Below are 288,358 nucleotides of genomic sequence, written 5' to 3' on the forward strand. Positions count from 1 at the left end.
CTACAGAATACCACAAAGGATGCTATACCTCCATAGAAGACGAGGAGGCCTGGGGCTTCCTCACCTCTACAAATAATACCAGGCAGCCAGGTTAGCACAATTATCAATTATATATTCCAAGTATGAAAAACCTGACTGGGTATACATAGAAAAATTAGCTACCCCAAGACATACACTAGATTTCCTGTTATGGACCCCTCCGAAAGAGCGGCCCCCGATTTTAGCACCTACCCTTTCCCACTCTTTTACTCTATGGTATAAACTACGCTCCTCTCTGGAATTGGTCTCGGAATGTAGACCCTTATCCCACCTCTTTAACAACCCGAAATTTTACCCTGAGTTGGAGATATCAGCTTTCAAATGGTGGCTGGAGAAGGGACTGTACCGAATTGGACACTTCTTTACTGCAGCTGGTCCCTTCACTCTTCAGTATTGCATCAAAAAATTAGACATGCCAGACTCGGAGCGATTCCGGTTTCAGCAAATTAACTACTTCCTTAAATCCCTTTGGAGGGATACAACCCTCCCCCCGAAATTCACTGAATATGAGTTATGGCGTGGACAAGCCGTGGTCCCACGGGGGGGTATTTCTGTGATCTATTCGTCCCTGGCCTCAGCGTCCGCCAAAGAGGCATTTATGTGCGCATGGGAATCTGACCTTCAATTCCAGTGGGACCTAGATAAATGGCAGTCAGCCTCCTTCAAATCTTTCAGGGGTATTCTGAACACTACTCTAACTGAAGCCAGCTTGAAGGTAATCTCAAGGTGGTACTACACCCCCTCCAGACTTGCCGTAATCTACCCAAAGGCTGACCCCTTCTGTTTTAGGGGCTGTAAACACGTAGGAACGATGGTCCACATCTGGTGGGAATGCCCGAGAATCCGTTCCTTCTGGAAACATATTTTTAATTTAATTGACAAGCTGGTGGAAGGTCAGATTCCCAGAACTCCTATGGTGGCCCTTTTGAATGTTCAAATCCCCTTGGTGTCCAAACCCCTCAAGAGATTAATCCACTTCATGCTTCTAGGAGCTAAGCTCACTATAGCAAGAGCTTGGAAACAACAGACGGTGTCCTTCTCTGCGGCCAAAAGGAAAATATCATGGATAATGGCACAGGAAAAACTCTCAAACATACTACTAAACACATCCGATAAGTTCGACAAGATCTGGGAACCCTGGGCCTGATGGGGCTGACCTTGGGGCCTCTCTCAAGGCCAGGTTAATTTACCTATAGAGCATTAGGCGTTGCTCTTCTCTCCCTTCTTTTTCTTCTAACTCTGAGCTTTCCTTTGTTTAGTTTTCTTTCTCTCTCTCTCTTTCCTTATGCCTTCCAGGCTCCTCTAACCTAGAGGTTTATGGTTATAAGTTTAAGTAAAGCCAATTCGGTCTGTTTTACGTTTGGTACTATGCCACTCAAGTGGCTTCAGATCAGTTGCACTAGTAAGGATTTCCCTGGGGGGGAGAAGGAGTTTCTGGTATAGGGTGCGGTATGTTGGCCCGGCACAACTTGCTCCCATTTGGGGTGCCGGGTTGGGTATATCTCATTTTGGCCCTGTCTCAGCCCTCAGAGGAATTGCTGAATGTCACGTATACGCCAACTTGCGGTTATACTGGCTATTGAGGCTCTACCTATGCAGTGTTATAAGATTTCATAAGCCTTTCTGTACTTGTTATTGATTCAATGCGCAACATGTATATGCACTGTATGTGTAATACCCTTTCTTTTATCTTGTGAAAATCAAACTCTTTGAAATTTAAAAAGCATAAAGGTCAAGGACCAGTACTGGGTGGCAACGTACTTAGACCCCCGGTACAAACACAAAATGGCGGAAATGTTACCACCGTCACAGAGGGCTGTCAGAATGGAGCACTTCCAGGCCTTGCTTCAAGAAATGCTGCATTCTGCTTTTGCGTGCGCTGACAAAGGAGGAATTCCCGCTCCCAGAGAAAGAGTTGCGGGTACCAATCCAACAGCGCCTGCAAGAAGAGGGCAGTTTGATGATGTGTTGGTGACTTCTGATATGACGTCTTTTTTTCAGCCGACCCATTGACAGGTCTCATCTGGATCCAGCATCAGGGAATGCCTAGACTGACAGGTGTCCGACTACATTGGGTTAACGGCCGATGTGGACGCTCTGAGAAGTGATGAACCCCTGGACTACTGGGTGGGCAGGCTTGACCTCTGGCCAGAGCTTGCCCAATTTGCAATGGAACTGTTGGCTTGCCCCTCGTCCAGTGTCCTGTCCAAAAGGACGTTCAGCGCAGCAGGGGGGTTCTTGACCGATAAGCGCATTCGCCTAGCTCACGACAGTGTTGACTACCTCACATTTATAAAAATGAATGAGGCATGGATCTCAGAGGAATTCAACACGTGACCAGTAGACCATGTATATGCATAACTCTATAAACTATTTATTTATTCAAGCACACTGACCCTTTTTATACTTTTGGCTCACTTCCTTGTACAAAAAAAGCGCACCGTACTATATGCCTGTACCTTCCTGTTTGAAGAGGTTGAGCGGTGTCATATTTTTGGGTCCCGCAGCGAGTTGCTGGTATCAGTGCTGCTGTCAGTGCTCTCTATCTTGGTGCTTGTGTCAGTGCTCTCTCTCTATCTCGGTGCTGGTGTCAGTGCTCTCTATCATGGTGCTGGTGTCAGTGCTCTCTCTCTATCTCGGTGCTGGTGTGGTGTCAGGGCTCTCTATCTCGGTGCTGGTGTGGTGTCAGTGCTCTCTATCACGGTGCTGGTGTCAGTGCTCTCTATCACGGTGCTGGTGTCAGTGCTCTCTATCTCGGTGCTGGTGTCAGTGCTCTCTATCACGGTGCTGGTGTCAGTGCTCTCTATCATGGTGCTGGCATCAGTGCTCTCTATCACGGTGCTGGTGTGGTGTCAGTGCTCTCTATCTCGGTGCTGGTGTGGTGTCAGTGCTCTCTATCTCAGTGCTGGTGTTAGTGCTCTCTATCTCTGTGCTGGTGTGGTCTCAGTGCTCTCTATCATGGTGCTGGTGTCAGTGCTCTCTTCTCGGTGCTGGTGTCAGTGCTCAGTCTCTATCATGGTGCTGGTGTCAGTGCTCAGTCTCTATCACGGTGCTGGTTTCAGACAGCGAGGGAGATAGCAGTGGAGATGCCAATCAGCACTCAGTGCCAGCACCATGGCTGAGGATCAGCACTGGACTGGCACCTCCTGACCACCGCAGTGGAGCCCTGCATAGGTGGGGGTAAGGGCCGGGCAGAGGGAGGGGCTCAAGCACAGGTTGGCACACTGGGACACTGGCAGAGGACTGCACTGCCCTGACTGTGGCACTGATCATCTCCTGCACCCCCTTCATAGCCCGCCCTGACCTTGCCTCTCCTCCATGATCTTCACGCGCTCCTGATTTGTCAAAATTTCACAGATAATTTTCACAGATAAAAAATTTGGGCCGCATTCGCATTCCCGAAACGTCCCATCAGAAGTTTGTCCATCACTACTCCTCTGGACTGGACTGCTTAAGTAGGCAAGACTGACAAGCAGAATATCATCAACAGCTTAGTAACTGTGGAGAGAGATGGGAGCTGGCATGGATTTTAAGGGGAACCCCGCGCCAAAAAAAAAATCCATACCAGACCCTTATCCGAGCATGCAACCTGGCAGACCGCGAGAAAAGAGGGGGGGACGAGAGAGCGCCCCCCCTCCTGAACTGTACCAGGCCACATGTCCTCAACATTGGGCTGGTGCTTTGAGGTAGCCCCTCAAAGCACCTTGTCCCCATGTTGAGGACAAGGGCCTCAGCCCCACAACCCTGGCCGGTGGTTGTAGGGGTCTGCGGGCGGGGGGCGTATCGGAATCTGGAAGCCCCCTTTAACAAGGGGACCCCCAGATCCTAGCCTCCCCCCTGTGTGAAATGGTAAGGGCCTTCCATTTCACCAAAAAAGTGACAAAGTGTTAAAAATGACAGGAGATGGTCTTTGACAATTCCTTTATTAAAGTCTTCTTTCATCTTCTTTCTTCTGGTCTTCTTCCTTCTTCTTTTCTTCATCCTTCGGTTTCTTCCTCCATCTTCTTCTTCCTCCGATCCTCTTCTTCCTCCGATCCGCTTCTTCTTGGTCTGGTGTTCTCATCTGGCATCTTCCTCCATGGCGTCTCTTCTTGGTTCATGGGCCACTCTGCGCAATGGGAGGCTCCCACTGTGTGACACTTCTCTTCTTCTGACAGTTCTTTTATAACGGAGGGCAGGGCCACCTGGTGACTGTTCCATGCATCCAGGGGGCGGAGTCACTGGGTGGCCCCACCCTCCGTTATAAAAGGGCCTGGTATGCTCTTGAAGGGAAACCCATGCCGTTTTTTTTTTTACATTAAAGTCGTGCTGTAAGTCGCGCTGTGATTCACACTCAAGTCGTGTTCAAGTTGCCTCCCGAAGTCGTGCTGGAAGTCGTGTTGCCTTTGTGTGAATGAATGGACTGTTATGATACAAGTTCAATAAACACAGATTGTTATTGTTAGAGTACAAGTTCAATAAATACAGATTGTTATTGTTAGAGTCACGCCGAATCTCTTAATTTCATAAGAATTCATGGAAAAATAAAAAATATTAGATTAATAGTAGCAATAAAAATGAAATGTAAAAAATATATATTAGTGATAATAATAAAAAAAATGGTGATAATGAGTGTAATAATAATGTAAAAAAATTAAAAATACAAAGTGTTCAATCTTCTCTGCAACCAAAACACACCAAGGATCGTGACCACCACCACACAAAATATGCGCTTACCAAAAGGCAAGCGATTTCATGCCCATAGTCAATCTCCACAACACCTCCTCAGACCATGATCACAGTAGGCTTCCTTATTGAATGAAAGAGGCCGGGACTGTCAACAGCAGCACATGAAGCAGAAAGGCAGTACTTGGGATTCCAGGGAAATGGAAAGAAGACTCACCATAGCATAATTCCGTATAACAAATTTAATAAAAGTAAAGAAATACACTTACATAGAAAGCAGTAAAAACACCCATAAAAAATGCCGGCCGGCATGCAATCGCCCATCCAACCTACACTGTATCGTGATGACGTCAGCACGTCTGCCACCCGATGTACGTTTCCTCATAAAAAGACTTATTCCTATGGATATACCTTTTATTTGTTCATTCGTATGGATGGTTTGTGCAAAGGGTTCCATTATTAGATTAAATATTAGGGGGGACAGGGGGCACCCCTGCCTGGTCCCATTGGAGATATCGAATGGGGAAGATAGTGATTCAGCTGAATACACCCGGGCTGAGGGAGAAGAGTATAAGGCCATAAGAGCATTATGTATCTGCCCCGTGAATCCAAACTTTTTTAATGTTGAGGAAAGGTACCCCCGGCACCCGAGTTTCCCGCTTGATGGATGATGTCCATGTCTTAACATTTCTGAGGGGAAAGAGGAGGAAGTTACGGCAGAATTATATACTTTGCAAAGTGTGGGAGCTAAGATTTGTTGGAATTTTTTTTTTATTCCCCGTTGAATCTGTCTGGCCCCGGGAATTTTGAATTCGGGAGTTTGTTGATGACATTCAGTATTTCAGGGACTGTGAAAGGATCGTTGAGAGTAGAAAGCTGTGCTGGTGAGATGGAAGGGAGTTTAATTTGTGCTAGGAAGTCATGTATCTTGTCTTGGGAGGGTTGTATAGTGTGGTTGTCTTCCTGAATATTGTAAAGATCGTTATAGTAGGAACTAAACGCATTTGCAATCTCGTGGGGTTTTAGTAGTTTTTCTTTTGTATGGGGGTGGTATAGGTATGGGATTTTGGATTTGGTTCTATATCCTTTCAATCTTAGTGCCATCAGTTTCCCCGCTTTGTTACCCGTTGAATAAGTATTTGCCCTAAGTTTGGTATATGCTTTTTCAAATGATTCCAGTAGTAGCGAACGCAACTCATGGCATAGTTTGAAAATTTTCGTTTGGGGGAGAGGGGAGGGATATGTTTTGTTTTGGGATTCGGTAATTTCTATGTCGGCCATGAGTTGGTCTAATTTTTGTGATCTCCTTTTCTTTTCTCTAGCCCCTATTTGAATAAAGACACCCCTGATGACAGCTTTGTGGGCGCTCCACACCACCACCGGGTCAGACACTGATTGGGAGTTAATGGAGAAAAATTCTTCTTAGCCCTTGTACACATGGTCGGAGATTCCGTTGGAATGTGTCCGATCGGAGCGTTTTGTCGGATATTCCGACTGTGTGTGGTCTGTATCAGACTGTTTCCGTCGGAATATCCGCCGGACCAACTTTTCCAACTTGCCGGAAATATTTTCAGACAAAATGCTCCGATCGGACATACTCCGATCATGTGTAGAGAATTCCGATCGGACAAAGTGCCACGCATGCTCAGATCAAATTCCTACACCAAAGCTATTGGCTACTAGCGTGAACATAGTCCCGTCGTAACGAAATAACGTCATCACGTCGGATTTTCCGACAACTTTGTCCAACCGTGTGTATACAACAGTTTCGGACAAAATCCGTCGGACAAAATCCGACGGATTTGGTTGTCGGAATCTCCGACCGTGTGTACAAGGGCTTAGTGTTGTTGAAGAGTATTAGCAATGGATGGATTGTGGAGGAGGTAGTTGTTAGTTCTCCATAAATATGAATTGGATTGTGATGATTTGGCATCAATAGTGATACTGATAGGGGCGTGGTCAGACCAGGTGGTAGTATGAATTCCAGACGCTGACATTTTTTGAAGCAGACATTTATCAGAGAGAAATAAATCTATGCGTGAGTAGGTATTGTATCGCGGTGACAGGTAGGTATAGTCATGTTCACTCGTGTGACAACATCTCCACACGTCAAACAATTCTTTGAGTAAATGAATTTGCTCAATGGTGAGGCATGCCTCTTAGTACCCGTGGTGGAGTCCATGTGGAAGTCCGGCACAAGGTTAAAGTCTCCACACCATAATAAATGATCCTGTTGGTGAGTTTTAACTCTTTTCATTAAGTCACTGAAGAAAGACATTTGACGTTGGTTCGGTGCATACAGGGTTACCAAGGTGTATTGGGTATTGTTGATCAAGCATAGTAAGATAATGTAGCGACCGTCAGTATCCGTGATGCAGTTCTGCAATTGAAACGAGACTGTATCATGGATAGAAATTATGACACCTCTTTTGTTTTTTCGTATAGCATGACTTGAATATATGAGGAAACAGTTTATGCTGGCACAAGGGGGATGAGTCTTGGGCGAAGTGCGTTTCATGAGCGCAATTTAAATTGCTTTTGAGCTATAAGGCAGTTTTCCACAATGATGAGCCTTTAGCTGGATGATTCAGGCCTTTCACATTTAAGGATACAATAGTGACTGTCATAGTGATAGTTGTCAGTATATCAAGAGTGGTGTAGCAACTTACGGTTGGGAGAAGTGGTGCAGAGGTGCTTCAAAAGAGTTTTTTCACTTGTTAGTAGAAGGTTTTTGTAAGGTAGATTGGAAGGTAAGATTGACGTGGAGTCAACAAGGTCTTTAAGGCAAGATGCAAGGTCCTTGAAGCTCTAGCGGTCGGTGTGCTGCAAGTAAATATCAAGGTAGAAAGCAAACTGGAAAAAAAAAAAAACGGATAAAGTAACAGCAAAACAATGGCAGAGCATATGTGATATACAAACGGGTCAGCAATTCGCAACCTTGAACGGGTGCTGACTAATCTAGGGGGGAGAGTTCGGGCTCTGAATTTGAATAAGCGGTCAGCCAGACCGGATTTACTTGGTAGATCAATATGAGTACGGGCAAGAGCTCTTATTTCATCTTTGGTTGATAGTGCCTGCGGTGAGATCCTTGGGGTGGAGAGCTGAATCTTCCCGATGCGGCAAAGTCGCTATTCGGTAATTCCTAGATAATGCCCCATAAGTGCAATCATTTCATTCCTCCCTCAACCGTGGAGATGGTATGAGGAATTCCATTATACGTGACCAAGATAGTGGCTGGGTGGCGTCATTTGTAGGTAATTTTGTGGTTTGTAAGGGCTTTTGTGATGGATTTCAATTGTCGCAGCATTTGTAAGGTAAACTGCGAGAGATCAGCGAAAAGCTGGATGTCTGCATATGGTGCAGGCAGCGTGATGAGAGCCCTTCCTCTAGAGAGGATTTGCTCTTTGGCATGGTAAAAATGTATCCGCAAGAGTACATCCCTGCGTACCGATTCTGCCAAGTGACTTGGTTTGGGGATCCGGTGTATGCGGTCTATAGTGAGCTCGATGGGAGTTAACTCTGGTAACATAGTAGAAAACATGGCGGTGGCGTATTTGTGTAGATCTGCGGGAGGAACCGTCTCCAGTATGCCGCATATTTTGATGTCATTGCGGCCATAGGGGTCCTCGAGGTCCGTAATTTTTGATTTGATCCAATCAGTGTCCTCTTTTTTGGGCCATACATGTGTCAACCAGATCATTAACCATATCTGTACATTCCCCCATCTTTTCTTCCATGTACTTTACTCTATCTCCCATTTGCCACATATCGGTGGTGAATTTGTGGATTAAGGAGGATAGATTAGTCATGAGGGAGGATTGAAGGGATAAGAGCATATCCTTCATTGTGCTGTCCAGAACTGGCTGCCCTGGTGTAGGGAAGGCCACTATGGAGGTTTGCAGGGAGGATATGGTGTGTGCATTGTGGAAGTCAGTACTCACTGTGGTTCCGGCCTGGTACGCTGCATCCAAGCGCATCCGCGCTTTAACAGGTCTCTGGGAGTTTGGTGAGAGGGGAGGAAAGTTGGCGAGGGAGGATGGTGCTATTTCCCCTTCCATGTCCCCAGGACTACTGCTTGGTAGGTCTGTATAGGCCGATGGCGATCGCGCAGTGGCTCCAGCGGCACCATCTTGTCTGTATCCCCCACGCTGAAAGGAGAGAGCTATAAAACTGCCATTCTGTGCGCGCGCGAGCCACGCCCCAAATCTCTTGCCTTTTGGTAAGAGCATATTTTGTGTGGTGGTGGTCACAATCCTTGGTGTGTTTTGGTTGCACAGAAGATTGAACACTTTGTATTTTTTATTTTTACATTATTATTACACTCATATTACCACCAATTTTTTATTATTATCACTAATATATATTTTTTACATTTCATTTTTAATGCTACTAATAATCTAATATTTTTTTATTTTTCCATGAATTCTTATGAAATTAAGGTATTTATTAAGTTTTCACTGGACTATTTTTCATTTATTGGACTTTTTTATCACTTCACTGGTATTTTTCAAATTTCATTATTAACGCTTGTTATTTATAATTATTTTGATAAATTATGGTATGTTTGATTTATTAGAGGGGTAGATCAACTTTTTTTTCACTACTATTGCAATCAATTAAAGAGGAAGTAAACCCTGATGGGTTTACTTCCTCTTTCATTGCCTGCAAAGGTAAAGCATAATGGACTACTATGCATCGCATAGTAGTCCATTTTGTGTCACTTACCTGACAAAGGAGCCAGCGAAGTCACCGCTGTCCCCTGTAGTTCGGCGCATCCATCTTCTCGGTGGGTCTCGCTGCTCTGTCGCTGTCATTCGGCGAAGCCGTGATGATGTCATTCCCGCGCATACACATGGGAGCCGCCACTCACGGCATATCGCCGTTGACCGTGGCGTGCTCAGTGCGCCTGCACGCCGCTGTTTAAGGCGCATGCACCATAGACAGCGGTGCCTATCTTTCGGCAATTATCTCCTAAACCGTGGAGGTTTAGGAGATATTTCTTGGACCTACAGGTAAGCCTTAATCTAGGCTTACCTGTAAGTCAAAGTTAGTTCTAAGGGTTTACACTCACTTTAATCACTCATAGGTGTTTATATTTAATGACAACACCACCCTAGTCTATGTAGTGAGCGAGCCCGAGCAACCTGCAGCGCCAAGACAGGTAATTAAAATGAACACTCAGTGGTGAGGTACCCACAGACCATAGTGGGTAGTAGTAAAGGTGTAATGGTGAACGTGCATGTATGACGTATGGTAAATGGGCTAGAAAATTGTGGGACGACAATTAAAAACAAAACCTCAGCCTGTATGGATCCGTAGATGTGACAGATCCTATATGTGAGCCCTAGCTAACAGATATGCTACATCAGGAAAATGCTACAAATGAAATATGCTACGAATGAAATGTTACAAATGAACACTACGACAGGAAAATGCTACGAATGGAAAGCTACGAATGAAACGATACAAATGAAACGCTACAAATGAAACGCTACAAATGGATGAATTTCTACGAATGAAACGCTACGAATAGAACTCTACAAAATGAAAGGCTACGACAGGAAACTGCTACGACAGGAAAATGCTGTGACAGAACTGCTACGAATGAAAACCTACAAATGAAACGCTACGAATGAAATGCTACAAATGAAACAATATGACAGGAAACTGCTACGACAGGAAATTGCTAGGACAGGGAATGCTATGATAGGAAAATGCTTTGACAGAACCGATACGAATGAAAACACTAAGAAAGAAACGGTACAAATGAAACGCTAGGAATGAAACGCTACGACAGGGAATGGCTATGACAGGAAACTGCTACGAATGAAATGCTGCGACAGGAAAATGCTACGACAGAACTGATACGATAGGAAAAGGCTATGACAGCAAAATGCTACGAATGAAAATGCTATGACAGGAAAATGCTATGACAGGAAAATGCTGCGACAGAACTGCTATGAATTAAACACTATGAATGAAATGCCACGAATAGAGCACTACAAATGAAACGCCACAAATGAGCTACAAATGAAAAGCTACGATGAACGCTATGACAGGAAAATGCTATGATAGAACTGCTACGAATGAAACGCTACAAATGAAAAACACTATGAATAAAAACGCTACGAATGAAACGCTATGAATGAAATGCTACAAATGAAAGAGCTACGAATGAAAATGCTACGAATGAAATGATAAGACAGGAAAATACTACAACAGGAAAGTGCCACGACAGTAAAATGCTGTGATAGAACCGTTACAAATGAAACGATACGAATGAAACACTAGGAATGAAATGCTATGACAGGAAAATGCTATGATTGAAAAGCTACAAACAAAAAAGCTACAACAAAAAAACTACGAACGAAAAGCTATGACAGACACATGCGGCAACGACAGACCCGTTATTATAGAAGCTGCTGCTGACAAAACCGCTGCAACAGAACACGCTGCTTGACCAAGCTGTTGTGACAGAACACTAAAACAGAACTGCTATGATAGAAACATGCTGCTGACAGAAACCGCTATGACAGAACACGCTGCTGACAGAAACCACTATGTCAGAACACGCTGCTTGACCAAGCTGTTGTGAAAAGAAAACACCAATGACAGAAACTGCTATGACAGAAACCGCTATGACAGGAACACACTATGACAGAAACACGGTATGATGGAAAATGATGTGAGGCATGAATCATGGAAGTCATGAATCATGGAAGTGGAGCTACCACACAAATCTGCCCCCATCAGCTGGACAGCCCCCCCCCCCCCCAGATCAGTGACAAACAAACAGAACCTATTTTATTTTGTGGACAGTGTGTAATAACAGCGAGCCCTGAGCACTACAGCAGTAACTGGGCTGTCACTGGGACACACATGTCACAGGAAAAAGACAAGACGCAATGAGGAAGATGCTCCTTCCGCCAATCAGCGCTCAGCTTACATGACACGACACAGTTGGAAGTAAGCAATGTGTGTGCGGTGTGCCCGGTGTCAACTGATCACCTCCATCCCTCCCCCGATCACAACTGGTGATGGTGCTGTGCCCAGACAGTAAACAGGGAAAACACACACCCGACCACTCCTGCACTGGGATCCAGCCTCCAATTCCTGCTGACAACGGTGAGCTAATGTTTGCGGCATGCGACATGTGACACCCCCATCCTGTGTCTTTGCAGGGTGAGCGATTGGGGCAGTAAAAAGGCACAAAGCAATGTCTAAGACAACCCGTTCCCCCAGCCCCCGAACCGATATACCCCTGTGATTGGACACCCCCCTCCGCTGATCTCGGGCCAACACCTGAGTGGGCACCTGAACGGGATGATGATGCCACCCGTCTGCACCTACCATTGCAACCATCGAGAGAGGGAACTGACGATTCCTGCGATTCCTGCAGCCGACCGTGCTGCTGCTCTCCTAGTCGAAACCAGAAGTGACGTTAACTGCCCTGAACCCAGAAATGACATGTCGGCTGACCCAGAAATGAGTCGACAAGGGTCTGAAAGAGGAGGAGGAGGGATATATAGCCCTAAGACTCCTCCTACAAATGCGGCCAGTCTTCTAACTTGTCTACCTTGTTTATTAATAAAAGTAAAAAGAACAAACATAGCCAAAGTTCAGTAACCGGAACGGAAAGTCAGCCAATGAATGAATGAATGAAATACTTGTATAGCGCACAATGCGAACTGAATCGCCTCTAGGCGCTGTGGCAAGCTTTGATCATCTGCTAAAAGAGGAAGGTCTTGAGTTTTTTCCTAAAAGCCAGGTGATTTTCTTCCAGGCGGATGTTGATTGGTAAAGCATTCCATAGCCAAGGCCCTTGGACAGCGAATCTCCGATCACCCTTGGATTTATACCGGGCTTTGGGCACGAGGAGGATGTTTTTGTTGGCTGATCGAAGACTGCGGTTTGGTGTGTAATGATTTATTTTCTCCATTAGGTATTGCGGAGCTTCTCTATGCACGCATTTGTGGGTGAGGCAAAGGGTCTTGAACGTGATCCGATTTTTTACGGTTAGCCAATGTAAGCTTCTCAGTGAAGGAGAAATGGATTCCCAGGGTTTTTTTTTCCTGTTATCAGCCTTGCCGCAGTGTTTTGGATCAGTTGTAATCGCGCAAGTTGATATTGTGATAATCCTATGTAAAGCGAGTTTGCGTAGTCCAGTCGTGAATTAATGATTGTTCCAACTACCACTGCTTTGTCATTCTTTGGGATAAAAGGGATGAGTCTGCGAAGCATGCGCAGCAGATGGTGAGATCGACTGACTACAGATCCTATTTGCGCATCCATTGACATTTGTGCGTCTAAAATAACCCCGAGACTCTTCGCTTTGGTCTTTGGGGAGATAGTCTGCCCAAAGACGGTTGGTGGAGACCAGGAGGTTTTGGTTGCGGGCTTATGATTTGGGTGTAAGATAAGAAGCTCTGTCTTTGATTGGTTCAGCTGGAGGGAGTTGGTGGTCATCCAGTCCTCTATTGATTTGAGGCAGTTTTCAAGTTGTTGTTGGTGATCTTTTTTTCCATTGATCCGGAAATAAAGTTGTGTGTCGTCAGCGTAAGCCAAGCCAGAAGTCAGGGATCAATGTGGTGGAACAGCAAGCAGAGCTCCTCTGGACTGGACGATTTAAGTAGGCAAGACTGTGGCTCCTTGTACTATCAGTGAATCCACGTAGGACAGTAACACCTGCTTCTTTTCTTCTGACCATAGAAGTAGGGTGGAGATAAATCTGGGGGGATGAGTATTGGTGAAGGACCATATGTGGTCTATGGAGACTGTCTTGATGGTCCAGTAGTCCGAGACCGAGACCACCCAGACATGCCGGAAAAGAAGCAGACACGTTCCCACCTGATCCTCTTGCTTGGGCCCAATCTCAAAATTACTTAGACAGCTCTCGTCCAATGGACGCCTGGTTTTGGCAAACTTTTGGAAGGATGTCTGACCTCTGCTCCAATTCCTTCTGAAATCTCAGATGGGCCTGTAAGAGCGTGCTTCACTTGAATGCTCAGTACTGTGTCTTCTGTGCTGAGGCTTTTTTTGACCAAACAGATGCCTATCCTGGGGCAGGAAACCCGATTTCCCACCCGTGGCTCAAGCTATGGTGCTATCTGTTACAAAACAATGAGGGCCCCTCAAAGGGGAACCTACACCAGGCCTGCTTAGATGCTGGATCAGCAAGCCAAGGACACAACCATAGGGTGCGCTTAGCCAATGCCAAGGATAGCATAGTCCGGGCCAACAGGCGGATCAAATCGATAGAAGTTTCCCCCAGGAAGGCCACTGCTGGTTTCAATTCCTGGACTGCTGAGCCCCTGGCCAGATCTTCTGAAACACCCTTGAGCATACATTTTCTGTACAGGCTTCCACAGCCTTGGATATAGCCGCAAGGGCCAAGATGGGTTTGCTAGCCGAAATTTCTCTTGAGGTCTTGGTCTATTCTCCTCTCAAACCCGTCCTTGAAGGATACAGTGTCCTCTAAAGGAAGAGTGACGTGTTTGGTCAGTCACATCAATGCTGCATCTATAAGAGGTGCATTTTCTAGATATTTCACTTCCTCTGCCTTGAAGGTGTATAATCTGTAGGTTTTGCTTGGCATGGAAGTCTTCTTGTCTATCTTACTCTACGTCAATGATATCCTTCAATTTAGAAAGGAGCAGGAAGATGGAACATTCCTTCCCCAGGTGCTCAAAGAATTATCTTTGCTTATCCGGAGGTGTAGAAGGATCTTCACACTTAAAGTGGTTGTAAACCCTTACAACACACTTTGACCTACAGGTAAGCCTAGATTAAGGCTTACCTGTAGGTCCAAGAATTATCTCCTAAACCTACATGGTTTAGGAGTAATTTACCGAAAGACAGGCACCGCTGTCTACGGCACATGCCTTCCCCAGGTGCTCAAAGAATTATCTTTGCTTAGCCGGAGGTGTGGAAGGATCTTCACACTTAAAGTGGTTGTAAACCCTTACAACACACTTTGACCTACAGGTAAGCCTAGATTAAGGCTTACCTGTAGGTCCAAGAAATATCTCCTAAACCTACATGGTTTAGGAGATATTTACCGAAAGACAGGCACCGCTGTCTATGGCGCATGCGCCATAGACAGCGGCGCGCAGGCGCACTAAGCGCACCGCCGTCAACGGCGATATGCCGCTTGTGGCGGCTCCCATGCGCATGCGCGGGAGTGACGTCATCGCAGCTTCGCCAAATGACCCACGAGAAGATGGATGCGCTGGACTACAGGGGACAGTGGTTACATCGCTGACTCCTGTGTCAGGTAAGTGACACATAATGGACTACTATAGTAGTCCATTATGCTTTACCTTTGCATGGAATGAAAGAGGAAGTAAACTCATCAGGGTTTACTTCCTCTTTAAGGGCCTCTTTGACCGCCTTAATTCATGGGGAAACAAGGGTGAATTTGAAGCCAGTGACAAAATCATCTCCCTCCAATTCGCTATCTGAAGAGCTGGGGGAGGCATTAAAAGGTTAGAATAGGCCCGGATCCTCCTGGGCATCGTTAGCAAGGGAGCCAGTGGAGTGGAGTGGTGGACTGGCTCTGCGTGTGGATTGTATCCCACCCCTTTAGGGATTGCTGCACCACATGCTTAACGAGAAGACTCCGTTTGTTGGAGTTGGATTTGTTTATGCCTGGGCATAACATGAATCACACAGTGACTTGTGACTCACATCCCCAGCAGGCTCTGGGATCAGAGCGGCTGTCACGGTGGTGGGTGTGGTGACTGGTGGAGGAATGGGAACATCTACTCTGCTGGTGGGTCCTAGGCGGAGAGTCACATCTGGACCTGGATGAGGAAAGTTAACGTTGCGGCCTGGCAAGATCACTGTCATTTTGCACAGTAAACAGAAGGTCTGACCTGAAAGGGCCAACAAAACATGGCTTTAAAGGATATGTCCATACCAGTGTGGACCTGGCCCCCCATCTCCCATCCCACGTACCCAGAGCATGAGGGCTGGCCTCCTATATTGTTTTATTGTACTGTTTGTATTATGGAATAAATAAAACCATGGGTCATCGGGGATGTCTATGCCCATTATCTCCAATGTATTTTGCCACTCCTTCTGCAAAGCACGCTCTCAATTCACTCTAATGTGAAATCACCAAGGGCTTTTACACTGAAGGGGTGTGCTTGCAGGACGGTCCTGCAAGCCGTATCTTTGCAGCGCTATGCGCTTTGCACCCCTCCTAAAGCGCACCTTCCCATTGAAAACAATGGGGCAGCGCTGCAAACCTGCTGGCCGCTAACGGCTAGGGCTGCTATAAGGACGGTAAAGCAACGCTAAGAATAGTGCCGCTTTACCGCCAGCTCGCGCCCCAGTGTGAAAGTAGCCTTAACGTCCTACAAGTGCATCGTCTTAGTGTGAAAGCCCTCTGGCTTTCACACTGAGACTACAGGGGGGGCGTTTTACAGGTGCTATATTTAGCCAAAAGCACCTGAAAAATGCCTCAGTGTGAAAGGGTTCTAAATTAAATCCCAAACCCTAAATACACTCTGTGTAAAAACATGTGTATTCTCGCCTAACCTTCTGTATTTTTGAGGAATCCAAATACTATTGATCAACTGTGTTTTACTAAGTGTATTTTCAATATTCACCCATCTTTTGTTGTTTTTCCTTCAGATTTACCAAAACCATGTAGTAGAAGGGCCTACCTGATTGCATACACATTGAAACTCCTAAGGTTTGACCTCATATTATATGGTTTTGGTAAATCTGAAGGAAAAAGGGTAGATCTGAAATGAGGGGAAGCTCTGCTGATTTTATTATCCAATCATGTGCAAGCTAAAATGCTGTTTTTTATTTTCCTTGCATGTCCCCCTTGGATCTACAATGACTGCACTTCCAAGTGCACTTTCAGTGCAATTTCAAGTGCACGTTGCACTTGTAGTTTGCACTTGTAGTGCAAAGTGGAATTTTCAATAAATAACCCCCTATGGAACTATGTATGTGATCAGCTGATTGCATAGCGATCACGTGATACCCTGGCTGCTCAAAGCGGCTGGTTCCTGGGAGTTGCAGTCCGATATTTCTGGCGGACACAGCAGTTATGAAAGCAGCTCGCAGGGCGCCCATCAGCCGGACACGTATACAGGTATATGATTGTACCTGGCTGTGCTGCCTTCCCACATTATAATTACTGTGGTCTGGAAGGCAAGTGGTAAAAAAAAAAGGAATTAGAGGGCACACACTGAAATGAATAGCCAGGGGGAACTGCTTGGCCAGTATCGCAGAATGGCAACAATTATTATTTTCTCTGTTAGATACTTGGTCTAGAACAGGGATGGTGAACCTTGGCACCCCAGATGTTTTGGAACTACATTTCCCATGATGCTCAACTACACTGCAGAGTGCATGAGAATCATGGGAAATGTAGTTCCAAAACATCTGGGGTGCCAAGGTTCGCCATCACTGGTCTAGAATCTCATAATGAGTGGTAGGGGAAGAAAAGCATACTGTAAATCAGACTGCAGCACCACTGGTATAAGGTAGTATCCACTCCCATGGATATATAATACGGGTGATAATGATAAAGTGATAACGTGATAATGTGGGCAACGGGAATCTGGGACGTTTGTGGTCTAGTTTGGTTATTTCATTGAATATGCTGTTTCTGGTTTATTTGTGTATTTACTGTATTAGAGAATTAAACCAGACTCTTGTGAACAATCACAAGAGTTTTTCTTTTCACAGCAACCTTGAGAAAAAGCATGAGACGGTTTGATGAGTTAACTTTCCTCCTAAAAGGGTATTATTTGCACTCATAGGTTTCCTGAGGAGCTAGTTTAAGGATGCTTCTCCAGTGGTTAACCTTTTTTTAGCACTTTAACAGACAGTCTCTTTCAAACCTTGGGGAAACCAGATGATGTTAATTTACAGGGATAAACTGGGATGGTTATCTTGTAAGCAGTTATTAATTTGTGGAAATGAACACAATGTTTCTGTGGGGGAGAGAAGATCTGTGTAGTGGAAATCCCGTGGAAATGCTGCCTAAGTTGATTAACACTTTAAATTCTGCTTGGTGGTTAAGCCTTTATGCTAGTAATGTGTACCACATGTCAAGGCATTGCAGAACTCAAAGCAAGCTTACAATTGCAGTTTTTTTTATGAGTTTGTCAATAGCAAACTATGACTGTTGATAATGCTCATCCCTTCAATAAGCTGTAAAAAAACAATGATTAATCTTTAATATTCAAAAAAGGGGGAAATGGGACTTTAAATGAGGCGTATTGCTGAATAAAAAATATATTTATTTATAAAGTACACACCATATGTGTGACATCTGCTTGGTTGTCCATTTTGGATTGCATGAAGTGTAGCAATAAAAAACAAAATTAGTGGCCTAACTAAGTTCAGTGCCAAAAACCACATAAGTGTGTGAGAAATTATACAAATGAATATGTAACAATTGGTGTAATATGTATTGTGCTTAATTAGTGATAACGTGGCTAATATAATACAGCATTAAACCCATGTGCACTGCATTTGTACAGTATGTGCCCAAACAAAAAAAAAATGAATGAAATAATAATAAAAATAAAACTATGTAGAAAAATATTCAAGATATAGGATACAATTTACTTTGGTACATTTCTTTAAATACATTTGTTTAGATATACAGCCATTTTGCAAAATACAATACAACATCGTTAACAATACAGATGTGTAGGCATACTCATCCATTCATAAAACCAATAAACATTAGCAATTGCTCATAGTAAGTCGAAATGATCTGGGCATCAGTTGGATATATACTCGACGCACGTTTCATGGCTCATGCCAATCATCAGGAGTACAAATGCTCTGAAACTAGATCAAAAGTATCTATAAATATGGGATAACCTTTAAACGGAGAACCATCTCTCAAAAAAAGGGGGGGGGGGCTATAACTTACTGTCAGGCCCAAAGGTGATACCAAACATCCGTCCAGGAGATACAGAGGATCGGGATATCGATCTCCCCCCCCCCGGGGCTGAGGTGAGGAATTGCACCCAAAACGAGGATAGCAGCTGTGTAAAGCCCAGATGACCATGATAGTATATGATGTGTGCTTACCAGGCAGTACTATTCTGCAGAAATATAGAGATAAAACCTATTGAGATTATTTGCTGTTGATGGAACAAATCCATACTTGTAGGTAAATAAAATAAATTAATAATATGCAATTAATGCAATCATTTTAAATGTAATAATTAAACTACAGTAAGAGAAAGTATGCAATATGTACCCACTATGGGTCACCATAAATCAGACCCACCCATATAAAGGTGATCTGAAAAATGTAAGTAAATCTCAGTTACCTTGTGTATGATTCTATAGCTGCAGATATGCCTGGAATCCTGCTTGTGTGGATGAACAAGGTGAAATGGTCAGCTAGCTAACACAGACAGCCTAAATCCCCAGCAAAGAGCAGGTCCCCACCAGTGTCATGAAGCTCCAATTGGTGGAGAAAGAAGGAAAAGAGCTCCATGCTCAGATGTGTAATCTCACCGAGCAGAGCAAACAATCATCACACCGATGCACAGGAGACAGGCCCCCAACCACCAAGGGAAACAATGGGGGGAGGGGGCGAGACTGCCATGCATCGCAGCCCCGGGGTCAGGAAAACACCCCAAAACCCCCCAACTCTCCAACAACAGACAGGTTCACCCATGGCCGATCAGAAGTGCACTAATCAAATTACATCCCATATGTTATATTACGTAGATCCATATATCAGCAATACAAGACCAAACATATATATATATATATATATAATATTAATTCAAAAAGAAGTTTCTAGATCAAGCCAAAGGCCTTTTGAGAGGAATATAGAAATGGATGGGTAATTAACTATTGAAGTTGGGGTATGGCAGGTCATAAGGGGATTGGGTATCTTCTACCCTATTTAGCGATTAAAAAGTGATGCGACCTGACACAACCTATTAGTAGCAGCAGCAGCAAGCCTCCATCCCGGATATATGTTCAATATTCAAAAAAGGGGGAAATGGGACATTAAATGAGGCGTGTTGCTGAATAAAAAATATATTTATTTATAAAGTACACACCATATGTGTGACATCTGCTTGGTTGTCCATTTTGGATTGCATGAAGTGTAGCAATAAAAAACAAAATTAGTGGCCTAACTAAGTTCAGTGCCAAAAACCACATAAGTGTGTGAGAAATTATACAAATGAATATGTAATAATTGGTGTAATATGTATTGTGCTTAATTAGAGATAATGTGGCCAATATAATACAGCATTAAACCCATGTGCACTGCATTTGTACAGTATGTGCCCAAACAAAAAAAAAATGTATGAAATAATAATAAAAATAAAACTATGTAGAAAAATATTCAAGATATAGGATACAATTTACTTTGGTACATTTCTTTAAATACATTTGTTTAGATATACAGTCATTTTGCAAAATACAATACAACATCGTTAACAATACAGATGTGTAGGCATACTCATCCATTCATAAAACCAATAAACATTAATTAATTAATTAATTAATTAATCTTTAAATTCCCTGCTTAGTCGATGATGGAAAGTTCTTGATAATTTGCCATGTTGCTGCTGCACCCCATAAAGAAATCTACTAAATAAATATGTATTAACGCTACTGTATATCAACCTGATCTAATATTTAAAATTCTTAAGGTGTATGTAATGGCTAAATCTTTTCTTTTTTTAAAGTTTGGATAGATTGAGTAAAGGTTAGAGCCACTGCCCGTTATCCCACTATTGGACTGGTGGCCAGTTTCACTAATACAGAAAGTAAAATACAAAATTTTTGAGTTGTCATAGGAACCGAAGGTTCTCCTCTTACTTCCCATGTTTCTGGAACAGGAAGTGAAGGCACATCTCTTCGAGGGACACAAACAGCTAAATAAATAAATAAAATCTACCCAAAACAAAAAATAAAAAGTTTTGGCTTTACAATTACTTTTTATATTTAGCTATAGCACTGCTCCAAGCTGTAAGATTCTATAAAATAATTATTTTAGTTATTCATCATCCTTCCTGCCTGATCCAAAATGCTAATAGCACTGATGGTGCTATACTATAGTGCTTCCAAACCCCAGAATTTAAAATACAGAATAATTCTCTGTTTTAGTTGATTTCTTTATCATTTTGTATCAGCTGTCCTGCTATGTCCAATATGATGATGATACTGCTGTCAAAAACATGAAAAGTAGTACTTTACTGATGGATGTTTAGGTCAGAGGTGAAATTTTATGAGAACACAGTATAACATATCTACTTTTTAAGTAAAAAAATGATATTACTACACAAACCCATAACCAAACAGTTTACATTATCTTTCCAAAAATCAGGTTGAGAGAGCAAATGGGGTAAATTATCATCAGAATGGAATTTAAAACGTTCTCTCATGTCTAATACCCCTTAGCCACGTTGCAGGGACTAAGTTAAGTCACAGAGTGATCCATTTGCATTTGATGCTACTTTGCTGAATACTCATTTATACGTTGATATGATATGTTATAAAGCCCAATTGTTTAATACTAAGTTTTTAAACTTGCAAATCTTTGAAATATGCACAATCACAGCCTTCATAAGCATCTAAGCTTTAAACCGTGGCCAGACAAGTTGACGGTCGACTGAATGGAAATCTACGTTTTGCAGACGCACGCGCTTTCTGTTTCCTTTAATATCAATACTGTAAGCCCTCCCAACCTACAATTAGGTGAAAGGAAATACGTCTAGAGGGAACTAAATCCCCTAATTTTCACAGACATTGCAAGCATGTGTCTGTGGGTTACTTTTTCCACAATTATAATATAGCTTCTAATACTTAAATAATACAACATTTCTAGGGTTTAATTTTACCCTTTCTTCTCCTAAATATACAATTTGTTTAACGGTTAAACCAGTCTAAAGTGATAGTCAGAGACACACGTTTAGTGTCATATTTGACCATTGAAGGTGAATGATATTACAAAATTTAAGTTGTGTTATACCGGGGTCTGTACTGTCTCATTTTATTTGTGGCCTACAACGTTGTAGTAGTTTTATAAACTGTGAGCGAAGCCTTGTGAGCTACCGGTATCATTCACTTGAATATCTTTTATAAAATTGCTGTATTTTCATCTGCTGGCACTAATCACACCCCATGTAGTTGTGCTAATTATTATGAAACAAACTTATGTGCCGTGCTGTGCTCTTCAAAAGAACCTCTTTTATGCGCCTATGCAATATGGTATAATCAGTGCAAATAATATTCAAATAGTGAATAATGCATTATAACAATAAAGTGCTAACGTGCAAATGATGTATATACTGTATGTATATAAATACAATATTATAGAATCAGTTGAATATAATAACCACAAGTAAATAATAAAAATCAATGTCCTTATAGAATTTTCTATATAGTTCCATCCTTGTGATAGTGCTCCAAACTTATCCGAAGTGCTCCCCACCCCCATGTGATTATCCTCACCTCAGGGCGTGTGACCGCACAATTCATTTTGGTCTAACAATGCAGTTGAACCAACCCTGGGCTCTTTGATGTGTGGGCTGTGCAGGCTCCTAAGCTGTTCAAATGTTGTTATCCTCGAGGCATATATATAAAAGACTAGGCTAAATAGTGCTTTATTGTTTTAAAACATATTTATTAAAATAAATCATCCAGGGTACTCACACTTTTCTGGTGCTTGTAGCACACCACTCTGTATCTGACAGAAAAAATATCAAATGAGGCTGTATGTCCATTTTCTCCCCCACAGGAGATACAGAGTGGTGCGCTACAAACACCAGAAAAGTGTGAGTACCCTGGATGATTTATTTTTAATAAATATGTTTTAAAACTTTAAAGCACTATTCAGCCTAGTCTTTTATATATCCCTCAAGGATAACAACATTTGAACAGCTGAGGAGCCTGCACAGCCTTTACATTAAAAAAAATGTGTTTTTTTTTCGTTTACAATGGATACTTTAAGTTATAATGTGTTAGAATGATTTGTTTTCATAATTCGTTTAGTTCTTTCATTTTCAATTCAATTAAAACTTTTCATCAGTGTTCGAAAACAAATATGAATTGAATTTGATTCAAACTGATATCAATGAGAATTGACTATCCGAAAATTAGTTAGGTACTACTTGTTTATACACTGTTTGAATGTCAATTTTATCAGATAAAAATAAGTTTTAACAGCATAAAAGCCTCCATTATGGGCCAGAACAGAACAGAATTTGCAACATGAATTTATAGGTAAGTTATCATCATTATAAATGATAAAAAATGTTGAACTACAACAGTATCAACATGTGCTGGACCTCAAATAACTTTTTGCTATTTATGAAATTCTTGGAAAATATGGATGCAACTGTATGCGTTGTATAAAAATGTAATTACTAGTCTACTACTAACATGAAACTCTTTTGTACATCTAAAGACACACACGGGGGCAGGCTGTGCTGGGGGGGGCAGGGTGGTAATATCCCCTCAGGCTGTCCCAACTTATATGCAGAATGGCAGGCCACTGCCTGCTGATGATTTTTTTTCTAAGGAAGTGGGCCAGGGGCATTGCCGCGGTGGCTGGCTGCAAACTGTGCCATTCTGGGAGTTGTAGTCCATGCATGCTCAAGCTCCCAGAGGGTGGAGAACTGAGAGTAGCGCAATGCAGCCAGGAAACTACCACTCTCAGATCTTGAAGGCAGGCAGTGGCAGCAGGGTGCGCCACGGAGGCAGGATCCACATGACTGGCTCGGACTGGAAGTTTACTTGACCCAGGACAGGAGCATCACACTCCCAGGGCCGGAGGAGGCTGTACAAGGACCTGCTGAGCTGGAACTGGCACGGGCAGCTGTCGTCACATCGAAATCTCATCTACCCCCCCATACACCCTATTTACCCTACCCCAGGCCAGTGTCCACCCACCTGTCTGTCCTGCTGGCCGCTGACCTGTAGGTTCTTCTGGCCACTAACCTGTGGGTCCTGTTGGCTGCTGGCCTGTAGGTTCTGCTGGTCACTGGCCTGTGGGTCCTGCTTTCCATGGCCTGTTGGACCTACTGGCCATAGCCTGTGGGGCCTGCTGGCCACTAGCCTAGGGTGATGGGATGTCCTTGGTTTCCAGGGACAGTCCCCAAACTGATGACACTGTCCCTGGATTAGGTCTGTCCCTGGCTTTGTCCTGGCTTTGCAGGGCCGATCAGATGGGGCAGTGGGAGGGCACCCAGGAATGGCCCTACCATGGGTCCTGCTGGGCCCATTGGGCTGCCTCAGAGGGAAGGGGGGCGAGCACCACCAGATTACACAGAGCGGAGATCTCCCACTTACCTGGCGACCGCTGTTATACGAAGTCCCGCCTACTGGACTGGCTCCTATTATAGACAGCACATTGATGTTGTCTATTGTAGGAGCCAGTTCAGGAGGCGGGACTTCATATGACAGCGGTCGCCAGGTAAGTGGGAGATCTCCGCTCTGTGCAATCAGTGGCTCTCTTCTCTCTAATCCCCATGCACTGAACAGACTGCATTGATGGGCACTGATGAGGCTGAGCTGATGGGCACTGGTGAGGCTGCCTTGATGGACACTGGTGATGATAAATTGATGGGCACTGGTGATGGTGAACTGATTTGGTAGTTTAATGGACCACTTGACTAGACTTGCCCCCCAGGCCTAAGGCTGCCAGCCCTCCCCTGGACACATATACATCAAGTAATGTAATCTATGAAAATAAAGGTGGCAGTTTTATTAGGTAAGTTAGTGCAAGAGCTAAGGTGAGCGCACAAAGTGCAGTAATACTGTAGTAACCCTAACCAGGGATGAGCTCATGTTCGACTCGAACATTGGCTGTCTGCCAGTTCGCCGAACAGCGAACAATGTTGGGTGTTCGCCGCAAATTTTAAAGCTACGGAACACCCTTTAAAAATATATGGGAGAAATCAAAAGTGCTAATTTAAAAGGCTTATATGCATGGTATTGTCATAAAAAGTGTTTGGGGTCCTGCCCCAGGGGACATCAATGCAAAAAAAACTTTTAAAAACGTTAGTTTTTTTCAGGAGCAGTGATTTTAATAATGCTTCAAGTGAAACAATAAAAGTGTAATATTCCTTTAAATTTCGTACCTGGGGGGTGTCTATAGTATGCCTGTAAATGGGGAGCATGTTTCCCGTGTTTAGAACAGTCTGACAGCAAAACGACATTTCTAAAGGAAAAAAAAAGTCATTTAAAACTACTCGCAGCTATAATGAATTGTCGATCCGCAATACATATAAAAGTTCATTGATAAAAATGGCATGGGGATTTCCCCACAGGGGAACCCCAAACCAAAATGAAGAACAAAAAATGCATGGGGGTCCTCCGAAAGTCCATACCAGGCCTTTCAGGTCTGGTATGGATATTAAGGGGAACCCGATGCCAAAATGTAAAAAGAAAATGGTGTGGGGGTCCCCCTCAAAATCCATACCAGACCCTTCAGGTCTGGTATGGATTTTAAGGGGAACTCAGCACCAAAATAAAAAAAATGGTGCGGAGTCCCCCTAAAAATCCATACCAGACCCTTATCCGAGCATGCAACCTGGCAGGCCACAGGAAAAGAGGGGTGGGACAAGAGAGCACCCCCCCTCCTGAACTGTACCAGGCCACATGCCCTCAACATTGGGAGGGTGCTATGGGGTAGACTCCCAAAGCACCTTTTCCCCGTGTTGATGGGCCTCATCCCCACAACCCTTGCCCGGTGGTTGTGGGTGTCTGCGGGAGGGGGGATTATCGGAATCTGGAAGCCCTCTTTAACAAGGTGACCCCCAGATCCCGCCTCCTGTGTGAAATGGTAATGGGGTACAAAAGTACCCCTACCATTTCACAAAAAAAGTGTCAAAAATGTTAAAAATTACAAGAGACAGTTTTTGACAATTCCTTTATTTAAAGTCTTCTTCTTTCCATCTTCTTTGGATCTTCTTCCTTCCTTCCTTCTTCCTTCGGTTTCTTCCTCCATCCTCTTCTTCCTTTGCTTCTTGCTCCGGTGTGCTCTCGTCCGGCATCTTTCTCCGCAGCGTCTTCTTCCCTGCTTCGTTCTTGGGCCACTCCGCATCCACGGGAGGCTCCCGCTGTGTGACGCTTCTCTTCTTCTGACAGTTCTTTTGACAGTCACCCGGTGACCCCACCCCCTCTGATGCATGGGGACTTGATGGGGACTTCCCTATGGCTTTCCCTGTGATGTCAGAGGGGGCGGCGGTCACCCGTTACGAAATCTACTCATTGATCACGCGCATCGGCTCTGGTGTCGCGCCGCAGGCACGCGCGCGCACTCCCCCCATTCCTTTTTAAAGAGGCTGACATACAAAGATGGCGGTTCGTGCGGCTGGTCTTAAAGTGGTTACTGATTCTTAAAGTGAAACAATAAAAATGAAAAAATCCTCTACATATAGTGCCTGGGGGTATCCCTAGTCTGCCTGTAAAGTAACGCATCTGTACTGTTTATAGAACCTGCTGCAGCAAAACTGACATTTATATATATATATATTAAAAAAAGATATTTAAATTGATTTTTCATGCAAGCTTTCTTTACTTTGTAAAGAATGGCTTGGAAAGCCAGTCTGTACGATGAGGCCAAAATTGAGTGCACTCGGAAAAATATTAGCCCTTCTACACACGGTCGGACATTCCGACAACAAAATCCATCGGATTTTGTCCGAAACTGGTGTTGTATACACACGGTCAGACAAAGTTGTCGGAAAATCCGATCGTTCGTAACGTGATGACGTTATTTCGTTACGACAGGACTACGTTCAGGCTAGTAGCCAATAGCTTTGGTCTAGGAATTTGATCTGAGCATGCGTGGCACTTTGTCCGATCGGAATTCTCTACAAATGATCGGACAAAGTCCGATCGGATCATGATGTTGGAAAATTTTATAGCCCAGCTCTAAAACTTTGTCGGTCGGATATTCCAACGGAAACAGTCCGATGGAGCCCACACACGGTCGGATTATCCGACAACACGGTCCGATCGGACATTTTCCGTCGGAATGTATGACCGTGTGTACAAGGGCTTAGAGATTTTTTGTAAAAATTCTGGTGTCTCTTTGGCAGACTTTGGATGGAAATAGCACATTTTTGAACCACAGTGAGCAAACCTTATGTGAAGAAGCCAAATTATAGTAGACTCAGGCAAAGATTAAAATGATTTTTTTGGATAAAATCTAGTGTCTCTTTTGCAGACTTTGGATAGAAGTGACAGGTGTGAAAATTTGGGCTTTGAATGTTGGTGGTGCCTTTGCATCATAACCCTATAGAGGTACTCTTAATGAAAACAAAAATTGGCTTTGCTGTAAAAAATTAAAATGTGATGCCCCTGTCAAACAGTTGTGGAGAAATTGGTCTTTGGGTGTTGTTGGTACCTTCACCACGTAGAATGACTATGAACAATATTAAACTTTGCACTGCTTCCATATTAAACTTGCGCTAAACAAACTAATATATATAAAGTGCTTGTGCAATCATTAGTCCATTATAGTGCAATCATAGGTGAAAAAGTCCATCCATGCAGATAAAGTGCCAAAAGTACTTGATTCCTGCTTGTGAATACTCAAGTGCCACTCTGTGCTCCCCTCCTGAGTCCCCACTCACCAGAAATATGATTCAAAACTGCATGGTCTTTGTCCTGCACCAATGGATGAGTCTACAGTATCTCCTTCCTTCTCCTGCATTTACAAGGTTTCCATCATGATCACATAATGCATACCAATGAAGAGAGAGAGATGTATATAGCATAACACTGTTTGGTTTATTGAGAATGTTTAAAAATAAATGCACTTACAGAGATGAAAATCATTCGGGCATGTGAATAATGAATAAATGCCACTGTGGCGTGCATTCCAGCCATCATATTAAGGTTTCTCGTTCCCTCTTGAAGCATTTTGCCCCTCCCACTGGGCGTCTTCAGAAGCTTCTGGGCGCTCGCTTGTCCACCCCCCTTTCTTGACCTTCCAGGCTGCATGCTCAGATAACGGTCTAGTATGGAATCTGGGAAAGACCCCACGCCGTTTATTTTTAAACTTATGACGTATGTCTTCTTCTGCTTGTAAGCCTCAAAAACTGCCAGAATCCTCCTCCTCCCTCTCCTCTTGTGTGTCCTGTGGTGTTGCAAGAATGGTGTCTGCATAAAGCAAGCGCTGAGAGGAAAGGAGTGCTCTGCATCAAGTGCCCTGTCCATAATACCATGCAGTGTGTGCTCCAGGAGGAACATAAGAGGGATTGTGTCACTCATGAATGCATTGTCACGGCTCACCATCCTTGTCACCTCCTCAAATGGTGACAGTACAGAGCATGCATCCTTTGTCAGCAGCCATTGGCTGGGGAAAAAAAGCAGAGCTACCCTGATCCTGTCCTTGTGCCATACTCACACAGGTACTTGTTGACGGCCCTCTGCTGCTTGTGAAAAGGCTGCAGCATTGCCAAAGTTGAGTTCCACCTGGTGGGCATGTCACAAATCAGACAGTTTATGGGCAGGTGGAATTCCCACTGAATTTCAGCCAAGCGAACACTGGCTGTATATCACTGCCTGAAAAGGCTACAGACTCTTCTGGCCTGCTTTAAAAGATCTTGCAAACATGGGTACCTGTTTAGGAAATACTGCACCACCAAATTGCGGACATGTGTCAGGCATGGCACATGTGTCAACTTTCCCTGTCGAAGGGTGAACAGAAGGTTAGTGCCATTATCGCACACTACCATTCCTGGCTCAAGCTTTTGTGGCGTGAACCACCTCTGGGCCTGCCCCTGCAGAGCTGAAAGAATCTCTGCTCCGGTGTGGCTCCTGTCCCCTAGACCAGTGGTCATCAACCCTGTCCTCAGGGCCCACTAACAGGCCAGGTTTGCAAGATAACTGAAATACATCACAGGTGATATCATTTGCTGCTCAGTGATTGCCATATTCTAGTCTGCATCTCCCCAAGGTAATACATAAAACCTGGCCTGTTAGTGGGCCCTGAGGACAGGGTTGATGACAACTGCCCTAGACAGACCAGCTGAAGCACTGCATGCCATCTTTTAGCCTGATTTGTTAAAATGACCCCTTGAACACTTGAGTACTAGTGGGAACTTTTATTTTAAAACAGAGATGCTGGCTCAGATAGACGCACCAAATCTTCCTTGGTGGATTTACCTCCAAATACGTCACTTCCTAACTAATCCTCACTTCAAACATGATTATACCCACTTTTTAACACTGTTTGAAAAAATCTGTTCAAAGAAAAGCCCTCTCACTCACTTAATCCCTTAAATTTGAAAAGAGATTACAGATCTCACTAACAGAGGAACAGTGGACCAACACTTGTCAAATCACTCATAGCGGATCATTTAGTGTAAGAATTCAAGTGAGGAATTGCAAAATTTTCTCATTTTGGTATAGAACTCCTATGAGAGTGAATATACTAAACCCACTTATTCCAACAACTTGCTGGTGATGCTCAAGTAAAAATGGAATGCTCAGCCATATTTTTGGTATTGCATACCACTACAAATCTTCTAGAAAATTATTAATTCTGTCATTAGGCAAATCACAAACCTGAACCTCCCTTACTCCACAGAAATCTAATTACATGTTGAAACAGACGTTCTCAATCTCTCACTTAAACATTTAACCAGACACTTGATAAACATGTCAGGGGTTCTGATTCCCAGACTTAGGAGATCTCTCATGGTTCCTTCTCTGAAGGAGTGGGTAGAACATGTAAACCACATTCATGATATGGAATCCATTTATTGCAAACTAGACAGACTAACTCCCTTCAATAACATGGGGCAGGCATGGAAAGACTTCTAATCCGTAAAGTCAAGTGGCTCCTATTTTTCAGACGTTCCTCATTCTCCTCTCTCATTCCTTAACCCTTCCCATGCCTTACCAATTCTTTTCCCTCCCTTTCATTCTTACTGGGTCTTCTCCATCAGTTCAGAATACCAGATTTTCTACCTGACACACAAGACAACTAAAGCAGAGGGTGTCTCCCTTTCCCCCTTCTTGTACAATCAAAGCAGTATGCCAGAATGTCATTTGGTTTGCACAGGAACCCAGCCACCTTCCATGGGTAGAGTCCTGAGAAACCATAAGGAATTCACATGGACTTACCTGGATGACATTGTCATCTTTATCCAGGACTGAAGAAGTCCTCTAAAAAGGATCCAGTTTGTCATGGATGCCCTATGGAAGGCAGGGTTCATGGAGAATCCTAAGAAAAGCATGATTGGACTGGAATATACCCGCTATTTAGGGTATGAGGTAGGTGTCATAAAAACCCAGCTAAACAAGGTAGAAGCCCCGGGTCAGCTGTGTGGTGGGCTTAAAGTACTGACCTAACTAGGGTTTTGGGTTCCACCCTGGCAGACAGGAGGTCTGGCCCAGGAGTCGGGAGGGCTCCACCTAGGAGAGAGGTAGGAGCCAGTGCAGCATGAGGCTGCTAGCTGTATGCACTGAGTTGCTGAGTGTCCAGTCTGTGGGAGACAGACCAAGGCCTGAAGGATAAGTCCAGAGCAGGAATGCCGTGTTTACAAGCCAGAATGGCTGGATATTGTTTATTTTGAAGCAAGATTGAAATGCTGAATATCCCTGTGAGGGAAACTCATGTGTGCTTGCTGAATTTTTGTTTAACCACTTCCCACCCGGCCAATGCACATATACGGCCGGGTGGGAGCCGTCTACTCCTGATAGGACGTTCAGGAACGTCCATCAGGAGAAGCGGGATCGCGCGCGCGCGTGCCCGCGCAGCGGCGCGATCCCGATGCGCCCGTGTCACCGGGACACGGCGCATCTCAGATCGGCAGGAGGGCTCTGTGATTGGCCCTCCTGATCACATGACGGCCGTGTCCAATCACGGCCGTCATGTGATGTAAACAAACAGCCGGTTGCTAGGCAATTGGCTCCTCCTCTCCTCACACAGAAGTAATCGCCGAGGAGAGGAGAGCAGATTGCTGCAGCCGGCTGATGATCAGTGAGTATGAGCTGTTTTTTACAGCTTTTTACTCACTGATCTTCAGTCTAGTGTAAACACACAACACACCACACAGTGTAAACACAGTCCCCACATATGTCCCCATAACACACATGTCCCCAAAACATACATGTCCCCAAAAAATAAAAACACATGTCCATAATAATAAAAACATGTCCCCCACATATGTCCCACTAAAATCACTTGTCCCAATGATTATGTGCACACATATGTACGTGATCACCTGCACACATATGTACATGATCATTTGCGTACATATGTCCGTGATCACACAAACCAATTATTATACACTTAACGGAATTTTTTTTACCAATAACATGTAGCAGAATACATTTTGGCTTAAATTTATGACAAAATTAGATTTTATTGGATTTCTTTTAAAATAGAAAAAATAAAATATTGTTTTTTTTCCAAATTTCCGCTTTTTTGCGCTTATATCGCAAAAAATAAAAAACGGAGTCGTGAATAAATACCACCAAAATAAATCTCTATTTGTGCGAACAAAATGATAAAAATTTCATTTGGGTACAGTGTAGCATGACCGCGCAATTGTCACTGAAAGCGCTAGAGCGATGAAAGCTAAAAATTGGGCTGGGAAGGAAGGGGGCGAAAGTGCCCTGTATTGAAGTGGTTAAATAAAAATGGGCAAGACTAGCCCTTAAACGAAGAAAAATCAAGTGGTGGTGGTAACCTTAAAAGCTTTATACTTGATGCAAGCTCCCAAAAAAACAGATTCCTTTTTAAGCATTGTGGGATATTTCAGGAGATTTATATCCACCTCGCCTGCTTTGATGTGCCTTTGACAGACCTCACAAAGGGAAAAAATACCACTGTTATTCCCTAAGGCAGAAGAAGCATTCTTCCAATTAAAGCAGGCTTTGTGACAGGAACCTCATAGCCAGGGACTTTCAGAAAAAGTTCCTGGTGCAAACAAGTTCTTCAGAACTGGGGCAAGAGGGTTTTTCCCCCAGCTAGTTGGGGACAAACAGCATACTGTTTGTACTTGAACCAGAACAATTTCTATATTATTATTGTATAATAGTGATGGACGAACTTCCGACGGGACGTTTCGCGAACGCGAAATGCGAACGGACCCAAACGTTCGCGAAACCGACCGTTCGCCGCGGGCCCCATTGACTTCAATGGGAGGCGAACTTTGCAAACCTTCATGTCGAATTTGCGGCCACGTGGTAATTATTAGGGGGTAAAACGTAGTCCCACCATCTGGACAATGACATAATACATGTATGAGGTGAATTTGGGATCGATAACTACAAGCATTTTTATTTTATTTGGGAAATTGTTCTAACAATTCAGGACTATGGAGCTAATGAAGGCAATGGAGGAGAGGGAAGGTCAGGGACCAGGGTAGGCAAAGAAGAGGGTGCAGGAGATGATCACCAGCAGCGTGACATACCGGAATGACACATGCACCGTGATAGAGGCATCTGACAGCAGCACCGTAATACAGAGCACTGACAGCAGCACCGTGACATACAGCGCTGACAGCAGCACCGTGACATACAGCGCTGACAGCAGCACCGTGACATACAGCGCTGACAGCAGCACCGTGACATACAGCGCTGACAGCAGCACCGTGACATACAGCGCTGACAGCAGCACCGTGACATACAGCGCTGACAGCAGCACCGTGACATACAGCGCTGACAGCAGCACCGTGACATACAGCGCTGACAGCAGCACCGTGACATACAGCGCTGACAGCAGCACCGTGACATACAGCACTGACAGCAGCACCGTAAGCAGCCCCAGGAGGAAGTCAGCACAGCACAGGGATGGTGTGATCCCCTCATAATAAGAACCCCCAGGAGGAAGTCAGCACAGCACAGGGATAGTGTGATCCCTTCATAATAAGAACCCCCAGGAGGAAGTCAGCACAGCACAGGGATATCATAAGCAGCCCCAGTAGAAATATGACACCGCTCAACCTCTTCAAAGAGGAGGGTAGGGGCATATAGTACGGTGTGCTTTTTTGGGTCAAGGAAGTGAGCCAAATGAATTAAGAAGGTCTGTGTGCTTGATTAAAAAAATAGTTTATAGACATATACATGGTCTACTGGTCACATGTGTTGAATTCCTCCGAGATCCATGCCTCATTCATTTTTAGAAATGTGAGGTAGTTAACACTGTGGTGAGCTAGGCGAGTACGCTTATCGGTCACAATCCCCCCTGCTGCGCTGAACGTCCTTTCGGACAGGACACTGGATGAGGGGCAAGCCAACAGTTCGATTGCAAATTGGGCAAGCTCTGGCCAGAGGTCAAGCCTGCCCACCCAGTAGTCTAGGGGTTCATCACTCCTCAGAGCGTCCACATCGGCCGTTAACCCAATGTAGTCGGACACCTGACGGTCTAGGCGTTCCCTGATGCTGGATCCGGATGACACCTGTCGATGGGTCGGCTGAAAGAATGACCTCATATCCGAAGTCACCAACACATCTTCAAACCGGCCTCTTCTTGCAGGCGCTGTTGGATTGGTACCCGCAAATCCTTCTCTGGGAGTGGGAATTGCTCCTCTGCCAGCGCACGCAAAAGCAGAATGCAGCATTTCTCGAAGCAAGGCCTGGAAGTGCTGCATTCTGACAGCCCTCTGCGACGGCGGTAACATTTCCGCCATTTTGTGTTTGTACCGGGGGTCTAAGTACGTTGCCACCCAGTACTGGTCCTTGACCCTCATGCTTTTTATACGGGGGTCCCTATTAAAACACTGGAGCATGAAGGCCCCCATTTGCACTAAAGTGGAAGCGGTGTGGTGGCCTGGCTCCTGCTCATCATCCAGGATAATGTCGTCCTCTTCATTCTCCTCTCCCCATCCTCGCACAACAGGGATCCCAGAAAGGTTTAAAGCATGCTCTTCTTGCTCCTGCTCATCCGCCCCGGCACCATCCTCCTCTGACTCCTCATCAGACTCCTGTTGTTGACTTGTCTCAGATAGAGTAGCCCCCCCTGGGAATTCATCCAGCATTGCGACTTCCTCATCTTCCCGCTCCTGCTCCTCCACAGCCTGATCAATGACACGACGCAATGCACGCTCCAGAAAGAAGGCATAAGGTACCATGTCACTGATGGCGCCATGGCTGCGACTGACCAGTTTGGTGATCTCCTCAAATGGCCGCAGAAGTCTGCATGTGTCGCGCATGAGCAGCCACTGGCGCGGTGAAAAAAAACCCAGCTCCCCAGAACCGTTTCTTTCGCAGAGTTCATACAGGTAGACGTTAACTGCACGTTTCTGCTGGAGCAGCCTATCAAGCATATAGAAGGTTGAGTTCCATCGCGTCGGGCAATCGCAAATAAGACGTCTGACCGGCAGATGGTGTCGCCGCTGAATGTCAGCAAGGCGAGCCATGGCCGTGTAAGATCTTCTGAAATGGGCCGAGATTTTCCTTGCCTGCCGCAAGATGTCCTGGACCCCAGGGTATTTGACAAGGAATCGCTGCACGACCAAGTTTAAGACGTGTGCCATGCACGGCACGTGCGTGATTTTGCCCTGTTTCAATGCGCTAAGCAGATTGGCACCGTTGTCACACACCACTTTACCAACTGTCAAATTGAGCGGTGTTAGCCACTCATCTGCCTGTGAACGCAAAGCTGAAAGGAGTGCCGGGCCAGTGTGGCTCTTTGCTTCCAGGCACAACAGACGCAGCACGGCATGGCAACGTCTCACCTGGCATGTGGAATAGGTTCTGGGGAGCTTGGGCGGTGCAGTGGAAGAGACGCTAGCAGCGGAAAAGGAGGAGGCAGCTGAGGAGGAGAGGGAGGAGGATGGAGTAGGAGGAGGAGAAGAAGAGTCAGGCCTGCATGCAATCCGTGGCGGTAAAACCAAATCTACACGGGTGCCACGGGTTACATGCTTGACGGCCGTCAGAAGGTTCACCCAGTGGGCAGTAAAACTGATATACCTTCCCTGCCCGTGTTTGCTAGACCACGTGTCTGTGGTCAGATGTATCTTGGCACCGACACTGTGTGCCAGAGATACATTCACTTGCCGCTGAACATGGCCATATAGCTCTGGGATGCCCTTCTCTGAGAAATACTTCCTTCCTGGGACCTTCCATTGTGGTGTTCCAATGGCCACAAATTTGCGAAAGGCCTCCGAGTCCACCAGTTTATATGGCAGTAGTTGGCGGGCTATGAGTTCTGACAAGCCAGCCGCCAACCGTTGGGCAAGAGGGTTATCCGGCATCATCATTTTTTTACGCTCAAACATTAGGCCCACGGAAGCCTGCCTTTTTGCAGAAAAATGTGAGCTTGGCGTGATGGAAGGTGGAGTGGAGGACAATTGTGAGGAGAGAGGAGAAGGAGAAGTAGAAGACGAGGCTGGACGGTGAGAGCCTGCAGTGTGGCTTTGTGTGTTCCGTTGCTCCCACTGGGCTCGGTGATGGCTGCTCATGTGCCTTCTTAAGGCGGTCGTCCCTAGGTGAGTATTGGGCTTACCGCGACTAACGCGTTGACTGCAAAGATTGCAGATGGCAACGCTATTGTCAGCAGCGGACACGTTAAAAAAAGCCCACACTGCGGAGCCATGTGCCGGTGTCCTGGGAGCGCCAGATGTGACCGTACATGGTCGATGACTCGCTCCTGATACATTTGCAGTCTGCTTTGTCCCTGCTGTGCAATGTAAGTCATTGCTGCTTCTCCTCCCTATCTGCTGGTCCATATCTCCCTCTGAACTCCCCTCCTCTTCCTCTCTTGTGGGCACCCACGTGACATCACTAGACACGTCATCATCAACGTCACCTTCCCCACCGCTATAAGTAGAGATCTCGGAGTAGGCAGCAACACCGGGGACCAACCTCCTCCTTGGGCTGATCTGGGTACTGGCGTCAGACTGCTGAGTAGCGCTTGTTGCTACCTCCTCTTCCTGATCCAATACCAAGAGTGGCTGCGCATCAGAAATGTCCTCTTGATATGGATCGGAAAATAATTCCAGTGACTCAAGCGGAAGGTATGTGGTGGTGGTGGTGGTGGTCGTGTTGTTGGTGGTAGTGTCTTTGGGGGTGCACATAGCAGAGAGTGAAGAAGAGGGTGCAGATCGAGAGGATGAGGAGGGTGCAGAAGAGTAAGGCTGAGCGAGCCACTCAACCAAGTCTGGTGCATCCTTTAAAGTAATTGAACGCACCTTCTGCAACTTCCCACTTTGGCTCAAGCCTGTTGCTCCTGCCCTACCCCTACCACCCCTGCGGAAGGGCCTGCCTCTTCCTCTGCATGTCATTTTTTAAATGACCCTGTGACAAAACTCTTAGTCCCTATACCGCTGAAGGACTGCTGCAGTATAGGTGAGCGGTCAGCAGTGGTGCACGTCAACCCTATCTATTGTGGACCTATAGCGGTCCTTACAGAACAGCAGACTGTACCGCACTCAAGCCTATGTACCGTAGCACCCTATACCAAGTTACCAGTCCTTATAAGAACTTTTGTGGACCAAGCAGGTTGTGTATTAGTGTTTAGCAGACTGTACGTCAGTCCCTATACCGCTGAAGGACTGCTGCAGTATAGGGCAGCGGTCAGCAGTGGTGCACGTCAACCCTATCTATTGTGGACCGATAGCGGTCCTTACAGAACAGCAGACTGTACCGCACTCAAGCCTATGTACCGTAGCACCCTATACCAAGTTACCAGTCCTTATAAGAACTTTTGTGGAACAAGCAGGTTGTGTGTTAGTGATTAGCAGACTGTACGTCAGTCCCTATACCGCTGAAGGACTGCTGCAGTATAGGTGAGCGGTCAGCAGTGGTGCACGTCAACCCTATCTATTGTGGACCGATAGCGGTCCTTACAGAACAGCAGACTGTACCGCACTCAAGCCTATGTACCGTAGCACCCTATACCAAGTTACCAGTCCTTATAAGAACTTTTGTGGACCAAGCAGGTTGTGTATTAGTGTTTAGCAGACTGTACGTCAGTCCCTATACCGCTGAAGGACTGCTGCAGTATAGGGCAGCGGTCAGCAGTGGTGCACGTCAACCCTATCTATTGTGGACCGATAGCGGTCCTTACAGAACAGCAGACTGTACCGCACTCAAGCCTATGTACCGTAGCACCCTATACCAAGTTACCAGTCCTTATAAGAACTTTTGTGGAACAAGCAGGTTGTGTGTTAGTGATTAGCAGACTGTACGTCAGTCCCTATACCGCTGAAGGACTGCTGCAGTATAGGGCAGCGGTCAGCAGTGGTGCACGTCAACCCTATCTATTGTGGACCGATAGCGGTCCTTACAGAACAGCAGACTGTACCGCACTCAAGCCTATGTACCGTAGCACCCTATACCAAGTTACCAGTCCTTATAAGAACTTTTGTGGAACAAGCAGGTTGTGTGTTAGTGATTAGCAGACTGTACGTCAGTCCCTATACCGCTGAAGGACTGCTGCAGTATAGGGCAGCGGTCAGCAGTGGTGCACGTCAACCCTATCTATTGTGGACCGATAGCGGTCCTTACAGAACAGCAGACTGTACCGCACTCAAGCCTATGTACCGTAGCACCCTATACCAAGTTACCAGTCCTTATAAGAACTTTTGTGGACCAAGCAGGTTGTGTATTAGTGTTTAGCAGACTGTACGTCAGTCCCTATACCGCTGAAGGACTGCTGCAGTATAGGGCAGCGGTCAGCAGTGGTGCACGTCAACCCTATCTATTGTGGACCGATAGCGGTCCTTACAGAACAGCAGACTGTACCGCACTCAAGCCTATGTACCGTAGCACCCTATACCAAGTTACCAGTCCTTATAAGAACTTTTGTGGACCAAGCAGGTTGTGTATTAGTGTTTAGCAGACTGTACGTCAGTCCCTATACCGCTGAAGGACTGCTGCAGTATAGGTGAGCGGTCAGCAGTGGTGCACGTCAACCCTATCTATTGTGGACCGATAGCGGTCCTTACAGAACAGCAGACTGTACCGCACTCAAGCCTATGTACCGTAGCACCCTATACCAAGTTACCAGTCCTTATAAGAACTTTTGTGGACCAAGCAGGTTGTGTATTAGTGTTTAGCAGACTGTACGTCAGTCCCTATACCGCTGAAGGACTGCTGCAGTATAGGGCAGCGGTCAGCAGTGGTGCACGTCAACCCTATCTATTGTGGACCGATAGCGGTCCTTACAGAACAGCAGACTGTACCGCACTCAAGCCTATGTACCGTAGCACCCTATACCAAGTTACCAGTCCTTATAAGAACTTTTGTGGAACAAGCAGGTTGTGTGTTAGTGATTAGCAGACTGTACGTCAGTCCCTATACCGCTGAAGGACTGCTGCAGTATAGGGCAGCGGTCAGCAGTGGTGCACGTCAACCCTATCTATTGTGGACCGATAGCGGTCCTTACAGAACAGCAGACTGTACCGCACTCAAGCCTATGTACCGTAGCACCCTATACCAAGTTACCAGTCCTTATAAGAACTTTTGTGGAACAAGTGAGTTGTGAATGTTTAGCAGACTGCAGCAGAAGGGCAGCAGTCAAGTATAATATCCTTTCTATATTTGGAAGAAAGAATATTATACATGTACAAGCCTATTACTGTACCACTGATACCAGTCCTGAAAAGAACCTTTGTGGAACTAATAATAACAGCAAGTCTTTAAAATTACCCTCACTGCCTGACAACACTGCTTCCTTCCTGTCCCTATACAAATTGGCAAAAAAAGAGAACGATTAGTGGTTACTGGAACAGCTCTTTTGTGGACCTTGATAGTAACAGCTAATGATGATGATGATGATGATGATGATGAAAGACTAATCTGGCTGTCCCTGTAGCATACACCGTCCTTTCCCTTTCTCTAAACTAACAAAAGACACTCAGGCTGCTGCAAGAATCAGCAGCACAGCAAACCTATCAACACCTAACACCTATACCAGTCCTGAAAAGAACTTTTGTGTACCAAATAGCTAGTGGTTTATCTCTCCCTACTCCACACAGGAACCTGTCCCTATCTTAACAGAAGAAAGAATGTAAAATGGCCACCGGATCGGGTGTATTTATAGGTTAGGGGGAATGTACAAGTGTCCATGTGCTGTCATGTCTCAATTGGCTGTCCTGTATCACATGATAAACGTGTCACCAAAGGTTAAAGTTCTTGTATACATTAAACACGTAAGTCCGCCGCGGCGAACGACGGAAAAAGGCGTTCGAACGTGCGGACCGCGAATGTCGGAAATTCGCCGCGAAACGACCGCCGGGCGAACCGTTCGGCCATCACTATTGTATAAAGTGAGTGTTCGCAATAAAGTGGGCAATGGGGATACTCCAGTGCAGTACTCCAGTGCTACTTGTTGGGCTGATACTTCAAGCTGGAATCAAATCATGCCCTCCCTTACCTGGATGACACACAATAAAAACAAGAACTCAAAGATCATCAGGCGGGTTTTACAGGATTTCAAGTTTAGAGTGGTTCCCTTTTTCTAGGTCTATTGCTATTTTGCCTCAAGTGTCCAGACTCCTGGCCTGGAACAGGGGGAGCAGGGGACTCCACTTTAAAGCCCAAAGAACACAGGTGTGTGCAAAGGGTGTTCCAGGTGTGTCTGGGCACACCCTACTCACACTGTGTGGTGCAGATTCTCCCTGCTGAGTGCCCCCACACACCCACCACAGCACTACCGGCTTTTCTTCTCTCCTACGGCTACTGCAGGGGATCTTTTAGGATGGAGAGAGGGTGAAGGGGCACATAAATGTGTAATTTCCTGGCCCCTTGCTTTTTGGAATGAACACAGTGAGTGATCTGTAGTGATCACTCACTGTGTTTAGTCATAACTGAAGCATAGGAAATTGTTTCCTATGCTTCAGTTTGTGAATGAACAGGAAGCCGTTTAGTATAGAAGCAAAACCCATTCATTTACTGTCCAGTGCAGCTGAGGCTACAGAGAAAGGAACTAGGAAACCTGTTCTCAGCCCCTTTCTCTGCCTCAAAAGTTTAGATCCCTAAAATTTCACCAAATGCCCCCAACAGGACTCTTAAAAAAATTGTCAAAAAATGATTTCAAAAAGTTAAAAAATAATAAAACAATAAAATAATAAAAATTTAAAACTACTGACACCATCTTCCCTACTGACACCATCCACTGCTCTACCAACACACATGGATATGTTTGAGCTTTGGGGAGCACACCCTAATACAATAGGCTGAAAGATAGACCACAAGAACATTTAAACTGTGTAACCATTTGAAAATCAAAAAAAATAATGTGTTGTGTTTCGAAGACTATTAGAAGATTAGCCAATTGATGTTTAAATATCTGATCTTTCTACAAATTGACTAGTAATTGTTGAAAATAACTTTTTCTTATCAACAGATGTTTCTGTATATAAGTGAAATTGTATACGTATGGATTGTATGAGTAATGTTTCATACTCCTGAGATTTTTGCAGACTGTCTGGCCAGTATGACATGGTCTTTCTTTAACAGGGGAACATGTACTTTTTAGGATCTGTTTTAAATTAATGTTATTAGCAGCAGCAGATTGATGACCAAGCAAACTTTTCTCTGATATTTTCATTACCTAATACACTAAGTATTTTAAAGTAGAAAAGCAAATGCATGGAATATATCGGTGCTAGTAACACTCATCTCCTACATGTTTCAGCATAGCTACTCTTAACATAGAACTGTGCTCATTTACAGTTCTTGCATTATATGTGTGCCCACAAAATTTGTAAAAAAGCAATAAACACTGCTGGCAGAGAAAATGTACCTCAGTCCACCCACTGCTGTTTCACATTTTCCCAGCCTTGCCTGACTGCAAAACTGAAGAAATTATATGAAATGGTTCATGAAACTGTTTAAAGCGTTTAAATTATTTACTAAAAAGGTGCAACAATAACAGGTTTCACATAATGCCTTGACACATTTCACAAAGATTATGCTGATTATGCACTTTTGCGCGCGGAAGGCTTCAAGCTGGTAGTTTGTTACAATTATTTTACCTAGTCCATATATCCCCAACAAACTTTTTTTAGGGGATATTAGCATTAATAAGTGAATTAGAAAAATTCGAATAAAACACCTTAACGGCCTGAGCTTGAGGCAGTACTTGACCAGGGTAGTCTAAAGGTCCCTCTACTTATACCTGTTACCCATTCCACTCCAACCTCCACCCCTTTTACCCACCATGAAGGATGAGACCACACCTTGCTTTGGCGTAAAATGGCCATAACAGCCTTTATTACAATTACTCAAAAACTCCAATCAAAATATATATATCTATATATAAATAACCAAAAAAAAAAAAATATATATATATATATATATATATATATATATATATATATATATATATATATAAAACCATAACAAACATCAGGTATAATGAATAGCATATAGATAACATGCCCGGTCTGGTGATCTCTGACAGTGACCAATAACTTTACCAACCAAACAACTCACTGCGGTACCCACTTCCACTTTTCCAGGCCTCCAGCTTTAACCATTCGGAGACAACTTCCGACAGTGATAACCATAATGGTATTCCATCCAACGTTCAGGAATACACCGGAGGGACCCATACTAGCAATGGGCCCCCCACCCCTTATCAGATTACCTCTGATTTACTACCAACAGTCAAAGACCACCAGACAAACACCGCCAACATCCAGTTCCATCCGCACCGCTGTCATGACATCCGATCTTCACCACCTGAAAAAGAAGAACAGAAACAACTCCAAAATACCCTAACAATAGGGAGGGAGGGTGGGAAAACTGCCTCCTCTCTCTGTCTCTTCTGTCGCACTGCTCGTTGCTCCGCCTCTTCCTCCTTTTATAAGGCTCCTCCCCTTACATCACACTTTCTACTGGCTTCCCCCCCACAGCCTCTCTCTCTGCACTTTAACCCCGTAAACCTTAAACATCCCTGTCATGCCGGCCCTCCTTTACTTCCCTTTTAGTCCATCCACTGCGGGCCTCCCTGAACCTTCCTCATGAAAAAAGATAAAACATCTTAAATAAAATATGCTGGCAATGTGTTCTACGTTTATTTTCAGGAATACTTTTATAAAAGAATTCATGTTTTAAATATTTCACATAAACTAAAATCAGATATGGGCTCCATTCACAGAACCAGATTGCATGCTTTATTTAGGTGTTTTTCCAAATATTGCATTCAAACCTGAAAATGTCAATACACTATTGCTTATTCGGTATTTACTGCATAAAGCAAAAACGCTCAGTAAATACCACATAAAACAGAAGTCAGTTCATTAAAGAGAAAAATGCATGTGGTATATTAGTGGTCCCGGTATGTGATATTTAAGGAACTAGCAACTGCCAGCATCCTTAAAGCGGAACTTCAGTCATTTTTTCATCTTTTCATCTATTAAATCTTCTGCCCTTGTTTTGACTTTGGATAGTAAAACATTTTTTTTCTGCCTAGGCTTATGACATCATGCAATGCTCTCTCTCATTCTCATGAGAGTTTGCCACGAAGAGAGGGGGGATGAGTCATATGAAGGCCAATGAGAGCTGCAGAGATGGAGGTGTGCCTCTGTGTGTCTGTGTAAATCCAGGAAGTGAACAGGCAGCAGCAAAGATGCAGCCAGACTCATCCGAGAGAGATTTTTGAAGCATACTTGACAAGTACAGAATCACAACATATATAAAATAATATGCAAAGTGGTTGGAGGGAAGCTACAGAATGGCAAATATGTTTTTATTACAAATTATGTGAGCCGACTGCAGTCCCTCTTTAACAACCAGTAAACAACATGGTTGCTAAGGAGCAGGCAGCTGCCACATCCTTAACAACCGATGAGTCATCAGCTGTCAGTGAGGTTTTCGGCTGACAGCTGAATGTAAAAATAAGTTTGGAATACATATTAAAAGTGTAGTGTAAAAAAAGACAGGTGGCAGTTTTTGACAAGTCTATTACAAAAAAAAAAAAAAAAAAAAGATAAAAAAAGTCCCTTCCCCAAAGCATCCACCATTTTGAGGGCATGTGGCCTGGTTTGGTTCAGGAGGGTGTGGGGGGGTGCTCACTCATCCCCTCCCTTTCCTGACCTGCTGGGCTGCATGCTCGGATAAGGGTCTGGTATGGATTTTGGGGACACCCCATGCCATTTTTGTTCTTAAGTTTTCATTGTTGGCATTTTTTTTTTACATTCAGCTGTCAGCAGGGAACCCTGCTGACAGCTGTTGACTCATCGGTTGTTAAGGATGCAGCGGCCACCAGCTCCTAAACAATGAACTATTTACAGTCTGTGTTAAGGATGCTGGCTAGCGCCAGCAGTACAATCTTGCAGGCTTTCACTACTAAAATACAGCATGACTTCATAAAAAAATGTTTTGAAAAATACTGTGAAGTACCTTATCACATACTCGGATGCTGTCAGATACCCTTTTTGAATGGCACCCATAGGTTTTTCATATGCAAGCTCAGATATTGCATTTATTTAAACATTGGTAACACATCTATTTAAAAAAATAATGTAGGGCTGTGTACATAATTGAATAATGAAAACTAGGAATGTGGGCTCTATACTTGAACACCACAGAAACTACTCAATCATCAATATCTTGGAGTAGGCAAGTGTAGCGCTTCAAATACTATTAAAATATTTTTTTGTGATGAAGAGGATTGGAGGGATTGGTCAATAAGGGCATACAAAGGCACTATGCATGTCTCGCTAGTAGAGGCGAGTTTTAAAGTTGGTACCTAAACACCTCTCCGGAATGTACCCAGATTTCTCAGCCCCCTGTTTTCAGGTCTATGGACAAGCAGGTTTGATGTTCTATATGTTAGGGTTAGGGTTAGGAATTTGGGACTAGTGTGGGCGGGATTAGGGTTAGGGATTTTGGACTACTAGAAGTGGGATTAGGGTTAGGGTTAGGGATTTGGGACTAGTAGAAGTGGGATTAGGGTTAGGGATTTGGGACTAGTGGGAGTGTAAGCATGTTTCTTAATCATACATCACAGGAAACAGAGCCATAGTAGTTACTATGTGGGTTATAGGCCACATCCAGGTGATGGACACTGGCGCACCCTAAGACAGGAAGTCTACTCCCTATATAACCTCTTCCACTACTGGGAGTAGCTCAGTTTTTTCGCCAGTGTCTTAGGTGTTGGTCACGAGTAAAGATGTGCTGTGCTGAGCTACACTGGAAGATTCCTTTGCTGGAGCAAGCTATGCAACAAGATCCATTCAAAGCATCTTTTTTAGGCCGAATTTAATGGTACCCGGGCCTCGTGTCCAAAGAAACAAGGTTTTACCTGTAACACTTCTCTTTTTAGAGAACTGGACCCCGGGATACAATACTTTGGTGTTTTCAGCCATAAAGTTTTACTGGTGGGGTGCTTTACAGGTCCAGGAGCGTGGCTTCCCCGAGGGTCCCCGGTTCCTGAAGGTTTGGTAATGGACCCCACCATGAGGAGTGACGATTGGGTCTGTTGGTTTACCATAGAAATCCCTGCGGGAAAGGTAAGTGGAGGTTTCTAAGGAATTTTTTAATTTGTCTTATGAAATATTTCCTTTAAAAAAAAGTAAATGTTGTCATGCCTAAGAGTCACCACTGGGAGCTGTATAGAGCATGTACCTTATCATGCTTCCTCAAAGATCACGCTGAGCAGCAGAAATAGCAGGCTTCTCTCCAGCGAACAGCTCAGACCTCCGGTAAGATTGGGGGAATTTTCTTCCACTAATCACCCCCCACTTGGACAAAGCTCGCCCCCTCTCCCTGGATAGGGGGAAGCCAAAAAGGTTTTTTTTTAAAAGAGAGGGGGGGCCGCAATGTGATATAATGGGTGGGGCTTAGCGTGGCATTATCGCCCTGCAACGTCCAGCGTGGGAGTATGTTTAAAAGCTCAATTTTTGCTGGCTGCAGATGTCGGAGGGACACAAGACCAAAAAAGGTTCATGTAAGAGATTGGTGACACAGGCATTCCCTTAGCACATTTGCTAAAAGCATCAGGCTGAGCGTTAATTATCAGCGGCAGTGGCTGGACTATTGCTCAAGCAGTGGATGGGATTTCTTTTGGTAGTACCTCTGCATTTGTGCATCGGGCTATGATCAGAAAGGGGGCTAGAAACACCCCAAAAAATGGCTCTAGTGGGACTCCTTCAAGCTCAAAAAAGCCTAGAGCCATGTCTAAAAAATGGCATCCTCCCCTGAGAGTTCTGAGGTGGCTGGTCAGAGTGAGCCATCTGGGCTGTCAGGTGTTGCATCTGTTTTTTTAACACTGCAACTCCTGTCTATGTTACTAAAAAGGTTTTTTCCTCAACCATATTGGGGTTGGAGCAGAGAATAGTGGCTTTAATCCCATCCCAGAATGGGATTAAGTGTGATAGGTCCCCTTCTTTTATCCAGGACCCTCAAACGGAGGAACCAGGGACAGGAGATGATGAATTTCTCTCAGGGGACCAGGAGGGGTCAAATGCAGAAAGATCAGGTTCACAATTACCGAATTGGTCCGCTCCACATTTATGCTACCTTTAACTGAGTCGGTCGATAAGCCTACTTCTTGTTTGGGTTTGCTAAAGCCTCCCCAAGCTGTTCATGCTTTTGCTATCCATTCATTGCTGGAAAAAGCTTATGTACTCTGAGTGGGATCGCCCAGATAAGCAGTTTTACCCATCTGTCCTGAAAGACTATTGGAAGAGTTATCCATAAGTCTAACTCAAGTTTCCCCCCAGTCTTCTTCCAGAACAGCCCTTGAGAGGATGAATACGTGCTCACCAGACTAAAAGGGGGGGGCATGCTGAGAGGACCTTCCTTGTAAAAGACTGATTTTGACCAGGTAGCACATCAAAACAGCAGTGACATACAAATATATTACAATTTGACCATATAGCAGTTCTGCAGAGCTGCCTCAGGATGGTACCAGCTTTCTCTACCCATGAAGTTGCTATTGCCCTAGTGAAGTGGGCATTGAGAGCCTGCGGAGGTTCTTTGTTCAGGATCTTGTATCTCTCTGTAATGGCCGCCATGATTTATCTGGCTAAGGAGCCCCTAGAAGCCTACTTGCCTTTTTGCTTATCAGAATACAGTACGATTAAGTTGTTCTTCTTTACTGATAGAAGGGTTGTTACAAACGGAAGGAAGCACCAGTGGCAGTTGGTGTTTTTCCCTCAGCGGTAGGTCAGTCATTCAGCCCCGCACTTACCCCATCTAGGTTGCAAGTGGGCAGTGCTCCTATGGGTGGCGGGCGGGTGGGCATCTTCTCCTCCTCTGCATCATGGCGGCTTTCCCCGTGCATCTCCTTCCTCCTTCTTCTAGGCATCCAATAGGATTGTCTGTCCTTTCAGCTAATTGGGTGATGGGTCTCAGGACCTGCTTCCAGATTGTCTGGGAGGAGGATCATTGTGAATATAGCGAATATTCATTCGCTACAGTCACACAACTGGGTGGGCTCAGAGCACAGTGCTCTGCGTTCCGAGCCCACCCTTTATTGAAGCCTATTAGATTCTCTAGCTCTATCACATGCTTTAAAAAAAAAAAAACCCGTCCATTGGAATCCATGCTTCCGGAGCCCTGCATGTAGATTGGGGGGCTGGATGCATGGATGGGGGGTGGCACCCGTTCGCCCCTAATGGACAGGCCGCTACTGGGAAGCACTATGTCCTGACATCTGTGGAACAGCCAAGTGACCTTTGGGATAAATCCCAGATCAGTCTTTAAGATCACCCTATCTTCTGAGGTTTTCAAAAAGGTTCACGGATAGACAATGCTTGCATTTCACTGATTATGTGTGTCATTGTAATGGCTCCCAATTAAACTGTTTTAAAAGTTACAAAACTCAAATAAGTTTCTGTCAGTGATTCAACTAGTGATTTAAAGATTTCCTTCATAATCACAGAAAGATTCCAAGTAGGAATTTTATGGCTTCTGACTTGCAGCTACAGATAGGGCAGCTGTTCTGTCAGACAACCTCACTGACTCGCAGATGCATCAGCTATGGAGCCCACTGCCTAAAGGTTCAATTTGTTTGTCATTAAAATGACAAACTTGTTATACTTACCTTATATTCACCAGATATGTATCCCCTTATTGCCTAAGCTGCCATTACATTTAGGAATCCCATTGAAATTGCCCTGTACCATGTAATTGCTGTGACCAGTCACAGTGATTACATACAGTGGTGTGAAAAAGTGTTTGCCCCCTTCCTCATTTCCTGTTCCTTTGCATGTTTGTCACACTTAAGTGTTTCGGAACATCAAACCAATTTAAACAATAGTCAAGGACAACACAAGTAAACACAAAATGCAATTTGTAAATGAAGGTGTTTATTATTAAAGGTGAAAAAAAATCCAAACCATCATGGCCCTGTGTGAAAAAGAGATTGCCCCCCTTGTTAAAACATACTATAACTGTGGTTGTCCACACCTGAGTTCAATTTCTCTAGCCACACCCAGGCCTGATTATTGCCACACCTGTTCACAATCAAGGCATCACTTAAATAGGAGCTGCTTGACACAGTAAGGTCCACCAGAAGATCCTTAAAAGCTACACATCATGCCGAGACCCAAAGAAATTCAGGAACAATTGAGAAAGAAAGTAATTGAGATCTATCAGTCTGGAAAGGGTTATAAAGCCATTTCCAAAGCTTTGGGAATCCAGCGAACCACAGTGAGAGCCATTATCCACAAATGGCGAAGACATGGAACAGTGGTGAACCTTCCCAGGAGTGGCCGGCCGCCCAAAATTACCCCAAGAGCGCAGCGAAGACTCATCCAAGAGGTCACAAAAGACCCCACAACAACGTCCAAGGAACTGCAGGCCTCACTTGCCTCAGTTAAGGTCAGCGTTCATGCCTCCACCATCAGGAAAAGACTGGGCAAAAATGGCCTGCATGGCAGAGTTCCAAGGAGAAAACCACTGCTGAGCAAAAAGAACATCACAGCTCGTCTCAATTTCTCCACAACACATCTTGATGATCCCCAAGACTTTTGGGACAACATTCTGTGGACCGATGAGACAAAAGTGGAACTTTTTGGAAGGTGTGTGTCCAAGTATATCTGGCATAGAAGGAACATTGCAGTTATTAGGTTTAGGGGGCAATCACTTTTTCACACAGGGCCATGATGGTTTGGATTTTTTTTCACCTTTAATAATAAACACCTTCATTTACAAATTGCATTTTGTGTTTACTTGTGTTGTCCTTGACTATTGTTTAAATTGGTTTGATGTTCCGAAACACTTAAGTGTGACAAACATGCAAAGGAACAGGAAATGAGGAAGGGGGCAAAGACTTTTTCACACCACTGTATATTGGCATGAGGCAGTCGGCAACAAGGGGACCCCCAGATCCAGGCCCCCCCATGTGAATTGGACATTGTACCCCTACCATTTCACAAAAAAAGTGTCAAAAACAATGACATGGTGAACACTAGGGTTGCACCGATACTGGTATCGACATCAGTGCCGATACTAGGCATTTTCAGTATCAGTATTTGTGTAAATGCTCCCATACCCTAACCAATACCAGAAGTGACGTGAACTGGATACATCAGTGGCAGCCTGTCAGCTACATCTGTACTAGGATCAGGGCTTTTTGATAGCTTGTCTCCCTGAGAGCAGTACAATGACAAGGGAGATGCCAGTGTCCCAACTTGTACAGTTAGAGGCAGGAGGGGGGCCTCAGAAGGTAGGCTGCACTTTCTCTGACCTGACCCTGATGCCTGGATGCCAATGCCCCCAGATGATTTGGCTGCAGAGAGGCAGCGCTTGCAGTGGGGGATGTCTGTGCAAGAGCTGGCCAGGTACATTACATTAGTACAATGATTGGTAAGGCATGTGCACAATGTAGCGTTTAAGGGAGGGGGAGAAAATGAAGGCAGTAGGGGTGTGAGCATGAGTCAGAGCTGAGGAGGGGTGGAAGGGGGATCAGAATACAGGAAATGAGTGGTGGAGGGGAACTGAACCCTGCACTCTGTATGTTCTATGCCTTAACCCTCTATGTAATGTGCCCTGCACTCTTTATGTAATGGGCCCTAAACCCTGCACTCTGCATGAAATGTACCTGAACCCCGCACTATGCATGTTCTGTGCTTTAAAACCTTCACTCTGTATGTTCTGTGCCCTAAACCCTGCACTCTGCATGTTCTATGCCCTAAACCCTGAACTCTGCATGTTGTGTGCCTGAACCCTGCACTCTGCATTTTCTGTGCCTGAAACCTGCACTCTGCATGTAATGTACCTGAACCCTGCACTCTGCATGAAATAGGCCCTAAACCCTGCACTCTGCATATAATGTGCCCTGCACTCTGTATGTAATGGACCCTAAACCCTGCACTCTGCATGTTCTGTGCCTGAACCCTGCACTCTGCAGATTCTGTGACTGAACCCTGCACTCTGCATGTAATGTGCCTAAACCCTACACTCTGCATATTCTGTGCCTAAACCCTGCCCTCCTAACCCCCTGTACTGTGCCCTACCTGTGTTGCTCCCTATTTCCCTCCACCAGCTGTCACCTCTGTCCCCATGTCTCCCAATGACCCTCCCATCCCAACCATCTTCCCCCAGCAATCATAGTGTTTCAATCCCAACTCTCCCACCCCACAATCCCTATTTCACCCCACCCTCAACTTCCCTGCCCTCTCTAAACCCTCGCCTCACCCCTGCCCTCACCTCAACCTCGCCCAACTCCATAACACCCCCCCACCTATACTTCATAGGTGATAGGTATCGGTAATTAGTATCGGTGTGTACTTGAAAAAAGTATCAGTACTCGTACTCGGTGTTAAAAAAGTGGTATCGGTGCATCCCTAGTGACCACTGTATTGGATCCATAAAACAAAGGTAAAATGAATGATTTACTGCCACCATGCCAGATTTCAAAATATGGCATTTTAACTAAATGCCGCCCACCATATAGCAGAATAACAGTGACAGCGCTGAAAGCTAAAAATTGTCCTGGGCATGACTAGGGTAGCTGGATACCTTACTACCCAAACCATACATGTATAAACCTTACTTTACTTAATTTAAATAATAAAGACACCGACACCTGCTGGATGTAAATGGCCTGTCCAGCCTTTATTAACAATAAACCAAAACTATAAACTTTATTCAAACTTCTGAAACTGTTTTATACTTTAACCATATATTTAAAATATATCTATTCCGGCTCATCAAGATAATTAGTTGCTGATCCCTGACAACCCCACTTTTCTTTTGAGCCTGTAATCCCATTTCTGTTGGCATTCATCTCCAGCAGCCAACTCACCTCGGGACTTGCCAACTGACCACAAACCCCCAACTTATTAACCCGTCGGTCCGGCCAGCCACCAGACCACCCGGGAGGACTCCATACCTGTGATGGGTCCTAACATTTTCCAATACCTCATCTTAAACTGTGTAACTGTATATCTGCCGTCAAGGACCCAACCGCAACCCTTCCATCATTAAACCACCCCGACACTACCGACACTACCTCCATTAGGGCAGGCAGGAACGTTTCTCCTATCCTGCTGACTCTGGACTACTGACTACTGACTACTGACTTTCCTACACTCCCCTTGCCACACTATCTTCTATACTCCACCCCTCCAATCAATACTTCAATCAGGTAAGCCCCTTACTCACAATACCACACCAATTTTACTTCTCATCTAAGTAAGACTTGCACATTTCACTGCAGCTACGTACATGTCTTGACTAGGGTAGCCAGATACCTTACTACCCGAAGCATACATGTATAAACCTCACTTTACTTAATTGAAATAATAGACACCGACACATGCTGGATGTAAATGGCCTATCCGGCTTTTATTAACAATAAACCAAAACTATAAAATTTATTCAAACTTCTGAAACCGTTTTATACTTTAACCATATACTTAAAATATATCTATTCCAGCTCATCAAGATAATTAGTTGCTGATCCCTGACGACTCCACTTTTCTTTTGAGCCTGTAATCCCATTTCTGTTGGCATTCGTCCCCAGCCGCCAACTCGCCTCAGGGACTTGCCAACTGACCGCACGCCCCCAACTTATTAACCCGTCAGTCTGGCCAGCTGCCAGACCACCCAGGAGGACTCCATACCTGTGATGGGTCCTAAAATTTTCCAATACCTCATTTTAAACTGTGTAACTGTATATCTGCCATCAAGGACCCAACCACCACCGTGGCACAAGTGTGACCCCTTACACTTGTGTCCGCCGCCACCCCTGCATCGCCCTCCTGATACCATCTTCCAACCCCAGTGCCCACAGATCGATCCCGACTGGGTTGAGGTGAACCCCGTCTCCTCTCAAATACCTCCAGGTGTCCACTTCTAACTCCCAATGCCTCACCACAATACCTCTGTTCCGGGCCATGAACCTCCCAACCTCCTTATTCACTTTAATCCTTGTTTTATTAATTTTTTCCCACGAACGAGCCCCCCTCCAAGACATGCGGGCCACTGTATCAGACCACACGATTATCATGTCTGGGAAGGAGGTCCTAAGCCTAATGAAATCCCACTGGATGTCCTTAATGACCTGACGCATAGGACGGATCACTAGATCGTTCCCGCCAACATGTAGGGCCAGAACGTCCGGAGGCTGGTTCAGCCCTGCAAAGCGATGTACTTCCAGCAAAACCTTGTGCCACATCATGCCTGGGACCCCAATCCACCGAATTCTGCCTTCTTCCCTGGCCAGCCTGAGCTGCCTGCCATCCGGCCTGACGTCCACCCTTCTAGCACCTCAGAACACATAAGAATGTCCCAAAATCCAAATGAGACATCCCGGCTTTGAAAAGACATAACAAAACAAATCCAGAAAATACACCAAATAACTGTCAACAACAACTTATACTTACTATAATCCCCCTTACTCACATAAGGTGTGGGCGTACATATATTTGATATCTTGTAGACTCCCATCCCTCGATCTTCTTTATTACTTCCACAGGAAGACCCCACCTAGACACTTCTGTAGCCACCCCAATATGAAAGGAATGGGCTGCATACTCACCTGGGGATAAACCCCCCTCCCTCAAGCATTTCCCTAACACCGCCCGGCCGGCCGTACTTCCAAAAATTGCTTCAATGCTGCCACTGGGCATACCCCTGTTTCTGACCCTTGAAATAACTCCACCCCCATCCCTCTACCTTGCAGGTCCGTCTTCGACCGCTTATTTCAAAGGATCACCCAGACTATATCCGCGGACCCTAAACCACCTGGTACCCATTTGGATGGCGACACTAGTTCCCCTATTTTAAACACCCCAAAAAATGCTAACAGAAAGGCTGCTCGGAAAAGTTTTTTCTCAAAAACTGTAAAACACACCTTTTCCACATTTTGCAATAAAATGCCCAAAAGGAAATCGGGTGTCTGGAGTCCCTCTGCACTGAACACCTTCTATATCCCCGCAAAGACTTACGAACCAAAAAACTTTTAGTAACATCTGCGAAACCTCTACACTGGAACCAAAATGCCAAAGCCGACATGTTCTTTCCTATAGCTGGCCTTGATACCCGTTTGGAATAATTAGCACAAATAAAGCACAACACCCACGTCAAGAGCCTCTCAGGGTTGTCCGACCCTCCTACCTCTACCAACCAGTCTGACCATTCCTGCCACACCTTCTGATACGCCATCCGAGTGCCCTCACTGAGAGACTGCTGTATCAGTCCATCGATGATTCCAGTGCAATCCTCCATAACTCCGGAGGGCAAGGTTCCCCCTTTTCGTTTGCGGAAGTCCTCCCACTGGAAACGAGACAGAGCATCCGCCAACTTATTCTCAACTCCAGGGATATGGACTGCATAAATAAACACAATTATCCTCAAGCAACTGAGCACCAACTGTCTCAATAATCTAACAACTGGGGGAGACAAAGCTGAAATGTTATTGATGGCCACCACCACCCCCATATTGCCGCAATTGAATCTCACCTTCCTATTCCTAAGCCTGTCCCCCACAATTCCACTGCCAGCTCAAGTAAAGCCAAATTCCTCAGGAACCCCACCTTCTTCGATGACTCCTGCCATGACCCTGCACTCCAGTTCCCTTGGCAATACGCGCCATACCCTGCCGAACTTGCCGGATCCGTGAACAACGCCAAATCAGCATTGCTGACTGGCCCATCCTGAAACAAAGATCGGCCATTGAACTCTTCCAGGAAAGCATACCACATGCTCAAATCATCCCGTAAATCCCTGGACAATCCAATGAAGTGATTGGGCACCCTCACCCCTGTGGTGGCCGCCGCCAATCTCCTGCAAAATAAGCGACCCATGGGAATAATCCTGCAGGCAAAGTTCAGTTTGCGATCTTCTGCTTGCTATGCGCTGCCCTGACTTCCTGTCATAGCGCCACCACTTTGTCCTCCGGCAACCTACACTCCATCGCCATGGAATCAATAGTGATTCCCAAAAACACTAATTCCGAAGTCAGGCCCTCCATCTTCTCCCCCGCCAGAGGAATCCCAAACCTGTCTGCCAAGTGCTGTATGGTCCCCAACAAGACTCCGCAGCCGTGGGATCCCGGATGCCCCACGCAAAAGGAAGTTGTCCAGGTAATGTATGACGGAATTGACCCTAGCCGTTTCCCTTACCGCCCACTCAAAAAACAAACTAAATGCCTCAAACAGGGCACAAGAGATTGAACATCCCATAGGCACACAGCGATCTACAAAGTAAGATCCCTGCCAACAACAACCTAACAAATGCATACACTGGGGGTGAACCGGTAATAACCTGAATGCCGCTTCCATATCTGTTTTTGCCACAAGGGCCGCTTTGCCATATTTTCACACCCACAAGACGGCCACATCAAACGACGTATAGGTAACCGCACAAGCCTGCGGGTCAATACCATTGTTTACGGAGATGCCCTTTGGGTAAGACAGGTGGTGAATCATCCTGTATTGCCCTGGTTCCTTCTTGGGAACCACTCCCAATGGGGAAACCACCAAGTCTGAAACTGGTGGGACCGAAAATGGACCGGCCATCCAGCCAAGAGCCACTTCATTAGCCAATTTGTCCAGCACTACCTTCGGATGGAGCAATGCTGACCTCAGATTATCCGATACCAGAGGAACCTCCCTCAATGTACTGGGAATCCTAAACCCTTCCCGAAAACTCGCTTCTAGCAAACCGGCCGCTGCCCGATCGGGATACCTACTTAAGAAAGGCAGCATTCCCCCGTGCGACTTTTTCCTTGTCTGAAACAACGTGAGAAGGGGTGTGCGCCACTGCACCCGGAAGATTCGTGTTTGTAATGACAAGAGTTCCCGAACCTGGACATTCCCTCATTGAACTGCCAGCAGACACCTTTCTTTTTTGGGGCCGGCTGTCCTTCTGAGGAGGCGCCGCCGACCCCTCCTGGAAAAACACGTAGCCCTGGAGGAAGTCATTAACTTCATCCAAAGACTAATATCTTTGTCGTACCATCTAATAGCAGGATGAACGGCCTTCCGTTTACAAAATTGTTTGTCATATCGGAGCCACGCTAAACCCTCGTATACCCTGTGCGCCTCGCTAATGGCCTCTGGATAGCAAAATAAAGCTGAACAGTGTTTTTTCCCCGATTACGCTTGCAAAGATCGCAAACCTGTATCTTCTCTTCTCCTCTTCTTTCTTACTCTCGTCCAGCTTGACCACCCAGCGCTGGACCCCAGAGAAGAGATCAGCCATCGCTGGATAGCAGCAGTGGATTACCACCACTGGAATCTTTTTTTAAATTTATTTTTTATTTTTAATAAGGGACTTTTCCCCACGGTGTCTGTGTGTTTTTTAACAATTTTTACACTTTTTTTGTGAAATGGTAGGGGTACTTTTGTACCCTCTTACCATTTCAAACAGGAGGGGTGGGATCTGGGGGTCCCCTTGTTAAAGAGGGCTTCCAGATTCTGATAAGCCCCCTGCCCGCAGACCCCCACAACCACCGGCAAGGGTTGTGGGAATGAGGCCCTTGTCCCCATCAACATGGGGACATGGTGCTTTGAGGGGTCACAGACCCCCAAAGCATCCTCCCAATGTTGAGGGCATGTGGTCTGGTACAGTTCAGGAGGGGGGGGGCGCTCTCTCGCCCCCCCTCTTTTCCTGCGGCTGGCCAGGTTTTGTGCTCAGATAAAGGGTCTGGTATGGATTTTTGGGGGGAACTCCACGCCATTTTTAAAAAAATTTGACCTGAAGGGTCTGGTGATTGAATTTGGGGGGAACCCCACGCATTTTTTTTTATCAATGACTTTCAATGACTGTGTTACGGGGAGCCGACAATTCATTATAGCTGCAAGTGCTTTTAAATGACTTTTTTTCCTGCAGAAATGACACTTTGTGCAGGAACAGTTCTAAGCACTGGAAACATGCGCCCCTTTACAGGCATACTATAGACACCCCCCAGGTACGAAATTTAAAGGAATATTACACTTTTATTGTTTCACTTTAAGCATTATTAAAATCACTGCTCCCGAAAAAAAAGGCTGTTTTTAAAACTTTTTTTTGCATTGATACATGTCCCCTGGGAAAGGACCCAGGTCCCCAAACACTTTTTATGACAATAACTTGCATATAAGCCTTTAAAATTAGCACTTTCAATTTTTCCCATAGACTTTTACAGGGTGTTCCACGGCTTTTCGAATTTGCCGCAAACACCCCTTCGGTGAACAGGCAAACAGGCAATGTTCCAGTTGAACATGAGTTTGACTCAAACTCGAAGCTCATCCCTACTGGAGACACTCAGACACTCCCAGCAGGAGTGGGCATACCCGAAACTGATGACAACAGTTCCTAAGTTCTCTAGGAAGCGCTGTGAGCTGAACCTGTGGCCACATACAGCGTTGTACTGTACACCAGCAGCTTTACTGAACATACAGTACTGTTTACAGAGCGTCTTTAAATAGATGCACACTAACCTCTGGCCACATAAGGAGCTGTGTACACCAGCGGCTTTACTCTATATACAGTATAAAAAGTGGCTTTAAATAGGTGAGCACCAGACTCCTTAAAATTGCCACTGTGCATAAAAATTTTGCAACACAGAGGTACAGTACAGTGTTCCTACTACTGTACAGTACTGTATTTTGAACTGCAGTTTTATTTGTTTTATGTTTACAGTACACTTTATACTGTATTTTTCTTGCCGTAATTATTTCGATATGAATAAATGGTTGGGGAATGAATCATCAGAGTTTCCATGATTTCCTATGGGGAAATTCACTTTGATATGAGAGTGCTTTGGATTACAAACATTCTTCTGGAACGAATTATACTCACAAACCAAGGTTTCACTGTATATTGTTATTTTAAAGACAAACAAGACTTTTTTATGATATTGTCTTGCCACAATTATTTTTTTACACAATACTTAGAAAGTAAAATGCAACAAAGCTAGACAAAACGCACTTTTTCTTTTTTTGAGCAGTGTTACTTAAAAGAAACAGGGGCGTGGCTTGGCGCCGACGGGAGATGGCTGCCTGATTCTCTCGCTCCGTCCATGAGAGGTCCTGCTGTCAGCATACAGAAGCAGCCACTACAGCTACAATGGTCAAACAGAAGGGGAAGTCGCCGCAATCACGGTCCCGCTCCCCGAGAGGTACGGACCCGCCGCCCGAACTCAATATCCCAGAGATATTCCGGGCCCGATCACGCGAGGCCGCGGCTTCGCCTCAGGCCTACACGGGACACCGCTCCTCCAGCCTCAGCCCGCTTGGCAGACAGGAAACCCAACATGCAGAAAGCCCCACCGCTACTCGCTCACTCAATATGCAAGATCTTAGGGCAGTGGCAGATGACATAAAAGAATCCCTCACAGCTGTCATCTCTGACCTCAGGAGGGATATACAATCGATGCATGTGAGAATAGGAGACCTGGAAGATGCGACAGCCCGCCATGACACCACAATGCGCCACTTACAACAGACGTCACAAGTCCACAACAGCCAGCTCAGAGACTTAAACAGACAGCTGGAAGATTCGCACAACCGCGGATGCCGCCATAATCTGCGGGTAAGAGGCATTCCCGAATCCGTGGACCAGGCCCACCTAGCACAAGTGACGGTCCAAATCTTCAATGACCTGCTGGTGAGACCACCTGAAGCTCCCATTGAGTGGGAACGACTTCACAGGGTGCTCAAACCTAGGGGCAGAGACACCGACCCCCCCAGAGACGTGATCTGCTATCTGGTAAGTTTCAGGCTTAAAGAAGATATACTAAGAAGGGCCAAAGACAGCCGCAACCTGAACTACCAAGGGACAGAGATCAAGATATTCCAGGACTTGTCCCCTATAACCCTGCAAAACTGAAGGGACCTCCGCCCACTCCTGGATGTCCTACGCTGTAAGGGAATTCAGTACCACTGGAAATTCCCCTTTTGCCTATCGACCTCCACAGAAGGTCGCACGGCTAACCTGAGAGTCCCGGAGGACCTCAGGGGTTTTTGTAGCACACTCCAAATCCCACTAGTAGAGCTTCCGGATTGGTACAAAGCCTATCGTACCACACAGCTTCACAGAACCAGCTCCATGGATGCCATACCGGTGAGAGATGAGTTCCACATCCGGAGACGTAGGTCAACGTCCCCCAGGCCACCGTCTCAGAGGGACCAGAGAGACAGAGACCACCAAAGCCCCATAGCCTCACCAGCTCACAGGAGAGCGCGGCCAGACAGGCCCTAAGGTTTCTAAGTGCAACAACCACTTTCAACACCGCTTTATCTCAGGTTCACGGTCTCTTTCAGACGCACCCTGGCCTTCTTCCATGCTCAAACTACCTGGGATCCTAATATAGACGAATCTCCACTTCTCAGCTTTCCTATAATGGGGTGCAAGGAACGCACCATGGACTCCCATACCCATCTACACGGAATGCTTTTCGATCCTCCGCTACATAGATCACCAAGTAACTTTTCACTAAGAGCCAGATGATTCGATTTGCAGATGTGACAGCCCACTCAGAAGGGGACAAAGAAGAGAGTAAGGGGGAGGGGACGCAGACAAAAGGTTTCTTCTTTGAGACTTCAGGACAGAACAAATGACATGCGTTCTACGGAGTACATCTGTAAATAGACAGCCTAAGCCGTCCCTTGCTCAACCCAGGGCTGCGATGCCCTTGCCTCATCTGACAAGCTAAGACACCCTTTTCCCTTTACCCCTTTTATTTTACTCTATACTGCATGCCTCTCTTCCCCCTTCTCCTCTAAAACCCCCATTATCAGATCTTTTGAACCGACCGACCAGCACAGGTCTTGCAGTAGGGGATATGAGAGACTTAAACCATATGCTGGGAGGGTTCAATGCTAAGTCCTTTTGTCTATGCTATTATAATGTCATGCTTTTTGTTTAACCTTTTATCTTCTCAGATCAGGCTCCCCTTTTACCATTGCTGCCCGTTGAAAGGACTCGCCTGATCTGGCTGAGATCCTCCCTACCAGTCCATACAGGGTCTCACAACACACTATGTTTCATCCCACAATGGGGTAGATCCCCAGATATACAGCCTGACATGACCGCCAGGACCAAAACCTGAACAAATACAGAAACCCCTCGTTCACTACGTTCAGCTAACCAGGGGTTACCCCAACTTTGTGATGAAGATTCTCGCTTTGACTCCAACGAGATCAACGCTAAGGTATGGGTCCACTCTACATGGGACACCAGACTGACCCCCCCATCAGTTTTTCCAAAACTCTGTGGAGATTACCAGGCACCTCAACCCCTCCCACCCTTCACCCCAGGACAGCCCCATTTGACTTGAGCTTTGTTGAAGGGCCAGGGATGCCCGTTGGCTATGCTTTACCTATGACACTTTTCTGACACTACCAGATGACCTATAACATCATCCCATAAAAGGGGAACACACCACTCCTGCAGACCTGACGTCCGGGGTGGTAACAGTATTACAGTTTGCCACAGTTGGGCAGTTCCCTTAATTACCTAGTGATGTTGTTCTCAACTCCGCAATACCTACCTGTTTCCTCCCGAGGTTTTACTGCACACATTTTGTTGCTACCTATATTTGCATCCTGTTACATGTTTAAGTCATTGATGGTATATGTATTTGGTAGAAGTGGTTATACGATATATGTTTACCTAGACCTAACTTTTCTCTTCTCCCCCTGCTTCAAAACCCACAGCTACTCTCATTGACCTCTCATGGACTGGACACACCATAGACCGACGTTCGGACGCCTTTCACCTCCCCACACAACGGGATAGTAACTACCGCCGTTGACCTATACCAGACAACACCAGTTGTAACAGGGTAAGGTAGCTGGTCTACATAAACCCCCAGTCCACCCCTTACTTTACTAACCGATCCCACACCACTCACCACTACCCCCTTGTTTATCTCCCTAGTCCCTCGTAGAACCCCTATTCCCCCGCCACTCGCCCTTCCTTCTCGATCCCGGGTCTTGCCCTCACGGTCTCCACCCTAGTACTCTTTTAGACTGAGGAATAGTCAGGGGGTTCAGTCCTATTTCGGACACTCCCCATTTACACCAATCCTTCAGGGGAGTGGAGTACTGAGTGCTTACTCTAACATCTGCACTGAGCCCAATTACCATGCACACTTCTCAACAGCTTAAACTTAAAGTAGTCTCACAAAATGTAAAAGCCCTAAATGTCCCGGAAAAACGTAGTCAAATTCTAGACAGGATGGCCAAATTAAAAGTGGACATCGTCTTCTTGCAAGAGACTCACTTTCACACGAATCACATCCCGAAATTCTCAAACCGCTTATACCCAACGTCCTTTCATGCATCTAATAATTTAGCTAAAATGAAAGGAGTCTCAATTTTGCTGTCAAAAAATATCCGTTGGTACACGTTAGACACCCATATAGATCCAGACGGGCGCTTCATTTTTCTAAAAGGTACACTGTTTAGTCGAACAGTTTATGTGGCCAATATTTACAGCCCTAACACTGCCCAGGTTAGCTTTATTAGATCTGTTGCATCTGCCCTAGCCAGCTTCCAATCGAGAATTTTTATTCTTGGAGGTGATTTTAATGAGCCCCTGCAACCCCTTCTGGATTCGTCATCTGGGACCACGACAATTTGCCTTAGGGCGTTAAGGCAAATTAAAACACAACTGCAAGACCTTCTGGTTCACGACACATGGAGAACCCTACACCCAACCGAGAAGGATTATACCTTCTTTTCAATACCCCATAATAGGTATTCTAGAATCGACTACCTGTTTCTCTCACAAAAAGATCTTGCCCTTCTTACATCAGCTACAATAGAACCATTATTTATCTCGGACCATCACCCTATAACCCTCTCCTTAACATTTCCAGAACACAATCCGTCCACCAAACTATGGAGACTAGACTCCTCGCTCCTCACATCAGAAAGTGATATCGCTTACATTCGCACAAGCCTAAGCGAATATTTCCAAGACAACGATAACCCGGAGACGACCCCCATTAACATATGGGAAGTGCATAAGTGTGTCATCAGCGGTAAACTCCTACATCTTAAAGCCATCCGGAAAAAAGAACAACAGGCAGTGCTCTCGGAACTGACTGACAAAATAAAGAAATTAGAAAGGACACACAAACAGTCACAAGCCCAGAACACCTTTTTGGAACTCACGCAAGCTAGGAAAACACTTCTAGACATCCTTAATCGCCGAACTCACCACAAATTTACCTTAAACCAAAAACTTTTTTACGAACAGGGGAACAAGTGTGGGAAGCTACTGGCAAGAGCAATCCAAGCACAAAAAGCCAGTACCAACGTGCATACTATAAAAGACGCTAGGGGTAATTCATACTCGGCCACAGCTGACATAGCTAAACAATTTGAACTATATTTCACAGAACTCTATAATCTACCCCAACAGTCTGAAACCCCCCTAGGTCAAGCAAAAAGGCAGTCACTCATCTCAGACTTTCTCAAAAAACACAGCCTCAAGCCCATTCCCAGAGAAGAGGCCTGCGAATTAGATAAACCCTTATCCATAGATGATTTCAAGAGGGCCATCAACTAAAACCAGATAAAAGTCCAGGTCCTGACGGCTTCTCAGCGCCATATTATAAAACTTTTCTAGATCTCCTATCGGCCCCTTTTCTCAAGGCATTCAATTCCCTTGCCCCAACTTCCACATCAGTCCACAGATTACTAGAAGCGCATATTACGGTTATACCTAAGGAAAATAAGGATACTACATCAGTCACCAACTACAGACCGATATCCCTACTTAACGTAGATCTTAAATTATTCGCCAAAATGCTAGCAAACCGCCTATTGCCCTTCATACCTTCTATTATTACAAAAGATCAAGTGGGGTTTGTCCCTGGCAGAGAGGCCAGGGACAACACCATCAAAGCTATCAACCTACACCACCTATTAACTACCCAACACCGGCAGGGTTTCTTTCTGTCCTTGGATGCGGAGAAGGCATTTGACAGGTTGGCCTGGGACTATCTAGGTGCGGTTTTACGCCACTTAGGAATACAGAACCGTATGTATGATTTCATTATGGCCTTATATGCTTTGCCGACGGCAAGAGTCCGGGTTAACGGCCATCTGTCAAACGCCTTCCTCATCCATAACGGAACGAGACAGGGATGTCCACTCTCCCCACTCCTCTTCATTTTGACCTTGGAACCCTTCCTCCAATGCCTCCGTTCCAACGGTAACATAAAAGGGATTCCAGTAGCAGGACGCACATATAAGCTAGTGGCCTTTGCCTACGATATCTTGCTCTTTCTGACCGATCCTCTGACGTCGATTCCCAATCTGCTTAAAGACTTTGAACTCTTCCACCGCATATCCAACTTAAATATAAATTTTTCTAAATCCCACGCCCTAAACATTTCCCTACCAGAAGAGATAGTCAACCAATGTCAAAATAATTTCCTCTTCGTATGGAAAAAAGACGCTATCACATATCTAGGTACCCAACTAACCACGCATTTATCAGATTTATATGCAAAAAACTTTGCTCCACTGGTCCAGTCCATTTCTGAAGACCTACACAGATGGGAAAGACCTCATTTTTCTTGGTTTGGTCGAGCGGCCATTCTTAAAATGAATGTCCTCCCACGTATCTTATATCTCTTAAGCCGCGTACACACGGGCGGATTGTATGGCCTACTTAGTCCGTCATACAATCCGACGGACAGTCCGTCATACTTTCGAATGAACGGACTTGACCACACACGGATAGCCAAACAGTCCGTTGAAAGCTTGCGCGATGACGTGTACAGCACGTAAGACGGGACTAGAAATAGGAAGTCCAATACACAGCAATGCAATCTTCCGCCGTGTAAATCCTTTCTGAGCATGCGCCATTCTTAGTCCGTCGAACTAGCCTACTCACGAGCGGATTGTCCGCTGAAACCAAAGTATGACGGACAGTATTACGGAAATTCCGAAATACTTAGTACGCCAGACTGCACGCTGAAAAAGTCCGCTGAAGCCCACACACGAGCGGACTGTCCGCTGAAATGTGTTTCGACTGACTAAGTTGGCCATACAGTCCGCCCGTGTGTACGCGGCTTTACAAGCACTCCCCATTAAACTTCCAAAAGCTTTCTTTCAGACAGTAAAACATTTATCCTTAAAGTTCCTATGGAGACAAAAAAGTCCAAGGATAAGTTTCTCTCAACTTTCCAAGGCCAAAACTAAAGGAGGAATTGGTCTCCCAGATATCCTGAACTATTCCCGAGCCTGCCACCTTGGAAGGATAGTAGATTGGTCTCTACACAAAAGTTGTAAGGACTGGGTAACCTTAGAGGAATCCTTCTCGGAATTACCTCTCAAGTCCACGCCATGGATACTTTTCCCCCATGTGCCTAAGACCTTGAAGGAACATCCCTTCATAGGAGCAACCTTAGGATGCTTCAGGGAGGTGTGTAGGGAATCCCGGATCTCATCCAATCCGGGCCCCCTCACACCGGTTCGCTATAACCCAGCCTTTTCTCCTGGCATGTCCAGTAATTTCCTAGCGAATATATGGCCACATGAATCAATCTTAGTCCGACACTTCTTCCAGGGGGGCACACTCCTAGAACGAAACGCACTTCCACGCCTCCATGGATTCCACGCCCTGCATTCCCCTTTTGGTCCTATTTCCAAGTCCGACACTTCCTCACCACAAACAACCAGGATTCGCGTCTGGCGCGAGACCTGACCCCATTTGAGAATTTATGTTCCCAGACCACGACGCAACAACATATGATCTCCAACATACACTCCATGTTCTTCACAGCAGTCTCCCCGAAAGAAGGGAAGGCATGTCAGTCGTGGGAAAAAGACCTACAACTAGATTTATCAGAAGCAGACTGGGACCGTATCTTTACGATAGCCCATAAAGGCTCACTTAACGTCTCGATTCAAGAAAATAACTACAAAACGCTCTCCAGATGGTACCGCACACCAGAGCTCTTACACAAATTCAACCCTGACACATCTGACAAGTGCTGGAGGTGCTCGAACGATAGAGGCACACTCCTGCACATATGGTGGTCATGCCCACTCCTTCAGACTTTCTGGACACAGGTACGTGATATACCCTCACAAGTAACCACATATCCTATTGATTTCACCCCAGCTCGGCTCATTCTACACCACGCTTCCACCTCAACCCAATCGTACAGGAAATCCGTAGGGGTTCATATGATAAATGCTGCTAAACTGTGCATTTCATCTCACTGGGTCACCCCACATACTCCTAGACATCTGAATGGCTTATGCGCGTGGGGAGAATAGCCGAGATGGAAGAATTGATCTACATTGCCCGAGATTCCCCTTCAAAATACTCACAGACATGGGCCTGTTGGAAGCACTTTAGTACTTCAGACAGATACTCCACCATCATGAACCCAAATCGTCCTCCCTGTTACAATAGCGGCTCAGGAATTTCCCCACCAGTTCTCCCCAGCTAAACATTTCTGCTTGTCCTGTCTAATATCCCTGGCCCACCTACATAGGGGCCCAGGGAGAGCCCCCGCTGGTCGGGTGCCCCTACATGGAACCCCCCTCACTGGAAAATGGTGGAGGCCGGGAGGGCGACACCCTTGGATGACCCCCCTCCCCCTCCCTTAGCTCTCCATTTACCCCTTCCTATCCCCCCCCCCCCTAGTCACTTCCCTCTAAGATACTCCCCCCTCCTCTCCCTTTATTTTTTTTCTTTTCTTTGTGTTTTCTTTTTTCAGTTTTTTCCCTATTGACGACTGACCTTCTTTAGCCCTTGACTACCCTGACCTAGACGACTATCTACATTTCTACTCTTTCTACCTACCGAGACAGATTATATCAAAAAAAAATTTCCACCTAAAGTCTCCTAATCTGATTACCGAAATGCAGTTTTTAAGCTTCGTACCCTGAAAAACATATGAATGACAGATGCATTGAGAGACTCGGCCTACCAATACAAAGTGGAGACATATAAAGTTGGTGAAATACCAGTACACCCTGTTAATTACTCCTACAAATGTTTGCTATGTATACACATTGTCAGTTCATTTCTATGATACTTCTGTATTTTCATTTTATTTTCAATAAAATTCTTTCATGGGAAAAAAAAAAAAAGAAAAAGAAAAAATTGTTACTGCACATAAAAAGTGCACAGTTCCTTCTGTAATTTGTCTTGTTTAACCACTTCAGTTCCGGACCAATAAACACCTTAAGGACCAGAGGTCTTTTTGCAATTTCGCACTGCGCTGCTTTAACTGGTAATTGCGCGGTCATGCAATATTGCACCCAAACTAAATTTGCGTCCTTTTCTTCCCACAAATAGAGCTTTCTTTTGATGGTATTTGATTGCCTCTGCGATTTTTTTTTTTTGCGATATAAATGAAAAAAGAGCGAAAATTTTGAAAAAAAAAGATATTTTCTTCTTTTTGTTATAAGAAAAATCGAATAAACTAAATTTTAGTCATACATTGAGGGCAAAATTTATTCAGCCACATGTCTTTAGTAAAAAAAATGTCAATAAGCGTATATTTTTTGGTTTGCGCAAAAGTTATAGCGTCTACAAACTAGAGTACATTTTCTGGAATTTACACAGCTTTTAATTTATGACTGCCGATCTCATTTCTTGAGGTGCTAAAATGGCAGGGCAGTACAAATCCCCCCCAAATGACCCCATTTTGGAAAGTAGACACCCCAAGGAAATTGCTGATGGGTATGTTGAGCCCATTGAATATTTATTTTTTTTGTCCTAAGGGATTGAATAATGACAAAAAAAAAAAAAAAAATTTTTTTTTACAAAAAGTTGTCACTAAATGATATATTGCTCACACATGCCATGGTTATATGTGAAATGACACCCCAAAATACATTCTGCTGCTTCTCCCGAGTACGGGGATACCACATGTGTGGGACTTTTTGGGAGTCTAGTCGCGCACGGCACCCCGAAAACCAATCACCACCTTCAGGATTTCTAAGGGTGCAAATTTTTGATTTAACTCCTCACTACCTATCACAGTTTCGAAGGCCATAAAATGCCAAAATAGCACAAAACCCCCCCAAATGACCCCATTTTGGAAAGTAGACACCCCAAGCTATTTACTGAGAGGCATGTTGAGTCCATGGAATATTTTATATTTTGCCAAAAGTTGCGGGAATATTACAAACTTTTTTTTTTTTGCACAAAGTTGTCACTAAATGATATATTGCTCACACATGCTATGGGCAGAAGTCAAATTACACCCCAAAATAAATTCTGCTGCTTCTCCCGAGTACGGGGATACCACATGTGGGGGACTTTTTGGGAGCCTAGTTAACTAGCTACCTAGCGACACTAGCGACACTGATGCAGCGTTCAGAAAAATTATCGCTTAGTGACACTGGCAAAAGGGGGTGAAAGGGTTAACTAGCGGAAATCAGGGGGTTAAAACCATTATTGGGTAGTATATCGGGGTACCTAGCGCTATAAAAACCTGGCGGTGAACCTAAAAAAATAACTAGCTACCTAGTGACTGTAGCGACACTAATGCAGCGATCAGAAAAACGATCGCTTAGTGACACTGGCAAAAGGGGGTGAAAGGGTTAACTAGCGGCAATCAGGGGGTTAAAAACATTATTGGGTAGTATATCGGGGTACCTAGCGATATAAAAACCTGGCGGTGAACCTAAAAAAATAACTAGCTACCTAGCGACACATGCAGCGATCAGAAAAATGATCGCTTAGTGACACTGGCAAAAGGGGGTGAAAGGGTTAACTAGCGGCAATCAGGGGGTTAAAAACATTATTGGGTAGTATATCGGGGTACCTAGCGCTATAAAAACCTGGCGGTGAACCTAAAAAAATAACTAGCTACCTAGCGACTGTAGCGACACTAATGCAGCGATCAGAAAAACGATCGCTTAGTGACACTGGCAAAAGGGGGTGAAAGGGTTAACTAGCGGCAATCAGGGGGTTAAAAACATTATTGGGTAGTATATCGGGGTACCTAGCGATATAAAAACCTGGCGGTGAACCTAAAAAAATAACTAGCTACCTAGCGACACTAGCGACACATGCAGCGATCAGAAAAATGATCGCTTAGTGACACTGGCAAAAGGGGGTGAAAGGGTTAACTCTAGGGGCAATCAGGGGGTTAAATCTTTATTGGGGGGTGATAGGGGGCTACCCTGGACCTAACACTAACTGTCCTGACAGTTTTTACTGTCACAACTGACACTGAATGCATTGATCAGTAAAGAAATGATCAATGCAATCAGTGACACTGTGACTGGGGGGGGAGGGGGGGCGGGGGGGGGGATCGGGGGGCGATCGGGGGGGGGATCGGGGGGGGTTTGTGTGCCTGTGTGTACCTACATGTCAGTGTAGTGTTCGTGCAGACTTACTTTTACTCTTCTCCTCGTAGTCCGGTCAAAAAGACCGCCCCGAGGAGAATGACATCACTTCCTCCTTCCTGTGTAAACAATACACAGGGGAGGAAGCTTCTCATTGGCCAGGAGCGATCCAGAGGGGGTGGCCGAAAACGAACGGCCATCCCCTCATCACGGATCGCTGCTGGACCGAATCGGACCGCCGTATCCAGCGGGAGGGGGTCCGATGGGACCCCCCACCCGCTGGAAGGCAATCACGTAGATGTACGTGATTCTGCCTGCCTGTGCCATTGTGCTGACGTACAATGGCAATACGGCGGTCCTGAAGTGGTTAAAATTACACTAAAATTATGATTCTAGTACAAAGCATTGCAAAGCCTTTTACAAATGAAACAAAGTGTTTTTTATTTCTTCAAAGGCTCCCTGTACAGTGTACAGGGAACAAAAGTACAATATCACATTGCTATCACATTGCTATAATCTCAAGTTACAAGAAAAATATATTTTCCACATATGGTTATGCAGGCAAACAGTAGAATGAATAAAAAATGACACTTGGAGCAGTAATTCATAGAACAATTATACGTTGCGGGGAAAACTGCGATTAAGAGCTCCAAGGCACAGTAGGCTGATAAACCTATTACGAATGAGGAAAAAAGAAAAAAAACTCTAGAGAAGAAAACAAAAAAGGAAAAGGGGGAGGGAGGGGCTGGAGACTCCCAAGGTTCGAGTAGTGCTTATCAACAGAACAGTGAGACATAGGGGGTTATTTATGAAAGGAAAATCCACTTTGCACTATAAGTGCACTGCAAGTGCAGTCGCTGTAAATCCGAGGGGGACATGCAAGGAAAATAAAAAAATGCATTTTAGTTTGCACATGATTGGATGATAAAATCAGCAGAACTTCCCCTCATTTCAGATCTTCCCCTCAGATTTACAGCTACTGCACTTTCAAGTGTACTTACAGTGCACTTGTAGTGCAAAGTGGATTTGCCTTTTGTAAATAACCCCCTAGTGAGATGTCGGTCCAATTTGAGTACCAACAAAGACTGATCAAAACTAGGGGAAAAAAAGGGTCAACCTATGGTTGCCATATTTTCAGGAGTTTCGATACATGGTCCAACAGTGTAGCTTCAATTTTTCTATAAATCATAAATAGCATTATTCTATTTTTGGTCACCAAGAGACACAGGTTAGAGGACTTCCAGGCTTTAGCGATAGTTTGCTTGGAAACCGTAGTCACATACAGGAGAAGTTTACATTGAGAGAATGTAAAATCTGGGGGGGGTGCATTTATTATTATTATTATTATTATTATTATTATACAGGATTCATACAGCGCTGACAGTTTACACAGTGCTTTACAACATTAGGGCAGACAGTACAGTTACAATACAATTCGATGGGGGGGGGGGGGGGGAATCAGAGAGCCCTGCTCGTTAGAGCTTAGAAGTATAGGCTTCTCTGAAGAAGAAAGTTTTCAGGGATCGTTTAGCCTAAAAGTGGATACATTTGGAAACAGTCTGACAGATTGGGGTACCAAATTCCAGAGGATGGGCGAAGCTCAGGAGAATTCCTGGAGGCGGATATGGGAGGACATGATGAGGGAGCTAGAGAGCAGGAGGTCTTGGGAGGAACAAAGAGGGTGACTAGGTTGGTATTTTGAGACTAGACTAGTGATGTAGCTGGGGGCAGAATTGTGGATGGCTTTGTAACTTATTGTTAGTATTTTGAATTTAATTTGTTGGGCAAGTGGCAGCCAATGTAGGGATTGGCAGAGAGGGGTAGCAGGCACTGTGCGGTTTGTAAGGTGGATGAGTCTGGCAGCAGCATTCATGATGGACTGAAGGAGGGATAGTCTATTTAAAGGTAAGCCAATGAGGAGGGAGTTGCAGTAATCAATGCGAGAGATAACCAAGGAATGAGTCAGGAGCTTTGTGGTTTCTTTGGTTAGAAAGGGACGTAGTTTAGAGATGTTGCAGAGGTTGAGGCGGCAAGCTTTGGAAAGTGATTGGATGTGGGCAGAGGCGTAACTAGAAACCTCAGGGCCCCGGTGCAAGAAATTAGGAAGGCCCCCCCCCCCCCCCCCCCGAAAAGCATGATTTTGATACTATATTTTTTTCCACTGTACAACAAAGTAAAACATTTCTGTGCAACCTGTGTCCCCAGTGGAACCTGTGTCACCAGTGCAGTGGTGGTCCTGGAGAGGGGTGGTGGTACTGGAGGTGGGTGGCGGTGGTGGTACTGGAGGGGGGTGGCGGTGGTGGTACTGGAGGGGGATGGTGGTGGTACTGGAGGTGGGTGGCGGTGGTGGTACTGGAGGGGATGGTGGTCCTGGAGAGGGGTGGTGGTACTGGAGGTGGGTGGCGTTGGTGGTACTGGAGGGGGATAGTGGTCCAGGAGAGGGGTGGTGGTGGTACTGGAGGGGGATGGTGGTCCTGGAGAGGGGTGGCGGTGGTACTGGAGGTTGGTGGCGGTGGTGGTACTGGAGGGGGATAGTGGTCCTGGAGGGGGATGGTGGTCCTGGAGAGGGGTGGTGGTGGTACTGAAGGTGGGTGGTGGTGGTACTGGAGGTTGGTGGCAGTGGTGGTACTGAAGGGGGGGTGGTGGTACTGGAGAGGGGTGGCGGTCCTGGAGAGGGGTGGCGGTGGTACTGGAGGGGGATGGTAGTACTGGAGGTGGGTGGCGGTGGTACTGGAGGTGGGTGGTGGTGGTACTGGAGGAGGGTGGCGATGGTACTGGAGCGGCATGGTGGTCCTGGAGAGGGGTGGCAGTGGTACTGGAGGTGGGTGGCGGTGGTGGTACTAGAGGGTGAGTGGTGGTACTGGAGAGGCATGGTGGTCCTGGAGAGGGGTGGCGGTGGTACTAGAGGTGGGTGGCGGTGGTGGTACTAGAGGGTGGGTGGTGGTACTGGAGAGGCATGGTGGTCCTGGAGAGGGGTGGCGGTGGTACTGGAGGTGGGTGGCATGGTGGTGGTACTGGAGAGGGGGTGGCATGGTGGTGGTACTGGAGAGGGGGTGGCATGGTGGTGGTACTGGAGGTGGGTGGCGGTGGTACTGAAGGTGGGTGGCACAGTGGTGGTGGTACTGGAGGAGGGGTGGCGGTGGTACTGAAGGTGGGTAGCACGGTGGTGGTGGTGGTACTGGAGGAGGGGTGGCGGTGGTACTGAAGGTGGGTAGCACGGTGGTGGTGGTGGTACTGGAGGAGGGGTGGCGGTGGTACTGGACATCAGGATCCCCAGATACCCCCCCTTAATTTAGGGTCCCCAGAGAGCCCCCCTTACTTTAGGGTCCCTAGACAGTCACCCCCCTTAAAGAGGTTTCTCTGTACCTTGCTGGACTCCGCCGTGCACCTTGGCCCCCAGCAGATCTCTGTACCCCCCCCCCCGCACCTGGGGGGAGGCAGCGATCAGCAGCTCTATGATGTTGATGGGCGGCGGGATCTTCCTGAGTCTCTGCACACACTGGAGAGGAGTCAGCACGGCTGTGAGTGAAGAGCGTGTCTCATGTAAACAGCAGCACAGAGACACCGGCACTCGGGAGTGAAGTTTCATTTTCCCTTGTCCTCTCGCAAAACACACAGCTGATCCTGCCACCCTTCGGCCCCCCCTCCCCTCCTCTCCTCTCCTGTGTTCTCCGCGGGAAATGTGAGCTTGTTAGCTTCACACCTGAATGCCCGCGGAGAACGCAGGAGAGGAGAGAGGAGGGGAGGGGGGGCCGAAGGGTGGCAGGATCAGCTGTGTGTTTTGCGAGAGGACAAGGGAAAATGAAACTTCACTCCCGAGTGCCGGTGTCTCTGTGCTGCTGTTTACATGAGACACGCTCTTCACTCACAGCCCTGTGAATAGCAACCACGCCGGGCCCCCCCACAGTGATGGAATTCCAGGGCCCAGTCGCAACTGCGACTGTTGCGACCCTGATAATTCCGCCACTGGATGTGGGGCCAAAAGGAGAGTTCAGAGTCCAGAATAACACCTAGCATTCTGACATGTGGGGATGGGTGGATGGTTATGCCATTGCTCTTGACAGATAAGTCATTTAATTCAGAGATTATACCCGGAGCCTGGTGGATCTGATGAGCATATATTCTCAAGGAGCGTTTGCAATTGTAGGCCCATTTGACCTTTATAATAAGCCAAAAAAGTGCATTATTTGGAGATATCCGAACACTTCCCAATTTGGAAGCTGCCATTGCTCTTTCAGAGTGAAGGGAGAAGGCTGTAACCAAGTGACCCAGGCAATGAAGTTCTAAAGTCCTCCAAATATGGGAGGAGGTTGGGGCAACTCAAGTTTAAAAAAAATTGGCGTGGAGTTCACCTTAGAATCCATACCAGACCCGAAGTGACTGATTTTGGCCAAAATGTATACTGCTACATATCTTTGGTAAAAATTTGTACAAATTGATGTCTATTGGTGTATATTATTTGGTCTTTGTGAAGGATATAGAGTCCACAAGCTATGGTGCCAATATCTGAAAATTGATCACACCTGAAGTACTGACGGCCTATCTCATTTCTTGAGACCCTAACATGCCAGAAAAGTACAAATGGCCCCTTTTTAGAAAGAAGACATCCCAAGTTATTTAGAAAGAGGCATGGTGAGTTTTTTGAAGTTATCAATTTTTTCCACAATTCTTTGCAAAATCAAGATTTTTTTTTCACAAAATTTTCGTATTAGCAGGTTATTTCTCACAGACAGCATATGCATACCACAAATTACACCCCAAAACACATTCTGCTATTACTACCGAGTATGGCAATACCACATGTGTGAGACTTTTACACAGAGTGGCCACATACAGAGGCCCAACATGCAGGGAGCACCTTAGCAAAGACCCTAGAGTATACAATGGTGGTCGTTGCAACTTTTTATCTTGCACGGTATTTGCGCAGCAATTTTTCGAATTTTGCGTTTGTTTTGTTTTTTGTGCTTTACAAAAAACAAAAGAGTAAGGTTAGCCCAATGTTTTTGCATAATGTTAAAGATGAAGTTTCGCCGAGTAAATAGACCAAAATTATTTCTCTCGCTCTAATGTTTGCAGCTATACCTCACTTGTGTGGATTGAACACCGTTTTCATATGTGGTTTGAACACCGTTTTCATATGTGGACGGGACTTATGTATGGGTTCGCTTCTGCATGCGAACACACGGAACAGGGGTGCTTTAAACAATTTTTTTTTTTTATTGTTCATTTTACTTTATTTATTTTAGTTTGACACTTTATTCCGGAAAATTATTTTTTTGATCATTTTTATTCCTATTAAAAGGAAATTAAACATCCCTTGTAATAGGAGTAGGGCATGACAGGTCCTCTTTACAGTGAGATATGGGGTCAATAAGACCCCAAATCTCACTTCTAGGCTGGAAAGACTGAAATAAAAAAAATAAAAAAATCCTGGCTTCGATCGTAGCGGTATGTCTGTAGAAGCACCGGAGGGCGGCGGGAGGGGGGATGATCAAGCAACAGAACAGCCATTATGATCATTCTTATGGTGTAAGGAATCACCAGCTGAAAAAGCTGATATCTGAATGATGCCTGTAGCTGCAGGCATCATTCAGATATCCCCGCACAAAGTCAAGGACGTCATATGATGGGCGACAGGCGGGAAGTGGCTAAAACGCATTTTTTTTTAACACAAGGTTATCCATTTATACAATATTTCTAACACATAGCATGTACATACCAAAAATGACACCCCAAAATAGATTCTCCTACTCCTTCAGAGTACGGCGATACCACATGTATGAGACTTTCACAGCCTGGCCACATACAGAGGCCAAGTACAGCCGAGAATAGCTGAGCATGGCTGAGTATGACTGAGCATAGCTGGGTATGGCTGGGTAAGGCTGAGTATCGTTGAGTATGGCTGGGTACAGCTGGGTATCGCCCAGTATGGCTTGGTATTGCAGAATATGGCTGGGTATGGCTGGGTATTGCAGAGTATGGCTGGGTATTGCAGAGTATGGTTGGGTATGGCTGGGTATTGCAGAGTATGGCAAGGTATGGCAAGGTATGGCAGGGTATGGAAGAGTATTGCAGGGTATGGCAGAATAGCTGAGTATGGCTGAGCATAGCTGGGTACGGCTGGGTAAAGCTGAGTATCGTCGAGTATGGCTGGGTACAGTTGGGTATTGCCCAGTATGGCTGGGTATTGCAGAGTATGGCTGGGTATGGCTGGGTATTGTAGAGTATGGCTGGGTATTGCAGAGTATGGTTGGGTATGGCTGGGTATTGCAGAGTATGGCAAGGTATGGCAGGGTATGGTAGAGTATTGCAGGGTATTGCAGGATATTGCAGGGTATGGCAGGGTATGGCAGGGTATAGCAGAGTATGGCAGGGTATTTCAGAGTATTGCAGGGTATGGCAGGGTATTGCTGAGCATGGAGGGATAGCTGAGCATGGATGGATGGATGGCTGGATGTGACTGCAATTGTCACAGAGCAGCGCTGTGGGCACTACAGATCCAGCCCACAGCACTGCTGCCATCCGCTCTCTCCCCCTTTCCGCTCACACTGTACCAATCAATACACAGAGAGGAGGGAGGAACCGGCGTCATGACATGACGCTGGTTTGTTTACAAGTGAAATGCTCCGTCATTTGATGGAAGGATCAAGTGGTAAACGGCCGAGATTAGCATGATCCACCGGGTCTTCTGGATGTTTTGGGGTTTTCGGGTCCTCTGGATGTTCTCGGATGCGCGCCCCAGGGGGCACACGAGAGCGGAATTCTGGGAGGAAGTCATAGTATGCCCTCCCAGAGTTAAGCAACCACCCTGTAGCCATCATTCGGCTATGGGCTGGTTGCTAAGTGGTTAAATTAAATTTTTTCCTTTAGAAATTTAATTTTGCTGCAGTACTTTTTTAATCAGGGGACAAATGCGCTACTTTACAGACAGACTAAGGGGGTCCCCCAGGCACAATATTTAAAGGAATATTTCATTCTTATTGTTTCACCTTAAGCATACTTAAAATCACTGCTCCTGAAAAAACTGCCATTTTAAAAACTTTTTTTGCATTGATACAATTCCCTTGGGACAGTATCCGGGTCCCCAAACACATTTTATGGCAATAACTTGCATATAAGTCTTTAAAATTAGCACTTTTAATTTTTCATGTTCATGTCCCATAGACTTTAACGGTGTTCGCACACATTTTTTGTCTGTTCGCAAGTTCTGGTGTGAACCGAACCGGGAGGTGTTCGGCTCATCCCTAGTTAGAGTATACGTAAATAGTTGGGGGGGCTGCTACAGGGAGACGTCTAAAAAGATATAACATCTTAGATAGCAATGTAATTTTGATGGCTGTTATACAACCAAGCTAGGAAACCTCTAATGGTGACCAGCGAGTCATAAGAGAAGTTAAAGCGGAGTTCCGCAGTTTTTTTTTTTTTTTTAAGTCGGCAGCTACAAATACTACAGTTGCTGACTTTTAAAATATAGACACTTACACTTGTCCAGGGTGTCCGCAATGTCGCCACCCAAAGCCGATCTGTCCCTCAGCTCTCGGGTGCTGTCGCTACCATCTTTGGTAAGGGAATCAGGAAGTTCCCTACTGCACATGTGCGACTCACGCTGCGCATTCCCACTGGTCCCTGCTGTCTCCTGGGACCCATGTGTCTCCCAGAAGACTTGGGGGGGGGCAGGAAGTAGCATAGATATCTGCAGGTGGCACGGGTATCTATGCCTGGAAGTGGGAGCAAATACCTGTATTAGAGAGGTATCTGCTACCCCCTGAAAGGTGCCAAATGTGACACTAGAGGGGGGGGGGGGGGGTTCCAAAAAACGGAAGTTCCATTTTTGTGTGGAACTCGGCTTTAAGTGAGTGAGCATTGCTAGATAATTCACTTGATATAATGTAGAAGGATGTCAAATCAATTTAATATTTAAATAAGTGAGATTATGTGCTTCCCATTTAAAAAGGAAGGGAGATTGTAACTGGAGGAGAACCTGCCTAGAAAGTGTGGCTTTTGTTGGTTCACCTGCAAACTCAATATTGAGGTAAAACAATCTAAAGTGTGAATTAAATTAGGCGTCGATGTGAAAGGAGCCATAGCAAACAAGAGGATGTCATCTGCAAATAAGCATGATTTATGTTGATGGCATGCCACTTGCAAATTGAACAATGTATTTGCTTTTAGTAAACCAACCCTAGTGTTTCCACAGCTGGATCTCAGTTGCCACATTTTTAATGTTTGCTGCAGGATAAATACTGCTTTTCACTGAGGTTTGCAGCCTATTCCAGTGCTCTATATTTTTATAATTCCATGGCCACTGCCATGAAAAACAAAAAAATTGTGAAAAATTGCAAAGCTGTCTGCATAATATCTAGATATATGATATACAAAAATTCATCCAAAGCTGCTGCAATATTCCTTCAAATCATATAAATAATAGCATAAAAAAAGAAAATACAAAAAAAAAATCATACATTTACTAATTATGCAAAGGTATGTTTTTTATAAGTGATATTTTTTCACATGTGATATGTTCAGTATATTCCAGTGCTCTGTCAATATAAAGATGCCATACAATGTTTTCACAGCTGGACCTCAGCTGCCACATTTATAAAGTTTGCTGCAGGGTAAATACTGCTTTGTGTCTCAAAGTCTGGGACCTATTCCAGTGCTCCTGGCTCTATAAATCTGCCACACAAAGTTTTTGCAGCTGTACCTCAGCTGCCAAATTTCTAATGTTTGCTGCGGGGTAAATCCTGCTTTGTGTCCCAAAGTCGGAAACCTTTTACAGTGCTACAGCACTGTAAAGCTGCCACACAAAGTTTCCACCACTGGATCTCGGCTGTCAAGTTCTCATGTTTGCGGCAGGGAAATTCCTGCTTTACAAGTTTTGTGGCCTCTTCTGGTGATCCAGTAGAAAAATATTTGTTGCTATAGTCACTAGCATAATACACACTAATGTTTATTACAAGATAAAACCTGACTCATCTCTTCTTATATTGGGGCCTGCCCAAACTGCTTACATATTGTCTAGCCAGTGCCACTGAACAATAATTATGGTTATTGTGGCTATTGTCTATCAAATAATTTTTATTTTATGTTAAATATTTATTTATTAGCCAAGAGTCATTCAAAAACATCACAGAATGTTTTTATTGAACAAGCTGAAGTTAGATATCGATTGGCTATCCTGCACAGCTGCACCAGATTCTTCTCCAGTTTTAGTAAATCTCCCCCCACTGTATCAATATTTTGAGACACTATAAACAGAAAAAATTTAATTAGCGTATATCAGGCTAGATAAAGCAGGACCACAGGAAAATTAAATTACTAATCAATACAGAAATTTGTCATGGTGTAATTTCCACCAGTAGAGGGGAAAACTAAAAGTAGAATATAAGGTAGAAGAAGAGAAAAGACAGAGGAAAGTATTGGCCCTGTATCCATCAAATTCTAATTTTAACTTGAACATTTCAAATGAATAAAACTTGCCTCATCTCTCCCTCATATGTTGCAGCCTAACTAAGCTGTTTACATACTGTCCAGCTACTGAGCAATATTCGTGGCTATTGTCTCTCAAGCAATACACTGTAATGACTTTTGCACACAGCTGTCTACCAAGCTGTTAACATATTGTCGAGCCACTGTACAATATTTGTGTCTATTTTCTCTCAGGTAATACACTTCAATATTTTTTCAAGCTAAAAGCGACAGGGATTTTGTTACTTCCAGTTTCAAATATCTCAGTAAAGAAAACCTGTCACAGCCCATTCTATCACAATGGATGTTGCTTGTCCCTTGTCATAGCAATTAAGTTGATGAAAAAAAGGAAAAGTGTAATCTTTTTTTTTAAAATAAAATAAATAATAAAAAAAAGTAAAGTGCTCCATGCCCCCTCGCAAAGGTGAATGCATATTTCGGTCCCACACACATATGTGAATGGTGATTGCACCACACATGTGAAACAGCTGGTACCCTGTAAAGTATTTTAAAGCCTCACCTATGGAGTATTTTAGGTACTGTAGTTTGTTGTCGTTCCACAGACATACGCAATTTTAAAGCGTGACATGTTAAGTACCTAATTTGCTTGGTATAACATCATCTTTTATATCTTACTAAACAATTGGGTATTATATTGTGTTTTTGTGCATTAAAATTCATAAAAGTGTATCCCCCCCCCCCCCAAAAAGGCTGTAAAAATATCATGTGAAATAAAAAAACTGCAATAACACACATTTTATTTCTCTCGGCCTTTGTATTCAGAAAATATAACATGTTTAGGGATCTAAGTATTTATCTAGTAAAAACAAAATGCACATTTTTACATGTATGTGAGCAATGTCAGAATTGGCTTGGGCTGCTAGTGGTTGAGACTTCGTTCACACTGGATGCCGATGCGTCTCCCAGCATGGGTGCTGTGTGTCCTGGTTCACCATATCAGGTCCGATTTCAGCCCGAATTTTGGGCTGAATTCACACCTGAAATGGACCAAAAGACGCACAGGGCTCCTCTGCAAATTCGCTCCAGAGCCGCATCAGAGATATGTGAACCAGCTCCGTAGAGAGCCGGTCACATTCTCCTGCTATTGTGAATTGGATGTGGGGATCCAATTCGCAAGAGTGTGAACCCGGCCTAAAGGATTGGTCTTTTTCCTATGCAGAGTCACATTAAAATGACTCTCCCCCAACTGTAAGGTACTTACAATTTTCCTTCAATGCCCCCCATAGCAGAACCCAGCTTCCCATGCCCTTTGTTTATTAGCCCCTTGCCTGTTATTTTTGAAAATGGCCAGAATTTAGGATAAAGATGCACCCACTTTGCACTTTAGTAGGTTTTGCTGCCCTAATATAAAATAATCATGAAAGAAATTGTGTGATTGTTGATTGAGGTCATTTTGCAAAAATGTATTACTTGATGCTCTCCTATGGTATTTTTGGTGAAGTATAGTATAGTCTATTGGTAAAAAGGGTGGGAACTCCCATCCAAGATCCACTCCCCCACCAAAAAATAAATAAAAATGATACGCTCATATGCACGAACGCTTCAAAAGTGGTATTTTTCATCCAATTTTCGTATTGTGTGTATGAAGCTTAACTGTTAGTATATAAAAAAAACAATCCTCAATATACATAAATATGGTAATTCTCTGAACAATCAACATTCATTCAATTGTGCTTCCATGCAAATGTGAACATTGTGTTCTGATTTTTATTGGGGAATTTTATTTTGTATATAGAGTGTTTATGTGGTGAGTTTACACTTTTCCTTAAACAGAGTTTGGATAACACAGGGTTAAACAGATAGGTCATAAATTAACTCTACATTATCTGGACAGAATTCTTAGGGAGATAGTGATGTGTTCCTGCTTAGGAGATGTATGTTAGCTTGTGGGCTGCAAACTCTGCAGGGCTCCAACACACACTCGCTGCTATTCCAACCCTTCACATATTTCCACATAAACTTCCCTCCTGACATTAAACTTTGCCAGGTATTGTGCTCAGCTTACCACCCCAAACTGATGTTCCTCCCTCGGCTCACCTCTCTCCCTGCATGTCCTGTGAGCAGAATAGCTGATCTAACCGTCAGCTAGACCTGATCTACCTGTCAGCTAGCTGTGATTGACATGTGGATCGAAGCGGAAGCTGTCATGGGGCCCCCTACTGGCAATGCCTGAATGGTCAGGTGTGCGGCACTTACTATTGCGAGCTGTGGCGGCAGCTGCTGAGGTAGCACCTACCACACAGCTCACATACTTCAAAGTCTTGCAGGACACTGCTGCTAATGGGAACTGAGTTCCTGTTTTGGAAAAAGTACAGGAACTCTGTTCCCATGTGTTCCCGCAGAACTTGAGCCCTGGTATAGTCTACCCAATCTTTTTTTTTTTTTTTTTTTGTGGTTGATTTTTTTAATCAACATCTCCTTTTTTGACAGTTTGCTGATCTTTGCATTATTTTGGGTGTGTGTTGTGTGTCAACTTACTACAAAACCATTATTATCTTTTTAATTTTGTTTTTCATTTTTTTTTTTTTTTTTTGTTTAATCTACAGGAGGTTGTTTAGTGTTGGTGCCCCTTGTTATTCATTTCACTCTGTATTTTTGAAATGTACCTGCCTGTTCACAAATAAACTGTCCTTTTTGAAGTAAAACACATACGTAAGTATTTCTTCAACCAATTTATTTTTTAATTTAATTTTTAACTTTATTTAGGTGTAAAAAAAAATAAAGAGGGAGGCAGCGTTGGAGAAACCAGACAATTTGGCTCCCAGGGCAGACATGAATTAATTTGAAAATGCAAAATTGGTGGCCTGAGGAGTACATATCTCAGGGAGAGAAGTCTGGTCCAGAAGTCCTAGAGATCAGAAAGAGCAGATGCCATCTATGTCCCCAGGGTGTGGTTCTACAAGAGGCTGCATCTTCTGTCAGACCAGACTGAACCCAGGCCATCACTCTCTGGTCTTCCTTGGGCACTTCCCGCCATGCTTCCTTCCAGGCTGTGGCTCGGCTCCTGTAGTTGTGGCAGGAGGAGGAGAAGGAGGGCGATGGTCGATCTCCCGGCTGCCACTTGCCACAGCCTCCTCCCGGCTGCCACTTGCCACAGCCTCCTCCCCAGGTTGGACATTGGAAGCCTCAGCTGGGGGTGAAGGAAGACGGTCGAGTGGTGGCCTGGGTTCCCCCTGGTCTGCCATAAAATGCAGCCTCTCGTAGTACAACATCCTGGGGAAATAAATGGCATCTGGATCTCCTGATCTCAGGGAATTCTGGTGCATCTTTCGCTCCCTGAGATATATACACCTCAGGGCACCAACTTTGCCCTTCACATAGGTCATGTCTGCTGTGGGGACTATGATCTTCAGAAGTTTCTCCAGCGCTGCCTTCCTCTTTCTTAGGTCATTATAAAAAGGGTTGTTCTTCTGCCACAGGCAGAGCAGCTCCCTGAGCAGATCAATGAATAGCCCCATAAAATTTGAGTTTTTGAAGGGATCCATCTTGTCTGCAAGACACAACACAAGACAAACCCTAATAATAATAATGCCATGCTAAACTCTCCTAATCTTGTCCCAACATAGGCCTATATAGAAGCAGTATAGGCTAGTGATGTACCAAGTTAAAAATTGTACCTTCGTTTGCACGATCGGCGCGTCAGCTCCTCACTCTGTTCACAGATCGTACATACGACACACGCGTGTTGCGCTTTATATACAGTGTGCATGCATGAAACTCCGCCCGCTCCTGACGTTCTTTCTAGACTATTCCCCGCCCCTTCTCTTTCAGCGCAGTGGAGAGAGCACATGGCGGAGACAACGCAGGTGCACAATCAGTGTTCCACTAAAGAGGAGGAGGGTGAGGAAAGCCCGGAGCCTGAAATGTCCCGATCCTGGAGGAGAAGATTTAAGGCCTCAAATATGTCTTTTGGAGAGATGTTGGAGATGGTGGACATATTGAAGAGGAACGACTATGATGGGAAGTATAGACCTTACCCAAACCTAAATATCAGAAAGGCCAAGATCATGACTAAAGTTGTAAAGAGTCTTCAGAAGAATTTTGGGGTACGACGATCCAAGGATCAACTGAGAAAACGCTGGTCAGACCTGAAAATGAGGGAGCACGATCAGTACAGAAGGATCAAGCGTGTTCTCCAAAAAAGTAAGTAGTTGTCGTGTGTTCATATGATTTTGTTTTTTTAGGTGATGTGGAAGAAGAATCACATTTTACCAGTGAAAGTGCCCAGATCCTGATTGGGGAGATAATGGGGTGCAATCGCGATTTAGAAATTATACAGAAAAACATCAATGATGTTCAACTTAAAATGAAGAACATCATTGATGTTTTGGGGAGAGTTTGAAAGACCCCAAACTAGCTCTGTTTTTTTTTTGTAAAAAACAAACAACTATTTTACTAAAAACCAAATTTGGAAGATGCACACAGTGTGCCAACATGTGCTATCTCCCATCATGGGGGATCAATGTACATGTTTTGTGGAAAGTGGCTGAGATGAAGGGGTTGCACCCACATAACATGTACATTGATCCCCCATGATGGGAGATAGCACATGTTGACACACTGTGAGCATCTTCCAAATTTGGCTTTTCCAGGGGTGACACCCCCTGTGATGAAGGCAATATCAGCCCAGTTTGTACCTACTCATGTCTGATATTGTCATAACTTTTCAAAGTTGAACTTTGTAAGTTCCTGTGTTCTGTATGTTATGCTTTGATACATGCCTGTTTACACAAAAACGCCAAGTTACAAAATAGTTACCGAAAAAAATGCTTTCGATACACCCAATATTTTGGTTTGTTGTAAAACCCTTTTCTAAATGCACATGTGAATGTGCTTTGATTAGAAAGTGAAATTATAAACAATGTGTGGCTTCCTTTTTCAATGCACAAAAGCAGTATTTGGAGTAAAGTTGTTGTTTTCTGTAGCAATTGGTGTTATTTACTAAAGGCAAATCCACTTTGCACTCCAAGTGCAGTTTCAGGTGCACTTTTGCAGTGCACTTGTAGTGCATAGTGGATATACCTTTAGTAAATAACACCCACAGTGATGTGGAAATTTCCCGAATCACGCCATTTTCAGGACCCCACATATTTCTGCCATGGTGCTGAAAATGAGCACTATTTTTGTCAGTAATGCACTACATACATTAGCAACAAAAACAAGGTGTGTGTGTAGCAGACCCACAACATAATAAGATTATCTGAAGAAGCGACTGTCACCTCATCTAGCTCTGAACTTGGGTTTGCACTGTTGTAGAAAAAGGCCCAAAAAAAAAATCTAGGAGACAACTAAAACCAAGCCAAGCAGTAAATGAAAACAAAGATTATTATAGTTTCTAAGAAAATTTTATTTCAAAAATGCCTCTCAGACATTGTCTGGCATATCAATGGCCCCTCTACCCACAAAGTACTCCATGTATTGGGTTCTGACCTTGCGGGCACTTTGGGGGGGAAGCCAGGATGAGCAGCTTCAACGGCCGTGAGGTTGTAATTTTCAGGCAAGTCTGCATCTGGGCCAACTGAGACAACATAGTTAGCTGAATGTCCTTTTAAGAAATTGTGCAAAATACAGCAGGCAAGCACTACATCCGTCCATTTTGCCCCACGTCCACATAAAGGGAGTCATAAGTCTCTGACACCACCGCCAACATCACAATACTATTAAACCCCTTGTAATTATAATAGTACGACCCCGAGTTGGGGGATGGGACGATGCGGATGTGTTTCCCATCAATTGCACCTCCACAATTGGGGAAGTCCCAACGGCTGGCAAAGTGGGAGGCCACAGTCTGCCATTCCTGTGGCGTTGAAGGAAACTGTGGAGTGAAACAAGACAAAAAAATAGTAATTTGGCACATCAACATTGCAAGCAGATTAGACACCAACATTTTTGGCCAAGATCAGTATAACATTTTGGGAAATGAGTATTTAAAGCCTAAAGTATAAGGTCCCCTTATCAGAGTCATCACCCCCCCCCACCCCCCCTATCTGATGGGCCCTTGCAAAAAATGAGGGGGTGATGTTTTGGACAGGTAACCCTCTCCACTTGATTGAGAGCTGAATGCATAAATAATGTGTGATTTGGCCAGCCCCTCCTTACTTACACTATTGGCAGCCAACCAGACAGGTAAGAAGTGTCATAATACCAAAAATAAAAAAAAATGGAAGCACATTTTGACATTCTGCTATTACCTATAAAGATTATAATAGGAGAAAAAAAACCTGTAGCATTTGAAAGTATTGAGGCAGGCCCTTGCACTACATGCTTTGGTGAATTCCTCCATAAATCTGACCAGAAAAAAGGCAGGTATTGGGTTTGGCAAAGTCAGTAGATAGAGGATTGCCATCAGCTGACCTAGCAGTTGGGGGGAGGGGGTTCCTAATGAGTTTGGCACAACAAAAATAAATAAAAAAGGGCACTCTGCATGAATTTAACCACACACATAACATTTGTAGACATTTTAGGGGGTGTTTAGGGGAAAGCAATACTATGGAGCTGACAAAAGACATTGCTAAGTGACTAGACTATAGGTTTATGGGCCCAGAAGAGCATGGTGGGGAAGTTAGTGAAGGCAAATATGCATGAAGGACAAAAAAGGAACTTTAAAAGCTTCCAGCATGCATGAGGACAAAGGGGCACAGCATATCAATTAGAGCATATTGCAATCATGGTAATTAGGGAATGAGGAAAGAAATACAAGACATTAGCAATCATTAAATACATAGAATGTGATGTTAAAGGAGAAAACTTACCTTCATATAGTCCTTCTGCAGGACCTGAATGATGGCAGAACAGGTCTCTGGAATAATGATCCCCAGAGCCTGGGGGGAGATGCCTGTCGAGAACTTCAGGTCCTGAAGGCTTCTCCCTGTTGCCAAGTAGCACAACGTGGTGATGAGCCTCTGCTCCGGAGTGATGGCTTGCTGCATGCAGGTATCCTGCCTGGTGATATAAGGGGACAGCAAAGCCAGCAGACTGAAAAATGGGTCCGTCATCCGGAGATGATTCCTGAAATCATCAGGATTATTCTCCCGGATCTTACGGAGCAAAGGCATGTGAGAGAACTGGTCATGCTGGCGCAACCAATTCTTGGTCCACAAATGCCTCCTCGCCCTGTTCATGAACTGGGTTTGTGTGAAAGCTAAAAGCCCAACACCAAGCCCCTGCACAGCACAAACTCCACGACGAGTACGTACACGAAACATGGCTTGAAAACGATCGGCTGGTCAGAATGGCCAACAGAAAGCACCGATAAACAGCAATGCCTGAAAGAACGACCTGAAAAGCAGAAGCAAGCAGATGATAAGCAATGCAAATCAAAGAGTACTATACCAAGATATAGTCCACAATGAGAAACAAATGCTTACTGACTACATGCACTGTTAATCAGATACGCACAGACAAGCACAAACTGAAGAGCAGTAACGAACTGAAGCACAAATCTGAAAAGCACGAATCGTCTCTCACCAAACTTCTACTAACACACGATAAACACGAGATCAGCAGAAGGAGCCCAAAGGGTGCCGGACCTGGTGCTGAACTTCCCTTTTCTAGTGCCGTTGTACGCGGCTTACGTCACCGTGTTCTTGGCAACCGAAAATTCCGACAACTTAGTCTGACCGCGTGTATGCAACACCACTTACAGACCACTTCCGGACTAAATCCGTCGGAATTTATCCTAAGGATTTGGTTGCCGGAATGTCCGACCGTATGTACAAGGGCTAATAGAAGTGTGCTTGCAGAGACAGGGCCCCAAACCTTGAAACTGTTACCTGTTCAAGCTATACTGGAAGTAAACTGCTGCGAGATCAGGTTAAATAGGTTTACTTGTTTTGTTTCAGGCATAAAGTTTGCACCTGGTTTGTCAGAAGGGAAAATGTTTGCAGTTAGAGCCAGGTAACCTAAAATGTATTTGCTTTCATTTGTGCAACCTGTAAATAAAATTCCCAGAAGATGGTGGATTTGCAACCCTACAATGTTACTCTAGTACAGTGATGGCGAACCTTGGCACCCCAGATGTTTTGAAACTACATTTCCCATGATGCTCATGCTCTATGCAGTGTGGTTGAGCATCATGGGAAATGTAGTTCCAAAACATCTGGAGTGCCGAGGTTCGCCATCACTGCTCTAGTATATATATATATATATATATATATATATATATATATATATATATATAACTTATATTTATATTTATTTATTTATTTTTTGAACGTTCACTGAACTTAGTAAATGCACTAGGGTTGTATTAATTTTCAATACCCAAACACATGCAGGGGAAATCTAAAAAATCTGCATATGAATGGATGGTTAAAGTGAACAACTTCACATTATTTATTTTTTTACTAAGTTCAGTCAACAGGCCCCACTGTCTAGAGTAGACCACACTCACACTATAAATACTGATCCTGTGCATATTGATGGTAACCTGAATCACTTAAAGAAAGACAAAAAAGGAGGACCAAAGCTGTAGTGACAATCATGAAATGCATGAAGTTGGATCTCTTGTAATTGTAACCTTGATCTGTGCAGGGCTGGATTAAAAGCATCATGGTCCTGGTGCTGGCAGCAGTGGAGCAGATTTAGGCATGGCAAAAATATGGCAATGTGATGTAAAACACATCATATCCCAACTCTCCTCTTACTGGCCGCCCTCCTGTGTTTCCAGGAGCCTATGTTGGGGTGCACACAGGCGTAATGTTAGGGAAGCCTGGAAATTAATTTGGGTCTGTGGCACGTCAGCCAGTGGACTGGGCTGTCACCGCTGACCTCACACTGCAGCTGTCATTCCCCTCTCCCCTGCCGCAAGTAGTGTGGAGCAGCTTCATGGCCAGAGAGGAACATGAAAGTCACAGGCACTGTGACATGGCTGCATTTGCAGCCACAGCTGTTGGAGGAGAACCAGCCCACCATCAAGGACACAGAGGTCACTGTGACTCACTTTAGTGCAGCCTAGGAGAGAACAGCCATACTCCTATGCCTGAGAACTTCTGGAGGAGCAAAGTCATATAGGGGAAGGACTTGATGGAACTACAAGGAGGGAAAGGAAAGAAAAACCTGGGCTGCCACTTGGTGAGCTGCTTGTCCTAAGTGTTTGCTGCAGTGTCAGAGAGAGAGACTGTGCAGAGGGCACAGCTACTGGAGAGATCCAGTGAGCTGGAGGAAAGTGATGTTACTAGTTCCACGTGAGATCAACACTACAGGTCTTCAGGTTGCAGCCAATGCCAAGAGGATGTTTAATTACAGACTGCAAAGTGGTAAGAGGCAGCGCACCACAACTTTTTTACACATTTCACAGACTGCATGGTGGTGAGAGGCTACAGGCTATAACGTCCTCACTCATTCCTTAGAGGGACAGTATTGTCTTGCCTTGTGATAAAATGTAGGTATTTAGGCCCTATGGCTTAGTGGGTGTGGTTTTGAGAGACTGAAGGACCTTTTAGCTTCCAGTATCACTCCTTTTATTAGGACCTTCCTAGATTCAGTGTTCAGGTACAAAAACACTTTAATAGGTCATCTAATTTTTTGTGGTGTTGTACAAAACCTTTATCTGTCTATACATATTGGTATTGGCATTCTGTATGTTGCCATGTGGAGAGAATTTCCCAAGTTAAAACCTGCTTTGGTGTGTCAAAAGGTGTGGCTTCACCAGATAGGTCATTGTCATCCAGAATCAGGGGACCCATCCATCACTGGCTTCTTTGGAGGTAAACGCTTCATAAGCAAGGTTTGATCTATATTTTTTCCAAAGGATTGTTTATTTTTTTTGGCATATTTTTAATTTGATATTTATAATTCTCACTATGCACCTTTGCATGATATGTGTGTGTTATAAAAAAATGTTGACAATGGTGATTATCTTGTAAATGTAAAAAATTAAGGAATTCCACCAAAAATCTATTTCCAGGATGTGTTGCCTGTCGCTTTCTACTCCTTTTGATCTGCTTATTACATAATGGCAGGGAAATATACCAGTTAACTTCAGATATAGTGCATGCTTTTCTTATTTTTTTCTTAATGCATATTCTGACAGAAATTATGATGCTTTACAGTTTATGAACCCATTAGAATTTTCAGTATTTCTGCATAAATAGAATTTGGTCTGATTTTTATGCAAGTCCTAAAACTAGAAAATGAAAAAAAAACATAAAAAAGAGCCATAAACATAACGTTTGTTAATATACTCTATTTATTGAAGAAAAAAAAACCCAATTCACTGTACATTTTTGTGTTTGTCAAAGATATGTGAGCCTTTACTAACTGGTGTGCCCTTATTGACCAGCAATAACTGCAACTAAACATCTCCACTACCTGTTAACCAGTCCTGCAGTCCCTTAGCTTGGAAACATTTTCTTTTTATGTTTCTTCTTATAACATAGCTTTAACGCTGGGATGTTGGTGGGCTTCCTCACATGAATTGCCTACTTCAGGTCATTTCACAACATTTTTATAGAATTAGGGTAGGAATTAAGCCATTCTGAAACATTACATTTATTCTGCCTTATCTATTCTTTGGTAAGTGGACATGTGTTTTTAAAAGTTAGTTCACCTTTTCCATAAACTGAGCAATGTAGACAAGAGGCCCTAGTAGCCTAAAACAAACTTTGCCATTTGTCAAATATTGTTTAATGTATATGCAATACCTGTAGGCCTTTTCTGCCACCCATGAAGCCCAGGCAATATACTCCCAATGTTTACATTTCTATATCCTGGATAAAATCCTGGGCACATCAGTTATTGAATGTTCACCCTCACCATCACAAGAGTGAGCGCACCGCCTGATTAAAAAAGCTGTACAGAAAAGACGCTCCAGTTACACAATCCTACTGGGATTTTCACCCTGCCCTAACTCCTTTCCATCACATACACTGGACTACAGCGAAATGAACACCGAACCTCTTTTGAGGACAACTAAAGAGAAGAAGGCTCGGCTGTCATTTTTTTGTAGCACATGTCCTGGAAAATAAGCCAGGATATAGGAATGTTGGAACATTGGAGAATTTTGGCCAGGCTTAATGATGACATGTTTACAGGTATTACATTTGCTTTAAAGAATATTTTTAGAAATGACATGATGTATATAACCACTTAGCGGCCACCCGAAGTACATTTACTGCGGCAGGGTGGGCGCTTCGGGCCAGATCACGTACGTGATCTGAGATTTTCTGTTCTGGGGCACGCTCCCACTGTGATTGGACACAGTGGGAGCCAATCAGCAGGTCTGCTGGACTCGATGTCCATCGGGTCTCGCCAATTGTTCGGGAAAGAAGCAGAATGTAAACAAGGCAGACCATCATTTTGTCAGTAGGGAAGGTAGTGATCCTGGTTTTCTGCAAAGAAGGATCACTGCCTTCCCATAGTACAAGCACTTCCCCCCAGTAAGCAAGCACATTATAAGCACACATTTAACACTTTGATCGCCCCTGATGTTAACCCTTTTTCTACCAGTGTCATTAGTACAGGGAGAGTGCATATTTTTAGCACTAATCATTTTGTATTGGTGTCACTGGTTCCCAAAAAAGTGTCACTTAGTGTCCGATTTGTCCACAGCAAGGTTGCATTCCTGCATTAAGTCTCTGATCATCGCCATTACTAGTAAAAAAATTAAGTAAAAAAATTCTATAAAAATTCTATAACTATATCCCATAGTTTGTAGATGCTATAACTTTTGCACAAACCAATCAATATACGCTTATTGGGATTTTTTTACCAAAAATATGTAGCAGAATAGATATTGGGCTATATCAATTAAATCAATTAAATTGATTTTTTACATTTTTTTTATTGGATATGTTTTATAGCAGAAAGTAAGACATTGTTTTTATTTTTCAAAATAGTTTTTTTTTTTTTCGTAAAAATAAAAACCCAGAGGTGATCAAATACTACCAAAAGAAAGCTCTATTTGTGGGAAAAAAAAGGACATACATTTTATTTGGGTACATCATCGCACGATCACGCAATCGTCAGTTAAAGTAATGCAGTGCCATATTGCAAAAAGATGGCCTGGTCAGTCGGGGGGGGGGGGTAAATCCTGCGGAGCTGAAATGGTTAAACTACTGTTCCCCCTTGTCTGCATAGGCCAGGTTATGTAAAAGATGAACTTTCAAAGGCCATTGCCCTCCTGCATGACCCAAATTCTCTTGAGCAATTTTGATTTACCTTTGAATTCCTTATTTTGGGGTACAGTACAGGATAGGGGACTAGCATTCATAGATCATGAACTGAACACAGGCTATCTTCAGGCAAAAAACAAAAGTGTACTTATTTAACCCTGCCCACTTCATTAAACTTCAGTTTTTTTTTTTTAGCAACGATAAGACGTGGTCAAGACACAGGGGAAAGTATTCCTGTGTCCTGTACTGTAATTCAAGATAACCTAAATAAGGATTTTAATTGTACAATACAGGAAGCTTCTTTTGTGTTGTGGTTAAGAGATCCTTTATTTGAAAACTGAACGTAATTAGAATATATAAGAGATACCAAATGGAAGGGGAAAAAATGTAAGTTGTATAACAAAACAATACATTAACCATTGATTATCTAAGCAAAGAATAAGTGTTTACAGCAGTGTCGGCCCATGCATTGTGGGTGCACAGGCGCCTCCCCCCATCCATGCGCCTGGCCCCTTTCAGGACACCGGACACATGGATTCCTATGGCAGGGTGGGAGGGGGTGGTACTTTTTGAAGCACCTGATTAGAGCCAGAGGCTCTAATAGGCTTCAAAATAGGGTGGGTTCGGGGAGCAGAGAGTGCGCCCTAAACCCACCTAATTGTGTGACGATAGCGAATACATTTTCGCTATTTCCACACTAACCTTCCTCTCTGCCAATCAGGAGACAACCTGATTGGCCAAAGCTCAAGGCGACACTATTGGATGCCTGTCGCTTATGGTGGATGTATAAGGCAGGTAGCGGTATACGTAGAATAGTAGGGGGGCAGTACTCGGTGGCGGTGATGGAGCTATATACAGCCCGGATGATGGCACCGGAGGAAGGTGGTCCATATCCCCGGGAGAGGAGCTTGGGAGGAGGAAGAGGAGGAGGACGGTCAGGCAGACACAGGCTGTCTGTGCTTCAAAGACAGGTGGGCAGAGGGTGGTGGAGGAGGAGGATCGGGCTGAGTAGAGACCATGCGGAGGAGCAAACTCATCCACCTGGGCACCAGCCTGCTACTTGTCCTTATCACCATCTTGATGGCCATAGGAGAGGCCCTGGGTACAGGTTCAGGTACAGGGGTGGAGAAGGGAGAATCACCAATACATCACATACCATCTGCCTGTACCTCGCCCCAGCCTAGGTTGGTGGCAAGTGGCTGCATATGCTGGGAACAAGTGGCTGCATTTGTTCGTCAAGTGGCTGCATATGATGGACATAGTGGCTGCATTTGATGGGCACAGTGGCTGTGTTTGATGGGCACAATGGCTGCATTTGATGGGTACACTGAGGATGCAATTGATGGGGGGGTCAGTATTTTTCAGTTTGTTTGCACCTCCCCAAAACTTTTGAGCACCAGCCGCAACTGGTTTACAGAGATTAACAAATTATAATCAACAATGGATGATTGTAAAGACTACCTATAAAGAGTTCTCTGATACCACTTAAATAGATATAACCAGCACAGTATTATTTTAAATATAATGATAAATAATATTAATACTATGATTTAGAACAATCTGGCATGTGACTACAAACTAAGTTTAATGTTTGGTATAAAACTTTACATTCAATGTTAAAGTCAATCTAAAGTCTATACTAACCTTTCTCATCCTATGATTTCTTATAACCTATTTTGTAAACAGGGGCTCTTCTTTTTTGTCACATAGTAGAAACTGTATGGTGACAGAGGTTAAAGAGCAGCTAATAAGTGACTCTGCCTGCAAACAGATCTTGCCTCATGACAGATAAAATGCAACCGCCCAATGCCTCTTTTTCTTCCAGAACAGCCTAAGGCCCCTTTCACACTGGAGCGTTGGCGCCGTCGGCAGTAAAGCGCCACTATTTTTAGCAGCACGTTCCCATCACTTTTGCGGGGGGGGGGGGGGGTTCAGTTGTTAATGGCCGAGAAATGGTTAAAACCACCCGTCGGTGGTATGTCTGCGCTGCCCATTGAGCTCCTTCACCGCTCCAAAGATGCTGCTTGCAGGAGTTTTCTTTTAACGTCCTGGCAGCGCATCGCCTCAGTGTGAAAGCTCTCCAGTATCACACTGAGACTGCAGTTTTTCAGGCGCTTTACAGGCACTATTTTTAGCCCAAAAACCCCTGAAAAACTACTCATTGTGAAAGGGGTCTAAAGTTTCCTGTTAGGTATTACAAAGGGTCTTAGGCCCCTTTCACACCGGGGCGCTTTTCAGGCGCTACAGTGCTAAAAATAGTGCCTGTAAAGTGCCCTAAAACAGCTGCTGCTGTCTCTCCAGTGTGAAAGCCCGAGTGCTTTCACACTGGAGCGGTGCGCTTGCAGGATTGTCAAAAAAGTCCTGCAAGTCGCATCTTTGGAGCGCTGTAGGAGCGGTGAATTTACTGCTCCTAATGTGTCCCTTCCCAATGAAAACAATGGAGCAGAGCTGCAAACCCGCCTGCAAAGCGTCGCAGCGGTTTTAACCTTATATCGTCCTCTAGTGGGGGTTAAAACTGCCCTGCTTGCGGCCGCACAGTGCCGCTAAAATGATGGTAAAGTGCCGCTTTACCACCAGCACCCGCAACGCCCCAGTGTGAAAGTAGCTTTACTAATAAGTTTGGCCAAGGGTAAGACTGGAGAGGGTGATAAAGCCCTACTTGCTCACAATCTGTATATACTCTAAATGTTCTCCAGCATAATGTCCATGCTCTTGATACATTTGTTCCTCATTTGGTACAGCTGGTGGCTTTATTTTTTATTTATTTTTTAGCATTAACAGCTAAAGCCTCCACTGACAATCAGGAACCAATTAATGTGATAATTAAAAAAATAAAATAAAAGCTTTCATCCAGCAGATGAACACTTTTTGGCTGCAGTGACATTTGCAGTGCCATGTGTTTAATGCTTTAATTGCCATTTAAAAAAAAAATGTATGTGCTCACATTTATTAGCTTTAATAAAAAAGAAAAGATTTTTTTAAGTAATTTAAAAAAAGTCTACTAAATTAAATATCCTTTAAAATATAAAAATGATTTAGGTATGCACATTAATCACAGAATTATTGTCAGGTTAATGGATGCAGGATGACTCTGCTAAATTTGGCCTGAGCATCTAAGTATTAAAGAACTCTGGTCACGAAATAGGTAAAGCCAGGTTTAATAGAACATACACATAACATATGGTAGCCATGATGAAATAAAATACAATTATATTACTTTTCTGGTAAGTTGCTGCTTTGTCATTTGGCTACTTTAAAGGAGAAACCCATAAGTAAACTTATCAGCTTTTCCAGTTAGTCATTCAGATATTTTCCTCCCTCTTGAAGCCTTTGACTCACTGTCTCAGCCAACAGACATTATTCATTCTGACATAACACAGCTGTAATTTAGTTTTCATGCTTTCACTCACAATCATCACCCAGCATGTACCACAGAATAGAAAATGCCACTGTACCGCAAACTTCAATGGGCTTTCCAAAATAATAAACACATAAAATAGAGCACTTCAAAGCTGTATTACATTTAAAAGTGACCAGGTTCATATATTCAAATATGACATTTTAGAAACAGGCTTATATCTATTCTTTGAAAAACAGTAAAAAAAAAAAAAAAGATGCCCCATTTCAGTTCAGACACATATTTCAACCCTGTCTGACCGTAAAACAAAACTGCTAATATTTACAAAAACAAACATTATAGAGGAAAATTAAATGTTAAGCTGAGGAAATTGGGATGCATTGCAATATATTTCTAAACTAGTAGCATCAGCATCATTAGTATCTTGGATCAGTTAAGTGATGAAAATTATAAAAATTGAGATAATGTTTTATTTCTTTCTTTATTTTTAAGTAATAAATGTACTTTTTACATTGAATTGTATCTTTATTGTCTGTAGTCATTTCAGGAACATACCGGGTTACCAAAACAAACCATTGCATACTGTCTTGTATATTTGCAAGCTATTTCTCACACATTGGAGTTCATTAAAAATTATCCCATAGAGTCCTAAAGAATAGGTTGACCCAACATTTCTAATTCTTTATATGTATAAATTGCACCATGTACTTGTGTTAAAAAGTATCCTATTCCCTTTGTATTGCTCTCTTTGTGTGAAATACCTGGAGTCCATGCCTGTTTAGAGTACTTAGAAATTGCAACCTGTAGTTTCCATGAGAAGCCAATGTGATGGTGGAACATAACTGAGAAACAGGAACAGAACACACTTGGTAAAATTGCCATTATTTTAGTGAAAGCTGCAGATTAATAAATACTAAACATTACTTTTGAAATTTCATGAATTCGTTAAAGCTCATATTAGATGTTAGTGACTAAGTTACATATACATATAAAGTTTAACTAAAAGCAAACTTTTATTTTTGGACACAGTGGAGAGAGATTAGAATCCTTGTCAGGTCTATGTTCCCACCTGAACCCCCTTTAGGGGCAGGTCACACCAAAATGCGGTGCAGAAAACCCGCGTTCCGTGTGCGTTTCCCACATCATGTTCCAAATCTACTACACGTCAGTCAGTGTTAACTTATTGACACCCCCAGACACAGTTCATAAATGCAGTGTTTTCCCTTGTCATAAAAGGTGAAAGTCACAAGTTTTGGGTTGTCCCCAGAACAGTAAACTAAGGGAAGCCTTCCAATTGTGATACTAGTTCTGGTGACCCTGATGACAACCAGGGATTTTTTCCCATTGCAGAAATTTCCTATAAATTCCTGTTTTGGGTATGGGACAGGAAATTAAGGGAAAACTCTGCCATGGGACACAGATTGCAAAAGACAAAAACAAAAAACCTTGCCATTGAGTAAATTTCCCTTATGCCATGTACACACGGTCAGAATTTCGGCCAGCAAAAGATGAGAGCTTTTCATTGGAAAATGCGACCGTGTGTATGCTCCATCAGAATTTTGCTGCCTGAATTTCCGCCAGCAAAAGATTGAAATCAGGTTCTCAAATTTTCTGACGGAAAATGTTCTAGCGGAAATTCCGATTGTGTGTATGCAATTTCGACACGCAAAAACTCACACATGCTCAGATTCAACTACGAGACAGAAGCTATTGGCTATTGAAGTTCCTTTTTCTAGTCCCGTCGTATGTGTTGTAGGTCACCGCATTCTTGATGGTCGGAATTTGGTGTGACCGTGTGTATGCAAGACAGCTTGAGCAAAATCCCATCGGAATTCCATCAGGAAAACCATAAGAGCTTTTTCCACCAAAATTCTGATCGTGTGTACGTGGTATTAGTCTTTCCAAATTGAAAAAAAAAACTTTTGTTCTTAGTTCTACTTCAAATACATGCAAGTACACTAGCTCACATTTTAGGGTCAGTTTGGTTAGAAGCCAAATAATTAAAACAGTAGGGTATTGAGATTTGGAAGAAAACAAAGACCTCCCGGAGAAACGTGTGAAAACATGTGGACAACATGAAAACTTCATGCAGATGGTTTTGATGTTAGAAAGTGAGCAGATCTTACTCTGCAAGGCAGGAGTTCTAACTACATACTAACTACTGAAAAAAAATAGTGATGTACCAAAGTAACCACTAAAATTGAATTCAAAATATTAGAAATGTTTTTTTTTTAATTATTACATTTCTGTTTAGATAAAATTAGGATTACAAATATATATATTTGTTTATTTTTTTTCCTTGGGAGGCGAGTGGAGATATGACTGTTGAGAATGAATGGTAGGAGAATAGAATTTTGAGAGTGTTTTAATCTATAGCTAGAACATAGAGTCAGATCATTCTGAAGGTTTTTAGAAAGCTGCAAATTTGTATTTGTATTAAATGAAAAATAATAAAAAGAGATTGAAAACAAATATATGCCAAGTTATGGTGACTTTCGGATTCTATTCCTCATCTGGAATAGGTCAAAGTATTTGAAGACACTTTTTCTGCTTTAAAATATAGTTTTTAAACTTTGCTATAAATGGAGATAAATGTATTTATTATTTTGAGCAAGAATTGTATTTTAAAGTGTAGTTGTAGGGTAGGAACATTGAGGGAGATAATCTTATTATGAACCTGTCGTTCTTCCTGGCATGTAATATTCCTGTTAAACAGGGTTTAATTCTATCAAAACCATGAAAATTCTGTAATTATCTACTCTTCAAATTTTCTATTTAGCCTTTATTTTAAGGTGAACAAAAGATGTTCTCATAAGCCTAAATGGTTGTTTAATCCCATTCATGACAGAAGGTAACACAAATCTTAACACCTAACTGAGTTTTGCAACATTGGCATTAGTTAGTATCACTTCACATATTGCAACAACTACTATGTGTCTCTAGGTGAATTAAACCATGTTTTTCTTTCAGGATATATTTCAGGATACATTTGCCCTTTGTTTGGTGGTAAATGGTAATGAAAACCCCCTTATTTTTTATGATCAAATGGAAAAAGTAGACAAAAAAGTATTTTTTCTTACTCGCATATTTCCTGCCCTTATCATGGCCCACCATCAAATAAATAAATAAATACATTTTCTTACTCCAGATGTTTGTAGTGATAGTACATAGGTGTACATTATTTGTTATTTGTATCAGTAGTACGGCCATGAAACAATAGTGCTCATTCAGTATTTATGTATTTATTTTTGCTTTGTTTTTATTCTAGATAAACCACACTGATGCTAACACTGTTGCTGGCATTTTCCTATACCCGATGTATGTTGTGATAGTACATACCGTATCTGTACATTAATTGTGTATTACAATATCTGTAGTAGGGCCAAGAAATAAAAGTGCACATTCTGCTTTATTTTTATCCTACCAAAAGCACACTAAAGCCCCATACACACTATCAGGTTTTTTGTCTTCAGAGTTACCAAAACCATGTAGTGCAAGGCCTGCCTGATTGCATACACATTGAAACTCCTAAGATATGACCTCATATTATATGGTTTTGTTAAATCTGAAGGAAAAAAACAGCAGAAAATCTGATGGTGTGTATGGGGCTTAACACTAACACTGATGCTGGCGCAAATTTAAAAAAAGCAACAACTTTTTTTTAATCCTGCCTAAAACACACTGGCCTTAACCTTGACCTACCTTGACCCTCACACTAACCTAGATCAAGCCATAATCCAGATTTTTGTTATATAAATTTGTTTATTTTCATTTTTTTTCACACACTATTTGCTTTACAGTCATCTCCTCTAGCATTAAGAAAAAAGATGCAATGAGGGGAATTCATCAAAACTAGAGTCTGGTGCAGTCGTGCATGGCAGCCAACAAGCTTCAATCTTTAGTTTGTTCAGTGAAGGTGTGAAAGTTGTCATCAATTTTCCCAATATTGTTTGCACAGTTTGCTTCAGTCCCTTCATACAGTGTCAAATATTCATTCTGTTATTTGTCAACAATGATAAATTTGCTGCAGCCTGAATTGTTTATTTCTACTAGGAATTATTGTGTCAGGCTAATTCAGTAGCGTTATATTTGTCAGCTTTGAATTAGTAGAATGCAAGTATGTTTTCATTGTAATGTAATTATTTACGTATGCTTATTATTAGTTTATAAGTGCCATTATTTAATTCAGTTTACTTTATTTCTAAATAAAATGTGTTATTTTAAATTAGGTTTTATATTTATAGCATAATTCCTTGGGTGAATTAAACCTCAAATGGGCTATAATTACTTTCCAAATGTAGTTTGTTGTTATTGATGGAATTCATACAGTTTTAATGACATTAATGCTTAAAGTGTAACTCCACTTTTGTTGAGAAAAAAAATTCCCCTCTGGGTGATCTATGTGAATTGCAAGAATTTAAAAAAAACTTTGTTGCAGATTCCTACCTTTTGTTATTCTGAAGAAATCAATGTTTGTTCCTCTTTGCCCGTGTGTGTGTCTAACATGAATGGTTTCATATTTATCAACCAGCTGCTGCAGCTGTAAGGCTCTAATGAGGTAAATTGCACTAATTTGCTTAGTGTAGTTTCAGATTTGTTTATTTTTTTATATTGGTTTCATTTTCATTAAATGTAATTTTGTTTATTAATTAACAAATTCCAAATTTTCGGAATGTTTCGAATTGGAAAAATGAACGACCAATTTGAATTCTGTGTGAAGAACAGCTGGTTGTTAAGCAGCGGGCTGGGAAGCCGCCGCGTCCTAGACAACCAATGATGGCATCCCCAATGACAGCTGAAATGTAAACAAACAATGCCAGCAAAAGACAATTCCGGAAAAAAAAACTATGTCGGGTCTCCCCCAATCCATACTAGGCCCTTCGGCTCTAGTAGGATTCTAACGGGACCCCCACGACAAAATAAAAAAATGTGTGGGTTCCCAACACAGTAGGTCACATGACAGTTGTAAACAGTGGATGGCTTCCTTTCATGCCATCCATTGTGTACAATTGTGTTGCTAGCTGTGATTGGTCAATGCTATCACATGGTACAGACAGGGTCAATAACAGCCAACCTGTACCATGTGATTAGCTTCGCCCAATCACAGCTAATCACAACAAAACAAACTAAATGAATCAGTTGCATTCAGTAAAATGCTTGCTTATAGTAATGCAATTAATTGCTATAAGCAATCATAATGTGTAAAAAAATAAAATAACAATCCTGATCACTTCCCCAGAGTGGTATAATGTTACTATGGTAACATTATATTGCTCTGGTTACAGTGTGTTAAAAAAAATCATTAAAAAAGAAAAATGAAATAAATTATTGTTTTTTTTTTCGTAGTGTCTGATCACTACCAAACCAGTTAGATGATGATGTACTGCACTGATGACAGTATGTAAAACTGTAAAAATGTAAAACATTTTTTTTTTATTTCTTATTTTTCTAAAAAATTACAAAAAATTACAGTTTCAAAAAACTCGTCATGCCTTTTACTAAACACCTTGGATTGTCTACTTTCCAAAAATTGGTAATTTGGGGGATATTTGCACTGTCCTGACATTTTTGGGCTTCAAGAAATGAGATAGGCCGTCAGTACACCAGGACTGATCAATTTTCAGATACTGTATATGCCACAGATTGTAGACTCTATAACTTCCCTACAGCCTAAATAATATACACTGATTTGGGTTATTTTCACCAAAGAAATGAAGCAGAATACATTTTGGCCTAAATTTCTGAAGCACAATTATTTATTTGCAATTTTTTTAACAGAAACTAAGAAAAAATGTTTTTTCAAAATGTTCTGCCTTTTTTATTTTGTTTAGCAAAAAAAAAAAAAAAAAACCCAATGGTAATTAAATGAAACCTAAAGAAAGCTTCAGTTGAGTGAACAAAATTATGAAAATGTTGTTTATGTACAGTGTTGCATGACCCCACAATTGTCATTCAAAGTAAAAAATCTGAAAACTAGCTTGGACAGGAAAGGGGTAAAAATGCCCCGTATTGAAGCTGTTAAAGGAATTGGGCATTTTTAATATTTTACTTTATTTGCTCCTGGCAATAGCCCACCCAATGCTAATAAAAAAGTAGATGTGGTTTAGATATGTTACTAAAAGCTTGTGTCACATTTTTGCTATATAGTACCTCTCTGTCCTTTATGATAACTTATACATTCTAAGTACACTTTATATTTTTACTTGTTCTAAAAAATATGTTGAAGATTGCTATACCTTTGAGATATAGGGCAACTGGTGTGTTATACAGCCAGGACCGGTGCTCCCAATAGACAGTTGCATGGGGCACGGCCACTGGCTTCCTTACTCTCCATCAGCTTCCTAACAATACACTGACTTCCGCACATAGTCCACTGATGTACCCCACACACACTGGGCCAACATTCGGCATGCCGCTGCAGGATTGGATGATGTTAGCTGGAGACTAAGTCAAATCCTGCAGACTTTAGCCAATCCATGAACAAGAGGTATCCAGCCAATGAGGTGCTGCGCAATTTGTGCTGCTTGCAACATCACTTCCTCCCAGCTCCCCAGTCTCCACACAGGGCTAATGTTGGCAAGGAGGAAAGATTGCATCCTTGCAAAGGCTGCATTTGCTGATATGTTAAGAATTTTACCAGTAGTTGGACTTGGACTGCAAATCATATGCTTTTATTAATATAATGCTTATTTATATATATATATATATATATATATATATATATATATATATATATATATATATATATAATTAAATATATTTTTACAAAATAGTCTAACACCGGCCCTGTATACAACCAGAGCACATGGAGAGCAAAGGTAAATCGTTCACCAAGCTTTCCTCATGTTTCTCCTTCAAGGCACCCTCTTCTTCTTCTCCCCCTACTAATACTGCTATAGCATAACAAAGATAATAAAATGGTGGAGAACTGTGGGCAATTTAAGTTAATTAAACATAGCATGGCTTTCCAAACTGACAGATGTCATTGCACTGAATAGCCAGACTTTACCAAAAAAGTAAGGACATAGTGAAAAGCAGACATCACCAAATGGATATCCCCTTTATAAAAGTAATAATGTTTTATGAATGTACAAAATTCAATTTTTGTTCTGTAGTACTGTGAGCCCAGGCTGCCACAATAAAGTACCCTGAGGGATGCGACCATAAACACTTGGGCTCACAGGAATGACACTGGGTGTCATTCCACCTGAAAGAGAATCAACACAGAATCAGTGGTGATCCTGTGACATACATCGCCACAATGGAGGTGAGCATTGCAGCAAAACTCCTTTTTATTTTAAGACCACCTGGAGAATCAATTTTTTTCACTTTTTTAAAAGGTGGAGTTGGACTTTAACCAGTTGCAGACTTTGAGTGCAAGAAAATACACTCTAAAGACTTTAAAGACTGTTTTTCATCCACCACAGCTCCCAGGCCCCTATTGTTGGAAAAACTGAAAATTTATTATCAAATACTTACCAGAATTTTTCTTTCCTGATGGACTCCATGGCAGCCTACATGTGGGTTAACCCTGTCTCCTCTCCAATTCTATAGGACCCTCTACCCATAAATGTGAATTCACCCCTAGGAACTGTGTTCCGTAACTAGCCAACTCTTTGATCAAAATGGTTGGGAACTCCATCTGCCATGGAGTCCATCAGGAAAGCAAAATTACAGTAAGTATTTGATAATACATTTTCCATTTTCCTGACAGACTCCATGGCAGCCTACATGTGGGAAATAACTAGCCAGACCACATGGGGTGTGTATGCTGAACAAAAAGGATTTAATTTGCTCTGTCAACCGACAGGATTCTTAAACAAAAATTCACAAGATAGAGAAGCAGGCTCTATACAGTAATGAGACATAAAGATATTAATGGAGGCCCAAGAGGCTGCTTTGCAGATGAGTCTGGAGCCACGTGCCGGGTTGCTGCCACCCCTGGTGGAATGTGCCGTCACTACTTCCGGAAGAGTCAAACCCTTAGCTCTATAAGCCTGCTGAATGGACTGGATGATCCAGGTTGCAATTGTCCTGGTTGAAGTTCACTTCCCTCTGTTACTGCCGGAGTACAGAATGAACATTTATTCACAGGAGGAAGTAGCTTGCGGGTATTCCTTCAATATTTCAACAATATCCAGAGGATGACCCTCGGTAGATCCTGGAGAGCTGAATGTGGGCAGGACAATTTCCTGGTTCTCATGAAACACTGAAGAGACGTTCAGATTTGAGCGAAGCATAGAGAAGAGGACCACCCGGTCTGGGAAAAAAGTCAGAAATGGTTCTTCATGACCCAAGGAACCGATCCCAGAGACTATTTAACAATACTATTAGTATACTGTATTTCCTGTTAATTTACCTACATCTCAACAAGAGTTGCCATAAAGCACACTTACACTTTATTTACACCAGTAAAAAAAATTGTAATATAACTCTTTCCTACTGTATTTCCCTGAAAATAAGACCAGTTCTTATTTTAATTTTGGCTAAAAAACACACACTAGGGTTTATTTTCACAGGATGTCTTATTTATTTATGGTATGTACAATAATCTACATTTATTCAACTATAGTCATGTCCTGATGATGGAATTAAAGTGGTTGTAACCCTAAAGCATGATAGACAGCACAGAGCTTGTACTGTGTCATTTACCTCTCTCTATGTTCTAAAAACCTGGAATAGAACTATTAAATACCCCTGTGTCCCCTGTCTTCTTTAACCTTAGACTCAGAACTGTCATTTCAGGCCCACATACAATCCCTGTCCAAATCATGCAGCCTTCGCAACATTCTAATTCACTCCCTGGTCATCTTTCGCCTCGACTACTGCAACTCCCTCCTCATTGGATTACCTTTACATAGACTATCCCCCTTTCAGTTCATAATGAATGCCACTGCCAGACTCATCCACCTTACCAGCCATTCAGTGTCCTCCACCCCTCTCTGCCAATCCCTCCACTGGCTTCCACTCACCCAACGATGAAAAATCAAAGTACTAACAATAATTTACAAAGCCATCCATAACTCTGCCCCTAGTTACATCACTAACCTAGTCCCAAAATACCAACCAAGCCGATCTCTTCAGTCATCCCAAGACCTCCTACTCTCTAGCTCCCTTGTCACCTCCTTCTATGCTTGCCTCCAGGGTTTCTCCAGAGCTTCTCCCATCCTTTGAAACTCCCTACCCCAATCTGTCCAACTGTCCCCTAATCTATCCATCTTTAGACGATCCCTGAAAACCCTTACTTTTCAAAGAAGCCTATCCTGCTTCTTACTAACACTGTTTTACTTCCTCAGCTCATCCCCCCACAGCTATTACCCTTTGTATCAATTGACCCTTCCTTTTTAGATTGTAAGCTCTAACGAGCAGGGCCCTCTGATTCCTCTTGTATCAAATTGTAATGTAACTGTAATGTCTGCCCTCATGTTGTAAAGTGCTGCACAAACTGTTGGCGCTATCTAAAACCTGTATAATAATAATAATAATAATGCTGACTCCTGAGCTGACAGGGGGAAATTCTCAAAAATAAACCTTGGTTAAAGGCATTGTATAATTATGTAATTTGTTTTGTAAAAAGATTACATAAATTGCAGTGTGTCTTCTTTTGCACATTATATAATCTTTTTCCAAATGGATTCCATGTTTTTAAAATGACTTTAACTAGGGCTTATTTTCAGGGTAGGGCTTATATTATAACCATCCCTGAAAACAATGCTAGGTCTTCTTTTCAGGGTAGGGCTTATTTTTGGGGAAACAGGGTATTCTTACATATTAACCTATAGTTAACCCTAATCAGTCCTAATTATCTCTTTTCTCATCTTCTTTTCTTTATTCTACATGTTGCTTCTATTTTGTCTATTACTTTTGTTTTCAGTAGTTTTTATTGAAATTTTTCAGCGATACGAAATAGAGATCTGGCATAGAACTCAACAGTGCATAACTTATATATATCAAAACACATGCATTGAAATCGCGAGACCTCCACCCCTTATAAATTGGGGCAGAGTATTAGCTTCTTTATTATCAACCTTTATATAGTTTGATAATCCGTTAAGATTACTTTTAGCCCGTTATGAGGCTGGATACCCATGTTGGACTTCTTGTCACAGCTCGTTTTCACAGAGCAATCATGTCATATGGGCCTCAGGGTGACCCCCTGCCCTAGGGAGCACCAACCGGCCCAGCTAATGTCTGAGGTTTTTGGGTGGGGGTGGTCCCCAGCCGCAGAGGGGCCACCCCCACCCAATAATACCAGAGTCTCAGAAAGTAAAAGATAGATGGGATTAAGTAGAGAGGAGGAGGGAGAGTGAGAGAGAAGGAAGGGGGGGGGTTGACTCCACGCTCTGTGTTGTTTCCCCCCGGAGACTTCTTAGTCAGAGAGTGTCCGGGGGTCATTAGTCAGGTAGCCAATCCATGGATCCCATACCTTTTCAAATAGTTTCATTTTATCCTGTATAATTGCTTTTAGCCTCTCGTTTAACATTATCCATGAAAGCTTTTGTTTAAATTGAAAAAAGAAAGAACTGCGCTAACCACGAATACCCAGAGTGAGTAGGGTATGTATATGTGCCAGACCCACGATATGGGTCTTAGTATCTTAATGTCTCCAAGACCACCTCCAAAATATAATGCAAACCATATACAAATAAGTGCAATTAAATACAAAAACAAGCCATAAATGCGTGTCAATAGTGTGAGTTCCCCAAACACAATATGAGTATGTCAAACTCAGTGCATATACCTCTAGAAAATAAAAAAATAAAAAAATAGAATAGAATATGAAAAAAATGTTTGCAATTTTTTACATAAATGAACTATCAGGAAAAAAGATTGTATTTAGAGACACTCTATATAATGTCCATATAGTCATATATCAAAAAATAATAATAGAATGTCCATATAGTAAACAAACACCAGTGAAGTAAAGCTTCAAGTGGAGTACAGCAGTGAAGAACAAACTTCAAACAGCTGAGTTATAAGTACACGAATTAAAATCTTCTCCAAAGATGTACTGTGCTTTTCCCATCACCGAATGAGTGAATTGGCTCCTTACCAGATCCAAGCGACCCCCCGTTACAGAGGGTCACCACAGGCGACAATAGTCAAAGGATATCCGGATAGCGATTCCTCCTCAAGCGATCCTGAATCTTTCACGCGATAGGGTTATGGCTGTTATTCCACATATCACTCCCAACTCAACGTGGTATCACATAGGGAAAAACATAGGCTCCAGATAGTGTAAAACCAAATGACTTTAATTTGCAAAAACGAACGTATACACTTACATAAAAGACTTTAAAAGCAGGTTCAAAACAGAAGCGTGCACCGGCCGGATGCACGCCAACGCAGAGACCGACCCGTCCTTCCTGGTCCAAAAAGAACGAACACGACTGGGGTGACGTCGACACGTTCGCACCGCCTCAGACGGAACTGTTCGGACATTGCAAAATATGATGAACAGGCAGCGATTTTGGCAGGTAGATTTCTGGAAAAGGGATACGATCCCGTTTCCCTTGATGCAACCATGAAGACTGCCCGGACTAGAGATAGATCTTCACTACTGGCAGACAGACAAAGTGCTAGGGCTAACATACAGGGTGGTGTACCGTTTGTTACGACTTTCTCAGTCCAACATCGCGGTGTAAGAAATTTGATTCAAAAACATTGGCACTTACTCACTAGTGACCATGTTTTGAACCCAATTCTACCTGTTAAACCCCAAATAATTTTTAAAGGGGCCTCTTCACTGGGAAACAAGATTGCTCCCAGTGTACAAGACCCGCCTAGGGCCAATAGATGTTACTTTCAAAATTTAATCGGTTACTATAAATGTAAGAACTGTCAGGTTTGTACCCTGAATTCACATAGGGGCTCTAAGATTTCTAGCATTGCATCCTCAAGCACCTCTAGAACATACGAAATAGAGTCTTTCATTACTTGCTCCTCGGAGGCTGTGGTTTACCTTTTACAGTGCCCTTGTGGCCTCCAGTATATAGGGCGGACCAAGAGGGCACTCCGCGTCAGGTTGAACGAACATATAGGCAACATCAGACGTGGGTTTGACAAACACCCTGTGTCCAGACACTATGACCAGACACATAAGAGAGACCCATCAGGCACCCTATTTGTCGGTTTAGACAAATATAGGCCCCACTGGAGGGGAGGGTCCCTGGTTAGGGAAATATCCAAGCTCGAAATGGCCTGGATCCATAAATTAAAAACATATGCTCCGTTTGGCCTTAATGTGGACACCGATGTAAATGCCTTTATTAATAACTCTTGAGGTGACCTGTTTGATATAATGCTTCCCTACCACGGTTCTTGTATCAGTTACTGTGAAATACCATTTTACTGTACTTTTTTCTTGCTGTTTATTTTGGTACATATTATTGTAGAACATATCCTTGTTTTTCTCCTTTTTTGGCCCCTTTTGGATGGCAGGCCTGGCTTTGGGTTTGGCGGCCCTCTAGATGTGGGGATTCACGTTTAATTGCATTCCTTGATATTTGTTTGGGATGCCCTAGGCTAATCCCTGGGGAATACGCGAGCCAGTAAGGTATTTGAAATACATGTTTACAGTAGCCCCAGTTCTTAACTGAATCTGATGGACATATAAATACATCAAGAAACGCATAATTTTTGGTGTATCTCTATACCAATTTGCGATATTTTACTTCATTTTATTTTTTTGTTTTATTTTATTATTATTTATTACTATTCTTCATTTTATTGATTTTTTATTTTAGTTTACCCTCCTTTTTGACCTACACTATGCCCTATTTCTGGACATAGGAAGGGTATTTTAAAATGAGGGCATTTGCCACGTCTCTCTTCCAATAGGGTTATTACCTGGAAGTGAGGCTTGGTTTATGACCATATGACGTTCGTATGGAAACGAGGTATGGTCCACAATCATAGGACGTTCGTTGCGGATACGCACATCTGACGTTCGTGATTGATAGTGAGGCTTGGCCCATGGTCATTGATTCCTAATGCTTAAGTGATATCTAAGATGGCCGCTGACCCAAAGCGAGGCTTGGTTAAGTTGATGGTTATAAAAGGGGTGACGTCGCACGCCGCCCGTGCCCCTGGACGACGTAAATTATTACGGGCGGTGCGAACGTGTCGACGTCACCCCAGTCGTGTTCGTTCTTTTTGGACCAGGAAGGACGGGTCGGTCTCTGCGTTGGCGTGCATCCGGCCGGTGCACGCTTCTGTTTTGAACCTGCTTTTAAAGTCTTTTATGTAAGTGTATACGTTCGTTTTTGCAAATTAAAGTCATTTGGTTTTACACTATCTGGAGCCTATGTTTTTCCCTATGTGATACCACGTTGAGTTGGGAGTGATATGTGGAATAACAGCCATAACCCTATCGCGTGAAAGATTCAGGATCGCTTGAGGAGGAATCACTATCCGGATATCCTTTGACTATTGTCGCCTGTGGTGACCCTCTGTAACGGGGGGTCGCTTGGATCTGGTAAGGAGCCAATTCACTCATTCGGTGATGGGAAAAGCACAGTACATCTTTGGAGAAGATTTTAATTTGTGTACTTATAACTCAGCTGTTTGAAGTTTGTTCTTCACTGCTGTACTCCACTTGAAGCTTTACTTCACTGGTGTTTGTTTACTATATGGACATTCTATTATTATTTTTTGATATATGACTATATGGACATTATATAGAGTGTCTCTAAATACAATCTTTTTTCCTGATAGTTCATTTATGTAAAAAATTGCAAACATTTTTTTCATATTCTATTCTATTTTTTTATTTTTTTATTTTCTAGAGGTATATGCACTGAGTTTGACATACTCATATTGTGTTTGGGGAACTCACACTATTGACACGCATTTATGGCTTGTTTTTGTATTTAATTGCACTTATTTGTATATGGTTTGCATTATATTTTGGAGGTGGTCTTGGAGACATTAAGATACTAAGACCCATATCGTGGGTCTGGCACATATACATACCCTACTCACTCTGGGTATTCGTGGTTAGCGCAGTTCTTTCTTTTTTCTATTTCTGTTTGGTGTATTCTTGGTGTACATTTGAATTGCAGCTTCCGTTCAATACCATTTGTATTCCGTAGCGCAGTTTTTCCCTTTTTTCGCTCCTTATGTTTAAATTGGTCAAATGGTATTGCTGCTGACTTCCAGTTTTTTTGCTATTGTGATTTTAGCTGAAATAAACATGAATGTAAGGAGCCGTCTTTGGCTTTTAGAGGCTCTCTCTATCCTACATCCTAGTAGTGCATGCTTTGGGGAGTTGGTCAAGTTTATCTGGGTAAGGGAGTAGATAAAATTATAGATTCTGATCCAGAATTTCCGTACTTTGGGGCATTGCCACCAAATATGGAACACCGCTCCCTCCTGTCCACAGTCCCGAAAGCATTTGGATGAGGCCCCTGAAACAAAAGAGGCCGATCTAGTTGGTACTAAGTACCACCATAAAAGTACTTTGTAGTTCGCTTCTATTAATAAAGTGTTTATCAGCAACCTGGAAGCAGCCTGCTCCACTGATTGCCATTCTGCTAGTTCTAGATTCTCCTGGATATCCTTTTCCTATTGGGTCATATATGTGAGTTTAGTCAAAACTGATGTTAAGATCGTATATATAGCCAATATATGACCTCAGAGTTTATCATACTGGCGGCGCATGTTCTCCATAGGTGTCACAGAGGTAAGGTCACCTTTGCGTGATAGGGTCTGTATGAAGTGATATATTTGGGTATATCTAAAGAGTTCTGTATCTGGTAGGTTGTATTTATCTGTTAATGTTCTTTTGGATAGCATACCCTTGTTATCACAAAGGTCCGCTATCTGCAATAGACCCTTAATAGACCACCATTCGAAAGCAGGAGGGGGTGAGGCCCGGGGTAAACTCTCTGTTTTGCTAGAGGGGGGCTAATGGGTTATGAGGCGATTTAAAATTATGGGCCTTATTTAGTCTATCCCAAATATCCAAGGATAATGAGAGGGACGGACATAAAGTTATCGGCCTTTCTTTCATCGGTAGCCACATGATGTGCGAGATTTCTTTTGGGTGGCAGGAGTATGATTCCATCGCCATCCATACTGTTGGGGGTTGTTGGGAGTGGAATTTAGTGAGCTGTGCCAATTGTGCTGCATAAAAATATTTTTGCAGGTTTGGAAGCCCTAGGCCTTCTTTCTGTTTTGGTGAGACTAGTATGCGCTTGTTAACCCTGGGCCTCTTGTCGCCCCATACATATTGAAGTAATTTCCTTTGAAATGTCAACAAGTCTAATCGGTTGAGTGCCACTGGTACTGTTTGAAACAGATACAGGATTCTCTGTAGAATATTAATTTTTATAGAGTGCAGTCTGCCAAACCACGATGGAGGATGGACTTACTATCTGGATAAATCTGCTGTTAAACGCCTATACAAATTTGAGTAATTCTGTGAACATAGGGTATGTAGGGAGGGGGTCAAGTGTATTCCTAGATAAGGTAGTGCTACCGATTCCCAGCAAAAATTATGTGACTGTTCAAGAGTTTTCTGGGTAGAATCCTGTAAGGAGATGTTTAACGCTTTTGATTTGTCCTGATTGACTTTAAAGTGGAGGGCCGGTTATAAAAAAAAAAAAAAAGTCAGCAGCTGCAAACACTGCAGCTGCTGACTTAATAAACACACTCACCTGTCCAGGGCGCCCGCGATGTCGGCCACCCGAGGCCGACCCGTCCCTCGGCTCTCGGGTCCCGGCGCCGCCATCCCTTGTAAGGGAAACAGGCAGCGGAGCCTTATGGCTTCACTGCCCGTTTCCTACTGCGCATGCGCGAGTCCCGCAGCTACTGCGCATGCGCGAGTCCCGCAGCGCTTTCTGAATGGGACGCACTGTGTTCAGGAACACACAGTTCCCAGAACACAGCGCGACTCATTACCCAGAAGACGCCGCGACGAAGACAGAAGACAGAAGATTAGGAGAAAGTGCCTAGCAACAGGCATTTCTGGTAAGTAAAAAAAAAAATTTTTTTTCATTTTTTTTATTTTTAGATTTTTTGTCATTTTTAACATTTTTTGTTTTTCAGGGTGGCCCTCCCCTTTAAGCCCCGAGATAATTGAAAATGGGTGTAATATTGAATATAGGTTGGGTAAGGATGTGACCGGGGACGATAGGACCATCAGGATATCATCTGCAAATAGTAAGCACTTATGTTCCCTGTCCCCGCACTCTATTCCCTTAATATCAGGGCAGGCCCGGATCCTAATGGCTAACGGTTCCATTGTTAGAACAAACAGTAACGGGGACAGGGGACATCCCTGTCGGGTTCCTCTATATATATTCAATGATTGGGATGAGTAACCCTTCAACCTCAGGGATGCTGTTGGCGTGTCATAAAGTGTCCGAAGAATAGTCAGGAAGCGTTCCCCAAATCCATATCTAGTCAAGACATTAAGTCGCAACCGCCAAAATTTTCACGAACCCCAATTACCATAGACACCGCAAAAAACATCATTAATAAACTGCGTGACAGTACCTCACCTATTGACATCATTCCCACAAAACTACTGAAAGAATGCTCCGACAGCATGGCTCCAACCATAACCCACCTCATAAACCGATCATTCCACGAAGGGATTGTTCCCAGCATCCTCAAACAAGGCATCGTCAAACCTCTACTCAAGAAACCAAACCTGGACCCTCAGGATCCAAACAACCGTAGGCCAATTACAAGCCTCAACACCATTTCTAAGATCATGGAGAAAGCTGTAGTACATCAGCTACAACTTCACCTGGATACTCACAAACTCCTGGACCCGCTGCAATCAGGCTTCCGCCCGGGTCATGGAACAGAAATAGCTCTCCTCAAGATTTGGGATGACACCCTCGAAGGAGCAGATGAGAGCCGTGTCTCCTCGTACTGCTAGACCTAAATGCAGCGTTTGATACAGTAGATCACAATACTCTACTCATTCGCCTCACAGAAGTAGCCGGAGTCCAAGACATAGATCTTCAATGGTTCGCGTCCTTCCTAGGAAATCGGTCACAGACAGTGAAACTAGGAAAATTCCTCTCCGAAACTCGGGCAGTCACCTGCGGAGTCCCTCAAGGCTCTCCTTTGTCACCCGTTCTCTTCAACATTTACATTCGCCCACTCCTTCAAATCATCAGATGCTCAGATCTCTGCTTCCACTCTTACGCTGACGACACGCAACTTTATTTCCGGATCAATGGAAAAAAAGATCACCAACAACAACTTGAAAACTGCCTCAAATCAATAGAGGACTGGATGACCACCAACTCCCTCCAGCTGAACGAATCAAAGACAGAGCTTCTTATCTTACACCCAAATCATAAGCTCGCAACCAAAACCTCCTGGTCTCCACCAACCGTCTTTGGGCAGACTATCTCCCCAAAGACCAAAGCGAAGAGTCTCGGGGTTATTTTAGATGCACAAATGTCAATGAATGCGCAAATAGGATCTGTAGTCAGTCGATCTCACCATCTGCTGCGCATGTTTCGCAGACTCATCCCTTTTATCCCAAAGAATGACAAAGCAGTGGTAGTTGGAACAATCATTAATTCACGACTGGACTACGCAAACTCGCTTTACATAGGATTACCACAATATCAACTTGCGCGATTACAACTGATCCAAAACACGGCGGCAAGGCTGATGACAGGAAAAAAACCCTGGGAATCCATCTCTCCTTCACTGAGGAGCTTACATTGGCTAACCGTAAAAAATCGGATCACGTTCAAGACCCTTTGCCTCACCCACAAATGCGTGCATAGAGAAGCTCCTCAATACCTAATGGAGAAAATAAATCATTACACACCAAACCGCAGTCTTCGATCAGCCAACAAAGCCCGGTATAAATCCAAGGGTGATCGGAGATTCGCTGTCCAAGGGCCTCGGCTATGGAATGCTCTACCAATCAACATCCGCCTGGAAGAAAATCACCTGGCTTTTAGGAAAAAACTCAAGACCTTCCTCTTTTAGCAGACGATCAAAGCTCGCCACAGCGCCTAGAGGCGATTCAGTTCGCATTGTGCGCTATACAAGTATTTAATTCATTCATTAAATAAGTAGTCCCATGAAAGGGAATCAAATGCCTTATGAATATCCAGTGACAATAACATTCCCTGTCTAGGCCCTTTGTGGTCCCAGTCTGAGTGGATAGCTGAAATAATATTTATAATTCTCTGGGTCCGATCTGATGTCTGGCGGTCGGGAACAAAACCAGCCTGGTCTAGGTGGATGTATTGTGGAAGAAAGGAGTTTAGTCTAAAGGCCAGGATTTTTGTCATAATCTTCAAATCAACGTTTATCAGGGATATTAGACGGTAATTTGAACAATCTCCTAGGTCTTTGCCTGTTTTCGGTATGATGTGGATATATGCTGTGTTTTCGTGCAACGGAATTTTATTCCCCTTTCTCAGTTCATTAAAGTAGGAGCACAGACGGGGGAGCAAAATTTCCTGGTATTTCTTGTAGTAATGGCCCGAGAAGCCATCTGGGCCCAGGCTTTAGAGGGGTTGAGCGTTTTTATGGCCATTTTGATTTCTATCTCCGTAAATTCCTTATCCATGAGTTCTATGTGAGTGTCTGTAAGATGGGGTAGTAGAACTTCCCAGAAAAAGGCTTCTGCCTTAGCATGTGAGAAATGTTCTTGTTTATCGTACAATCTAGTGTAGAACTTATGAAATTCCTGTATGATAGCTTCAGGGTTTTGTGTGGGTTGTCCTGAGGTTAACCTCAATTTAGGTAGGGTGGGCGTATGTATGCAGGGTACTAACTTCCTGGCCAGGAGTGTGGTCAGTTTGTCTCCCATTGTATAATACTTATGTCTTGACCAGCGAATGTGTTTATCTGCTTGGGTTATCAGACACATGTTCAGTGCTGTCCTAGCATTGTAAATTTTATGTCTAATATCTACCTGAGGGGACCTACGCTGTTCCTTCATTAGTGTGTCCAGATCATGTTCCAACTGTTTGATTGTCATTTCCCGTATTTGTTTAGCCCTCGTCGCCAGTTGTATAAGTTTGCCCCGTATGGTAGCTTTATGGGCTGCACAAACTATTGCTGGAGACAGCGCTGAAGCGAAATTTTCCCGGAAATAATTATTCAACTCTGTTTCAAGTTCTGCAAATATTATGGGGTCATTCAGCAAAGCTTCATTTAAAACGCCATGGTGAGGGGCGTGGTTTAGACCAGAGGCCCCATGTCGTCATTTTGATTGGAGAGTGATCAGACCAGGGAGTGGACAAGATTCTCACCGATGTAATGGCTGAAAGAAGAGAGGTATGTACAAACAAATGCTCTATGCAGGAGTATGTCTGGTGAGCCTGTGAATAATGCGTATAATCCCTAGTGGAGGGGTTAGTCTCTCGCCAAGCATCTATCAGGTCATAGTCATGTAGTAGTCATGCCATTTTACTGCTGCTGTTAGGTGCTCACTTGAGAACTATTTTACCCGGATCCGATTTGTCCATACTCTGATCTAGCGGAACATTGCTATCACCGCCTAGGACCACCTGTCCCTGTATCTTAGGCATCAGTACCCCCAACATCTTACCGAAGAACCTGTCCCGAGTTTGGTGCATAGTAGGATATAAATGAAACCAATTGGTCATGGAGGCGACCTACCGCCAAGCCATAGCGACCCAATTTGTCTAGTTATAGGCGTGAATGGGGTCCGTTTTGAGAAGCATATTGCCACCCCTCCCTTTTTTTCTGAAAGTCAGGTATCTAGGGGTTGAGGTCTTGGAAAAATGGGTTTCCTGCAATAATATGATGTCGATTCGCTGGGAATGATAGTAATGAAAGGCCTTACTTCTTTTCACTGGGGAATTGAAGTCGTGAACGTTGTGGGTTATTATGAAATACTGCATCTTATAATCCTTAGCCATCGTGGTAGGGCAGAACACTCTTACCTTGAATCCTGAACTGTACCGGGTCTGGAGGTGCCTTCTTCAGCTTTGACCGGAGTTGGGTCGTAGAGTCAGAGCGTGGAGTCAAGGAACAGGATGAGGAGGGGGGGAAGGAAAAAAGCATATAGGTGAGTAGAGAGTGGAAAATGTGGCTCAAGGCCAAAATAACATTGTCTATAAACTTGTGTCTTATTGTCATGTTCTTGGGATATATAACCCACCCGGAACTAACATCTGGAACGTAATGTGTGAGGATATTTCCATCCAATGAGGGAGGTAGTTTCACTGGCGGGGCATGTATGTACACCCTAACCCAAATTACATTTATATTCCAACTACAGCCCTTGGGAGCTGGGTTTCAGTTATCTCAACACATAAAAAAATTGTGAAAAAACAAAAAAGAGAAAACAAAAGACAACACCTTTGGAGCTACGGTTGTCCAAGCTAGTCACCCTCCCGTGAGGCCCAGAAATCCAAGACAGCCTTTGATATCCTGAAGATGTGGGCCCACCAGGGTGGACTGGCGGCAGCCAATTGAAGCACCGCCAGGATACAGTACTGCGGTGCACCATACCTTAAGCAATTGCTATAAAACGAAAAATTGTTAACTCAACATTTTCTAAGCATAACTGTGTAATTAACCAACTTCTAGTAAAGGGGACGACAGCAGCGGACACACTGCCAACATCAGGTGTCTAAAGGACACCCTGGGTGGATTATAGCAGCCCCTGAAAGGGGGGTAAAGTTATGTCAATTTCAGGTGAGCAGGGAGGATTTTCTGGCAGATATTATGTCCCGTGGCAGACCATCAGATCTTGGCACTGTCAGAGCCTGATGGATCCTGTCTATTGCCATGTGTCGTTCAGAAATTCCTGGGATCAGTTCCTTCATTAGGTCCCTCATGGCTGCTTCCAAATCAGTGTGATTTTCAAGCAGTCCTCTCAGGCGAACATTGTATCTGCGGGATCTGTTTTCCAAATCCTCGATTTTTGTGTAGGCCTCATCTGGTCTGCTCTGTAGGTCTGTGATCATCGTGGAATTCTGATTAACTTTGGTAACTGTCTCTGCCACTTTGGTTTCAATTAGCTCAAATCTTTCTCCTATGCCCTGAATATCATGTTTTTGGTCAGTTGTTATTATGCTGCAGGCCTTGGAGAGTTCTTGCTGTATCATTGTAGAAAAGCGAGCTAACAAGGCAGCATCTCCAGCATATGGTATGGGTTGTGGAGGCAGGCAGTTCTGGGCTTATCTGACTATAAAGCAAATCATCTCTGCCATATTTCTATCCATGGAGGAAGCTGGGGAGTCTGCAGGCTCTTGAATGTCCCTGAAGATGGCCGGAGATGGGGGCTGTGATAGGGGTTGTGACTCACCCTGTTGCTCAGCATCAAGGTCCCCAGATGATTGGGAGGAGAATGGATCCCTGTGCTGGTCCGGCGGAGCTAGTTTGGCTCTGCCCTGTCTCTGTGGCCGAGATGCATTTCCTGTCTCTGCAGTGCCGCCTTGTGGTGCCGCTGCCATCTTAGATTGAGGCTTCTGTCTTGGGGAAAGCCTGGCCGCTCCGCTCGGCTTAGGCTGTTTATATGGCCGGCACTTTAGTTGTCCCAATGTGCGCTGCTGCATCCCCTGCCTCAGGGGAAGCTCCGGGTGCGGTCCGGTGATTGTCCCCACTGAGCTGCGCTTAATATAGCTGATTTGGGTCAGCGGTGTGCGGAGCTCTCTCAGAGTGCATCTGGTCCCGAGCTCCTGCGCATGCGCACTGTCTATTACTTTTGAAGCAATGTTTTTATTTGTATTTGTACTGCTCACTAACCTTGTAATTGTCAGAATAAAAAACAACATTAAAAAGGTGCATTTATTAAATTTGTAAAAAGCTTTCCCATAAGTTTCAAAACTTTTGTTACAGTTTTTTCTTGTTCATAGCTTGCCTTGTTTATTTAAAAAATATTATGTAGGTATTATGTGAAAAAGTATGTGGTGCTACCTCACCTACCAAAAACCTACAAATAATTTAAAATAAATAATAATAAATATGTGCAAAATGAGCAAAAATAAATACAATAATAACCATGTGCAAATAGCCGAAGTGCAAACAATGCCTAAAGTGCAATAATGACCACACTTAAGGATAAACTGTGCAGTGTACACATATGTGCAATCAACAATAAAAGTGCAAAGACAGTGCAAAAAAAATTACATGAAGTCCATATATCACAAAGTATGGTATCTTGATGAAAAGTGCAGTGCAAACTCCAATATATAACAGTGACAGACCACAAAGTCCATGCAGTGAGACAAAAATTGCGGCAACTCCCGATTGTGACAGTTTCAGTGCTCAGCTTGTGCACCCCCTGTTTCCCCCAGGCTCTCACCTCAATAAAAGACGATCAAAGGCCATACAGCGTTGTATATAAACTGGTGACACTCTCACTCTTCTTTCCCTCCTCGTGAGTTCAGCCCGTCAGTATTAACAAATCATCAGCCATATATGAGATAAGAAGAAGAAAGAGGGGGGCTCCCATGTGTAGCATGTAAAATCTAAACTTTATTCAAACATATCCACACTTACATTTCCGTAGAAAAATTCACTAATAGGTAAACAAACAGACTTACGGTCTCGGCTGCGACCGGAAGTGACGACAGTGACACCTGGCTCCTCCGGGTCAGGGAGGAGCCAGTTCAACCACAAAACCAAAGTCCATCCAGTCCATCCAGTTCAACCACAAAAAAAAAAAAATATATCATACAATCTCATATACCCAATCCTATACCCATGGTTGATCCAGAGGAAGGTGAAAAAAACCCCCAGAAAATCAGGATCCAATTTGCTACAACAGGGGAAAAATTCCTTCCTGATCCCAGAGAGGCAATCGGATTTTCCCTGAATCAACTTTACCTATAAATGTTAGTACCCAGTTATATTATGTACATTTAGGAATGAATCCAGGCCTTTCTTAAAGCAATCTACTGAGCTGGCCAGAACCACCTCTGGAGGCAGTCTATTCCACATTTTCACAGCTCTTACTGTGAAGAAACCATTCCGTATTTGGAGCTTAAATCTTTTTTCCTCTAGACATAAAGAGTGCCCCCTTGTCCTCTGTGATGACCTTAAAGTGAATAACTCAACACCAAGTTCACTATGTGGACCACTTATATTTTTGTACATGTTTATCATATCCCCCTTAACCTCCCTGGTGGTATGATTAGTTCTGGTTTTAGGTGCTGAAAGTGGTACAATTATTTTGCATGGAAATTTGGCGTTTTATATTGTAGTCCTGTAATTCTTAGGAATAACTCTCTTAAATCTGTTCAAACCAGAGTCTAGCAGACATCCCGGGTATGATAAAGTTTATAATATAATAAATAATAATAAAAATTATTCAATAATGTAATCAAATCCAAAAACACTGAAATTTGCTCATTTGCAGAATTGTCGCTGTCATTAGATTTAGTGTTTGATGACGAATTTCCCCACAAATCGCTATCGCTCAGTTCTGCAAGTGATTATAATTTATTATCGCTGTTTTCTAGTTGGTCTAGAATCACTTTTGACATAAAGGGACACTTTTTGGTTGCTATGAACAATCTCCAAATTCCAGGCAGAAAAACTGTATTTATAATATAAAAGTGCATGCAGGGCACTGCACAGACCACTAGGGACAAAGGGGGTGTGTAATTTTTTTATACAGTACTGTAATCTGTAAGATTACAGTACTGTGTGTGTTTTTACTTTTTTGAATTTGGCACGATCTCCGCTCCTGTGTGCCGTAACGTCTCAGGGAACGGAGCTCGGTGGCACTCGGGGCACTGTGTGAATCGAGCGGAGGACAGCTCGATCACACAGCGCGGAGGACATCGCTGGATCCAAGGGACAAGGTAGGTAACCTCTACCTGTATCCAGCGATGCGATCCCGAGTCTGGCTCGGGGTTACTGCTTATGATAGTAAAATCCCAACCCAAGCCAGACTCGGGATCACCGCCAGGGAGGTTAATAAATTCTGTTCCTGTAATCGTTCCTCATAGCTGAGCTCCTCCGTGCCTCTTATCAGTTTGGTTGCCCTTCTCTGCTCCTTCTCCAGTTCCTTCATATCAGTTTTGAGAACTGGTGCCTAAAACGAAACTACATATTCCAGATGAGGTCTTACTAATGATTTGTACAGGGGCAAAATTATATCTTTCTCTTTGGAGTCCATACCTCTCTTAATACAAGTAAGGACTTTGCTCACCTTGGAAATTGTAGCTTGGCATTGTATGCCATTATTGAGCTTATGAGCTACCAAAACCCCCCGATCCTTCTCCACTATGGATTTAGAGACTGTTATACAGGTAGCATCTTTCCTGGAACCAGTTTGGCTTACTTTGTGTTGGACACTAACTCAGACGCCTTTCTTAATGCCGCTCAAAGTTTTTTTATCTCAATATCAATGCTGTTCTAAATACTTACCTGTGTGTTTCTCCTAAAGAAGTTGGCTGTTTAAGAACCAAACTGAACAACAAACTGCCCCCCCTCCCCTCCAAGAGAGGAAACCCATCTTCTTTGAGCTTAAGGGTTTCTTCTCTGTTGGAGAGGTTTGGATTGTATGTTTACTGGACCAGGTTCCATAAAAATAACTCAGTTTAAAAGGTACTAGGACAGGAAGGTTATATGAGATAAAAATGTTTATTTCTTGTGATTTAACGCACATCACCTACATTTGTGACCTCCAGTATGTAAAAAAATAATAAAATAAAGGTCCACTCCTGACTGAATCCTTGATAACAAAATACATTTGGCAGGGCAAAGCACTGTGAATCACCACACACTGACATAGGTTAAAGAAGTGGTGTGATGCAATATACAAAAATTATTCTGATTGCTCCTAGTGCTGGCTTAAGCAAAGCCTTTTTGAGTATAATTTTTTACTCTCTTAAATAAATAAATGTTTTTTACAGCTTCTTCTCTCTGGATGTCATATGTAGAGTACTTAAAAGTCCAGGGAATCTCTGTTTACTACAGATTCATACATCAAGGTTATTTGACTATTTTTATACAAGAGAGAAGACAAATCTGAGTGATTTGATTTACATGTGGCTGCTTAGATTGTGGAACATTCGTACTTTCTTACACTGAAAAGTAGATTTTGCACACTATTATACAAAAAGTGGATTTGCATTTTTATCACCATTTTATGTTTTAATTGTGTTTTTCATAAGGACTAGTGGGTTATTTGATGATTTATATGAAATCTCACAGCTGTTTTTTGCATTTAAATTTGTTGCTTATAGGTGGGGGTTCCTTTTTTTTACTTGTTGAATAATTTGGTGTTGGTATTACCAGTACTAAATGATTAGTGCATTAATATCAAATGATTTAGTGCATTAATATCATATTTCTAATATTAAGTAAGTTAACATGAGGGGAAAACAGATAAAACCCGTAAAAGCGTCCCACCTGCCTCAAGCCCTGGGGGGATTCAACGGTATATGGCTAATAACACCAGTATAATAGAGGAAGGGCAGGGTAGCCCAAGGGTAGGGGCGCCCCTGCACTCAGGTTTAAATAGACAAAAGATGCCAGAGGAGAGCAAGGTAGGGAAAGCAAATGGAGCAAAGACAGTGGGGTCAAAAGGTGAGGGGAACAGCTTACAAGGCATTAGTAGAATGCAAGCAAAAGCCCAGGAGGGGAGGGAAGAGAATAGAGTAGAAGATGCAGAATTAATGGGGGAAAGAAATATGCAATCCGTACCTCAGGAGGAAGTCCCACAAATAAAGGAGATGCTTGTAGTCATGTTCTCAAAAATGGAAATATCTTTAAAAGGGGAAATAGCAGCAGTAAGGGCAGATATAGGGTTAGTCTTAGGGAGGGTGGAAGAGATGGAGGAAAGATTAGACAATCAGGATCAAAGGCTTGGTGAGATATAGGAACAAGTTATATCCCTGCAGAAAGCGAATAGAGCTCTGCTGTACAAATTAGAGGACCAAGAGAATCGGAGCAGGAGGAAGAATGTGCGTATTAGAGGGCTACCAAAGATACATAGTAATGAAGAGTTAAGAAATATAGTACAGCAGCTATTTAATCCCCTATTAGAAAGAGAAGCTACAGAGATTTTAAAAATAGACAGAATACACAGGATCACACGCCATGTAGCCCTGAGGTCAGAGAGCCCGAGAGATGTGATAGTGAGGTTTCACTACGCGGAAGAGAAAGCTCAAATCATGAAAAAAATAAGGACGCTCCCAGGAGTAGCCTGTGGGGGTGCAGAGCTGCAGGTCTATTCTGATTTGGCCATGGAGACATTGATGAGAAGGAGACTATTAAAGCCTCTTACTGAATTGATGGCAGCATCAGAGATATCCTATCAATGGGGCTTCCCAGCCTGTTTGATAGGGAAAAAGGATGGACGCTCTGCGGTTCTGCACTTTCCAGAGGACTTGAGCGGCTTCTGTGGTCGCCTAGACCAGTGTTTCTCAACTCCAGTCCTCAAGGCTCCCCAACAGGTCATGTTTTCAGGATTTCCCTCAGATGAAACGGCTGTGGTAATTACTAAAGCAGTGAAACTGATCAAATCTCCTGTGCAAAATAATGGAAAGCCTGAAAACATTACCTGTTGGGGCGCCTTGAGGACTGGAGTTGAAAAACACTCCTCCCCCCCTACCTGGATGGGGAGAGGAGGAGGGAGTCAGGCCACCACAGAGAAAATCAAAATGGAATAAAGAGAGAGGAGATGGGACCAGAAGAGGGAGCGAGGCAAAATAGCATTAGTCTATAAGGAAAACAAGAGGGGGTAGACAGGAACTATGAAATGATGAGAATGTACGGCGGGTGAGGGGACGGAGGAGGGGAAGGGGGAATGGGAGTGGGGAGGGTCCTAGATGGCCGAGGGTGGGAGCCCCCAGGATACTATGGAGGAGAGAAGGCGACATCAGGAGGATGCCGGCCCAGTCCATAGATTAAACAAAAATGGGGAACTCTGTCCAACCTCATCAAGTGTTTTGTTGCAGAAAGAAGGGGTTGGGGGGCAGGTAGACTACGGGGGGGAATGCGATGGTTTGGGGGGTCTTTTTCTTTTTTCTCCCCACTCACTCCTTCTCTTTCACTCAGTCTGTGATTTCCTAGGTCTAACCATACGTTCCTAAAAACTTTGTAAGCAGCAACATATGGGAGTGATCAATGTGATTACGTATAACATAAGGGGGCTTAAATACAAAGAAAAAAAGGTATAAAATAAATAACGAACTCCAATTTTGGGGAGCTAGTGTGGTATGTCTACAGGAGACATATATCACACATATGGCAGGGGTTAAATTAGCATCATATCAATTCCCGGTATGGTTCTATGGAGACACACCATCGCCACACTCAAGGGGTGTAGCCATTGGCTTTAACAGGACAACAAGGTTTGAAGTGGAGGAGCGTCTGGTAGACCCAGAAAGAATGTATTTGTTTATAAAATGAAAATTGTTTAATATGAAGTGTATGATTGTAAATGTGTATGCGCCGAATAAGAATCCTGATCCTTAAGAAAGTACTAAAAAAACTTGATGATTTCAAGGATGGTAAATTGATTGTGGCAGGGGACCTGAACTTGAGCATTGACCCAAGAGTAGATACGTCAGGGGGAGGAAACCGAGTTACCGAGCAGAGACGGAGAACAGTTAAAAAAGCATTGGCTAATTGGCAGTTGCAAGATGCATGGAGGATCAGCCATTTAAAAGAGCGGATTATACCCATTTCTCCTCTGTTCATAACTCCTTTTCTAGACTAGACTATATCTTAATAGAACACCAACTCGTACTGTCCCTTAAAAAGGCAGAAATCAAACCTACCACCTTGTCAGACCATGCCCCAGTGGAAATTCAACTGGAAATACAGGGCGATACAGGCTCGGGGAGAACTTGGAAGTTAAATGACTCATTGATTCAGGACCAAGAATTGATCAGCAGGATTGAGCAGGAATTGACAACTTTTTTTGAGCTAAATGACACGCCAGAAATTTCCAGAGTTACCCTCTGGGAAACACACAAAGCCATCATAAGAGGTACTCTGATCAGGATTGGAGCAGGGAAAAAGAAGGAAATGGAGAAAAAGAAAGCCCAGTTATACAGGGAAATCCATGAATTGGAGCAAAAAACTAGACCTAAAGGGATACCGGAAAGACAAGATCTGATAGCTAAAAAGAGAGCGATAGAAGAGTGCTTAGAACAAGAGAGGAAATCAGCATTCCATAATATAAACAAGGATAGATATCAGTGGGGAAATAGATCAGGTAAATGGATGGTGAGAAGGGTGAAGGAAAAGAAGAACAGGACCTTCATCCCAATGGTCAGAGATAGAAAGGGGAGATGCAAATCTCTACCTGGACATTGCGGAAAATTTCCATTCTTATTATAGCGCCCTTTATAATATAAGCCAGAGAGGGGAAGACAGGGGAAAACAGAGTGAAGTAATAAGGGACTATCTACGGGACCTGGACTTCCCAAATGGGAAGAAGGAAGAGATGGGGGCATTGGAGGCCCCCATATCGAAAGAGGAAGTAGAGAGAGCAATAAAAAGTACAGCCTTGGGTGGAAGCCCAGGCCCCGACAGAAACTCCATCCTGTATTATAAGAAGTTTTATAAGCAATTAGCCCCCAAGTTATGCGATTATTTTAATGCAGTAGGAAAAGGGGAGAATTTTCACTTTAATTTTGAAAGATGGCAAAGATCCAGCAGCTCAGGAGAGCTATAGACCAATTTAATTATTACATGCAGATATAAAGATCTTCACAAAAATAATAACAGAAAGACTGAAAGCACACTTACCAAAATGGATTTGTAATGATCAGGTGGGGTTCGTCCAGGGGAGGGAGGGTAGAGATAATTCGTTGAAGTCTTTACTGCTGGTTCAGGAAGTCATCAGGAGGGGAGCTTATGTCAGTCGATGCCGAAAAGGCTTTTTACAGAGTTGATTGGGGGTTTATGTTTGAGACGCTCAGGTACTCAGGGCTGGGTGAGAGTGTGATGGGATGGATTGAGTCCCTGTACTTCCACCCGACGGCTAGAATTAGAGTTAACGGCTTCCTGTCTCGACCCTTGAATTATTCAACGGGACAAGACAGGGATGTCCACTCTCACCACTCCTATTTATAATCACGCTGGAGCCCCTGTTGGCGGCAATATGCAAAAATCAAGATATCCAAGGAATTTGGGTGGGAGACAGGGAGTACAAAGTGGCCGCATCCGCGGATGATTTACTATTGTATATCTCCAAACCCAGAATAACAATCCCAATAATCCTGAAGGAATTAAAACAGTATGGGAGATTAAGGAATTTCAAAATGAACATGACTAAGTCCGAGATCTTGAATTTAACCTTGTCAGAAGTGGAGCAGAGAGCAATTCAAGACAAACTACCACTTAAGTGGTGTAAGAAAGAATTGGGCTACTTGGGCATAAAACTGACAGCACAAATAGGTGATCTGTTCAAAGTCAACTATATACCTCTACTCAACAAAATCAAAGATCAACTGGGCAGGATGCAATATAAAGCACTCACATGGACTGGAAAGATAAATGTAATCAAAATGTTCATATTGCCTATGTTAATTTATGTTTCAAATGGTCCCAATCCCTCACCAACAGACTTATTTAGGTAAATTAAAATCCATGGTGTGGAAGTTTATTTGGGCACGTAAGCGTCCCCGCATCGCTTACAATATATTGGTGAAAGACAAAGATAGGGGGATTAGCAATGCCAGAGTTTAAAAAATATATATATATAAATAATTGTGATCTCCAAAATAACAGATTGGCTGCATAATAAGATGGAGAAGAGTTGGGTGGAGTTAGAAACTACATTGAGCAGAATTGATATAGGGAAAATGATATAGATATCACCTGAGCACCGAGATTTAGAAGGAAACACAAACACTTTGACAAAAAACACACTAAAGATTTGGGATGGAATAAATAAGAGACACAAATGGGATTATAATTCACCACTAATGTCACTTTTAGACACAATTTTTTTTTTTTGCCGGGGAAGGAGGAGCGTTTATATTTTAGTAGGTGGGCTAAAAGGGAGGAAATAGCACTACAGGATGTGATGAAAGGGAACAGAATATACACTTATAGCGAAATCACACAGGAATGGGGACACAAACCACTAGACAAATGGAGATATATTCAAATTCAACACTTCATACAAGCCCTGCCACAACCACTACGAGGTAGGAGACAGCTGAGACCACTAGAGAAACTGCTGAAGTGACCCCAATGCTTAGAGAAAAGGATATCAAAAATACATAAAATATTGAGGCGGGAAGCGGACTATGAATACCCAACTTACTTGGAAACATGGTAAAGGGAGATAGGCACTCTAATGCCACATATACACGATCAGACAAACCGCCGGAAAGTCCGCTGGACTTTCCGAATGAGCGGACCTGCCCATACACAACCGGAATTCCCGGCGGACTAGGTCTGCCGGACTATGGCGGAGTCCACCGTACTATTGAAATGAACGGACTTGTCCATTCATTTTGAACGCGGATCCAGGTAGCCGGGACTAGCGAAGGAAGTCAACGTCGCTGCCTTCAGCGGCGAGATTGACACGTCGCTGGCCCCGTCACCTGGTATGGATTTGAAAGGGAAGCCCTACGCCGAAAAAACAACGCGGGGATCCACCCAAAGTCCATATAAGACCCTTATCCGAGCACGCAACCCGGCCGGTCAGGAAAGAGGATGAGGACGAGCGAGCGCCCCCCCCCCCCTCCTGAGCCGTACCAGGCTGTGTGCCCTCAACATAGAGGGGTGCTTTGGGGAAGGGGGACCCTGCGGGCCCCCCACCCCAAAGCACATTGTCCCCATGTTGATGAGGGCAAGGGCCTCTTCCCGACAACCCTGGCCGTTGGTTATCAGGGTCTGTATAATGTACCCCTACCCATTCACCTGGTGAAAAAAATGTAAATAAAACACAACACAATGTTTCAAAATAATTTATTGCACAGCTCCGGGGGTCTTCTTCCGTCTTGGGGGGTCTTCTCGCCGGACTCCTCCGCTATCTTCTGCTAGCTCTTTTACTAGCGGAGGAGCCCGGCTTTCTTCTTCGTCGCTGCCCAGGGGTCTTCTTCCGGCTTCGGGGGTCTTGTGCCCCTCTTTGGGGGTCTTGTCCTCTCTTCGGTTCTTCTTACCGGGCCTCCGCTTTCTTCCTTTAGCTCTTTTACTAGCGGTGGTCTGGTCTTCTGTCGCCGCTGCCTCTTCTTCTGACTTCGGGGGTCTTATCCCCCTCTTTGGTTCTTCTTGCCGGGCCTCCGCTCCTTCTTCCAGCTCTTTTACTAGCGGTGGCCCTGTCTTCTGTCGCCGCCACCGCCACCTTCTCTTCTCCTCTTCTCTTCTTCTTCTTCTTCCTTGAGATGTTGACTCAACGCTCTCTCTGGCCACAATGACAGGGACGCGGTGTGCGGCAACTTATATAGGGACAATGGGCGGGGTCACCGAGTGATGTCCCCACCCCTTATGATGTCACAGTCCCAGCATCCTCTGGGACTTTGACATCATAAGAGGCGGGAACATCACCCGGTGACCCCACCCATTGTCCCTATCATTGTCCCTATGATTGCGGCCAGAGACAGCGTCGAGTCAACATCTCAAGGAAGAGAAGGCAGAGACAGAAGACCGGGCCACCACTAGTAAAAGAGCTGGAAGAAGAAAGTGGAGGCCCGGCAAGAAGCACAGAAGAGGGGGACAAGACCCCCGGAGTCGGAAGAAGAGGCAGCGGTGACAGAAGACCGGGCCACCGCTAGTAAAAGAGCTAAAGGAAGAAAGCGGAGGCCCGGCAAGAAGAACCAAAGAGGGAGACAAGACCCCCCAAAGTCGGAAGAAGACCCCCGGACAGTGACAAAGAAGAATGCTGGGCTCCTCTGCTAGTAAAAGTGCTAGCAGACGATAGCGGAGGAGTCCAGCGAGAAGACCCCCCAAGACAGAAGAAGACTCCCGGAGCTGTGCAGTAAATTATTTTGAAACCTTGTGTTGTGTTTTATTTACATTTTTTCACCAAGTGAATGGGTAGGGGTACATTGTACCCCAATACTCACCCACATAGGGTGGGGGGCGGTATCTGGGGTCCCCTTATTAAAGGGGACTCCCGGATTCCAATAAGCCCCCCGCCCGCAGACCCCGACAACCAACGGCCAGGGTTGTCGGGAAGAGGCCCTTGTCCTCATCAACATGGGGACAAGGTGCTTTGGGGAACGGGGGGTCGCCCCTTCCCCAAAGCACCCTCCATGTTGAGGACACGTGACCTGGTATGGCTTGGGGGTGCTCACTCGTCCCCACCCCCTTTCCTGACCGGCCGGGGTGCGTGCTCAGATAAGGGTCTTATATGGACTGTGGGGGACCCCCACGCCATTTTTTCAGCATAGGGTTTCCCCTTTAAGTCCATACCAGGTGACGGGGCTAGCGAGGTGTCAATCTTGCCCATGAAGGCGGCGATATTGACCTCCTGTGCTAGTCTACCTGGAGCCACGTTCAAAATGAACAGACTTTTCTCCCTGTGCGGGGAACGTCCGTTCATTTCAAAAGTCCGGCGGACTAGCGCACAGACGACCGGAGTCCGGCGGACAATTTTTGAATTTTGGGGGAAAAAAGTCCGCCGGAGCCCACACGTGGACGGATAGTCTGATCGTGTGTACGTGGCATAAGAAATGATGAGCATAGGAATAAGATAATTAGGTTGACTCACTCAGTAGCAAAAGACACACAAACAATCGAAATGTCCTATAAGTTGTTAGCCAGGTGGTATGTGACCCCCCAGAAAGCACATCGTTTTAGAGGAGACGTCCCTCTAATCTGCTGGAGGGGATGTACTTTATTGGGGACTTTTGCACATCTTTTTTGGGAATGCTCGAAAATACAAACCTAATGGGATAAAATAATAGAAACAATATTCTACATAACAGGGGAAAGGATCAAAAAACATCCATGGGTATGTTTGTTTCATGACTCAGAGAAGGGGGTAGCCCAATACAAAAAGACTTTAACCCCATACTTATTAAACGCAGCCAAGGCCCTGATCCCATGCCTCTGGAAAACCCAGGAGGCTCCGACAATGAAAGAATGGATCGAGAGGGTGGAGAGGATAAGAATTATAGAAGAGTCTATACATATGATAGAATAAACGGGAAAATACCAAAGGACATGGCAACAATGGCTGGTATTTAGGAAAACGGAGAGGTACTTACGATTATTAGAGGGATAATGTCGACAGAGAGGGATGTGAACGAGACAAGGGGAGAGGAGTTGGACCTCCTTATTTTTTTTGGGAGGGAGGGTAAGGAAAAGCTGGTAACAAACGTAATATTAAAAATGAATGTTTAAGGTGCATGGTTAAACGAAAATATTTGTGTAACTGCAGAAAATGTCAAAATAAAGAATATAATAAAAAAAAAAAAATCAATCACATCATTCATACCTCAATTCTAAAATAAAATAAATATAATACCTCATGTGATTCGCATAATCTAAATATAATTAAAAACAAATCAAATTTTCACCTTTTTTAAAACAAGTGGATACAAATGTTATACAATAGTTTAAAAGTGTTTGATAAAAAATCAACTACTGAAAGTTAAAATATTTTCCCCTTAAATACTATAAATAAAACAATTGATGTCCCAATCAATATTTAATCCCAAAGGATTATAGGTTTTCATTTCAAAGATTTTCTTTTTTCCTTTTTTATTTCCTTTTTTCTTTTGGAGCACTCAGACTTGAGTAGATTCCACGATATCGGTTGTAAGAGCCTAAACGGTAGCCTAAAAAATATGTGTCTCTGTTACTTTAAGCAATGGGCAGCCATCAGAAAATTAATCTTCTTCCACTCTCTGTCTGGACCTGATGATATTAGCTGTGACTCAGAGCTTCATGATGAAGGCCTCTCACCAACTTGGAGATGTCAGTAGCAACACAGGACCCAGTGATGACGATCTCCCACCAACTTGATGATATCAGCAGAACTCGCTGTCTCGCTGTATTTTTAACACTACGTTGAACCCTCCAGCAGACAGTCATCTGACACAACAGCCCACTTGTATATTAAGCTTTCATTGTATTCCATACATCTTTTCTAAGCCCAGGTACTCTTTTTACTCCTCACAGCTACCTGTCCTGCTAGGGCTTGTAGTCCTTCCAGTCCATGGTTCAATAGAAAAACTAACAAAAGAAATAAAACCGCGCTGAGACCCAAAAAAAAAGGTTTTTTTTCCTACTTATCAAGCAAGAAAAAAATATTTTCAGATGAATAACCAAAAATTTAATCTTAAAAATAAATACAAATAGTTTAAAAAAAATGTTTTGAAAAAAAAATGTTTTTCTTTCAAATGAATGTTCAAAAAATGTAAGGCTGCTGCTCCACTGTGGGATACACACACATAGAAATAGACAAAAGTTAGAAAAAAGGAGCTGCGCCAAAAGATAAAAAAACAAATCAATAAACCAAAACTATAAGAAAAAGTCCATGGAGAGTTTATGTTATTCAGGAAAGGAAAGCGATCGCACCACAGTGATTCCACACTTCCTTATCACTACTGTGCCCAGCCACCGACAAATAAGTGCGCTTACCAGACGGTAAAAGCACAAGGAGCGTTTATGATCCCAAGCCACTGACAGCTCCTCGCCTTCATCAAACACTTTGTCATTCAGGAACGGAGCGGCATGTGATTCTTCAATATATGGATCGTTCGTTCCTGAATGACAAAGTGTTTGGTAAAGGCGAGGAGCTGTCAGTAGCTTGGGATCATTAACGCTCCTTGTGCTTTTACCGTCTGGTAAGCACACTTATTTGTCGGTGGCTGGGCACAGTAGTGATAAGGAAGTGTGGAATCACTGTGGTGCGATCGTTTTCCTTTCCTGAATAACATAAACTCTCCATGGGGGGGCGTGGCCTGGACGGAGACCGAGATGGCTGCCTAACTTGGGAGCTCCCGCATTCCGGGGACGTTTTAGCTGCACATACGGGAGCCTACCACCCTTCCCTGCTATGCACAGATCCACCAGAAGCTCGTCCGTCTCCCGCACCCCTAGGGATCCCCACACCCCACAAGGGAGGCACATTCCGGAGATCTTTCGGTCCCAGAAACACCAGGCCCGCGCGCTTCTGCAGGCCCAGTCCCCGGCCTCGCCTGACGAACTATCACCTGCTACCATGCCTGGAGCATCCCTATCTGCGGCCGGAGGGACTCATCCGCCGAGCCTCCTGGATCTGGAGAAGGTGGCACAGGACATTAAATGTACAGTGACAGCGGCGATTGCAGATCTTAAGGCCGACATCCTTGCGGTGGCTCACCGCATGGACAGCGTGGAACAGACCACACTGACGCACGCTGCCGCCATTCGCCAGGTACAGTCTGCCTATGACTCCCAACTTGCCCAAGTTTTTGAGCTTCACAGGCACGTCGAGGACCTCGACAATCGGGGCCGCCGGCACAATATTTGGGTGCGAGGGATCCCCGAATCCGTCGAAGCTGACGCCATCCAGCCAACACTATGCGCCATTTTTAACGACCTCATGGAGCGGCCGGCGGACTCCCCCATTGACATGGAAAGGGCACACCGTGCCCTCCGTCCTCCACCCAGAGACTCTGAGCCCCCCAGAGACATAATTTGTTTCCTTGTGAATTTCCCCCTCAAGGAAGAAATACTCCGCAAGGTACGTATGAGAGGCCGTATACTGTTTAATGGAACTGAGGTGAAGCTGTTCCAGGACCTTTCGCAAATTACCCTCCAGAACAGGAAGGCATTGCGACCATTACTGGAAGCCCTGCGCACCAGGAACATCCAATATCGTTGGAGATTCCCCTTTGGCCTATCCGCATCCTCCAGGGGGCGCTCGGCTCTCCTCCGTACACCTGAAGACCTGCCGGCTTTTTGTGCTCAACTTGATCTCCCCTTTGTTGAACTTCCGGACTGGTATTCCATCTTCTTCCCAGCTGAACCTTGGAGGCCGGTGACGCTCAATCCTTCACCGAAAGCGGTTCGTCAGCGATCCCGTCATCGTAGGCCTGGACCGATGTCGCCGAATGCCCGCCCGGTACGCCGCGACTCACGTCAGCGCAGCCCCTCTCTTCCGTCAATGAGAGGGGAAGATTTGGTGGAATGAAGAACTCTGTTGCTGCCGAAGATCTGCCGTCCGTGAGTACCACACCAGCCTCCCCACCCCTCCTCCCCCGGGACCTGCCTTGCTTCTCCCTCTACCCCCCCTTCCGTTCTCACTGACGGCCCGGGTTGTTTGTTTTACCCACAAGATCCCTTCGTTCTCTGACCCGATGCCTATCCTCGAAGTTGCCCTTCAGCCCCTCCGGACGACTCCACCCGCACGGACCACCGTTCTAGTTACCATGTGCCCGCTGCTTGCCACTACTGCCGACCCGTTCTGACCCTTCGTTTCGACCCTTCGGAAGTCGGAAGGGGAGAATGGATTGACCTATAGCATAAATGTCGCTGGGGACGGCGTTCCCTTCGTATAGTGCGCAGTGGAGACCTTACCTGAATTGACTTCATCGTGCCTCCGCCTCCTCTCCACGCGCAGCTTCCGGCAATAGACTTAATGCACAATGTTCCTGCGATGGACTCGTTCGCTGTTCTCTGCCGCTCACTCCCCTTCCAAGAACCTGTGACACGAAGCCTCTCACGTCTCCCGAGGAACTGCAACATGCGCCTTCCTACCTACTAGCCACTGGCTGTCCCGCGATCTTTTCATTTGCACCCATCAACATACCTGGAAGTATGTGGACCCTGAACGCCCCCATCTGCTTAGCTCTCTCTGGAGAAGATCTCTAATGGATATATCCTGGCATACACCTTACCCTCTGGATGGGGCTACTGCACCGAGGGGGGGGGGGGAGTTGGTGGGGGTTTCCCCCCCCCCCTTTTTTTTTTTTTTTTGTTGTTCTTTTTCTTCTTCCCGCATCCCCTTGAACTGGCTGGTGCACGGACTTCCTTCTCCTTGGCCGTCTTCCGGCTTTTCCCCCTTTTTTTTTTTTTTTTTTTTTTTTGTGCTCAATTTGTACGGCGATCTAGGCTGTTTGAATGTTAGCTAAACTCTCTTTCATGTTTTGTTCGCAATTACTGCCTGATATTATGTTCACAGTTTGTTCCTGTTGTTTCCATACGTGGTCCTCCCTTAGGATCCCCCCTTTCCCTTTTTTTTTGGTAGGCTCCCCACTACGCTCGGGCCCACCTTGCAATAGGTGGAGTTCCCCTCACCTCCACTTTCCCCCCCGGGACGCGGCCATCCTGCGATCCCCGCCAGTTTTACAGTCCCCACACAGCGGTCTCTTTGAAGACCAAGCTGACATACCGGAATCCCCCCTCCACCCCTTTAGGTGGGTAGCTGGTCTAACCCTACCTCTGGTTATCCCCCCTCCGGATCCCCACCCTTGTCTCCTTTTTCTCTCTTTCTCTCGCTTCTTTTACGACTCTTCCTTCCCCTCTCTACCCTCCTTGTCTTCTCTTCTGTCCCTTCCCGGCCCTCTCTCTCGATCCCGCCTTTCTAAACCCCCTCCCTTCCCCTTCTCTTTCCTCCCCTTTTTGCCCTTTTTATCCGCTTTCTTTTTGGGGTGTAGCCCCCCTCTATCCCTACCCCGTCTAGATCCCTACTCCTACTGACCCCGGGTACGGGTCTTGCTTCCGTTTGCCTCTGATGATGCGGCCCTCTCCCCCGATTAGTAGCCCTCTACAGTTGAAATGTGTATCCCTTAACGTGAAGGGTCTAAACTTACCGGAAAAGAGGTCCCAGGTGCTCTCATCTTTAACCAAATTTAAGGCTCACTTTATTTTTTTTGCAGGAGACGCATTTCCGCTCTGATGCCATTCCGAAACTGTCTAACCACGTATACCGGTCTGCCTTCAATGCCACCAATCCTGTTGCGAAATCAAAGGGCGTCTCTGTTCTTATTTCCAAGCATGCCAATTTCCATTTGACTGACTCCCTGGTGGACCCTGAGGGCAGGTATGTCTTTCTCAAAGGTACTTATGCATCCACGCCAATCACGTTGGCCAATATCTATTGCCCCAACGAACACCAGGTCACCTTTTTCCGCAAAACTTGTGCCCTTCTGTCCTCCTTCCAGAACGGAATGCTCCTTCTGGCGGGGGATTTTAATGTACCCCTAAACCCTCTTCTAGATACGTCCACCGGAACCTCATCGTTGCCCTACAAGGCCTTACGCCAGATCAAAGCCCAACTGCAAGCCCTGTCCCTCCACGACGCGTGGCGCACCCTCTATCCCTCGACTAAAGACTACACTTACTTCTCGGCCCCCCACCAAAAATATTCCAGGATTGACTTTTTCTTCCTGTCCCAAGCTGACCTCCCCTTCCTGCACCATTCCTCCATTGAACCCATGTTCCTCTCTGACCACCATCCTATTACGCTCACACTATCTTTCCCCGAATCTAGCCCTAGGACAAAAATCTGGCGGTTCAACCCGTCCACTGTTAAAGACTCTCTCGCCCTGGAACGCATCCGCACTCGTCTGCAGCTTTACTTTCAGGAGAACTCAGACTCGGTGATCTCCCCGATCTCCCTCTGGGAGGCGCACAAATGCGTGATCAGGGGAGAGCTGTTGGCCTTGTCCTCGCAGGCCAAAAAACTTCACCAGGAACGTATATCTTCCCTTATGCAACGGCTGAACTTGCTCGAACTCGCCCACAAACAATCTCAGGCCCAATCCACCCTTCAAGACCTGATCCAAACTCGCACTCTAATCGCGGAGGAGTTGGGCAGACGTGCTAAGAGACGATACATACTTGGACAACGAATCTTCTATGAACATGGCAACAAATGTGGCCGCCTCTTGGCGCGCTCTGTTCAGTCCGCCAAATTGTCCCCCACTGTACACAACCTACGGTCCTCTAAGGGTCCCCTATTGACTAAGAATACTGACATCGCAAAGGAATTTGAAACCTTTTATACCAAACTTTACAACCTCCGACCGCCCCGACAATCCCAGATTACACGTGACACACACAATGCCCTTATTACGGAATTTCTTTCCCTCTATGGCCCTAAATCTATCCCCCCCCAATGTGTACAGTCTCTAGAGGCGCGGTTTTCGCCCCTTGAGCTAGATACTTCCCTTAAACAAATGAAAGTTGGTAAAAGCCCGGGTCCTGATGGGTTTTCCCTTCAATACTATAAGACTTTCCAAGATGTCCTTTCCCCTAAACTTCTCCACACGTTCGATGCCTTAGCTGATTCGTCTGCGCAACCAGGTGAGATGTTGAGAGCTCACATTTCGGTAATACCGAAGGAAGGCAAGGACCCCCTTCTACCGTCTAGCTATAGACCGATCTCGCTACTAAACGTGGACATAAAAATCTATGCGAAGATTCTTGCCAACAGACTGCTGCCCCTGATTCCTGACCTCATCCCTAACGACCAGGTGGGTTTTGTCCCGGGTAGGGAAGCCAGAGACGGCACCACCCGTGCTTTAAATCTACACCACTGGCTCACCTCGTCCAAGACCCAGGGCTTTCTGCTTTCCCTTGATGCCGAGAAGGCGTTCGATAGAGTGGCCTGGGACTACATGCAAGCAGTCCTGATATCCATGGGACTGGGGGACCGCATGCTAGCTTCCATCATGGCACTGTATTCCGCCCCCACTGCGGTGAGAGTAAATGGCCACCTATCGAGCGCCTTCCCCATCACCAATGGCACCCGTCAAGGCTGCCCCCTCTCCCCCCTAATTTATATCCTTACTCTGGAACCCCTCTTAAATAAACTCAGGACAAACCCTGATATCAGGGGGGTGGCGGTGGGGGACAGGGAATATAAGGTCTCCGCGTTCGCTGATGACGTTTTGCTCTCCCTGACGTCCCCGCGTACCTCCCTGCCCTCTCTACTCCAAGACCTTGAGGCCTTTGGGAGAATTTCCAACCTCAAAATTAATTATACCAAGTCACAGGCGTTAAATGTCACCCTGCCCCCTTCCGAAGTCACCCATTGCCAGGACGCCTTTCCCTTCAAGTGGGAACGGACCGCGATCTCCTACCTAGGTATTAAACTCCCGCAGCACCTCCCGGACCTTTACTCTCTCAACTTTCATGCTACTTTGATCCAAACCCAAAACTATCTTAAAGATTGGCAACATTTAAACGTGTCATGGTTTGGCCGGGCGGCCTTGCTTAAAATGATTGTACTACCTCGCTTCCTTTATCTATTCCAAACCATCCCTATAGCCCTGCCCCATTCTTTTTTCTTATCTTATCAGCAGATGTGCTCTACCTTCTTATGGAAAAGTTCGCCCCCGAGGATCAAATATGCCCGTCTCACGTTACCCAAATCAAAAGGTGGTATTGCCCTCCCGGACCTTTACAAATACTATGTAGCCTGCCATCTCACTAGAATAGCAGACTGGAACATCCACTCCCGCGATAAACTTTGGGTCCTTTTAGAGAATGCCTTTCTCCTATACCTATCCACCTTCTTCCCTGGTTGCTCCAGTCACAATGGCCCCCGGCGCTGGCCAAGCACCCATTTATCCACACCTCCCTGTTACTTTTCAAGAAACTCCCAGCTGGATTAGATTTTGCTCCGACCCCGGGCCCCTTGACCACGCTACGAGGCAATCCGGATTTCCCCCCTGGCAATTCACCCACATTTCTTCGGCGAGAATGGCCCTTCGAGGACGTTCTGGCCTCTCACTTCTACCCAGGGGGTAAGGTTGCCTCCCATGCCACTCTCGAGAGCCTCTCCAAGTCCTCCTCCTTTCCATTCTGGACATATCGGCAAATTCGCCACTTTCTTTCCACCCGAGATGCGCCTAACTGCTGGACGAGACGACTCACCCCCTTCGAGGACTTGTGTAATCGCAAGACACCTCAGAAGCACCTTATCTCCCTCCTGTATGCTCTCATCTCGGACCCAGGTGTCCTAGACCTCTCCCCATCACAATCCTCCTGGCATAGGGAACTAGATACCTCCCTGTCACCCGGAGACTGGACGAGAATTCACAAATATGCACACGGTGGCTCGATGAATGTTGCTGTCCAGGAGAATGGATATAAAATCCTCACGCGATGGTATAGGACCCCCTCTCGCCTCCACAAGTTTTCCCCCGCCGTCCCAAATACCTGTTGGAGATGCAATGCTGATGTTGGGACGATGATTCACGTCTGGTGGACTTGCCCAAACCTCCAACTATTTTGGAGGGAAGTCCACAGACTTATCTTGGCAGTTACCACCTATAACCTAGACTTCACACCGGAGCAGTTTCTTCTCCATCACACGTCCCTGTCCAAAAAAACCTACTTCAAATCCCTAGCTATGCACATGGTCAACGCCGCAAGATTGTGCATCCCCAGACATTGGCGGACCACACACACCCCAACTTTGGGTGAGTGGTTTGCCACTATCTCCAGGATTGGTGACATGGAAGAGCTGATTCATATTGCGCAGGAAAAGACGGAGAAATTTTCGATCACCTGGGCCTGTTGGTCACACTTTACCACTACCGCAGATTTCAAGCAACACGTTCCCTCCTCTAGTGCCTAAACCCATTCCCGGGCTTCTAGAACCTTCCCCTGCTCCCCCCCCCCCCGATTGACTCTGGACGTGGGGCTGCACCCCCCCCTTTCTTTTTCCTCTCCCCTCTCCTTTTCCTCTTCCTCTTTATTTCCCTTCCTGTCATGTCTTTCCCTTTCTTTCCTTCCCCTTTCTTCTCTTTTTTCTCTCCCCCTCTCGTCACCCCCCCCCCCCCTGCCTTTTCTTCTCTTTCTCCCTCTCCCTCATACCCGGCTGTGCCGTCTCCGCCATAACTGACCCTTCCTCTCCGCACATATATCACTGGGAGGTTTGGACGTGTGCTGGTCGCCGTCCGGCCTCCCTCTCCTATCGCCTGTACTCACGAGTTGTGACACTTGCACTTACCATAAAAGAATGGTGGAACGGACTCCTTTCCCCCTACCTATTACTGGGTTTACCCAGGAAATATTTTCTGCCCTTTCGTAAGTCTTGCCTTGACCTGTATTGTAAGCTAAGCCTGTTTTGCTTATGCATGTTTGTACCTGCCTGTGTTATAACCTTAATAAAATCTTTATGGAAAAAAAAAAAAAACTCTCCATGGACTTTTTCTTATAGTTTTGGTTTATTGATTTGTTTTTTTATTATTTGGCGCAGCTCCTTTTTTCTAATTTTTGTCAATAGAAAAACTGCCTCTGCTGATGAAGTAACTGATCAATTCACTCTATTCTTATTATTATCAGTTATGTATTCCTTTGTCTAGTCCCTATAGTTCAGCTAATCTATCAATTACGCCAAGCACATGTTATTGTTAATACCACAATGCTATCACCCTTGGCTATGAAATCAATACACGTTTAAGGTCAATTAAATCTCATTTATTTCCCAAGGAAATAATACAGCGTGCATAAGGTATTAATAGGAGTTACAATAATACATAGCATACAATCAAAGTATAATATACGCCATACTTATCTGACCTTCGCAGCCACACCTCATGATGGAATAAAGAGACAGAGCTCAGGTCCCAACCCTTTTTGTCAAACATACCTCAGCCATACCACACCCCATAGCCCATCCTACTCTTTCCCGTAGACCAATCAGCGTCTCTGGGGTGTCTCCTCCCCCAGGCTAACAGTCCTGCCATACTTGGCCTCTGGGGGCAGTGTTTGCCCATGGATCTCGGACGCCCCACCAGCTGCCCCCCCTGTTCTTGCAGACAAGCCGGCGCCATATCATCTTTGAAGTTCAGTACATTCCAGGTGGGCTGAATAGAAACTCATTCTGCTATTCAAATTGTGTCACATTCCTTGCTTTTAAACGTGTGAAACTGCCTGGCAACCATATGGCTGAGTTCGGCTGTACAAACAGCTGTGTAAATGTATAATAATAAATTCCTGTCTGATTCCAACAGCTGACCACATTTCCCATAGTCCCAGGCAGTTCCCAGCAGTCCTCTGAGCTCCCAGACTGCACAGCAGCCAATCACTGTGTTCTCTGCAACATGAGGAAGTGGGTGGGCTCTCCTCTGGCTCTATGTGGCTGGAAAAAACCTTAACAGTGTCCTGTGCCCTCACTCTTTCATTCTAACTGGAAGTTGAGGGAGGGAGAAATGCTTGTGTTGAAAAGACCCTGACAGCCTCACCAACAGCGCGGTCAGTGCGGCATTGGGCAGAAATGCCACGGATCAGGGCTACAGAAAATATTATCAATAAATCTTTGTTTTTTTTGTTGAATCATTTAGCACTGTTACTATATAGATCTATCCTCATTTACAAAATTACCAAGTGAAAATAAAAGAAAAAACCCTTGAAAATGAAAACAAATGCAGCTAACAGATCTAAGAACCGGTAAGCTACAATTTATTACATTTTTGGTTTTGAGTTCAGATATGCCAAGTGAGAGTCTGGCTCCCTCCAGTTCAGGTACCTGTATACCCTTTTTAAATTTTTCCTTAGCCTGCGTTGATGCTAAACCACCTGGCACCATAAAAAGGAAACACTGCTTTAGTGACTCTGTCTAAGAAATCTGTCTATATCATGAAGCTAAAACTATTGACAGAAAAGGTGGGGCAACTTTATAATGCATACTGCAGCTAAAATATGATGTTCAAAAAAAAAAAGTAAAAAAAAAAGAGTTATTCCTACTTGTCACATACCTTTGCACTATAGTCAGTACCTACACGTAATCACACATTAGTATGTGATATCACCTCATAAATATCTAAACCTGTCGCCTTTCCTGTTTGAGCAGATACCCTCCTATCTGTAAACAATGCAGAATCTTGGAACATGCCAAATAAGTAGAATGTGCTTTGGATGAATGCCAAGTGGTTTCTCACTTCAGTACTGCAGAGACTATACTGAGACTGCATATGCACAGCTGAGAATATACTGTCCACTGCCCCTCTACAAATATGAGCCGGTTGACCATGAATTTGAGGAAGTGACAAAAAACAATTGACCATGCTGCTGCCATATTTCTTTCCTTGTTTTCTGATCATGTTTAGCCACTTACTTTGTGTAGTGTGACCCAACAGCTCCCTTTGCAAGAAGTCTTTGTGAATGCTCGCTTTTTCTTATTCATAACATCCCTATGAGCAGGGCAGTAAAATTCTTTATTATTATTAAAATATTATTCTCCAATTTCCTTTTCTTACATATCAGTTGTCGAGTATGCCCTAAAGTTATAATTAAGCTTATGATATACATTATTCTTTACTGTTGTGTCTAAGTCCCCTCAAGAAACCTTGGTTTGGCCAAGACAGCTGTTTTTTGTCTATTATTCAAAAATCTGGCACTCTTTGATATATATTATTATATATATTTCTATGAAGACTCTTGCAGGAAACAGTGACAAAGTAATCCTTAATAAGACCAATGTCTCCTAAAGCATTAGTGAATACTTAAAGCATTTTTTTTTCAATTTGCATATTGTGACAAATGGTAAAAGCAATTGATTTTTACCATCTATATCTCATTCAAGAGGCATTCTTTCACTTCCTATTTTGCACACTTAACAAAAAGTAAGGTACAATAAATCACCTCTTAGACAGCTGTCACCAGAACAAGGGTTTCCATTGGAAGTTTTACCCTATTTTCTTGTTCTGGGGAACTGAAAATTTCAGCTTCAGTGACAAGTGTCACCAAAACAAATATAAAGAGTAAATCTGCATAGTAGATAGTAGAGTATTAACAGCAATCAAATGTAAAAGGGATTCTAACTACTCAAGCCTCAATAAAAGCCTCAATGACTTTAGATCAGTGTTTCTCAAACTTTTTTGTCTTGCAGCGCACCAAAAAGATCTAACATTTTTCACAGAAAACATGAAAAGATTTAACAATTTTTGTAGTGAAGAACTTATTTATTTTTACATATATATTTAATTTTAAATTTAATGTGAAGGATGTGCCTGCTATACAGAAGATAGAAGAGCTGGAGATATGGGGCCTGGGAGCTCAGAGTTTCCCCTACGATGGTTACCTGCCCATAAAGCTGACCTTCGATCCATCTGTGGCGGGGAAAACAGAGGCGTTTGACACCCTGGCAGTTGTGTGTCCTAGACCGCCCCGGGGCCAGCAAGATGTCCCTCATCATAGGGACCAATACGGATCTGGTGCGAAGACTTCTGACCCCTCTAGTGAAGACGAGAAACCATCAAGATCCCAATATCCATCCCATGCTGAAGGTCCTAGAGCAGAAGACCCCAGGAGAGGGATAGGGAAGGTGTGGAGACTTGGGAGAGAAGGAGTGGTGCTGCAGCCCGGAGAGGTAGCCTGCCTCAGGGCCACGGTGAAGCTTACCTGGGAGCAGCCTGGCCCCTTTGTCATGCTGGAATCCGATCCAAGGGAGGACCACTCAGGCCTGGAAGTGATACCGGAAGTGATTCCAATCAAGGCCCTGAAGAAGGCTCGAGGAAGAGTCCCAGTGAGTGTGAGAAACCCTACGGAGAGACCCATAGAGATCCCTACCAGGATGCTGTTGGGGCAGGTGAGTCCTGCGGCCCCAGTCAGCTGGTCAGAAGTAAAAGGAACGGGTGAAGGAGGAGATGTTTGGGAAAAACTTTCCATGTAGAACCCGGACCTACCTGGAGCCTGGAAGGAGAGAGCCAAGGCCCAGCTGACTAGATGGGAGAGGATTTTCTGAAAGGATGAGTTTGATGTGGGATGTGCCAGGAGTGCCACCCACCGAATCCGCCTCCAAGAAGACAAACCCTTCAGGGAAAGGGTTAGGCGGGTCCCTCTAGCTGATCTGGAGGATCTGAGGGAGCAGCTTGCGGAGTTGAAGAAGACTGGTGTAATTCGGGAGTCTAGAAGTCCCTATGCCTCCCCCATAGTGGTGGTCAGGAAAAAGAATGGGTCGTTGAGGCTTTGTATCGACTACAGGACTCTCAACAGGAGGACCATCCCTGACCAGTATACCACACCGAGAATAGAGGATGCCCTACAGAGTTTGTCTGGTGCCAAGTGGTTCAGTGTAATGGACCTCAAGAGTGGGTACTATCAAATCCCCATGCACCAGGAAGACCGAGAGAAGACAGCTTTCATAACCCCAGTGGGATTCTTTGAATTCAACAGAATGCCTCAGGGCCTGTCTGGAGCCCCTGCTACCTTTCAACGCCTCATGGAGTAGACCGTTGGAGACATGAACCTCATAGAAGTCCTTGTGTACTTGGACGATGTCATTGTCTTCGGGAAGACTTTGGAAGAACATGAGGCCAGGTTGGAGAAGGTGTTGAGAAGACTCAGCGAAGAGGGACTCAAGCTTTCTCCCGAGAAGTGCCGGTTTTACCAATCCTCTGTGAACTATCTGGGACACATAGTGTCTGAAAAGGGAGTGGCTACAGACCCTGAGAAGTTGGAGGCAGTTACCTCTTGGCCAAGACCGACAACAGTCACAGAGCTCAGATCTTTCCTGGGGTTCTGCTCCTATTATAGAAGATTTGTGGATGGGTTTGCCCGGATTGCCAAGCCACTAAACGAATTGCTCAAGACTGAAGGAGAAGAGGATGGCTTGGGACCTAGGAGGGCCGGTGAGTCGGTTCAAGATCAGTGGAACCCAAGGTGTGAAGAGGCTTTCCGAACCTTGAAGTGGAGCCTTACCACAGCCCCAGTCCTGGCCTATGCCGACCCCACCAGACCATATGAGCTACATGTCGATGCCAGTCATGAGGGCCTAGGCGGAGTGCTCTATCAAGAGTATGAAGAGCAGCTGCCACCAGTGGCCTATGTGAGCCGGAGCCTGACTCCCTGGGAGAAGAACTACCCCACTCATAAATTGGAGTTCTTGGCCCTCAAATGGGCAGTAGTAGACAAACTGAAGGACTATCTCTATGGGGCGGAGTTTACCGTAAAGACAGATAACAATCCTCTGACCTACCTCTTCACTACTGCAAAGTTAGATGCAACCGGACACAGATGGTTGGCTGCATTATCCGGATTCAACTTCAGTCTAAAGTACAGACCAGGGGCTGGAAATAGGGATGCAGATGCCCTGTCCCGAAGATCTCATGTCATGGTCAATGACTGGGAAGACTGGACCCAGGTAGCACCGGAAGGAGTGCGAGCACTCTGTCAGGGTGCTGAGTTTCAAGCAAGAGGGGGCTCCAGAGCAGAGAAGATAGGAGTCACCGCAGTGGGAGTCCCTCAACCCTACCGTGGGGTAACTCAACTAGCAGAGGAACTCCTGCCAAAGCTGTCCAGAAAGGAGCTGAGCTATGACCAATTGGAAGACCCCATGGGGAGATTGGTCCTTGAAGCTTCGGAGAACGAGAATCCAGAGGGACTTCGACATCACCCTTCCAAGGAGGCTCGCCTGCTGAGGAAAGAGTTGGATAAGCTACAAGTACATCAGGGAGTGGTCTACCGAAGGGGCCCCTCTGATAACTCAGAAGATAAGTGGCAGTTGTTTCTCCCAGAGAAGCACCGAGAGACGGTACTAATTGCCTTACATGACCAGCATGGCCATCTAGGGGCGGAGAGAACTTTCCAGCTTGTCAGAAGCCGGTTCTATTGGCCCTGTATGAGGGCAGAAGTGGAGGAATATTGCCGTTCTTGTGCACGATGCATCCAGAGGAAGACTCTACCCCATCAAGCTGCCCCAATGGGCCACCTACAGAGTCAGGGTCCAATGGATCTGGTGTGCATTGACTTTCTCTGCCTCGAACCCGATTTGAGTGGATTGGGAAATGTTCTGGTGGTAACCAATCATTTCACCTGTTATGCCCAGGCTTTCCCCACCAAAGACCAAAAGGCCTCCACTGTGGCCAAGGTGCTCATGGAAAAATACTTTGTCCACTATGGATTACCACGGAGAATCCACTCAGACCAAGGAAGGGACTTTGAGAGTCGTCTGATCCGGAACCTACTGGACTCATTGGGAGTAGAGAAGACCAGGACTACACCTTATCATCCACAAGGAGATGCCCAACCTGAAAGGTTTAATCGGACCTTACTAAACATGCTTGGAACTCTAGAGACAGAGAAGAAGCAACACTGGAGCCAACACATATCAGCTTTGGTGCACGCTTACAACTGCACCACAAGTGATGTGACGGGTTACTCCCCCTACCGGCTCATGTTTGGGAGAGAAGCAAGATTGCTGGTGGATCTGGCCTTTGGCATTTCCCTAGACCATGCCTCTGCTACCTCCCACAAGGGATATGTGGACCGACTTAGACACAATTTGAAAGTGGCCCATGAACGAGCTCAGGTGGCCTCGGACCAAAGGGGAGCCCGCAACAAGAGGAACTTCGATCTGAAGGTTCGAGTGCAAGACCTGCAGCCTGGGGACCGTGTACTGCTACGCAACCTGGGGATCCCTGGGAAGCACAAGCTTGCTGATAGATGGAGATCGGAGCCCTATGTCATTTGCAGAAAGCTACCTGGATTGCCTGTGTATAAGTTAAAACCAGAGGGGAAAGTGGGGCCCTTGAAGACTTGGCACAGGAATCATTTGCTCCCGCTTACTGAAGCAGTCAGAATACCTCCAGTGAGAAATCCACCAGAATCTGTTTCCATTCTGGATACCCCGGGACCTAGCACTCGGTCTCAGACCTCCCGGGTGGGAGATGGACAAGATTCCCAATGAGGTGAAGGTGGAAGAGGAGAGCTTGAGTGGCTGTGGCCTTCATCAACTCCAGGAAATTCTGCCATAGATCTCCCACCTACTGAGGATACACAGGATGGGACACTGAACCCAGAAGCTACAGAGTTCATTCCATCTAGTGGTGTGCCTGAAGGCTGGGAAGATATCCCTAGCATTTACTCAGAAGAGGAAAGGACCGATGTTCCAGAACCAGTGATGCTGTCAGAGTGTGTTCCTGAAGTAGAGCCTGTGGCACCAGAACCTGAAGTCCCAAGAGAACAGAGAGCTCGCCGAGTTGTGAGACCCCCCAAGAAGCTAACCTACTCTCAAATGGGGGAGAGCTCTGAGGACTCTGTTGTGACTGCTAGAAGAAGTGCTGAACGCTCTAATCCCTCCACTGACCATTTGGTGGAGGGCAACCCCAGCTCACTCTCTGGCACAGTTAGGCAGGTCACTCATGCCAGTGTGACCTGTGGGACAGGGAATCCCACCTCTGAGTTCTGGTGGAAATTCCCTGTACCAACATCATACCCAGCACTTTCAAAATTGGTACAGGATATGTGTTAAAAGTTTATCTTTGGGGACCAAAGAGTTTAAGTGGGGGGAGTGTGTAGCAGGGTCTCTTTAAGGACTATAAAACTACTGTTCCCAGAACCCCGCTGGTTCCCAGGATGTTTGGAGTTATGCCCCAGAGACTCATGGGGGAGGGCATATAAGGAGGGGGAGAGGCCTAGTTCTCTCTCTTTGGACACCCCCCCCCCTCTCCTAGCAAGAGGAGGTCTGTGCTGAACTGCTGGAGGCACAAGGCCTGAAGCCCTCTGCCAGCCTAGCTGCACCTGAGAGACATTTTCTCATCCTTGCTGCAGTACATCAGAAGGATTGAAGACTCGGAGGTTGGTGGATTCCTGTTCCTAGACGAATTGGCGGAGGAAAACGGACTTGGACTTGTCCGGGTGGTGAGAGCTGTTTAAAGACAGATACTTTATCTTTATTATTCGTTTGGATTACAAAGTTGTTCTTCAAGTGCACCACCGAAAGATTGCTAGCGAATATTGTTTCACTGGACTTCCATCTAGATCAGTCAGGCCTGACTGCATAGGTAGATAGTGCTGGGTGTTAGTTTACCCATGCGGGGAAGTAGCTGAAAAAGGGCAGCGCTAGAGTTGCATAGCAATACTTTATTATGCTGATTACTCTGTTTATCTTTATTACTGGTTACTGCAGGGACCTGCTTATGTGTTGCAAACCAAATGTTCGATTCATGTTATTCCTTTTATAAAACAACAAGTAAAGTCAGTTATATACTTTCAAAGATTGTCTATGAGCTTGAGTTATCCACCCACGCACACACATATTTAGAGTATAAGTGATTTAATGGGTATTGCTAGATACTAACTGTGCCAGAGTGGGTAGAGCAGATTGCCGGGGGGGTTGGCGGAGCTGTGCTCAGGGCCCAAACCAAACTTGCGGCCCTCTTAAGTGAGGGTATCGCTATACATACTTCAGTGAATTATTAGTGAAGTATGGTAAACATAACCCTCACTTCCTGTCATTTACCTTCACACCCCTTATGCCTCTGCTTGCTCTGTAACTGACCCTGGCTTGTTATTCGACCACGCTTCCGCCTACTGATTCTGTTTATGCCTCTGCCTGATCTGGAACTGACCCTGGACTGTCTTTCGACCACGCTTCTGCCTACCGATTCTGTACATACCTCTGCCTGATCTGTAACTGACCCTGGACTGTTTGACCATGCCTCTTGCCTGCCTCTTGGACTGATCTTGTACCCTGCCAGTGGACTAGTGGGATTCATAACAGGGGTCTCACATATGTGAGGGGCTTCAGAATTGTTTTTCTGGATGAAGAAAACTATTTAATTTGTTTTCTCATTCCTAGGTTAGGGTCTGGAGACTTGGAGGCTTCAAAGAGATTGTGGTGGGAGAAGCCTCTACCCCTGTCCCCATTCTGTCCTGAACAAGGCAATACTCCTGCCTGCTGCCTGTAGGACCTATGCCATCATGCCTGTCGCCTGTCGCATGAACTGACCACACCACATGGATGGACCATGTTCCTGCCTACTACCAGGACCAATATTTTGGCACTGCTGACAATGTCTGCCTGCACTGACCCTGGACTGTATAGGGACAGTATCCCTGCCTGCTGCCTGTATTGACTATGGACAGTATACCTGCATGTTGCCTGGAAAATTGTGTTCACTTTTGCTGACCAAGTCCCTGCTCGCTGCCTTGACCAGTGCTATCATCCTGTAGACAACTGTGCTACTAAAACCACAGGTAATATTTTGTTTACTCTTTGCTCAGCAAAATGTATTTTGGGGTGTAATTCTTGGTATGTGCATGCTATGTGTTCCTGGAACATCTGATGGTGTTTCTTGCATGTTGGGCCTTTGTATTTGGACAGGCTGTGTAAAAGTCTCACACATTTGGTATCACCATACTCAGGAGTAGCAGAATGTATTTTGAGGTGTAATTTTTGCTATGTACATGATATGTGTTGGAAATATCTTATAAATGGACAACTTTGTGTAAAAAAAATGCATTTTCATTTTTTTCCACATTTCCCCAAAACTTCTGGAAAAATATTAACCGTTTAAAAGACTCATTATGCCTCATAGATTATACGTTGGGGTGTTAGCTTTCAAAATGGGGTCACTTTGTGGGCGTTTCCATTGTCCTGGTGCTCCAGGGCCTTCAAAATTGTAATAGGTGGTTGAGAAATGAGATGTAATTTATGCTCCTAGAACACCTGATGTGCTATTTCAATATTGGGCCTCTGTATGTGGCCAGGCTGTGTATAAGTCTCACACATTTGGTATTGCCATACTCAGGAGGAGTAGCAGAATGTATTCTGAGGTGTAATTTTTGTACATGCTATGTGTTGGAAATATCTTATAAATTGACAACTTTGCGTAACAAAAATGTGTTTTAATTTTTTTCCCCACATTTTCCCAAAACTTCTGGAAAAAAATAAACCTTTTAAAATACTCATAATGTCTCATAGATTATACGTTGAGGTGTTAGCTTTCCAAAATGGGGTCACTTTGTGGGCATTTCCATTGTCCTGGTGCTCCAGGGCCTTCAAAATTGTAATAGGTGGTTGAGAAATGAAATGTGTAATTTATGCTCCTAGAACGCCTGATGGTGCTATTTCAATATTGGGCCTCTGTATGTGGCTAGGCTGTGTAAAAGTCTCACACATGTGGTATCGTAATACTCAGGAGGAGTAGCAGAATGTATTTTGGGGCATCATTTGTGGTATACACATGTCAGGTGAGAGAAATAACCTATTACAATGAAAATTTTGTGAAAAAAAAAAATCTTCATTTTGCAAAGAATTGTGGGTAAAAAATTACAACATCAAAAACCTCACCATGCATCTTACTAAATACCTGACTTACTTTCAAAAAAGGGGTCATTTGGGGGGTATTTGTAATTTCCTGGCTTTATTTCTATGAAAAAAAGGAAAAAATGGCAATCAAAGTGTGAGAGCACCGAAAGCTGAAAATTGGTCTGGGCAGGTGGGGGGGGGGGGGGGGGGTTAAGTGCCCAGTAGGTAAGTGGTTAAAACTGTAATTTTATTGTATGTTATCAATAAATATATTTTTTACTCAATACCTGGTCTGACTTCAAAATATCCAGAGGAGTCATACCATGCCTTGAGCACTAGGTCTCTTCTTTTGTTTTTTTACATTCAATCCATAGTGTCCTTTGTGCTGCTGGTGGTTGCCATAGTTGAAATCCTCTGTACTCTGCCCCCCCCCCCATCCCATGTTTGGCAGTCTTAATCTTCCAGTGCTACAGGGGTTAATACAGCCACTGGACCTGTCAAAGACATTCATCAAGAGTGATGACTATGTCCACCCTTTCTGCCACCCCTGCCCATTCATATAAGCTGCATTATAGCGTCCATAAATGGAAATCTATCAATGGATGGAGGATGGGTGGGTGGATAAATGAAAGGTCCATCTCTTCTATTCACAGATCACTTTTCATACATGAAAGATATAGTACATCTTCTATGCGTGAAGGCGGGGGGAGAACTCATGCGTTTTGTTTTATTTTTTGCATGGTCTAAATCTGAATCTGGTGTGGATTTTGAGAGGATCCCACAATTTTGAGTTGTTTGATTTTTGCATGGGGTTCTCCCTTCAAATCCATACCAGATACCCTCAAGAGTCTAATATATATTTTGTATTTTGACCACACTGCATCCTCACCTCCTGCTCCAGCTCACTTGTCACATGGCCTCTGGAGCCCTTTCTTACTGGCCGCTGATCACTCAGTCCCCAATGTCCTCATCTCCTGCTCTGGTCCACTAATCACACAGACTGTGGTGCAGGGGTGGATCCAGGGGGTCAACAGGGCAATTGCTCCCCCTGAGAAAATAGTGAACGAATGAGCAGGCAGGCGAGCGAGTGGACGGACAGGCTGGTAAGCAAGCCAGTGAGTGAGTGAGCATGCTGGTGGGCGGTTAGGCTAGTGAGCGGGCTGGCGTGTGACTGAACAAGCAGGCAGGTGTTCTGTAAGGAAGCCGCTACTCATCTGAATATGCAACTAAAGTGAAATTGCATTGTGGCCATCTTGGTACACCTGCACTCGTCCGCAGTAAGCCTAAAGTTATAAGTCGGCAAGCAGACATCTTTATACACCCACCAGTCTTGCTTTTCACAGTTATTTTTAACAGTAAATTCAACTTATATTTCACTATATAAGCAGAGTTTACTGTACCAAGATGGCTGCAATGCAACGTCACTTTAGTTGCATATTCTGATGGGTAGTGGCTTTCTGATATCATCTCTCAGTGCCCACTCTGCATCACTGCAGCTCAGCTTCTGGCAGAACAATGCCATCACTGTGCAGGCGCGGGCATCATTTTTCACTGCCCACCCTCACTCTGGAACACTGGAAAGTGACAATCTGCATCTTGTGGCAGGTGACACTGGCAAGTGACAATCCACATCTGGTGGCAGGGGATGTGGCAAGTGATATGGCAAGTAACAATCTGCATCTGGTGGCAGGAGACAGTGACAAGCGACAGTGACAGTGGCAAGTGACAATCCACATCTGGTGGCAGGCAACGGTGGCAACAGTGGCAAATGACAAGCTGCATCTGGTGGCAGGCAAAGGTGGAAAATGACATGCTGAATCTGGAGGTGGGCAACGGTGGCAAGTGACATGCTGCATCTGTTGGCAGGTGACGGTAGAAAGTGATACACTCAGGGCTCCACTGATTCTGCATTATGGTGAGTTGAACTATTTAATTTTATATTACACTGTAATAACAGAAATAATGTGCTTCAATTATCCTGACACCATATAAACCATGGCACCATGATGATTGAAGAGCCAACACCAGCCCTTGCCCTGGCAAATTGCCTCAAAATTTTCTGGCAGTGCCCCTCCCGAGACTAGAATCTGGATCCGCCCCTGCTCTGGTGTCCTTTCTTTCTCCTCCTGCTCACTGAGCACTTGGCCCATGGTGTGCTCTTCACCTCCTCATTATGCTCTTTGTTTGTTTTGTTTTTTTTTACAAAGAAAAAGAGACTGGCAAGAGGGTGTTTTACAGATGTCAGTGTTGCTGTACTAGGTTGTGTACATCCTAAAGATGTACCACTTTACAGACAGGTATAGGGTCCCTCACCCCTCCCCCCAGGAAAGTTATTTAAAGGATGCAGAGCTTTTAATGTTTCACTTTAGGCATTATTAAAATCATTGCTCCTGAATAAGTTGAATTTAAAAATGTGTTTTTTTTTTTTTTGCATTAGTTCATGTTCCCTAGGGGACTGCCCAGCCCTTTATGCCATTTGTTTACAATCTCTAGCCAAATAAAAAAAATATTCTAATAGAAAATTCTTGTGCTTAGTGTGAAAATTAATTGATAAGAATGACAGCTGCACTAACAATATAGCACATACCAATATCAACAAATACAACAGGAAAAAATGTTGCGCTGTCCACAGATAAGTGTTATATGAATTTCTTAGTGCATAGCATTATTAATAAAGTACAAAAGTGCTTCAAACTAATATTAATCACTTCAACCCCGGAAGGATTTACCTCCTTCCTGACCAGAACATTTTTTGCGATTCTGCACTGCAACGATTTAGCTGACAATTGTGCAGTTGTGCGACGTTGTAACTAAACAAAATTTATGTCGTTTTTTTTCCCCCACAAATAGAGCTTTCTTTTGGTGGTATGTGAAACACCTCTGCAATTTTTTTTTTTTGTGTTATGAACAAAGAAAGGCTGACAATTTTGAAAAAAAAGCAAAATTTTTTAACTTTTTGCTATAATAAATATCCCCCAAAAATATATAAAAAAATAATTTCTTCCACAGTTTAGGCCAATATGTCTTATTCTACATATTTTTGGTAAAAAAAATGACAATAAGTGTATATTGTACATATATATTGGTTTGCGTAAAAGTTATAGCGTCTACAAAATAGGGGATAGATTTATGGCATTTTTATTATTATTATTTTTTTTACTAGTAATGGCAGCGATCTGCGATTTTTATTGTGACTGTGACATTACGGCGAACACATCGGACACTTTTGACACTATTTTGGGAACATTGACATTTATACAGTGATCAGAGCACTACTATACTATATTATACTATGTATTCATGATATTGGCAGGGAAAGGGTTAAACGCTAGGGGGTGATCAAGGGGTTCCCTGTATGTGTTATAACTGTAGGGGGATGAGCTCACTACAACATGACAGAGATCACTGCTCCCGAAGAAAGGGAGCAGTAGATCCCTGTCATTTCGCTAGGCAGAACAGGGAAATGCCTTGTTTGTTGCCTTGCATCTCCCCATTCTGCCTCTCCTCACCGCAATCGCGGGCCTCCAGCGTACATTGAGTTTTCGGGACCCGTGGGCACGTGCCGGAGCCAGTGCGCGTCAATCTGCCGTCGTAAATTGGCGTGCCGCAGTCGGTAAGTGGTTAAGCAAGTATAAACTTATAGTAGAAGATACAGTCTAAGCCCTTGTACACACGGTCGGAGATTCCGACAACCAAATCCGTTGTCTGAAACTGTTGCATGCACACGGCCGGACAAAGTTGTCGGAAAATCCGACGTGATGACGTTATTTCGTTACGACGGGACTACGTTCACGCTAGTAGCCAATAGCTTTGGTGTAGGAATTTGATCTGAGCATGCGTGGCACTTTGTCCGAAATTCTCTACACATGATCGGAGTATGTCCAATCAAAGCATTTTGTCGGAAAATTTTACCAACAAGTTGGAAAACTTGGTCCGTCGGATACTCCGACGGAAACAGTCCGATGTAGACCACACACAGTCGGAATATCCAACAAAACGGTCGGATCAGACACATTCCGTCAGAATCTCCGACCGTGTGTACAAGGGCTAAGAGCACAATCTAGTGCAACATCCAATACTATAGCAGTGCTCCTGTCATTCATTAATCATAACCGGCATTTATATGTTTGGTCATATGAGAAGCAAATGGATGACACTTGGTGACTGAAAGTTCTGAAAGCAGGTGGTGATCCTAGTAGATGTTAATAAGCGTGCACCACACACCAAGATCCACACTGCCTGAGTCACACTCCCCTAGGGATTCAAACTCACCAGCAATCGGTAAAGCCTTGAAAAGCTCAACAGGATGTCATCCAAATAGCAGGCATGGTTAGAGCTACAAATCACGTAGGGCTGTGCGGGGCTCCAGGTGTTGTGGATCTGCTTTGGAGCAGAGTTAAAACCTAAAGAAAATTGAATAACTTTTATTTTTTAATTATTGAAAGTAAAAAAAAATATTACATTTATATAATTATTAAAACATGCCCTATCTTTTTTTTTTAAAGTACATGCTTTCTTTTATTTTTATCTTTTATATTGGAATTTAGTTCATGTTTATCTTTTCCCAGGCTGTTTTCAGAAACAGAAATGCCACTAAATCAGTAATATGCAACAGTTTAGGGTTGTTTACTTTTGCTTTATGACCACCCACAGAAGCATACATGTTCAGCTTTGAGAGCACTGTAAACTGTATTGATTCTTTTCCTCTTACTGGCTGAGTTTTACTACTTGCTTTTCCTACTAATAGCCTAGCTAAAAGATTTGACTTTTAGAATAATAGTAATAAACCAACATCTGGTCCTTATATTAATCTATAGACCGTACAGGTCACATGTAGATAATATACAAGGAACATGAAGAAATAAATTCTTAACTTACACTAGTGGCTTTAACACTTAAGCCCCAGACCATTTTCCAGCTAAAGGACCAGGCCCCTTTTTGCGATCCGGCACTACGTAGTTTTAACTGACAATTGCGTGGTCGTTGTGCAACGTGGCTCCCAAACAAAATTGGCGTCCTTTTTTTTCCCACAAATAGAGCTTTCTTTTGGTGGTATTTGATCACCTCTGCGGTTTTTCTTTTTTGCGCTATAAACAAAAATAGAGTGTCAATTTTGAAAAAAAATGCAATTTTTTTTTACTTTTTGCTATAATAAATGTCCCCAAAACATATATATATATATATATTTTTTTTTTTTTCCTCAGTTTAGGCTGATACATATTCTTCTACATATTTTTGGTAAAAAAATCGCAATAAGTGTTAATTGATTGGTTTGCGCAAAAGTTATAGTATCTACAAAATTGGGGATAGTTTTATGGCATTTTTATTACATTTTTTTTACTAGTAATGGCGGCGATCAGCGATTTTTACTGTGACTGCGACATTATGGCGGACACGTCGGACCCATTTTTGGGACCATTGGCATTAATACAGCGCTCAATGCACTGATTACTGTAAAAAAGTCACTGGCAGAGAAGGGGTTAACCACTAGGGGGTAGTGTAGGAGTTAAGTGTGAGTGCGTGTGTTTTTTACAGAGATCGCCAAGCGCGTGCGCACAGGGGGCCATAGATGTCTGTGCGCATCTATGTGCATGTGCTGCGTGCAGCGTACACGCACAGGAGCATGCCTTAGCACTAGTTGGGGCCAGTTAGCCTATTTAAAGGGGGCTCCAGAAACAGATCAGTGCTGACTGGTCTTTCAGCTTTGTTCCCGTTACTCTGAAACCCGCGCTGTCTGTCTGATTACTCGATGCTGTCCTTGGCTCCCGTTGACCCTGCTCTGAACTCTGCTATACCTGATCTTTGGTTCCTGATCCCGGATTCCCATCTGACCCATATCTGCTTGATGTTATGGTACCCTGCTGCCTGCCTGTTGACGAACCCGGCTTCCATCTAACCCATCTCTGCCTGATGTTATGGTACCATGCTGCCCGCCTCCTGACGAACCCAGCTTCCCATCTGACCAGTCTATGCCTGATGTTCCGGTACCCTGCTGTCCACCTGTTGATGAACCCGGCTATTCCTGTGACCTTGTTCAGATGCCCTGCTCGGCCCAGTGTTACTACCCGGGTGTTTGCAACCACAGTCCTGTGACCAGCTGCAACTTCCTGCTCTGCAACCACAGTCCTGTGACCAGCTACAACTTCCTGCTACAGGATCCCGGGCTTCCATCTGCAGGCACTCATGTGCCTCCTGTCCCTTGGCTCCTTCTATTCCACTCTCAGCGGGACCTGGACTGGAGATACAAGAGAGGCCGACCTCGTCATTTCAGTTTCCCCTCAAGTACGTGACAGTGTTGCTCGCGTCACTTCTGGTCCGCTGCATCTTATGGCCACCCCCAGTCCACTCGCTCCTTGCATCAGGTGTGCCCAGCGGTGTCATTTCGCTCCTTAAATCAGGTGTGCCAGCGGAGTCCCTCTGCTCCTTACATCAGGTGCACCTGGCAAAGTCCCTCCACTCCTTACATCAGGTGTGCCCAGCGGCGTCCCTCTGCTCCTTACATCAGGTGTACATAGCGGACTCCCTCTGCTCCTTACATCAGGTGTGCCTAGTGGAGTCCCTCTGCTAATTACATCAGATATGCCCAGCAGAGTCCCTCCGCCCCTTACATCAGGTGTGCCTAGCGTAGGCCCTCTGCTCCTTACATCAGGTGTGCCCAGCATAGTCCCTCCGCTCCTTACATCAGGTGTGTCCAGCAGAGTCCCTCTGCTTCTTACATCAGGTGTGCCTTGCAAAGTCCCTCCACTCCTTACATCAGGTGTGCCCAGTAGAGTCCCTCTGCTCCTTACATCAGGTGTACATAGGGGAGTCCCTCTGCTCCTTACATCAGGTGTACATAGGGGAGCCCTTCTGCTCCTTACATCAGGTGTGCCTAGTGGAGTCCCTCCACTCCTTGCATCAGGTGTGCCTAGTGGAGTCCCTCCACTCTTTACATCAGGTATGCCCAGCAGAGTCCCTCGGCTCCTTACATTGGGTGTACCTAGCAGAGTCCCTCCACTCCTTACATCAGGTGTGCCCAGCAGAGTCCCCCCGCTTCTTACCTCAGATGTGCCCAGCGCAGCGGAGTCCCTCCACTCCTTACATCAGGTGTGCCAGAGGAGTCCCTCTGCTCCTTACATCAGGTGCGCCTTGCAAAGTCCCTCCACTCTTTACATCAGGTGTGCCCAGCGGAGTCCCTCTGCTCCTTACATCAGGTGTAAATAGGGGAGCCCCTCTGCTCCTTACATCAGGTGTGCCTAGTGGAGTCCCTCCACTCCTTACATCAGGTATGTCCAGCAGAGTCCCTCCGCTCCTTACATTGGGTGTACCCAGCAGAGTCCCTCCACTCCTTACATCAGGTGTGCCCAGCCGAGTCCCTCCACTTCTTATCTCAGGTATGTCCAGCGGGGTCCCTCCACGCCTTACATCAGGTTTCCCCAGAGGAGTCACTCCGCTCTTTACATCAGATGTGCCCAGCGGAGTCCCTCTGCTCCTTACTTTAGGTGTGCCCAGCGAAGTCCCTCCACTCCTTACATTAGATATGCCTAGCGGAGTCCCTCCGCTCTTTACATCAGATGTACCGAACAGAGTCCCTCCGCTCCTTACATCAGGTGTATATGATACAGTGATACTCTGCGCTATTTTGTGGTGAATGTGATAGCAATAAATCCTAATTAGATACCCAGAATTGCCGAAAAACCTAGTGATTTCACAAATACACATGTATAAATGTGTAAATATATAAATAAATTATCTTGTGCTGTTCTATCCTATAATTAAATAAACAATGTGTTATAAATGTAAACTGAAATCTTGCAATAGTCAAATTCAAAGGTGCTTGTAAATAACCCTTGTAAATAATCCTAAAATAATCAATTCCCAATTCCCAATTCAATAAAAATAATAATATTGGTAATGTGCCCAATAGTGGCTGTAATCCAAATATAAACACTGTGATCAATGTGCAGTCCTTCAACAGGCAAATCCAATAAACTTCTTAGTATAGCTTCAGAGAGTCTATGTGCTGCCACCAACACGTCAGTGCTCACAGAACTCTCACCTCATATTCACAGATTATTGGCCTTGGGAATTATTAAAGATACGCTATTCCCTCCTGCTGGAGACTCCACCCCAAATCCTCTCTCTGAAGGGCCAGGATCATGTGTGGGGGCAAGGTTAACAGATAAGCCTCCAATAGTGCATTAACTTTTCCAAACCAATTTAATTAAAAGTATTAAAATCTGCTTATAATCAAAAGCGCTTCAAATGGTAAAACAACAGCGTTTCCGCCTCTCATGCCACTTCCAGTCTGCTGCGTCTTACGGACACCCCCAGTCCCTTTGCATCAGGTGTGCCCAGCGGTGTCCCTCCGCTCCTTACATTGGGTGTACCCAGCAGAGTCCCTCCACTCCTTACATCAGGTGTGCCCAGCAGAGTCCCTCCGCTTCTTACCTCAGATGTGCCCAGCGCAGCGGAGTCCCTTCACTCCTTACATCAGGTGTGCCCAGCGGAGTCCCTCTGCTCCTTACATCAGGTGTAAATAGGGGAGCCCCTCTGCTCCTTACATCAGGTGTGCCTAGTGGAGTCCCTCCACTCCTTACATCAGGTATGCCCAGCAGAGTCCCTCCGCTCCTTACATTGGGTGTACCCAGCAGAGTGCCTCCACTCCTTACATCATGTGTGCCCAGCAGAGTCCCTTCACTTCTTATCTCAGGTGTGTCCAGCGGGGTCCCTCCATGCCTTACATCAGGTTTCCCCAGAGGAGTCACTCCGCTCTTTACATCAGGTGTGCACAGCGGAGTCCCTCTGCTCCTTACTTTAGGTGTGCCCAGCGAAGTCCCTCCACTCCTTACATTAGATATGCCTAGCGGAGTCCCTCCGCTCTTTACATCAGATGTACCGAACAGAGTCCCTCCGCTCCTTACATCAGGTGTATATGATGCAGTGATACTCTGCGCTATTATGTGGTGAATGTGATAGCAATAAATCCTAATTAGATACCCAGAATTGCCGAAAAACCTAGTGATTTCACAAATACACATGTATAAATGTGTAAATATATAAATAAATTATTTTGTGCTGTTCTATCCTATAATTAAATAAACAATGTGTTATAAATGTAAACTGAAATCTTGCAATAGTCAAAGTCAATGGTGCTTGTAAATAACCCTTGTAAATAATCCTAAATTAATCAATTCCCAATTCAATAAAAATAATAATATTGGTAATGTGCCCAATAGTGGCTGTAATCCAAATATAAACACTGTGATCAATGTGCAGTCCTTCAACAGGCAAATCCAATAAACTTCTTAGTATAGCTTCAGAGAGTCTATGTGCTGCCACCAACACGTCAGTGCTCACAGAACTCTCACCTCATATTCACAGATTATGGGCCTTGGGAATTATTAAAGATACGCTATTCCCTCCTGCTGGAGACTCCACCCCAAATCCTCTCTCTGAAGGGCCAGGATCATGTGTGGGGGCAAGGTTAACAGATAAGCCTCCAATAGTGCATTAACTTTTCCAAACCAATTTAATTAAAAGTATTAAAATCTGCTTATAATCAAAAGCGCTTCAAATGGTAAAACAACAGCGTTTCCGCCTCTCATGCCACTTCCAGTCTGCTGCGTCTTACGGACACCCCCCGTCCCTTTGCATCAGGTGTGCCCAGCGGTGTCCCTCCGCTCCTTTAATCAGGCGTGCCAGCAGAGACCCCCTGCTCCTTACATCAGGTGTGCCTAGCGGAGTCCCTCCACTCCTTACATCAGGTGTGCCTAGTGGAGTCCCTCCGCTCCTTACATCAGATGGGCTTAGCGGAGTCCCTCCGCTCCTTACATCAGGTGTGCTCAGCGGAGTCCCTCCACTCCTTACAGCAGGTGTGCCCCTTTTCAAATTCAGAATTTTGCAAATTTGCTAATTTTCTCATTTTTGAATTTACTAATTCCTAATTTTTGTATTTTCAAATTTACAAATTTTTAAATTTCTGTAAAAAAAAAAAAAACGAATGAAATTAAAACAAACAAATTTTTCGGCAGTGCACATGTTTAAAGACTGGTATTTATCAATGAATAATTCATTATAGAGAGCCCATAAAAAACAACTTCACAAAGGGCCCACTCACTCCATGTGTTAATGCATATTATACAGCTCATTAACATGCACTGCTTAATGCAACAAAATGCGCCAAAAACAGTCCCTGTAGGATTTTTGCATGCAATGTGTGCCCATTGGCAAAATGTGTTGAGGTGTCATTCCAAATCAATGTCACATAGAAGGCACATAGTGGAACAGCAGTGGAATGATGTAAATGGCATTATTATTATTATTATTATTCAGGATTTATATAGCGCCAACAGTTTGCGCAGCGCTTTACAATATGAGGGCAGACAGTACACTTACAATACAAATCAACACAGGAGGGATCAGAGGGCCCTGCTCGTTAGAGCTTACAATCTAGAAGGGAGGGTCAAGTTGAAACAAAAGGTTTTAACTGTGGGGGGATGAGCTGATGGAGAAAATGAAAATACAGTTAGGTGTGGGTGGGGTAGGCTTCTCTGAAGAGAAGTGTTTTCAGGGATCGTCTAAAAGCTAATAAAGTAGGAGATAAGCGGACAGATTGGGGTAGGGCATTCCATAGGATTGGGGAGGCTTTGGAAAAGTCCTGGAGGCGAGTATGGGAGGAGGTGATGAGGGAGCTAGAGAGCAGCAGGTCTTGAGAGGAACGAAGAGGACGAGTAGGTTGGTATTTAGAGACTAAGCTAGTGATGTTGCTGGGGGCAGAGTTGTGGATGGCTTTGTATGTAATTGTTAGTATTTTGAATATAATTCTTTGGCTGAGCGGAAGCCAGTGGGGGGATTGACAGAGAGGAGTAGCAGACACTGAGCGATTGGTAAGGTGGATGAGTCTGGCAGCGGCATTCATAATGGATTGAAGAGGTGCTAGACTGTGTAGAGGTAAGCCAATGAGAAGGGAGTTGCAGTAGTCGAGGCGAGAGATGACCAGCGAGTGAATTAAGAGCTTTGTTGTCTCATTGGTTAGAAAGGGGCGTATTTTTGAGATGTTGCGGAGGTTGAGGCGGCAGGATTTGGACAGTGATTGGATGTGTTGCTTGAAGGAGAGTTCAGAGTCCAGGACTACACCTAGAACCTTGGCGTGAAATTAAAATGTTGTATTTATGTACAGTATGTATGCATGTATGTATTTCTGTGAAGGTTTTCATTTATCCAAGTTTATCCAATCCAATATCTAGGAGTTGTTAGTCACATTCACTTGGACTTGTTTAATCACTCTTTTAAGTGGCTTCTCCAGTTCAACATAATGGCAGGATCATTGTCCCGCATATGTATATCCAACATGGGTAAATCAGACTAATCCAATCCCTATGGTGTCATGAAATGTGTCAAGGCAGATGTTAATTGTCCAAAAACATAACTAGGTATGTGAAAAAATGTGTAACTAACATCAATACCAGACATCATGGCACCATGATGATTTTATTATATAAATTGAAACAGGGTATTTTATACCACATTATTGCATTTAATAACAAACTATTCATTAACATTATTTGGCACACTAATAAATGCCAAAAAATGTTTGGATACTAATAGTTACTAGAGCTGGGCTAAACACCCCCCGTTTCGATTCACGCCAGAACTCTCAAACATCACAAAAGTTTGGGCCCGAACTCTGAATCCCATTGAAGTCTATGGAACCCAAACTTGAAAAATCAAAAGTGCCCATTTTGAAGGCTTGAAGACATGTAGATGTACATGAAGACATGTATCAATGCACAATTTTTTTTTTTTAAAGATAATTTTTAAAGTAGCAGTGATTTTAATGATGCTTAAAGTGAAACAATAGAAATGAAAAATTCCATTAAACATAGTGTCTCGGGGGTCTCTTTCGTCTGCCTGTAAAGTGTGGCATCTATAAAGAAAAAAAATGTTTTTCCCTGTAAGCTTTCTTTATTTTGAGGAGCCAGTCTATATGATATATAGCCATAATTTAGTGCACTTGAAAAATATTAGAGATTTTTTGGATAAATTTTGGTGTCTCTTTGGCAGACTTTGGATGAAGCCAAATTATAGCACACTCAGGCCGAGATTAAGATTTTTTTTAAGATAAAGTCAGTGACCTCATGATCATCATCCCCTCTATCCTCATCATCACTGGAGCCAACTTGACAATAAGCTGCGGCTGCAGGAACACGACTGCCAATTTGTTGTTTAATAGTGTTCTCCCTCTCTGTAGGTTCATGTTACTCCCTTCCTCTACCTCAGAACCAACATCAGAATCAAGTAATGCCTGTGCATTATCAAGAAGAAAGTGGCTGATGCTGTGTTCAAATAATTTAGCTGACTCCTCCATACATGATGCTGGGGCTAAGGCAGGAGTAACTGTGGACAAAGAGGCAGAATAATCCACTCTGACAGCTGTGGTGGACTGTGCACTAGTCTTAGTTTGGGTGATAGAGGATGAGGATGGTTTAGTAAGGCAGTCCACCACCTCCTCTGCATGCTGTGGCTGTATAGCATAGGCAACATTACTAAACAGAAAAAAAGTTTCCCTACTTGTGGATGGACCACGTCCACCTTTGCCTGTGGACACAGACGATGCTGGCCCCTCATAGTGCCAAAGGAATGTCTGCCTCTCCTTTTTGGCCTCCCAGACATGATGGTGGAGAGCTTATTATTGAATTGTAATAGAGACGGGGAAATGTGTAATGGGTGCACTTTATTCAATGGAAAGTGGTGTTTGATGGACTATAAATTGAGGACTGCTGCTGACAGAAAAGTAAACTATAAAAAAATAAAAAAGGGGGAACAAGAGCGTAGCATTCAGAAAAGCTGCTACTGACAATTTAAGAAAAAGGGGCAGGCACGGGACAAAAACAAATCGGCAAAACAAACAAAAAGGGGGGGGGGGGATATACAGAACTAAATGTTATGTAACGTTGTAATTAATGTAATGCTACACTAGCATTACACTAACATTCTACACTCAGAGTCACAATACCACAGTGACTCGCTATAAGAAAACAGAGCCCTGCTCTATCTGTCTCCACTCCAACAACATACTGCAAAAGGTTCCTGAGGGAAGAAACCTTTTATAGTGTGTGGCTGGACTATGAGCACTGAGCCATGATTGAGCAAAGTCATCATGACTTTGTCCAATCATGGCTTTGTCTCCTATGCCCACACCCAGACTGTACCTTATCATATTTGTATGATCCACTGCAATACTTGTTGCTTTACTTTGCCATAACCTGTCCTGAAGAAGCCGTGTTATTTGCAAAATGTTGACCTGGCAGATTGGGTTACTGGAAGTGCGATATATGTCTTGATATCTACATATTTAGGGTGTTCCTGTACCTTAGTAGAGTGTAATTTGCTACATTTATTTGTGGATCTATTGTAGGCTTTTATGAATTTTGTACAATAAAGATAATTTTTTATAAATTTGATGTCTTCCATGCTGAGCAATTAAAGTCTGGTTAGTTAGGTGGATTCCGGTATATCTGGTCCTGTAGTTTTTTGCACTTCATTTTTCAGATGTGGCTTGAGCCTAATACATTTTTCTATATAAATATTGAGTTTTTCCTAACCTTGACATTGATCGTTACCTGTTTTCACATGGCCTTTGCATCATCTATAAGTTTTCTACTTGTTCTTTTCTTTATTTAGTTTCTATGCCCAACCTAATTTACTTTTTGGATCAGACCCCAACTAGTCTGACCCTCTCCATACTGCTGCCTTACAACCTTGTTTGTCTCTAACCTTCTTCTGGCTTTTGCTTATGCTTACTTCTGATTGTCTTCCCTTTGGTTAAGGTTATGTTGCAACCTGCAAATTTGGCACTTTGGTAATCAAAGGAGATGTAATTGTTTGGTCTGGTCTGCTCAGGATCTTACAGGGTGGTATTTGATTTCTTCCCCCTGCCTTTGGAAGAAGTTTTGGGGCAGGAGATTCAAAGTGCCCAGCCTGAATATGTACAATTTTTTCCCAATCCCTGGAGAGGGCATTTCCAGAAGGTGGCCAGAGTGTGGATAAATAGTTTGTGACATTGGAGAGCAGGGTTTCTTCTCCCCAGGAGGGTTCTAGAGGTGCAGGAGCTGCTCTCAAATGGGCTTTGCTCAGAGCTCACTACAGAACCACAGTTAAAAAGGGGGTTATTAATGAGAGGCACCATCTCACTCACTGAGTTGTGCCTGGAGTAAGCTGGAAGGAGGCAGTTGTCCTGGAGACTTGTGAGTAGTGACTTTAAGTCAATCCCTAAGGCTGAGTGCTGGATGCTGCACCGAGTACCAAACGTTGTGCACTGAAGCAGGGTAACCAGAGGCCAAACTTCTTCCCTCATGGTTCACAGCTGTGAGGCCATGGACTTTTCACTATTTACCTTTATCGCTACTATTAGAAGACTGCCCTCTGATTTCTTGCTACCGCTGAGCTTTTTTGGAATATCAGATGCCCCAACTCCTGTTTTACCAGCAATAAATTACAAAAAAGACAAGTTCTAGACTGTTTATTGGAGCCAGAGTGTATGGGATGTAGCTTGGGTGACTGGCTGCATTTGTACTGTGTGAGAAAGAACCAATTAAATTCAGCTGCCTTTGCAGGGGTAGTGCTACAGTTACTTTGATATACAAAAGTCTGACACTCAAGTCAGGGGGGAATCCTGTAATTTAATAGACATGTGCATTCGTTTTCGTCCGAATGCATTTTCGTCCGAATTTCAGCTATTTTCGTTTTCGTTTTGACAAACGATAACGAAAGCACAAAATCCGAAAAACGAAAGATCCGACATAAATAAATGCTTTATTTTCGTTTTCATTGTTACAACAGTTCGATATAGAATAGGAGATTCGACATGACTCTGACAACAATCTGTGTCTATAGAACCTGTGTTCGAATGTGCCTAACCTTACCTCTATTAGTCCAAGATTATATAGAGAAAATATTCGACAGAGAAAAAAGATTTGACAGAGAGAAAAGATTCTGCAAGATACTGTCCTAAAAAGTGTTTGGGGACCTGGGTCCTGCCCCAGGGGACATGGATCAATGCAAAAAAAAGTTTTAAAAACGGCCGTTTTTTCGGGAGCAGTGATTTTAATAATGATTAAAGTGAAACAATAAAAGTGTAATATTCCTTTAAATTTCGTAAGGGGGGGGGGGTATCTATAGTATGCCTGTGAAGGGGCGCATGTTTCCCGTGCTTAGAATTGTCCCTGCACAAAGTGTCATTTATGCAGGAAAAAAAGTCCTTTAAAATCACTCGCAGCTATAATGAATTGTCGGCTCCGTAATACAGAGAACACTCATTGAAAGTCATTGATAAAAAAATAAATAAATAAATAAATAAAAAAAAAGCGTGGGGGTCCCCCAAATTCAATTACCAGGCCCTTCAGGTCTGGTATGGATATTAAGGGGAACCCTGCCTCAAATTTAAGAAAAAATTTGACGTGGGGTTCCCCCTAAATATCCATAACCAGACCCTTCAGGTCTGGTATGGATATTAAGGGGAACCCCGCGTCAAATTTAAAAAAAAATTGACGTGGGGTTCCCCCTAAAAATCCATACCAGACCCTTTATCCGAGCACGCAACCTGGCAGGCCGCAGGAAAAGAGGGGGGGACGAGAGAGCGGCCCCCCCTCCCTCCTGAACCGTACCAGGCCACATGCCCTCAACATTGGGAGGATGCTTTGGGGGTCTGTGACCCCTCAAAGCACCTTGTCCCCATGTTGATGAGGACAAGGGCCTCATCCCCACAACCCTGGCCGGTGGTTGTGGAGGTCTGCGGGCGGGGGGCTTATCAGAATCTGGAAGCCCCCTTTAACAAGGGGACCCCCAGATCCCGCCCCCCCCCCCTGTTTGAAATGGTAAGGGGGTACAAAAATACCTCTACCATTTCACAAAGAAAGTGTAAAAAATGTTTAAATAAAACAAACACACTTTTGAAAAATTCCTTTATTAAAAATAAAAAAATAAAAAAAAGATTCCAGCGGCGGTAATCCACTCTTCCTATCCAGCGACGGACGGTCATATCTCCAGCGATGTCTCATGTCATCCAGCGCAGCTCAGCATCCTTCTTCTGTCTCCGTGTAGGAGACATTGCAGGCATTCCGGCGGCTGACGTTTGTTATATACGGAGGGCGGGGCCACCCGTCACCTGACCCCGCCCCCCTCTGACGCAAGGGGAAACCCGGGGTTCCCTGTGACGTAGGGGTGACCCGCACCCCTCTGATGTAACACAGGCAGGTTTCCGTTACATCAGAGGGGGGCGGGGTCACCTATACGTCACGGGGAACCCCGGGTTTCCCCTTGCGTCAGAGGGGGGCGGGGTCAGGTGACGGGTGGCCCCGCCCTCCGTATATAACAAACGTCAGCCGCCGGAATGCCTGCAATGTCTCCTACACGGAGACAGAAGAAGGATGCTGAGCTGCGCTGGATGACATGAGACATCGCTGGAGATATGACCGTCCGTCGCTGGATAGGAAGAGTGGATTACCGCCGCTGGAATCTTTTTTTTATTTTTTTATTTTTAATAAAGGAATTTTTCAAAAGTGTGTTTGTTTTATTTAAACATTTTTTACACTTTCTTTGTGAAATGGTAGGGGTACTTTTGTACCCCCTTACCATTTCAAACAGGGGGGGGCCGGGATCTGGGGGTCCCCTTGTTAAAGGGGGCTTCCAGATTCTGATAAGCCCCCCGCCCGCAGACCTCCACAACCACCGGCCAGGGTTGTGGGGATGAGGCCCTTGTCCTCATCAACATGGGGACAAGGTGCTTTGAGGGGTCACAGACCCCCAAAGCATCCTCCCAATGTTGAGGGCATGTGGCCTGGTACGGTTCAGGAGGGAGGGGGGGCCGCTCTCTCGTCCCCCCCTCTTTTCCTGCGGCCTGCCAGGTTGCGTGCTCGGATAAAGGGTCTGGTATGGATTTTTAGGGGGAACCCCACGTCAATTTTTTTTTAAATTTGACGCGGGGTTCCCCTTAATATCCATACCAGACCTGAAGGGTCTGGTTATGGATATTTAGGGGGAACCCCACGTCAAATTTTTTCTTAAATTTGAGGCAGGGTTCCCCTTAATATCCATACCAGACCTGAAGGGCCTGGTAATTGAATTTGGGGGACCCCCACGCTTTTTTTTTTATTTATTTATTTATTTTTTTATCAATGACTTTCAATGAGTGTTCTCTGTATTACGGGAGCCGACAATTCATTATAGCTGCGAGTGATTTTAAAGGACTTTTTTTCCTGCATAAATGACACTTTGTGCAGGGACAATTCTAAGCACGGGAAACATGCGCCCCTTCACAGGCATACTATAGACAACCCCCCCCTACGAAATTTAAAGGAATATTACACTTTTATTGTTTCACTTTAATCATTATTAAAATCACTGCTCCCGAAAAAACGGCCGTTTTTAAAACTTTTTTTTGCATTGATCCATGTCCCCTGGGGCAGGACCCGGGTCCCCAAACACTTTTTAGGACAGTAACTTGCAAATTAGCCTTTAAAATGAGCACTTTAGATTTTGAACGTTGGAGTCCCATAGACTTTAATAGGGTTCTAAAGTATGCTATATACTAGCTCCGTCGAATCTTCTTTATACATTCGACAGACACCATAAGCCTTCAAAGACAGATTCGACCGTGATTCATGTGGATTTTCGGACGAATGCAATTTTTGAACGAAAAACGAAATAAATAAAAACGAATTTCGGGAGTAACTAAATAAATTAAGTTTTCAGACGAAAACGAAATTCCGAAACGAAATATTTTACTCTGCACATGTCTATAATTTAATGATGCTATAGATGGCATAAGCCCTTATCAATAATACTGTAAGAACATATTTTCTTCAAACAACTCTTCTGTACTGTATATGTTTCTAAAATATTTTTGGCTACAGTCTGTGGTGTTTTGGAACCCTGAGTCTAAATGTCTTACAGGATGATTCATTTCAGGAAAGTAGAGAGCCAAAACTTTTTCCCTTTCTTGTTCTGTTAAATGAAATGGAGCCAACTTTGTTCATGTTGTGTAAAATCATATTTCAATTCATTTTAACAAGCTCATCTTCATAAACATTTTTATTAAAAGTTAAACTTTGGTGACAAAAACCACAGAGAGTAAGTTAAAGCAGTATTAATTATTAGTAATGTATCTGCTATGCATCCATCATATTAATAAGCAGATCTGTATGAAATATAAAAAATGTGTTTTAAATTCCCTTGTACAAAACAAATCAATTTAATTTGTACATTTATTATTTTTTTCTGGAGATACTGAGGAAGCGATGGTTAAAAAAAAAAATGGTCCCTACTGTGCCAGCGTGAAAAATGTAGTGAAAACACATGTAAAAGAGCTTCAGTGCTTGTATATGATCCAAATGTCTTTTATTCCTTTTCCATTACAGCTGACAGCATCAAGTAAACACTCTGTTGCTTCGGCACCTAAAAGTCATTGAATACACTCTGAACCTAAACTTCAAGGTATGCATTTTTTAAATGTATTTAAACCCTCTAATTAAATTATCTTATTTGTACCCTTTTTATTTTTTAAATCTATCAATAAATGCATTTTGCAATATATATATTGTTCAATGAGGCAAGTTCTAAGACCAAACATACTTCCAGTCCCTGCTCCTCTGTAGATACGGTACAATGAGCAAGGGTTGTCACATGGATACAGAAAATGAATTATTTTGAGTTTCTAAGGAGCTTATTTCTGAGAGTATTGAGCTTTTTGATTCTAGTGCCCATTTGGATAAACATATATGCCTTGCAGGCATTCCCCAATACAAATGGATTGTCTGTAGATGAAGGATTGATCTGAAAATAATCGAACAAGTGACCTTCCAGGATTTTTTTAGTTTCAGCATTTTGGATTATATGAGAATATAAAGGCACTGTTGGTAGGATAGGCATCTCCCAACGTCAGTAGACCTGAGGCATGGTCTGACCATGTTATGTTGTTTCTTTTATTTGAGTCACCTTCTGCAGTAGCCACTTGTCCGTCAGAACAGATCCTTGTATGTGCGCAGTGTCTATGAGAGTCTTTTTAGTTGGCGTGGGTACATCTCCAAGCATCATACAAATCATGCATTTGTAAAAAATGGCCTCAGAGAAGGTTCCCTTTTAGAGGGTAGAGATGTAGAGTCCATGTGAGGGTCAGGTGTTATCTTGAAGTCTCCACATAATAATAATAATAATAATAATCTTCCAAATGTTTGTCATCAGACCATTCAAGAATCTGATTGATGCTTATTAGGGACATAGACGTTTACTAGGGTGTATCTTTTAGCATTAATATCACACACTAAGATAATGTAGTGGCCAGATAGGTCAGATATTTCTGTATGTAGTTGAAAAGAAATCGAGTCTTTGATTGTGATCATGACCCCTCTCCTTTTTGCCTCATGTTGGACAAAAAATAGTGTTAGAAACCTTTATGAGTGCATCTAGGGGGGCTTGTGGCGAAAGTATGTCTCCTGAACACATAGTATATCACAATGAGAAGAGTCTGCTTCTTTCCAGAGGGATGCCCTCTTGTCTGGGTCGTTTAGACCGTGTGCATTTATAGAGAGTATCTTAATTGGCATGACATAGTGTAGGTGGCATGTTCGATTTAGATTGTTGAATGTACTTACACAGGTGCCAGAACTTGTAAATCATGTGGAGAATGTGCATCCGTTTTTATTCAGTGCGATGTAGATACAGGAAGCTGTCGGAGGGTTGTGTTTTTTTGAGGGTTCAATAGAACAAGGTCTCGAGTCCAGTGACATAAGTAGTGTCTGAAAAGAAACTTGGTAGAAAGAAACAAATAACAACATTTTAAAAGGAGGGTAACCCAGGTGCAGAGTTTCTCTGCTCAGGTAGATAGGAGCACAGATTGCAAGAGATAGCTCTAAAAGGGTGAGGAACATTAACAGGGTAACTAATGAAAGCAACAGGGCCATGCAGAGAATATTATTGCCTCAGGTGTTAGAAACTTGCTGCCATTCAGGAGGGATCCTATGGGGACTTTTTGCGTTAGGAGAGGAAAGTGGTTTATCAGGAATGATCTTTCACTTTTGAAGAAGCCGGAAACCCTTAGTAGGGGAGGTGATTACGTGTGGATCCTTCCTTGGTGATGATTAACTTTGTTGGATATCCCCATCTGTAACTAATGTTGTGGATCCTCAATGCCTTAGTAGTGTTGTTGAAGTTTTTGCGGAGTTGCAATGTAAATTGCGATAGGTCCACATAGAATTGTAGATTAGAGTAGTCTGTGGTGCGGTGTTCCCCTTTACGGGTAATTTGCATCAGACGCTTTTTGGTTTGGTAGAAGTGCATATGGAAAGGCACATCCCTGGGGACATGTTCCAGTATGAATGAGGGTTTCGGGAGGCAATGGATTCTATCTATGGACAGTTCAATAGGAGGAAGATCTGGCATTAAGGTTGAAAGCATTGCAGTGGCATATGAACACAGTTCAGAAGATTGCAAAGATTCTGGTATGCCTCTTACTTACTAACATTATTTCTTCTGGATCTGTCTTCTAAATCTGGCAGCTTTGCTTTGATCCAGGTTTGTTCCTCCTCTTCGGTGTCGTGCGCATCGATCAGATCATTAATTGTCATTGCATATTCCCCAGGGGAAGTCCTTAGGAAAAAAAAGTGTGGGAACTCCCACCCAAAATCCACTCCTCCACCAAAAAAATAAAAAAAATCATACGCTCATATGCACGAACACTTCAAATGTGGTATTTTTCATTCAATTTTCATATTGTGTGTATGAAGCTTAACTGTTAGTACATAATTAAAAAAAACAATCCTCAATAAACATAAATACGGTAATTCTCTGAATAATCAGCATTCATTCCTTCATTCCTCCTGGCATTAAACTTTGCCAGGTATTGTGCTTAGCTTACCACCGCAAACTGATGTTCCTCCCTCAGCTCACCTCTCTCCCTGCATGTCCTGTGAGCAGAATAGCTGTGCTCCTCCTCTGGGTTCTCTCATCATATGACACTGAAGATAGAGGAGGGGGGATTCAGCGGGACACACAGAGCAAGTATGCAGGAGACTGGGGGGGGGATGATGAGACAGAAAATAAGGAGGGGCCGGCGGAGAGGAGCATACCACTAGAGGTCTGACTAAATACAATCTCTTAGCAGCAGGGACCTGATCTACCCGTCAGCTAGATGTGATTGACAGGTAGATTAAAGAGGAAGGTGTCATGGGGCCCCCTGATGGCAATGCCTGAATGGTCAGTCCACCCCTGGTGTGCAGCACTTACTATTGCGAGCTGTGTCGGCGGCTGCTGGTGTAGCACCTGCCACACATCTCGCATACTTCAAAGTCTTGCAGGACGTGGCCGCTAATGGGAACTGATATTCCCCCATTTAGGATTCAATGTGGTCAACTCTGTCCCCCACCGCATTAAGCTCAGAGCTGAATTTCCTCATACATGTCAGTTTGTATAGTGCTTCTCAATGAGATGAGCATATCCTTTAAGGTAGTGTCCTGGACTGGCTGGTTCTGATTGGGGAAAGCTACTATGGAGTCAGGGAGCTCTCTAGTATCTTCCTGTGAGTCAGCATTGGATCTTACCTCACACTGCTGCAGCTCCTGTGAGTCCATTCTGACTCTTGCTTTGGTTGGGCGCCTGTTTAGAGGTGAAGGAGTCTGTGTATGTATGTATCCCCTGTGTGTCAGACATTCCTGTATGCATGATCATCATGGTTGTCTTCATTCCTATACGCCATCCATGGGGTAGAGAAAGGGTCAGTGCCATCTTGCCCGCGAGACTGCAGAGGCAGTGTAAAATATGCCGTTCATTTTTTAGGGCGATGTTCTGCCTGGCGTCTCCTGGGCATGATGCTGGGGTTCCGGGGAATCAAACTGCCATATTGTGCCTCTGGTACAGTGACCTGTGCCGCTGTGAGCTGCTGTTTCACCTGCCATTTGCCGAAGCTCTGGGATTACATCGCCATCACGGCGAAGGTCAAGCCATGACCTCCAGAAAATGAATTATTGACAAGATCAATAGGTAAAAATAAAGGAAAAAAATTAATTCAGCCACCAATTCTAAGTCATATGAAACTATGATACAGTATAATATAATATATAATATAAATTTTGTTCCTGTCTTTAGGCACACAAAACATAAAAAAATATTAGACTGGGTTAATGTTATAGCATACCTGGCAACCTTTTTTAAACTTTTATAGGTAAAAATCTATGCTATGAGAAAATATTACAAGAGGCAGAAAACTTCTATGGGTTCCTTTCATCCAGGTTTGACATTGTTATGCTATATATCAGCCTAATTGTTACTGATCTCAGGGCTGAGTAACCCCCTCTGGAGCTAAACACCACCCTTATCTTTCACGTGTTACTGTACTCCTTTATAAAGGCATCACAATGTCCTTTGACCCCTCCCCAGATTCCCACTAACCAACCAGGACCAGGATGGATTTCTGAGCACTAGAAATTCCTTCTCTTACCATTTCTGGTCAGTACTTTTGATTAAAGTTAAAGCGGGATTCCACCCTAAAGTGGAACCTCCGCTGATCGGATCCCTCCCCCCTGAAAGGTGTCAATTGTGACACAGGAGGGGGGAGGGATCCGATCAGCGGAGGTTCCACCTGTCAAAGACAGGTATTAACACCCACTTCCGGGCATAGACTCCCGTGGGAGTTTACGCCATTTCCTGTCCTGCCGCGCTGTCTGCTGGGACACACACGGGTCCCGGTGACAGTGCGGAGATTTCCTATTGCGCTGCGCGAGTCGCGCATGCGCAGTAGGGAACCGGGAAGTGAAGCCGATTCGCTTCACTTCCTGATTCCCTCACCTAGAATGGTGGCGGCAGCAGCCGAGGGCCGAGCGATCGATCGGCCTCGGCTGCCGGCATCGCTGGAACCCGGAACAGGTGAGTGTCCATTTATTAAAAGTCAGCAGCTGTAGTATTTATAGCTGCTGGCTTTTAATATTTTTTTTTGGTGGAATCCCTCTTTAAGGCCGCGTACACACGCGGGGACTGTTCGCCCAACTTTGTCCGTCAAACAGTTTCAGCAAACAGTCCGCTCAAAATTAGCATGGACGGACATGGCCACACACGACGAACGAACAGTTTGCTGAAACCGTGCACGATGACGTGAACGGCACGTACGACGGGACGAAAAATACGACGTCCTATACACTGCATTATAACTTTTGGCGTGTAAATCCTTTCTGAGCATGCGCGGAACTTAGTTTGACGAACAAGCCTACACACGAGGGGACTGTTCGCTGAAACAAAGTTTCAGCGGACAGTTTTTCGGAATTTCCGAAAAACCTTGTTCAGCGGACTGTTCGCTGAAACTGTCCGCTGAAAGCCCACACACGGGCGGACTGTCCGCCGAAACACTGTTCAGCGGACAAAGTTGGCCGAACAGTCCCCGCGTGTGTACGCGGCCTAACTTTCCTAAGAAAATCATGGAAGATGCCACTGCTTCTTTCTATTTCTAAAAATATTAATTGTCTGATCATCAGACTTTCAGGAACAAGTGTGCAGATAAGGACTTTTGACTTTTGTCTGACTTTCTCTCTGCATACTTCTTGTGGTTCAGTGGCTTAGAAATTACAAAAGCTGATGGTAGTGATACAAGTTCAGTTAATTGGAGGTGTTATAGGCTTCCCTGAAGAGATATGGTTTCAGGGATCACGTAAAGGCAGCCAGAGTAGGAGATACAGTATCTCACAAAAATGAGTACACCCCTCACATTTTTGATAATATATTATTATATCTTTTCATGTGACAACACTGAAGAAATTACACTTTGCTATAATGTAAAGTAGTGAGCGTACAGCTTGTATAACAGTGTAAATTTGCTGTTCCCCTCAAAATAACACACAGCCATTAATGTCTAAACTGCTGGCGACAACAGTAAGTACACCCCTAATTGAAAATGTCCGAATTGGGCCCAAAGTGTCAATATTTTGTGTGGCCACCATTATTTTCCAGCACTGCCTTAACCCTCTTGGGCATAGAGTTCACCAGAGGTGTTGCCACTGGCGTCCTCAGTGATGACATCATGGGGCTGGTGGATGTTAGAGACCTTGCGCTCCTCCTCCTTCCATTTGAGGATGCCCCACATATGCTCAATAGGGTTTAGGTCTGGAGACATGCTTGGCCAGTCCATCACCTTTACCCTAAGTTTATATAGCAAGGCACTGGTCATCTCAGAGGTGTGTTTGGGGTCATTATCATGTTGGAATACTGCCCTGCGGCCCAGTTTCTGATCATGCTCTGCTTCAGTATGTCACAGTACATGTTGGCATTCAAGGTTCCGTCAGTGAACTGTAGCTCCACAGTGCCGGCAGCACTCATGCTGCCCCTGACCATAACACTGCCATCACCATGCTTGACTATAGGCAAGACACACTTGTCTTTGTACTCCTCCCCTGGTTGCCACCACACACGCTTGACACCATCTGAACCAAATAAGTTTATATTGGTCTCATCAGACCACATGACATGGTTCCAGTAATCCACGTCCTTTGTCTGCTTGTCTTCAGCAAACTGTTTGCAGGCTTTTTTGCACATCATCTTTGGAAGAGGCTTCCTTCTTAGACGACAGCCATGCAGACCAATTTGATGCAGTGTGCAGCATATGTTCTGAGCACTGACAGGCTGACCCCCTACCCCTTCAACCTCTGCAGCAATGCTGGCAGCACGTCTATTTCCCAAAGACAACCTCTGGATATGACGCTCAGCACGTGCACTCAACTTCTTTGGCTCGACCCTGGCAAGGCCTGTTCTGAGTGGAACTTGACCTGTTAAACTGCTGTATGGTCTTGGCCATCAGTTTCAGGGTCTTGGCAATCTTCTTATAGCCTAGGCCATCTTTATGTAGAGCAACAATTCCTTTTTTCTGATCCTCAGAGAGTTCTTTTCCATGTTGAACTTTTAGTGACGAGTATGAAAGAGTGAGAGCGATAACACCAAATGTAACCCACCTTCTCCCCATTCACACCTGAGACCTTGTAACACTAACAAGTCACATGACACCAGGGAGGGAAAATGGCTAATTGGGACCAATTTGGACATTTTCACTTAGGGGTGTACTCACTTTGTTGCCAGCGGTTTAGACTTTAATGGCTGTGTGAGTTATTTTGAGGGGACAGCAAATTTACACTGTTATGCAAACGGTACAGTCACTACTTTACGTGTAATTTACACTGTAATTTCTCTCTTCTGAAATTCCCACAATCATTCTCGGTGACTTCAACATCCTTGTTAATACTAACACTTCTGCTTCTTCCAAAGTTCTCAGTCTAACCTGCTCCTCTGACCTGAAGCAATGGATACACGCTTCTACACTTCTGATGGAAACACCCTTGACCTTGTTTTCTCCCTCCTATGCAACTTCTCCAACTATCCTTTCCCTCTCTCTGACCACAACCTTATTAGTTTCTCTCTCTCCCTCTTTACCACCTCCTCTCCCTCTAACCGCCTAAGAGTTACCTGTAGAAACCTTTGCCTCCTCAACTCTTCTCTTCTATACTCTGCTACTGACCACCTCTAACTATCACAAAATCTCACCTCTGTCCTGCCCCAACTTAGCCACTTCTGTCTACAACATATCACTGTCATCCTCCTTAGACAAGCTCGCCCCCTCACTACACATAGAATCAGGCCACGTCCCCTACAACCCTATCAAACAGTTGCCACTAGAAATCTGAAAAAAACAGCCGTGCACTTGAGCTCCTGTGGCGTAAGACTAATGCCGCGTACACACGAGCGGACTGTCAGACAGAAAAAGTCAGGTGGGAGCTTTTCATCGTATATTCCGATCATGTGTATGACCCAACTGACTTTTTACGATGAAAATTCTGATAGACCTAGAAATAGAACATGTTCTAAATATTTCAGATGGAACCAAGTCCTATCGGGAAAACCATTATACGCTGTACCGATGGACCAAAAACAACGCATGCTCTGAAGCAAGTAAGAGACGGAAGTGCTCGTTGTGGTAAAACTAACGTTCCTCACGCAGCGAATTCTGTGATCTTTTGATGCAGCGCATTCTTTTGTTCTTTATAAGGCTAGAATATGAAGTTGTTTTGCTGCTCATATTCACGCAGAGTTCCCACAAACGTATTTCTTCATTATTTCTCCTGATCTCATAAATAATAATGTATTTTTTAAAAGCCCTATCTCCATAATAATGTTTACAATAATTTTTTATAGTCATCTTTTATTTATTTTTTTATTTCATAAAGATCTCCTTTTATTTGGATTATTAGAAAATTATTTTCTAGTGATCTCCATATATAATTTTTTTTGTGTAAATTTTTTGTCAACTTACCACAATAACATTATTATCTTGTATGTTTTATTAACCTCAAGGAGGTTGGTGTCCCTTGTTAATTTGACATTGTCTTTTAGAAATGTACCTGCCTGCTCACAAACAAACTGTCCTATTTGAATAAAAACACATAGGCAAGTATTTTCAGAAAATAAAATCTCCATTTATTCTGGGTAACAAAATAAAGAGAAAGGCAACGCTGGAGAAACTTTTGGAATTTGCAAAGCCTTTTGGCCCCCAGGTCACACATCAAGTCTGTGGAAAAGAAAATTGTTAGCTTAACCACTTGCCGACCGCCGCACGACGATGTACGTCGACAGAATGGCACGGGCAGGCATATGGGCGTACATGTACGTCCCTGCCTTCCCGCGGGTGGGGGGCCCGATCGATCGGTATCCGTTCAGGAGCGATCCGGGATGAGGGGGCGGCCATTCATTCATGGCCACCCCCTCGTGATCACTCCTGACGAATGGAAGTGCAGCATTACATCACTTCCTCTCCTGTAATGTAAACACAGGCAGAGGAAATGATGTAATCTCTCCTCGTGTCGGTCTTTTTCGTTCCGGCACCGAGGAGAGAGGATCGGTGAGTTGCACCTAACACTACACTAACAGTAGAACAAGCCAGGCACACTTTTCACCCCCCCTTCACCCCCCGATCACCCCCCCAATCACCCCTGCACCCCCAGTCACAGTGACACCAATTGCATTTTTTTTTTAAATTATTATTGCATTGGTGTCATTTGTGACTGTAATAACTGTTAGGGCAGTTAGGGTTAGCCCCCTTTAGCTCTAGGGTACCCCCCTAACCCCCCCAATAAAGGTTTAACCCCGTGATCACCCCCCGTCGCCAGTGTCACTAATAAGCGATCGTTTTTCTGATCGCTGTATTAGTGTCACAGGTGACGCTAGTTAGGCAGGTAAGTATTTAGGTTCGCCACAGCTTTTTATAGCGTCAGGGACCCCCATATACTACCGCATAAAGCCCCCTGATTGCCCCCTAGTTAACCCTTTCACCAGTGATCACCATATAACTGTTACAGGTGACGCTGGTTGGTTAGTTTTTTTTTTTTTGTTTCAGGGAACCCGCCATTTAATACCTAATAAAGGTTTAACCCCCTGATCACCCGGCGGGTGATATAAGTTTGAGGGTCAGATAAGGTCTGCGTTGCCCCAGGCAGCGTCAGGTTAGTGCCAGTACCGCTAACACCCACGCGCAAAGCATACACCTCCCTTAGTAATATAGTATCTGATCAGATCTATATTAGCGTTGCCAGCATTTTAGGTTTCCCAAAACGCATTGTTAGCGGGATCAGCCCAGATACCTGCTAGCACCTGCGTTTAGCCCCTCCGCCAAGCCCAGCCCAGCCCACCCAAGTGCAGTATCGATCGATCACTGTCACTTACAAAACACAACACACATAACTGCAGCGTTCGCAGAGTCAGGCTTGATCCCTGCGATCGCTAACAGTTTTTTTTGTAGCGTTTTGAAACAGTCGCTGACAGGCTAGGTGCTTTTTTACCTGTGAGTCTCACTAGTGTACCCCTAAACTTAGAACCCAAAATGGCAAAGCGAAGGTACACTAGTGAAGAGGCCTACACGTTTCTGAGCATGACAGATAGTGAAGAGGACGTCACTCATCTGTCAGATTCAGGCTCAGAATACAATCCTGTAGAGGACAGCGGCTCCATGACAGATAGCTCTGGCGACGGAGATGAGGTCCCTGTTAAGGGCAGGTGTACCCGATCCCGAATGTTTTCTGTTGTTCAGGTGGAGAAACCGCAGGTCACTCGTATGGAGCAGAGACGTACTAGAGCCGCTCATCCTTCTGGTGAACTGGCAAGCACCAGCGGCCTAGTACACCCTGGATGTACATCCAGCACTGCAGTAACACGTGGTGACTTGGCGAGTCCCATAAGTGCAGTTCAAGCTAGCGAGGTGGCAAGCACAAGTAGTGTCCCGCTGCCACCAAGACAAAGACAAAGACAGGCCCGTCGTACCCATAGTGCCCTTCCTGCAGAATTCACCAATCCTAATTGGGTGCCCACCACTTCTGCAGAACCCGTACTTCCCCCATTCACTGGCCAACCTGGCATTAACGTGGAAACAGTTGATTTTACGACACTTGACTTTTACTCACTGTTTTTCACCGAAGATCTCTATAGATCTATTGTGGACCAAACCAATTTGTACGCTGGTCAACATCGCCACTATTCCCCAGTCCGCCCTTGCCAGACAATGGAAACCAGTTACGGTTTCCGAATTTAAAATCTTTCTGGGCCTCTCCCTCAACATGGGCATAACCAAAAAGAGTGAGTTGCGGTCATATTGGTCCACTGACCCAATTCACCATATGCGCGTGTTCTCTGCTTCCATGTCCAGGACACGATACGAGCAGATTTTGCGGTTCATGCACTTCAGCGACAATGAACTCTGTCGTCCTCGTGGAGACCCTGAATACGATCGACTCTACAAAATTCGGCCCCTCATAAACCACTTTAACCAACGTTTTGCAGACTTGTTTACTCCCCATCAAGTTGTCTGCGTTGATGAGTCCCTGATTAAGTTTTCTGGTCGCTTGTCATTCAAACAATACGTTCCCAACAAGCGTTCCAGATACGAGGTCAAGATGTATAAGCTCTGTGACAGGGCCACAGGCTATACACGTAGTTTTATGGTTTATGAGGGTAAAGATAGTCACGTAGAGCCGGAGAACTGCCCTGACTACATAGGAAGCGCTGGCAAGATAGTGTGGGACATGGTGTCACCCTTATTCGGAAAGGGGTACCACTTGTACGTGGACAATTATTACACAAGTGTGCCACTGTTTAGTCACTTGTTTGATCAGCAGATTGGAGCATGTGGCACCGTGCGACCTAATCACCGGGCTTTCCCCAGCGGCTTGTAGAGTCCCGTCTTAGGCTGGGGGAGAGAGCCTGCTTGCGCAGTAATAATTTGCTCGCTATGAAGTGGAGGGATAATAAGAATGTTTTCGTTCTTACCTCCCTTCATGCAGACACGACGGTCCAAATTCCTACGGCGACTGGTATTGTGGAGAAACCCCTCTGTGTCCACAAATATAACCTTAATATGGGAGGGGTGGACCTCAATGACTAGTTGTTGGCGCCGTATCTAGTTGCCCGTAAGGCCAGACACTGGTACAAAAAAGTGTCTGTTTATTTATTCCAATTGGCTATACTGAATGCTTATGTGCTACACAAAGCTTCAGGACGGACTGGATCCTTCCTTAAATTCCAGGAGGATATCGTCAGAGCCCTTCTGTATCCAGGCGGTGCTCCACCTCACGTTCCCCAACCAGATGCAGTAAGCCGGCTGCATGAGAGGCATTATTCTTATGTCATCCCGAGTACCCCTACCCAACGAGCCCCCCAAAGAAAATGTTGTGTCTGCAGAAAGCGCGGATATAGGCGTGACACCCGTCATTATTGTCCCCGCTGTCCTGACTATCCTGGTCCTTGCATTGGTGAATGTTTTGAACGCTACCATGAACTAGTTGAGTTTTAGAGTAGGGTACAGCATTGCACAGGCTAGGCACACGTTCACAGGGTCTCCCAAGATGCCATCGCATTTTGAGAGACCCAAACCACTGGAAACGTTACAACAGAAGTGTTAAAGTTACATAAAAAAGTGTTTAAAAAAAAAAAAGTAAAAAAAACAAAAAATAAAAAAAATATTAAAAAAAAAAAAAAAAAATAGTTGTTGTTTTATTGTTCTCTCTCTCTCTATTCTCTCTCTATTGTTCTGCTCCTTTGTACTGTATTCTATTCTGCAATGTTTTATTGTTAAACATTTTTTGTTTTCAGGTATGCCATTCAGCTGTAGCGTGGATTTATTTATCTTGACAGCAACAGCGTTTGCTCCCACAATACGTAAAGCCGCGACTCCAGCACTGTCGGAGGTGATTTCACCACCACAGTTAAAAAAGAGCATATATGCCGAAGCATGGGGGCATAAGGGGTGGAGGAGCGATCTGCTCCTACCTTTTGCGGGAGGATGCCCCCATGCTTCGGCATATATATATTTTAGGCACAGATTGTGTTAAATGTGTTATTTTTTGCTATTTTTTTTTGTATTTGCTTTGCAGGTATGGTAAGTCCTACTGTTATACTGTAATGTTACTTTGTTTTATTGTTAGCCATCATTTGCTTAGCAGGTACGCCATTCTGCTGCAGCGCGGATTTATTTATCTTGAGAGCAACAGTGTTTTGCTCCCACGATACATAAAGCTGTGACTCCAGCACTGTCGGAGGTGATTTCACCATCACAGTTAAAAAAGAGCATATATGCCGAAGCATGGGGGCATAAGGGGTGGAGGAGCGATCTGCTCCTACCTTTTGCGGGAGGATACCCCCATGCTTCGGCATATATAAATAGTGCATGTATGCCCACCATTAGAAGTGGGTGGATGAAGGGAGGTATCTAATGGTGGGCATACCCACCGATCAATATTTTTTTTTCGTTCAGCCCACAGGCTGCATGAAAAAAAAATTACAATATATGCCCAACCAGTTCCAGCAACATACTGGTATGTTGCTGGACTTTGAGTGCTTATACCAGAATGATGCCTGCAGGTTTAGGTATCATCTTGGTATCATTCTTTTCAGCCAGCGGTCGGCTTTTATGTAAAAGCAATCCTAGCGGCTAATTAGCCTCTAGACTACTTTTACAAGCAGTGGGAGGGAATGTCCCCCCCCCCCCCCCGCACCATCTTCCATGGTTTTCTCAGGCTCTCCTGTCCCAACAGGGAACCTGAGAATGCAGCCAGTGGTTCCGCCAGCTGACCATAGAGCTGATCAGAGACCAGAATGGCTCCAATCATCTCTATGGCCTAAGACACCGGAAGCTACGAGCATTTCATGACTTAGATTTTGCGGGATGTAAACAGCGCCATTGGGAAATTGGGAAAGCATTTTATCACACCGATCTTGGTGTGGTCAGATGCTTTGAGGACAGAGGAGAGATCTAGGGTCTGATAGACCCTAATTTTTTCAAAAAAGAGTACCTGTCACTACCTATTGCAATCATAGGGGATATTTACATTCCCTGAGATAACAATAAAAATCATAAAAAAATATATATAAATGAAAGGAACAGTTAAAAAAAAAAAGTAAAATAAATAATAAAAAACAAAACAAAAAAAAACACCCCTGTCCCCCCCTGCTAAGGCGCAACGTCGAATGCAAGCGTTGGTCTGGTGTCATATGTAAACAACAATTGCACCATGCATGTGAGGTATCACCACGAAGGTCAGATCGAGGGTACTAATTTTAGCAGTAGACTTCCTCCGTAAATCTAAAGTGGTCACCTGTAAAGGCATTTAAAGGCTTTTAAAAATGTACGTAGTTTGTCGCCGCTGCACAATTTTAAAGCATGTCGTGTTTGGTATCCATGTACTCGGCCTAAGATCATATTTTTTATTTCATCAAACATTTGGGCAATACAGTGATTTTTAGTGCATTAAAATAAAAAAAAGTGTGTTTTTTCCCCAAAAAATGCATTTGAAAAATCGCTGCGCAAATACCGTGTGAAAAAAAAAATGAAACACCCACCATTTTAATCGGTAGGGCTTTTGCTTTAAAAAAAACACTTCATGTTTGGGGGTTCAAAGTAATTTTCTTGCAAAAAAAAATATTTTTTCATGTAAACAAAAAGTGTCAGAAAGGGCTTTTTCTTCAAGTGGTTAGAAGAGTGGGTGATGTGTGACATAAGCTTCTAAATGTTGTGCATAAAATGCCAGGACAGTTCAAAACCTCCCCAAATGACCCCATTTTAGAAAGTAGACACCCCAAGCTATTTGCTGAGAGGCATGTCGAGTCCATGGAATATTTTATATTTTGACAAAAGTTGTGGAAAAAAGACATTATTATTATTATTATTTTTTTTTGCACAAAGTTGTCATTAAATGATATATTGCTCAAACATGCCATGGTTATATGTAAAATTACACCCCAAAATACATTCTGTTGCTTCTCCTGAGTACGGGGATACCACAAGTGTGAGACCTTTTGGGAGCCTAACCGCGTACGGTACCCCAAAACCTGGGCTTGCTAACCTGCCATTCCAGAGCAGGAGGTCGCGGGCCACATCAAAGGGCTCCACGGGCCACATGTGGCCCCTGGGCGACTGGTTGGCCACCCCTGGTGTAGGGAAAGGTTGCTGCTGCTGTTTTGAGGGAGAGAATTTGATTTTGTTGTGTGGGTGCAGTGCACAAACTTTTTACCCTGCCCTGAGTCCAGTTCCAGAGAAAATATAACTTTTATCCATCTGTTAGTTAGGTTGGTGTCGGCGGGCATTTTATACAAGCTCAGTGCACCAGCACTGCATATGTAAGGGCCGGTTCACACTGCGAGGCGAGGCGAGGCGACACGGCTCGCCTCGCCTCGCTCCCGCAAGTCGTCCCCATTGAGTACAATGGAACCGTTCTGAGAGGAGCGACTCGAGTCGCTCCGACTCAGAAAAAAGGTTCCTGTACTACTTCGGGGCGACTTCGGGGGCGACTTGCATTGACTTCTATGCAGAAGTCCTCTGCAAGTCGCCGCTGACCCCCCCTGCAAGTCGCGGCGAGGAAGTCGGAGACGCCTCGCCGCGGCTCGCAGTGTGAACCGGCCCTTACTGTGAGATACCACCCTTTAGCTACTGTTGCATATTCTGCTATTCTAAAAACACCCATTTAGGGCAAAAAAATGTTTTACAGTGTTTCCTGCATATTTGTACATGTGAGATACACACTTTAGATACTGTTCTTCTATTGTGCTATTCAAAAAAATAATAATTTAGGGCAAAAAAAAAAATTTGGGTGCATTTTCTGCATATCTGTATGTGTGAGATACACCCTTTAGATACAGTTGCTCTATTCTGCTATTCTAAAAACACCCATTTAGGGCAGATAAAAATATTTTACAGTGTTTCCTGCATATCTGTACGTGTAAGATACACACTTTAGATACTGTTCTTCTATTCTGCTATTCAAAAAACACCCAATTAGGACAAGATCCTAAATTTGAGAAATATGAGGAAAACGTCAAAGAAGGGAACGTGGCCCCGGCCTTGGTGCTGCTGGTGGAGCTCCTGTTGCAGGGAGAGGACGTGGTTTATCTGTGCCAGCTACACGCACAAGTGAAAAACCTTCCTCAGGTGCGAGTAGGTGACAGAGCCTGCAGCGGTATTTGGTTGGGCCTAATGCGACTCTATGAATGTTGAGGCCAGGACAGGTACAGGCGATAGTAGATTGGGTTGCTGACAGTGCCTCCAGGTCCTTCACATTGTCTCCCACCCAGTCTCCTGCTGAAAGATCAGAGTTGGCACCTGCAGCCGATGTCCATCAGTCTTTCACCTCACTCCCTTGCAAATCAGCCAAACAGTCTGAGCCCCAAATCATGCAGCAGTCTCTTCTGCTTTTTGATGACTCTGTTAGCAGGGTTTCCCAGGGCCATCCACCTAGCCCTGCCCCAGAAGTGGAAGAGATTGTGTGCACCGATGCCCAACCACTTATGTTTCAAGATGAGTACATGGGAGGACCATCGCAGCACGTCTCGGATGATGACGAAACACAGGTGCCAACTGCTGCTGCTTTCACAATTGTGCAGACCGGCAAGGAGGGCAGGGGTGAAGACTGGGTGGAAGATGATGTGGAGGACGATGAGGTCCTCAAGCCCACATGGAATCGACCTCATGCAGGTGACCTGTGTAGTTAGGAGGAAGAGGCGGTGGTCACACAGAGCCACCAGCACAGCAAAAGTGGGAGCAGGGTGCAAAAGCGGAGCGTCCGTCCCCCAGACAGTACTCCTGCTACTGCCAAACGCAGCAAGGAATCGAGCACACCAAAGCCAGGTCAAAGGAGTTCCCTAGCGTGGCAGTTCTTCAGACAATGTGCTGATGACAAGACACGAGTGGTTTGCACACTGTGCAATCAGAGCCTGAAGCGAGGCATAAACATTCTCAACCCGAGCACAACCTGCATGACCAGGCATCTAAGTGCAAAGCATGAGCTGCAGTGGAGTAGACACCTCAAAAACCAAGAAAGGTCTCTGGCTCCTCCTTCTTTCTCTTCTGCTGCAGTATCTGCCTCTTCACCACCTCTGTAGTGACAGTGGCACCTGCCAACCCGCAAACTGAGGATCTGCCAGCAACACTACCACCTGGGTCACTAACCATCTCCCCAAGCATTCAGCTCTCTATCTCTCAAACACTGGAGCAGAAGAGGAAGTACCCCCCTACCCGCCCGCTATCCCTGGCCCTGAATGCCAGAATTTCAAAATTCCAGGCCTTTAAAATTCTGTCATTCTGTCTGGTGGAGACGCAGAGTTTTAAAAGCCTGATGGCATTGGCTGTCCCACAGTACGTCGTGCCCAGCCACCACTACTTTTTCAGGCGAGCCATCCCTTCCCTGCACAAACAAGTGGGGGACAAAATCAGGTGTGCATTGCGCAAAGCCATCTGTGGCAAGGTCCACCTAACTACGCATAAGTGGACCAGTAAGCACGGTCAGGGACGTTATATCTCCCTAACAGTACACTGGGTAAATGCAGTGGCGGCTGGGCCTGAGGCGGATAGCAAATTGGCGCATTTGCTTTCACCACCCAGGATTGTAGGGCGCTTCAGTTTGCCTCCTGTTGCTAACTTCTCCTACTCTGCTTCCTCATCCTCTAACGCCTCTTCATCCGGTCAGCGTGACACCTTCACCACCAACTTCAGCACAGCCAGGGGTGAATGACAGCAGGCAGTTTTAAAACTTTCCTGTTTGGGGGAAAAGCCCACAACGCGCAGTAGTTGTGGAGGGACATGGAACAACAGAACAATGAGTGGTGGCAGCGAGCCTCAAGCCCGGCCTGGTGGTGTGCGATAATGGGCAAAATCTTGTAGCAGCTCTGGGCCTAGCCTGGTTCCTTAAAAATTACCCCCATATGCCAGAGCTGCTGCAGAAAGTGCGGGCCGTCTGTGCACACTTTCGGCGTTCTCACCCTGCAGCTGCTCGTCTGTCAGTTTCAGCAGCGTAACTTCGGCCTTCCCACTCACCGCCTCATATGTGACGTGCCCACAAGGTGGAACTCCACCTTGCACATGCTGGCCAGACTGTGCAAGGAGCAGCAGGCGATAGTGGAGCTTCAGCTGCAGCACACACGCTTGAGTCGGTCTGCAGAACAGCACCACTTCACCATCAATAACCTCCATGCGAGACCTGTGTGCTTTGTTGCACTGTTTCGAGTACTCCACCAACATGGCCAGTGCCGATGACGCCGTTATCAGCGTTACTATCCCAGTTCTATGCCTCCTTGAAAAAACACTTTAGGCGATGATGGAAGAGGATGTGGCACAGGAGGAGGAGGAGGAAGAGGGATCAAGACTTTCCGGGCAGTCATTCACAAGTGGCTCCGAGGTTGGGTTCCTGCACCAACAAAGGCCAGGTACACAATTGTCCAGCAAGGGCACAGTTCTGCAGGATGACGAGGTGGAGGATGAGGAGGAGGAGATGGAGGAGGAGGAACCATGTTCACAGCAGGGTGGCACACAGACCAGCTCATGGCCATCACTGGTGCGTGGCTGGGGGGATACAGAGGACACAGACGATACCCCTCCCACAGAGGACAGCTTTTATTTGTCTCTGGATAGGCTGGCACACATGAGCTTTTACATGCTGCAGTGTCTTTGCAATGACCTCCGAGTTGCCCACATTCTAACTGGTGCTGATTACTGGGTGGCCACGCTGCTGGATCCCCATTACAAGGACAACGTACTGTCCTTAATTCCCTCACTGCAGCGTGACCGTAAGATGCGCGAATACAAGCGCACTCTGGTAGACACGCTGCTGGTGGCATTCCCACCTGACAACGGGAAGCACAAGGCGAAGGCAGAGGAGGAGGAAGAGGTCGCCAATGCTGCCAGGGCACCTCCAGCACCTCAGAAGGCAGGGTTAGCATGGCTGAAATGTGGAAAAGTCAGCACGCCACAACAACCAGCACCACCAGCTGGTATGGAACATGTTAGCAGGAGGCAGCATTTCACCAACATGGTGAAGCAGTATGTGTGCACACGCCTACACGTACTGAATGACGGGTCTGGCCCCTTTAACTTCTGGTTCTCCAAATTGGGTACATGGCCTGAGCTTGCCCTTTACGCCTTGGAGGTGCTAGCCTGCCCTGCAGCCAGTGTATTATCTGAACGTGTATTTAGCATGGCAGGGGGCGTTATCACAGACAAGCGCAGCCGCCTGTCCAGAGCCAATGTGGACAAGCTCACGTTCATTAAAATGAACCAGGCATGGATCCCACAGGACTTGTCCATACCTTGTGCAGAATAGACATGTATACCGGTGTTCTGACAAAAACTGCCCAGCCATCGGATAGTGTCCGCCCCGTACTGCGCAGGCACAGCTCTTGCACAATACAGAGGACAAGGAGATTCTGAAAATCTCCGAAGATGAACGGCGCCTGTGCTGTGAGTGCAGGTTCAAGCCCCACCATCCAAGTGGAATACAGTAGCACATAGTAACAGGGCCTAACACGGCTTCGCTCTGCTATTTTTTATTCTAACTCTATGTCCATTTGGATGATGGGGCTTGAACCTGGACTCACGGTGCATGCGCCGTTCGTCTTTGGAGATTTTAAGAATCCCCTTGTCCTCTGTACTGCGCAAGCGCAGTACAGGGCGGACACTATCCAACGGGGGACAGAATTCAACACATCACTGGCCTTACACAGCCATTGTTGTATTTTTAATCTTTCTCACTCTTTTGGGGCGTACCCTAATTTAAAAAAAAATTTAATTAAAAACAAAAACCAGTGTTGGCTACCTCGTCCTCCTCCCCCGAAGCTTCCACCTACACCGCCACATCCACCGGCACCTCAACCTGCTACTCCATATGGACCTCGTCCTCCTAGGTCAAGATTATTATTTTTTATTTTTTTTATTTCAAAGTATTTTATTTTGTATCACAAGAATAATACATTTGAAAAGTGACATTCAGAATATCGATTCAGTCAAAACATAGAAAGGTTACAGGCAGCGCAACAAGATGAATCGAGTGTAACACGTCAGAGATATAAAATGTAAAATAATTTTAGACAGACATGGTAGTGTTAGAATTCCTGTTAATTGTCGGAGGTGTACCTCTTCCCTGAACACCACCAATGGGAGCTAGCTGTGCCCGAGAGGAGAAACTTAACCACCAACCCCTAGGAGTGAAGGGATAAGGAGAGGGACGGAAATGACCATGTGTCTTTTTCCCTAAGATAGGAATCCATGACTAGGCATCAGTGTTTGTCGTCTGCAAACAGGACACATTTGTGAACCTGAGAGCCACACTGAACTCCTTGTATGTTGGGGTCCCGGCGAATGGAGATGGCAAGTGTCTCAATTGCTATTGCAAAGATTAGCGGAGATAGCGGAGCCTTGTCTGGTGCCTTTGGCTATATGTATTGGTTTGGAGTAGTGGCCCTGAAGCCTAATATAGGCTTTAGGTTTTGAATAAAGAGCTCGAATCAGGCCCATAAACGTGTCGCCAAAGCCCCAACGTTTAAGGATTGTAAAGATGTATGGCCAGGAGACTGAATCAAAGGCCTTTTGAAGGTCCAGTGATAAAAGCATGCCTGATTGTTTTGGACCTCCTGGCCATTTTGTCTGGAGGATGGAGACTATGTCTATGATTCTTCTGATCTGATCAGGGCCCTGTCTGCCTGGAATGAACCCCACTTGATCCTTATGAACATATCGGTTAATGAAGGAAGCTAGATGATTTGCAAGGAGTTTGGTAAGGATTTTTAAGTCGCTATTGATGAGGAAAATGGGTCTATAATTACTGACTTCTTCCGGGTTTTTATCCGGTTTCGGTATTACTGCAATGTAGGCTGTGTTTAGGTGAGGATTAAGTGGGGGTCCCTGTGTCTTTGCGTTAAAAAAGTGTGTCAAATGTGGAGTCAGGGTGGTGGTAAATATCTTGTAATAGGGGTTAGGGAGACCATTGGGGCCTGAAGCAGAACCTGAGTTGAGGTTCTTAATGACTTTCTGTACCTCTTCTGAGAAGGGGGCCTCCAGAATATTATTTTTTATTTTTATGTATTTGATGTTATTTTAAGTTACTTCCCTATCCACATTTGTTTGCAGAGCACTTGCCATGCTCTTAACAACATTTTGCTGGCATTTGCAGCCCTCTAGCCTTTTCCATTACTTTTTTAGAGCCATTTGAGTCCTCAAAAGTTCGGGTCCCCATTGACTTCGGGGTCAAGTTCAGGTCAAGTTCGGTCCCGAACTTGAACTTTTTTTGCGAAGTTCGGCCGAACCCATCGAACCCGAACATCCAGGTGTCCGCTCAACCCTAATCACTAGCCATCTCTTTTAAGTATTTAGGAACCCAGGTGACTCCCTGTATTCAAAATTATTGTGGGCTTAATAGCTCCCCATACTAAGATTCCGGGATCGTATTAAAACATTGAACTCTCTTTACCTATCAGTAACTGGTAAGGTAAATATAATTAAGATGATTCTTATGCCCCAACTGCTTTATTTTCTCCATAATTCCCTGGTGATTATTCCTCAAAAGACCTTTAGGTTAGTCAATTCCTTATTCCACACCCTTATTTGGAATAATCACCCCCCTTGAATGAAATTAGAACATTTGCAAAGACCCTGGCCTTGCCGAATCCCTGGTTATACTACTTAGCCACCCAGTTACAACATCTGATAGGTACACTGCATGAGGGAGGTGTGCAGGGAGGTGCTGGTGGTAGTTCTTCTGAAAAAGTGATGCTGCACACAGTACAGATAGTGTCTATTCCAGAGGCTTATGAAGCTCAGTCCTTTGTTAGGCCGCACCAAATATATCCCACAAATCGCCTAGAGGCGATTCAGTTCGCATTGTGCGCTATACAAGTATTTCATTCATTCACAAATAATCTTATTCAGAAGGTGTGGAATAACGCTCAGTACCAACAAGGAGTGACAGGATTCACTGAGTTTAGTCCTATTTGGTCAAATGTGCACATACCTTGAACTAGCTAAGCTGCAACATGGAGCATTATGAAAAAGGCTTGGAGTAGTGTATTTAATACATTTTTTCATAATGGAGTTCTGCTGTCCTTTGAAGCTTTGCAAGAGGCGTTCAGGTTAACACCCTCAATGTGCTTCTATTATATGCAATTAAGGCATGCCATAGAGACACAAGGTAGATCTTCGGAGTGGTCCATCTTTTCAATACCTCTGTTCAACCTGATTAGGGAGGCATCCGCTTCAAAAGGGTTTATATCGCAATGTTACACTGTGTTACTCCAGACATTCTTGAGAAAAAAATCTTGCAAGTGCTGGCTAAGTAGGAGGGGGATGTTGGGCAGTTTACTAGACATGTGCATTTGTTTTCGTCCGAATGCATTTTCGTCCGAATTTCAGGTATTCTCGTTATTGTCTTAACAAACGATAAAGAAAGTGCAGAATCTGAAAAACGAAAGATCCAACATAAATAAATGCTTTATTTTTGTTTTCGTTGTGACAACAATTCGATATAGATAGGAGATTCGACATGGCACTGACAATAACAATCTGTGTCTATCTAATCTATCTAATGCGGTCGAATGTACCTAACCTTAAAGCAGTTAAACCTAACCTTAAAGCGGCTCTATTTTTTCACTTTTAGTTATAGGTAAGCCTATAATAAGGCTTACCTGTAGGTAAAAAAAATATCTCCTAAACCTGTATGGTTTAGGAGATATTCCCCGGAAATGAGCTACTCATTTCAGCTGCGCATGCGCACAGGGTTTTTTTGGCTGGAAGCCTGGCAGACGCCGGACCCTGCCGGAAAGAAATCTCCTGCACGCATGCGCGGGAGTGACGATATCACTGCTCCGGCCACTCACAGCGCCGGAGCCGTGATGTCCGGAAGACACGCCAAGGGAACATGTCAGCTCCCTCGGCGTGTATCGGCGAGATGTCGGGGCCTCGTTCTAAGGTAAGTGTTTCATAATGAGCTAGTATGCGGTGCATACTAGCTCATTATGCCTTTTCCCTTGCAGGTATGAAAAAAAAATTCTGTGGGTTTACTACCGCTTTAACTCTATTAGTCCAGGATTATTCTACATAGAAAGAAAAGATTCAACAGAGAGAAAAGATTCGACAGAGTGAAAAGAGATTTGACATAGAGAGAAAAGATTACTGCTGGAATTGGGTGGGGGAAGTAAAATAAAAATAATGATGATGATGAATGTTATTGGCTGATTGTAACCAAAGAGGAGGAGCAGTAAAATAGCTAGAACTAAGTACACACTTACAGCCAACTTACTTACGATTGCTAGCAGAGAGAGACACACACACACTGAATCATTTTAGAAGGCAGTCAATCATAGCTGGTCCATTTGACAATTAAGTATAAGCACAGCAGCAGAACAATAGTGAAGCAAGCTACAGTTCAACTTAAAGGGGTTGTAAAGGAAAATGTTTTTTCATCTTAATGCATTCTATGCATTAAGGTGAAAAAACATCTGACAGTCCAGGCGCCCCCAGCCCCCCCCCCCCCGTTTTACTTACCTCACCCCTCGAAAGTCCCGCGCCCGTCCCCCGACGTCCTTTCTACCGTTCAGCCTGGCCGCTGATTGGCTGGAGTGGATGAATGGAAAGCAGCGCAGCTATTGGCTCGCGCTGCTGTCAATCACATCCACTGACGCGGAGCGCCGGGGGGCGGGGCCGTGTGATACAGCGAGTGGCTATAGCCGCCGGCTGTATCATGGGAGCGCGCCCGCAGATGCTTCTCACCATGCGAGGGAGCAGTACCTGTGGGAGGAAGCAGAGACAGCTGCCGAGGGACCTCAGAAGAGCAGGTTCGGGGCCACTCTGTGCAAAACGAGCTGCACAGTGGAGGTACGTATAACATGTTTGTTATTTTAAAAAAAAAAAAAAAAAAATTCACTTTACAATCCCTTTAAATTTTTCATAATAATCTGCTGCTATTGTGTCAGTGTTGTGAACTTGATAGTGATACTAGTGTTGCTAGTGTTGTGATAGCCTCAGAGGCTGTCCATGTTGTGGGGGGGGGGGGGGGTGATTTATTATTATAGATTCTATATTATAGATTGAGATTCTATATATCCTATCTTGTTACCTGTCTGATCAGTGATCACTATCACCAGTCCATTTTCTGTTTGAACTATATACATTCAACATGAATCACAAAGATTTGACAAAGCAGCGAAGAACATACAAACGTTGAATCTTTGGCTTATGGTATCTATTGAAAGTTCTAAGAAGATTCGACGGAGCAGCTAAACTATACAGAGTCATACAGTTTAGCTGCTCCGTCAAATCTTATTTGAACATTCGACAGACACCATAAGCCTTCAATGATAGATTCTACCTTAATTAATTTGGATTTTCGGAAGAATTTTTTATGAAAAACAAAATAAATAAAAACGAATTTTGGGAGTAACTAAATAAATGTATTTTTCTGACGAAAACGAAATTCCGAAACAAAATATTTCAGTGTGCACATGTCTACAGTTTACTGGGGATCAGTGGGAGGAAACCCTTCAGTCTGTGACAACCTACTCACTAAAATGTTTCACAGATATTATCGTAATTATATCTCCTGTTGAGGGTGTACTATACTCCCCACTAGGGATAAGCTGCACACCCACCGGTTCGGTTCGCACCAGAACATTCGAACAGACAAAAAATTTGTGCGGAAATGCGAACACCGTTAAAGTCTATAGGAAACGTATGTGAAAAATCAAGTGTTCATTTTAAAGACTTATATGCAAGTTATTGCCATAAAAAGTGTATGGGGACCTGGGTACTGCTCCAGGGGACATGTATCAATGCAAAAAAAATGTTTAAAATGGTTGTTTTTTCAGGAGCAGTGATTTTGATAATGCCTAAAGTGAAACAATATAAAATAAAAATTCCTTTAAATATCGTGCCCGAGGGGTCCCATTAGTCTGCCTGTAAAGTGGTGCATCCTTTTCCTGTGTTTTACTGCGCCACAAGCAAAATTAAATTTCTAAAGGAAAATAATTTAATTGTAAATTGCTTGCGGCTTTAATGTATTGTCGCGTCCCGTTAATATATATGAAAAAAACAAGGAAAAAGAAGCACATTTTTTTTTACAAAAACAGTATGGGCCCCCCCCCCCCCCCCAAAATCCATACAAGGCCCTTAGGATCTGGTATGGATTTTAAGGGGGACTCCATTCCAAACTGTAAAAAAAAATAACGTGGGGGTCTCCCCCAAATCCATACCAGACCCTTATCCTAAGCAAGCAGCCTGGCAGGCCAGGAAAGGGGGGGCATGAGTGAGAGCCCCTCCCCCTCCTGAAACATACCAGGCTGCTTGCCCTCAATAAGTGGAGGGTGCTTTGGGGCCTTGTCCCCACAACACTGGCCATTGGTTGTGGGGGTCTGCAGGCGGGGGGCTTATCGGAATCTAGAAGCCCCTTTTAACAAGGGAAATCCCAGATCACGCCTCCCCATGTGAATGGGTATGGGGAACATTGTACCCCTAGTGTATAAAATAATTTTCAAAAAGCCCTCCAGCAAACGCTGCGCTATAACCAAGGTGAAATGTATAAAATAAGCTGCCAGCACCAAAAAAGTCCAGTACCAAGTACTTCTTGCACAAATATAAAAACAAAATAGATGCAGCGCTAATAACACCACGTGACTAAATTACGTAATTAATTAATTTGTGAATAATGAATACAATTAAATAATCACAAAATAAAAAAAATGGCATAAAAAAAAAAGAAAAAAAGAAAACAAATGCAGAGTCCGATTAGAAAGAATGGTGAAAAAAATATATACTGTATAAAGTGTCCACACAATAAGTGAATAATAATGATCTCCGTGATCTATCTTCAAACAGCATGTAATGTGCGACCTCTTCACCACAAATAATGTATAGATTGCCTGCTTACTAGAGGGTGATGACTGCCAAAAGAACAGTCTCGCCTAGCGTTTGGGAAATAGGTCCCCCGTAGAGGAGGAAGGGCTAAGCCAGCCCTGACAGTAGCCCAATGCATATGGAGCAAGTTCTGCCCAGTGATCCATCCTCAAGACCCAGTGGCCCACTGGATGCTCTGGTGGAAAGGTCTCCAAGTCGGCTCTTGCCCCTAGATAATCCTGCACCATATAATGCATATAATGCAGATGCTGGCGATGGTTGCTTGAACCTATCAGACCTTTTTGTTTAAAGGCATCGGTCAGCTGGCCACCTTCTCCAACACTCTTTTTCTGACCGAACAAAGCCTCAGAAGCACGTTCTCCAGCACTAGGAAATAGTAACCTTCCAGGGTCTGGAAAGGGTTTACATAAGCTTTTCTTCAAGGCCTGCTGAAGATGTTTCATCATCTGCTCCCTCTGCGAAGGCAGGATGAGTTCTGCAACTTTACCCTTGTAACGTAGAACAAGAAGGGTTGCCAGCCAGTAATGATCCCTCTCCTTGATACCACAAATCCTAGGGTCTTTTCGCAAGCTTTGCAGAATCAGGGAGTGCAGTGTAATTTTGCAGAGGCATTTGATTCTGAGTCCTCTGGGTCACTAAGGATGACATTATCAGGAACTACCTCCTCCCAGACACATACAACTCCTTGGGTTTATGGGGGTTGAAAACCATCCCTTGAAGACTGCTGTGTGTGTTATTCTCTACATCCATGCTGACACAATCTTCCGCCTGCTCCTCTTCTTCCTGTGTGTTTAGCAGCCCCGCAAGAATGCTATATGCATAAAAGGGGTCTTGAGAGGAAAGTAAGTCCTTCTCTTCCTCCCGCTGTTCTGCCTCAAGTGCCCTGTCTATGATTCCACAAAGAATGTGTTCCAGCAGAAAGACTAGAGGGACAGGGTCAATGATGCATGCATTGTCGCTACTCACCATCCTTGTGGACTCCTCAAATGGTGACAGGACAGTGCATGCATCCTTGATCAATAGGCACTGGCGTGGCGAAAAGAAGCTGAGCCCCCTGATCCTGTCCTGGTGCCATACTTTCATAGGCATTCACTGATGGCCCTCTGCTGTGTGTGCAGCCACTGCAGCATTGCCAATGCCAGTGTTGAGTTCCACTGGTGAGCATGTCACGAATGAGGCGGTTGGTGGGCAGGTTGCATTCCCTTTGAATGTCAGCCAGCTGAGCACTGGCATTGTATGACTGGCAGAAATTACCACAGACTTTTCTGGCCTGCCTCAGGAGATCTTGCAAGTCCGGGTACCTGGTCAAGAACTACTGCACCACCATATTCAGGATTTGTGCGAAACATGGAACATGGGTCAAGTGTCCCTGTCGGAGGGTGGAAAGAAGGTTTTTGCCATTGTCGCATACAACTATTCCTGGCTAAGGCTGGCATTACATCAACCACCTCTGAGCCTGCCCCTGTAGAGCTGACAGAATCTCTGCCCCAGTGTGGCTCATGTCCCCTAGGCAGACCAACTGAAGCACTGCATTGCATCTTTTAGCCTCACTGCTTGCGTAGCCCCTTGAATGCTTACAGAGCACTGCTGGTTCAGAGGACAATTCTGCAGAAGAGGCCATAGAGGAAGAAGAAGAGGAGAGGTGGAGCAGAGAGCTGTGGCAGAATCACCACCAGATTTTTGGATGCCTGGTGATAGAACAAGCTCCAACAACACTAAACACTGTCATACATCGTTCCGAGCTGCCAGCAGAGTTACCCAGTGTACCGCGAAGGAAAGGTGACGTCCCTGTCCTTGCCTGCTGGACCATGAGTCAGCAGTAATTTTAACCTTGCTGCTGACAGCCCTGTACAATGAGGCCAAAACATTGCCTTCTAGATGACAGTCGAGAGCAGGAATGGCCTTACATGAAAAGAAATGCCATTTTGGAACCTGCCACTGTGGTACAGCACATTCCACAAATTCATGAAAGGGGGCAGAGTCTACCAGCTGAAAAGGCAGCAGTTGCAGTGCTAGCAATTTGGCCAAGCTAGCATTTAGATGTTGAGCATGTGGATGGCTGGGAAAAAAAATTCTTTCTATTGTTCAGCAATTGTGGCACAGAAATTTGGCACCCAAGTACAGTCAGTGACCTCATCATCACCTCCCTCCTCGTCACTGGAGCAAACTTGGCAGTATGCTGCAGCTGTGAGAACATGACTGCCAGTTTATGGTCCTTCTGTGGCATCCCCTCTCTCTAGGCTCACGGTACTCTCTTCCTCAACCTGGGAACCAACATCAGAGCTTTCAAATTGCTGTGCATCCTCCAGCAGCATGTAACCAATACTGTGGTCGAATTATTCTGGTGACTCCTTCCTTCATGATGGTGGGGCTAGGGAAGGAGTAACTGTGGACAAGGAGCTGGTAGAATAGGCTGCTTTGGCAGCTGCGTTGGAAGACAAACTACTACGAGTCTGGGTGACAGAGGATGAGGAGGATGAGGATGGCTTCATTATCCACTTCACCAACTCACTTCAACAATGCACCATGTCCATGACCACCACTGTTTGTTCACTATAGACACAGAGGCTGCTTGCCGTCTTTTAGTGGCCTGTGAGCATCTGCCTCTCCTTGGTGGCCTTTCGGACATGATTTTTTTTTTTTAACTCTGCACTACACTGTATTATATGCTGTGTACACCGCCTGCACTGTATGAGAAACTGTACACCACCTGAAGTGTATTAGAAACTGTACACTGTATTATATACTGTGTACACCACTTGAAGTGTATTAGAAATTTTACACACTGTAATATACTGTATACTGTGTACACCGCCTGCACCGTATTATAAACTGTACACCGACCGCATGGTATTCTATAATGTGTAAACCACCTGAAGTATAATGGAAACTGTACCCCCTTATTATATACTGTGTACACCGCCTGCACTATATTATATACTGTGTACACTGCCTGAAGTGTATCAGAAACTGTACACACTGTATTTTATACTGTTTACACCGCCTGCACTGTATTATATACTGTGTACACCGTTTGCACTGTATTAGAAACCGTACACTGGCTTCACTGTATTTTATACTGTGTACACCACCTGAAGGGTATTAGAAACTGTACATACTGTATTATATACTGTGTACATCGCCTGAAGTGTATTAGAAGTGTATAATTATATTATATTATATATATATATATATATATTGTGACGGTATGCGAGGTAATGTAGTGGATAATCGCTGTTTCACCTTGTATTATATATAATATAATATATATATGATTATATATATATATGAATATAGAGTATACACTGAATATATAGTCTACTCTAAATGCAGAGTATATATTTATGGTCGAAGCCCTATGTCCGATACGTATCTGAGCAATACAAGTCTATGATAAGATACCCTATATGAAATGGACCTGAAAGTGTGCCCTGGTCTAATGGACGGTATACCAAAATAAGGGGGCATACCCAGTGATTAGAAATAAATGAGTTTAAAGAGAAATGTTTTGAGAAATGCCTTAAAAAAGGGGATGGGAGGGTGGGTATTGCGCACAGGAAACCGGACCCCCGGGCTCCTCCCATAAATTCAGGCCACCATACTGGCCTTCTTACTTATGGTCGAAGTCCTATGTCCGATACGTATCTCAGCAATACAAGTCTATGATAAGATACCCTATATGAAATGGACCTGAAAGTGTGCCCTGGTCTAATGGACGGTATACCAAAATAAGGGGGCAAAAACACTTAGGTAGGGGTAAGAGATTTTTATTGTTTTCAGCTTTATCTTACTGAGCCAGTTGGGAGAATGCCCGAGACATTTCTACCTGTGGGTTAGGGATGTATCGAGCGAAGCAGGCCGATTTCCACCTGCCCAATCTTTTGATGACGTGGTCCGGGACCCCGTGCCGGGATGCAGATGAAGCTGCTCCGATGCGGAAGGAATGACCGGAGTACTCACCGGGATTGAGGAGCAAATTGCGGAGAAGAACCCTTACATGCTTGATGAACTGGTGGTTCGTTAGTGGTTTGATGGGGAAGGGCAACAGAGGACAAGAGTCCGGAAGCTCGGGTAGAAGAGAGAGCAACTGTGAAAGTACAGCGACCGGGCACCAGGCGTTGTTGGTTTTGTAGAGGTGGATATCTACGCCGGTGCCTGCTTGCTGAGTCTTGGTAACCGGGAGGTGGAGAATGAAGTGGTCCTGGTGACGGATCAGATGACGTCTGCGAAGGACTGGACTGTGTGTGTTATGGGTAAATTCGCTGGGTCGTAGAAAGCCGTAGTAGGCTAGATAAATGGCCGCCTGTATGACCATACTGGGGAGAACACCGAAGGGGTAGCTGATAAGCATGTTGGACATGTCCCTGAAGATGGAACTGGTGATGGGGAGCCGCTTGACCTTGTGTGGTGGTTGCTGTTTCTGAATGCCGCGCAGGATGGCTCGGATAGCGTGAGATGAGAAGATGGACGGTTTGGTAGGATCCTGTAGTGAGAGGTAGTGCTGTATGCCAGCTAAGTATAACCGGATGGTGTTGAAGGACAAGGCCAGTTGACTATGGCAGTACGAGGTGAAGGCTAGTATATGCCTGGCATCAGTTGGGGTGCCTACTGAGGAGGCAACCAGAAATGTATTGAACGCTTTCCAGGCTACCTGGTAGGCTTTCAAAGTGTTGTCTGCGAGTGATTGGTTGATGAGCCGAGTGGCTCCGTGTAGATGCGGCTCTAGTCCAGGGTCAACTGAGACCAGTGTGGGATAGGCGCTGACACCGTATCTGCTCCGGGAACCTGCCGGAAGAAGGACAGGAAATTAAAACGGGACAGTGCGTCAGCGGCAAGGTTGTGCTTTCCAGGGATAAACGTGCAGTACACATTAAACTGATGTCGCAGAGACAGCTGCACCAGCCTGCGAAGGAAGGACATCACGGAGAGAGACTTAGACCTGCCTTTGTTGATAGTTTCGGCCGTGGCCTGGTTATCGGTGGTAAAACCTACGGTTTGTCCTGTCCAGGTATGACCCCAGAGCTGGGCGGCTGCTACAATGGTGTAGAGTTCGAAAAGGGATGAAGACTGACTAAACCCAGGGATCAAGAGTATTTGAGAAGGCCAGGGTCCGGCGAACCAATGGTGGCCAAAAATAGCCGCAAATCCTGTGGAGGCTGCGGCATCTGTTACTACCTGTGGTGAGAGAGGTAAGATGGACGGGATGAACAGGGAGATACCGTTCCAGGAGGACAGGAACTCGTCCCACATTGCTAAGTCTGCTTCAGCTGCGACATCCAGGCTAAGGACTTGATCCGGGTCTTGTGCCTGAGAAAGGCAGACCAACAGGCGCGAGATAAAGGAGCGACCTTGTGGGATAATTCGCATGGCAAAGTTCAGCATGCCTAGTAGTGCCTGTAACTGCCTCTTTGTACATCCCCTGGTGCAGGTGAATTCGTGGAGGACTGCCCTGATGCGGGTCAGTTTGTCGTAGGGCAGGCTGGCCTGCATGGCGCTGGTGTCGAGATTGACTCCGAGGAAGGTGATAAATTGTGCGGGCCCGTCAACCTTATGTTCGGCGATGGGGACGTTGAGATTCCCAAAGACGGTCCTTAACTTACCAAGGTCCCTTGGAGGTACGCCTGGCTGTTCAATCAATAAAAAGTCATCCAGGTAATGGATAACTTGCTGACAACAGGCCTTGTGCCGAAGGATCCAAGCAAGAGACTGCGAACGTGTCGAACAGCCAGGGGCTGCTCTTGGAGCCAAATGTTAACTTAGTGGCGAAATAATATTGATCTCTCCATTTAATGCCGTGCCAGCACCAGAGGGATGGGTGAATAGGCAACAGTTTGAAGGCATCGGATATGTCGGCTTTGGACAGCCACGCACCTGTGCCTACTTCAAGGATGGCCTGGATCGCCATGTCCATGGAGGCATATTTTAATGAAAATTCTTCTGAAGGAATCAGGGAATTTAGGCTGGGAATGTGGGAAGAACGAGGCGCAGACAGGTCGTACACCAAACGATTTTTATTAGAAAACTTGCCCTTGACAAGCCCAATAGGGCTAACTCTCCACATATTGAAGGGGGGCTGTGTGAAGGGGCCTATGACGAAGCCTCGTTCCACCTCGGTATGCAGCAACTGATCAATGGCCTGCTCGTCAGAAGCTGCTGAGCGGAGGCTTCTGCACTCGTAGGTTGTGTGGGGCAGGGAGATGAGGCCGGTATGGAAGCCTGTAGTGAAGCCACCGATGAGGAAAGTGGCTAGTGAAGGAGTGGGGTGCATGGAGAGGTAGAAGCCCAGGCATAGGACGTCTAGGCGGCTCAGTCATGAGCCCTTGCGAGCTTTAACCTCACACAGACTTCTGGGGTGCGCTCTGTGACATATGACACAGACGTGCAATAGGCGGCACTGGCTAAAATTACATGAGCCATAGTTATAATTATTACAAATGGCCGCACCCCCCATGGTTCGGACCGAACGCCCAAACTTGTCCACTTCTGTTTTCAGTGTAGGGCCTGATGGGCCTTGGCCTGTGCCGGAGGTGGAGGGGAACTCTACCGGGCGGCTAGCCGTGACGTTGGCGCACCAGGGGGCGGTATGGGTGGAGGACTGGCAGATGGCACACAGAGGTGACCGAAGGCCGGCAAAATGCCGGAAGAACAATTCGGTGTCCATCAGGCTCCAGTCCGTGGGTGATTGGAACTGTGCCAGTTTAGCGGCTACTTTGGCGGAAAAGGAGCGATGGTAATCATAGAAGGCGAAGCCTCCGTATTTGTAACCTAGGTCCACCACTGTGTGGAGGTACAAGTCCAGCTCTTCCCTTCTGGCGGGGGATGCTGAACAAATGAAGTCTCGAAGCATCCCAAAAGCTAGGGCAAACTCTGGGATGGAAAGTTTGCGGTTCAGCCTGGGATCCTTGGCTTTGAGGACTACGGAGACGTCTCCCCATGTGTAGGCCTTGTTCTCAGCAAGGTCGTGGACTGAGATAAGCAGGGAGGCAAGGTTGATATCCTTGCCGTCCAAGATGTCCTTCCTTATGCCAGCCGGCACCAGATGTGCTGGGTGGACAACGGGACATGTCCCTGCGTTACCTGTCGACAGTGGTAGCGGGACTGTAACTGGAACAGGGGCGGCTGTGGCTGGGTGAGCCTCTAGAAGCGTCACTCTGGTCTGGACGTCCGTGACCGTGTTGTTTAAGGACGACACCATTGAGTGCAGCTGAGAAATAGCCGCTGAGATTGACTGAAGAGAAGCCTGAGGTGGGGTACTGGGCCCGGCTGTAGCTGGAGGGGTGGAGAGGAGCCTGAAAAGCTCTGCCTTCCTAGCGGTAGCGGGGAAGGGAATGCCCTTGCGTCTCAGCTCTGCCGTCAGCCTGGGGATAGTCCAACCCCTGTAGGACTGTATGCTGTCGCTCACTGAAGGCGGGCGAGGAGACAAGGGGGCGGTAAAGTCTTCGCTGCCGACTTGGGACATGGCTCCAGGTGAATCGTGCCCTAGGAGTGATGTCCTATCTCTCTGGGGACGAAGAATGGACGACCGGAACCTATAGAGGGTGACATAAGTCAAGACTGTTTCTCTATTTCACCAAGTGAATCCACCTGTTGCTGAGTGCCAAGGCGGGAGCGAACGCATATATATATATATATATATATATATATATATATATATATATATATATATATATATATATATATATATATATATATATTGTCACGGCCTTCATATATATATATATATATATATATATATATATATATATATATATATATATATATATATATATGTATGCCAGCATGGTTGCTGTCGCATTTTTACCCCTTCCCCTCTCTCTCTCTCTTTTTTATTTATTTTTTTTACCTGGGAAGATAACTTCCAAGCTGGTGCAGGGTGGACCTACTGAACTTGACTGACCTGGAGAGAGAAATAACAGATGACAAACTGGTGAGGAGCCTAACAAGTAAACTGAAGAGTGACGCAAACGGTTGGCTATTACGAGCGAGGTGCACCGATGAGTAGACAGTTTTGACGTAGTTCCTTTCATTATCACCACCATTTGTTCATCATTTTCCCCCTTTCTTTCTTTTTTTTTTTTTTTTTTTTTTGCTGTCCCAATCCGACGTATCATTTGCATGAAGGATGGGATGACCTGTGTCCAATGCGGGAGCGTAAATAAGTGCTGGATTTGTGACCGTACAATAAGGCAACCTGTGGAGAAAGTGAAATGTGGCCGTTCCTTCTGGGGCACACCAAACCGAATCGATGCATTACGGATGCTACTGGATTCGAGTCGGAGCGCTGTAAGTGACAGTAAAATGAAGTATGAATGCCATGACAGAGGCACGAAATGGTCGTGTCGCAAGTGCGACTGACAACAAAGCGGAGTCTGGAGCATGTACTGAAATGTGGTGCATGTGAAGGTGCGACTGGATTCGAACCGGAGCGCGGGGCGTGACAGTGAAATGAAATGAACAACTTCTGTCATGACAGAGGCCTGGATCGGCCGGCCCGGAACTGAGACTGGAACCGAACCGGTCTCTGGAGCATGCACTGAAATGAGGCTGAAAAAATACCTGGGGCCGTCCGGACGAATCGATGCACAGGGATGCAACCGGATTCGAACTGAACGCACTATGTGACAATGAAATGTTTCCCATGATAGAGCTATGAATCGGAGAGGACGCAGCTTGCGACCATCAACGAGCGGGCTCTAGAGCATGTACTGAAATGAGGCCAACGCAACTGGGACACGTCGATCGAACCTGTGCGTTGAGAAATGTGACTGGTTTCGATTCGGAACGTAATAGGTGATAGTGAAATGATTCCCATGACAGAGACCCGGATCGATTAGCAACAAGTGGGCTCTGGAGCATGTACCAAAATGAGGCCGAGCAACTAGGGGCACACCGTAACGAATCGGCGCATTTAGCGGATGCGACTGGATTCGAATCGGAGCGCAGTGAGTGACAGAAATGAGTGAAATGATGAAATGACCTACGTGAGCCAGCTGTGGCAGAGGTACGAATCGTTGTGCCGTGTGATGCGACTGGCAACGATTTGTCTGTGGAACACGGTAATGAGGCAGACAACACAACAAGTTACGAAAACAGTGCAGTTTTTCTTCGAGCAATTCCTACTGAAATGAGGCCCGTGAAATGAAGGGCGCTGCGAAAAATGGTGCGTTTTGAGTGATAAACGACCCGGTTTCGTAACGAATGACTCGAGATATTTCAAGTTTTAACAATACTCAAAAATAGAAATGTTTCTAGTAAAGGAAGGTCAATCGAGACCCTTACCTGCGGCAGTCGAGCCAGAGACGTTGTACAAAACACGAACGGGAACGAAAACCACGAGACTTCTAGTAGAGAGAAGTTATCCGAATGGCAACAAAACTCGAGCAGTCGGCCTAGTGACGTAGTATTGCGCACAGGAAACCGACAAGGACCACAGGCGAGTGGGCTGGTTAAATACCCCCCGGGCTCCTCCCATAAATTCAGGCCACCATACTGGCCTTCTTACATATATATTGTGACATTGGGGTGATTAGCTCAATTGGTAGATGCATTTTTTAGTCCACATCAGTCAGGCGTGTATGGTTAAGGGCCTGGTAGCCCACGTTTATTAGAAGAAAACAAAATATTAGTCCATCCAGTAATCCCACGCAGGGGTCCAAGCTTAAATTAAATACAGCAAAATCAGAACGAAAATGCTAGCCCACCTGGCTACTCTTCAGCAGTACTGCTGCTATAGGTACTTGCCCCGTCCAACAAACTGCTTGGACGCACACAGCTTCCAACCCTTCGACACACAGCACACGGCTCCTTGGACGCACACAGCTTCAAGTCCTTCACACAGCTTTGGACATGCACAGCTTCAAGCAGTAAGCTGCTCACACACCACCATCCTACACAAATCCCCTCGTTATATGGGCTGTGTGCAGCTGGGCACACACCCTGCTCGCTAGCCTCAAGACCCGGACACAGGGTTGGAGATCCCGTCCCACCCATAACTCTCAGGGATCTCCAAACTACAGAATCCCATCTGGAGCTAGCAAAACCTGGAGAAAACTGACAGAGCAGTTTTCTCCATTTAAACTCTACACTCTGTAGTCCTGCAGTCCGCAGATATGCAAACTCTGTCTCCTTTACCTCTAATTTCATAGGGACAGAGCCTCGCTCTGTCACATATCCCCCCCCCTTTGTTTCGATCCGGAGGGAGGAACACCAGCACCCATCATGATGGTTGGGACACCTCTGTGCTGGCTGTCAGCCACGTAGGCCCAACCCTTTTTCCGGGTGTGCTTCCAGGAACATTCCCCCCTGGATCTTAACAGGTTCCTATATTGTCCTATACTCAGCCTTCCTCTTCTTTTGGGGTCCCTGGGCTTATTCACTTTTCTTGGGGGAACTCTGCCTTCCTTGAGCCCTCCTTTCAACTTACAAATACCCATTTTACCCTTCACCATCGGTATTTCAGGTTCAAAACAGTTTTCCATATCATCAGTGCTTTCCAATTCAGTGTTTGTTAGAAGAAGACCTGAGGAGGGACTACGTCCGACGGGACCATAGCACAGCTCCACCTCACCCATTGTCAAACACTCCATGGGTACCTGTTCTAACAAACTACCCTGACCCAAGCATAAACCATTTTTTCCAGGTGTACACATTACATTGTTACGGCAACCAACATTAACACTTTCTCCCATAGTGTCTCCGGGCACCTTAACTTGTACCCCTGGGCCAGTGACAGAAAGCATCTCTGCTACTGCTGAGTCCATTCTGGGCCCTTCCTTCTCATGAGGCCTAGCGGGTAAGGCAGTATCTGCGCCCTCTACTGACCACTGCTCCGCCGCACCTCGGACCACACCAGCAGAGATTTTTCTAGTCACCGCCCCAGACGGAGAGACCTCTGATATCTCAAGCAGTTCTCTCGCGTGCCTTCCATACCAATCAATAACTAGAAGTACGCTCACAGAGAATCTGGAGATCCTGTGCCAAATGGTTAACCATTGGTCCCACCAATTCCACTGTTGGTCATGGTTTCCCAGCACTGCCTGTACCACCTGGCTCCACCCATTGGTGCTACGCAGCACCACCTGGTCCAACTGCGGTGGAGATACCCAAGTATACAGCGAGTTCATTTTTACCAACTCTAGCATTTCCAGTAAGGTTTCGGTCATCTCTAAACATCCCATGTCTAAACACCAGAACTTTCTAGAGTCTTCTACCCTGTCCAAGACATGGAGGGGCTCAGCGACTGCAGGTTGAGAGGGTGAGACATTTGAAGAGACCTCATCCTCCTTGGAGGTACTCATCATCACGGCCTGTTGTTCCCCTGGAGAGCTGTCAGACACATGTCTCACACTTATCCATTCTGCACCAGTGTTGGTGAGCCTCTGCAGGTCATTACAAGTCACACTATCACTTTGATACTCAATATCATTTAGCTGTGGAGCTGTGGACAACACATCTGCGATGCCAGTGCCCTGAACTGTTTCTTCAGAGGGGAGGGCAGCAACCTTTGCAGGGACCAGGACGCCCTCAACCACCAGCGGCTCTGCGATCCCCCTGTCTGGCATAGCAGTTGTGTCCACACCCTTGTTACTTAAGTTAGCCTTACCCAGCATGGCTAGCAATTGTTTGGCCCAGCTGTCCCAGTCCATTGTGGTTCCACCATGGGTGTTCCACAGCATTGCATCACCTGCTGTAGAAAGCCGCACAGAAACCTGGGATTCATTAGCTTTAACTGCACATTCCTCACTTCTATATACATCATTTTGTAACACCACACTTTTATCAACGTTGCATTGGGGTGATGCTTCACCTAAAGCTTGGTGCAGCACACCATTTTGAACACCTTTTTCTGGTGGCACTACAGACACATTCAGCTTTGTACCCTCAACTTTTGCAGGCTGAATTAACCCCTTGCCTACTGGGCTACACGTAGGGTTGTGGGGCTGCGCCCACACTCTCTCACTGTGTGGCTCAGTCGTAACATTACAGGAAACACATTTTTCAGCATTATAATCACCAATCACATCACATTGGCCAACACTATTGTCAGCATGACCATCAATATTCTCATTATGTGTTGACATAGCTACTGCTTTTGTGGGTTGTCTATGAGCCATCATAACCTCTGAGCAACTCTTCACAGCACCCGCTCTCTGTAAAGGGGCACTTTTGCCTATTTGGGCAGCTCCATAGCTGACCTGGGAAACTCTCTGCTCCAACACTGCAAGCTCCTTGGAAGTTTCCCTGGGCAACCCTGCAGCAGCTGTCACTAGGGAACATGGTACCAGCACTGTTTTGGTCACCCCTAGCTCAATTTTCCCAGGCATCTGCTGGATCATAGCAGGCATATGCAGAGTCCCCATGTCCTTTTCAGTCTTTAGCCCTGCGTCTAGTTGGGCTTTACGCTGCGCCTCCCCACTGCTCTGGGTAGCACAATGCAGAAAGTCTATGTCCATTTGTACTGCGGATCTCCCCACTGGACATACTCCCACTTCACTGGGTTCAGCATCATAAACTGAAACAGTCTTACCAGTTCCAGCAGCTGATGTCATAGCCTTCACTTGAGTGCGTTGTCTCACTGGTGTGGTGTCTCTATAGGCTGACTCCCCCATGTGGCCATGGAGCAAAACTGCAGCCTTTCTGAACCCACTGACGCCCCCTGTAGGTAACACAAGATCCTTGTTGATAGGGGTAACTGCAGACTTGCGCTCCAAAGCTGGTTGGCTATAACTCATGCAGGATTCAGGCTGATGTACTCTCCTTTCGGGACTGACCCCTTTGCCTAAGCGGCCATGACAGAAAACTTTACGTTTCTCTGGATTTCCAAATCCTAGGTCTTCCGGCGACACTTCTCCCGTCCTGGAGCATTGCTGGCGGCCCGTGATACGATGGAACTCTCCTCTAAGAAGGATTTCCTCTTTAAACTTGCTGTAGTCATCCTGGTCCCCATCCATCAAATGGTAAACCGACCGGAACTCTATCCGCAATAAGGTTTGCAGCAGTTTTGGCCACCGGTCCCTAGGCCATTTTCTCTTTACAGCAACTTTTTTCAAATCTTACAAGGAAGTCTCCCACCTCCTCTGTAGGCAGCATGGGTTGCACATAGTCAGAGGCCAAGATCTCAGCCCCTTGCAGTGCACCCGACTCTTTGCGATTCCGCTTGAACCATTCATTCGCTGTCTCACATGTCACTGGCCCCTTTTTACTGGTCCTACAAGGTGGAGACATCTTCTCAGGCCATGCTGAGCTCACTTCTTGGCATCTCCTCCATGACTGGCTCTCACTCGTTGCCATTGGATACCACTTCTGAGGACACAGCTGTTCACAATCATTAGTAGATGAGCTCCAGAATTCATCAACCTCCCATCCAGCTTGGTTATTCCACAAACATTCCTGTGACAAGGGGCAATGGGCAACAGCATGTCCCCACTCACTACAACTAATGCAGCGCAGAGGCCTCCTTGCGTCATGCTGTGGCACCTTTGGGCTCAGGCTGCCAGGAACAACATCCTCTTTCACTTCTCCTTTAACTCGGGGTGACATGATCAATTTACCCCAGATCACAGCGATGTCAGACTCAGACAAATTCTCTGGTGTGGCTGGGGCATGTGGTGAAATACCCTCTAGCCACAATAGCCGCTCCCTGGCTTTAGCAAGGGTTGCTTCCTTTTTTTGCTTTGACCGTCCCATCCTTGCAATCACATGCACACAGCAGCTTGTAACAGTTCTCAGCAGAGAAAGAAAAAAAAAAAAATCTGATGTTTGATTCTTCCTTCACAGGTACACAACCCGCATGCAACACAGTCCATCAAATAAACGTATACGCAATGCTGTTCGCCTGGCTGCCACACACAGCTAGCAGTAGTTCCTGATGCGACTCACCATGGAGCAAGGACCCGGATTCCACCGTCTACATGCCCGCATTCGAGCACCACTTGTGACATTGGGGTGATTAGCTCAATTGGTAGATGCATTTTTTAGTCCACATCAGTCAGGCGTGTATGGTTAAGGGCCTGGTAGCCCACGTTTATTAGAAGAAAACAAAATATTAGTCCATCCAGTAATCCCACGCAGGGGTCCAAGCTTAAATTAAATACAGCAAAATCAGAACGAAAATGCTAGCCCACCTGGCTACTCTTCAGCAGTACTGCTGCTATAGGTACTTGCCCCGTCCAACAAACTGCTTGGACGCACACAGCTTCCAACCCTTCGACACACAGCACACGGCTCCTTGGACGCACACAGCTTCAAGTCCTTCACACAGCTTTGGACATGCACAGCTTCAAGCAGCAAGCTGCTCACACACCACCATCCTACACAAATCCCCTCGTTATATGGGCTGTGTGCAGCTGGGCACACACCCTGCTCGCTAGCCTCAAGACCCGGACACAGGGTTGGAGATCCCGTCCCACCCATAATCTCAGGGATCTCCAAACTACAGAATCCCATCTGGAGCTAGCAAAACCTGGAGAAAACTGACAGAGCAGTTTTCTCCATTTAAACTCTACACTCTGTAGTCCTGCAGTCCGCAGATATGCAAACTCTGTGTCTCCTTTACCTCTAATTTCATAGGGACAGAGCCTCGCTCTGTCACAATATATATATATATATATATATATATATATATATATATATCAAATACACTGCCTCCACTGACTGAATATAGAGTATACACGGAATATATAGTAGTCTACGCTAAATGCAGAGTATATATATATATATATATATATATATATATATATATATATATATATGTGTGTGTGTGTGTGTATCTCAAATACACTGCCACTAACTAAATAACCTGCCTGCCTAATCTGGCTCAAGCTATCTCTCCGTCCACGCCAACAACACTACACGCGGCTGCTATGTAAGCAGACTTATACAGTGTGGGGACTGGACTCCTGGGCCATGGCTTGTGACTGCCATGGAGTGTTCTGTGATTGGCCAAAGCATGCAGGCCAGGTGCATTCTTTGGCCAATCATCAAACACTAATGCACTGCAATCTCGCAGTGCATTATGGGGCATTCCAGGGCACTCTAATTTCCTGCGAATGCCCCATAATGTTCGCTGTTCGTCATACGGGCAAACACTTGATGTTCAAATCAAACTTACGTTTGTCTCGAACATCTGGCTCATCCCTACTCCCACAGATTACACTCTGGTCATGGACAGGCTTTTTAGGTTTAATATCGGCTGAAATTTATAGTATCATTATTGTGCTGGTAAAAGAGACGTTGTCATGTAATGTTCATCTTTATGTTAGAACTTTAATATAGGAGGTATGCTCTCTGTGGTACTTATTCTGTTGCTAAAGGTGTGTTCAACCGTGATTATATTTCTGTATTTGTATATCATGCCTAATTTGTGATCGGTTTTGTTGTTATGGGCTGTCTGCATTGTAATAAATAAAAGCTTTCTTTGGATAAAAAAAAAAAATTGCTAAGCTGCAATATAATAAATGTTTTTTTGTTTATAAGTTTAATGCTTCTTTCATAAATGGATCTGCAGACTGGACCAGTGGCTGCCATACAGGTGCTTTGCTGACCAGCCTACAGCCTAATACAGCCCCCTCATTACAAATCACAAACACAAACTCTTTTCTGTATTCACTATCAAAATAAGTTTGGGGTCTGATTTGTGAAGATCAAATTTAGATTTTTCTTATATACAAAATATTGTGTCGTCACTTAAGAATTATTTTTAAAAAATTGCTTGACTTTCACGCACTGTCACCAGCAGTAACCTTATGATTTTATTGTGTTTATGGATTTCCTCCAGGTAATTTGGTTTCCTTGGAAAAGCCAAAAACATCCTTAGCAGGTTAAATTGCTTCCATCCAGATTGGCCCAACTGTGTATAGGATTGTATGACTGCAATAGGATTGTCAGCTCTCCTGAAAAAAAGAAACTGATGTGGATTGTGTACTTTGTGCAGCTGGGACTGACCCCCATCCGCCCGCAATTCTAAGAAATATATTTTAAGACAACATGCTTTCCTTCTTCAGATATGAATATTTTTGCATCCCAGTGGGGAATTCAACTAGTTCACTTCTTCTGGGTACCATCAATCCAACAGACAAGCTGTGAGGATGATTCAGACTACAAATTTCAAGAAAACTTTCAGCACAGATGTTGGCCTACTTTTAGCTATCTTCTGCACTACTACTTTTGGGTTAAAGTTAAGTGACTCTAGTCCTGTGGCACTGAGTCCTCAGGACTGTTGTGCATCCCACAGACATACATTTTGAATTATATTTTGTTACATTGTATGTCAATAGAACATGCACAGTTTAACCTAAAATGTATGTAAAGCCTGTAAAGTTATTTCTGTACTAGCATGTGGAAGGTTTAGGACCTTTTTTATTTTTGGCAACAAAGTGTATAATTAATACAGAAAAGAAAAGCCATCATATTGCTGACAACAGTGGTTCTTACATGGCAAAATTTGTGTAGTACTTACAGGTAATATGGATAATATCAGACAGGAAAATGCAAAGAAATATGTCACTTCAGGAAGTGATCTCCCAGGGTGGAACCATCTTTTGCAAATATGTAAGAACTGGCTGGAGGGTTCAAGTGATATAAAAGGCATATGCCACTGACAGAGAAGCATAAAGTGTCACGAAAGTCACAAAACTATCAATAAATGCTGTCTTGCATGCCGTTCATACTCACTCAGATACTAGGAGGTTAACTGGTTGATCTTGCTGCTCTCTATCTCCAACTTTTGTCCATGTCCCCAGTTCAGCTAGGGATTTTGCAGCTGTGGTGGCAACTCTGTACATGCTCAGCTTTCACTGAGTTTCTATGTTGAGTATATCCCCCCTATCACATCTGAGCAGCCCATGTGACTATAGAGTCACACATGTGCTACACAGAGGTAAATGAGAGCCCACTCCCTCCCTCCTCCTCTATGCCCACTTACCAACTAAACATAATAGGGGCAGGATGTTAAATATAGATTAATGGATGCTTCACCTCCCTTGTGTTCTAAGACACAGGCTGGAAGGGCCTGATACAACCTGTGACTGACAGAAATCCACCCACTCCATGTTATTGGCAAAAAATAATAAAGAGTTAATTTCAAATATATATTTGTATGACAATTTAAAACAGATTATTGCTATTAATTATTTATTTCTACTCTGTGTTCCAAAGGCTGTTTTTTTTTTTTAACATGTGACCAGCAGCACAGGACTAGAAGCTCCGCCTGCTTATGTTTCTCAGCAGACAGGCTAGAAAAGATCTGGGTCATGTGACAGCTGTATATTGGTTAGGAAAAAGGTACTTGGATTTTTTTTTTCTTTTATTAAAACAATTACAGTGCCATCATCCACATACAGAAATAGATGGGCCAATGTAAATTAAACAGTGTGTGAGAGAAGAGAAGAGAAGAGAAGAGAAGAGAAGAGAAGAGAAGAGAAGAGAAGAGAAGAGAAGAGAAGGAAAAAAGTGGTGGGGGAGGGGAACTTCGAAGGACTTTGTCTAGTGTGGCCCCAATTCAGTGTTGTGTACAAGGAGCTCTTTTTACTTGTCAGAAAAGGTGCATTGGGTCCAGTAAAACCATTATTTTTTAAGTGGGCCTCCTGTCACACTGGACACCCAGCAAAAGGAATTTTTATTTGTTGTTTTTTGACATGTGTCGCTCTTCCTTTTACTTCTTGCTGCAAAGGCCTGTTACAGGCTGGGGTGGTTGCCATTTGTTTGTACTGTCGGTTAATTGTTGCGGCGGCACACTGGATACCTGCCCTCAATATGTTCATTATAATATACAGTATCTCACAAAAGTCAGTACACCCCTCACATTTTTGTAAATATTTTATTATATCTTTGTGACAACACTGAAGAAATTACACTTTGCTACAATGTAAAGTAATGAGTGTACAGCTTATATAACAGTGTAAATTTGCTGTCCCCTCAAATGAACGCAACACACAGTCATTATTGTCTAAACCACTGGCAACAAAAGTGAGTACACCCCTTAAGTGAAAATGTCAAAATTGGGCCCAATTAGCCATTTTACCTCCCCGATGTCATGTGAATCGTTAGTGTTACAAGGTCTCAGGTGTGAATGAGGAGCAGGTGAGTTAAATTTGGTGTTATCGCTCTCACTCTCTCATACTGGTCACTGGAAGTTCAACATGGCACCTCATGGAAAAATAACTCTCTACGGATCTAAAAAAAAAAGGGCTGCTGCTCTACATAAAGATGGGCTAGGCTATAAGTAGATTACCAAGACCCTGAAACTGAGCTGCAGCATGGTGGCCAAGACCTACAGCAGTTTAAAAGGACAGGTCTCACCATGGTCTACCAAAGAAGTTGAGTGGCTGTGCTTAGCCTCATATCCAGAGGTTATCTTTGGGAAATAGACATATGAGTGCTGACAGCATTGCTGCAGAGGTTGAAGGGGTGGGGGAGCCAGCCTGTCACTGCTCAGACCATATGCCGTCAAATTGGTCTGCATGGCTGTCGTCCCAGAAGGAAGCCTCTTCTAAAGATGATCCAGAAGGAAGCCTGCAAACAGTCTGCTGAAGACAAACAGGCTAAGGACATGGATTACTGGATTACTGTGGTCTGATAAGACCAAAATAAACACATTTATTTCAGGTGGTGTCAAGCGTGTGTGGCGCCAACCAGGGGAGGAGTACAAAGACAAGTGTGTCTTGCCTACAGTCAAGCATGGTGGTGGGAGTGTCATCGTCTGGGGCTGCATGATTGCTCCCGACACTGGGGGAGCCACAGTACATTGAGGGAACCAAGAATGCAACCATTTACTGTGACATACTGAAGCAGAGCATGATCCCTTCCCTTCGGAGACTGGGCCACAGGGCAGTATTCCAATATGATAACAACTATAAACACACCACCAAGACAACCACTGCCTTGCTAAAGAAGCTGAGGGTAAAGGTGATGGACTGGCCAAGCATGTCTCCAGACCTAAACCCTATTGATCATCTGTGGGGCATCCTCAAACGGGTTGTGGAGGAGCACAGGGTCTCTAAGATCCACCAGCTCCGTGATGTCGTCATGGAGGAGTGGAAGAGGACTACAGTGGCAACCTGTGAAGATCTGGTGAACTCCATTCTCAAGAGGGTTAAGACAGTGCTAGAAAATAATGATGGCCACATAAAATATTGATACTTTGAGCCCAATTTGGACATTTTTACTTAGGGGTGTACTCACTTTTGTTGCCATTGGTTTAGACATGATTGGCTGTATGATGAGTTATTTTGAGGCATCAGCAAATTTACACTGTTATACAAGCTGTACACTCACTACTTTACATTGTAGCAAAGTGTCATTTCTTCAGTGTTGTCACATGAAAATATATAATATAATATATTTACAAAGATGTGAGGGGTGTACTCACTTTTGTGAGATACTGTACATGCTCCAATTTTTCAGACTCTCAAAATCAGTACACCAGAGTGCTGTGAAGTGGCTCTACAGCTTATGCATATGTTTGCAAATGTGTGCTACCTAAACCCCTGGTTTAATATGAACTGACCTCTTGCACATGATACTTCTGTTTGAGCATCTATTTTTTTTTTGCAGTTTTTTTTCTGTATGTATTGTCGCGCATATGCATTTGCGTACTTCTGCGCATTTTCACACGCATGTGTGAAAACATATTCTTGCGTTCAGAGTATGTCAATGGACATTCGCGCATGAGGCAAGATTTACTGACCAAAAATGCAGATTTTTCTATTTTTTTTACCGAAGAATACATGGCGCTTGTTTACGCGTCTGTGTGCATAGGCACATTACAATTAATGGGCTGTATTTTAGCTCAGTAAAAAAAATAAGCTGTACTAAGCTTTTCTAAGTTGCAGTGTGCAAGAGGCCAAGTGAGCTTGGAATTTTTCTTTGTTGTTTTAGAAAACAATCCCACCTGCTGAGATTGACCCCTCCACCATCTCATGCCCTGCTCCTCGCCATAGGCCTCCTTACAACATTCCCAGCTATAAACTTTTATATCGGAAGAAAAAATTTCCACATGGTAGTTAGCTTCACTGCACTTTACTGGTGTTCCGGAAATGGCAAGATATACATGGGATGGGATATACATTCCAGAGTCACTTGGCATACATAGTCAATAACATAAAGTGGATGGTTTTCAGTATTCACAAGTGAAAGCACATGCAGCCCAGGGTCATCAGTACTCACAGGACTGTGTTCTCCTAGCTGGATACACCTCTCTTGGGAACCCTCAAAGCAAGCAGCCTCATTCAAGGATCTATCACCTGGCCTGAAAGGCTTTTTGCAATCTGCCCTAGCCCCCACCTCCTTAAGAGACACAATGTCTACTACCAGTTCCTCCTGCATACAGGTCCACTCCATCAGGCCTCCTGCCCTGTCCAGGGCCTACGTCCTGGTTACATCTTCACATGTATGGGGTGTTTGGCTCCCATGCCCCAAGAGAGCGTGTGCTTCTCTCCCACCTAGTTTATATATGGGTGCTGACTCAACTCTGACATCACTGCAGGAGGCCTCTAGCTAAAATGGAAACTCTCTTTCTTCTAACTTTCCACTTCAGGTTATAATGAGAACTGAACCATCTAGTGACCAACCAGCTTACTATACCCGCTTGCTTGCACCAATCCAGGAGCCTGACCAGGTGGTTGAGTTGGTCTTAATTAGCTCCACTTTTACATTTGGCGCATTCAGTGCCACACATGGTAAAAGCAGCGCATTTAATGTGACACGTTGTAAAACTGGCGCATTTTAGAACATGATATAAACGTTTTATACTTCTCAGAACATGCCACTTTATTTTTTACAAAGCTTTAATGAAGGGGACCCCTTGGAACCTCCAAAATGCATTGAACATTCTGTTTTATGACTCCAAATAAAAAATAAAAATTCCTAAGCCTAAATTGCTGATTTTGTTGTTTTCCTTCAAATGCCTCCATCATTATATATCAGGAAGTGAAATATTTTTCTAAGGCAGCTCATATATGTTTAGAAAATGTCAATGGGGGTTATTTACGAAAGGCAAATTCATTTTGCACTACAAGTGCAAACTACAAGTGCAAAGTGTACTTGAAATTGCAATGAAAGTGCACTTGGAAGTAAAGTTGCTGTAGATCCGATGGGGACACGCAAGGAAAATAAAAAACAGCATTTTATCTTGCACATGATTGGATGAGAAAATCAGCAAAGCTTCCCCTCATTTCAGATCTACCCCTCAGATTTACAGCGCCTGCACTTCCAAGTGCACTTGCAGTGCAATTTCAAGTGCACTTTGCACTTGTAGTTTGCACTTGTAGTGCAAAGTGGATTTGCCTTTCGTAAATAACCCTCAATGTTTCTTACCACTTTATAATTTTCCTTCTCCCTTATATTATTATTTTGCCATTGTGATACTGCACTGTGGAATTAGAAGCAAGCACAAGGCATATGCTAAAAGTTATGATCAAGCCACGTATATGGTTCAGTCATATATTGACTGTCTGGTGGTGTGTCATAGAAAAGGGTCATCGTAAACCTGGGAGAATATATATTCTTATGAATATGAGTACTGCAACAGCTATTACAAGAATGGGCATGTTTTTCATGTGAGCACTTTGTGTTTATTTATACAGCGATCACTCAACAGCACAGTCAAGAAGTACAGTGTGTCCAGGGGGATAAATAAGATACGCCTATTCGTTTTCTACATCCAACAATAGGTTAACTATTTTATTAAATGAGGGCATGATGTGCTCTCTTAAAAACCACATCAACACCAATTTATATACAAACCATCAACTCGTTTTAAAGGCAAATTATCATTACCATGAAAAAATGTTTTTGTCATCACAAGGTTGTGTATGTACAACATACCTGTTAAAAGAAGACTGCATATGCGCACCTTTCAGGTGGCCTGTTTCTTGAAAAACCGCGGCTTTAATGCCCACTGCTAGGGTTGCCATCTGTCCAGGATTCACCTGGACAGTTCGGGTTTGGAACCATGCATCCAGGTTTCAGACTGCCTGAAACCCAGACACATTATTCAGACTGGACCATGGCATCCCAGCAGGGTTACTGGCTGCAGTTATATAAGCTGAGAGTGTCTGTTACACCCTCTTTCACACTGACTAAAGCCAGCACTCCCCCCCCCCCCCCCCAAACACACACACAGACAGGAGAGGCTTGATCTGTACCTCTTACTCTCTTAATTAGAAGTCCAGCAGCCTCAGATACGTCTGGATGAGAGGTGCTGACTGCCAAGGGGTGAGTGAGTTCACCATCCATCCCTGTCTGTAACTGAAGTCTCCCCCCTTCTCTCTCCTGCCTCTGAGCGAGTACACTTAGGTAAATCAGGGTTCTCAGATCCTCCCTTATATCAGAGTTCCCCTTTACACCAAAGGGCACAGTGTTCCCTCTTACATAAAAGTCCTCTCCGTACATCAGAGTTCTTAGTGTTCCCCCTTAAATCAGGGTTTCCAGAGCATCCTTTATGTTAGAGTCCCCAGATTTCTCCCTTACATCGGAGTCTGCAGAGTCTCTCCTTACAGTGAAAGGGAACTCTGCAAGTTCAGATATAAAAGGGGAACTCTGTGGACTCTGATGTAAAGGGGAACTCTTGTTATTAATGCCATATGATTAGAAATGTTATTTAATAGCAAAATATATGTATAGTTTATACTATAAAAAAAAAAATTGCTGTGCGCCGATAAAGTGTTCGGGTTTGACTTGAAGAAAAGGTGACAACCCTACCCACTGCCCTCTACGAGTATTCAACAGATCAAATGAGTCAAATACCCACTTTCCCCATTGAGTGTAAGTATTCCAATTACTGGACTGTATTACAGTTCTCCCACAACAAAGCTTTCATGTTGCTTTCACACTCTATGTATTCTCCATGGTATTATCCAGAGAGAGAATCCAATCCCTAGACTGATACAAGAATAAATAGATCATATAGGGGGTTATTTACTAAAAGCAAATCCACTTTGCACTACAAGTGCAAACTACAAGTACAAAGTGCACTTGAAATTGCACTGAAAGATCCAAGGGGGACATGCAAGGAAAATAAAAAACAGCTTTTCAGCTTGCACATGACTGGATAATAAAATCAGCAGAACTTTCACTCATTTCAGATCTACCCCTTAGATTTACAGCGACTGCACTTCCAAGTGCATTTTCAGTGCAATTTCAAGTGCACTGTAATGCAAAGTGGATTTGCCTTTCGGAAATAACCCCCATAGTCATGTAAAATCTAATGCTGTCAGTTTGCTTGTAGTTGACCTTTCCCTCCAATTCTAAAAATCTGTGGAGAATGTAGCTCTGTGTGATGAGTTCAAGTCCTCTTATTCTGGTTAAACGTGGCTGTTTTTTTTTTTTTTTTCAGCCAACCGGCCATCCTCCCAGCTGTGTCTTTGTTTTCTGACAATGGGACTCCCCTGTCGTCAGAATACACTCATCAGCCTTGCAGACCATTAGCTCCATGCGCTGATCAAATGCTGGTTTTCTAGCAGGACCATTTGACAGAAGCCGGTATAACGACTGGCTTCTATTAAACAGAGAGGGCCACACACAAATCAAAATTCAGCCTTTAGCAGGATCCATCTACAGTCAGCTCAAATGTGTTGTATGAATTCTAAAACATTTGCGTGTTTTTGACATAGAACTAAATAATACTTCTTGGTTACACTGAGGCATTGTAGTCAGGGCCTCACAGCTCCATCTCATGTATCAATCGCAAGATCTTGTACTGTACATGCGACACAGGGAACCAGTAACAAAAAGCTGCCAGCAAATTATGTTTAAGGAAACAGGACACTGGAGGAACATATGAAATGGGAATGTGGCAAAAATTTTTTTTTAAAAGGGTGGGGGGGGGGGGGGGGGCAATTATGTGCATAATTGCTTGTTTGCTTGATTGCTTGAAGATAGCATTGTAAGTAACAATGACACAACAGATCCAGTAAAGATAAAGTAAATTAAATTGTTGTATTTTGTGACATGTCATGTGTTTTATCCATTTGGTCCTTTAGGGCACAGTCACACATTAGTGCACTCCATTGCAATGCATTAAAGGAACATTAAATTGTCACTAAACCCACAAGAATAAAATTTGTATATGCAGTAATGCATCCTTGTTACACACACCCTGGTACCTAAGGGGTTAATCCTCAGCAATATGTAAAAAAAAAAATATGGTTGATCATGCCAGCCTCTGATCCTCCTTTCTTTAACTGACCCAAATTCAGCTGCAAATTCTATGACTACGACATCATACATGTGGGAGTTTATGCAGATGAATGACAGCCCATATCCTTCCTCCTCTGCCATGCTCACTAGCTAGCCAAATACACAGTAGGTGGGATAGTGAAAGAGATTATCATAGATGTGTAGCTCTGCCCATGCCACGTTGCTGCTGATTACAGCCCTGATCCTTCTCTTCCCGCCTCCCCCCTTCAGCGCTCCTGGCCCCTTCCCCCTGCCAAGTGCTCCCATAGTACGTCGCTTGCTATAGTGGGAAGTTGTGTGTGCTTGCTTCCAAACCTCGCTCTGTGTGTCTATAACACACAGAGCACGGCTCAGCTAAGCCCCCACTCATATACTCACTTTCTGTAAATGACAGCAGTGGGAGCCATTGGCTCCCGCTGCTGTGTCTTAACCAATGAGGAGCAAGAGACCCGGGAGAGCCTTTTCTCGTGCACAGCGCTAGAATGAGATTGGGCTTAAGTAAGTGTTAAGGGCAGAAGTACACAGAAGGTTTTTTTCCCTTCATGCATAGAATGTATGAAGGTAAAAAACCTCCAGCCCTTACAACCACTTTAATGTTTGCTTGTTAACATGCATTAACGTGTTGCATTAAATCATTCCATTTATTATGAGTGGGCTGCCAATGTAACACAATGATCATACATTGCTCTGAATCAAAGCGCTAAAGAGACTGTATATTATTACACAACATTTTACTGACGTGTTCTAATTACCATAGCTGTCAGATAGGAAAAGCATAATTAGAATGGCCAAGATTGAAGATTAGTAAATTAATTTATGCATGCATTAACATGTTCAGGAATAAGGCACTTCAGAACGCTATCTTAAGCTAGAGATCATTAATCAGAGGATAGGATGCGCGAGTCAACTGTTGCCATTTATGTATGGATATGCAAATGTGAAAGCAACAACAGCAGCCAAAGTTCCGCTGTTATCTCTGGGGAGGTGTCACTCATGGCACACGGCATGCTTGGAAAATAAAAACATACTCAGGCTTTGTTATTTAAATCTTCAGGTTACCACAGACTAAATGGGTAGTTTTTTTTTGTTTTTTTTAAAGAATATTTTAGATATAAACTTGAGTAACAATCTTTTTATCAAAATGTGCTCCTGTTATAGCGTGTTCTGTCATAGCATGTTCTGCCATAGCGTGTTCAGTCATAGTGGGGCTGTCATAACATGTTCAGTCACAGCGTGTTCCAGTCATAGCGTGTTCTGTCATAACGGATTTTCAGTCAGAGAGTGTTCTGTCAGAGTGTGTTCGGTCAGAGTGTGGTCGGTCAGAGCGTGTTGGGTCAGAGCGTGTCAGTCAGAGCGTATTCTGCCATAGCATGTTCTGTCATAGCGGTTCTGTCATAGTGGGTGCTTTCATAGCGTGTTCAGTCATAGCGTATTCAGTCATAGCGGTTCTGTCAGAGCGGTTTCTGTCAGAGTGGTTCTGACATAGCGGGTGCTGTCATAGCATGTTTCTGTCATAGCGGATCGGGTCACAGTGGTTCTGTTTTAGCATGTTCTGTCATAGTGTGGTCTGTCATAGAGCGTTCTGTCACAGCGTGTTCTGTGACAGCGGTTTCTGTCATAGTGTGTGTATGTCATAGCATGGTTCTGTCACATCGATGCTGTCATAACATGTTTCTGTCATAGCAGATCGGTCACATCAGTTCTGTTTTAGCATCTTCTGTCATAGTGTGATCTGTCACAGCGTGTTCTGTCACAGCACGTTCTGTCACAGCGGTTTCTGTCATAGCGTGTTTATGTCATAGTGTGCTTCTGTCACAGTGGTCCTGTCACACGGTTTTCCTGTCATAGCAAGTTTCTGCCATAGCGGTTATGTTGTAGCACATTCTATGGTAGCATGTCGGTGCCATGCAGTTACAGCATACTGTCACGTACCTAGTAGTTGAGCCTGGAATGCAGGGAGCGGCCCCTCGTATCCCCTGGCCAATGAACCCCTGGAGATGGAGACAGGTATTCAAAAGTTCAGGGGGCACAAGTGCCTGGCAGGTAGGACTGGTCCGGATAAGCAGCTGGGCACCGACAGCAAGTTGGTAAAGCTGATGGTACTTGACTGTAGCAGGCAGGCACAAGTGCGGAGACTGGCTGGTAGGTGGGCGTCAGGAAATACTGGAACCCCAACAGGTAAACAGGAACAGCGGAGTCGGGTACAGGCCGGGTCAGCAGGAATCGATCAGCAAGGTACAAGAGGATGAGGCAGAGACGTGGTCAGACAAGCAGAGGTCGTAGGCAGGCAGCAACGGATCAAGGTCAAAGAACAAGCCGGGTATCAAGGATCAAGGTAACAGGTACTGGTACAGAAAGCAAGGTCACGGACACGCTGTAGACTGGACAGCACGGATGGAAGGGAGCCGGTGACTTAAGAAGACCTTAGGGCGCCAAACGGACGTACGACGGGTCAGCGCGCCCCCGCGAGTAGACGTGTTCCCGTTCGTGACCCACGTGCGTGTGCGCGCTCGTTCGTGTTGACGCGAGTGCGTTCGTTAGCTTTAGCGCGCGTCAAAGGGAAACGACGGGCTCTCCACGACAGGTTTCTACGGGTAAGTCTCCTGTGTATGACCGAAACGTCCGAGTGATCGTGACACATACACCAATATCCTTTCCATCTTCATTTGTTTCCATGTCTCATCGTACCTTTCGTTCAGGTTTCTTTGTATACCTAGGTTGAGTTAGCTAGTGCTCACATCTCAAGTTCTGTCAGGTCTACACATCCATACTGGCTGAGGTTTCTTTTTTAAATGATTGTTGACCACAATCTTCTCACCCGTATACCACACGTCATACAATTCACATTTCATTACTCCTGCACGACGACCCACAATGATCTGTGGGTACACTAACCCTGAGTGTTCAGGTTTAATTATCCGTCTTTGCACTGCAGGTTATACGGTCTCACTTACTACATACACTAGGGTAGGGGCTGTCATCAGGTTCATTCACTCGCTGTGGTCTTGTCATTACTGCTTACATCCTTATACTCAGGTAGGCACAGAGGGGTGGTGTTCTCATGTCTGGTTGTCTGTAGGGATGAGCCGAACACCCCCCCTCTGTTTGGTTCGCACCAGAACATGCAAACAGGTAAAAAATGTATTCGAACACGCAAACACTGTTAAAGTCTATGGGACACGAACATGAATATTCAAAAGCAAATTTTAAAGGCTTATATGCATGGTATTGTCATAAAAAGTGTTTGGGGACCTGGGTCCTGCCCCAGGTTACATGTATCAATGCAAAAAAAAGTCCACTTAAGGTCTGGTATGGATTTTAAGGGGAACCCCGCACCAAAATGTTAAAAAAAAATGGTGTGGCGCCCCCCCAAAAATCCATACCAGACCCTTATTCGAGCACGCAACATGGCAGGCCACAGGAAAAGGGGGAGGACGAGAGAGCGCCCCCCCCCTTCTGAACTGTACCAGGCCACATGCCCTCAACATTGGGAGGGTGCTTTGAGGTAGCCCCTCAAAGCACCTTGTCCCCATGTTGATGGGGAGAAGGGCCTCATCCCCACAACCCTTGCCCAGTGGTTGTGGGGGGCTGCGGGTGGGGGGGCTTATCGGAATCTAGAAGTCCGCTTTAACAAGGGGACCCACAGATCCCTGCCCCCCATGTGAATTGGTGATGGGGTACAAATGTACCCCTACCATTTCACAGAAAAGTGACAAAAAGGTGTTTTTGACAAGTCCTTTATTAAATTCTTCTTCTTTGCGCTTCTTCTTTCATCTTCTTTCTTCTGGTCTTCTTTCGGTGTTGTTCTTCTACCCGTTTACGTGAACAGGTGACCCCGCCCCCCCTAACATCACAGGGAAAGCCATAGGGAAGTCCCCATGCTCAGAGGAGGGCGGGGTCACGGATGGCCACACCCTCCATTATTTAAGAAGTGTCAGAAGAATCCAAGCATCAGACGGCTGAAGACTCCCACAGAGGCGGATCATGCAGGCGGTGTGGAGAAGAAGCTGGAGCAAGATACGGGACAAGAAGAGCGGAGGAAGAAGAAGATGAAGAAGAAGAAGAAGAAGAAGAAGATGGAGAATATGGAGAATAAGAAGATGGAGAAGAAGAACAACAAAATAGCATCACGAAGGCCAAGGAAAACACCAGACAGGTCAGGAATAAAGTTGTGGGGAAGTTTAAAGCAGGGTTAGGTCATAAAAAAATATCTCAAGCTTTATGCCATGTACACACGAGCGGACTTCTTGTCAGCTTGGACCCCGAAGGACTTTTAGACGGAGTTCCGACGGAGTTCTCCCGAAACAAACTTGCCTAAAAATGATCACACCAAAGTCCGATCATTTAGAATGCAATGACGTACTACGCGACTAGAAAAAGGAAGTTCAATAGCCAGTAGCTGCCCTTGTATAGTTTTTGTGTCGTTTTTGGTCCGTCGGAACCGCAAACAGACGAGCGGTTTTCGTGATAGGAATGGAAAGATTTGAAGCATGTTCTATTTCTAGATCCGTCAGAATTTTAGAAAGAAAAAGTCAGATGAAGCCAACAGATGATCGGAATGTCTGACATAATGATTCCGTCTGACCTTTTCTGCCGGAAAGTCCAGTCGTGTGTACAGGGCATTAAACATCTCACGGATCACTGTTCGATCCATCATCCTAAAATAGAAAGAGTATGGCACAACTGCAAACCTACCAAGACATGGCTGTCCACCTAAACTTACAGGCTGGGCAAGGAAAGCATTAAACAGAGAAGCAGCCAAGAGGCTCATGGTAACTCTGGAGAGATCCACAGCTCGTGGGAGAATTTGTCCACAGGAAAACTATTAGTTGTGCACTCCACAAATCTGGCCTTTATGAGCAAGAAGAAAGCCATACGAAGTCCAGCTTGCAGTCTGTGAGAAGCCATGTGGGGGACAGAGTAACTATGTGGAAGAAGGTGCTCTGGTCTGGTCGTGGCGGAAAACTAACACTGCACATCACCCTGAACACACCCACGATGAAACATGGCAGTGATAGCATCATGTTTTGGGGATGCTTTTCTTCAGCAGGGACAGGGAAGCTGGCTTGATGGGAAGATGGATGAAGCCAAATACAGGTCAATTTTAGAAGAAAACCTGTTAGAGTCTGCAAAAGACTTGAGACTGGGATCAGGACAAAGACCCTAAACATACAGTCAGCGCTACAATGGAATGGTTTATATCAAAGCATATTCATGTGTTAGAATGGCCCAGTCAAAGTCCAGACATAAATCCAAATGAGAATCTGTGGCAAGACTTTTATAATTGCTGTTCACAGATGCTCTTCATCCAGTCTGACAGAGCTTGAGCTATTTTCGAAAGAAGAATGGGCAAAAATGTCACTCTCTAGATGTGCCAAGCTGGTAGAGGCATACCCAAAATTACTTGCAGCTGTAATAGCAGTAAAAGGTGGTTCTACAAAGTATTGACTCAGTGGGGCTGAATACAAATGCATGTTGCAGTTTTCACATTTTATTTGTAAAACATTTTGAAAACCATTTATCATTTTCTTTACACGTCACAATTATGTGCCAATTTGTGTTGGGCTATTACATAAAATCCCAATAAAATACATTTATGTTTTTGGCTGTAACATGACAAAATGTGGAAAATGTCATGGGGTATGAATACTTTTCAAGGCACTATATATCTATATATATATATATATATATATATATATATATATATATATATTTATGGTTGGAGCCCTCCGCTGTAAGAGATATGAAAGAACACATAAACACGTCACAAGACTAACAACATAAAATAGATCTGAATTGTGCCCTTGGTCTGCTGTAAGGTAAGCCCTGGTGAGCTGGGCGGTGAGCCCTGCTCTGCTGGGCGATATGCCAAGAGAAGGCCGCGTACCTTAAGAAAGTAAATGGATGTTTCTGTAGAGAAACGTGTTTTAAGTGAAGTACTCTGAGAAGGGAAATGGGTGGGTGGGTACCTTGCACTGGAACCGACACAGACCGTTGTGGGTGGTCTGATTATATACCCTCCGGGCTCCTCCCATAATTACGGGCCACCATACTGGCCCTCTTATTTATGGTTGGAGCCCTCCGCTGTAAGAGATATGAAAGAACACATAAACACGTCACAAGACTAACAACATAAAATAGATCTGAATTGTGCCCTTGGTCTGCTGTAAGGTAAGCCCTGGTGAGCTGGGCAGTGAGCCCTGCTCTGCTGGGCGATATGCCAAGAGAAGGCCGCAAAAGATTTGGTGTAGGGAGGTAATTATTAATTTATGTACAACAAGACACTACGGGGCAAAGTTTCTGAAGGCTCAGGACATTTCCACTTGTGGATTGGAGATGTATCGAGTAAAGCAGGTGGATTCCCGCCTGCCCATCTTTGATCGCGTGGACTGGGACCCCGTTTCGTGAGGCTGCTGATGCTGCTCCAATGCGAAAGAATGTCCAAGAAAATGACCAAGGTCCTGGCCTAATTTGCTCAAAAGGAACCTGACGTGACTAATGAACTGGTTGCTGCCTGGGGTACTAATCGAGAACGGTAGTAATGGGCTGTCCTGCGAGGGATCAAACATATGGGCCAAAAATTGATCTAGGATGGACACGGGGCACCAGGCTTTGAGAGTTTGGAAAGGTTTTAGGTCAACCCCTGGACCGGACTATTGTGTTTTGGACACGCTGAGGAGCAAGATGAAGTCTGATGGCGTGTGATGTGGCGTCTATGTAACACTTTACAACTGGGATGGTGATAGTATTCACTGGGGTGTAAGAAGCTGTAGAAAGCCAGGTAGATGGCTGCTTGAAGGACCAGGCTGAATTTAGCCAAAAGGGGAATGTGACAGGATGAAAGACATGTCTCGGAATATGGCGCTGGTGACGGGTAGCCGTTTGATACTGATTTGGGGTCATTGCCTGTGAATACCACACAACATGGTCTTGACCGTATGGGCGGCGAACAAGACGGTTTGTTAGGATCTCATAAGGGGATGAAATACTTGATGTTAGCTGAGTGGGGTCTAAGGTATTGTGTGACAATGCCAACTGTGTGCGGTGGCATAATATGAATACCAGGATGTGATGGAGAACTCTTGGTATTGCTCTGGGGTTTGAGGCTAGTAACCTAACATAGAACCTCTAGGCTGCCCGGTAGGCCTTCAGGGTGTTGTGAGATAGTGAAAGATTAATAAGGCAGGTAGCGTCGTGAAAGTGTTGTTTGAATCCGAGGTTAGCTACGACCAGTGTGGGATAAGAGACATGGTCGGATCGGTTCCAGGTTCCTGCAAAAAATAACGAAGCAAAGTTAACGGGTAGTGCGTCGGCCAGATTATTGCGTTTGTCTGGGATGTGGACGCATAGGACGTTAGATTGGTGCTGTGGGGATAGTGGCACCAGCCTGCACAGGAAGGCCACGATGGCCAGCTACTAGGACCTCCTTTATTTATAATACTGGCTGTAGCTTGGTTGTCTGTGGTGAACGTCACTGTTTGTCCTGCCCAGTTGTTGCACCAGACTTGAGCTGCTGCGACAATGGGGTAGGGGTCGAACAAAGAGGAGGACTAACTGAACCCAGGAATCAAGAGGATTTCTGACGGCCATGGCCCTATAAACCCAATTTGGCCAAAATTGAGGTGAGGACCTGTGGAGGCTGCGGTGACCATGACTACCTGAGATGAAGAGAGAGATGCTGAGGGAATGCACATTGGCATGCCATTCCAATTTGTGAGAAATTCGACTCTCATGGGCAGATCTGCTATAGCTGGCACATCTTAATTTAAGGATTTAGTCAGGGTCTTTGCCTGGAAGAGAAACACTAAAAGATGGGAGGTAAAAGATCCCCTTGAGTCTGGCTGCTGCCTTGGCTGAAAATGAGCAGTGATAGTCAAAGGATGGGCACCCTGCGTACTTGTGACCTGCTGCGTGCAGATACGGGTCCAATTCTACCCTCCTGTTGGGGTTGCTCTGCCTAGCATGTCTCTGACTGTCCCCAAGGCCCGCACAAACTCTGTGACAGTGAGCTTGCGATTAAGTAAAGGGTCTCTGGCCTTCAGGATGACGGAGACATCTCCCTGCGAATATGATTTGTTCTAGGCCAAGTTGTGTACTGCTATGAGGAGGGATGCTAAGTTAACGTCGTTGTCATCCAAGATGTCCTCCTAGATGCCCTGCTAGGACAAGGTGTGCAGGGAAGACGATGGTGCAGAAGTTGGGTGTATCTGTAAGTGAAGGTACGGGAATGACGGTGGTGACTGGAGCTGGTAGGGGCATGGCTGGGCGTACCTCCAGGGCTGTCACTCTGCTTGGACTTCGGCGACTGCTGCTGACAGTGTGGTTACCCAGGAGTGCAGCTGAGTAGTCGCAAAGAAGATAGACTGAAGTGGTGCCTGGAAGGGCTGCCACTGGCGGTGGAAACAGTAGCCTAAAGGCTTGGTTTCCTGGCTGCAGCAGGGTAGGATTTACTCCTGCTACACCGTTCTGCTATGAGTTTATTTTTATTTTTTTTATTATTCTTTTTTTTTTTTTTTTTATTGGTCCAAGCTCTTGTGAGACTGTAAACCGCCACTTGCTGAGCCCGTAAAGGGTGATGGCAGGGCTGAGGCAAAGTCCTCACTGTCTGCCTGCGACATGGCGTCAACTAAAAGCAAGGGGGGTGCGTATGTTTGAGGTAAGTTGCAAAGGTAGAAGGGGATAGTTGCGTTGGGTAGATAAGATGAAAGGCGGAAGGAAACAAGAAGAATAGGACAAGGAACGACAGCCATAGTGACAGTTGGTTTGCACTCGAGCGCTGTTGAGTGTGACTTTAGAAAACTCAAAAGAATGCGTAACAACCGAGGTGAGCCAGGAGGTGACTGGCTAGGTAACCGATAGCTCGGGTGTCAGTCTGTGCTCGGCACAGACTAATGAGCCAGAGCGCCCCAGGGCGGACTGGGGTGGGTAGCTGAAGTCTGGTATACTAAGTAGGAATGTTGCGATCTGTAGTTAATTGACGTGGGTTCGGTCTACTAATGCTTGCACTGCCAGCAAGTATGGAGATTAGGCGACCTTGTCTGCGTATTGAAGGCTTGTGCTTCGAAAACAGAGTGAAGTGCACAGAAGTATGTGACAGTTGTTAACGCCTCAGGAGCAGATCAAATTCTGTATGTGAAGTAAAAATATGTAGTGAAAGAGTGTTTAAGAGAAAAGGGGAATCCCATTGAACTACACACCTGACGTTATGCCCTAGTTGTGAAGTCGACTGGTTGGTGGTTGAGAACTGAGTTGACCGGGAGCCTGTAGTAAGGTGACATGAGAATTTCGTTTTGACGATGGGGATTGCAAAGAGCTGTTTGGGGCAAAGCTGGCCCCCTGGTGAAGATGCAAGCCCTCGACAATGGTTTTTTTTATTTTTTTTTTATTTTTTTTTTTATTTTTTGGGAGATACTGTCCAAACCTGGTGCAGGGTGGACTAACTGGTGTTCTAACTGGCCTAAAAGGGGAAAGCGACAGAGAAAACGATGAGCAGCCGTGTTGCTACTGGAGACGATGAGTGGCAGTTTGAGCCATTTGCTGAAATGCTTGCAGCGATTGCAAGGAAGTGGCCTTATTTGAATTATAAATTGAATTATGAGGTGAGAATGAATGAATGAATGAGGTGAACAGCTGTGTTGCTACTGGAGACGATGAGTGGCCGTATTAAGCTATTGCAGAGATGCTTGCAGCGATTTGCAAGAAAGCAGCTTTATTTGAATCTATAAATTTAATTATAAGTGTGTAGGAATGAGGAGAGCAGCCGTTTTGCTACTAGAGATGAGTGGCCGTATTGAGCCATTGCATCGATGCTCGCAGCGATTGCAAGGAAGCAGCTTTATTTGAAAGGTGAAAGCAATGTTTTGCGGATTTATAAGTGTGTAGGTATGAGGTGAACAGAAGTGTTGCTACTGGAGACGATTGACAGTTTTGAGCCAAATGCAGAAAGACTTGCAGCGATTGCAAGAACGCAGCTTTGTTGAAAGGCGAAAGAAAGGTTATAGAGGAAATGTGATTATGTAGGAATGACCTGCGCAATACTGAGCAAATTGGTGGAGAGAGTTGTGTACGATCATGTATGGATAGACTGAGAAGGTCAAATGTAAGTACTGCTGAATTCGTACAGTCGATGTGACTAGTTTGAACTGGGCTATAGCTATGGAATAGTCTGCGAAAGATTTGACTCATTTGAGTTGGTGATGCAACAGGATTCGGCTTGGTTGTTAGAGTTGCGTTTGGCAAGGACTGGAATCGTTGCGCCGACGCTGTGACTAGACTCGAATCCTCCGTAGATGCGACTGAGAGGCTCGTGTATGGGATCCGACCGTATCGCTGAGGATATGGCTGGGTTTGGATTGATTGAATTGTGATGGTGGTTGAAGGGGCTGGTGATTGTCAATGATCCGAAACATAGAAGCGAAGTTGCGACTAGATTCGAAACGGCCGTAGATGCGAGGTGACTACAGGGCTCGTATGACAGATCTGCCCGTGTTGCAGATGATATGGCTGGGTTTGAATCGACTAAATGGTGATGGCGGTTGAAGGGGCTTGTGACTGCCAAGGATCCGAAACATAGAAGCGAAGTTGCGACTAGATTTCAAATCGGCCGTAGATATGAGGTGACTACGGGGCTCGTATGACAGATCTGACCGTATTGCCGATGATATGGCTGGGTTCGAATCAACTAAATGGTGATGACGGTTGAAGGGGCTTGTGATTGCCGAGGATCCGAAACATAGAAGCGAAGTTGCGACTAGATTTCAAATCGGCCGTAGATGCGAGGTGAGTAAGGGGCTTGAATGTCGTATTTGACCGCATCGACCGTGAAGTGATCGGCTCGAGTAAACCCGCGTTGGGTAGAAAGGATGAAATACATGAAAGATGACATAGACTTACGGTGGCGTAAGTGCGACTTTGCAAAACGAACATGATAAGGTAACTATTGGAGTTTAGAAGAGCGGTAACAACAAAGTCCTACCTGCGACAGCGAGTGTGTAGCGGTCCGAGCGTGGGACAATCGATGAAGATATACGACCGATCTCGAAGGTACAACTACGTGGACATGCAGTGAGTTAGCAGAGTCAGCCTCTGCAATGCATTTGACACGAATCAGCTCAAAAATGTATGAGATGAATCTGATATAAATTGGCAGTAAGGAGTATCTGATACGAATTGGTTGTAGAGTGTATGCCATTCCTTACTGTGAAACCAAACACCTATCAACCACCCATCCCCCCAGGCTAGTCAAGTGCAGGAAAGACATCAGGTGGGTTTAATTACACCTCAATCAGCCACAGAAACCCATACAAACAATACCTGTTTATCTCAAAAAAGGATGAGAACAGTGAATTTTATAACCAGTGAAGCCTATGGCGAGTGATATTGGAGAACAACCGACAGCGACTCGGCTGTGCCGAACAACGTCGGGACATGAGTGTCAACAACTCAGAGGTAGGTTTTGCGAAAGGGGTGCAGGATAGTAAGCATGATAATTGAATAAAGATGTGATGCGCTAATTACAAAACATTCAAATAGCCACAACAAGACTAAAAATGTGCAATTATAGAGCTATATAAAGTGCAACCGTGCATAAATCAATCAGAGAATATCCCTATACATATATATCAATGAGTTAAAAAACCATGCCGGTGATTGATAAGTGCAAAAAAACACAAAAAAAACACATAAATGTTTAACGTAAAAGAAAACAGAGAAAAATTAAGATGGTTGAAGATAACATTAAACAAATAAAAAATGATCTGGAGACACATAAAGATTCTGCGGAATTTCTCACATTGACAACTCAGCTTAATAAAGACCTGATAAAAAAAGACAAAGAAGTTCAAACAAGGAAGAGTAAAAAATATTCAAGAGACATGGGGGATTTTAAAAATGACCAGGTCTTCAGGTGGCAGAGCCAGCTGGGACGGGTAGATCCCATCTCCGCTTACTCAACACCTGAAAGACCTGTAAGAATGGAGACCCCGATACCTCCAACCCATCCCACTGTAGTGCCCTATAAGGTACCATCGACAAGTGGACAAACAAGAAATAAAACTAATGAGTCCCCAATAAAAAATAAACCCAATGTGGGACAGAACCACCCCAAACAGTCTACACCCCAATACCCAGAGAGAAGGCCCCCGTACAATTCTCACACGCCAAAAAAGGGGTGGAAAAAACCGCACTGGAAAAAAACTTATAATAAGAAGGTGAATCAGGGTGATCAATGGCATCATCCCCCCTATGAACAGCCTCGAGCTCCCTACTATCCTCCTCAAACAAGGAACCCTGCTCCGTATTATGACCATAACCGGAGGGAGAGAGAGGATTGGGGACCTGCACAACCCTACTATCGTCCCTATGATCACTATTCAGTCCCCACTTACAATCACTATGCACCATTGAGGGACTATCGAGAGGATGAAAGAGAAGATCAATATTATCAAACTTACTATCCCGATCCAAATGAAAATAGGGCTTTTTTAGGGAGAGGCCCGGATCATCATCCTCCGAGGGCGAGGGACATGCAGGGAGACAGAGAATCAAGTCCAAAAAGAAGAGAGGTAGAAGAGCAGGAGCGAGAACTCAAGCGAAAAAGAGAATAAAGGGAGAAGGAGTATTCAACCTGAGTGGTATTTCGTTAACAACGGAAGAATTGGCAGTACTCGATAAAGGCCTTAAGTTTGCACCTAGAAAGAACATGAACAAATTTGAGACCTATGTAAATATTCAGAAGTATATAAGGGGCCTAAATATGAAAAAATACTTCTTGAACAATCCTAGAAATATCCACGCCCCTTTACCCGATGATATTAAACATAGTACTTTTAAGAACAAATCTGTTTTTAACCCTCAAATCGGCAATAATAAATTTGTTGACGTTTTTAAGAAAATTGTCGCAGGTCCTTTTTTATGTGCTATGGCAATAACTTGTGTTTCACATAATGTCAAGGGGTTTAATTCACCATCCAAAAGGCGTAAAGCCTTCTCCTTTTATAAAAGCCTTGGAGCTAAGATCCTTCTGCTCCAAGAAACGCATTTCTCCCGCTCCTCTCACCCTAAATTTTTCCATAAGGACTTCCCTCAAGCCTTTTACTCGCTCCACTCGTCCAAGATCAGGGGTGCCGCCATTCTCCTTCACTCCTCCCTCCCGATGGAGGTCAAACATATATTTAAAGACCCTGAGAGCCGCTATGTTATTATTCAGGGTGTGGTCCACGACAGGGAACTTACTATTGCTAGTATTTACGCACCCAATGAGGGATCGGCCACGTTCTTCGGGTCACTTTTTGAGAAGATTGCTCAATACCACTCCCCTCACTTAATCGTAGGTGGTGATTTTAACTCAGTTGCCAACGCCACTCTCGACCGTTCATCTACACCGATCGCTTCTAGAGCTTTCCCGAAGTCGCTTTCCAGGGGCCTACGTGAACTGCAACTCACCGACACCTGGAGAGCTCACAACACAGGCTGCAGGGAGTACACTTTTTTCTCCCACCCACATAACAGTTATGCGAGGTTGGACTACATTTACTCCACTCCAATTATTCTTGCTAACTCGGTGGATGCCTCCATCCACCCCTGTGTTTGGTCCGATCATCAGGCAATTTCTTTTACCACAGAGTTCATTAGGCTCGCCCCCACGCCTCACTCCTGGAGATTGAATGAATCCCTTCTCTCGGACTCAAGTGTGGAAGCCCAGGTAGCTCAGTCTCTGGAGGAATATTTCTCCTTGAATGCTCGCCCGGACATGCAACCCGCGACCCTCTGGATGGCGCATAAAGCCGTCATCCGGGGACGACTTATTAGTCTCTCCGCGGCCCGGAATAGAGCTAACAGACTTAGGATAGTAGAACTGACCAGAGAATTGGATCACCTATACAAAGACGCATCCTCGTTGCACTTGGACTCGTCCAGGCGCACCATAGATCAGAAGCGCCTGGAACTCGACTCCTTGTTGTCTTCCAAGGTTGAGAAGACGCTACGCTGGGCCAAGGCTCGCAGTTTGCTATTCAACAACTCTGCCTCGACCTCGTTTGCCAGGAAGTTGTCTAGCACACTTCGACCGCCTCACGTCTACCGTCTTTCTAATAATGAGGGGTTTGTATCGTCACATCCCAAGGAGGTCCTTAAGATCTTTGAGCAGTTCTACTCCAAACTCCTAGAAGCCCCCCATACACTTCCTTCTCTTGACGACCTGTCCTGGTTGCAAGACATCCCTCTCCCAACGCTCTCCTCCTCTCAAGCGGAGGCGTTGAATGCCCCTTTTACTGTTCCCGGAAATCTTGGGGGTACTCAAGTCACTGAAGTTGGGTTCGGCCCCGGGTCCGGACGGCTTTTCAGCCCTCTATTACAAGAAATTCTCCATGATTTTAGCCCCCAGAATGATGCAACTTTTCAACACGATTCTATTAGGTGGTAGCTTCCCAGAGGAAATGCTGTTAGCTAACATGTCACTGATCCCTAAACCCAATAAGAATCATAATTTACCTCAAAACTTTAGGCCAATTTCCGTGATAAATAATGATATCAAAGTATTTAGCAGAATCTTAGCTGACAGGCTAGCAAAATTTATCCCTTCTCTAATTTCTCCCTTCCAGTCTGGGTTTATTCCACATCGTTTTATCACTGACAATATACGCCTTGCCTCCAATGTTATCCAGGATGCCAACTTGTTCTCACGTAAGCTCCTCCTGTTGAGTTTAGATATACAGAAGGCATTTGACAGTGTTACATGGAACTATTTAGACGCACTTTTGCCTCTCATGGGCTTTCAGGGCAGCTTTCTGGCAGGATTCCATGCCCTCTATAATAATCCTATGACTCGCATTAAGTTGCCCGGCTGTAACTCAGAATTTTTCCCCATAGGTAAAGGCACTAGACAGGGGTGTCCCCTTTCCCCGTTAATCTTTGCCTTAGCCCTGGAGCCCCTCGCAATTGCTCTCCTTAGACATCCTGATATCACTGGTTATACTAAGGGGCCCGAAACGTATAAATTTTGCATGTATGCGGATGATGTTTTGATGTTTATTACTAACCCTCATGTCTCTCTCCCTAATCTTTTCTTGACTCTGTCTCATTTTGAGAAAATCTCTGGCCTGTCCATTAATGTAACTAAATCCGTGGCCCTCCCTATAGGCTTTACACCCAATGATTTGGCCCTTATTAAACAAAACTACTCATTTACTTGGGCCTCCACCCACATTTCTTATCTGGGGGTTGGTCTCCCCGGGAATTTCAGGGACCTCTTTGGGGTCAATTATCCCCCACTGATTAGCAAACTTAAAAACACCCTGAGAAGTTGGCTTTCTTTACGTATCCCCTTTATAGGTCGTATCACTGCCCTCAAAATGGTCATCCTGCCCAGGTTGCTTTATCTTTTTCGTTCTTTACCGGTTAAGCTCCCTAAGAGCTTTCTCCTTGACCTGCAGTCTCATTTCAATAGGTTTATTTGGAACGGTAGACCCCCCAGGTTTGCGAGAGGGGTACTCTATAGATCTACGAAAAATGGGGGTCTAGGGGTGCCCCAGATTTGGTTGTACTACCTTGCCTGTAGATTTACTCAGCAGGCACAGTGGTCGATCCCTAATTCTAAGGTCCCCTGGGTGCGGTTTGAGGGTGCCTCGATCACTCCATTCTATCTCCCCGGCCTTATGTGGTCTACCAATCTTCCCCTCCTGACTCTAACCACACGCAATACTATAGTGGCGGATTGCCTCCAATTGTGGCACCACTTCAGACAGAAATACGACATCACACTGGGGCGCTCTTTAGGGGCCTCCTTCCTAGGCGACCCTAGGTTCCCCCCGGCTTATCTCCATCCTGAATCTTTCGATATTTGGGTCCGTTGTGGTCTTACCCAGCTGAAAGACTTTGCGATGGGCCCCGACTTTGTTCAATTTTCGACTCTGCAGGCCCGGCACCAACTCCCGGACTCTGAATGCTATAGATACTTGCAGATACGCCACTTCTTCCTCTCCCGGTACGGACTCCGTCCTCGGGCACAGCTCACTGTCTTTGAGGACGTGTGTTTCAATTTCCCACGACAGAGGGGTTTGATCTCTCTGATGTATAGGGCCCTTGAGGGACAGTCGGAGTGCCAGTCCCTTCGATATAGAGCTCGCTGGGAGGAGGAACTGGCTTTGGAGACGGGAGTGGTGGACTGGGAGGAAGGTTGGAATAACATGCGCAAATGCACCAGATCCCTGACTGTTAGGGAGACGGCCATCAAGGTTCTCACTAGGTGGTACTATACCCCGGTACGCTTGCACCAGATTTACCCCCTTACATCCCCTAACTGTTTTAGAGGATGCAATCATCCCGGCACCTTTGTACACATTTTTTGGGATTGTGACTTAATTCGACCTGTCTGGCAGGAGGTCTTAAGGCTGATGGATGGGTTCGCGGGCCGAACACTGTCCCTCTCCTTTCACCACTGCCTTCTATTTCAGACCCCCCCCGACACCCCTAAACATTTTATAAGACTAGTGCACTCTATCTGTGTTGCTGTGCTGTGGACTATCGCTCTTAACTGGAAATCCCCGTCTATACCTTTAGCACAGGTTCTCACTCGTATTGATCAGACTATGCTGTCTGAAAAGATCTTTCACACTCTACATGATACTGAACACATCTATGACCTTAAATGGAACCCATGGTTCCTGTTCCGTTTACAGAGATGATCGCACCTTAGGTTTTTCCTTTTTGCTTCTCTTTTCTGTCTACTTTTTCTCCTCTTTTCCCTTGTTTCGCTCTGCTCTCCCCCCCCCTTCTCCCTGTCATGATCTTTCTTTGATAATTGGGTTATGATGGTCAGCTCGTTACCTTGTCATTTTCGTTACTATTGTGATTAATGGTTGGAATCCATGACCTATACAGGGTATCATTTATCTATGGTTGGCCTTGCAGGTCTCTGTCATGTGTTTATTACTTTTGATCACCTGGTCTTCCAACATTTTATGCCAATGTTGAAATATGATGCTTTTTGCTGACTTTGTATTTCTGTTAATAACTTTAATAAAACTCTTTTGAAAACAAAAAAAAAAAAAAAAATAAGAAAATTGTCGCAGAAGATTTAAAAAACCTTGACACTAAGAAATACACAGAACCTAACTATATGAGATGTGGAATGAAACGTCTCAGCGAGCGGAAAGATATAGTGATCCGTCCAGCCGATAAAGGTGGAGGTATTGTAGTCCTGTCCAAAACGCAATATAATGAAAATATGGCAAAATTGTTGAGCGATACTAAGACCTACACTACTTTACCGAAAAACCCTATCTTCAGAGGAAGAAAGGAGCTTGAACTTGTAGTGCATCTTGGCCTGAAAAAAGCAATTCTGAGCAAAAAAGAAGCTCAATACCTTATGCCAGAAGCAGCAAGAACACCAATCATTTATTATTTACCTAAAATCCACAAGGACAAGATCAACCCTCCACCTAGGCCTATCGTAAACGGCATAGATTCCCTTACCTCAAGGATGGGATCCTATATAGATAATTTTTTGCAGCCCATAGTACAGAAGACAAAGGCTTATCTTCGTGATACCAAGCACGTCTTGCAGATTCTTGAGGAGCTTGCACATGATGGACCTTTCATTATGGTTACGGCAGATGTGACTTCCCTCTATACCATAATTCCCCACCACGAGGCATGCGAGGCCGCTAAGTGGGGTTTGAGAAAACACTTGTTGTGGCTATTTGAATGTTTTGTAATTAGCGCATCACATCTTTATTCAATTACCTTTACCAGTGAGAGACAACTCATTTAGTGATTGCTGCTTTTTTTCATTTGCTATTCTCGCCCTCTCATATCTTTTCCATAGAGCGCGGAAGTCTCTATATATATTCAGTAAGCATGATAAGCCGCAAGTTTGCACATGATATGAAAAGATTCGGATACTACTTATCTGCGACCATGAGCGGGAACCGCCGACGAAGACCACGAATGAAGAAGCCGAAGTGCACCTACGATTGGACACACAGATAGACGACCGTGAGGGAGCTGAGAAGAGTCGGCCCCTTGATGTGCAGTACCTTGCACTAGAACCGACACAGACCGTTGTGGGTGGTCTGATTATATACCCTCCGGGCTCCTCCCATAATTACGGGCCACCATACTGGCCCTCTTTATATATATATATATATATATATATGTAGCGGATGACATTTGCACTAAAGGTTCTGAGGGTTAATTGTGTAGGTAGGCCTTAACACCAGTCTGGCCAGGCTGTGTTTGGAAGTTCTGCCTGGTCATGTGAACGGTGAGGTGCACATGACAGGCCAGAACCAGGTCTGGTTGGATGTTTAGGTATCGGCCTTCTTGGAGCCAATCAGTGGGAGTGCACTGAGGACTCCCACTGAGGAGTCTGGGAAGGGGTACTTAAGGGGGTGTGGGTCACGTGTTCGGGGTTCCGGAGTTGTTCGTAAGACCTGTGTGGTCTGTTCTGGTTCCAGGACCGGGGTAGCCGGGTGAGGGGTCCCGGTCACGGGGTGTTTCGCAACATATTCCTGTCGGTGGCCCCTGATAGACCTGTCTGGTCTGGGGTAGGATCCGTCTGTTCCCGAGTCTCGGACCTGGCTGGCGCAGTAACTGAGGGAGGATTCAAGGTTTCCGGGTGTGCTCTCGGCTTGGGGGGACACTGCAGCTTGTGGAAGTGACCGTGGGAGGACTCTTCGGAGGAGGGCCGGCAAGTGGCATCCTGAGAAGTGCCTGGTTACTGAGTTGAGAAGGACATTGCAAATTCACACTTTTCCAGTACTATTGAGGAGACAGGGAATGTTCCAGGTACTGAGGAAAAAGGTTCCTGTTCACCCTTAGTTGATTGTTCAAGTTTGAGTCAACATGCTGACTGCCATGATCTCTGGCTAGAGATCTGTTCAGCCTTGGAGTACCCAGCTGAGAGTGGCTACTCTCTGGGTGGAAATAGAGACTTTGCTAGACCTGCAGTTCAAGGTGCCTATGTTTTTCACCCGTGCCCTCTGTTCCCTTGAGAGACTGTGTTATTTGAAAGTTGTTACTGCAAAATAAACCTCTTGAAAAAGGACTTCATCTGTGTCAGTGTGGGTATCAACCCTGGGAACCCCTAGAAGTGGAAGAGCAGGCCAAGAGAAGGTAACTGGTAAGCCCATAAAGTCAAGGCCGCCCTGCAACAGGTTATGGCCACTACATATCTATCATATATCTATATATATATATATATATATATATATATATATATATATATATATATATATATATATATATATATATATATACTGTGAGGGGGTTCGCTCGGTAGCGGGTGTGTGTGACCCCCTGGATGGGTTCACAACACAAAGTCAGGCACAGCAGACAGCGGTGTAGGTGCAAAAAACAAAAGGTCCGGTTTATTTAGGCTACATGCAGTGATACATATAACAGCCAAACAAAATAAAACAAGAAAATAAATCCTGGTCAGCTTGACCTCTAACTACACACGTAGACTCCCTGTCTAACAACTGGGTGCAGCCTTGTGCTGCCCCAGTCCCTGTCTCTATTGTAGGGGTTTGCCACACAGGCGTTAACTCACCGCACAGAACAGATCTCAGACTCCCCAGTCTATACACACAAAACTGGTTCCAGGATGGAGCATCTCCCTATGCATGCTGGGGTTTTTTGTAGAGGTCTTAATGAGCCCACTTACTTCAGCTGGGCTCATTAACTCTTCCCCTCTAATTGTAAAAGTCTGCATAAAGCCTGAATCTAGGACACACATATTTCCCATCCTGAATACAACCAGGTGATTTTACCTACGTGCTGCCACATACCCCCCCTCTTGTTTCAACCTTGGGGTTGTAACACAAGCAGCCAGACACGCATGTATCCGAGACAAAGCATCCACATTCCCCATTTTAACACCAGGGCGATGCTTAACTGTAAAGTTAAATTCCTGTAGGGCCAGGAACCACCTATTTACCCTTCTATTGGTCTCCTTGTTTTGAGCCATCCACTTTAAAGGAGCGTGATCAGTCACCAGGTCAAAGTGCCTACCTAGCAGATAGTACCGAAGGGAATCTAGAGCCCACTTCACTGCTAAACATTCCTTCTCAATCGTGGAGTAATTTACCTCATGGGACTTCAACTTCCTGCTGAGGTAAATGACTGGGTGCTCTTCCCCGTTCCAGACCTGGGATAACACTGCTCCTAACCCAACGTCTGATGCATCAGTTTGTACAACAAAGTCCTTAGAGAAGTCTGGTGAGTACAACACTGGCTGGCTACATAAGGCTGTTTTTAAGGACTGAAATGCTTCCTCAGCCTCTGGGGACCATTTAACCATAACCGACTCTTTCCCTTTTGTCAGGTTGGTGAGGGGCACAGCCTGAGAAGCAAAATGGGGAATGAATCGTTGATAATAGCCAGCGATTCCCAGAAAGGCTCGTACCTGTTTCTTGCTGTTGGGATGTGGCCAACTCTGTATGGCCTCGACTTTATTGACTTGGGGTTTTATCACCCCCCTCCCAATAGTGTACCCAAGATATTTGGCCTCCTCCTGTCCAATGGTACACTTCTTTGGATTGGCCGTAAACCCAGCTTCCCGGATAGAGTCTAGGACTGCTTGTACTTTTGGCAAATGTGAGACCCAGTCTGTGCTATGGATAATCACATCATCCAGGTAAGCTGCAGCATATTTATGATGGGGCCTCAGAATCGTATCCATTTTCCGCTGGAATGTTGGCGGTGCATTCTGTAACCCAAACGGCATTCTCTTATATTGGAATGCCCCATCTGGGGTTACAAACGCAGTTTTCTCCTTGGCCGACTCGGCCAGGGGAATTTGCCAATACCCTTTGGTGAGATCAAGAGTTGTCATATATCGGGCTGTTCCCAGCCGGTCAACCAACTCATCTATACGTGGCATGGGGTAGGTGTCAAATTTTGTAACTTTATTTAATTGTCTAAAATCGTTACAAAACCGCCAGCTCCCATCAGGTTTGGGCACTAGTACAATAGGACTGGACCAGTCACTCTGGGACTCCTCTATCACATCCATCCTTTGAACCTCCCCACGTATTGCCTCCCGTCGGGCCTCTGGTATTCTATAAGGTTTTAGTTTTACCCTTTCTCCTGGCGGGGTGATAATGTCATGCTCTACGCCAGATGTTTGTCCCGGAAGCTCAAAGAAAATCTCTTTGTTACGAAGTACAAACTCTTTAACCTCCTGTTGTTGGGGTTTCGATAAGGTGTCTGCTATTCCAACCTCAGGAACTAAGCAATCAGGCTGTACTTGTGACAAAGTCTCTGCGACTAGGGATTCCCTATCCCTCCAGGCTTTCAGCAGATTGACGTGATAGATCTGCTCCGGCTTTCGCCTTCCTGGCTGTCTAACCCTGTAGTTCACCTCACTAATTTTTTCAATTACTTCATATGGACCTTGCCATTTGGCCAGAAATTTGCTTTCAACCGTAGGGACTAGCACCAAGACCCTATCCCCCGGGGAAAAAGTACGTGTCTTGGCCCCACGGTTGTACACTCTCTGCTGTGCTAACTGCGCTTGGGTTAAATGTTCCTTTACAATTGGCATTACCTGTGCAATTCTATCTTGCATCAGGGCGACATGCTCAATCACGCTCCTGTGAGGAGAACTCTCATTTTCCCAAGTTTCCTTGGCGATATCCAGCAGTCCTCTTGGGTGTCTCCCATAGAGCAACTCGAAGGGTGAGAAACCCGTAGAGGATTGGGGTACCTCCCTAATGGCAAACATCAGATAGGGTATTAGACAGTCCCAATTCTTTCCATCTCTATCCACCACCTTCTTTAACATTTGTTTTAGGGTTTTGTTGAATCTTTCAACCAACCCATCTGTTTGGGGGTGATACACAGATGTACGCAATTGCTTCACTTTGTACAACTTGCATAATTCTTTCATAACCCGGGACATAAAGGGTGTACCTTGGTCCGTAAGCAGTTCCTTACAAATACCCACGCGGCTAAAAACAAGGGATAGCTCTTTGGCTATGGTTTTGGCCGAGGTATTTCGGGGAGGAATTGCTTCCGGATAATGGGTGGCATAGTCCAATATAACCAAAATGTACTGATGCCCCCTAGCAGACTTCATTATCGGACCTACCAAATCCATTGCGATCCTCTCAAAGGGGACCTCAATGATAGGAAGAGGTACCAGTGGGTTACGGAAATGTGGCATAGGTGCCGACTTCTGACACACAGGGCAGGAGGAACAATAATTTTCTATTTCCTTCATGACCCCAGGCCAATAGAATCTCTGCAATACCCTCTCTCTGGTTTTCTCTGTCCCCAGATGACCTCCCAGAATGTGTCCATGAGCCAATTCTAACACCAACTTCCTGTAAGGTTTGGGCACTACAAGTTGCTCAATGGTTTCTTCTGCCCTTTGAGCCACTCGATATAGCAGGTCCCTTTCCATAGTGAAGTAAGGATAAGGGCAATTCTTATCTGGGTTCACTAACTCGCCATCTATTTTCACCACATTTTCCCGTGCCTTTATTAAGGTGGGGTCTTTTAACTGTTCTGTGGCAAAATTTTCCCTGTGAACCTCAAGATCCGAAAACTCCACAGACGGCATGTTTTCATCTGAGGATGTTGGCTCCTCCCCAGTTTCTCGAGTTTCCCCCGCCAATACCGACAAGGGAAATTCAGGAGAGTCCTCACCACTCCCAGAGGAATTCTGGTCATCTTCCTGGTTTATAGGGGCACCAATGGGGGCCTCAGGACAATCCCAGAGTTCCCAGAATTTTGGAAAATCCCTTCCCACAATAGCATCATGTGGTAACTGAGACACTAACCCCACCTGATGAGAGAGGTTACCTTTGGGGGTCTCAAAAAACACTGAAGTTACAGGATACTCTCGGGTGTCCCCATGCACACAAATAACAGCCACCCTGTTCTTCCCAGAGACCTCTGTAGTAACTAATTCAGCTTTTATCAATGTTACCAGGCTACCTGAATCTAGCAACACATCAACATGTCTACCATTAATACACATTTTACATAAATGTCTCTCAGGTCCCCGAATGGCAGTGCATGCAACTGTCGCAAACAGCGACTGACGTCTCTCCCTTATAAAGTCACATTGCATAGGCTCATCCACAACTGGGCAATTGGCTGCAACATGTCCCTCTTGCCGGCAGCGGTAGCAAATAATTTTTTTCGCTGCCTCTTGCAGCATGGGCTTCCTGGGCTTTTCCCGCCAGACCTTAGGTAGAACTCCCACCCTCTCACTCTCTCCACCCTCACCCCTTGGAGTCATCTTACCCGCCACTGGGGATGATCTGGTCTTAGGGGGGAAAGTCCGTGAGTCCCTGGAAGAGGTGGTCAAGTTCTCTGTAGCCAAGTACCTCTCAACCAGATCCACAAGTTTATCTGCATTTTCTGGGTCTCCATGGCTTACCCATTTTTGGATGGCAGTAGGAAGAGCTCTCAGGAAACGATCCATAACCACACGTTCCACAATGTTTGGTGCGGTCAAAATCTCTGGCTGCAGCCACTTCCTGCTCAGGTGAATGAGATCATACATTTGAGACCTGGGAGGTTTTCCAACCTGAAAAGTCCAGTTATGCACACGCTGAGCCCGGACTGCCAGGGTGACACCCAGCCGTGCCAATATTTCTGCTTTTAGCACCACATAGTCTTTTGCTTGGTCAGGCTCTAGGTCATAATAAGCTTTCTGCGATTCCCCAGTTAAGAGAGGGGCCACCAGTCCAGCCCATTGCTCCTTAGGCCACTTTTCCCTTTCAGCAGTCCTTTCAAATGTGGTCAAAAACACCTCCGGATCATCCTCTCCAGTCATTTTTGTCAGTAAACGGCTCACACCAAAGGTTGCGGTATTATTGTACCCACTTGCTTCATTGGTCTGCGGACGTTGCTGTATCAATGTCTCTATTTGCTGTTGAAAATTCTGCTCTTGCTTCTGCAACAGGTCTATGAAGCGGGCTTCAGATCGCTGCTGGGCTTGTTGCTGAGCTTCCAAACTCTGCTGCAAAGTTGCATTTGTCTGCTGCTGATTTGCATTTGCCTGCTGCTGGGCTTGTTGTTGAGCTGCAAGGCTCTTTTGTAAAGCTGCATTTGTTTGCTGCTGATTTGCATTTGCTTGCTGCTGGTTTGCATTTGCTAGAGCCAGCTGTCTCAGTATCTCCTCCATGCTGGCCTTAACAAAAAAAAAAAAAACTGCCAAAATTCTCCACCAACTGTGAGGGGGTTCGCTCGGTAGCGGGTGTGTGTGACCCCCTGGATGGGTTCACAACACAAAGTCAGGCACAGCAGACAGCGGTGTAGGTGCAAAAAACAAAAGGTCCGGTTTATTTAGGCTACATGCAGTGATACATATAACAGCCAAACAAAATAAAACAAGAAAATAAATCCTGGTCAGCTTGACCTCTAACTACACACGTAGACGCCCTGTCTAACAACTGGGTGCAGCCTTGTGCTGCCCCAGTCCCTGTCTCTATTGTAGGGGTTTGCCACACAGGCGTTAACTCACCGCACAGAACAGATCTCAGACTCCCCAGTCTATACACACAAAACTGGTTCCAGGATGGAGCATCTCCCTATGCATGCTGGGGTTTTTTGTAGAGGTCTTAATGAGCCCACTTACTTCAGCTGGGCTCATTAACTCTTCCCCTCTAATTGTAAAAGTCTGCATAAAGCCTGAATCTAGGACACACATATTTCCCATCCTGAATACAACCAGGTGATTTTACCTGCGTGCTGCCACAATATATATATATATATATATATATATATATATATACTTCATAAGTGACCAGAAGAAAAGCTCTTTTCAGTGTTCACAGAATATGAAGCAAATAGAAAATGCTGTAAATAATATAACGTTTGAGAGAAACTGACTGCTTCAACAATGGGTTACACTAACACAAACTTCTAAAAACACAAAAATATCTTTCCTTTTAGTAAGCTGTGAGATAGCTGAGAGGAAGGCTGGGAAAAGTGAGGGGAGGGAGCCGACAGTCTTAGCCAGGCAGCTTTTCTCTGACTCATTGTTGATTTAACACAGCTGTATATCATTGTACCTCTCAACAATGTGAGTTTGGTCCCACACCCCTCCTTGTTCCTGCAAAACTCAACTGGCCGTTCTCCTCTTGTTCATTAGTCGCCACATTACCATACCCCTAATGTGAATTCCAGGATTCAGAAACACACCGATTTGGTTGATTAGAAACAGACAAGTTGAAGAATAAAATGCAAGCATCAGATATCATAAAAGTTCAAATTTGTGTTTCAACCATTTAATTTTCAGTGCTTGAAAAGTCAACTTAACATGGACCTGGAAGTTTTAACTTTTTTATAGAACAATGCTTGTTATCATGCATATGATTAGGCATGCACTGATACCTGAAGCCGCTAATTTGCTTTCATACAAAATGAATGGGCACAAATCACAATACAAAGTATCGCATGCAATTTAAACAGGAATGCACTGCTTCTGTGTGAACCCAGGCTGAAATCCCTATGTTAAGCCTGAGTTCACACAGGAGGGGTGGGAAAAGCGCATGCGATTCGGACAGGAATCGTACCGCATTACAGTTCAAATCGCATGCGATTCTTTGCAGTGCGAGTTGAGACCATTAATTGTGTATACATGTAAATTGCAACGCAAAGTATCGGTACTCAGTATCAGTGAGTACTTGACTGAACGTATCTGTACTCATAATTGATAATTTAAAAAATGGTATTGGTGCATCCCTACATATAATAAAATAAAATATTTACTGCAGTGCCTACAGAAATGTTTCCATTTACTTTTAAGGTGCCAGTGCCCAGGGCAGCAGGTTTAAACATGAAAGCAACAAGTCTCAAAATAAACAAGTTGTAAGAACCTTTTCCTTATTTTATTCCCATTTCCTGGTCACCTGTGGACACTGGTGGCCAAACTCGGCAAGAAATCTTTAGTAGAAGGGTTTTGTTTCAGGGTTGCAGTGCCAATGTACCCTTGTACTCATTCCTCAGTAAGGACCCTTTCACACTGGAGCGTTTTTCAAGCGCTACATCTCTAAAAATAGCGCCTGAAAAAATCTGGCCCCTTTCACTCCAGTGTGAAAGCCGGAGGGCTTTCACACTGAAGTGGTGCGCTAGCAGGACGGTGAAAAAAGTCCTGCTAGCCGCATCTTTGGAGCGGTGTATTCACCTCTCCTAAACCTAAACCGCTCCTACTCATTGAAATCAATGGGACAGCGCGGCTTTCACAGTGGCGCTTTGCAGGCAGTTTTAACCCTTTTTCGGCCACTAGTGGGGGGCTAAAACCGCACTGTTAGCGGCCACATACCGCCGCTAAAACTATGGTAAAGTGGTGCTAAGAATAGCACCACTTTAACGCTCATGCCCCAGTGTGAAAGGGGCCATATCTAGGGGCCCGCTTATTAAAAAGGAGACTTACAGATTTCCTTATAATTTAATTATATATTTCCCCTTATATCCCCTACATACTTTTTGTGGGAACGGATGTGGGGAAGGTGCCCCGTCCCCCTTCACATTAGGGCAATTTGGGTTTTCCACTCCTCAGTGTTGAAAGTCATATGGCCTGGTATAGTACAGGAAGGAAGGGGGGCTCTTTTGCCTGCCCACCTAGGCTGCATGTCTGGATAAGGGTCTAGGTGGAATTTTAAAGTGAACCCCATGCTATTTTTACATGTTTTTCTTTTAATGTATACTGTCCTTTTAAAGGATAACATCGCACTGCACCTTTAAAGTGATTGTAAACGATCACCTTGCAAAACCACTCATTCAGTTTAAAATATAAATGAAAGACAAAACATTTTGTATACTGTAGATATACAAAAAAATGATAAGTACCTTTTTTCCCTTTTTTTTTATAAGTAATCACAATCTCTCTGTTCTCAGCTGCATAAGACCTCGGAAGGAGAAGCAGCAGTACACTGGGCTTGCCAGTGACAGGCTGTGCGGGGGTGTCAGGGCAAGTATGATCATTGGAAGAGAGCAGGCTGAGTGCCCAGCACAGCTAGAGAACTGGCCATGGTGTGTTCTCCTGCTTAGTGCGGTCAGTTTTTAATAGGAAAGTGACTAGCAGGAATGCCAGGGATTTCACACAAAGGTAGCAATACAAAGAGAACCTGATACATTGTACAGCAGCCACATATCAGGAATATGAAATGTTAGGCCGCGTACACACGGGCGGACTGTTCGCCCAACTTAGTCCGCTGAACAGTGTTTCAGCGGACAATCCGCTCGTGTGTGGGCTTCAGCGGACTGTTTCAGCGGACAGTCTGACGAACAAAGTCTTACGGAATTTCCGTAAGACAGTCCGTCCAAACTTGGTTTCAGCGGACAGTCCGCTCGTGTGTAGGCTAGTTTGACAGACTAAGTTTGGCGCATGCTCAGAAAGGATTTACACGGCCGAAGGTTGCATTGCAGTGTATTGGAGGTCGAATTTCTCGTCCCGTCGTACGTGCCGTTCACGTCATCGTGCACGCTTTCAGCGGACTGTCTGCTCATCGTGTGTGGTCAAGTCCGTTCATGCAAATTTTGAACGGACTGTCTGTCGGATTGTCTGACGAACTAAGTTGGGCGAACAGTCCGCCCGTGTGTACGCGGCCTTAGGGTAACAAATGCATTATGGCATTGCCCAAGCAAGTTATTTAAATGATTTGTGCATTTTCAATGTTGCCCTTGAAGCACATGAAAAGACCCTCTCTCTATGTATTTTTGTGGATATGCAACCAGAAACAATAGCATGACATGACATCATGTTCATGGTCAATTACATCAATGCCATTTTGCATTAGATATATGGGGAATGAATGGGGAAAAATAAGTTAATGTCTAATACTGCACATTAGAAATAATAAACAACTGAAGCCAAGAGGCTAAATACTGATGTTAGAGCAATCTATCATATAATTGATGACATGGTGGAGACCATGAAGACAATTTACAGGCCAGTGATGTTAATCAGCCTGCAGCCTCACAACTAAAGGAGGGAGGGGGGCAGTTAGTTGTTATAATCTAATAAGGAACCTTGTTCCAAGACCTCCTTGCAGTCACGAACAGGATACTGTTAAGCTCCATACACACTATCAGATTTCCTGCAGATTTTTTCCTTCAGATTTACCAAAACCATATAATATGAGGTCAAACCTTAGGAGTTTCAATGTGTATGCAATCAGGCAGGCCCTTGCACTACATGGTTTTGGTAAATCTGAAGACAAAAATCAGCAGAAAATCTGATAGTGTGTATGGGGCTTAAGAAGAGAAAAGATACTTCCTTATAGGCCCATACCTCTGTGCACAGGTCCTCAAGAGATTTGGTTGTCTACTGAAGCACATGTGATCCAGGAGGGAGCATAGGAAGTAAGACAGTTGCAAAAGCTTCCAAAACCTTAAGACCGAGGTGGTCAGTGTACAAACATGTCAGATGGTCAGATCCAGTCTAAAAAGGTAGAGGTGATGACCAGGTGACAGTGCCATCTTAATTAGGTCCAGTGTAGAGGTGGCAGGCTGTGCAGATACCAGAATCCGGTCCATGCTGGCAGAGAGACCCAGGCAGTGGTGGTCTGCCTTCTTCTTTATGGGACCATGCCCTTGCCCCTAACCACCTCAATACTGGGCACTTACACCCTCTTCCTGCCCAGGCCATTTTTTCAGCTTTCACATTTTGAATGACAATTGTGCGGTCATTCTACACTGTAACCATGAGAAATTGTTATAATTTTCTTCAAACAAATAGAGCTTTCTTTTGGTGGTATTTAATCACTCCTGGGTTTTTTCTTTTTTCCTAAAGAAAATTGAAAAAAAGACCAAAAATGTTGAAAAAAAAAGTTTTTCTTAGTTTCTGTCAGTAAATAAGTCATTTTTCTCCTTCACTGATGGGCGCTGATGAGGTAGTACTGATGGGCACTGATGAGGTGGCACTGATGGGCACTGATAAGCTGCAATTATGGGCACTGATGAGACGCCACTTACTATATGGGCACTGATTAGGTGGCACTGATGAGGAGGCACGAATATGCTGCACTTATGGGCACTGATAAATGGCACTGATGGGTGGCACTGATGTGCACTGTGCACTGTCAGTGTGAGGCAAGGAGCGCCGATTACTGGCATCTCCTTCTTTACATGTGACCGGATGTGATTGGACAGCTGATCACAGCTGATCACATGCAGCAGTCGCGACTCTTTACACAGATATGGGTCACGCCGTGTTGTAGCAACACAGCACGGCCGCAATTGCTACATGCCCCCAGGGGGTGCAAGAGCGGTTGTTCTGGGAAGTTGTCATATGATGTCCACCCAGAACGAGAGCCACACCGCCTAGCCGCCATTTGATGGCTGGGCGGGCGGCAAGTGGTTAAACCTTATTTATTTGGCATAGATGCATGTTCCCCATGGAGGTGCCCAACTCCCCATGCCATTTTTTCAACAACAGTTTGCATATTAGTCTTAAAGTTGGAGAAAATATATCAATGTAGACTTCAGTGAGGTTAAAGATATGTAGGATTCACACTGGGTTTGCATATCCTTTTGCAAACTGAACACAGCCCAATTCGCTCAGTCCTATTGACAATGAAAAAGGGATGGTGCTTTTATCAAAAGCATTGTGAACATATTGTACCCAAGAACTCTCTGGATTTTGGTCAGATACTCTGATCAAAGGGATTACTGGGTCCCTGAAACTGTAGTGTGGTAAATAGAATTTAGTGAGCCTATTTACTCTGTGTTTTAGTCCCTCCCTAACAGTTTCTAATCTGACATGCAACCACACCTCTAACTACCAGAACTAGCTTTCAGGTGCCTACCCTGGCTCTTGCCTGTGCTGGTTATCGAGCCCTAAGCTAAAACTAGTTATAGAATCCGAAACCAGAAGGGATAGGGTTTACCATAAAAATTGGAGCTTCTTAAAATCTCTATTGCAATAAACAATTTCACTTACTAATAACCTGGAAAGGGGCCACTACACATATACAATAGCACAGATTTAGCTATCTTGCACTGTGCATGTGAGATAATAACAATAGGACAGAGGTTCTCTGTCTGTTACAATGATTCAGACACACATTCAAAAAGCCACGGGCAGCTGCAGTTAAACTATTAGAACATAGGAATACTTGCTAAATAGTCTCAGCTTCAGGTCTTGATAAAAATACAGCAGCAGTAGCAGCTCCTGTATGTTGAAATGTAGTCTCTAAAAACCTCCATCTCTATTTACTTCCTTCTCTCAGTTAATGTGTGACTGTACTTCCTCTGCAATGATAAAAAATAATAACTAAATAGAAACAGTGTGTATGTTGAGAGGGGGCATTTTTAAGCTGCTGCTTTATGTAGAAGGGTAAATGGACTGCTATCAGTATACAGTATCAGGGACCAGTATGCTGTGTGCATCCAGCCATGAGGATATAAACCCATTTGCATGAAGAAACATGCCATTATATACAAGTTACACAAATAAATATTATAGAAAAAATCCTTCCAGCAAAACCTACTAACTGGTAAGTTATTATTTTGGGCAATCATAAAGACAGAAAATGTACTGCTCCAGGTGAGACTGGATAATCCCCATGGTAGGTGTTCACCACGGCTGGCCACCACAATACAGTGATGTAAAGAAAGTTGGTGGTACACCATGATTTAGATGCCAAATCCTTTATTCCATGTGTCAGATGAAGACAGCACAAAGACAGAGTTGCTGAAGCTGTTTCACACATAAACTAGTACTTGATTATAACCAACCTTTGCAAAGCATTTAAGTGTGTGTGTGTGTTTTTTTTTTCTGGTAGGGATAGAACAGGGAATAATTAGAATCCCTATCATGTGTTTTTTTATTTGTTTAACTTAGTGTCCCATTGGGGAGATTTCTTTTTTCTTCCTGTTTTGGAGAGGAAATCTCCCATCCTGTTTCCATGACAACCTGTTTTAGTGACATTGTGAATCTCCCAACAAGCGTCATAGACTGCAGTAAAACCCATGACTACTGTATAAAAGATGTACCCTGCCTATTACCTTTCTCCGACCTGCCCCTCCAGCCTCCCACTACCCAGCCTTCGCACCCAATAACTGAGACCACACCAAGCTGGAGTAAATATCGGCCGAAGCAGCCATTTTTTTATTAACACTCAATAAAATTCACATTAACTGTATAAAAAATACCTATTATAAACCACCCACTCAGTTAGATACTCACGTTGGTCTTTGTAGGAAAAAACCCCACCAATCTTGCCACACTCCACTCTGACACTGCGGTACCATAAACTGAAAACAGGCCTCCAGCTGACATGCTAGCTCAGAGACAACCAAAAACCTTTACTGCAGTGCCCCCCGTTAACCAATTCCAGCTAAAAACCATTAGCTGGAATACCACCAACGGGACCCATACTACCAATGGGTCCTGAACTCTTCCACATCCGGGGGTTTCTTCCTTCACCCACAAAGACCAGCACCCCACCTCTGCCAAGACATTCGATAGTCTGTAGAATAAAATCACATGATTAACAGTAACCCCCATAATTTACTTACAAATTAAGGGAGGGAGGGTGGGAAGCTCGCTCCTCCTTGCCACACTGAGCTGGGGCAGGACTTCCGATCTGCTCAGTTACCTTCCACTCCTCCTTACTCTCCTGCTACCAATCCCAAAACTTCCTAACACTACCTGCTCCCCAGGGTTACCCTTTTACCCCTGTCATGCCAGCCCTCTGTCCATTTTCTCTTTTTACTTTCCTCTGGGCTTTTCCTAATGTATGTATAACCGCTCGGCCCATTTTGGCTTTAGATCTACTTTACTGTAAACCCACAGTTTTGCTCTTACAGTAAAAGGTTTGAATAGCATTCACCCAGTAATTCTCTTTTTGTTTAATTCTCTGAATTCAGTGTAGCACTGACCCCCAAAGGAGCTGCTGAATTTTTGTTGGGCTTACCATTACCTCACCTGATCGCTTCTCCGTCTTAGGGGGTCCCATTGGAAAGTGAACCCAAAGAATGTTAGCTCGACACTTAGTCCTTTTTTCAAGATTTATTTGAGAATAAACACAACGTTTTTCAATAGAGGTTTAGAGAGTTAAGGGGAGTTCAGGTACCTAGTATCGTGTGGTAGATGTATTTTCTTGATCCAGAGGACAATAGCTTCCACGGACTGGATCCAGCAATCACCGGATAGGCCTCTCTCATGAATGAACTGAATGAACTTCTTGATGAAATTAAAGAACTGTCACACAGTACCAGTTTCATTCAGCCGACTCTGCGATACTGTGTGATTAGTGACTCGGGTTGCATCCTCCAACTGAGGCTCCAGGCTCTTCCAGAGATACCAGCCTTGTGCTCGGTCCTCTCCTGAAAAAGTCCTCCCCTGGATCCTCCAGTCGCTTGGCTTCCCCCTGCAGGCAAGACAGCACAGGACCACCCCTGGATCAGGAACAAGCAGCACACACCCCAGGCCAGGAGGGCCATAAAGGTAGGGATAGCGAACCCCGCAAAAGAGACCCCTAAAAATGGAGTCAGTACCTTAAACACTCCCACCCAGAATCCACAGAGGCTGAACCACTCCCACTGAGCTATCTCTGAGCAAAAGGGACATCCAACGCATCCAGCCTGTTGCATTTCCAACACTTACTGGTGGTGACAGCGACACCCACGACCAGGTGGAAATTAGCGCAACCCAGCTGAACTGGTACAGAAACCAGAACTTTGAAATAATTAGCCTGAGCCAAACTGCAGCTTCAGACAACTTGAATTCGAAAAAATCAATAGCGTCTGCTCATTAGGAGCAGGGCGCTACATCAGTAATACTCTGTTTTGTTTGTACTAAAACAGAGGTAGGACATTATATTTTTTCAGGCACTATCCACAGTCAACATCTACTCCCTGTATTGAGATGCCAACCCAGAGATGACACAACTATGTAAATCCTTGTTCCTGTACAGTTCTTAGCTGTATTCACAGATGTCTGACAGACCATCCACTTGTTGCAGTCTCTTGCATTGTGGCTTGCTACAAAGTTGCAGTCTGACTACTGGGGGAAAGGAGATTGAGGAAACTCTTCTTTTTGCTTCATCTTAGACTAGGCAAAGTCCCCTGCCTGACAATCAGAAATAGATTAATACTAATAAAAGGTAAAGCATTTTTGTAAAAATTATACTGATTATACTGTTGCTGTATATAGAATTTATTCATGCATTCTTGTAAGGGTGCTGACAGCTCAGCTGAGCTCTCATGGTCCCTGCACACAGAGAGGAGCGTAAGGAAAGAGGAGGCTATAGCACAGACATAGCAAAGGATAAAAATATGGTAATTGGGACAGATTATTTTACTTGTCTGACAAATCATTTTCCCTAGACAGCAGCAAGCCAGCAGAGGTGATTCACAGACATGACACCCTCTCCATCTGGCCTTTGTTGTAAAATTTGGTGCATCATTGTCTCCCGGGCCTCACGTATAAGGAGACTCCTTTGAGCAGAGCTGATCCCTTCCAATTTCCATTTATATTTTCATTATTGTTCTAAATCCCTGATTTGGTTTATTAACTCATTGATTCCTGTAGGTAAAACAAACCTGAATGCAGTTTTAGAAATTCGGCATGTGTTAGTAACCGTTAGCTGTATACAATGTCTTTCTTGCCATTACCATGACCCAAGACTAGGAAAAAAAATGGATACATTCTCCTTTTCCTGCTGTTCATGGCAATATCCCCTATGTATATATTATCTGTTGTCTGTACCTATGGCAGGGTCAAGAAATAATAGCGTACAATTTGCTTTTTCTTTTTGTTTTTTTATCCTACATAAACGCACAGACCCTGATAGTAAACAAAAATGTTTTTTATCCTGTCTAAAACCACTGGTCTTTGACTCTTAACAAATGACCCCTGAAATTTGACATTAACATTGACCCTAACACTAACCTAGATCAAGCGCTGACCTATTTTTTTTTTTTATTATTATATTTTTTCTACTCACATGCTTCTTTTTTATGTTCACTTTCTCCTCCGGTCAGGAGAAAAAAATTACAATATATCTTTTTCTCCATTCAAAAGGAGAAACAGAGTACAGGGGTAAATTTTACTGTGTCATTGCTGTTATAACTAATCACATGCTATCACAGTGACCATGTGATCATAAACTGTCAGTGGCAACTCGATCTGGGAGTGTGGGTGTACTATGGAGTACACTTCTGGTACAGAGTCTGTGCTCACATAGGTTGAAGAGGGCCCATTACAGTGATGATGCATATATGTGTTACGTTGGTGTCAATGAGTTAATAATCATATTTATTATGGTTACATTTGAAAAGTTTAGTGCTTAATAGAGCCTCATCAGTATCACTACCAACAAAAATCTTAATGCTATACCTTGTTCAGTAGGCTGCAAATTCAGTTGTGTTCTTTGGTAAATTCTTACCCACATTAGCTGAAAGTTATTACTGTTCAACCCCTCCATGTCTTTGTCCAGGCAAGCATGGTTGGGTGGTCAAGCTACATGTCTCCTTGTGCAGTTTCACCATCTGCAAATGTCAGCACTTTTTTTGTTGTTCAAAATAGAAAAATATCTTTATTAAATATCCAGGAATATACAGTGCAACGGCAAAAAAAAGAAATAAAAACCTGGACGATGTGTTTCAGCTGTGTGGAGCCTTAGTCATAACCACATTGTAACAGGAAACAGAAAATACCCACCCCCTGTGCACACAATTAACATTAGAAATCCTGTATTAAATGCTTACCAGAATGAGAACTCAAATATATACAAAGAAATACAGGAATAAAATGTTTTAAAAAATATGCAATAATAGCCTACCTATTATCGACTATATGCTATATTACAGTAAATAAAGCATAATGTTAAAAGCATCTACTGTACATATGTAAAGCCATGTCCCATTTGCTTTCTGCTTTATTTACTATGTTGTAACAACTCTTATCCTTATTATAGGTATGCATTCCATAATATTCTTATGTGTTTGCGTTTTTTTAGGAGATCTGTATCTGAATTTCAGCTCTAATGCAAATAGTATAGTACCCCCTTATCTGTCTTAATTTTAACTATATTCTCACTCCCATTTGATCTCACATTAATATCCCGCCAATACCTTGTCTTCTAACTCCCACTGAATTCCAGGCTGTAGGAATTTGTACAAATTCTGATCCTACTAAGCACACAAAAGTACATTTGCACATCTGCAAATTCGAGAATAGAAAGGAGAGCTGCAGGCATAATGTAGCGATGCCCAAGCGGGTTCTTGACCTTCAAGTCCTGGCTCCCATAGCCACTTCTTTGTTATCTTGGCTGTGTGCTTAGGGTCTGGTGCGTACCTGCCGGATGAGCCTGTCGTGCTGTGGGAAGGCTACACATACAATCCTGGCTCAAGGGTCACTGGTGTTACAACAGTGGCCGCAAGAGCCTGGCAGTGAATGGGTGCCTGGGTCATCTTCGGTGTAGCAGATGTGTCACCAGGATGGACCAGCAGGTTGAATGGCAGGTGTTCTCAGTTTAGCTGATGCAGCAGGAAACAGGAAGTAGGCTGGTAGGTGCAAAGCTGAGGAGACACTGAATGCGTGGTCAGACAAGCCGGGTTTGGTAAAAGACAATCAGATGCAGATGCAGATAACAGGCAGAAAATGGCAAGGATACAAGCAGAGTCACGTGGTGAAGCATCGGATATGCTGCTCCAAGAGCTGGTTGGTCTTCTCTGTCTGTATATTGGTCTGGGGATGGTAGGCGGAGGACAAGGATCTTTCAATTTTAAGGGCTTCGCACAGATTTTTCCAGAATCAGGAAGTGACCTGAACCCCCTGATTGGAGACGATGTTCGTGGGGACTCCATGAAGCCTCACAATTTCTCTGATAAACACCTGAGCCGCCTCCAGGGCCGAGGGCCTATTCTTCAGAGGCAAGAAATGGGCCATCTTGGACAGTCGGTCCACTACCACAAAGATGGCCATGCATCCTTCCGATGGGGGAAGCTCCACAACGAAATCCATGGTTATTATTCTTCATGGTCTGTCAGAGACTGGCATTGGTCGGAGTAGACCCCAGGTTCACTTCTTAGTACCCATGCTCTGATTGCAGATTGCACAGGAATTCACATACCTTTTACAGGTTTCTTCCAGGTACGGCCACCAGAACCTGTGTTTCAGGGGATCAAGCATCTTGTGGACTCTGAAATGACCCACTAAGGGTTGATTGTGACAGAGACCCAAAATGTTTATACGTAAATGTTCAGGCACAAATACCTTGTTTCCATTGAAAAGCAATGCTTCCCAAAATGTCAGCGTGACCCCTGGAGGGCTAGGGACATCTACCGAAGCCTGCTTCATTCGGGTGAGAAGGTTGCGTTGTAAAAGTAGGAAGTTACCTTGAGACAAGATGGTATCTGCCACTGGAGGTTCCTTGGGGTCATTGAACATACGGGACAGTGCATCTGGCCTGACATTTTTCGAGCCCGGCCGATAGGTAATGTGGAACACAAATCGGGAAAAGAACAGGACCCAATGTGCTTGACGCAGCTTTAGGCATTTAGCAGTCCTCAGGTACTCAAGATTTTTGTGGTCAGTACAGACCAATATGGGATGCGCTGCTCCTTTCAAAGGGAAGCTCCACTCTTCTAAAGCCGCCTTCATGGACAATATCTCTCGGTCCCCGACGTCATAGTTCCTCTTTGCTGGAGAAAGCCTGTGGGAGAAAAAGGCTACTGGATGCATCAGATCCTTGGCGCTAGAAGATGACTTCTCCAATAGCAACCTCAAATGCATCTACTTCTGGTGTATACGGCAAAGATGGATCTTCAAGGTATCAAATGTGTCTTGTGTCTCAGGTGTCCAATGAAAGCGGAAGTTCTGTTTAGTCAGCTGTGTGATAGGGGTTATGATAGCGGAGAAGCCTCTGATGAACCTCCTGTAAAAGTTGGTGAATCCTACAAAGCGTTGCACCCCCTTCTTGTCGGTAAGTGCAGGCCAGTCTAGGATAGCAGAGCCCTTTTTGGAGTTCCCCTTGATCTCTTCAGATGAGATTACCAGCCCCAGGAATTGGATGCTGCTCTGTTCAAACTCTCACTTTTTGCCTTTAGCGTATAGTCCGTGTTGGTGGAGCTGGCCCAGCACTTTTTTGACATGACCTGTATGATAATCTAGGGAAACAGAGAGAAAATTTGAGAAAATTAGAACATCATCTAGGTAAACAATCAAGAATATGTCCAAGAAGTCTCGGAATATGTAATTGACAAAGTGTTGAAAGGTAACCGGGGCATTGCACAGGCCAAAGGGCATCACTAGATATTCAAAGTGACCGAATTGCGTGTGAAAGGCCATGCCCCTCTCATTCCCTTGGCAGATGTAGACAAAATTGTAGCCCCCCCCCCGTGGAAGATACCGTGTTTTAACTGTAATTTTGTTGAGTTCCAGATAATCCACACAAGGTTGTAGTGAGTGGTCTTTTTTTTTCAACAAAAAAATATTCCCGCTCCTGCTGGGGAACTAAAGGGTCAGATTATTATTATTATATAGGATTTACTGTATATAGCGCCAACACTTTATGTAGTGCTTTACAACTTGAGGGTAGACAGTACAAATACAATACACTTCAAAACAGTAGGAATCAGAGGGCCCTGCTCCTTAGAGTTCACAATCTAAGCCCTTGTACACACGGTCGGACATTCCGACAATCAAATCCATCGGATTTTGTCCGATGGATTTTGTCCAATGGATTTTGTCCGAAACTGTTGCATACACACAGTCGGACAAAGTTGTCAGAAAATCCGATCGTACTTAACGTGATGACATTATTTCGTTAGGACGGGACTACGTTCAGGCTAGTAGCCAATAGCTTTGGTCTAGGAATTTGATCTGAGCATGCGTGGCACTTTGTCCAATCAGAATTCTCTACACATGATTGCACAAAGTCTGATCGGATCATGTTGTCGGAAAATTTTATAGCCCAGCTGGAAAACTTGGTCCATCGGATACTCCGATGGAAACAGTCCGGTGGAGCCCACACACTGACACACTGTCGGATTATCTGACAACACGGTCCTATCGGACATTGTCCATCGGAATGTCCAACCGTGTGTACAAGGGCTAAGAGGAAAGGTCAAGAGATACAAGAGGTAATAACTGTGGGGCAATGTACTGATTGAGACGATAAATGTACAGTTGTTAGATGGGAGCCAGATAGGCTTCTTGTCAGGGCTGGCTTAGCCCTTCCTTCTCTGGGCTGGCTGCTCAGCTGTTGGCTAATTGCCATCATCTCATCTCTCTCCACAGTTACCAGCTGTTCATGATCCTGCTTGTCTGACCTGCCTACTTAAGGATGTCCAGCTCACTTAATCTCTGCCTTTGTCTTGGTCACATCACAAGAAACCATCTCCTGCAGTTCTGTTCAAAGACTGGCTTGCTGACATCCCTCCTGGCTCCTTATACTGCTTGCTGTTGCTCCACTTGGATCCCTGACTTCTGGCCTGGCTGATTACCCGATCTGGTTATTGAACTCTGGACTGGCTGACTACTCGATCCGGTTACTGGACTCTGGCTCTGCTTTGACTACGCTTACTCTATTTACCTTTTTATTTTTTATTAATAAACAAGTGTGATTTAATTGTACTTCTGTCTCAGTCTGGTTCATGGTTTCTGACACTTCTCTGAAGAGATGAGTTTTCAGGGATCGTCTGAAAGTGGATAAAGTAGGAGAAAATCAGACAGATTGGGGTAGAACATTCCAGAGGATGGGAGAGGCTCTGGAGAAGTCCTGAAGATGGGCATGGGATGAGGTGACAATGGAGTATGAGAGCAGGAGGTCTTGGGAGGAGCGAAAAGAATGATTAGGTTGGTATCTTGAGACTAGGTTACTGATGTAGCTGGGGGCCAGGATGTGGATGGCTTTGTAAGTTATAGTTAGTATCTTGAATTTAATTTGTTGGCTGAGAGGTAGCCAATAGAGGGATTGGCAGAGGGGTATAGCAGACGCTGAGCGGTTTGTGAGGTGGATGAGCCTGGCAGCAGCATTCATGATGGACTGAACTGGGGATAGCCTATTTAGAAGTAAGCCAATGAGGAGGGAGTTGCAGTAGTCAAGGCGGGAGATAACCAGGGAGTGGATTAGAAGCTTTGTGGTGACATTGGTTAGTAAGGGGCGTATCTTGGAGATGTTGTGGAGGTTGAGGTGGCAAATGAACACCCTTTTCAAATTTTCTTGGATCTATTCTTTTAGTGCCTCCTGTTCTCGTTCATTAAGGGGAAAGACGCTACTGAGAGGGATTTTGGCCCTTGGAAGCAGTTCAACTGGGTAGTCATATGGCCAGAACGTCAGCCCCTTGCTTACTAAAGGCATCCAGGAACTCGTGGTAGGGTTCAGGTATGGCTTGTCCCACCTTAGGCTCAGTGTCCATACAGAGTAGTGTTGTAAAAGGGACTTGGACCCTGGTAGGCAGTGTTCCTGGAATCTGAGTGGAAATTGATTCTCCCTGTGACCCAATCAACTTGTGGATTATGTGCCTGTAACCAGGGTAGGCCCAGAATAACAAGGAAAAGCGGGGAAGAGATGACATCAAGGCTTTGGATTTCCTTATGTTGGGAGGAGGTCAACACGGGTAAGGGAAATGCTTCTTGGGTTAAAGGTGCGGACTTGATACATGACCCATCAGCCAGGTAAAACGGAAAGTCCTTGTGCTTTAGATCTCAAGGGGATGAGTTGTTGTGTAGCAAAAGTCAGATCAATAAAACAACTGCAGGTCCCAGAATCAATGATCGCGATAACTGGCACTTCCCCTTCCAGCAGCTGGAAAGAGATGGGAAGGGTTAGATTAGTGGTATTTAGGGATGAGCTTCGTGCTCGAGTCGAACGTACGTTCGACTCGAACATTGGCTGTTCGTCCGTTCAGCGAAATCCGAACATTTTGGTCCGTTCGCGTCAAATTCGCGTGGCGCTCACGGCCCACAATGCACTGCGATGGCGCAGTGCATTGCTGGCTCATGATTGGCCAAGCATGCACTGTGACCCCGCATGCTTGGCCAATCGCAGCGCCAGCAGCGAGGAGAGCCATGATTGGCCACAGGCAGGATGCCTGTGGCCAATCATAGCTCAGGCTGTGTAGTGCACGCCCCACACTATATAAGGCCGCCATCGCGGCGGCCTCGTGTAGTGTGTTGGCGTCTGAAGCAGTGGGTGTTCTGTGTACCTTCAACACAGTACACACCGATCGTTTTCGGCCGATTTTCTATCTTGCTGTTGTGTAGTGGTTATTGTCTGCATGCCCTGACCGCAGTATACACCGCTATATTCACCTCACCTATATAGCTAGTGATCTATCTTTTATAATAGAGCTTGCAGTCAGTAGTGTTAGGAGATAGTGCGTGCTGTCTGCGTGCTCTGTACCCAGTACATACCGCTATATCCACCTACATAGCTCTTCTCTATTTGAGCCCACTTGCCATCTGCAGGAGTTATTGGAAGTTGTGTGTGCCTCCAGCACAGCACAGTATACATCTGTATATACCCCTTTATCTCTGGTGTTCTATAATAAAGGCATCTGCAGGAGTTAGTGGGTGTTGTGTGCCTCCAGCACAATATACACTACCCAACTGCTGTTTTACCCAACTCCCTTCAGGCCATTACCATGTCTGGAAGGCCAGCAAGGAGAGGCAGACAGGCGTGAGCCGATAAAAGAGGGCAAGCAGGCTCTGTGTCTAGAGACAACAGTGCTGGTCGTGGACGCGGTGCATTGTCATCAGCACGTGGCCATGGGACATGCTTGTCCTTCTTTTCGGCAGCTGGACATGTTGAACCGCAACATGCCAACGACTTGGTAGAGTGGATGACCAAGCCCTCTTCATCCTCCTCATCCTCTCTCACCCAGTCTCAGGGTAGTAGCAAAGCAGCTGCCAACGCATTGTCTTCCCTCCTCTCAATGTCATCATCAGTGACTCCTTCCCTAGACCCACCACGTCCTCCTGAGGAGTCTCCTGAACTCTTTGAGCACAGTGTTGGGTACATGCTCCAGGAGGATGCCCAGTGTTTTGTGGGCTCTGATGATGACACTCAGCTAGAGGAAGGCAGTAGCGTGAGCGCAGACAGAGGGGATGCTCAAGAAGGACAGCAATCTGGCAGTCATGTTCCACAAGCTGCAGCATACTGCCAGGTTTGCTACAGCGATGAAGAGGGAGGGGATGATGAGGGCACTGACTCCACGTGGGTGCCTGGAAGGAGGGAGGAGGAGGAGGAGGAGGAGGCACATGTCCAACGAGGCAGGATGCCCTCCGGGGGCCAGCTTAGGGGCAGCACACCGACTGAATCACACCGCAGAGCCCTGCCTGTGCAGAGCGCTGCCTCTGCGAGTTATTCTAAAAGTTCTTTGGTGTGGGCCTTTTTTGAGACGAGTGCATCAGATCGCACCGCTGCTATTTGCAACATATGTCTCAAGCGTATCTCACGTGGCCAAAACATCAGCCGCTTGGGCACCACATGCTTGACCAGACATATGTTGACCTGCCATGCAGCTCGTTGGCAAGCGTACCTCAAAGACCCACACCAAAGAACAAAGCGAACCTCTCCTTGCTCCTCATTAGCTGGCATCTCCAACCCCACTAGACCTTCAGTCCTCTCTGAAACCTGCTCTGAGAGGAATGAAGGTGTAGAATGAATGAATGCTAGCTTGGCTAAATTGCTAGCACTTCAACTGCTGCCTTTTCAGTTGGTAGACTCGGCCCCCTTCCGTGAGTTTGTACAATGTGCGGTTCCTCAGTGGCAGGTCCCCAAACGCCACTTTTTCTCACGGAAGGCGATTCCGGCTCTCTACCGGCATGTGGAAGGCAATGTCCTTGCCTCGCTGGACAGGGCGGTCAGCGGTAAGGTGCATATTACCGCTGACTCATGGTCCAGCAGGCATGGACAGGGACGTAACAGGAGCAGGCTGAATTGGAGTGAAGCTAGCAGGAGCAGGTGAGTATGAGCTGGGATCCGGGTGTGGCTGCTGGGCTGATCTTTCTGATCGTTGCTCATGGAGCCGACAGTCAATTTAAAAAGGCTAGTGGGATAAGGGCCTCCAGGGTATTTGGGACTCCAAAACGAGCCAATTCGTCTTTCAGACGTCATTCCACTGCGTTTCTGCACTCCAGCGTCTAAAGTCTGTAACATAATCTTCAGCCATTCTGCGGCCTTGCTGGGGTGCATGAAGGGTAGCCTCTGCTGTGGTGGTTTCATAGTTTCATAGTTAGTAAGGTTGAATAAAGACACCAGTCCATCCAGTTCAACCTGAGTGAGTGTCTACCCCTATCCCTGTACATTGCACACTCACATTGGTCCCTACCCTTTAAGGAGCTCACAATCTAAGGTCCACATTCATATACTAAGGCCAATTTTTGGACAGAAGCCAATTAACCTACCTGCATGTCTTTGGAGTGTAGGAGGAAACCGGAGTACCCGGAGGAAACCCACGCAGGCACAGGGAGAACATGCAAACTCCAGGCAGGTAGTGTCGTGGTTGGGATTCAAACCAGTGACCCTTTTTACTGCTAGGTGTGATATTAGGGTGTTTAGCTCAAGCTGATATATGCATTTTTGTGCAGTGAGTCCACATCAAACAGGCATTTATAGTTAAGGGCCTGGTAGCCCACGTTTATTAAAGGGAAAAAACAAAACAAAAGTCCATCCAAGAATCCCACGCAGGGGTTTAACTTCATTCGGCACTCATAAATGAAAACATACCAAGCCACCTGGCTCTCTTGTCAGCAGTTCCTCTGCTTGCTCTCAACAGAGTTGATTCTTTCCAGCCCCCTGGACTCACTGGCTTTCATAGTTTTCCCGACTCTCAGGCTGGCCAGCCTTTCCCAGTCCCTGGGGAAAGAATTGCGGTCTCCCACAGGGCAGACCACTTTTCAAACACAGGTCTGTCTTCACACAGCACCAGCGGTAGCAAGCTACTCACACTCCACCTTCCTTCACTCATTGGCTGTCCACAACACCTGGACACAGGTTTGGAGATCCTTTCCCACCCTAGACTCTGAGGGATCTCCAAACTACAGAGCCCCATCCGGAACTAGCAAGATCCAGAAAAAGCTGCCAGAGCAGTCCTCTTCTTTTCAAATCTATGCTCTGTAGCTCTGCAATCTGCAGATATGCAAACTCTGTGTCCCTTTTAACCCCCTTTTCCCAGAGACAGGGACTCTCACTATTACAATATTTAAAAATTGATCAATCCTGATGTGCTGACTGCCTATGTCATTTCCTGAGGCCCAAAATGGTAAGGTTAATACAAATACCAGTGAAATCGGTCAGGTTAGCCAATGTTCACCGCTTCAATATGACCTAGATCTCATTCCTAAAGAACCCATGATACAGCAGACAATGCAAGGGATGGCTTTTTCACCCTAAGGATATCAGTGCTCAACAGGACCTGTTAAGTATACTAATTTTTCTCTGGATGTTGGACTTTTCCATTACTATGTGCACAACTACTTTGGATTGCAATTAGTCCACCTAGGACTGGGATCGGTAGCTTGAGTTTACTATGTGACTGTGTCATACTGAACAACCTTACAGTGTGAGGGAGGGAATTTGGGGTTTGGAGTTTTCTGCCCAAATGGTGGCTATTTACATATCATCTCATACCCAGAACCCTGAATGCTGAACCTCCTCTGGACCACTGCAGCAGTCTCTACTATGCTCAGCTACCTTACCATCATCTTTCTGTATTTCTTTCACATGAGTTAGGTGAATCTCCTTTAAGCACACCCAGAAAGTACAGGAGCTATTCAGTGATAATAAACTATATGTGAACATCCTTTTGCAGAAATATTAGTCCAACGCATTGGATCCTGCATACTTAACCCATAGTGGCAATATGAGCCAGGGGGTAGGGCCAACTCATTCATTTTACTCTTGTGCTCATAACTAGATGTCTACATATGAGGTGGACATGACCTTTTAGTTGTGTGAATGTTATTGTATGAATGGTACTAATTTTCAATGTTAGTTTTTCTTCCATGTTTGATGCTAATAAATATTTTTCTAATGGATACAGTGAGTTGTTTTTTAAAATATTTAAAATTTAAAAAACAACTCACTGTATCCATTAGAAAAATATTTATTAGCATCAAAACATGGAAGAAAAACTAACATTGAAAATTAGTACCATTCATACAATAACATTCACACAACTAAAAGGTCATGTCCACCTCATATGTAGACATCTAGTTATGAGCACAAGAGTAAAATGAATGAGTTGGCCCTACCCCCTGGCTCATATTGCCACTATGGGTTAAGTATGCAGGATCCAATGCGTTGGACTAATATTTCTGCAAAAGGATGTTCACATATAGTTTATTATCACTGAATAGCTCCTGTACTTTCTGGGTGTGCTTAAAGGAGATTCACCTAACTCATGTTGACAGAAATACAGAAAGATGATGGTAAGGTAGCTGAGCATAGTAGAGACTGCTGCAATACCAGGCACTTAAACACCTTTCTGCCTGGACCAATTTTGAGCTTTCAGCGCTGTCGCACTTTGAATGACAATTGCGCGGTCATGCTACACTGTACCCAAATGAAATTGTTATCATTTTTTTCCCACAAATAGAGCTTTCTTTTGGTGGTACTTGATCACCTCTGCGGTTTTTATTTTTGCTAAACAAATAAAAAAATACAGAAAATTTTGAAAAAAAAATGTTTTTTTTTGTTTCAGTTTCAAAACTTTGCAAATAAGTAAGTTTTCTCCTTCACTGATGGGCACTGATGGGATTACACTGATGGGCAATGATAAGGCGGCACTGATGGGCACCGATGAGGTGGCACCAATGAAGTGGCACTGATGAGGTGGCATTGATGGACACCGATATGTGGCACTGATAGGCGGCACTGATGGGTGGCACTGATGTGCGACACGGATGGGCACTGATAGGTGGCACAAATTGGCACTGATAGCTGGCATGGATTGGCATGGATGGGCATGGATAGGTGGCACAGGTGGGCATGGGTTAGTCGGCACAGATGGGCATGGGTAGGCGGCACAGGTGGGCATGGGTAGGCGGCACATGTGGGCAAGGGTAGGCACTGATAGGCGGCACAGATGGGAACTGATAGGCGGCATTGTATTATAATATATTGTACTAATTCGCACCCAAAGCCATTAGTGACCAGCATCCCTTACGGACAATATCTCCGTCTTAAACGGAATTGTAGCAGTACGACTGATTTTGATTATGAGGCTAAACAACTAAAAAAGCGTTTACAGCAGTGGGGCTATAGCAATAAATGGTTAAAAAAGGCTTATGCTAGAGCAAACAAACATGTTAGATCTTCTCTCCTACATGATAATAAACGTATTCAATCAAACGAAGGAGTGAGATTGATCACTCGTTATTGCGCTCAGCATTTCCAGATACGAGACATTCTAAGTAAACATTGGCATCTTTTATTGGGCGATCCGAAGATCTCAAAATTCTTAAGGGCCCATCCAGAGATAACTTTTAGAAAATCGCGTTCAATCAAAGACACCTTAGTTAGGAGCCATTATGTTCCTCCAACTCTTACACCTTCTAAATCGACATTGGGTTCTAGGCCGTGCCATAAATGCAGCTTTTGCAGGCACATTTTTGCCTCGGACTCAATTCGTTTACCAAATAATCTAATGTATAAACCAAAATTCTCTGTCACCTGTACATCGGTAGGCATTGTATACATCATGATTTGTGAATGTGGCGCCTTTTATGTAGGCAAGACAAAGAGGCCTTTCTTTCACCGCATCAGGGACCATGTTTCCCTGGTGCGTGGAAAGAAAATGGAGACTCCTATTAGTCGCCATATGGGCCTCTTTCACAATTTTAACGATACGAAAATGCATTTCTTTGCTTTGGAACATGTCAGCCCAGGTGATAGAGGAGGTAATTATAATCAGATACTTTTGCAACGAGAGGCCCGCTGGATCTTTGACCTTAGGGCCACGGATGCACCGGGCCTCAATGAAGCCTTCAGTTTTAAACTTTTTATAGGATTTTTTCCCCTTTTTTTTTTTTCTCTCTTTCCTCTGTGTGATTTGTAAATTTCTCCTATCTTGCCAAGGCTCCAGCTATTTAGGAATTTTTGAATATCCTATTTTATAAATTTTTGGCAAATTACTTGAAATTTGTACATGCGACTTCCCGCCTGTGCTTTAAATTGGGTCTCTGTATGGGCGCCCCGGGGAACTAGAAATATCTCTGTTGTGACCTGCCAATCAATCAGCGTCTCAACCTTTTATGTTCCCCACGCCAATGGGATTTTGTTTTGGCTGGTATTGGTTCTATGTAAATCTTTATAAGCTGTCTCTCAGTTTGGCTGCCTTTCTGTAGTATCCCATGAATTAGGGAATACAACAAAGCATGCTAATTGGAGATGTTTGTCACCGCTTTCTTTTGATTTGCAGAATGAATAGACTATTTGACCCTTCCTTAAAATGGCCGCTCCGGCTTCTCACGCCGTGCGTAGCACCGTTGTGTGACAGCACGATCATGAGTTTCGCTTTGGATTTTCCAAAATAGCCGCTAAGGTCTCAACACGTACTACGTCCTATGCGCGGAGCCGCGACGCGATGTCCGCGCATGCGCACCTCGTTGCGGAATACTGGTTCCAGCTTTCCATTCCCCTTGCTTTGTTTTCGCCCGCAGCTCGGCGGTGACGTCAGACGCCGCCGAGCTGGAGGGATTTAAAACCTCTGAGTCTAATCAGTTGCCTCTTGGCAATTGAAGTGACCAGACGCATAACATTGAAGCAGCTAACTATAGGTAAGCCCACTGAATACCTTTACTACCACTTGAATCCCTTCGGTTCATGACTCTGTGAATGACCCATGCTTAATGGGTCTTTTTGGAGGCTCCTCTCTATGTGATATTGTATTCACTCTCTCAATACAACACATCCCTCTTAGAAGGCATTTTCTCTTCCCTCTATTTCAGCCTTACTATGTCGGTTTCCAACATAATATATGGATCTGGATCTCTGATCTATTATTGAAACTAGACTACCTTTATTGATTCAATTTCATTATTAAGGTAACTATTACACTAGGTTACATTCATTGCTATTTCTATTTTGGCCCCTTTTCAATTTGGGTCCAATATTTGTTTTCTTTTTATTATTTTTTCCTGTTTTGCTTCATTATTCTATTATTGTTATTTCTCTCTGCAGACTCCCAGCAGGCGGAAAGTCTCTTTTTTGTTCTGCGATTTCATCGCTAAACTGACTATATTCTTTTTGACAATATTCCAAAATAATTATCGCTTGATTTCTCTCTGATATGTGGAGCTTTGGCAATATCGGTGAGATACTTTTTTACTGTAATGAAGATTAGAGCTTTATTATTTAAAATATACTATGCATCTGTTCTACAATATTCAATTGATTAAGATGATTGTTAATACTAGTACACTGTTTGTTTGTTTATTTATCCTACTTAATTGTTTGTTATTCTATGCATTAATTCATGGCAACATTCATATATATTCTTTTGTTTTGTCTTGTCTTATTATCCCAGTTTTTCGTGGCTGCTCAATCAGTTTTTCCTGAAGAAGCCCGTTCCGGGCGAAATATGTTGAGAATGATTGCAGTTTGCCCTTTTTTTATCCTTCCTGTTTGGTGAAAAATGGAATCTAATATCAATGTGCTTTCTCTTGCAAATTAATGTTAAATCATTGTTTTATGAATGTTTAAATTATAATTATGTGTAGCATGAATAAAATTGTAATATTTTATACATTAATTTTTTTCTGCAAATATATTATTTGATTCGATACCTTTAAAGTCCCAGGGGTTGGTGATTCCCCAGCCCCTATTTGGCCCTTTTTTCTTTCTTGTTATATTGTACTAATGGATGCCAATTCTTGCCAATCAATAATGCATGCCAATCAGTGATGCCCATTATGGGCACTGATTGGCATCCATTGTGGCACTGACTGGAATCCCTGGTGGTCTAGGGTGGCATACCTTGTCCTAGGCATCCCTGGTGATCTGGTGGCGTCCCTAGTGATCCAGTGTGGGCATCCTCTGGGGGGCTGTGCTGATAATCGATCAGCACAGACCCCCCCTGTCAGAGGAGCAGCCGATCGGCTCTCCTCTACTCGCGTCTGACAGACGCGAGTGAGGAAAAGCCGATCACCGGCTTTTCCTATTTACACTGTGATCAGCCGTGATTGGACACGGCTGATCACGTGGTAAAGAGTCTCCGTCGGAGACTCTTTACCGAGATTGTAGTTGCCGGGTGTCAGACTGACACCCTGCAACAACGATCGCCGCGATGCGCGCCCCCTCGGGCGCGCAGCGGCTCATAATCCTGATCACGTCATATGACGTCCGGTCAGGATTATGCAACCACTTTGCCACCGTCTATTTGCTATAGGGCGGGCGGCAAGTGGTTAAATTTCACAGATGCTCGTATGGAATGTTGGCCCCAGGATGGATCACTGCACAAAGCCACAAACACTGTGGAATCCATTCACGTCCCATTCAGAAGAGAACCCTAGTGGATAGCAGACTAGGTGCACCGCCTCAAATTGCATATTAATTATATTAAAATAAAGTAAATAAAATTAATTAATAAAACCAGTAACCCCTAAATGTCATATTCTTAAGTTGAACCTATCAATAAAAAAATGTGTAAGTAAATTAAATGAATAATTAAAAACAAATCAACTAAATTAATTAAGATAGTATTAAAGGCCTACGCACAGGACTCAAATCAAGTATACACCACTAAACATCATGAACTATCTATAAAAGCATTTACATCAACATCTATATTCAACCCATGTGGAGCATAAATCCTAAGCTTATGGATCCAGGATATTTCCAATTTGGATATTTCCCTTACCAATGAACTACCCCTCCAATGTGGACTTTATTTGTCAATACCCATAAAAATTGTCTTAGCCCTTGTACGCACGGTCGGATATTCCGATGGACAATGTCCGATCGGACCGTGTTGTCGGATAATCCGACAGTGTGTGGGCTCCATCGGACTGTTTCCGTCGGAATATCCCACGGACCAAGTTTAAGAGCTTGGCTATAAAACTTTCCGACAACATAATCCGAACGCATCAGTTCCGATCGTGTGTAGCCTAGTCCGATGGACAAGGTGCCGCGCATGCTCACAATAAAATTCTGAGACAGAAGTGCTTGGTCAGGTAAAACTACCGCTCGTAATTGATATAGCACATTCGTCACGCTGCAATGTTAAAAATTCTTTAATGCGGCGCATTCTCTTTTTCTTTATAATGCTACAAGAATGAAGTTGTTTTTCTGCTCATAGTCACACACACTTCTCCCAAACTTATTTCTTTATTATTTTTCCTCATTTCATGAATACAATATTTTAATTCGTCACATCTCCCCAATCACTTTTTAGTTTTTTGTTTTTAAATTTTGTGGTTGTTTTTTTAAACAAGATCTCCTTTTTTGACAGTTTGCTCATCATTGTAATTTTTTTGGTGTGTTTTGTGTGTAAACTTACCACAACCATTATTATCTTTTTATTTTATTGTTTTCTTTTTTAATCTACAGGAGGTTGTTTGGTGTTGGTGCCCCTTGTTATTAATTTGACTTTGTATTTTTGAAATGTACCTGCCTACTCACAAATAAACTGTCCATTTTGGAAGTAAAACACATAAGCAAGTATTTCTTCAACCAAAAAAAACTTTATTTAGGTGTCAGTAATAAATAAAGAGGGAGGCAGCGCTGGAGAAACTGGGGAGATTAGCGAAGCCTTTGGCCCCCAGGGCACACATCAACTATTTCAATGCAAAAATTGGTGGCCTGAGGAGTATATATTTGAGGGAGAGCAGTCTGGTCCTGAAGTCCAAGAAACCCGGAACAGCAGCAGAGGACATCTATGTTCCCAGGCTGTGGTACTACAAGCGGCTGCATCTTCCGACAGACCAGACTGAACCCAAGTTATCAGTCTCTGGTCTTCCTTCCACGCTTCCTTCCAGGCTGTGGCTGTGGTGCTGGAGGTGTGGCAGAAGGAGGAGGAGCATGGTCCAAATCACACAAGTGTGTTGTTTGTGTGATTTGGCCCAACAGCCCCTTGTTGAGGGTGTGAATGATGAGCTCCTCACACAAGATCTGTTGCCCCTCCTCCATTTGCTGGAGTTTTCAGGCAGCCAAGGCGGCAAAGGCCTCTTGATATGTGGGGGTGGCTTTGAAGCCTCCCCAATGAGCTTCAGAGCTGACTCCTCCACATTCCTCCCCTTTCTGGCCCTTTTGTGTGAAAGGCAGAGGGGAGGGACCTGTGATTCAGTCAGGCTCCTCCACCCACCTACCACTTGGTTGTCGCTTACCCCTGTCTCCTCCTGGCTGCCACTTTCCACACCCACCTCCTGGCTGCTGCATTCCACACCCTCCTCCTGGCTGATGTCTTCCTGTGTATGAAAAAGGGACATAGTTTTAGTTTTTTGTTCATCAAACACACACAATTTTCAGCTCAAGACTGTTGCAAATTGTTAACAAATAGAAAAAACTATCATTCTGAGCCCAGTATTTTTCATTCTTGGCCCAAAGGTTTTGGCCACTACTGTCTATTGATATGTGAAGCACTTTCTAAAATCAGCAATTAGTGAGCATAAATCAAGTTAACGTCATTCATTTTTACTCCCAAAATATGTAGAACAATACTATACCTGGCTCAAGCTGGGCTCCTCCAGTTCTTCCTAAGTTGAAGGCCCAGGTTGGGCGTCTGAAGACTCAGCAGGGGGGGAATGTAGCGTAGAAGGACACGTGGAAGGAAGGGTAGAGAGGGATTCCCTGACATCAGCCTGGTCTGACAGAAAATGCAGCATGTCATAATACCACAGCCTGGGGACATAAACGTCATCTGCTGCAGCTCCAGTTTTCATGGACTTCAGCACCTTCTTGGGCTCTCTCAGATATGTGCTCCTGAGGCCACCATTTTCATTCTTAAATAGTTGATGTCTGCCCTGGGGACCACCGGCTTCACAAACTCAACCACTTTCTCCATCGCTGCCTGCCTCTTTAATTTGTTACTGTAGTGTGGATGCGTAGATTGCCACAGACAGGGCAGCTCCCTGTACTTATCGATGAACAGAGGGAGGAAACTATGGTTATTAAACCCATCCATATCCATATACATTGTTCATTAGCCCACTCCAAAAACGATGTTTTGCCAACTAGCACTTGACTACATTTGTTCACACAACAGGTAAGTATTCCAGCTTTAGAAAGTGTCAAAAATAATGTTTTCACCTTTGAACTCTGCCAAAAACACAATTGTACGACACTTCCAAGCAATGTTTCATATTCCTATTTCCTCTGTATGCTAAGTATTCCTTTTTTACATTCTCATAGGGGAGAGAAGACTCGGGACGTCTGAGGACATCAGGGACCCCACACCTCCCAAAGAAGGGGAAATACCAACACCAGAAGCAGAGGAGGAGGATGGAGAGATTGTTGAAATTGGTGAAATTGTCACCACAACAGGTGAGTGTCAGAGACCACAGCTTCAGGTAAGCTAATCAATGTATGCCTGCATATTTATAATACATGGTGTGTTTTTTTTTGTTTCTTTTTAGGTGATGTGGATGTTGTGGAAGAAGAATCGCATTTTACTGGTGAAAGTGCCCAGATGCTTATTGGGGAGATAATGGGGTGCAATCGCAATTTAGAGAATATACAGAAAAACATCAATGATGTTCAACAGAAAATGAAGAACATCATTGATGTTTTGGGGAGAGTCTGAAACACCCCAAACTAGCTAGCATAGTTTTTAAATTTTCAAAAACACTTTTATATATTTAAAAAAGCGAAATTTGGAAGATGCACACAGTGTGTCAACATGTGCTATCTCCCATCATGGGGGATCAATATACATGTTTTGTGGGTGCAACCCCTTCCTTGCTACTAAAGTGGCTGAGATGAAGGGGTTGCACCCCCAAAGCACATACAGTACATTGATATCCCATGATGGGAGATAGCACATGTTGACATTAGGCATAAGATCAGGAGGAAACTGACCGCTTTTTGATTCTCAATTTGTGTGCATTTTCCAAATTTGGCTTTTCCAGGGGTGACACCCCATCCGATGAAGGCAATATCAGCGCAGTTTGTACTCATGTCTGATTTTGTCTTAACTTTTCAAAGTTGAACTTTGTAAGTTCCTGTGTTCTGTATGTTATGCTTTGATGCATGCCTGTTTACACCAAAATGCCAAGTTCTAAAAATGTTACCCAAAATAATGTTTTCTATACACCAAATATGTTGGTTTGTTGTGCGCAAAAGCAGTATTTGTAGTAAAGTTGTTGTTTTCTGTGTCAATGGGTGTTATTTACTAAAGGCAAATCCACTTTGCACTCCAAGTGCAGTTTCAGGTGCACTTTTGCAGTGCACTTGTAGTGCATAGTGGATTTGCCTTTAGTAAATAACACCCACAGCGATGTTTAAATTTCCCCAATCACACCATTTTCATGACCCCACATATTTCTGCCATGATGCTGAAAATGAGCAATATTTTTGTCAGTAATGCACTACATACATTATTAACAAAAACAAGGTGTGTGTGTAGCAGACCCACAACATAATAAGATTATCTGAGGAAGAGACTGTCACTTCATCTTGCTCAGAACTTGGCTTTGCACTGTTATAGAAAAAGGCCCAAAAAAACTGCAAAAATACCTATGAGACACCTAAAACAAAGCCAAGCAGTAAATGAAAACAAAGATTGGAGTTTCAAAGAAAAATTTATTAAAAAAATGCCTCTCAGACATTGTCTGGCATATCAATGGCCCCCTTACCCACAAAGTACTCCATGTATTGGTTTCTGACCTCGCAGGCACTTTGGGGGGGGAAGCCAGGACGAGCAGCTTCAAGGGCCGTGAGGTTCACATTTTCCAGCAAGTCTGCATTAGGGCCAACTGAAGCCACATAGTTTGATGAATGTTTTTTCAAAAAATTGTACAGAAAGCAGCAGGCAAGCACAATGTGATTTAGTTTATATTCCGCCATGTGGATTGGTGTCAAAAATAGGTCATTATCCCAAAAGTGTTCTCCACGACTCTTCTGGCTCTGGCCAGCCAGAAATTAAAGATCCCCTGATCCGGGGTGAGGGTCCTCATCGGGAAAGGCCACATCAGATGGTTTGCCAGAGCAAATGCCTCATCCGCAACGAAAATGAACGGGAGTCCTTCGAGGTTCTCCTTTGGAGGTGGCAAGCCCAGACTGCCACTCTGGAGACGCCAGTAGAATTCCATCCGCGTGAACACTCCACCAACCCGACATCCAGCCATTTTGCCCCACGTCCACATACAGGAAGTCATAGGTCGCTGACACCACCGCCAACATCACAATACTATTAAACCCCTTGTAATTATAATAGTAGGACCCTGAGTTGGGGGGTGGGATGATGCGGATGTGTTTCCCATCAATTGCATCTCCACAATTGGGAAAGTCCCAACAGCTGGCAAAGTGGGAGGCCACAGTCTGCCATTCATGTGGAGTTGAATTGAAGGAAACTGTGGAGTGAAACAAGAAAAATAGTAATTTTGCACATCAGCATTGCAAGCAGATTAGACACAAACATTTTTGGACAATATCAGTATAACATTTTGGGAAATGAGTATTTAAAGCCTAAAGTATAAGGTACCCTTATCAGATTCATGAGGGGGGGGGTGTTTTGGACAGGTAACCCTCTCCACTTCATTGAGAGCTGAATGCATAAATAATGTGTGATACTTTGGCTAGCCCCTCCTTACTTACACTATTGGCAGCCCACCGGACAGGTAAGAAGTGTCATAATACAAAAAAAGGAACAAATGGAAGGACATTTTGACATTCTGCTATTACCTATCAAGATAATAATAGGAGAATTTTTTTTTAAACTGTAGCATTTGAAAGTATTGAGGCAGGCCCTTGCACTACATGCTTTGGTGAATTCATCCATAAATCTGACCATAAAAAAGGTAGGTATAGTGTGTATTGGGTTTGGCAAAGTCAGCAGATAGAGGATTGCTATCAGATTACCTAGCAGTGGGGGGGGGGGGGGGGGGGGGGTTCCTAATGAGTTTGGCCCAACCAAAAAGAAATTTGGGCACTCTGCATGAATTTAAGCACACACATAACATTTGTACACATGTTAGGGGGTGTTTAGGGGAAAGCAATACTATGGAGCTGACAAAATACATTGCTAAGTGACTAGACTATAGATGTATGGCCCTAGAAGAGCATGCTCGGAAAGTTAGTGAAGGCAAATATGCATGAAGGACAAAAAAGGAACTTGAAAAGCTTCCAGCATGCATGAGGACAAAGGGGCACAGCATAAAAATTAGAGCATATTGCAATCATGGTAATTAGGGAATGAGGAAAGAAATACAAGACATTAACAAACATTAAATACATAGAATGTGATGTTAAAGGAGAAAACTTACCTTCATATAGTCCTTCTGCAGGACCTGAATGATGGCAGAAGAGGTCTCTGGAATAATGATTCCCGGAGCCTGGGGGGGTAGATGCCTGTGGAGAACTTCAGGTCCTGAAGACTTCTCCGTCGCCAAGTAGCGCAACGCGGCAATGAGCCTCTGCTCCGGAGTGATGGCTTGCCGCATGCAGGTATCCTGCCTGCTGATATAAGGGGATAGCAAAGCCAGCAGACAGTGAAAAACGGGGTCCGTCACCTGGAGAGAATTACTGAAATCATCAGGATTATTCTCCCGGATCTCACGAAGCAAAGGCAACGCAACCAATTCTTGGTCCACAAACTCCTCCTCACCCTGTTCATGGACCGGGCTTGTGTCAAAGCCAAAAGCCCAACACCAAGCCCCTGCACAGCAAAAACTCTATGACGAATATGTACACGAAACATGGCTTGAAAACGGTCGGCTGGTCAGAACAGACAACAGAAAGCACCGATTAACAGCAAGGCCTGAAAGAACGAACTGAAAACCAGAAACGAGCATACAATAAGCAATGAGAATCAAAGCATACTATATCAAGATATAGTCCACAATGAGCAACAAATGCTAACTGACTACACGCACTGATAAGCAGATACGCACCGACAAGCACAAACTGAAGAGCAGTAACGATCTGAAGCACAAATCTGAAAAGCGCAAATTGTCTCTAACCAAACTTCTACTAACATGTGATAAACACGAGATCAGCAGAAGGAGCCCAAAGGGCACCGGACGTGGTGCTGAACTTCCCTTTTCTAGTCCAGTCGTACGCGGTTACGTCACTGCGTTCTCGCCAACCGGAAATTCCGACAACTTAGTCTGACCGTGTGTATGCAACGCCACTTCCGTACCACTTCCGGACTAAATCCGTCGGAATTTATCCGACAGATTTGGTTGTCGGAATGTCCAACCATGTGTACAAGGGCTAAGAGGGGTCTTTATTGTGTACCAGCAAATAATGTGTGGACAATGAGTGGTTCTTGAACCCATTTTTTATGTTAGTAATGTGTTCGTTGAGATGAACCCTTAGGGGGTGTTTGGTCCTCCGTACATATTGGAGCCCACATGGGCAATGTAATAAGTAGACCACCCCAGCCATAGAGCATGTGATGAAGCATGGAATGAACGGCTTAATCATATGTAGCATCTGAGTGCTGGTAGAAATAAAACTGGTAGTTCTTCTATGAGGACACCCGCTCAGAGAGCACTCCATATACCTTATACATTGATAGAAACCTGTTGGTTAAAAAAATTCTAATAAGTTCTATGAGTTCTAATAACAGGAGGGTTGAAGATGTTGGGGGCTACTCTATTGCTTAGTGATGGAGCCCGTTTAAACACCATCTGTGGTTTCTCGTGTACCACCGCTCTAAACACTATCATTGTTCACGATGTGTCAATGTCTAGAAATTATTTAAGAAGGTAGATTGAATGTGACACATTACCTCCGCTGTTTGTAATGCAGCTTTAGGATGCTGGTGGTGCTCCTCAATACACGTGTCAGCTGCTAATGTATCACAATCTGCTTTGCTTAAGCTTTTTTAACTTGTTTTTAACAATTTTTTTGGAATAAATTACAAACATACTTCACTATGGAAGTTCCATTTTTTTTAAATTTCCTACTAAAACTAATTGGATTCCTGCCGTGGGTAAGGTATATACCAGCATACCCATTGAAACATCCAGTGATTGTAACCGAACAAATCCCGTTTGTGGCAATCAGTGGTAAGGTCGCTAGGTTTTCTGGTCGAAATTGCTGTTTGAGTCTATATGACCACCTGTAATGGGTGACAAAGGATTTTGTTTAGAGTATACTGATTGATTCATCCAGCGATCAAATATCAATCGAATCCCGTTTGTAGCAACCAGGAGCGAGGTCTTTAAGATTCCTGGCTGGGATTGACGTTTAAGCCTATATGACTACCTGTAATGGGGTTCATGGGATTTCGGTTAGTAGGATGTGTGGCAGGTGTTGATGGTGGCAGACATTTTTAACCAAGACCCTGATTATATTATAAATTACTTGAAAACTGAATTAACTTTTTTTTTCACTATAGTTTTTTCACTTGATTATTAATTTGTGTGCATTTTGGTGCATAATTTGGGACATTATATATTTATTTAAGATAATTTTTACGGCTTTATATAATTTTATAACACTTTAAATTTCTTGCACTTGCTTATGCATTTATCCACGGGGAGAATGGTTTAATTAATTTATATTAATTATCACTTCTTATTCCATTTATTTTTCACTTATATATTTTTCATCTAGAAATGATTTGTTTAATAATCCTTTGTTGCATAGAATACGTAGTAATAAAAGGAACCACTGAGAAGTAAAAAGCATTGGTTTGTGGTGGCCTGTCTTTGAGTAGGTCCTCCCTATTCATAGCATTAACAAGGGCCAATGTAATGGTCAGAGACTCACTAGTAGGGATGAGCCGAACACCCCCCGGTTCGGTTCGCACCAGAACTTTCAAACGGACCCCACGTTCGTTACGAACGTTAGAACCCCATTGAAGTCTATGGGACTCGAACGTTCGAAATGGAAAGTGCTAATTTTAACGGCTAATATGCAAGATATTGTCCTAAAAAGGGTTTGGGGACCTGACTCCTGCCTCAGGGGACATGGGTCAATGCAAAAAAAAGTTTTAAAAACGGCCGTTTTGGCGGGAGCACTGATTTTAATGACGATTAAAGTGAAAAAAAAAAGTGAAATATTCCTTTAAATATGGTGCCTGGGGGGTGTCTGTAGTATGCCTGTGAAGTGCCACGTGTTGTACATTTTTAAAGTGTAGCTCCAGTCAAAAAAACTATTTTTAAGCTTTTTGGAAAACATAGGGAAGGGTTATCACCCCTGTATAATTTGTTTTGTCGTCCATCTTTTTTCATCTCACTTGCTGCTGTCTCCTTGCGTTTGCAAGTAGGAGATGTTTGTAAGTTGGATGTTTGAAAGTAGGGGCCTGCCCTATATGCTCTGCAGAAATGGCGGAACAAGGTGTTGGTTTTGCCACAACATTGTAAGCCCTCAAAGTGACTCTTGGTGGGCGCTGGAGCGCCCTGCTGTGAACGATTATATCAAGAATTGTAATTACATGCCATTGTTGAACAGTGGTAGAAAAATTGCCCATTGGTGGTTGTGGTGCTGGTGTGGGTGGGCACAGGAAGGGGCCCTCCTGTGAAATATTATATCAAGAATTGTAATTACATGTCCCTGTTAAACAGGGGCAGAAAAATTTGGCCTTAGGCACTGCTGCTGGTGCCACCACACTGCAACCTCTTCCATATACTCTAGTTTTTTTGCTGGAATTAGCCCTGCTGCAAAGCATTGCATCAAAAATTGTACTTAAACGCCCCTGTTAAACAGGGGCAGAAACATTGGGCCTTAGGCACTGGTGCTGGTGCCACCACACTGCAACCTCTGCCATATACTCTAGTTTTATTGCAGGAATTAGCCCTGCTGCAAAGCATTGCATCAAAAATTGTACTTAAACGCCCCTGTTAAACAGGGGCAGAAACATTGGGCCTTAGGCACTGGTGCTGGTGCCACCACACTGCAACCTCTGCCATATACTCTAGTTTTATTTCAGGAATTAGCCCTGCTGCAAAGCATTGCATCAAAAATTGTACTTAAACGCCCCTGTTAAACAGGGGCAGAAAAATTGGGCCTTAGGCACTGGTGCTGGTGCCACCACACTGCAACTTCTGCCATATACTCTAGTTTTATTGCAGGAATTAGCCCTGCTGCAAAGCATTGCATCAAAAATTGTACTTAAACGCCCCTGTTAAACAGGGGCAGAAAAATTGGGCTGCTGGCATCACCCAGAACCAAAAATGTTCTTCCAACATATCAGCGGAGGAGGAAGGGAATAGACAATCAACATAACAGGACAGTCACTCAGCATCAGCATAGGCAGTCTTGAAGGGATGTGGTATTTCAAAAAAAAATATTCGGTTACATCAGCTTCAGGTGCTTGGTAGCTGTGGGTGATCCAAGACTGATTCATCTTGATGAAGGTCAGTCGATCAACTGATTCGGTGGACAGGCGCACCCTGTGATCGGTAACAAAGCCACCAGCAGCACTGAAGGTGCGTTCCGAAAGAACGCTGGATGCAGGACAGGCCAGTAGCTCAATTGCATACTGTGCAAGCTCTGGCCAGTGATCCATCTTCAAGACCCAGTAAGCCAGAGGATTTTCGGTGGGAAAGGTGTCCAAGTCTGACCTTGCCCCTAGATATTCCTGCACCATGTAAATTAGACGCTGGCGATGGGTGCTGGAACCAATCATACCTTGGGGCTGCGGACTAAAAAATTGTCTGAAAGCATCAGTCAGACGGCCACCTTCTCCACCGCTCCTTCTGACCGATGCCTCAGCAACACGTTGTCCAGGACCAGGAGTTTGTAACCTCCCAGTCTCTGGGAACGCGTTGCACAGAGCTTTCTGCAAGGCCTCCCGGAGATGTCTCATCCTCTGCTCCCTCTGCGATGGCAAGATAAGGTCGGCAACCTTACCCTTGTACCGTGGATCAAGGAGAGTGGCCAGCCAGTAATGGTCCCTCTCCTTGATCCGAAGAATACGAGGATCCTTCCGCAGGCTTTGCAGGATCAGGGAGGCCATGCAGCGTAGGTTAGCTGAGGCATTCGGTCCGGAGTCCTCTGGGTCACTAAGGACAACATGATCCGCAGCTACCTCCTCCCAGCCACGTACAAGTCCACGTGTTTCTTGGGACTGTAAATCATCCCTATAAGACTGCTGCTGCTGCTGCTGCTGCTGATGCTGATGCTGAGTGCCAGCCTCCACCTCCATGCTGACACAATCATCCTCCTCCTCCTCTTCCTCCTCCTCATCCTCTTCCTGTGTGATGGGTGGCACAGCAGGAACACTGTCTGGATAAAGGGGGCCTTGAGAGGCAAGGAAGTCCTCCTCTTCCTGCCTCTGTTCTGCCTCAAGTGCCCTGTCCATTATTCCACGCAGCGTATGCTCCAAGAGGTGGACAAGAGGTACAGTGTCACTGATGCATGCACTGTCACTGCTCACCATCCTTGTGGCCTCCTCAAACGGTGACAGGACAGTGCATGCATCCCTGATCATGCCCCACTGGCGTGGTGAGAAAAAACCAAGCTCCCCTGACCCTGTCCTGGTGCCGTAGTCGCACAGGTACTCATTGATGGCCCTCTGCTGCATGTGCAGCCGCTGCAGCATGGCCAATGTTGAGTTCCATCTGGTGGGCATGTCACATATAAGGCGGTTCTTGGGCAGGTTCAACTCCTTTTGGAGCTCAGCCAGCCGAGCACAGGCATTAAATGATCGGCGGAAATGCACACAGACTTTCCTGGCCTGCTTCAGGACATCATGTAAGCCGGGGTACCTGCCCAAGAACCGCTGCACCACCAGGTTAAGGACGTGAGCTACACAGGGCACATGGGTCAGTTGTCCCTGTCGGAGGGCGGAGAGGAGGTTGGTGCCATTGTCGCAAACCACCATTCCTGGCTTAAGCTGGCGTGGCGTCAACCACCTCTCGGCCTGCCCCTGCAGAGCTGACAAAACATCCGCCCCAGTGTGGCTCCTGTCCCCCAAACAAACCAGCGCAAGCACGGCATGGCATCGTTTTGCCTGCGTACTTGCGTAGCCCCTGGAACGCCTACGGAGCACCGCTGGTTCTGAGGAAAGAGCACTGGAAGAGGCCATGGAGGAAGAAGAAGAGGAGAGGGTGGAGGAGAGAGGTGTGTCACAACCAATAGTAGCATTTTGGAGGCGTGGTGGCGGAACAACCTCCAACACTACTGCACCTTGTCCTGCATCCTTCCCAGCAGCCAGAAGAGTGACCCAATGGGCCGTGAAAGACAGGTAACGTCCCTGTCCATGCCTGCTGGACCATGAGTCAGCGGTAATATGCACCTTACCGCTGACCGCCCTGTCCAGCGAGGCAAGGACATTGCCTTCCACATGCCGGTAGAGAGCCGGAATCGCCTTCCGTGAGAAAAAGTGGCGTTTGGGGACCTGCCACTGAGGAACCGCACATTGTACAAACTCACGGAAGGGGGCCGAGTCTACCAACTGAAAAGGCAGCAGTTGAAGTGCTAGCAATTTATCCAAGCTAGCATTCAACCGCTGGGCATGTGGATGGCTGGGAGTGAACTTCTTCTGCCGGTCCAGCAGCTGGGGCAGGGACATTTGCCTGCTATAATCGGACGTGGGTGTACCACTAGCAGAGTTCCCGGAAGCACTTGGCTGTGACACACCTAATTCTACACCTTCATTCCTCTCAGAGCAGGTTTCAGAGAGGACTGAAGGTCTAGTGGGGTTGGAGATGCCAGCTGATGAGGAGCAAGGAGAGGTCCGCTTTGTTCTTTGGTGTGGGTCTTTGAGGTACGCTTGCCAACGAGCTGCATGGCAGGTCAACATATGTCTGGTCAAGCATGTGGTGCCCAAGCGGCTGATGTTTTGGCCACGTGAGATACGCTTGGGACATATGTTGCAAATAGCAGCGGTGCGATCTGATGCACTCGTCTCAAAAAAGGCCCACACCAAAGAACTTTTAGAATAACGCGCAGAGGAAGCGCTCTGCACAGGCGGAGCTCTGCGGTGTGATTCAGTCGGTGTGCTGCCCCTAAGCTGGCCCCCGGAGGGCATCCTGCCTCGTTGGACATGTGCCTCCTCCTCCTCCCTCCTTCCAGGCACCCACGTGGAGTCAGTGCCCTCATCATCCCCTCCCTCTTCATCGCTGTAGCAAACCTGGCAGTATGCTGCAGCTTGTGGAACATGACTGCCAGATTGCTGTCCTTCTTGAGCATCCCCTCTCTCTGCGCTCACGCTACTGCCTTCCTCTAGCTGAGTGTCATCATCAGAGCCCACCAAACACTGGGCATCCTCCTGGAGCATGTACCCAACACTGTGCTCAAAGAGTTCAGGAGACTCCTCAGGAGGACGTGGTGGGTCTAGGGAAGGAGTCACTGATGATGACATTGAGAGGAGGGAAGATGATGCGTTGGCAGCTGCTTTGCTACTACCCTGAGACTGGGTGAGAGAGGATGAGGAGGATGAAGAGGGCTTGGTCATCCACTCTACCAAGTCATTGGCATGTTGCGGTTCAACATGTCCAGCTGCAGAAAAGAAGGACAAGCATGTCCCATGGCCACGTGCTGATGACAATGCACCGCGTCCACGACCAGCACTGTTGTCTCTAGACAACGAGCCTGCTTGCCCTCTTTTATCGGCTCGCGCCTGTCTGCCTCTCCTTGCTGGCCTTCCAGACATGGTAATGGCCTGAAGGGAGTTGGGTAAAACAGTAGTTGGGTAGTTTATATTGTGCTGGAGGCACACAACACCCACTAACTCCTGCAGATGCCTTTTTTATAGAACAGCAGAGATAAAGGGGTATTTACAGATGTATACTGTACTGTGCTGGAGGCACACACAACTTCCAATAACTCCTGCAGATGGCAATTGGGCTCAAATAGAGAACAGCTATGTAGGTGGATTATAGCGGTATGTACTGGGTACAGAGCACGCAGACAGCACGCACTATCTCCTAACACTACTGACTGCAAGCTCTATTATTAAAGATGGACCACTAGCTATATAGGTGAGGTGAATATCACGGTGTATACTGCGGTCAGGGCACGCAGACAATAACCAGAAAACAGCAGAGATAAAGGGGTATATACAGATGTATACTGTGCTGTGCTGGAGGCACACACAACTTCCAATAACTCCTGCAGATGGCAATTGGGCTCAAATAGAGAACAGCTATGTAGGTGGATTATAGCGGTATGTACTGGGCACAGAGCACGCAAACAGCACGCACTATCTCCTAACACTACTGACTGCAAGCTCTATTATTAAAGATGGATCACTAGCTATATAGGTGAGGTGAATATCACGGTGTATACTGCGGTCAGGGCACGCAGACAATAACCAGAAAACAGCAGAGATAAAGGGGTATATACAGATGTATACTGTGCTGTGCTGGAGGCACACACAACTTCCAATAACTCCTGCAGATGGCAATTGGGCTCAAATAGAGAACAGCTATGTAGGTGGATTATAGCGGTATGTACTGGGTACAGAGCACGCAGACAGCACGCACTATCTCCTAACACTACTGACTGCAAGCTCTATTATTAAAGATAGATCACTAGCTATATAGGTGAGGTGAATATAGTGGTGTATACTGCGGTCAGGGCACAGACAATAACCACTACACAACAGCAAGATAGGAAATCAGCCAAAAACGATCGGTGTGTACTGTGTTGAAGGTACACAGAACACCCACTGCTTCAGATGCCAACACACTACACGAGGCCGCCTCAATGGCGGCCTTATATAGTGTGGGGCGTGCACTACACAGCCTGAGCTATGATTGGCCACAGGCAGGATGCCTGTGGCCAATCATGGCTCTCCTCGCTGCTGGCGCTGCGATTGGCCAAGCATGTGGGGTCACAGTGCATGCTTGGCCAATCATGAGCCAGCAATGCACTGCGCCATCGCAGTGCATTGTGGGCCGTGCGCACCACACGAATTTTGACGCGAACGGACCAAGTGTTCGGATTTCGCCGAACGGACCAACAGCCAATGTTCGAGTCGAACGTACGTTCGACTCGAACACGAAGCTCATCCCTACTCACTAGTATAGCCCTTCTGCATAAATCTATGTGTTAGGATCTTTTACAGTTCCTTTTGAATCTCATATATTGGCTCTTTGGAACTGACTAGAGCCAGGGACCACAATGGCAACAATCGACAGGAATATTGGAGTTCCTATCAATAGATTTGAAGAAAGTTGATGTAGCCAATCTATCCCCTTTAACAGAGATTTTCAAATCCCAAAAATGTATCTCTGATTGGCTTATCTCATATCTCAAATGTATTCCTCTATGATTGATGTTCAGGGATGCAATATATTCCTGCAATGCCAAACTATCGCCATCCCATAGAGGATGTCATCAATGTAACCTTGCTCACAAGACTAATTGGGGTCTCTCTTGGGCATAAATGACATCATCCTCCCACTTAGCCATAAAAATATTGGCCTAGCTGGGGGCATATTTAGCACCCATTGCAACCCCCCTATCCTGACGGAAATATTGGTTGTCAAACCAAAAGTAGTTATGGGAGGCTGCATATTCCAACAATTCCATTATAAAGGACACCTGGCAGGCAGGAAGTCCAAAATCATGCTATAGAAATCCTTTTACTGCCTCCAGTGGAATTATTGTATATAAGGAGGTAACGTCCGCTGTCACCAACCACACACCTTGTTTGAGGGTAAACTCAGAGAGCAGGTTAATAACATGTCGTGAATCCTTGATAAATTAAGGCATTTTACGAACAAAAGGTGGCAAATAAAAATCGATATACCTGCCACCTGGAATGTGATCGAGTCTATGCCACTAACTATTGGGCGCCCCGGAGGGCAGGTAGGATTCTTATGAAAAAAACTAATTCTCTTTTTTGCTTAAAATACTGGCCTCTAGACCCCTAGCAACAATCCTCTCCAGGTCTCTCTGGTATTTTAATTTGGGATCAGAAGGAAGTGGTGTGTAGGTATTATAATCCCCCACTATGTTATACATTTCGGTCAGATAATCCTTTCTGTCCAGGATTAAACAAGGCACTTCCCCATTCTGGCTTGTGTCATGACAGAGATCACCACTCCCTGTCATCTGAAGTGGTGATCGATGTCATGTATAAATTTATTAATGACAATGGTCCCAAAATAGTTCCAACATTGTCTAATGTGTCCGCCATAATGTCACAGTCCCAATACAAATCACAGATCGCTGCCATTACTAATAAAGAAATTATAAAAATAAAAATGCCATAAAACGAACCCCTATTTTGTAGGCCCTATAACTTTTTTACCAAAAATATGTAGAAGAATACATATCCGCCTAAACTGAGGAACAAAATAGTTTTTTTATATATATTTTTGGGGGATATTTATTATAGCAAAAAGTAAAAAAGAATGATTTTTTTTTTCAAAATTGTTGCTTTTTTTTTGTTTATAGCGCAAAACATAAAAACTGCAGAAGTGATCAAAATGCCACCAAAAGGTAGCTCCATTTGTGGTAAAAAAAGGATGTCAATTTTGTTTGGGTGCAACGTCGCTCGACCGCATAATTGTCAGTTACAGCGAAGCAGTGCCGAATCGCAAAAAGTGCTCTGGTCAGGAAGGAGGTAAAATCTTCTGGGGCTGAAGTGGTTAAAGTATATCTGTAGCCAAGCTATGGACATTCACATGTTTACATTTTCCTAACAAACAATAAATCGCCTTACAAAAAAGCTCTCACTGGTCTCTATAATGTGGAATAAGTGATTCTCAAAGTTTAGAGAAAAATCACTTTCCTTTTCACTTTCAGAAACTCAGTTTACTCAGCTCCCCTCTACCAGCAGTGACTTAGAAGTCATCCAGGTTTATAATCTTGAATAAAAAGTGGGAGAGGGCAGAGTAGAGCATTGACTTGAATTACTTTACTGCTTCTTTTGTGAACTTTCAGAATTACTTTCTCCTTGTAAAGCAAAGAAAATGGCATAAAGATACAGACTATAGACATAAACCAAAGATGTCAACATTTTTTTGCTGTATTAGAAGAAGAAAAATGAATGCATTTCTTATGGCACAAGATATGAAAGGCTTACTATACCTATATATAAAGCATGGTAAAATTTTTAGGGAGATATCTGATTCCCGTTAAGGATTAGGAATGATCACGCTCCATGGAATTTATTTGCCATTCTTTGAATCAATCAAACATTAAGGGTCCTGAGGGTTCTGCAATATGTTTTTATCTACCTATTTGTTTAGTCAGTTATCTTTTATCATTTGGCTAAACTCCATAGGAATTTGGCTCTTTTTCCAAGATAATTATGCAACGGTATACATAGTGCACATTCCAGGATATCATTGCTACAGTACAGGGTAAAATGTTCTTCTCCAAAATCAAAATCCAAAATCAAAATCTTACATAATCCATTGATTTTTTTAATGCTATTAATGCTTTTAGTTTTGGAAATTAGGAAAGAAGAAAATAATATTTCTTATAATATGAATCATAGAATGGACAGAACACTTATAATAAAAGGCATAAACAACCGCAGGACACCTGACATATTCCATTTTGTTGAGTTGTTAGTGAGATTGGAGCTTGTGACTCAGAAACTTTAAAGTGTTACTAAAGTTAAAAAAAATGTTTTAACTAAAATAACAAACATGTTATACTCACCTGCTCTGTGCAGTGGTATTGCACAGAGCAAACCCGATCCTCCTCTTCTCCGCTCCCCTGGTGGCACTCTAGACTCCTCCTCATCTTCATGTTTCTCCATAGCAAGCAGTTTTCTATGGAGGCACACAGTATCTTCACGCTCCTGATGTGTGTCTATGGAGCCACGCTCCATAGACTTACACCACAGGACAGCCTCCTCACTTTCTCCTTACTGCATTTGATTGACAGCAGCAGGAGCCAATGGCTGCTGCCCGAGTGCTGTGTGAAGAGGATGAGAGGGGAGAAGAAATGCAGCTGTGCACAGTGCTGGATATATTCTCCCCTCTCTTCCCCTTCACACAAAGAGGGGGGGGGGGGGGGATAGGAAGTTTTTTTTACCTGAATGCAGGGAATGCATTAAATGAAAAAATGTTTTTAGCTTTAGTATCACTTTAACCACTTGGCACCTGCCGGCTGTCATATGATGTCCAGGCAGCGCGCCACTCATTCTGGGAAGACATCATATGACGTCCCCCCATTTAAACAGGGAATGCGCGCGATCTTTTGCACGCATCCCTGTTCCTTCGGTGGCGGCATGTCTTGGAGACACCGCTCACCACCGAGGGGGTGAACAGCTATGTTCAATCCATCAGAATACCTGTCACAATCTATCGGAGTACCCAAGTACCTGTCATAATCCATCTGAATATCCAAGTACCTGTCACAGTCCATCAGAGTATCCGAGTACCTTTCATAGTCCATCAGAGTACCCGAGTACCTGTCACACTCCATCAGAGTACCTGAGTACCTGTCACAGTCCATCAGAGTACCCGAGTACATCTCACAGTCCACCTGAGTACCCGCGTACCTGTCACAGTCCATCAGAGTACCCGCGTACCTGTCACAGTCCATCAGAGTACCCGAGTACCTGTCACAGTCCATCAGAGTACCCGAGTACCTGTCACAGTCCATCAGAGTACCCGAGTACCTGTCACAGTCCATATGATTACCTGTCACAGTCCATATGAGTACCGAGTACCTGAGTACCTGTCACCGCCTTTCATAGTACCCAAATACCAGTCACCAGCTGGTACCTGAGTACCTGTCACTGCCTTTCATAGTACCCGAATACCAGTCACCAGTACCTGAGTACCTATCTGTAGCCCATCAGAGTACCCGAGTACCTGTCACTAGGCCATCAGTGTACCCGAGTACCTGTCACCAGGCCATCAGAGTACCCAAGTACCTGTCTCTAGCCCATCAGATTACCCGAGTACCTGTCACCAGCCCATCAGAGTACCCGAGTACCTGTCTCCAGCCCATCAGAGTAACAGAGTACCTGTCAGCAGCCCATCAGAGTACCCGAGTACCTGTCACCAGCCCATCAGAGTAACAAAGTACCTGTCACCAGCCCATCAGAGTACCCGAGTACCTGTCTGTAGCTCATCAAGTTACACGAGTACCTGTCTCCAGCCCATCAGATTACCCGAGTACCTATATGCAGCCATTCCTCATAGAATATACGTTGGGGTGTTTGCTTTCCAAAATGGGGTCATTTTGTGGGTAATTCCACTGGGCTGGTGCTCTAGGACCTTCAAAATTGTGATGGGTAGGAATGAAATGAGATTTGTAATTTATGCTCCTAGAATGCCTCAAGGTACTTCTTCAATGTTGGTCCTCTGTATGTGGCCAGGCTGTGTAAAAGTCTCACACATGTGGTTTACTCGGGAAGAGTAGCAGAATGTGTTTTGGGGTGTCATTTTTGTTATATATATGCTATGTGTTGGAAATATCATACCATTTAAAAAACTAATTCTGCCTCATAGATTATACAATGGGGTGTTTGCTTTCCAAAATGGGGTAATTTTGTGGGCAATTCCATTGTCCTGGTGCTCCAGGGCCTTCAAAATTGTAATAGGTGGTTGAGAAATGAGATGTGTCATTTATTCTCCTAGAATGCCTGAAAGTGCCACTTCAATGTTGGGCCTTTGTATGTGGCCAGGCTGTGTAAAAGTCTCACACATGTTTTATCGTCATACTCGGGAAGAGTAGCAGAATGTATTTTGGGGTGTAATTTGTTGTATGCATATGCTGTGTGTGAGAAATAACCTGATAATATAACAATTTTGTAAAAAAAAATATTAAAAAATTAAATCTTCATTTTGCAAAGGATTGTGGTAAAAAATTCCAACTTAGAAAAACTCACCATGCTACTTACTTAAAGCGGGATTCCACCCTAAAGTGGAACCTCCGCTGATCGGATCCCTCCCCCCCTCCGGTGTCACAATTGACACCTTTCAGGGGGGAGGGGGGTGGAGATACCTGTCAAAGACTCCTGTGGGAGTCTACGTCATTTCCTGCCCTGCCGCGCTGTCTGCTGGGACACACACGGGTCCCAGTGACAGCGCGGAGATTTCCTATTGCGCGGCGCGGCTCGCGCATGCGCAGTAGAGAACCAGGAAGTGAAGCCGATTCGCTTCACTTCCTGATTCCCTCACCTAGAATGGTGACTACAGCAGCCGAGAGCCGAGCAATCGATCGGCCTCGGCTGCCGGCATCGCTGGAACCCGGGACAGGTGAGTGTCCATTTATTAAAAGTCAGCAGCTGTAGTATTTATAGCTGCTGGCTTTTAATATTTTTTTTTTGGTAGAATCCCTCTTTAATACCTTGGACTTTCTACTTTCTATTTTCATTTGGTGGGTATTTGTACATCCCTGGCTTGTTAGGCCTCATGTACACGAGACGCAGTTAAACGCGTGTTCAGATGCAGTTGGACACTTTTTTCAACTGCCCCTGAACTCATTCAATATTATCCTATGTGTCCATGCACACAGTCAAGTTTTTGGGCGTTTTTATGCAGTTGCTTTTAACCTCGTTTTTCCAGAAGCAAAAAAATGGGTTCAGACGCAAAAATTTCCACGTTTCAGATGCAAAACGCGGCTTTATGTGCGTTTTTAAAGGAACCCAATTTTTTGGACCTGAAAACTCAGAAATATGATCTGAGAATGACATTTTGTGACCCGACTTTGGGGGCCCATATCTTGGGGCACTTATTGCCAGGAACCCCAAATTCGGTATGCAGACACTGTGAATCTAGCACTACAACATATCCAAATTTGGGGTTCCTATCACCAAGTGACCCTGAGATAGGGGGCCCCAAAGTCGGGTCGCAAAATGTCATGCACTTTTCTGCATCAGAGATACATCAATGTAATTTGGTCATTAGGGTTGGGTGTTATGGTAAGTGGTTATCCATTAGGGTTATTTAGGATTAAGGGTTGGATTAGGGTTAGGGTTGTTTAGGTTAGTGTAAGGGATAGGGTTAGTGTTAGGGGTTAGGGTTAGTGGTTAGTGTTAGGGTTAGGATGAATGGTTAGGGTTAGGATTCTGGAAATTTTAATAAGGCATTAAAAAATATTATAATAATAATATTATATTATTAAAAATATTATACTACCATATACAGCAGCAAAGAATTAAAATATATTAATCAGTACATATTTCACGATAAAAATATATTAAAAAATTGGCCAAATAAATTTAAAACAATTATAAAAAATCGAATTATAGATTTGCTTTTAAATAAAACAATTTGAAACTAGAAAAAATGAATAAAAACATATATTAAGATTACAAAATAAATAATTAACTATTTTAATATTGTTTTATATTAGAAATAATGAAAATATGTTAAAAATTGCCACAAGAAAATTTTAGATATTTAAAAAAATTGGATAATTTTCTATAAATAGACATTATTTTTTTTTAAATAAAGGACAGAGAAAAAAATTCATCTGTACATCTATAGATAAATATATTTTATAAATATATACACATACCTGATCGTTACCAACAGACGTTCCTCTGGGGACACACTGTTTCTCATATTGGTGTCCACGAATGTCAGACCAGGTCGTACTTTTTCTAAGAGCAGATCAAATGTGACAATGGACATCCGGCTAAAATTAAAAAACTTGGTACGCAGCTGCACATGCATGTTTATGAAATATCCAACGGACATTCACTGTCCCATCAACGCGTGGGTCCAATATCGATGAACTCTGACTCTGGACCTCTCACGAAATTTGGGACGACGTTGCTGTCTCATCAAGAGCAACATCAGGAGCATTTCCTGACATATATTCAATATGGGATCCATTTCAAAATATACACCACAGAAAGAGAGGCAAATGCAAGTGTACAACTGCTCTCTATGCTGCTGCTGCTCACTCTGATCAAAATAGCAGAAATTGTTAAAAAAAACATGATTTGAGAGCTTGGGGAGGGTCTACATGATGTTATCTTTATAAACGCTTATAAACGCAAACGCGGCTAAACGCAGCATGCAAACGCGGCAAAACGCACGTTTCTAATCGCGCGTTTCAGCTTTTTTTAGCAGAGTTTTCACCTGCGTCTCGTGTGCATGAGGCCTTAATGTCTCAAGAAATGAGATACACCTGATGTACTGAAGGCCTGATCAGATGTGATCAGTTTTCAGTAATTGGTACCATCGTTTATAGACTCTATAACTGTCACAAAGACCAAATAATATACACTAATCTGGGTTATTTTTACCAAAGATATGTAGCAGTATAAATTTTGGCCAAAATTGATGAAGAAAAATTACTAATTAGCAAAATTTTATGCCAGAAACAAAGAAAAAAGCATTTTTTCACAAAATGTACGGTCTTTTTTTATTTAAAACACAAAAAAATATAAAAAACACTAGTAATTAAATACCACCAAAAGAAAGCTCTATTTGTGTAAAAAAAAAAAGGACGCAAGTTTCATATGGGTACAGTGTTGCATTACAAAGTAATTGTCATGCAAACTGTAAGAGAGCTGAAAGGTGAAAATAGGTCTGGGCAGGAAGGGGGTGTAAGTGCACTGTATTGAGGTGGTTAAAGCGGTTCTTCACCCTAAAGGGGAAGTTCCGCTAATCTGATCCCTCCCCCCCTCCGGTGCCACAATCGGCACCTTTCAGGGGGGAGGGGGGTGCAGTTACCGGCCAGACCGCCGCAGACCCCCCGCAGACGCCCCGCCCCCCGTTGTGTTCTGGGAAACACACAGTTCCCAGAGACACAGCGGGGGACCATAAGAGACGCGCAGCGCGACTCGCGCATGCGCAGTAGGGAACCGGGCAGTGAAGCCGTCATGCTTCACTTCCCGATTCCCTGACAGAGGATGGCGGCGGTGGCAGCAGCGAGACGAGCGATCGCTCGTCATCTGCCGCCGACATCGCTGGAACCTGGGACAGGTAAGTGTGATTTTATTAAAAGTCAGCAGCTGCAATATTAGTAGCTGCTGGCTTTTAATATTTTATTTTTAGGTGCAGCTCCTCTTTAAGGTGTAAAACTGAAGTAAATTGTATGCTCTTTTATCTAGGATCAGTTGAAAAAATTATGTATCTATAGCCAAGTTTTTTTAAAAGTTTTTGGCATCCACCCGCAAAAGTTAGGAGCAAATCGCTCCTCCACCCCTGCTGGCCCCCATGCTTCAGCATATATGCTCTTTTTTTTTTAACTGTGGTGGTGAAATCACCTCCGACATCGCTGGAGTCACGGCTTTATGTATTGTGGGAGCAAACTGTTGCTGTCAAGATGAATCCGCTCTGCAGCTGAATGGCATACCTGCTAAGCAAATTATGGTTAACAATAAAACAAAGTAACATTACAGTATAACAGTAAGACATACCATACCTGCAAAAGCAAATACAAAACAAAAACATTGTAATAAATAAAACATTTTTTACCGCAACCTGTGCCTAAAAAATATATATATTTGCCAAAGCATGGGGGCATCCAACCACAAAAGTTAGGAGCAAATCGCTCCTCCACCCCTGCTACCCCCATGCTTCGGCATATATGCTCTTTTTTTAACTGTGGTGGTGAAATCACTTCCGACAGTGCTGGAGTCACAGCTTTATGTATCGTGGGAGCAAACGCTGTTGCTGTCAAGATAAATAAATCCACGCTGCAGCTGAATGGCATACCTGAATACAAAAAAATGGATAACAATAAAACACAGTAAACAGTAGAGTATAAAAAAATTACATACCTGAAAAGCAAACATGATAAAACATAATAGCAATAAAACATTGCAGAATAGAATACAGTAAAAAAGAGCAGAACAATAGAGAGAGAACAATAAAACAACCACTATTTTTTTTTTTATAATTTTTTTGTGTATTTTTTTTTTGTTACACTTTTATTTGTAACTGTAATGCCGCGTACACACGATCAAACAATCGGGTGGAAAAGTCCGGCAAACTCAAGTCCGCCGGACAATCCCCCCGTGTGTAGCCTCCGGCGGACTTTTCTTTACCCGAAAGTACGGCGGACTTAGAAAGTAGTTTTGCACTCCAATCTTCCCGCCGGACTTGCATTTTGGCGGACAATCTGGCCGTGCGCATGCCAGTCCGCCGTACTTTTGAAATGAACGGACTTTTCCCGCCCGGAGAAAAGTCCGCTCATTTTGAGCACGTCTCCAGGTAAGCGGGGCCTGCTAAGGATGCGTCGCTGGCCACGCCACCTGATATGGACTTAAAGGGGAACCCCAACGCTGAAAAAAATCGGCGTGGGGGTCCCCCCCAGGTCCACATGAGACCCTTCTCCGAGCACGCTACCCGGTCGGCCAGGAAAGGGGGGGACGAGCGAGCACCCCCCCTCCTAAGCAGTACCAGGCCCCGTGCCCTCAACATGGGGGGGTGCCTTGGGGAAGGGGGGGCCGTGCGGCCCCCCCACCCCAAAGCACATTGTCCCCATGTTGATGAGGACAAGGGCCTCTTCCCGACAACCTGTTGGTTGTCGGGGTCTGCGGGCGGGGGGCTTATCGGAATCCAGGAACCCCCTTTAATAAGGGGGCCCCCGGATACCGGCCCCCCACCCTACGTAAATGAGTATGGAGTACAATGTACCCCTACCCATTCACCTGTAAAATAAAGTAAAAAACACAACACACAAGGGTTAAAATAGTTTATTGCACAGCTCCGGGGGTCTTCCGTCTTCGGGGGTCTTCTCGCCGGAGTCCTCCGCTATCTTCTTCTAGCTCTTTTGCTAGCGGAGGAGCCCAGCTTTCTTCCTCGCCGCCGCCCTCTTCTTCCGACTTCGGGGGTCTTGTCCCCCTCTTCGGTTCTTCTACCGGGCCACCGCACCTTCTTCTAGCTCTTTTACAGGCGGTGGCCCGGTCTTCTGTCGCTGCCTTCTGTTCTTCTGTTCTTCTCTTCAGATGTTGCCTCGTCGCTATCTCTGCTCACAATGATGGGGACAAGGCACGCGGCGACTTATATAGGGACATCACCAGATGATGTCCCCGCCTATTATGATGTCACAGTCCCAGCATCCTCTGGGACTGTGACACCATAATGGGCAGGGACATCATCCGGTGATGTCCCTATATAAGTTGCCACGCATCACGTCGGTGCCATTGTGAGTGGAGGATGCAACGAGGCAACATCTGAAGAGAAGAAGAGAAGAACAGAAGAACAGAAGGGGGCGACAGAAGACCGGGCCACCACCTGTAAAAGAGCTAGAAGAAGGCGCGGTGGCCCGGCAGGAGAACCAAAGAGGGGGACAAGATCCCCGATGTCGGAAGAAGAGGGCGGCGGCGAGGAAGAAAGCCGGGCTCCCCTGCTAGCAAAAGAGCTAGAAGAAGATAGCGGAGGAGTCCGGCGAGAAGACCCCCGAAGACGGAAGACCCCCGGAGCTGTGCTATAAACTATTTTAACCCTTGTGTGTTGTGTTTTTTTTACTTTATTTTACAGGTGAATGGGTAGGGGTACATTGTACCCCATACTCATTCACATAGGGTGGGGGGCCGGTATCCGGGGGCCCCCTTATTAAATTATGATTCCGATAAGCCCCCTGCCCGCAGACCCCGACAACCAACGGCCAGGGTTGTCGGGAAGTGGCCCTTGTCCTCATCAACATGGGCACAAGGTGCTTTGGGGTGGGGGGGCCGCGCGGCCCCCCTTCCCCAAGGCACCCCTCATGTTGAGGGCACATGGCCTGGTACGGCTCAGGAGGGGGGGCGCTCACTCGACCCCCCCTTTCATGGTCGGCAGGGTAGCATGCTTGGACAAGGGTCTCATGTGGACCTGGGGGGGACCCCCACGCCGATTTTTTTGGCATTGGGGTTCCCCTTTAAGTCCATACCAGGTGGCGGGGCCAGCGATGCATCCTTCGCGGGCCCCGCCTACCTGGAGACGCGCTCAAATGAGCGGACTTTCCTCCACGTGTGTGGGCGAGTCTGTTTTTCAAAAGTACGGCGGATAGTCCGGCGGATAGTCCGGCGGACTTAGTACGCCGTATTAGTCCGCTGAAAAAGTTCCGTGTGTGGGCAAGTAGCCCGTTCGGAAAGTCTGGCGGACAGTCCGGCGGGAAGTCCGCCGGACTAAGTCCGCTACGTGTGTACGCGGCATAACTGTAATTGTTCCAGGTTCGGGTCTCTCAAAATGTGATGGCATCTTGGACCCTGTGAAAGTATGCCTAGTCTGTGCAATGCTGTACCCTATGCTAAAACTCAACTAGTGTATGGTAGCACTCAAAACATTCACCAATGCAAAGACCAGGATTGTCAGGACAAGAGGGACAATAATAGTGGGTGTCATATCATGCCTATATCCACACTTTCTACAGACATGACATTTTCTTTGGGGGACTCGTTGGGTAGGGGTACTCGCGAGGACATAAGGAAAATGCCTCTCATGCAGCTGGCTTACTGCATTTGGATTGGGAAGGTGAGGTGGAGCACCGTCTGGAAACAGAAGGGCTCTGATGATCTCTTCCTGGATTTTAAGGAAGGATCCAGTCCGTCCTGAAGCTCTGTATAGCACATGAGCATTCAGCAAAGCCAATTGAAATAGACAGCGGCCTTACAGGCAACTAGGTATGGCGCCAACAACTGGTCATTGAGGTCCACCCCTCCCATATTTTGGTTATATATGTGGACACAGAGGGGTTTCTCCACAACACCAGTCGCCGTTGTAATTTGGACCATCGTGTCTGCATGAAGGGAGGTAAGAATGAAAACATTCTTATTATCCCTCCACTTCATAGCGAGCAAGTTATTACACTTCAAGCAGGCTCTCTCCCCCAGCTTAAGATGGGAATCTACAAGTCGCTTGGGAAAGCCCAGGCAATTAGATCGCACGGTGCCACATGCTCCAATCTGATGATCAAACACGTGACTAAAAAGTGGCACGCTCATGTAATAATTGTCCATGTACAAGTGGTACCTTATTCCAAATAAGGGTGACACCAAGTCCCACACAATCTTGCCAGCGCTTCCTATGTAGTCAGGGCAGTTTGTCGGCTCTAAGTGACTATCTCTTCCCTCATAAACCATAAAACTACATGTATAGCCTCTGGCCCTGTCACAGAGCGTATACATCTTGACCCCGTATCTGGCACGCTTGCTGGGAAGATACTGTTTGAATGACAAGCGGCCAGAAAACGTAATCAGGGATTCATCAATGCAGACAACTTGATGGGGAGTAAACAAGTCTGCAAAACGTTGGTTGAAGTGGTTTACGGGGAGCCGAATTTTGTAGAGCTGTAGAACTTTGTAGAGCTCATTGTTGTTGAAGTGCATGAACCGCAAGATCTGCTCGTATCGTGCCCTGGCCATGGAAGTAGAGAACACGGGCATATGGTGAATTTGGTCAGTGGACCAATATGATCGTAACTCACTCATTATGGTTATGCCAATGAGGGACAGGCTCAGAAAGGTCTTAAATTCGGAAACCGTAATTGGTTTCCAATCTCTGGCAAGGGAGGACTGGGGAATAGTGGCAAGGTATTGACCAGCGTACAGATTGCTTTGGTCCACAATAGATCTATAGAGATCTTCGGTGAAAAACAGCGAATAAAAATCAAGTGACATAAAATCAACTGTTTGCATTGGCCAGTGAATGGGGGAAGTACGGGTGCTGCAGGAGTGGTGGGTTCCCAATTAGGATTTGCAAATTCTGCAGTAAGGGCACTATGGTCTCGACGGGCCTGTCTTTGTCTTCTTGGTGGCAGCGGGACACTACTTGTGCTTGCCACCTCACCAGCTGGAACTGCACTTATGGCACTCGCCACATTACCACGTGTTACCGCAGTGCTGGTTTGACTATGACCAGGGTGTACTAGGCTGCTGGTGCTTGCCAGTTCACCAGAAGTAATAGCGGCGCTAGTACTTCTCTGCTCCATACGTGAGTCCTGCGGTTCTTGCACCTCAACAGCAGAAGAAGATTGGGGTCTGGTACGCCTGACTTTGGCAGGGACCACAACTCCATCATCAGAGCTATCTGTCATGGAGCCGCTGTCGTCTACACAATCGTATTCTGAGCCTGAATCTGGCAGATAAGTGACTTCCTCTTCACTATCTATCATGCTCAGAAATGTGTAGGCCTTCTCATTGGTGTACCCTCAATTTGCTATTTTGGGCTCTAAATTTAGTGGTACACTAGTGAGACTCACAGGTAAAAAAGCTCCTGACTGTCAGCGACTGTATCAAAACGCTACCAAAAAAACTGTTAGAGATCGCAGGGATCAGGCCTGACTCTGCAAATGCTGCAGTTATATGTTTAGTGTTTTGTAAGTGACAGTGATCGATCGATACTGCACTTGGGTGGGCTGGGCAGAGGGGCTAAACGCAGGTGCTAGCAGGTATCTGGGCTCATTCCACTAACACTGCGATTTTGGGAACCCTAAACTGCTGGGGACGCTAGTGTAGAACTGATCAGATCAGATATCGTTCCGTTCAGATACTATACCACTAAGGGAGGTAAATGCTGCGCGCGTGGGTGTTAGTGGTACTGGCACTAACCTGATGCTGCCTGGGGCAACGCAGACCCTATCTGACCCTAAAACCTAACTTATATCACCCACCGGGCAATCAGGGGGTTAAACCTTTATTAGGTGATAAACGGAGGGTGCCCTGACACTATAAAAAAATAACGAACTAACCAGTGTCACCCATAACAGTTATACGTGATCACTGGTGAAAGGGTTAACTATGGGGCAATCAGGGGATTACAACATTTATTAGGTTGTATATGGGGGTACCTGCTATAAAAAGCTGACGGTGAACCTAAATACTTACCTGCCTATATAGCGTCACCTGTGACACTAATACGGCGATCAGAAAAATGATCGCTTAAGCCCCATACACACAGATTGTCTGCTGATTTTTTCCATCAGATTTACCAAAACCATATAATATGAGGTCAAACCTTAGGGGTTTCAATGTGTATGCAATCAGGCAGGCCCTTGTACTACATGGTTTTGGTAAACCTGAAGGAAAAAATCAGCAGACAATCTGATAGTGTGTATGGGGCTTTAGTGACACTGGTGATGGGGGGGTGATCAAGGGGTTAATCTTTTATTAGGGGGGTACCCTAGACCTAAAGGGGCCTACCACAAACTGCTCTACCACTTATAACAGTCACAAATGACACCAATGCTGTAATCAGTAAAAAAAAAAAAAAAAAAACTGCTATTGGTGTCACTGTGACAGGGGGTGCAGGGGGGTTATCGGGGGGTGATTGGGAGGCGATTGGAGGGTGATAAGTGTGCCTGCATGTTCTACTGTATGTGACGTGTTGGTGCTCTAACTTGATTTCTTCTTTCCTTGGAATTGGAACGAAAAGACTGACAGGAGGAGAGATGACATCACTTCCTCTGCTTCTGTTTACATTACAGTAGCAGAGAAAGCTTGTCATTCGTCAGGATCGACTGCAAGGGGGTTCAAAAAGAAACAACCCCCTTAGATGGGACTTTGGAAGACCACCAACAGCTGCAAGGGGGTGACCATGAATCAGTGGCCTCCCCCTCAGCACGGATTGCTCCTGAAGGGATTCTGACAGCTGCTGGCACCGGGGGGACGTACAGGTACGCCCATATGCCTGCCTGTGACATTCTGTCGACGTACATCATCGCTCCGCGGTCGGCAACTGGTTAAAGCACCCCTGTCAGAATTGCATACACCCCATATATAAAGCTCAGTGTAGGGCAAGCATGTTAATGTAAAAAGGGAAGTACCTACAGGGGTTGCTATTGTGACCTGTCCCCATGCTGCTGATGGGCCCATGTGCCCCCCCTGTACGCCTGGATAGGAGGAGCAGTGGGGGCAGCTGCAGCTGCTGAATGCCTGCGGGAGGGAGGGAAGGAGAAGCAGGCTTTCAGCAGCTGCATAAGGAGAATAAAATGATCAGTTACTCTATGTGCACCCCCTCTCTCTCTTGGCCCCTCCCTCATCCCCTGCCTCTCTGCCAGATTCCCTTTTCCCCTCTTCTTTTGGCTGCTGCAGGGGATCTTTACAGGATGGAGAGCTGTGTCATTTATC

Source organism: Lithobates pipiens, unplaced genomic scaffold (genome assembly GCF_037356315.1).
Source record: "Lithobates pipiens isolate NorthernLeopardFrog02 unplaced genomic scaffold, aLitPip1_a1.2 Scaffold_22, whole genome shotgun sequence".
Classification (NCBI taxonomy): domain Eukaryota; kingdom Metazoa; phylum Chordata; class Amphibia; order Anura; family Ranidae; genus Lithobates; species Lithobates pipiens.